This window comes from Thunnus maccoyii, chromosome 9, assembly GCF_910596095.1.
Source record: "Thunnus maccoyii chromosome 9, fThuMac1.1, whole genome shotgun sequence".
Taxonomy (NCBI): domain Eukaryota; kingdom Metazoa; phylum Chordata; class Actinopteri; order Scombriformes; family Scombridae; genus Thunnus; species Thunnus maccoyii.
Genome location: NC_056541.1, coordinates 25077728 through 25348492, shown reverse-complemented (window position 1 = coordinate 25348492; position 270765 = coordinate 25077728). Strand labels below are relative to the sequence as shown.

General features: G+C 40.5%; 23 protein-coding genes and 1 long non-coding RNA gene across 41 annotated transcripts; 15 read left to right on the top strand and 9 right to left on the bottom strand.

Moving 5' to 3' along the window:
* The first annotated feature begins 1531 nt into the window (after window positions 1-1531).
* Window positions 1532-12879, top strand: kdm2ba (lysine (K)-specific demethylase 2Ba). 3 transcript variants are annotated; one of them, XM_042421853.1, is made up of 11 exons: window positions 1532-1602; window positions 1783-1957; window positions 5465-5686; window positions 5784-5927; window positions 6760-6846; window positions 7238-7525; window positions 7670-8487; window positions 8650-8813; window positions 8919-9080; window positions 9429-9647; window positions 11513-12879. In XM_042421853.1, exons 2-11 carry the CDS (start codon window positions 1904-1906, stop codon window positions 11692-11694), a joined length of 2340 nt encoding a protein of 779 aa, XP_042277787.1. In that variant the 5' UTR covers window positions 1532-1602; window positions 1783-1903; the 3' UTR covers window positions 11695-12879. The 3 variants fall into 3 exon arrangements, with proteins under 3 accessions (XP_042277787.1, XP_042277788.1, XP_042277786.1); XM_042421854.1 differs by having other exon boundaries at window positions 5462-5686; window positions 7247-7525; XM_042421852.1 differs by having other exon boundaries at window positions 1533-1602; window positions 5462-5686.
* Window positions 12880-15072: 2193 nt separating this feature from the next.
* On the bottom strand, window positions 15073-21457 carry rnf34a (ring finger protein 34a). Its single transcript, XM_042422360.1, has 7 exons — window positions 21277-21457; window positions 20493-20711; window positions 19316-19702; window positions 18559-18621; window positions 17869-18070; window positions 17630-17659; window positions 15073-16719 (listed from the first exon to the last, which is right to left on the bottom strand). The coding sequence occupies exons 1-7, from the start codon at window positions 21280-21282 to the stop codon at window positions 16532-16534; spliced, it is 1095 nt and encodes a 364-aa protein (XP_042278294.1). The 5' UTR covers window positions 21283-21457; the 3' UTR covers window positions 15073-16531.
* Window positions 21458-25181: 3724 nt separating this feature from the next.
* On the top strand, window positions 25182-29440 carry c9h5orf34 (chromosome 9 C5orf34 homolog). Its single transcript, XM_042421594.1, has 11 exons — window positions 25182-25473; window positions 26547-26636; window positions 26726-27094; window positions 27175-27434; window positions 27549-27647; window positions 28217-28337; window positions 28459-28550; window positions 28633-28702; window positions 28792-28868; window positions 28965-29011; window positions 29159-29440. Exons 1-11 carry the CDS (start codon window positions 25270-25272, stop codon window positions 29338-29340), a joined length of 1611 nt encoding a protein of 536 aa, XP_042277528.1. The 5' UTR covers window positions 25182-25269; the 3' UTR covers window positions 29341-29440.
* Window positions 29441-30468: 1028 nt separating this feature from the next.
* On the top strand, window positions 30469-31973 carry LOC121904582. The gene is made up of 4 exons (XM_042422398.1): window positions 30469-30484; window positions 30859-31393; window positions 31507-31579; window positions 31734-31973. Exons 2-4 carry the CDS (start codon window positions 30889-30891, stop codon window positions 31834-31836), a joined length of 681 nt encoding a protein of 226 aa, XP_042278332.1. The 5' UTR covers window positions 30469-30484; window positions 30859-30888; the 3' UTR covers window positions 31837-31973.
* Window positions 31974-32348: 375 nt separating this feature from the next.
* LOC121904078 lies at window positions 32349-34819 on the top strand. The gene is made up of 7 exons (XR_006098169.1): window positions 32349-32469; window positions 32857-32923; window positions 33096-33195; window positions 33312-33331; window positions 33440-33485; window positions 33949-33980; window positions 34481-34819. It is a non-coding gene; the product is annotated as an uncharacterized LOC121904078 (long non-coding RNA).
* Window positions 34820-37479: 2660 nt separating this feature from the next.
* LOC121904076 (rapamycin-insensitive companion of mTOR-like) lies at window positions 37480-58467 on the top strand. Of its 5 annotated transcripts, XM_042421598.1 has the most exons (38): window positions 37480-37564; window positions 37679-37726; window positions 39389-39486; window positions 42411-42475; window positions 42811-42942; window positions 43161-43224; window positions 43833-43959; window positions 44144-44313; window positions 44712-44779; window positions 45236-45303; window positions 45426-45508; window positions 46052-46139; window positions 46395-46485; window positions 46622-46688; window positions 46985-47065; window positions 47288-47388; window positions 47628-47793; window positions 48518-48619; window positions 48728-48774; window positions 48875-49010; window positions 49108-49307; window positions 49450-49576; window positions 49751-49915; window positions 50224-50300; window positions 50435-50513; window positions 50626-50735; window positions 50823-50910; window positions 51049-51141; window positions 51254-51360; window positions 51945-52174; window positions 52346-53447; window positions 53716-53796; window positions 54675-54982; window positions 55156-55362; window positions 55459-55611; window positions 56229-56352; window positions 56465-56603; window positions 56696-58467. In XM_042421598.1, the coding sequence occupies exons 1-38, from the start codon at window positions 37516-37518 to the stop codon at window positions 56774-56776; spliced, it is 5322 nt and encodes a 1773-aa protein (XP_042277532.1). In that variant the 5' UTR covers window positions 37480-37515; the 3' UTR covers window positions 56777-58467. The 5 variants fall into 5 exon arrangements, with proteins under 5 accessions (XP_042277532.1, XP_042277533.1, XP_042277531.1 ...); XM_042421599.1 differs by lacking the exon at window positions 53716-53796 and having other exon boundaries at window positions 54723-54982; XM_042421597.1 differs by lacking the exon at window positions 53716-53796 and having other exon boundaries at window positions 54723-54982; window positions 55156-55368.
* Window positions 58468-59157: 690 nt separating this feature from the next.
* On the bottom strand, window positions 59158-71101 carry npc1l1 (NPC1-like 1). Its single transcript, XM_042421510.1, has 21 exons — window positions 70868-71101; window positions 69346-69507; window positions 68261-69175; window positions 67624-67917; window positions 67304-67527; window positions 67088-67188; window positions 66821-66993; window positions 65886-66014; window positions 64991-65173; window positions 64776-64890; window positions 64340-64605; window positions 64108-64197; window positions 63804-63994; window positions 62311-62438; window positions 62063-62192; window positions 61915-61970; window positions 61672-61822; window positions 61282-61513; window positions 60347-60460; window positions 60053-60215; window positions 59158-59933 (listed from the first exon to the last, which is right to left on the bottom strand). Exons 1-21 carry the CDS (start codon window positions 70907-70909, stop codon window positions 59698-59700), a joined length of 4095 nt encoding a protein of 1364 aa, XP_042277444.1. The 5' UTR covers window positions 70910-71101; the 3' UTR covers window positions 59158-59697.
* Window positions 71102-75845: 4744 nt separating this feature from the next.
* Window positions 75846-77603, bottom strand: nono (non-POU domain containing, octamer-binding). The gene has a single exon (XM_042420768.1). The coding sequence runs from the start codon at window positions 77471-77473 to the stop codon at window positions 76139-76141; it is 1335 nt and encodes a 444-aa protein (XP_042276702.1). The 5' UTR covers window positions 77474-77603; the 3' UTR covers window positions 75846-76138.
* Window positions 77604-79850: 2247 nt separating this feature from the next.
* pold2 (polymerase (DNA directed), delta 2, regulatory subunit) lies at window positions 79851-83539 on the top strand. Its single transcript, XM_042420767.1, has 11 exons — window positions 79851-80210; window positions 80375-80607; window positions 80712-80833; window positions 80937-81060; window positions 81192-81306; window positions 81385-81583; window positions 81697-81777; window positions 82286-82443; window positions 82529-82656; window positions 82752-82853; window positions 82968-83539. The coding sequence occupies exons 2-11, from the start codon at window positions 80382-80384 to the stop codon at window positions 83126-83128; spliced, it is 1416 nt and encodes a 471-aa protein (XP_042276701.1). The 5' UTR covers window positions 79851-80210; window positions 80375-80381; the 3' UTR covers window positions 83129-83539.
* On the bottom strand, window positions 83297-98096 carry aebp1b (AE binding protein 1b). Of its 3 annotated transcripts, none has more exons than XM_042420765.1 (23): window positions 95676-98096; window positions 95010-95492; window positions 94005-94175; window positions 93855-93917; window positions 92426-92779; window positions 91702-91764; window positions 91090-91155; window positions 90693-90776; window positions 89440-89511; window positions 89208-89317; window positions 88726-88865; window positions 88560-88644; window positions 88289-88433; window positions 88104-88192; window positions 87640-87763; window positions 87119-87315; window positions 86784-86960; window positions 86412-86575; window positions 85740-86275; window positions 85466-85605; window positions 84615-84714; window positions 84333-84499; window positions 83297-84244 (listed from the first exon to the last, which is right to left on the bottom strand). In XM_042420765.1, the coding sequence occupies exons 2-23, from the start codon at window positions 95260-95262 to the stop codon at window positions 83864-83866; spliced, it is 3681 nt and encodes a 1226-aa protein (XP_042276699.1). In that variant the 5' UTR covers window positions 95263-95492; window positions 95676-98096; the 3' UTR covers window positions 83297-83863. The 3 variants fall into 3 exon arrangements, with proteins under 3 accessions (XP_042276699.1, XP_042276700.1, XP_042276697.1); XM_042420766.1 differs by having other exon boundaries at window positions 95010-95487; XM_042420763.1 differs by having other exon boundaries at window positions 95010-98096.
* A 5592-nt stretch (window positions 98097-103688) lies between these two features.
* Window positions 103689-112375, bottom strand: elmod3 (ELMO/CED-12 domain containing 3). Its single transcript, XM_042422568.1, has 13 exons — window positions 112284-112375; window positions 110402-111225; window positions 109540-109611; window positions 109336-109410; window positions 109174-109243; window positions 108744-108806; window positions 108564-108652; window positions 107748-107871; window positions 107510-107632; window positions 107078-107208; window positions 106386-106462; window positions 106150-106277; window positions 103689-105337 (listed from the first exon to the last, which is right to left on the bottom strand). Exons 2-13 carry the CDS (start codon window positions 110435-110437, stop codon window positions 105087-105089), a joined length of 1239 nt encoding a protein of 412 aa, XP_042278502.1. The 5' UTR covers window positions 110438-111225; window positions 112284-112375; the 3' UTR covers window positions 103689-105086.
* Window positions 112376-113846: 1471 nt separating this feature from the next.
* star (steroidogenic acute regulatory protein) lies at window positions 113847-116597 on the bottom strand. Its single transcript, XM_042421613.1, has 7 exons — window positions 116394-116597; window positions 116023-116130; window positions 115663-115793; window positions 115367-115525; window positions 115035-115219; window positions 114759-114852; window positions 113847-114587 (listed from the first exon to the last, which is right to left on the bottom strand). Exons 1-7 carry the CDS (start codon window positions 116455-116457, stop codon window positions 114468-114470), a joined length of 861 nt encoding a protein of 286 aa, XP_042277547.1. The 5' UTR covers window positions 116458-116597; the 3' UTR covers window positions 113847-114467.
* Window positions 116598-120102: 3505 nt separating this feature from the next.
* On the bottom strand, window positions 120103-145337 carry grk5l (G protein-coupled receptor kinase 5 like). Its single transcript, XM_042421995.1, has 16 exons — window positions 144532-145337; window positions 130202-130297; window positions 129889-130001; window positions 126730-126807; window positions 126226-126323; window positions 125941-126033; window positions 124645-124708; window positions 124410-124550; window positions 124100-124290; window positions 123877-123914; window positions 123591-123680; window positions 123291-123499; window positions 123064-123201; window positions 122707-122844; window positions 122355-122486; window positions 120103-122270 (listed from the first exon to the last, which is right to left on the bottom strand). The coding sequence occupies exons 1-16, from the start codon at window positions 144581-144583 to the stop codon at window positions 122187-122189; spliced, it is 1755 nt and encodes a 584-aa protein (XP_042277929.1). The 5' UTR covers window positions 144584-145337; the 3' UTR covers window positions 120103-122186.
* Window positions 145338-148911: 3574 nt separating this feature from the next.
* lsm1 (LSM1, U6 small nuclear RNA associated) lies at window positions 148912-152123 on the bottom strand. The gene is made up of 4 exons (XM_042422087.1): window positions 151884-152123; window positions 151686-151754; window positions 150923-151038; window positions 148912-149594 (listed from the first exon to the last, which is right to left on the bottom strand). Exons 1-4 carry the CDS (start codon window positions 151927-151929, stop codon window positions 149424-149426), a joined length of 402 nt encoding a protein of 133 aa, XP_042278021.1. The 5' UTR covers window positions 151930-152123; the 3' UTR covers window positions 148912-149423.
* Window positions 152124-152551: 428 nt separating this feature from the next.
* Window positions 152552-156895, top strand: bag4 (BCL2 associated athanogene 4). Its single transcript, XM_042422086.1, has 5 exons — window positions 152552-152819; window positions 153412-153531; window positions 153748-153987; window positions 154132-154401; window positions 154891-156895. The coding sequence occupies exons 1-5, from the start codon at window positions 152727-152729 to the stop codon at window positions 155359-155361; spliced, it is 1194 nt and encodes a 397-aa protein (XP_042278020.1). The 5' UTR covers window positions 152552-152726; the 3' UTR covers window positions 155362-156895.
* Window positions 156896-159907: 3012 nt separating this feature from the next.
* LOC121903365 (hibernation-specific plasma protein HP-55-like) lies at window positions 159908-162840 on the top strand. Its single transcript, XM_042420301.1, has 6 exons — window positions 159908-160322; window positions 161127-161754; window positions 161888-161958; window positions 162089-162282; window positions 162408-162555; window positions 162646-162840. Exons 1-6 carry the CDS (start codon window positions 160314-160316, stop codon window positions 162838-162840), a joined length of 1245 nt encoding a protein of 414 aa, XP_042276235.1. The 5' UTR covers window positions 159908-160313.
* Window positions 162841-164977: 2137 nt separating this feature from the next.
* LOC121903366 (dual specificity protein phosphatase 26-like) lies at window positions 164978-177453 on the top strand. Of its 2 annotated transcripts, none has more exons than XM_042420304.1 (4): window positions 164978-165279; window positions 167637-167934; window positions 176618-176823; window positions 176987-177453. In XM_042420304.1, the coding sequence occupies exons 1-4, from the start codon at window positions 165267-165269 to the stop codon at window positions 177181-177183; spliced, it is 714 nt and encodes a 237-aa protein (XP_042276238.1). In that variant the 5' UTR covers window positions 164978-165266; the 3' UTR covers window positions 177184-177453. The 2 variants fall into 2 exon arrangements, with proteins under 2 accessions (XP_042276238.1, XP_042276237.1); XM_042420303.1 differs by having other exon boundaries at window positions 176612-176823.
* A 91-nt stretch (window positions 177454-177544) lies between these two features.
* LOC121903362 (serine protease inhibitor 2.1-like) lies at window positions 177545-180975 on the top strand. Its single transcript, XM_042420297.1, has 6 exons — window positions 177545-177786; window positions 179194-179824; window positions 179958-180028; window positions 180160-180353; window positions 180479-180626; window positions 180712-180975. The coding sequence occupies exons 1-6, from the start codon at window positions 177778-177780 to the stop codon at window positions 180904-180906; spliced, it is 1248 nt and encodes a 415-aa protein (XP_042276231.1). The 5' UTR covers window positions 177545-177777; the 3' UTR covers window positions 180907-180975.
* Window positions 180976-183202: 2227 nt separating this feature from the next.
* LOC121903363 (serine protease inhibitor 2.1-like) lies at window positions 183203-186674 on the top strand. Its single transcript, XM_042420298.1, has 6 exons — window positions 183203-183798; window positions 184912-185542; window positions 185674-185744; window positions 185875-186068; window positions 186194-186341; window positions 186432-186674. Exons 1-6 carry the CDS (start codon window positions 183790-183792, stop codon window positions 186624-186626), a joined length of 1248 nt encoding a protein of 415 aa, XP_042276232.1. The 5' UTR covers window positions 183203-183789; the 3' UTR covers window positions 186627-186674.
* A 2184-nt stretch (window positions 186675-188858) lies between these two features.
* Window positions 188859-194609, top strand: LOC121903361 (serine protease inhibitor 2.1-like). Its single transcript, XM_042420296.1, has 7 exons — window positions 188859-189354; window positions 190910-191708; window positions 192825-193455; window positions 193587-193657; window positions 193788-193981; window positions 194107-194254; window positions 194345-194609. Exons 2-7 carry the CDS (start codon window positions 191700-191702, stop codon window positions 194537-194539), a joined length of 1248 nt encoding a protein of 415 aa, XP_042276230.1. The 5' UTR covers window positions 188859-189354; window positions 190910-191699; the 3' UTR covers window positions 194540-194609.
* A 2186-nt stretch (window positions 194610-196795) lies between these two features.
* On the top strand, window positions 196796-201868 carry LOC121903364 (serine protease inhibitor 2.1-like). Of its 2 annotated transcripts, none has more exons than XM_042420300.1 (7): window positions 196796-197289; window positions 198987-199630; window positions 200089-200719; window positions 200851-200921; window positions 201052-201245; window positions 201370-201517; window positions 201608-201868. In XM_042420300.1, exons 2-7 carry the CDS (start codon window positions 199622-199624, stop codon window positions 201797-201799), a joined length of 1245 nt encoding a protein of 414 aa, XP_042276234.1. In that variant the 5' UTR covers window positions 196796-197289; window positions 198987-199621; the 3' UTR covers window positions 201800-201868. The 2 variants fall into 2 exon arrangements, with proteins under 2 accessions (XP_042276234.1, XP_042276233.1); XM_042420299.1 differs by having other exon boundaries at window positions 196797-197289; window positions 198833-199630.
* A 1793-nt stretch (window positions 201869-203661) lies between these two features.
* carnmt1 (carnosine N-methyltransferase 1) lies at window positions 203662-212410 on the top strand. Of its 2 annotated transcripts, XM_042422210.1 has the most exons (9): window positions 203665-203826; window positions 204331-204526; window positions 204677-204843; window positions 205110-205250; window positions 205526-205704; window positions 206029-206142; window positions 208216-208319; window positions 208410-211257; window positions 211525-212410. In XM_042422210.1, the coding sequence occupies exons 1-8, from the start codon at window positions 203693-203695 to the stop codon at window positions 208602-208604; spliced, it is 1230 nt and encodes a 409-aa protein (XP_042278144.1). In that variant the 5' UTR covers window positions 203665-203692; the 3' UTR covers window positions 208605-211257; window positions 211525-212410. The 2 variants fall into 2 exon arrangements, with proteins under 2 accessions (XP_042278145.1, XP_042278144.1); XM_042422211.1 differs by lacking the exons at window positions 208410-211257; window positions 211525-212410 and adding an exon at window positions 206714-206789 and having other exon boundaries at window positions 203662-203826; window positions 208216-208315.
* A 443-nt stretch (window positions 212411-212853) lies between these two features.
* Window positions 212854-236947, top strand: trpm6 (transient receptor potential cation channel, subfamily M, member 6). 7 transcript variants are annotated; one of them, XM_042420200.1, is made up of 43 exons: window positions 213014-213098; window positions 214008-214231; window positions 214903-214966; window positions 215561-219745; window positions 219900-219979; window positions 220220-220258; window positions 220915-221104; window positions 221296-221509; window positions 222027-222151; window positions 222304-222475; window positions 222580-222754; window positions 222874-222997; window positions 223083-223155; window positions 223241-223341; window positions 223461-223595; window positions 224223-224276; window positions 224471-224605; window positions 224740-224865; window positions 225078-225349; window positions 225635-225863; window positions 226244-226396; window positions 226533-226688; window positions 226887-227015; window positions 227656-227907; window positions 228016-228190; window positions 228435-228549; window positions 228652-228848; window positions 228952-229084; window positions 229752-230190; window positions 230404-231067; window positions 231308-231405; window positions 231564-231666; window positions 231893-231939; window positions 232034-232098; window positions 232193-232218; window positions 232336-232386; window positions 232581-232646; window positions 232793-233091; window positions 233673-233755; window positions 233854-234059; window positions 234189-234240; window positions 235550-235662; window positions 236405-236947. In XM_042420200.1, exons 4-43 carry the CDS (start codon window positions 219728-219730, stop codon window positions 236485-236487), a joined length of 5967 nt encoding a protein of 1988 aa, XP_042276134.1. In that variant the 5' UTR covers window positions 213014-213098; window positions 214008-214231; window positions 214903-214966; window positions 215561-219727; the 3' UTR covers window positions 236488-236947. The 7 variants fall into 7 exon arrangements, with proteins under 7 accessions (XP_042276131.1, XP_042276130.1, XP_042276134.1 ...); XM_042420198.1 differs by having other exon boundaries at window positions 214903-219745; XM_042420199.1 differs by having other exon boundaries at window positions 213985-214231; window positions 214903-219745.
* Window positions 236948-241427: 4480 nt separating this feature from the next.
* On the bottom strand, window positions 241428-261798 carry rorb (RAR-related orphan receptor B). Its single transcript, XM_042420203.1, has 11 exons — window positions 261661-261798; window positions 260646-261384; window positions 245516-245601; window positions 245229-245370; window positions 244456-244887; window positions 243809-243930; window positions 243223-243355; window positions 242927-243034; window positions 242595-242705; window positions 242205-242317; window positions 241428-241969 (listed from the first exon to the last, which is right to left on the bottom strand). Exons 2-11 carry the CDS (start codon window positions 260650-260652, stop codon window positions 241805-241807), a joined length of 1419 nt encoding a protein of 472 aa, XP_042276137.1. The 5' UTR covers window positions 260653-261384; window positions 261661-261798; the 3' UTR covers window positions 241428-241804.
* Window positions 261799-270765: the final 8967 nt, after the last annotated feature.

Sequence of the window (270765 nt, the reverse complement as noted above, 5' to 3'; positions counted from 1 at the left end):
AACATCTCAGGGAAAAATAGATTGAGGAAAAGCAGGGGAATGTATGTACAGGAAAAGCACATTTTCATACTTTGGTACATTCCTCGCATAAGTAACATAACAAACACGTCATGCTTCCTCATGAAAGTAGATTTATAGTTTCTCATTGTTTGGGGCACAGATTTGTACCAGGTGACTGTGAAATAAGGCAGGCGGGTGGTAGCTACAGAGGAAAGAGCACAGGAGGAAAAAGCACTCACAGCCATAGAGGCTTTGGTTTGACCCCCACAACTGGCAATATTAGAAGCTATGCAGAGTCAGCTCTGGTTAGCTGAGGTCAGTGGGGGGACTGGACATCACAGTTAGGCCTACCATCTTCACCATTAGCAGCACCAGCAAAGAGTAATGGTACAACAGTTGCACTTGTAACAATGTATATTTTAAAAATAGATGCTGTATACTATCACATCATGCAGATGCTCTATTAGTGTTGCTCTCTGGGGTGCAGTTTTGATCTTCGTGATGCAATGGAAACTGTCCCTATTATGGAGAAAATTAACATTGAAACTCATTAAATTATACTGCAATATACAGTATGTGAGCAGCTGCCTGCAGCCAAATAAGATTTACTCAAGATTGCAAAACCCAATAAAATTTCCTTTACAAGGTTAACAGATTCACTAGAATCAAGTAAAATCCTGATTTTGAGCACAAGTAAAAGGCTTACTGCAGTCTCAGATCTGGTGACATAGTTCCTCTTGTGGAGCCAAAACATCAATCACATGCAAGTGCTCTGCATTTATGAATCTGTCCCTGCACAGTCTGAAATTATACTTTTTATATTGCTAGAAATGACATACATGTTATTATCACCAGAGGCTATTCTTCATGTTTATTTCAACTTGTTATTATATTCGAAAATAAGAATACATTTTCAGAGCACAGTTTGCTTCCCCAAACAGTCTGTCACAGACTCATTCTCAACACTATCACTGTGTGGCGCCAAAGCAAGACATTTAAATATAATACACATTGTGGCACTGTATTGTATGATTCACTATTATATCATCGTCATTATATCATAGTTTGGTCCTGAGTAGACCATGACACATTTCTTATTGTGTTTTCTCTGAAGTACTCTGGCTCTGAAATGAACTAATGACTATGATGTTAAAGTGCTGACTCTCACCTTTTATTTATCAATTAGAAGGTGTTTACATTCACATGAGATTCATAGTGTGAACATGGTAATTGTTAACCTTTTATACATATTCGCTCAATTTTAGTGAACCAAAATAGCCATCTTTATTTTTTATTATTACTCGTTTATATTACTTATTGGGTGGTGGTGGGAGTTGGGTGCGTTCGAGGTCAGACCGTGAGTAAATCGTTAATACCTTGAGGATTAAGATGTCAAACAAATCAAATTAACAATCATTCTGACTCAATCACTCCAGAAAAACAAGCAAGACGCGAAGAGAAGCGAAGACGGATGTGTGTGGGAGTGAACCATCTCGTTGTTACCTGCTTATCTTTATTTCCGGTTACACAGATGCTGCATTCAGGTGGCACGTTAACAACCGTTGCAACGTACGACAACGTCCCTGCGACGCCATCCAGTTGGTATTTACTCTACCTTTTCACCTGAATTTACTGTTTTACATACTCCTATATACTAACACCACGTGTTTAACTTCTGTTATCTGCCTTTACGACTGATTTTTTTGTGTATGACCTGAATGCAGCGGGTGGATTTACCATGCGGGAGGTTGATGTTTACTTTGTATCTTGAACACAACATAGTGGACACAGCTACCAGCGTCCTGTGTGGAGGAGGAGGAGGAGGAGGAGGAATGATCCGCGCTGGAGGCTTTCAGCCATGTTAGTTTTCTCTGCTGTTCACGAACGATGAGAGAGAGGAGCCATGGCCTTGTCATTGAGCGGAGACGATGAGGAATATGATTCAGAGTCTGAGCAGGTCAGAGCTCCCGACATTTCATTATGTGCCCTCTTTGAGTTTTTGTGTTTTGTTTTTTTAATCAACGTGTAAAGTTAACGCGAGAGACCGTTTTGTGTTTTTCTCCGGTTGTCTTCGGTTAACGTTAAAGGTTTCACCCGCTCTTCGTCTCTGTTTCTTAAGCTAGCTTTACTCTTATCGAAAAGGAGAAATGTGTCTTTTAAACATTCTTCTACAACTTATTTCCTTTTAGGAGGGAAAAAAGCTAACTAAATGTTGTATACATGGAGTTAAACGAGACACGGGCTGCTTATTGATAGCCTCTTCTCCTCGGACACCATCCACCACTGACCCATTTTGTACTGACCACGTCTGAAAACAGTCAGTTTCACCCAGTAACGTTACAGATTCAGATTTCATTGGGCTGTGACCAGAACAAACACAGGAAGGTCCTCCACTTGCTGTGGGAACATCCAGTTTCATACAGGCACAAACTGTGATTTTAACACACGTTACACATACTGACGTCCCACTTCTCCTCATAGAAAATGGTGATTAATTTCCTCACACTTCCTCAACTTGTCCCAACCACTGTGGGCCTTTTTAAGAAGGCTATTAAAGCAAAATGTTGTTGAAGCAAGGGGCTGAGGAGGAGGAGGGGGGATGGGGGAGAGGGAACAATGAAGTGGCTCTACTTCTGGTGCTTGGTGGTTTCCCAAACTGGGGTACACAGTGACCCCTCGAGTCCCCCCTGGCAAAAATAGGATTGGTTTCATTTTCGTTATTTTATCCACTTATTTTGCACCAGGAAGAGGAATATAGGGTATAAAGACTCAAAAGATTGTACTATGAGGGCAAAGTTCTTGATCTGTGTTATGGACTTCAGCATGAATGCTTTCCTCCTACTTTTACAGGCTTATTCCACATGTCTCTATTAGACACTTGACCTGTAAATGAAATGTAATAAAGTGCTGACATGGCCAGGTTTTTGGACCTTACACAATGCTTATACAACCAACAGATCATCAGAGAGAGTACTTTTGACCTTTTGCATTTTGGCACATTGTTATGAGTGCATTAAGGAACACTATACAAGAGCAGCCAGGGTACAAAATAAGCAGAAGCCACCAGCCAAATGCTGGTAAAATAATGCAAAAAAAAAGTGACTGGTAGATTTACTTCACTCACCAGCCAAAAAGAACAATCATAATCTGTTGAGTGACTGGTAAAAATTTGAACATTCACTAGCCATTTGGCCGGTGGACAAGTTAATTTTGCACCCTGTGAGCAGCAGATGATGAGCCGTGTGACTTCCTCCCACTGAAATCCACGCTGAAGCTGAGTCAGAAGACTGCGCTGAAAATATAGGCCATGTTTTTGTTCGTCGGCCTCAGCTAACCAATCCCAAATTCCTAACATATTACTCCAAAGAGTTACAGTAAAGACGACTCAGCTGATAGTGTTCTGCTCTCTGCTTTTGTTTGCAACCACTTTAAATACTGTTTATTTATTGTAAAGCAGCACAGTAAATGATCCATCACAATGGCAGTAAAGATGTAAGTTGCCCAGGAAATGAAATGAAAAAAAAAAACATCAATTATGAAAGACATAATTTAAATCTAAATCAGCCTGTTACTTTTGTTCAAGAGCTCTGCAAACCTGATATTGGATTGAATATGAGAAATAAAACAGTTGTGTCTGAGCAGGTCAGGAGAATTATGAGGCAGATGAACTAAAACATTGTGCGATGTTGATGGTCACAGCCATCCCTGCAGCAACAGCCCTTCCTTTTGATGTTTCCCCCTCATTTTTCCGCAGTAGTCAAATGGATTTATGGAAAGCTGTCAGGATGGATTTTGCCCTATTTCGACTTAGCAATACATCAGCAACAGCAGGAAAAGCAAAACCCACGGTGCTGGAATAACAAAACGATTAACAAGAAAGAACTAAAGGTTATATTTTCCAAAATCCTCCTTAGGGCAAATACTCAGAAGATGGGTTTCTGGTAAACATGAAGGAACATGTTGTCATGAAGTTACATTAACGATCTACTGATACGGTTTTTTGTCAATGTCAACAGATTCAGGACTGGTTTCTCTCTCTCTTTCTAGGTATTATCATTCAGAAAGCGTGACGCTAGATTGTCGTTAGCCTGGAATATCTTGTTCTGTTTACATCTGGTTTTACCTGAGGCCTGTACCCACGAAGCAAAAGTATCTTTTGTCTTAACTCAGGTTTTCCTATATCACAAAGCTGGATTCCTTTTAACTGGGATCGATCACTATGGAAACCTATGCTGCAGGTTAACTTCAGAAGATCAGATCAAAAACTGGCAACAATTTGCAATAAAGTGATTTAATAAAGAGCAACAGACATTTGTTATAGATCAGTAGATGCAGCTCCAGGCTTTCATGTGTCTACTGTGGGTTTCCTGTTTAACCTGTCCATAGCACTCCAGTGTCCTAGAAACCAAATTGCCATGCACATGAATACTATTAAACTAATTCCATTTTTGTGTTTTTATAAATATGAATTGAATGAAATGTGTGGTATTTTTGTAGCTCAAGGAGCCACATTCATCATCACAGTGCGTGCTGTGTGTGTGTAGTAATCAGTAATAGAGCAATATGTGACATCAGAAAAACCGCTCACAGCCTCACAGTAGAACATAACCTCCTCTGTGAGCTTATTTTTATCCATCTCTCGCAGTCCTCTATTCACACACACAGTTGCCACCAGCAAGGCAAATGTGTTGCCAAGGTAACCTCTCCTGCTAGAACAAGAATCACTGTAATGGCCTATGATTTGTCTTATTTTCATAGTGCTTTACCGCCTTTCCATGGCAACAGGGAAGGGACTAAAAATAAGCGTGAAAAATATCACGTGAATTTGTGGTGTTGATTTTAAAGTTAAATGGCGTGTGTGTGTGGGTACCATGTCTTTTAACCCCCATTTCACCTTTTCTTTCATTTATCCCCATTGAGATTTCTGTTTTGATGTGATTTATAGGAAATACATGGCAGCTAAAACAGAGTTCCCTGCATACTACATGATAAAAAATCAACTTTTTCTTTATGACATTATGGATTATTACTATTGTACATTTTAATGATTTTTCAAATGATCATCTTGGTTGTTGCTGTCTTGTAAGTTCATAAGGGCTTGGCATCATATGGTGCAAGACACTTAAATAAATCAACCAGTCACAACTAGACATTAGAAATTGTCTGGTATTTGCCTGTTGCTTCATGACGCAACATGAATGACCTTCTATGACACATAAATGAATTACACGTGCATGTACTTGTTAAATAACAAATGAATCATCCATATATTGCATCAGTGCAACATTCCTGATGATATATTTTTATCTGCAGCTCAATACAGATACACTGCCTAAGATACAATATGTTGCTCCTCCATTACCTCGCCTGTAACAGCTGACACACTGTTTAATGTCAGGCACAAACTTAAAATACACTTTACATTGTTGTATCTAACCACTCTAACTTTGTGTCTTCACAGCAGCGGGCAGCCAACCGGCCGAAGCCCAAGATGGGGACGTCTTCGGCTGTTAAGCTGCCGTCCAACCGCAGCTCATCTGGAGCCAGACGCAGGAGGACACGCTGCCGAAAGTGCGAGGCATGCCTCCGCACCGAGTGTGGAGAGTGTCACTTCTGCAAGGACATGAAGAAGTTTGGAGGGCCAGGGCGCATGAAGCAGTCCTGCATTATGAGACAGTGCATCGCGGTGAGTCAGCGGTTTATTATTTGAATATTAGAGGTAAAACTCGCACACAATCGAGACACAAGGTGTATAATAAGATCCACTGTCTTTGTTATTGCAGCCAGTTCTGCCCCACACGGCGGTGTGTGTGGTGTGTAAAGAGGCCGGGAAGGAGGACACGCTGGAAGAAGAGGAGGATAAGTTCAACTTCATGCTTATGGAGTGCTCCATCTGCAACGAGATTGTCCATCCCAACTGCCTCAAGGTACAAAGAGCCGGGCTGGGAACAGAGAACTGCTCCACCTCAGTCAAGTCATTCACTTGGTGACTCATGTGTTTTATAGTGGTGTGCCAGGAATCCCAGGTTCATGGTAACATAATGTGAGTGACTCAGATGGTTGGATGTGGTGATGGTGTTGACGTGTTGTTTATATAACACTGAACACACTCATGGTTTGATTCAGAAGTCCGATGGATCGAGCATAACACTGTCATGTTTGAGGTTTTGACTCCCACCACATGCTCCAAGACTACAATTGATCAGGCACTTCACTGAATTCACCAACAGTGACAACAGTTTATTGCATTAAAAGGATGTGTGATAGTAAACTTTACCAGTTGCAGCACTAAAGGCGTTTTTGTTTTTAAAAGCAAAACAAAATGTAAAGCAGCACACACCCTGTTTGTAACTGTTCTGTAGAAAACACAACAGGTTGTTGCTAGCATAGGCTCGGTCAAACCAGTTTTTCAGACATGCACTGTCTAGTTGTTTTGCAGCATGCAACAACTTAGGTGGTATATTTTTAGGTTTTTTCCTTCCTCAGTTTAATAGATACAACAATTTAGACATCACAGCAATTTAGAAGTTCTTCACATAGGAGCCTTTAACTTCTCTTTTCTACTTAATGCATGAAGCAAGAGTCTGCATATTAAGCACAGCTGAGGTTAAATTCTGTTGACCTGCCTAACAGGCACACATCACAACAGCCACTTTCACTTCCCTTGTCTTGTTTGCATTAAACAAACTGTACATAGGACTCTTGTTTAAGCTTGTTGTTCTCGTTTAAATCCGGCTTGTTTTCTTACTGATTTATCAGGTGAACGATGCCTCAGGAGTGGTGAACGATGAGCTCCCCAACTGCTGGGAGTGTCCCAAGTGCAACCATGCTGGGAAAAGTGGAAAAGTGAGTACAAATATGTGTGAGTCAGAGGATTAGCTGACAGCTTGCTCAATGTGTGTTTGAGTATTTTTACTATGAAAATGGTAATACAGTTATTATAAAAATAGTGGATTTTCTGACTTTTTTTTTTTTTGAGCATGTGTGTATTACTCATAGATAATAGTTGAGTTCATATTTCGGTTTATGTAGATCAGCTCGCCACTTCCTGTTTATACCTTTCTAGTTTGTGAAAGTTTGTCATGTGCTTCAGAGGAAGGAAACCAATGACACACTATGTGTCATTGTTTTTGAGTGATGGCTTTATTAAACTTAAGATAAGCTTGTAGGACAGTTGAGTTTCCTTGACACTATAGGCTAAAGGTATAAAGTTGTCTTGCAAATTGTGTCCCCTTTGGCATTGAAGCAAAAAAGGGGTCCAGGGTTCAAATACGCCTCCAACCTCCCTGGCTCTCTGCTGAGGGAACAGAAGCCTGTGAAGGAGGAGGGGGACATTTCTGCTGCAGCCAAGAGGAGACCTGACAGAGAGGAGACGCCCAGGTACAGACCCGAGGACTCCCTCCACCGACAGCCACCACTGCTCTCCCCCAGCAACCTGCCCCGGCCCAGGCCTGAGGACAAACTGCGGAAGAAGAGGAAGCTTTTTGATGATGATGAGGAAGAGGACCTTGGTGTGAGGAAGAAGGTACGTGTCAGAAATGTCATTTACAGACCGACTGACTTTAAGTAATCTTGTAACAACGTTAGAGGTTTCAGATGTGGTGTTTTAAGGTTAATTTCACTTCTACCAAAGTAATGTGAGTGATTTTCTTGCTGTCTTCTCCTGCAGGAAAAGTCAGACGATCCCTATTTTTCCAAACTTCTGCACCAAATAAAGACAGAAGACGAGGACGAAGACGCATATGAGGAGGATGATGAAGAAGGAAGGGAGCCTCTCTTCCGGAGTGGTGTGGAGAGGAACAGGCGTTTGGGAACCACAGAAGAAGAAGTAGATGACAAAGACTCCAAGAATGAACTTTTGATTCCGTCCCTCAAAACGCCTGTCGCAGACAGCGACCAGTCTCATTGCAGCTCTCCACAGGCCGGCCCCAGCAGCGAGGGCGGAAGTGAGACCCAAGAGAAAGGTCCACGTCCGAAAGCTCGCCGCAAGCGCCGTTTACCTAACAGGGAGCTGAGCAGGGAGCTGAGCAAAGCACTGAACCAGGAAATCCAGAAGACGGAAGACTGCCTGGCCAACGAGAATCGCCAGCCCCTCAAGGTGGAGCCGGAGTTCGAAAACGAGGAACCCAAGAGGTTGTTCCGCAACGGCAGCGAGCTGGGGGATCAGAGGCCCCACCTCAAGACCAAAGAGATGAACGGGACTCCCTGGGAACTGCGCCACTTCTACCCGAGTCAGATCACTCCCCTGGGCTTCAACAGAAGCACGCCAACCAACCGGCCGGTGCCTCCACGCTCCCCACCCAAGTGTGTCCAAATGGAGCGGCATGTCATTCGGCCTCCTCCGATAAGCCCACCTCCAGACAGACTGCCTCTGAAAGACGGGAAAACCCACGTCATACAGCGCGAGGTCTGGATGAAGATCTTTGGCTATCTCACACACCAGGAGCTGTGTGTCTGCATGAGAGTTTGCAAGACATGGAACAGATGGTAAATGCACAGCTTTCAGTTACGATTGCATGTTTACATTTTATGTTCAACATAAATTGCAAAAGGGAAAGATTGTGAGTGTGAAGTGGCAAGAAGTGCGTGCTCTGTTCTGAGAATACTTATGTAACATGAAGACATAACATGTTTGTTTTTGACGGCTAGGTGCTGTGATAAGAGACTTTGGACAAAGATCGATCTGAACCGCTGCACCTCCATCACTCCACTCATGCTGAGCGGGATTATCCGCCGACAGCCTGTTTCCCTGGACCTCAGTTGGACCAACATTTCCAAGAAGCAATTAAGCTGGCTTATTAACAGATTGCCAGGTACCCAACAATGAGTAATTATTCATCTATAGAAGGAATATCTCTTTTTTTTTTTCCCTGTTTAGTTTCACATTCAGTATTTTAAGCTGCTGCTGTGTCTTTCAGGTCTGCGAGTGTTGAGGTTATCAGGGTGTTCTTGGGCGGCTGTGTCTGCCCTCTGCACTTCAAGCTGCCCTCTGCTACGCACCCTGGATGTCCAGTGGGTGGAGGGACTCAAAGATGCACAGATGAGGGACCTCCTCTCACCTCCCACAGACAACAGACCAGGTAACTCAATGGGTCAAACAGAGCACTAGCTCTGCCATGAATGGGGATTTGATTCCAAGTGCTTCAATGCAGATACTTTAATCGTCCACGAAATGGAACATTACAGTACCTGCTGATAATTTTATTTAAGGGTTAAAAGCCATAATGTTGCTTTATAAATTTAAACTATTTTATTTTAAAACTCAATTGAAGTGGTCCGTTTTCTGCAGCCGATGGATCCTTCGTTCAGTCATAGAGGCTCATGCTAACTGCACATTTCGAACTCAAAATAACTGCTCCCTTTCTGTCGGCTGGATTCTTATGCAGACAAGTAGAGCTGAATATGTCCTTTATGTGACCAACTGACAGGTCAGCTGGATAACCGCTGCAAGTTGCGGAACGTGGAGGACCTGCGGCTTGCGGGGCTGGACATCACTGACACGTCCCTACGTCTCATCAGTCGGCAGATGCCTTTACTGTCCAGGCTGGACCTGAGCTACTGCAACCACATCAACGACCAGTCAGTCAACCTGCTGACGGCGGCAGGGACCACGACCAGAGACTCCCTCACAGAAATCAACCTGTCAGGTGAGGACAGGGACCTGAGGAACGGCAGCGTAGGAATACAAAATTTCAGGATCGTAGTAAGTTAGATGGCTCTACTAGGAGCCCACCCCAGTCAGCATTTCAGGGGTTCCACAGTTTCTTGTTGTGCCCTTGCTGGAAACCAATCACTGTTATTTTTAAATGGACCAGGTAGTTGGCATCACATCCCCAGTAATCCATGAAGTCTACAACAGATAATGGGTTAAAGGCCCAAACCTGAAAATGTATTTTAACCCAACCCATGATCTTTCCCTAAACCTAACTAAGTAATTTTTGGTGCATAAACCTAACCTTAACCATAATGTTGTCATATCATAAAACGTCTTTATTCTTCAATACATATGTGTGATTTGTAATGGTTTTAGAAGACACAGACAAACCATGTCAGATCATAAAATGCTTTTATGTGTTATTCAGGAGTGCATGGACCAACGATGCATTTTGTCATTAATTTGGGGGACTTGTCGAATTTTTCTGACCTGGTCAGATGCAACAAAGCTAACAGGGAGGGAGGAACATGGTCAATCAACACAGCACGCTCTCACACACTCATAAGAAGAGTGCTAAGCATCCAAAATGTGTTAAATCATCTGTGTGGGTGCACAGGTGGGTAACAACATAATGCCAACTTATAAAACACAGGTTTTGTGTGAAAAATCTAGATCATATCATCTATGTCGGTCCTGAGCACCCAGCATGTGGGTAAATGAGTGCAGCCTTGTACCTCATCCTCCTGCCTGTCCAGGTGCCTCCAATAATTAATTACCTGTGGCAGATATTTAATTAGTCTTTTTAAGGCTTTTTAATGGAAGACATGTTGACGTGTGACAGAAGCTGTTTCAGGTTCCCAATAGTGTGCATGCCCGGCTCACTGTCACACTGCCATGTCTTGCTGGGACAACAGAGCCATCGTTAATGGTATTAGTAACACGTGCTTTTGCTACAACGACAAGTCAAAATGACTGCTGTGAAAAAGGTCGGTCTAGGCAGAGTTGTCTGCTAAAAATGCCTTTAAATCTTTGCATTCCCACAATGTTCATGCTATGTTAACTGGAGAAAATATTACCCCCCTTTATGCATCACAACCAAAGTGCATCACAGCTGATAATAATCACAGAATAATTGCTGCAGGCTGCACTTAATCCAAGAAATTACATTTTCACACCCATGTTTTGTATGAGAAACGGCAATTAATTAGACAGCATTGTACAATAATAAAGACCATAAATTGCATAAAGATGAGTGAATATAAAATTCATGACATTTTTCAGGCCTCTAAATGACTTCTTAAAGACCCTACCAATCCACACAGGTGTTTTCATCTATTCTGGTTGATTAGACCTTTGTTCAGGTAGACATGATTACGTGAAATCTTCAAATTACATAAACCAACAAGACTGATAAAGGTGTAACTTTCCAAACATAACAAGTGAAACGAAACAAAAAATAGAGGGTCAGAGAGATGTCAGTCAAGCACAGTCTGTACACACTCACACATGGTCTTCGTAAGATGTCTAATCAGACACAGTAATTGGAAAAAACTGTGTGGTTTATCTCTTTTGGGAAGTAAATTGCAAACAAACTTTTGCAAGATCAAAGTAGTAGCTTGTAGTCTTTCTACCAGGGCCAGTTCTGGCATGTAGCTACATAATTTGTTTTTGTCCTATTTATATAATCAGCGTGCACTTTGAGATCATGGACTTGATTTCCCGGGAAATCAAAGACACATAATGTATCGAGAAGAAAAAGAATAGACAAATGATTTCCAAAGAATTCTCTGCACACATCACTTTTTTAAAATATCAAGCTTGTGACTGATTGTCGTTCTCTCTGTTCCCCTTTTGTAGTTTGTAACCGGGTCACAGACCATTCCCTTAACTTTTTCAAGCGTTGCGGAAGCATCTGTCAGATCGACCTTCGCTTCTGCAAGCAGGTGACCAAGACGGCCTGTGAAAGGTTCATCGCAGAGATGTCTGTGAGTGTGCCGTTTAGACTGAAAGAGGACAAACTTCTGCAGAAGACAAGCTAGTTCCTAACAGGACAAAACAGACTGAAAGAAGGTCTTTGCACTTAATGGAACAAAAAAAAAATTTTTTTTTTCTTTTCAACCTGGTCCTGTGATAAGTCTCTGACTCAGTGTCACAATAAACTGAAATGAGAGACGGAGATATCTGGATAGAGATCTAAAACGGACTCTTCAAATGTAAGAGGGTGATAAAGGATCACTGGACAGATAAAAGAGGAAATAGCATGCATGTATTTGTGTTGAGATTGTACTTTTTATAAGACGTGCTTGTAACTGACTGTTGGGTTGTTTATTTTTATTCTTTAAATATTTGAAAGCACAGTATTTTTATACGAGCATCATTTCATGAGTTTACAGTGTCTTTCACACCTGCTCAGGAGCTAAATATCACAGAGAGACTAACACAGGATGTGAACTGAATATTGTGCCATTCTTCAGTTTTCTTTCGTACAACAGCGTCTCCTGTGAGCCAAAATCAGTTTTTGACATGAATGACTTCAGTATCAAACAGAAAAATTAACATGTACAGTAATAAATATCTGACTAAATTATGATAAACACTTTTTGAATATATAGAATGTATTTCAACAATTATAAAAATCAAGTAAACAAATTTCATATTCCTGTTACACCTCATTTGTCTTCAGTTACAGTAACACTTTTATGAACAGTGCTGTGTTTGATGGGGTTTTCTCCACCATTTCGACATTAATTTATTATTTTTTTATTACAGTTTGTATTTATTCATGTATTTAGCAACTAGTGCTTGACATAGATGTCTCACAGAGCTGGGTCAGATAATGCTTGCAAATAATTTATCAAGGTTGTTTGAGCTTATTGCAGGACCCAGTTGGTGGGGTTTAACACTCGAGTCAGTACCAGGATGTTGTGAGTCATAGCAACTGTGACTGACAGCGTTCCCAGCACTGACTTTCTAGACTGCAGTCAGCCCCGCACCTCTGGTTCTACGTACAGGTTTAAATAAACAACCAACTAAAAGACCTTTGCAAATAACTCATTTGCATAATGTTTAAATAATAACTCCATACAGTCGGTGTTGTGTGTATTTGGGATGTATTGTGCTGTAATTGATCTGCTATCGCCTCAGGTGAATGTGATAATGTTTATATTTGTAAATCCAAAAACTAAGTGCTAATATGCATTAAAAGAATTTCATTTGTACCATCATTGAGTCTTTTTGATTTTCTTCGCTATACAGTGTTTGATAGAGCTGAAAGATATCAAGTTGATTTGTTGTTGGAAGCAGCTTCAGACCTTTTTAAATGAGGTGTTGTCTCCTTTTTATCTAGTTTGTGGCCTTGAAGTGGATGTGACAGTGATGTTTTGCCATGTTGGCTGCAAAGCTCTAGCGGAGTGTTGGTCTGTCGACAGTCAGTTGGTCCACCACTTTGGTCCAGACTAATATATTTCAACAATATTAGATGGGTTGCCATGAGGATGAACTAGTGATTCCCTGACTTGACATTTTTGGTCAGGGGCGGCCCGAGGCATAGGCCACATAAGCGGTTGCCTAGGGCGCCAAATAAGGGAGGGGGCACCAAATGAATGGGATGTGTTTTTCTTTTTGTTTTTCTTCTTACCAGCAGGTGTGTTTCTGTACATCTTTTGGAAATATACACCATGTTCTCCCTTCTTAATGTTTTTCCTCCATTGACTTGCAACGATTTTCATCTGAATGGCACCTTGAGCCCCACTTGCCCTTATGACTGGAGGACTTTGTGTGGACTGGAGGAACTATTGTTGCACTTTTTGGAGGCTCCAATGTAAAATCTCACCGAGGGCACCAACATTGTCAGGGCCGGACCTGTTTTTGGTTTTGAGTGCCATGACATTTGGTCACCACATTCATTTCCCCCATTTTGTAACAGCTTTAGTGATCCCCTAATGTTTCCTCTTGTGCCATCATCAGGTCAAAAGTACTTTGGTTTATAACCAAATACCTGTAAAACTAATGACATTCCCATTAGCTTCAGCTGTACTATGCATTTAGTGCTAATTAGTTAATTTAACCCATGCTTACATTCTCAACTAAGATTGCAATGGCAAAAGTTATACCTGCAAAACTTCAGCATGTTAGCATTGTTGTTTTTTTACTTCGCACTGTTTGTTGTTGTGCTGTAGTATGTTCTGATTGTGGGGGACTAGGGATGCAAATTAGCTTCGAGCTAACTCCGGTACAGTGTGTCTTTAATGTTTAAAACTGCACACTGTCCCAATTAATAAATCAAATTGTCGCTGTGAGCACATTGGCATGCTAACATTAGCATTTAGCTCAAAGCTCCTGTTGTGCCTACAGTATAGCCTCACAGAGCTGCTACTGTTTACATGGCTGTAAACTTCTCTTGTTCTTTTCCAGATTGTTAATTTTCAAGAGTTTCTAAAGGCATAAAGCGGTGAAAATAAAATGCAAAAATAATAGAGAAAAGTCTTCTGGACATTATTTTCCAATTTATCATTTTAATCAATGTGTTATCCCTCAGATTTGTTTTATAATCCCCTGGTTTGGAACCGCTGATACACAGTATGTATTTTGACTCTGTCCATGTGGAAAATGTAAGTCTAATACAACCAAAACAAATGCAGTGAGCTTCTATTGTAACTATCCCTTTACTATAGTTTCCCTGTGAAAAAATATTACTATTAAGAATTACGACCTTTTGTCTGTAAAATATCAGGGGAAAAAATACCCAGCAGAACCTCCCAGAGTCTGATGTTGAGTTTTTGTTTTGTCCAATTAACAGTCCAAACCCCAAATATATTAAATGTACAAAGATATAAAACAGACATCCTGCTAATCCTCACATTTGAAAAGCTTAAACCAGTGCCCGTTTGGCGTTCTTGCCTAAAAATGACTCAGCAGTCACTGAAATATCTGACATATTGATACATTTTGTGTTGATTAACTAGTCGACTAATTGTTTCAGCATTAATTATTACTTCATCCATGACATTACACGCTTCATGATGCATCTGTATACAAAAACAGACTTTAATTAAAATCTTTAATTACCAAAATAAAAAGTTCAACATTCCCAAATACAAAGACCAAACCTTGCACACAATTACACCCTCTCTAAAGGAAAAGTGCAACCAGCTCCGCTACTGTTCATGATTGTAGGGGACATCTTTACTGTAATAGCAGCAATGTTGACTTTGTGTGGGTACAGTACAGAGCTGGATATTTCTAAATGAGCAGAACTGGGAAGGGGGGAAGAAAACCAGAGTTGTATAAGGTAGGAAGGATGGGGGGGATAACATAACCAGTGTCATGCTCCAGTACAAGAGAGAAAGATAGTTCAAGCAAACCTATGCAGATTAACACGTTTCAAATCACTTGACAAGAAAAACTTAACTCTGTAATAATAAACTAACCCAATCCCAGGGACATTTCAATAATCTGATATTACACAATTCAAATCAAATGGAAAAAATATAGATATATACATCTCATATGGATCAATATATGCAAATGTACATTAGCAAGTCATTATTTCTATATACTTTCTATATATCACAGGTGTCAGTAAACTTGTAGCTATATCTTTGAATAGTTAGTTCATTACATTAGTTCATTACATTACTCCTACATGAGAGAAAAATCAACTAAAAGCATTAAGACACTTCATTCCACTCCCAACAATATACGACGATAACAAAAAAAACAAAACAAAACAAAAAGAACATTCAGTTTCACATCCACAGTTCAGCTGGAAAACAGGGAAGATGGTCGGATGAGTTAGCACCGGTTTTTTGTCATTTGTCTCCACTAAAGTGCCGAGACAGGACCGAGGTGACAGTGGAGATTAGCTATTGCTGTAATGACAGACTTTGTATGGTCGTTTTAACATGTAATGCATTATGATAAGTGCTTCTATAATAAAATAAGTGAATAAAACATGAATCACCATCATCAATCATCAATATCCTTGAATCACAAGGGCAGAGCGCCCGCTCATTTGTAGGCTGAGTTAACACTTGAGTATCTCTAGTCTCTAAATTGAAAAACAACACCAGTTCAATGATTTCGGATCAGCTTCTCTCACTGACATTTACAAAGTTAGTGGTCTTTAAAACATAAAATCAATCAAGCTCTAGTTTGGACAAGTATTCAAGAATTAGTACGCATCCTACCTCAGCCACTTTTACTGTTCATAGTTTGCAGTGGGTTGTGAGCAGTGGTGCATTAACACACAGTGTGAACAAAGTGCTTTCTGCTGAAGAATCACACACTGGCCCACACACACAGTAAGAGGGAAAAAATGGGTGAGAAGCATGAGGGCATAACCCATTATTTGGCACCTAGTTCTCTCACCCCCTCTCCTCTGTGGGGAGGTTTAGTGTGCGTCATCATCGGTGTTACTAAGATGTGTAGTCACTTGCAGCAGTTTGTAAAGAGAGGTGCTGAGTGCCGGCTACAGTTTATAGGCAGATCTGAGGGTGATGAGTTGTGTTTAGCGAGACTGCACGTGGCTGAGTGCCACACATTCTTTGCATTGAAAAATCGTTAGAAAAGCAAAATAGACACTTAGGAATGAACACAGATTAGAGATATGTTTACTGTAGGAACGACTCATGGGAGAGTAGGGTCCTCCACTCTGCTGACTGGCGAAACTGAAGAGTTCAATTCTTAAGAAATACATGTTTTTCATATTTTAATGTGCAAATTAAGTGAGAAATTGGGAATAAAAACATGGAACATCCACAAAAAAAAAAAGTCTTTTTGGGGATTCAAAGGTAATGAGCTGCGTGGTTGATTTAAGGTACAGTCTCAGACTGAGCTGCTGCTCTGAAGCAGGTGCTGTGGTGCTGCAGTGGTGCATTAAGACTTGAAGACGTGCACGGCCCTCACAACGTACTGCCTGCAGATCGGGCACTCGCTCATCCTCTTGCCACACTTGGTGCAGGTCACCATGTGACCGCACTCCAGGAGAACGCAGTCGATCATAGCATCCATGCAGATCCTGCACAGGTTGTCGTCATGGATCGTCAGCGGACCTTTCTCACCATCTGCGAGAGAAAATCAAACACACACAAAGGTGACTGGAAATGTTCGAGAACTACATTTAACAAAGTGACTTCATCATGCACTGAGGAGGGTGGAGGGGTCAGCACAGTACTCAGCAGATTAGTAAAAACACCTCATCTTATCAAGTGTGCCTTATCTTGGTAAGGTCATTCTCACAAACTCTTGAAAAATGTCAACGCCTGATTATGGCTATGTGTCAAGATGTTTCTATGACAACGGCACAGCCTTTATCACTGGCGGCGTGCTGCTGAGGGACTGAATATAAACGGCTAACATACTGCAGCTCACAGTATAATTAGCTTCAAATGGTGAACACATGAAGGCAGACAGATCTCATGGTGGATCAGTGTTGCAGGAGCATGACAAACTGAAATCTTTAAATTTATCTTCTTAAGTGGAATAAATTAATATTCATTTTCATCTTAAAACAAGCAGCCAGAGACCCTCACAGTACATTACACTCTGCAGGGAAGGACCACATACAGGGAGGGGATGGATAACGCATGAAAATGGGTTCACGGTGAATACAGAGGTGGTTCGTGCAATGGAGAGGCGAAGTCACAGATGGTATGTGTGACCACAGCAACGGTGGCGAGGAAACTACAAGCCTTACCTCCAATGGCACCGTTGCAGATAGGAGGGGGGAAGGCCACCACTTTAGTGTGGGAGGAGTAAAGTAAGAGACATTTAATTATAATTCTAAATGAGAAAACTCATTTGAATGACCCTGCTTGTGTTCAGGTATGAGTAGTTACAAGTATTGCAAATTATTAGTATAAACTACAGTACAGTACAATATTGTTAGAAGAAGCAGAGGTATTGGGTTTCTATGGTTAAAAACAGGATGTGGTATCCTATAGCAAGATTGAGGACAGAAGCCTGACAGCTTACCTGTGGTTATCGTACTGCTCACATTTTCCACTGCAACAAAGAAATTAGACTCAATCAGTAAGTGCGCAGATATTACAGTGACAGGATTACAATATATAATAAGCTATATTAAAATATAGCTCATACTCTGTTGAGTAGATACATTCTACAGTAAATCAATTAATTATGACAGGTTGTATCGTTAACTAATAGACAAAAGCACAAAGTATTTACTCAAAAGTGACAAAGTTAATACCCACATGATTTCCTGTTCTCCTCCGTCTCTCTGTAGAGTCGGCTGACTCGCTCCACCAGCTCCCACTTCTCGCAGCACCCTGAATAGTTGACAAAGTTCCTGGCCAGGATCTCCTTCAGCTGCCGGACAGACAGGCCCTCGATGTCCCTCAAGCTGGAGATGTCTGAGAGAGACGCTCTGGCCCGACGTCGCGTCTGAGGACTCACCTAAAAACAGTCAGGATCGAAAATATCGCCAGTTTAATTAACTTGGTATTTGATGCAGTCTCAAGCAAAACAATGAAAGAGGAAAGTACATGACGTGCAGCATGTGTGTAAGAACGCTACACCAGTTGGTACTTTTTGTGATTAAAATTTCTTTTTGACTTATTTTATTTCCACTGTACAGCAGGGTTTATTTACCGCCACTTCTTTACTGCAAAAACACTTTTTGCCTTAAATCTGAACGTTTAAAGAATATTGAGTATTATTATCTCCACACTGTTTAACACCGCAATTGCAGTCGTATTTAATTTTCAACCGTCAAGTGGCTGTCTTTACCCCTCAAGTGCTGCAATACAAAATTATACATAATGCTTTACCACCAAATATTTCTATTTACATTCAGCCAAAAACTGAAATGCATTAGACAATTCTCTATACATGAATGTTTGCATAAAGATCAGTAAGAAATATGACAATCAGACACAGATCACCTCAGGAGTGTGTTCACCGGGGTCCAGGTTGAGGAGAGAAACCGATGTGGCATCACCTATATCCTGCAACACAGCAAAAGCGACAACAGACTGTTACTGTGCGCTACATGTGAGGAAAAAGGTCAGTACACTGAGGATTTGGATTAGACTTTCTTCAGACAGGTCAGTGAAACCTTGGGAACAACAATGCCTCTTACCTTCCATTCATAGAAAAGCTTACTGCTCCTCTAAGCAGGCCAAGCACAAGTATTTATAGTGGATCCTGTCTGCTTGGAGCTGAGCTCCCTTTTCAGTGCCAGTTTGTGTGTACTACTTCCTCCTCTTTCACTTTTTTTGCCTTCTTGCCTTTTAAAATCCCAATTAGTTTCTTTTTAGCTGGCTTACAAATTGCAGTAAAGTCAGGATGAAAGGATGAACACCAAACCTCGATTCAACACTTTGTTTTTATATATTTGTCTATGGTGACATGTTAAGTGGTTCCCATACACTCATTTGCGGCAGGCCAACAAGTGATGACATAATGCACTAAGAGTGCCAACCACACTTTACTGTTGCATCTTTGCCCATTTGGGTCTGCCAGTGCCACAAATAACACTAATGTGGACTGTTCAGAAATGTAACATTGGTGATTTCAGGCCATCATTACTGAAAATCCAAACTGTCACTAGCCATGTTCATCATTTTACCTCCACAGATAATTATAAGGCTGATGTGTGATGTTTTTAAAAATCAAACATGGTTTAGAGCTGTTCCTGACCTGGTTGGTATCAGAGCTATCACTCCTGCTGAGCGGTTCCTCCTGAGAGGCGGCGAAAGCTGACAGCTCTGAGGCAGACTGCGTGGTAGAAGGGGTCGGCGTATACAGGGACCGTGAGTGGAGGCTGCCTGTGTCGGGGTCCTCCTCCTCTTCAATGCCTTGGTGACAGAGCACCAGGTCCACCAGGTCTTCTTTTTCCCTGCAAGTATCGGTGGGGATATTACGAAGCAGCAAGTACTGCCGCAGGTCCTTGACCCTTAGACGCATGAGCCGCGGCCGCTGGAAAGCCGTTGCCTTCAGCAAATGACATGTGGAACAAATGCGCAGATTCTCCTGAAGCACGGAGCACAGAGAGCAGAAGCTCTTCTTGCAGTCGCAGCAAATATACTGGGAAAGAAACAGAGTGAAAAAAAAACAAGATGATGGAAATAAGACACATCTCACATCATTTATGCAGACCTTCTACCATTAGTTAGTGCCAAAAATCCCACATAACAGAATGCTCTATTTGACATAAAATGTGGCCAAATGTTTACAATTGCCTTCTTTTTTAAATTTTAACATTAAAATTGTGACATCTCAGAAAAACGAGGGAAACAGACGGTGGAGAGACAATATTTAACAAGTCCCTGGGAAGCATATCGATGCCAGAAAAACCTTTCCTGCATTTTTCAATCATCCACATCTGCTCTCGCTCTCCAGGCACACAGACAGGAGGCAGCTCATTTCTTTTAAGTGACAAACATCAAACAGTAATAAATGCAAGACGTGGGATTACACTGGCACGGTGAGCCAGTCAAGCACAGGGTTCAGACAGAATGAGACCCTGAGCCATACATGAACATGAGCCCTCTGTGAAGATGATATTACAGAACCAGTATGTTGTCCATCTGTTTCTGCAATCAGCTAGAACTGCACAGTGTTTCCAATAAAAAAAACTGTAGCCTTCGGGTGTAAATTAAATTTCAGCTCCTTACGAATCAGTGGTTGGTTAAAAGCTTTATCACTTTAACATTCTCTTTATAGCACATATGAATCATTTACAGCACAGCAAGTAATTAGTAATTATATCTAAAATATTAATCTAATACCCCCCTATGTTTCTACACAAGCACTCATCCAGTAAACAGACAAATTGACATGTACTGGCATCACACAGAGCATCCAGGTACCTTACCTTCCTCCTGAAGACTGAGAAGGCCTGGCCACAGGCCTTGCATACAAGACTGGGACTTCCTGAGCTGGTGGGCGGGTATGTGGAGTATCCCGCACTGGGGGCAAATCTGAAGGGTCCAGCGCCGGCCCCAAACCCTGGCTGCTGGCCTCTGACGGCCCCAGTACCCATGACTTCATTCAGCAGACCACAGCATGAAGCCCACATGGACGAGGCCCCTGCCTGACATTCACACACACAAACACACCCTCACTTCAGTCTTCTCTGTCCTCCTCACACGGATCTCGTTGTGTGCTGACAGCATCTCTAACAGCATTTATACACCTGGTTACCACGGAAACAACTCTGTGTATAGACCTCACATATCATATGGATGCTAATTATGGATGTGATGACTAATAAATAGCCTTTACCACCGGTGCAAGTGTAACACAATGAAGCACAGACCGTGCAGGCAGCTTTAACTGTCAAAACACAAGCAGGCAATTAGCTAAATAGTCCAGATATTTTCTGTTTAACAGCTGACGTTAGCGTTGCCAGGAAGCGGAAAAATAACTAAACACACATCCAATAAGAAGAGACGTTTACTTATTAATTTCATGCTTAAAATGACTCTAGAGTCGATGTGTATCCGACCGTTTTCACAATTAGCTGGCACAGGCTAGGCGAGGCTAACCACAGCGTCAGCTCCCCCGATGCATACAGCTGGCGTTACATTAGCTGCTGCTAGCGACATTCAAAAGCAGAGCTAAAGCTGGAAACAGAGGTTGTGTAAAGACGACTGCACCTTCATTGCAGCTCCGGCGTGTCTACTGTGAAACCACAGATTGACGGTGTAATCATTGCAAGCGTCACTTATTTTAGCTGAACTGCCTGAATGCGTCTTGATGTGATGAGAGCAACGATCGAGCCCCGAAGCTGCTGCTGCTTCTTCTTCTTCTTCTTCTCCTCCCAGAGTTTGTGTGTTGTTGCTGCTGCCCTCCACAGGTCAGACGAAGAAGAAGTGATTGTAGTCCACTTCCCGATCATCAGCATCATGTCCTCGCTACAAACAAAAGACGAGTTTAATTGACAGTTAAAAAAAAAAAGTTTATCTGTTGTTTATCTGATGTAACGATTGTTTTCATTAATGATTAATTTTTTTTTTTAATTAATTGGTTAATTGTTTGGTCTGTCATTTGTCTAAAAATAGTGAAAAATATAAAGTTAAAATCTTAAAATTGCTTGTTTTTCTCCAACCAACAGTCCAAAACCCAAAGATCTACAATTTACAAGAACATAAAACAGAAATGCAGAAAATCCTCATATTTCAAGATGAAGCCAGTAAATGCTTAAAGATAAGAAATGCTTGTTTTAAGATGTATATAAAATACTCTACTATGAATAACAATTTGTGTCTGATATGGTATTCTCCCTCATTAACAAATCCAGAATCTATAAATATGCAAACATTGTTCATTTCAAAAGTTTAACTGCTGGACACAAGATGTCTCCTACTTCACTGTAAAATCCCGTGTATGAGGCTTCAAGTTTCCACATCACACTTGTGTAAGTTGAATACTGAACCAGGATTGGCTTCCAAACAATTTGTGATGTCACAAATCATGTTCGTAGGCCCGCTCAATTGTCAAACTCTGCACAGTGAAGCTCAAACATCCAACTGTAGAAAGAAGCAGAAAACATATGGTACCGAAATGGTTTGAAAAAACATGTAGACCTTTCGGTTATCCAAAATGTATTTGGAACAACTGAAAAAAAAGACATAAAAATCATAATAACTCAATCATTTTAGAGGCTTCCACTGTTCGCTGTACTGTACTACAGCACAGATTTATCCTCTGCCCTTTTTGTCAGAAATTTGTGACTCCTGGATTTGTTCCTACTTTATTTTATTTTGTAATCTTGTCAGCTAGTTGATTCTCCCCCACTATTTCAGCTGCAACTGAACCTCACAGTGTCTCCAAAAACTTGATTTTAAAAAGTGAACATGTCCACCATGAAGTCTGGTCTGACCTCGTCCTGTAGTGCTGTTATAGCAGCACTAGAATCAGGCAGTATATTGGGAAGTAGCGTAACTAAGTACTTTATGTAAAAACTTGAGGTACTTGTGCTTTACTTGAGCAATTCCATTTTATGCTACTTTATATGTCTTATTGTTCTCTTTACTCCACTACATTTATCTGGTAGTTTTTAGTTACCTTGCAGATTCAGATGACTAATACTATAAATACTAAATTAGCCCTGCCATTACCGCTTACATCATCAAAGTGCTGCTTATACATTGGTGCATCAATAATTATAATTCAATAATGTAATATCTGTGATGGATACTTTTACTTAACTTTGATGCTACTACACTGTGCATTTTTAGTGTTTAGTATTTCTACACCGTGGTATTGCTACTTTTATTTACTGCTGACAAACCAAATGTCTGCTGTGGAAAGCGTAGTGATTGTACTCATTTTATGTATAATAATAAAACATTTCTCCCACTATCCATCTTCTACCCTGTCATATTCATTTTTAATAAGGAAACTCAATTCCATGATTTACATTAACTGAAAATGTATATCTTTGTACATAGGAAATAATTACATGTAATTACAATTACAAATTAAGAATTATAGGTTTATTATTGAATTACATGGTTAGGATGGACAAAATACATAGCGATAAAAAGATATGATAAGAAATCTTACTTTAACTTTTATGCTTAGGAAATGTGCAGAACACATATGGTAATGGTACAATATAACTCACACTCTATATTTATGACTATGCTCATTTTACTGTGTAGCAAGCAATTTTAACTTTAATGTATATTGCTAGATTATTGCTTGATAGTCTATTTACCTCATGAAGCACATTGACCATCATCCTATTGGTAATGTCCCTCTTTAAAGGACTGCAATGTTTACTGGTTGCTTTGTCAAGAGTCCAGACCTGCACCAACACCATTCCTTCACAAGTTCTGCAGCCAGTTGGCTCCCTCACCCTGCTATAGTCACTGTCAGCAGTGAGCTAATGGAAGATCTTCTCATCCAGCCGATGCTGAGGCTACACTCAGTGAGAAGCACCGCTAGCACTGATAATATTATAGGTTAATAATATTAGAGGATCACCAGCCCCTTTCATTTTGAATGTGTAGCTTCCACGATAAAACACTGATTTAAAAAAGGAAATACTTGGTTCATGGCAGTAAGTAGATCTTCTCTTCATTTCAGGGCTACAGTAGCTAACACTATGATGTAGAAAATAAAAAGTGAATTATATAAAAATAAGTAGCACACACAGAAGTGAGAGACCCAGTCCACAATAAAATGCAAAGATAACCTGTCACATTCAGGTTCTCAGTTATGATTGAAATCTAAGGGGTTATTTTGTTTATATCGGTCCAGGTCTCAAGAGAAGATCCCATCTAATTTTGTTTCAGAAAACTACTTTAGTAAGCCTAGTTGTCTACATTTAAGCATGTTAGTCATGATACATGCAATACGCAGTGTCAAAGAAGAGATCTAAATGTGATTATGATTCAAGATTGTGCACTTGTTTGCATGTTTGACAGGTGATCAAGGTGATTAATATCACTATCATTTGTCCTAGTTTTAAAGAAAAATGTCAAGCACTTTAAAATGGAAAAATTTGTTCAACACTAAAAATATCAAATAGTAAATTGTATTTGTCCAGTGTTTGATTTACACTGGACAATGGTTTTCCTTCCTGATGGCTCATTGTTGAATAAAACCAGCTGAAATCATCAGCAGCTGTTTGGTCACGTAAAGTTTTTTTCTGATGTTTATCATTCATCTATCTTATTGCCCTTGTTCGATGATTTTACGTTTTCCTTTAAATATGTTTTCTTTGGTTTCTTTGATTTTAAGAAAGGCATCGCAAGCCAATAAATATTTTATATAACATATATATTTTAAACTCTATATAGGCTACACATATTTGATAAAAATTACAATTTAATTCAAAAATAAACGTTAGTGGTATTTTGAAGGTAATGTAAACAGTGCTTTTATTTACAGCTTTTGTTGTAATTTGTTGAAATTTTTATTACAATTGTCCTCAAGGTGTGTTTTGTTTCCTTGTTGTGTATGGTACATGTGTGTCCCTTCTGTATAAATGGAATACAGTTATAATAATGTATCAAATGTACTTTAGAAAAGAGAAACAAACACAAGAAACTGTGCTTCATTTATATTAGCATTGACTGTGGAAAGAGGCTTTTATGTTTATTAATGTTATATTTATGACTGATTTAGCTTTACTCTATAAACATGTACTGTTTGTTTTTTTTAATTACAACAAAGGGAATGAGAAACAAGCTTACATCGTCATCTTATAATTATCTTAAGTTTCATATTCATTCATTCATTCATTTATTTAACTATCATCCCCCCTTCCCCATTTTGTTCACAAAAATGTATTTGTGTTTATTCGTGTTCTCAATAAAGTAAAAAAGAAAAAGAGGAAAAACGGCATTTCCGGTCGATTCATTGCTTCTGTTGGCGACATATTTTCCTAGGATGGCGAATTCATAAACCGCCCTACTCTACCTCTGATTGGTCGACACTAACCAATCCCACTCCTCCTGCCTGACCTAACCAACCCAACCAACGAAGGCAACGAGTACTAGCCAATCACAGACAGAGTAGGGCGGGTCGTGACTTCGCCATCCTAGGAAAAATAATTTCCTTCCTGTGACGTAGACCGACGCGTTACTGTGTTTTGAGTTTCAGCGCGAAGTGTTGCCTGTCTCTATGCGGTTTAAACGATGGAAACACACTCCGGTGTTAGTTTGATGGTCATGTATGAGGATGAATCGGTCAATGTTCGCTATGGAAACGGAGTCGAGCTGCAGCTGTCGCCGTGTGGCTGTGACTTCATGCTGGTGAAAGGCAGAGACCCCTGCGGACATCCTCTGCAGCCCACTGAGAGGCTCCGACAGAGGACCAGGTTCACCATCAGCACTTACAAGGTACCAACCAATCGACATAAGGGATCATAACTAATTAAAAAAGGTTTAAACTGCTGTATGCTTGGATTAAGTGCACGGTTTGGTTATTATTAGATTAGATTTGTATTTCAAACATGTTAAAAAAAAAGTCCAAGTAAGAAAGCAAAACAAGAATAACCAATAAAATTAATAGCAACCATTTACAGTAAACTCTCAATAAACAACATAAATAAATATTTCATGTTTGAAGAGGAGTAGGAAGACGTGAAAACTTATCAAGTTCTACCTCCCTTTTTATATTTTATCAATAAACTTAATGTTAAACATGAATATTCCAACTTTCCACCTCAGTGTTCACTATACACAACTCGATCAAATCAATCAAATCAAACAAAAATAAAACATTCAAAACAAAACAAGAACTAAACAGTCAGAATAAAACAAAACAGCACAAATAAAAAAAACAACCTACATATCCTTTACCCAAAAAATGATAGAAAAATCTTTACCTTGCATTGTGTACCATGTATATGTTATATGCTAGACGGCAGGGTCTCGCGGGTAACAGCAGAACAAAGTCATATGGATATCATGTGGAAGGGAGAGTTCTGTAATGCTTTGTCTAGGTCTGGTGGGAATCTGTAAACAACTAAAGGCGCCTCCCAAGGCTATCAATATATACCAGTGAATTTCTTTCCTTCTTCAGAATTCTCCACGGAGACTCTGAGCACTCTCTGTGTCTGTGATCTGTTTGAATTTAAGAGACGCTTGACTTCAACCAACCTCAGTCTATTGATAATTTATCTATCACTTACTATGCCAGATCTCCTCATCCATCTCATATCCATTCAATATGTTATTTTAAACACTTGTTTAAACTTATTAAATGTTCTAGCTACATGTTTTCATTTCCTCACTACAGTTGTTCCATAAATTAATTCCTTTGACTGTAATACAATGATATATCATCCTCGCTAATTGTTTATTGAACATACAAATTCCTACCAAATCATGTTGACTAGGATGAAGATTGTTATGTGTCATGTGTTATTGCTTGCTCGCCACATTTTCTTCAAAGTGATGTCATTTCACAGGAGTTGATGAAAGCTGCGTTGGCATTTAGGAATAAATATGCTAGTCGACCATATCTACCAGAGGAACTCATCCCTTCTGTCCACAAAAAGGTACAAAGAGTGATTCTGATTGTCCAGTATGTCGCTCATAAAAGGTCTGGTTTATGATATCAGTGTCTACATATGTTTCTCCCTTGCAGCCTTTTTTCAGTATTAACTCAGAGGTGCACTGGCCTGACTGGTCCTCCTGTGATGCTGAGCTCGGACAAGGAGGCGAGACCGTCGTCAGGTCGGAGGAGGGACGAGCTGCGCTGATGCTGTCGCCCTCGGGTGAGGAATTCTCTGTGGAATTCACATGCAGCCTCAGCCAGACTCACAATCAGCAGCGCAGCGTGCAGCATTTGAACAGAGACCCTGACGACAGCCCGGTCAGTCAGCTGCAGCAGCACGTGAGCAGTCTGACCTTTCAGGGGAATGATGAGACCAAAGAGGGAAATAGAAGGAATCAGCCAATTAGATCCAGATCCTGTTCTTCTGGGATTATCACCCACAGCGCTGCTCAGCCAAAGGTGATGCTTCTCAGTGATATTTCAGGGCTTACATTTTAGCTTTGATGGAATATTTAACTTCTCATCCTTTCTCTTTTCAGCCAGAGGAGATTTACCAGTCCACCACAGTGGTCCAGCATCACTCCTGCTGTGCCATTCCCCCAACTTGGCGCTACCCTCTCTCCCTGGCTCGCCATCACTGGACAGCTCGTCTCTCTCAACCTCCAGAAGATGTTGAAGTGGAGGGAAACAGGCTTTTCAGCCAGGCAGACAGGAGAGTAGACACATTAACTATTGGAGAGAGAAGGTCTGGCCTTCCTCAGGCACTGCCTCTCACGTGTCCATCACCTCACTGGCACAGGTTCATAGATCAGTTGACTAAATAAATAAATAACAGATATTTGGTGCTGTTTCAACCATGTATTTAACACTGTTCACTAGCATATTTTTAGCGTCCTTGCTTGTGTGTTTTCAGGTGGAAGGTTAAAGACCCCCTGGCCACAAAAGAACAATCAGATCAAGACTTTCCAACAGAGCTTGTGAAGGTGATGTGGTGTCAAGGAGTGACCTACAGGTATGCAGGATTTGAGGGTTGACAAGGGCCTTGGATATCCTTGAAATATGTTTTTGAAAATGAAGGGAAGGCTCTGAAGATCTCCTCAGTTCTTTTAATATATGATAAAGGTGCATTTTCACAACTTTACAAGATCATGAGTAAACTTGAGTCCTCTCTGAATTCTGTCTTTAAGCACTGTCAAGACATGCCAGTCTGAGACCTTGAATGACACCAAATGGGGCCTTTAAAGTTGTTTTTGTTGTGTGCAAACTCATGATTAAAAACTAAATTCAAGCATTATTTGTTTGGTAAAGGCCAAAAATAAATAAATAGCTATATCATGAAAAGAAGAATACTTCTAAAGTAAGTGCTTTGTTTGGCCACTTGGGGGCAGAACAAACACACATCACAAATGTACGCTCATCAATGACATATTACATCATTGTCAGCAAACAGTTGCTTTTTTTTACTCATCTAGCAGATAAGGAGCAACATTAATATTCATCTGAAGTTGTGTTTGTAGTTATCCAGCTACATGATTTTGTTGATGCTGTAACTGTGTTTGTGCCTGCATGTCTTCTGTGTAGGATACTAAATGGAGCTGTCTCAGTCATAGAGGTTTCTCCGGGAGATGGATCAGTCATACGGTCTAATGGTGTCCTTAACACTTATTTTACCCATCACAAGCCTGAGCTCCAGTCAGGGAGGGTAAATGTCAGCCTCTCATCTTGTATCTATTATATAATGTACTGTATTGTAATAGCATGTTATCCTTTGGAAGCTACAGTTCTAAAATACATGAAAGTCTTAACGATGGATTGTGCCACAGGTGAAAGAGGTAACGTACCATCTGAACAGTCTTCCACCTGATGTGCCTGGACAGGTGTACTCTATATGCTCTATTGTGAATCGTGCGAGCAGGTAAGCTGCTGCTTCATCACTCTGATGATTTTGGTGACCATATTTCTTTCAACTCTCTGACCATCACGTTACTGTTTTCCAGGATCCTCACTTGCTACAACCAGGCCAGGCAATCACTGAAGCTCCCCGCCACACCCAGCTGCTTACAAGAGGTGAAAGAACAGATCTTTTGCTACTACTGCTGTTAATATCTATTTGCACTGCGTTCAGTTTTCTTAATTAACTGTTACTTGGTTTATAGGATAGAAATCTTTCTAAACCAGCAATACTTGAAGTAAACCTGACCAATGCTGCACCTGTTGAAACAGTAGAAAGTCGGTGAGTTATATTTTTCTGATCATTCCTATTATATTTCTTTAATTTCTGTATTACCAGCTTGTTTATAATGTCCATGTTACTTTCCACTCACTTCAGGTCAGATCTTGTAGCTGCAGAACTGGAGAAGATAAAACGATTCAACTGTATCCTTCAACAATTGATTTTTGTTGTGAAATTTAGCAAATGAAGCATGTTTATTGTGTTGCATCAGCTGGTAATCAGGTTTACATCGTACATAGATAATACCGATGAAAGAATGTGTGTGTAGCTCTTTAACATCCTGTGCCCAGTTCTGCTGGAGAACAGCTACCTGCTGAGAAGTGAGAAAAGATGTGCAGAACTGGAAGATAGTTCTGCAGAAGGGGTGACTCATGAGCCAGTGAATGAGAGCTGCATTGCTGAGGCTCTTCAAAGAACATCCAAAGCCATACAGGACATCGACGCTCTCATATCTGCCGCCTCGCTGACTTGAAAGAGACCTTCTTATGAGAAAAGTTTTAGCTTGACTGAAGATATGAAGTCATTTTACTGCTATGTGTGGAGACTCAAATAAAGTGGTGATTGGTTTTTAATTTGATTTGGATTTATGAATTATGAATCGCTGAAGATTGGACCACTGATGGCCAAATGTGCAAATGCTAGTATGAAAATATATCCAAAGGCTTAAAACATACATATAGAAGATGTGTTCCCAGTCGCTAATGTTAATACACAATCCCCTCCTGTCTGAGGTCAGATATGAATGTGCAGTGATGAAAAGTGGCTTTAATACCTTGATGTTTCCTCTCTACACTCATGCCAGATTGTAGTTAGTAGGTGACTGATACTAAGAGAGATACATTAGTATGAGATATGAGTACTATGAGATACATTTTTCACTTTTACTGTGTTGTAAGTGCATGAGTGTTCATGTAGGTCATAACTCAAGCAAGCTGTGGTTTTGTCTTCAACCATATAGCCTCAGGTTCAGAAGTTATATCAGGGCCGTGGTGACAGCCCAAAAAGGGCTAGAAACCTCTTTTTTCGTACTTAACCAAATTTCTTTAAAAATTAGTATAAATAAATATATAAAAGAAAATGAAAATGATGTGCCAAGTTGTGTTTTCAATTTCTCAGTAAATTATAGTTTAAAAGAAAAAGCAGCTGGAAAGAACTGAACCTATATCTTTGAGAAATAATGGAGCTTAACTCCCACAACCTGAATTAAGTGAGTCTTTATAAAAGACCTACCACACAGCCAATCTTCTGCTCAAACACCTCTTCTCAAGAGAAAGAATTGAGTCTCTCAACACCAAAACCTATGTGGTCAGTGATTGCTTGCTTCGCATCTGCATTTTATTTTGCAAACAAGACACAGGATTGTAGTTATCCAAAGGTTTTTATATTTTCCAAATAGACTTTCAAATGTGATTAACTATTAAATTGTGCATTTTTTTTAATCACAGATTTGTTATATGTTTTGAACACATTTTGTTTTTAGTTTACATGCTAGTAATATATGCGAGTTGGTGGGTGAGTTACTTCCTATGCAGGTGGAGCATTTTAAGAGAACAAGTGTATCACACACAGTCTCTGGCCACACAGACATATACACAGCGCTTACATGCAAACATCAGGTGAGTGGTTACTGATTCATTTTTCAAACAAAAGATACTGTTCCTGCAATTCTGCCATTTGTGTTTTGAAATGTTTTATACATCATTTTCTCATCTTTTCACCTCCTGAAGTGTGCAAGTAATCTTTTATTTAGGCTATTTAGGCTCAAGTTTGTTAAGTGTGCATGTAATCTTAATATTTAGGCTCAAGCTTGTTACACACTATGGTATAATGTCTTCTAAATTTCTGATGATCTTTGATGTAACATTTATATTAGCAGTTGGGGATTTTCTTCTTTTTTTCCTTTCCTAAAAAGTTTGGACATTTAAAAAGTGAAATCAAGCTCAAAGGATTTTTAGACTGAACAGAAATGATTTCATTTTCTTCTTTACAGGAAAGACATACAGCATACATCTGTGGTCTAATGACTCAGTTCAACACGAGAGGCAGCTCTGTGCAAGATGCTTCCAGTAAACTGGCTGTCCGACAAAAGGTCTGCGTTGAGTCCTCTGTTCAAGAAAGAATATCTGCTCTTGAGGGGAATCTGCCAGGTGCTGTGGATGCAACCAGCAGCTCTCACATTCCTAAGCCTGAATTTAGGAAAATATTCGCAGCTACCCCCATCCTGAATGTGGAGCCATCATCGCTCAGAGCGCAATCATTTAAACCTGCCAAAACACAGAGACACACTGCCTGTTCCTCCATGCCTGGTCTTCCCAACAATTTGGTGATGAAATCCCAGAAACTTAACCATATAACAACAAGTGGAAGTCACAATAAATTTCATCTGGAGAGCACCGACCCCTCTGTTCTCAAGAAAAGAATACTTCCTGCTTTGTTTGTTCTGGGAAGTCCTCCTCCAAAGCCTGACAGGCCTCCGAGTATTGACATTCATCAATTTGGAAGGAATAGAATGTCTTTGGCTGATGGTGAGAAACAGTGATAAATGCTGTTAAACGATTGCTTCTTTAAAAATGTAAACTGCATCTGAATGTTCAATAGAGTGTTAAACTATGATGGCATTTTTCTGTAATATGACCAGGGATGAAGATTCCACGTCCTGTTGCCCTTCCACCTTTACATTCATGCCCGCCATCCAACCATGAAGCCGCTTTGTAAGTGGAGATATTGTAGAGCTGAGATGTGTACACTGTGCTTTACTGTTACTTTGAAAAGAGTCAGATCAAATGGGACTTTAATTGCGGGTACACTGTCTGCTCCGATCTGTCTAAAAATGTTAAATTAACACAATCTCTCTCCATAATCAAGGAGCTCGATAGAACAATCGGTCGATGAGGAGCTCTACGATGATTGCATCATGAACCCTTCACTACTTCCCCTTAAAGGTTCCTCCACCACGTTCCCTTTTTAAAAACAATTCACTAAATATATCCATCATTGTTTCAATCAGTCAGGTGTTCATTGTTTAAAATGTCCTATCGCACAAAAGCAAATTAAATCGCTTAAAAGACAAGGTCACTGAATTACTTGTTCCATTGTCTCCACAGGACATCCTTCCAGTAGGACAGAGGTAATTACTGCTATTGTTAGATTGTTGTTGGAAACCCACAGTGCTTAGAGTAAATACTGTAGCAATTATATTATATTATATTTTAAACCCTTTTTCTCTACAGGCAAATCTGAGGGCAAAAATGAACAAAGAACTTGAAAAAATATGGTAAGGATCATCTGTAAGGTTCTGTTTCTGGAGAAGCTGTCTGCACACAAATTCATGTGTGACATAATAATGTGCACTATATATGGTAACTTACTTGAATTTACATGACCCCTCCTTAAAGCAAAAATCATTTTTCTTGAGGCATCCAGGATGGAGAGGAAGCATGTTCCCTCATGTTCCTCTTTACTGTCAGCTAAAGAGTAAAAACATGATTATTTTTAATCTTTCCACAGGACAGAACAGGCAGAGAAATCTAAAAACCATCGAGAAAGTAAGAGTGGAAAAAAGGACACAAACCATGGTGCAGTCCCAGAGAAGAAACGGGTGGTAAGTGGCTTCAATAAATGTTATCATTGTATAACATTTGAACCACAATGGTGTGTTTAATCAAAATTTGATGGAATGATAATGATAAGTAGGAGCTAAAGGGAAGCTCAGAGGAGGAAAAACAACAAACAACATCAAAAAAGAAGGAACAAGAAGTAAAGAAGAAGTTGAAGATAAAAGCACAAACCTACTTTCTGGATTTCGTTTTAAAAAAATCAATATACCAACACATGTAGATACACCGTGACACCAGTATATCAGCAATTTCACATGTTATAATGCCATGCATTGTGCAGAGCAAATTACAAACATCTGAACAACAAAGACCCAGTGTGAACAAACATACAGTGAAAAACTGATGACTGACGTCTCCTTTTCCTCAACTAGATTAAATGGCCTGTTAATGTGACTGAGAGGGGGAAGAGGAGAGGAGAGAAGAGCATCCACAATACAGGTAAACCAGAGGGAAAACTGCTGGCCAGGAATATGGAGGGCTACTGTAAAGACTCCTTGTACTCATTTGTAAAATGTAAAGCAGAAAGAAAAATAGGTGTTGGGCAAATACAGTATAGATAATATCCCAGCAGTAACTGGACAGATCTATGAATTGTATTGTGCTCTTTCAGATGACTTTATGAAGACTGACAATGATTTAAAACAGCAAGACGGGACTCAGTCTGACACAGAGTCTGACGATTATGATGACATCGGGGCACTAGTTGACAGGTAAACATGATGCCTTTTAACACAACATAAACATCTAGAGAGATAAAAAACGAATGTAAAGTTTTTCAGTCACACATTTTGTCTCTTGCTGATTTTATGTTTTCTCTCTTTTTTAGTAGGCTTGAGGCACAAAATTGTAAGTTGTTTGTATTGCTTGTAAGTAATTTAAATGTGTTGAAATATGAAAATATGATAATAAGGCATCTATTTAATCATGACTGATCTTTTTCCTTTTTTTAAACAGTCGAGGACGATGATATTTACGATGATGTGGCTCATCCAGACACAAGGTTTACCTCTTTTTGTATTTTTTTTTTTGTAATGGATGGGTCAGATTTGGTCATTTGTTACAAGAGAAAGCACAGAGGGTGCATTTAAAGTAGATGCTCACAATATGGGAGACAATAGAGTTCAGTGTTTAAACAAAAAAATCACTTTCTTGGATGGAATCAAGTGTTATGTTAAATTAATATTCACAGACGAAGTGTTCCTCATTTAGGCTCAAAAGAAATACTATTTACAAGACAAGTGTCACTTTCAAATTGTGAAGAAGTGAATGTATATTGTTATGTGTGGGTGACACTTAGTGGTTAATATGATTATTGCAACCATCATAACCTGCTGCCATGTTGGTTTTACAGTTGAAATAAATTCTTGAACACTTGTATAAACTCATTTAATCCCATGAATACGTTTTACAGCCCTCTGGTCTGTCTGCCACACTTTACAAAGTATTTTCTCTTTTCCCCTCAGATTTTCAACTCTGACAGAAATGGCCGCAGATGGTAAATATGTCAAATAGAAAAATATTTTCCTAATATTTTTGGCACTTACATAATAACCGCTGTGGTAATATTACATACTAAAATGTATAATGACATCACAGAATGTATGTTATTCAAGTGCTGAGAGGGAAATGTACTTTATTATTTTACTTCCTTTTATTTGACAGCAATTATTACTAATCTGCAGATATTTTTTGCAAAATGATTTTGTAAAACATAATCAGTAGAAATGCATAATTAGTACTTCCACTTTTGATATTGCAAGTACATTTAACTAATAATAATTATACACTTTTGTTAAACTAAAATGTTGAATGCAGGACTTTCACTTGTAATGGTTTATTATATTTTACATTGTGTTTTTTCTGCTTTTAAGTAGGTAAAAGTTCTGAGTACTTCTTCCCCTCTGCACCAGATATTCATTAGGATTCAATTTAAAAAACAACAGCAAACAAAAAACTAAAATTAATTTTTAAAAAAATGTTTCCTTTTTGCTACAGATTGTATCTATGAAGTCAACTGATCTACAATATTGACTGTGACAATGTGATGAGCACGGACCAGATTACTGGATCATTTCAACATAATACAGTATACAGAGTTTGTATATTATTGATTAATTACTTGTATTTATCATTTACTGTTTAAACTATTGTGCATTTTCTTGATCATCAACCTGATTAATACATATCTATTGATACATGTTTTATTATATGATTTATGATTAATACATGATTGTGGTGAATATGTTGTAACTTAACTCAAACTATGTGTGACAGTGCTGAGCTTTTGAACAGTCATTGTAGTTGTTACATGCTGTAACAAATGGATGTTGGCTGGTAGATTGATTGATTGCATTAAAAAAATGTGTAATCATCAGAATTTGTTTATGCAGATTATTGGTTGTGACCATCAATAAACAAACTAGATGCATATTCATTGTTGATGTTATTAAGTTTTGTTGTTGGTTTGTTTTTCAACAGTCGGCCTAAAGATGAACCAGAATCAGATTTATTTGCCAAGTAGCGAGTATAAGGAATTCAATGTGGTCCAGATGTCAGCAGAATAAGCAATAAACATGAACATTAAACCATAATCATAAACACAGACATAGCAGTGTGAGAAAGAGAGGGGCAGTAATAGTGGGGGTTCACTATGTGCATGCACATTGACATGATAAAAAACTATGTGTGTGCAAAAAAGCAAAATATAAATAGAAGTACATGTAGGGGCCTAGATATTAATATAAAGTTGAGTGTAAATAAACTATTTGTGTGTATTAACAGGCTATATGTCTTGTTCCTTCAGTCGGATGTTTGAGCTCCACTGTGCAGAGTGATGTATGTGCAGGGTTTGACACTTTAAAGCTGTTTTCACATTTATCTGCTGAAAATGGAAAGTTTCTGTGAGATAATTTAACTTTTATGTGGAAAAACCATATCAGACACAAATTATTATGCAAAATTGAGTACTTTATATGCAGTACATCTTAAAACATGTCTGCAGCAGGGGATCTTTAACTTCTATTTAACATGATAAAATCATATCTGTGAAGGAATCTACCCATTACCGAGCTGTGAAATAGCATCCTCTTCACTGTCACCAGGTCGGATTTATGTTTTTATCCCTGATAAGGGATAAATGGGGGATTGAGGAGGATTCAGTTTATCTCAGGTTTTTTCCCCCCCATTACTTTATTTATAGAAAGCATCACTTACAACATGTGTGACAATAATACAGTAACAGAAAACAATTATGCATCATACTGAAATAAAGGTAAGAGAAAGGACATGACTTCACTTTAAATTTGTTGATACAGTCAACATGGTAACAGGACAAAGGGTCAAAGTAATAATGAGTCAAGTCAATTTTATTTATATAGCACCAAATCACAACAGAAGTTATCTCAGGGCACTTGTCACATAGAGCAGGTCTAGACTGTACTCTTCAATGTACGGAGACCCAACATTCCCCCATGAGTAAACACTTGGCAACAGCAGCAAGGAAAAACTCCCCTTTGACAGGAAGAAACCTCAAGCAGAACTGGGCTCTAAGTGGGCGGCCATCTGCTTTGACCATTTGGGTTGAGAGAGAAAGAAGAGGAAAGAGGGGAGAGAGAGACGCAGAGAAGCACAGCAACAACAATAATAACAATAGAAATATGACTGATAATAATAATGGTAGCAGTCCATAGAAACCTGTGAGACGAGAAAGCACAAAACTCTGGGGAAGAAGCCAAGTTAGTAACATGAATTAATGGTACATGAATGTGTACAGAGGAGGAGGAGGACGAGAGAGGAGTTCAGTGCATCATGGGAAGTCCCCTGGCAGTCTATGCCTATAGCAGCATAACTTGGGGCTGGTCCAAGGCAAACCTGGCTGGCCCTAAGCATATCAAAAAGGAAAGTTTTAAGCCTACTCTTAAACGTAGAGATGGTGTATAATAAATGAATAAAAAAATATATATATATATCTTTACAGAAAAGGTAGGCAATAACGTCAGATTTCTTTTTTAAAATCTCGGAGTACACAAACTGTATGTGCACATTTCTTATCGTTTATCATTTGGATAGACTCAAAATACTTTCTAAATTCAATCATGAAAAGTTCAAAACGAGAGATCTTGAGAACTTGGATTTATGGATGTGAAATTTTCCTGGTAAAAGCAATAAATTGACAGTCTGTTGAACTTTCTGGTTTTGTTTTCATAGTATAGTATTACATTCTTGGCTTTCCAGCTTAATTGAATGGTTGGTTTGAGTCTCAAAGCCATCTTCAATTTTTTTTCCAGAATCCTGATGTGTACAGACATTCATAAAATAGATGTTTAGTAGTGTCTTCTTCATTTTTTTTATTTTATTTTATTTTTTTACAAAATTCACATCTGTTACCAATATCCTCAAATCTTGAGACGAATTTGTTGGTGGGATATATATACGCACAATTCTGTAATGTACTTATTTCAGTTTGTTGGGGATAACAAATTTATATGGGAGAAGCCATGTTGTTTCACATAAAAATGAGAGTTCCACACAAATTACCCACTTGGAGTCATTTTCCTTTTGCATTAGAAATAATTGCTTACATGTTTATTAGTGTATTTGTGACTTTTAATATTTATTCCGTTAATAAAGAAGGTAGGTTTCAGTTCCTATGACTGTTGCCTCTCAGAGTGGCATTTCATCAGCTGAAGGATTCCACTATAGGAATAGCTTTTATTACAATTTGATATTCTTTATAAGTGACAAGAAAGGTTTTTAGGTCTGAGAAATTCCTCATAACTGAGAATTTGAGCTTCATCATTTTGTAAGTGCAAGAAAACTGATATTCCTGTCAATCCAATGTTGCAAATATAGTGATTTATTCTCTCTGGTTTTGTACTCATTGTTCCATATAATAGTTTTTGTGGGGCTGATCTCAGGTCTGTGGGAGGTCTGCTCTGCTGTTGGCTGGCTATGTCGTTGTCTTTTTTTCTCCCTCTCTCGCGAGAAGCCGCGAAGTTTCCGGTGTTGCGTGTGTGTATGTTCCTGGAAACATGGCGGCCAGCTTCCGCGGCCGTCCTATCCGGAGTGTTCGGATGCGAGGTAAGCATGAACAAACTCGGCTCAGTGCTCTCTGTGTTAACGGGATATTGTGAAAGTACATTTTGTGAGGCATGTGATGACCCCGGCGTGTCCGCGGTGTGTGTTTTTGAACAGGTCGGAATGACAGCGGGGAGGAGAACGTACCGCTGGATCTGAGCAGAGGTGAGAGAGAGAGAGAGGCTTCATCTCATCTCAAAATGGATGAGCAGCCATCAACACTAGCCCTGTGAAGCGAAAACACAGTTACTCAGTGTCCTGTCGTTGTTATTGCCATTTCTCCAGGTTCTCCTTTTTGTGTTTTGTCCTATAACACTGCGAGCGACATCATAATAAGTGGCGGCGACGAGCTAACGTTAACTTAGCTGCCACCAGCTAACCAGCAGCCATGACGACGCTGTGTTGTTGTGGTTAGTGAGTGTGCAACATAGCCTGTTATTTAGCCAGCCAGCCAGACATATGTGCTACAGTCATGTGTTGGTCATCGCTGGCTGTGAGGGACATCTGAGTAGCATTTTAACAGCACACGGAGTGCGCAGGGTGTGTTTTTTTCTTTTCTTCTAGTGGCATGCTGATGCACAGCTGCACAGGCTGTTCACATTTTTTACTCATCCAGCAGCAACACTGCAGAACAGTTTGTTTACATGACTGTCCCAGTCTTTAGCACCAAACATCTTGGCTGGTTTTATTGTAACCGTCTAAATAAATAAATCAGAGCTGTTTTTCAGCCGAAATGCTGAAACGAATGCAGCTTTATAAAACCATCTGTACCTTGGTGTCGATTACATGATTGTAAACCCCCCCAAAATAAGCCTTTATCTGTCAGCTGTTTCTTCATGGATGTGGATAAAAAAACAATCCATCCATTATAGATGATCTTTTTTTTAACAATTGTTTGTAAATCCTGTCCTTACAAGATTGCAGATTGCTGTAGAAATTGTGTTTCAGTCAGCATTTTTGATGAAAATTTATATTCTTAATTTTACAACCTATTACTCTTTTACAATTCGACAGTTGAGCTCATAGGACTTAGTTTTACAATCCTGTATTATAATTGGCAATCATTCCTTGAGTAGGAGTTAGGGGGTCGTCAGGTGGGCTCCCTCCTTCCTTGGTGTTTCGTTGATAGGCCCTCGCAGCAACAGAACTTCAAGAGGATCAGTCAAGTCCGGTTTCTGTCAATGATTCAATCCTGTTTATGCGGACTGTAAGTCATATCCAGCAGCAACAGAACTTCAGGAGGATCAGTCGAGTCCAGGTTTCTTTTGTCAGTGATTCAGTCCTGTTTATGTGGATTGTAAGTCATAACAAGCAACAACAGAACTTCAGGGGGATCAGTCATGTCCAGGTTTCCTTTGTCAATGATTCAGTCCTGTTTATGAGGACTGTAATTGTGATAGATTGTGACTGGTAGGTCATGTTAGGGGAAAATATTGTATGCAACTCTTTAAGCTGATACTTTATTAGTTTCTGCAGCATTTACCTTTCAGCTGAAATAGAGAGTCTGGAGCAGCTTAACACGTTCAGGCACTGATTCTTGCTAAAAGAACACTCCTCTCTAAGAATAGTTTATCTTGTGTCAAGAACATTTAGCATTACAGTAAGCACTGAATAGTTGAAAGGAACTGAAAACAAAAAACACTTCCCTGCTCTAGTCTGGCTTTTGCTGCTTAGACCTTGTTTTTAGTGCACACACTAAATTAGCTTTGCCAGCTAAACAGACTTCCTTCCTGCAACATATCAATTACGGTTCACAGACTGATATTATGGCAATATTGCTTAATGCTTGTCTTAGTTACATTGTATTTCCTTTTCTTTCTCCTGCAGAACCGTCAGAAAACTTCCGTGAAATCCTTCAAAATGTGGCCAAACCGCATGGAGTCAGTAACATGCGAAAACTGGGTCACCTGAACAACTTCACAAAGGTAACGCTGTCAGTTTATGATGCTTTTCATTAGTTATTTGAGACAGTGTTTACAACACTGAAAAATAGTGAAACTGCCAAAATTGCTGTTAGTTATCTCCTAAAAACCAACCGGAGAGCCCAGTTTCATCTGCTTTCAGTTTCATCTACAGACATGCGGCGTTTCATGGAGACTGTTTAGGTGTCTGTAAAAATTGACTGGCTGTGTTCCCCTTCCTCTGTAGTGTCACCACTGACCTCTCCTTGATCCTCTCCTCGTGGGTGTTGCTGCCAGCAGGCCTAGCTGTGCCTGTCATTGTGATGCTGACAGTGAATGTAACAGGAGCTCTAGGGATGGGAAAGCACTCCTAAAGTGCATCAAGAGCAGCACTTTGACTTTGAAACCTGAGATTTCTAATGTTTGAAACATACACTGTTTTGTTTATGGGTGATACATTTACTAACAGGGCAAGTATTATGATCAGTCTTGTATTGGTTTGCATCGTAATGTCAGTGGTGCAAATGAATAATTGTTATTGAGAGCAACTAAAATGTGTGTTCAGCTGAAATGAAACACAACATAAGTGATCATAGATTGCAGGAGGTGACAGAACTGCTTTAAACTGCTGAGACCAAGCTGAGTATTCAAGCTGTGTCTTAGGGCTGGCAGATATGGACAAAATCAAATATCCAAATTTTTTAACCAAATACCTTTTATCAATATTGCGACAATATTGTAGGGATGACAATTGGTGCTGTCACAAATTATTTACACAATGAGATTTTTGATAAATAATCATCAGTAATGTAGATATAATGACTAAGTGGATAAAGGCAAATAATAGAACAGCGAGAATAGTCTGATATGTTCAGAAAAACCAGGAGAAGACAACACTTATGACATATCATGATACTGCGATATCCAAAATCTAAGACAATATCTAGTCTCATATCACAATATTGATATAATATCAATTTGTTGCCCAACCCTTCTGTGTTTGTTCCACTTCTTGCCAGACAACAGTTGTGGTGCACAGATTTATTGTTTGCAAATAAGCAAAGGAGGAAGAAGAAGAGATTTACTTGTGTTGCTATTGTTTTATTGTGAATGGAGAAGTTTTTGAAGAGGATAGTGTGCATGGAAGTTGTTGTTGTTGTTGGAACTTGTAAAGAGTGTTTTTTAGATTTTTTTTTTTTTTTTTTGGTGTGGACTTTCTTTGTGTCAGCATTGTGATGGACTTCTACCTAACACATACAGGGACACACTCAAACCTTTCTGTTATTCTGAACAGGAATAACAGGATGTAGAAAATTAGCAAATAATTTGCAAAACTGAAAGTCAAGTATAAGGGGAAGATCACAGTTTCTTGTACTTTGAGCACATTATTTTTGCTCACCATCATATCTCATTGAGAAAAGCTGAAAGCATTTATGCAAATGGCCATTTCACCTCATCCTGGGCACTGATCCCTGTCAGATATTTTCTCATTTCTGCTGAGGGACCCGCCGTCTTAAACCATATTTGACTGCTGCTTGCAGACACATTTTGACTGATCACCAGCCGTAGTCGTGCAGCCAGTGAGTATTGGCCTTCAGAAAACTAGGCAGCTGGTGCTGTAGCAGGCTGAAGCCTGAGTGTGAGTCTGAATTGTGCGTCTGTCATTCGTGCACCTAACTCTCTTGTTTACAACAAGACAGCAGGGTAATATCCATGACGTGTCTGTGTGTGTACGTCTGTTGCCTCTGATTCCTTATAAGGGTTCCAGGACAGGGAGGGTGACCTAATCCCCCTGGAGAGTGTCACATGCCCCTCTCCTCGTCTCCTCTCCCCTCCTCCTGCCTGCTTTGGCTTTGACATCACAGCTGGTTCAAAACAACCCCCTACTCACCCTACTTCTGCTCCCCCATAACATCCCGTTTCAGCTTTCCTCCTGCTCTGCTCTGTGGTTTATGATGGAGGAGAGGGGAAGTATGCATCTAGCACCAAGGAAAAAAATCACAGAAATCTACCTGTCTAATTCACTTATCGAGTTCCCTGATGGTGCTGCATCATGATAACGTAGATTGAGCTGCTGTGATGGAGTAGCACTGACTTCTTGGTAGTGCTCGGGCACCTATAAGAAAGGTGCCAGCTCCAAAATGGCAGCATCTTTTTTCCCAAGGAGCTCATTGCTTTCTGCACATGATGAATTTTAGTCTGTGTTATTGCTGGCTTTGGCCTCCCAGCTGACACAGACAAAGACTTATTGTTTTTATAATGAACTGCCTTTGTGTACATAAAATTTGAAACTTGTATACACCAGCTGTGTGTGGGCCCTCTGTTAATGATGGAGGACCTGTTGTGAGGGGACTGCTAAAAGTGGCTATTCATGCTGAAAACAGGGTTGATTTCCAGGCCTGGCTGGGGATGATGCAGAAAACAGGAACATATAGTTTTGCTATGAGTGGAAGAATATTACAGAACTAGAAAACAATTGCTTTCTTTCTGTTACGGCATGATGCATTTCCAACACACACATTCACACACTCAAGAAACGGTAGAGGTGACATAACCTGACACCCACGGCTGGACCTGTGAATGTGTTAACTCAACACTTTCATAATTATAACCTCTGTCCGCCACCAGTGAAAGCAAAACATTATCCATTCACGATTCACCTCCTCCGAATAAGTCAGCATGTAACAGACAAGTGGAAAAAAACAACATGCATGGCTCCTGCAGCACCCTGTAGGAAAGTGTTTTGCTGTCGGTTAGTTTGGATAGTCAGTTTGGTTCTCATTAGGCTTGTGCCAAACACAGTGAGCTTCCAAACCCCCTTATAAACACTTTGAGGTGCCCTGATGTTACCATAATGCCTTAACCAGCCGTATGTTTATTCTTGATCAGAGCTGTTTTAATCACAATCAGTGTATGAAATCATGTATTTCTTTTTCTGTGTGTTATAGCTGTTATGCAGCATTGGCCACCATGAAGACAACTTTGGGTTTACATACGAAGAAATCATCATATGGTAAGTGTTGTTTGCAAGCAGTAGTTTAGTGATAGTACACCATGTACTTTTCATCAAAATGAGCTTTATGTCACAATAATTGCCTTGCTGTTTATGCAGCAAGTGATATTGATAAATACCCTATAGGTTATCAGTGTTTGTCAGTATTTTGCATTTTGAATACAAATTTGAGTTTTTAATTGAAGAGCAGTTGGAGTTTATTATAAATGGTTGTGCTTAAGAAGGAATTCAGGAAATAATAATAACCTGTAAAGTTGTTAAGTGAGTTAAATGAGCTTAATTGTATGTAATGTTATCTATTTTCGACTCACTGAGGTGCGATTTTTACTCCCCAGTCTGCGACTAGCTCTACTCAATGAGGCTAAGGAAGTGCGTGCTGCAGGGTTGCGGGCACTCCGCTACCTCATTAGAGACACCATTGTGCTGCAAAAGGTCCTCAGACTACAGGTGGACTATTTGATAGCCAGGTGAGAGTCCCGCTTTGTCCATGGAAAGGTGTTGTCTGGCTGATTTTTTTTTAATGTTGAGTCAAAGCATATGTGCCAGTTTCTTTGAAATACTTTGCTTCAATAACACTTGTTTCCTCCTGCTGACACATTTATTTTTCTCCTACTAGCTGTTAGCTTGCTAGCTGGCTGTGGTAAAAGTAAAAGACATGATTAATTATGCCTGTGTGTTTGTTCAGATGCATTGACATCCAGCAGAGCAATGAGGGGGAGAGGACTCAGGCTCTGAGACTAGTTCGAAAGGTAAGATTATACATATTTTTTGTTCTTGTTCCTCCTCAGCGGTTCTTTCGCTAATTGATTTATAGAGTCGCTATCATGTCACTGGAGGAATTTGCCTTCATGCCCTCACTGCTCAGGCTTGTGCCAGCATAGTGCCACCATAAAGATCATTGGGTTAGCAGCAGTGTCAGTGTGTGGACGGTTCGCACGAGTCTGCAGGCGAGGATATTTATAGCTCTTTCTGTAGTTTACTGTAAACCTTCTTCACACATGCACGCACACACACACACATACACACGCACACACACACATACAGAGGCAGGCTCTGGTTTCAGAAAAGGACCACTGACCATACAAAGCAGTAATACAAACCTTGTGTTCATGACATATAGACTGATCACAAAATTACATTTGTGTTAGCACTTATTAAATTGTAAGAAATGTGTTAGCTGTGACCATCACACCACATTTTCCCTTGTTCATCAGACACTGTCTGTCTCTGAACATTCTCAGGAAAAAAAATGCTAACATAAAAAACATTCAGGTTATTTATTTTTTTGCCTCTGTTTGTCCAGACTTGTTTGATGACTCATGTTTTTCTCCTCCTCCTCCTCCTCCCTCCTCTGCAGATCATCACTGTCAATGCGATGCTTTTCCCCACCTCTATTGCAAACTCTCTAATCGCCGTGGGAACTGATGGACTACAAGAGAGAGACCGCATGGTCCGCGCAGCCATCGCCATCGTCTGTGAGCTAGGTGAGTAGTGTTGAGATGGAGGTACACAACACAGATGTAAAAAAAAAACTATAATTCTGCCTCCTCTTTGAGCGCACCTTCAGGTTGAGTTGCAATCTTCGCGGACAGAAATACCTCGCAAAATACTTATTTTGCTTTGAATAAATATGAAAAGCGTCTAATATTATTTCGTTGTTGACTGTAGCCCTGAAGAACCCAGAGGTGGTAGCCAAACGGGGAGGCCTCAGCACCATCCTCAAGAGTGTGATTGACTGTCAGCTGAGCCGCATCAACGAAGCTCTGATCACCACCATCCTCCATCTACTCAACCACCCACGTACACGTCAGTACGTGCGTGTTGACGTCGAGCTAGAGGTACACATACACACACACACACACACACATATGAATTCAGAGGAAGTGGCTGTTTATAAATGAGCCTGGGAGTCATTCCAGTCAGGATTAGCAGCTGTAGGTTGCCCGTCTCTTTCCCATGGAGCTTAGAGTAATCAGTTACAACATTTCTCTAAAGCCTCATTGTCTGTAAACAGACACCTGGGACAGAAGCATCTCATCACTACCGACATAATAGCCACATAGATGTCATATGAGACAGGTTAATTATTTCTGCAAGAGGTTTTATGGGAATATTTAAGAATCCTTTAACTTAATTTTTTTAAAGAACAAATAAAAAGCTGGTAGAATGTATTTAATTATTTATTCCTATTTTACACTTGCATTACATTTTGTGTGTGTGTGTTCTGTCCCAACAGCAAATCCTCGCGCCTTTCACAGATTTTCACTACCGTCACAACGCAGATATGGCTGAAGGGCAACTCAAGTGAGTGTGTGTGTGTGTGTTTGTGGGATATGAAGAGTGTTAGTGTTACAGTAGAAACAAAAAGATAGTGTTCTGACATTTCCGTCTGTTTACTGTTTTCTGTGTTCCTATATTGGTAACATCATGCGTTGAGGGTTTGTATAGTGTTTTTGTGATGTGACCCTTATTATCAGGGCTACTTGACTCCACAGTGACTCGCCTGAGGGATGTGGAGTGGGCTAAAGTCATGATAATCCGTTAAGTCACTCTGAAAAGACTGGCTTTGAAATAAAAGATCTATTATTTATTCTCCTTGACTTTCATGTTTTGCTCTGCTTACATTGGTAGCGTAGTTTTGTTTCTTTCATGAAAAGCTTTATAATGCTGTGTGAAAAGTGCCGTACTGAGATCATAATGATGTTGTGTGTATGGAACACGGTGTCCTGATTTTAAATGTTTGTGTTTTCATGGTCACAGGGAGGACAGAGAGGCACGTTTCTTGTCTAGTAGAATGGCCATAGTGGCAGCTTTCCGCTCCTGGTCTGGTAAGTGCTCAGATATAATGATAATCATAATAAACATAGTTATTTAAGTGAGAAATATAAATGAATTTCTTTTAAATTCATTGTGTTTTACAGCTGAATGTTTGTCTTTTTTTTTAATGTAGGGATTATCAACCTATGCAAGGCTGGAAATTCTGGAATCCAATCTTTAATTGGCTTACTTTGCATACCAAATATGGAAGTTAGGGTGAGTATCGAAACAGCTGCATACCTAATATGCAAAAATGTCCTGGAAAATTAGGATATTTGTGGATTTAAAAGCAATGCATAACTTTTGTTTGCTACTAAAGCAACCAAGACTTCACTGATACATCTCTTGACTGCCAAGTATCTTTCCCACCAGTGTTTATTTTACAGCTTTAGTCTAACCGCTAATTTCTATGGTCACCAGTCTGATCTCATTCACAACACATAGCACACACATGGTAATGACATGAGCCACCTGTTATGGGAAAGATTCTGGTCGTGCAGAGTGTGATATTGTGTATTCAGAGGCAGTCATGGTACAGACAGATCAAATAAGCTCAACAGATCAAGTACTCATAGATGTTATCACTCAGTTTCCTGTGGATTCATAGAGAAACTGGAGCTCCCTCAAGCCTTTGGCGCATTATGTTACACAGTGGTAACATTATGATTGTGGAAGTGCTCTTCGGAGTGCTGGTAAATGTACTCAGTGCAATATCAAAAATGTATGTGTCTCATAGCTTTAATGTAATTTGCCCTGCAGAAAGGCTTGTTGGAGGTGTTATACGAGATATTCAGGCTCCCAGTCCCCATTGTAACTCAAGACTTCACAGAAGCTCTTCTAAGTGTTGGTAAGTAAAACATTTTTTCTTTCTTCAGAATTTATTTTTATACTTCATCCCACTGTATCTTTGTACCCAGCAGTCTGGCTGTTTTTATACACAGCTCCATCGAGTGAGAGGTTAATAAGGCTGCTTGGCTTTGCAAAAAGCATACTCCAGAGTTTTACGCTAAAATGCTTTGGTCCTATTATAACGTAGAATAAGTCCATATTTTATCTTATATTGTATTGTATATAAGATATTCTTTGTTCTGGTCTACCTCAGACGCCGCCAGGTTCCAGGACACCTGGAGACTGTCTGATGGGTTTATTGCTGCTGAGGCCAAAGTCATCCTACCCCATCGGGCTCGCTCCAGGTGAGAGATGAAATGAGAGCAGAGAAATAGAATAGGTCGAACTTTTTGTAAAGAGTAATCTGCTATCTGTAGGCTCAGTCTTTACATGAACCGTGAAATTTGAAATGGATTAAATTTCCTCTGTTTGGTTCAACAGGCCAGATCTGATGGACAACTACCTTGCGTTTGTCCTGTCTGCCTTCATCACCAGTGGGCTGTTAGAGGTGAGCCGATGCAACAGAATCACTGCATTTATATTGGGGCCTAATCTTTCTTTCATTCTTTTTTTTCATTCATTCATTTGCACATACATGCAGATTGTTTTATGTTATCAAGCTAGTATGGCATAATAAAATAATAATAATGATACATTATCATTTAGGACTAAACTCCTCTGACTATTTTACGTTTCCATTTCATACCACACATTTTCATCGCATTTGTGCACAGCAGTTTTACAAGTTTTGAATGCTTCGATTAAGCCATGTCCTCCTCTCTCCTCTTCTGTTTGTCACTGTAGGGTCTTGTTGAAGTGGTGACTAGCAGTGATGATCAGCTCGCTGTCAGAGCCACCATCCTCTTAGGAGAACTTCTACACATGGTAATATATAAAAATAGGGGCTATATCTGTGACCCATGGCATATTTTGGAAAGCTAGGGATAAATATTGTTTTGCCCACTGACACCCAGCACACTAAATAAATCACCAGTTTGTCACTACACAAAAAATGTATGTATATTTCTGTAAGCTGCCATGACGGCGCTGTTATAATACTAAATGTATTAATCTTTGCTTTTCCCTCCGCCCGCCTCTCTTGTTTAGGCAAACACCATCCTTCCTCATTCCCACAGTCACCACCTGCACTGCCTTCCCACCCTCATCAACATGGCAGCCTCCTTTGACATCGCACAAGAGAAACGACTGTGAGTACGCTCACACATGCATTTCTGTGTTTTTTTTCCTCACACACACAAGAAATATTTCAGTACAAACACATTTATTTAGCAGAACTATATATTCTTGCACAGCGCGTTTCATTTTTTGCTCCCTTCATAAAGGCACTTTGATAAGTAGTGCTCTTGTAAGAGTGAACACAGTGCACTTCTAGAGGTGAATCGTTAAAGTAACATTATAAATATATCTTAAACTTTGTATGTTTCAGTCGGGCAAGTGCAGCTGTCAACAATCTGAAGCGGTTCCATGAGAAGAAGAAGAGAGGAACAAAACCACACAGTCTTTATCTGGACCACATCATCCGCAAGTCTGTGTCTTCACATAACCGCAGAGAGTCACACTCTCGTTCCCACAGGGACATCTATGTCATTAAGGTAAGAATATACATGCTCTTATATATTCTACATTTTTAGTTACCTTCTGTACCTTGGCAACATCTAAAGATAGTTTTAAATGAAGACTCATTTTGGAAAATCCTCACAAATGATAAAACATGCCATTCTTCAACTCCAACGTTGTCTTTATATTGTTAGCTTGCGAGCTAGACACCAATTTATCCAAGAGTGACCTGGGTCTAGTTCAGAGTTTGGAAAATGTGCGAAGCCAGCTGTGCGCCAGCTGTTGTTGATTAGCAAATGGCTCCAATGCGTGTACTTCTTCTTCTTAAACCACAATGTCTCATTTTGTTAAGTACACAAGAAACAATGTGTGAACAAGAAAGCTTTGAAGTTATTAGACAGCACCTTGGACAAAGCTTGTCAAGCTGTTTCCTTTTACTTTCAGTGTTTGTGCTAAAAACCACTGAGAAGCTGTAGTTTACTGCAGTTTTAGGACAGATGTGCTGTTTGGCACAATGTAAAGCAGCTGAGTTCAAACTCAGGAAGCTGTGTTCACCCTAAATCACAGCCTAGAGTGGCTAATTGCCTTAATATATCGATGATAACACTAATGCTGATATCTGCTTTCTGCTAAGCAATATAATTCTTGATCATTAGCCGTATGAAATTGTTGCAAAGCCTCAAAAATCAACAGCCTTGTATTCCTATTTTCTTACATTGTCAAATCAGTATTTTCTGTTTTCTGTGTTTCTGCGTTCAGGACACAGAAGAAGCACTGATGATGAATCTAAGAGAAAGTCACATTCTCAACCACAAGCAGAACCTGGAGTGGAACTGGTTGCTCATTGCCACCATCCTTAAGGTCAGACTGTTCTCATGTAGCACCACAGACTCTGTAAAATGCACACAGATGTGCCATTTGCCATTTTTTGTTTCTGTCTCATGTTTAAATGTTGTTTTTCTCTCCCAGTGGCCAAATGTAAACCTCAGGAACAACAAAGATGAACAGATGCACAAGTATGACCCAGTCGCATCATCAAAACCAATAACAAACATATGAAGTAGTTTATGAAGTACTTTTCTGACAATTATTGAATACTTCTTTTTTTTTTTGCAGGTTTGTGAGGAGACTGCTGTACTTTTATAAACCCAGCAGTAAATTGTACGCAGGGCTGGCATTGGATCACCCAAAGGCCAGACAACTCACTGTGGTTGGCTGTCAGTTTGTCGAGTTCCTCATGGACTCGGACGAGGTCAGAAGAAAAGAAAGATATACACAGATTCCTATTTTTAAGGTCATTTTTTGTACTTTTCTAACCTGCCTGTCCTGTTGGTCCTTCCTCTCTCTAGGACGGCCAGGGTTATCTAGAGGACCTGGTGAGGGACATGGTGTCGTGGCTATCCTCATCCTCAGGGCTGAAGCCCGAGCGCTGTCTGCAGAGTAACGGCCTGCTCACCACACTCAGCCAACACTACTTCCTCTTCCTGGGGACACTCTCTGCGCACCCACAGGGAGTCAAACTGCTGGAGAAATGTGGCCTGTTTCAGTGGTGAGTGTACAGAAACAGCCTCACAGCTTTTCTCAGCTTTCCCAGACGCATGGAGTATAAGACTGTTGATGGCAAGACACACTTTATCAAGCTCCCACTAAAAACTCAATCTACCGTCTGTACTTGTTTTTTGTTTTTGCAGCCTGCTGAATCTGTGCTCGGTGAAGAACCAGGATGCTGTGCTGAAACTAGCTGTATCCACACTGGACTACAGCAGAGACGGTCTGGCCAGAGTGATCCTCTCCAAGATCCTCACTGCTGCTACTGATGTAGGGAAGCCACACAAACAAAAACACCTATAAAGTTGTGATGGGGAAGCTGCTTTTAGTTATCACTTGTTTAGGATTGTTTAAACACTTCATGTCACACTGCAGAGCCTTTGGTGTTTCCATAAGGACTGGCATAATCATGTCCCCTCTTTCTCCCACAATTCCTCTGAGCAGATCTGCAGACTGTATGCCACCAAGCACCTGCGCGTGCTGCTGCGAGCGGGTGTGGAGTTCTTCAGTAGCTGGGGCATGGAGCTGCTGGTCACACAGCTTCACGACCACAGCAAGGCTGTATCCATGGAGGCCCTGGACATACTGGACGAGGCCTGCGAGGACAAGGTGACTGCTTGAAAATGCATGCATCACACAGGGCTTGACACGGAATGAATACTCAAATGTATTTGTCTAAAAAAATTGATAATATTTGTCTTTCAAGTTAGCATATTAAAAGTATGAATGTGGAGAATGGAATGTGGGGAAAAAACACTTTTTTAGCTTAATGGATAATAAAAGAAAGAGGGAAAAATGATGGACAGACTTACAGTGTTGAAAGATTCATATAGGGAGTTTTTTTTCCATCTTTTGAGGGTGGTATTGTGTGTCAAGTTCTTCTACTGTCTTACTCAATATGTCGTGCTGTTTGACAGGCCAACCTCCACGCTCTAATCCAGCTGAAACCAGCTCTGTCCCACCTGGGAGACAAAGGCCTCCTGCTGCTCCTTAGGTGGGTGTTTACCACAACAGCACTATTTACCAGACATCATACATAATATGTTTTGTCACTTTATGTAATGCCAAACTGTCCGGATGTTTTTACATGCCTTTTCAAATACACTATATCCTGTCTCTACTGTTCAGGTTCCTGTCCATTCCTAAAGGTTTCTCCTACCTCAATGAGAGGGGCTACGTCAGCAAACAGCTGGATAAATGGCAGAAGGTGGAGCATATTTTCACACAGCAAAATAAACTCTCATTTTATTTATGTGGCTACTATTTTATTATAATAGAGGTTTTAGTTTAACTAAACCTAAATGTCTTTTGGATTGCAGGAATACAACCTGAAGTATGTGGACCTGATAGAGGAGCAGCTCAATGAAGCACTAACAACCTACCGCAAACCTGTTGACGGAGACAACTACGTCAGACGCAGCAACCAAAGGTGAGAAGCTGCACTCGAAGATATGAATTGTTTTTAGTCACCTGCTGAGCCCTGGTTGTTTGTAATTTCTCTGATTTTTGTCTCCAGGTTACAAAGACCAAATGTCTATCTCCCTGTGCACTTGTATGGTCAGCTGGTTCATGATAAGACAGGCTGCCATCTATTGGAGGCTCAGGTAACTACTTCAGCTTACTTTACTAGCACACCGTTTCTTCCGTTTAATGTTCTACTTTCGGTCGCTCTGGGGAGCAGGGGGTTGTGCAGATTTGGAAGCCTTTCCTCCTAACGCCTGTCTTTTTCTGTCTGTCTCCAGAGTGTCGTTCCTGACCTCAGCTACACGGTTCGCTCCCCGATGCTGGACACCTGGGAGGGCATTAAACAGCTGAAGGCTGCTCTCTGGGCATTGGTCAGTAACACTTGAAATCAGTTCATGTCTGCGTTTCTGCGGTTCCCCTGTCATTAAAATAATAATGGTAATAAAGAAGTGGCTCTGATGGTATTTGTTGTTTTCCCTGCAGGGCAACATTGGCTCTTCAAACTGGGGTCTGAATCTCCTGCAGGAGGAGAATGTCATTCCTGACATCCTTGCATTGGCGCAGCACTGTGAGGTGCTGTCAGTACGAGGGTAAGTCTTTTTTTTTTTACACAAATGGACACATACAACTATAAAGCTCTTTTTTTTATCAGTTTGTAAAATACTCAGATTTTATTTTTAAAAGAAGTAGTACTGTTCACTCAGATTTTATGTCCCAAGCATCCAAAAGTTCTGTTTTCTTCTGCAAGAAGACAATGTTCACTACAGTTCACAGTAAACAGGATCCTCTGGTGGTGAGGACAGCTCATTGTTCTAGTAAAGAGAAAAACTGGGCAAAATTAGGTTCTTATTATGCTGCATATCAGTCAGATGTCAAGTAATTAAAAACATTTCACCAGGATTCTTGTAACATTTCATTTTTGAAATACAATTTTCTGTTTTTCCAATATTTGCCCTATAAATAATAATAATAAAAATAAAGTCTAATGTTGATTATTGAAAAACTGACAAGATTTGTTCCTGTAATTTGGCACCAATTTGACAATCCCAACTGTTATTTTAAGTGCCCTGAAACATCTCTCCAACACAACAGATCAAGCAAATATTTCTCCTAGTGTATAATGTGTCAACAGAACACTGTTGTATGTTTACTAACCATCCTTTCATATCCACAGGACATGTGTTTATGTGCTGGGTGTGATCTCCAAGACCAGACAGGGTTGCGAGGTGCTGAAGCAGTACGGCTGGGATGCTGTCAGACACAGTCGCAGGACGCTGTGGCCTGTCACTCCAGATGAGGTCGACACACAGCTGACCTCCGAACTCTCCTCAGTACCGAGCACGCTCAGTCTGAACTCTGAATCCACCAGCTCCCGCCACAACAGCGAGAGCGAGTCTCAACCAAGTATGTAGGACTTTGTTTTGGGTTTTTTTTACTTCCATTTGTAGGTCAAAAAACGCTGCATCATCTGTATCTAGTTATGTTTATAATGTTTTTATCTATCCTGGAAACTATGGTGGATATTTCTCATTTTAAGTTGCTTTTGTGTTTCTAATTTATTCCTTGTGCTCACAGACATGTACATCCTGGACGATGACAAGTATGAGGTTCTGGACCAGTCAGACGAGCCCTCTTTCTGTCTACACTCCAAACCAGTCAAGGACCGCAGCCCCTTCACAATCCTGGCCTCCACGCGCTTTGTTCGCACACGCTTCCTCAACTCCCTGTCCCTCCCAAGCAAGAAGCTGCGCTCCACCAGCGACCCCAAGACCCCATCAGGCTCTCGCACCCCTACTGAACTCAAGACGGGGAGTATGAGACGGAACAGGACAGTGACTGAACCCTCCGTCTACAGCCCAAACCAGGGGGACGTCTTCACCCCTGTGTTCAATGGCAGAGGAATGCCGAAGAGTCCCACAGTGAGCCTGGAGACGTCATTTGTTGGGACCAGAGGGGGCTCTGAGGAGCAGCTTGTGGATGGCAGGCTGGCCAGGGGAGGAGGCTCAGGCCTTGGACTCAGCGGTCTGGGAGGACACGTGGAGCATCCCAGCCGGGAGAGGGAGCAGAGCAGCCGAGAGCGCCTAGCAGGAGGAGACGGTGGCTCCTCGTCTAGTGGAGGCAACGTGGGAGGGGGTGGAGGAGGCGGTGGAGGTACTCAGTTCAAAAGCCGCAGTCAGAGCTTTAACACGGACACCACAACCAGCGGCATCAGCTCCATGAGCTCCAGCCCGTCCAGGGAGACCGTTGGAAACCCCGAGCAGCCTGAACCTGAACCAGACTCTTCCGACTGTGTGAGCCTTAACACAGTCGTGTCAGCCAAGACTGTCAAAACGCTCTCCTCCCTCACCCCCCAGTCTCAGACCAACCACATGTCCACGTCTAAGTCCTCCACTGTCTCTCTGGTACCGCCCGGCTCCTCGCACACCCTCCCCCGCCGAGCTCAGTCTCTTAAGTCCCCGTCAGTAACCACCATCAAGAGCCTGGCTGACTGTAGCTTCATGTACACCAGCCCAAGAGATGCGCTGGGTTATGCTACACTGAAGAGACTGCAGCAACAGAGGATACACCCGTCTTTGTCTCACAGCGAAGCGCTGGCTTCACCTGCTAAAGATGTGCTGTTCACCGACACCATCACCATGAAGACCGGCAGCTTGGACTCCAGGCTAACACCTCGCAGGTAAGGCCATGCTACATGGACAATATGGAAGAAAGCATACACTGTTGTAACTTTTAAAGTTGTTTTTTTTCCTTTTGTCTTCATGAATATTCATGTTACTGTTTTCAATGATGTGTCAAATGTCATCATCTCCATTGTTTGTTATGGAAAGACTTGTGAGAAAAATGTAAGACTTCAGCAGATATGTGTGAGGGAAAGGTTTTGGTTTCTGTCTATCAGCAATCACAGGTGTGTTTGTATTTTGCGCACGCTCTGCTGTGTCTGTCAGGATGTCAGATAAGAGGGAAACCTTTCCAGAACCCGGCATCTTAAGTCCATACCGCAGGCTGTCCAGAACGCTTGTTCCGCGGTGGGTGGACCTAGCCTGAGTCCTCATTAGTAGAGATGTAGCTTCTAGCACAGATGTGCTCCAGACAAATGTGTCCCCACTGCTTTTACTTTAGTAGCAACTATAGCTGTACACCCACAGTGGTTTGTCGCCATTGCTTTGACTCCTGTAGCTCTTGAGTGTGAGTAAACCCCCCTGTAGTTTGGTCAGTTGTTGGTTGTTCCCTCCTCTTAGAGCTGTAACCCTTCATAAAGTTAGAAACAACACACAGGTAGAGTAAGGCACCACTATATGGATGTGACTTTACTGTTTGCTTCACTGTATGTTAACCAACACAAGTAGCTTAATAACCTCTTAACTTCCTTCACAATCACTGTATATATACTTGATCAGAGAGTGTCTTGCATTGAGGGTCTTTCACTCAAAATTATCCTGAAATGATGAGTGGAAAATTAGACTGATGTATATCTTTACAGTCCGATATTAAAAAAATACAGTGCTTGAAATTTTAGATCATACTGCGCTGCTCTAAGCCCTTCATCCAAGGAGAAAAATGACTTTTTTACCCTTCATATGAATCTCTCCTGCCTATATTTAAACTTGTATGAGGTATTTTTCTCCACGTGAAGCTATAGACCACAGGTTTTTGTTGCTTCAGTCTTTTTAAAGCTAACTGACATCGCATTAAGGTAGTGGTATCATACCTTTGGGGGACACGTGTCCTCTGCTGTGAGTTTGTGACCTGTAGCTTCTGCCCTGGTAGCTTGCTACAATATGAAAGGCTTTAGAGCCTGTTATGTTCCCAACTTCCTTCTCACTCTCTGCTCACACAGTCTCCATCTCTGTGCTTTTATCCACCATTTTTTTCACTTACTCCCCACGTTCCCTTTCTGTCCCAGTCTCTCCCCCCGGGTCCTCTCACATGCCTCTCCTCTTGCCCTCCCTAGGTTTCTGAAGGCTCTGAGCTTCGCCTCTCTAGATAAAGAGGAACTACTCAGCCCCATCAACCAAAGCACTCTGCACCGCTGCTCTTCAGTGCGCTCTATGGTCTCTAGCGCCACCTTCGGGTGCAACGATGACTACGTTGGCCTAGCACTGCCAATGGACATCAATGACATGTTCCACATCAGAGACTCGGCCTACTTTCAGCAGAGGATCAGCCCACCGTCAGAAGAGAGAAAACGCTTCCTCTTTGGTGACGGAGATGGTAAAAATAACTTTATCCCTGAATAAAAGACAAAAATATGTGAGGAGATTTTGAAACAAAATTAAGTTGCTCCAAGTTTAGCAGGGAGAGATTTTGGAGCTGTAGATGGAGCGAGAAGAGCAGATTGTTTGAGATAAGAGTCTACATATTTACCGTGGTCGTTCCCTCTATAGGTGATCGTCCTGCTATCCCAATACTGAAGACACAGTTCAGTATCTCTGAGCTGATTGTGAACCGAGGCGACAGCCAGAACCACACAGTGGGTTCAGACGAGACGGGGCTGCAGGAACACACTGAAGAAAACTGCCTCTACTGTGTGGGATCCAGCGTCCTCGGATACCCCACACAGCCACAGATCAACAGCACGCACCCACGGACAGGTGAAAGTGCGCGCACACACACACACACACACGGTCAGTCTGTAAACTCAAACCTCGATCTAGTATGTAACTTCTCTTTTTTTTTCCCCCTGCCAGACTATGTAGACTTCCCATCATGGGGAGGCCAGAGCGGCCATCGTCTGGAGGTGATGCCTCAGTCCAAGTTCTCTGGGGTGTCAGGCTGCAGCGACGCTGCCGTGTCACAAGGCTCAATCTGTAGCACGCCCACACCTGGTGACATCGTCATAGGTAAGACTGTGAATAGCCACAAACTGCAGACTTGAGTGTATTTAAGACTATTTCAGCATGTTCCCTTTGTAATTCTCTCTTGTTCCTTTAACTGCTGTGAAATGTCTTTACAACAAAATTTCAATATTACTTGAGTTCCTCAACAAACAACACTGAATAAATTTGAACTTATATTTTCATCATTTTACATTTCATCTCACAGTTGCAACCAGAGGACTGAAATATATGAATAGGGAGAGATTTGTCTTCAGTGTGGTTGGTTCTCCACAGTCCAGTTTTTCTGTATTTATTTGATTTATTTAGCCTCTATTTAAACAAAAAAGCATTTTGAAATTTTTTTCAAAATCAGAATTAAACATACAACAAAATCTATGATGAATATTTGCAGTATAAACGAAGTAACTGGCAGCTTCAGTTTGCTTCTGTGCTTAACAGTACACATTTCACTCACAGAGTTAAAATAACTGTCGGACAACTAACCAACTAGAACAAACCACTGTGCAGAAAAAAAAAGATAAGATAAGGAAAAAAAAAACTTGGTCAGTGATACTGTTTCATTTTATTTTCTTTTAATTCATTGAGGTGAATATTTAATATATTTTTGATGTGTCCTTTAGGTGGCAAGGCGATATCAGAGGACGGCCCCGCCTCCCGAGTCTTGCTGAGGAAGGAGGTGCTCCGCCTCATCATCAACCTCAGCTCCTCCGTAGGAACCAAAGGCCACGAAACAGGACTACTGACGTAAAGCTCTCTCTCCTCCTCACTATACTTCCTTTTTTTGAGCTGCATGTTAAATAGCAGAACAATAGAAGTTGTGTTTTAAAGGCCTGTTAAATCTCTCCCTTCCCTTCAGGATAAAGGAAAAGTTTCCCTATGCGTTTGACGACATCTGCCTGTACTCCGAGGTTTCTCACCTCTTAGCCCACTGTATGTTTCGCCTGACCTCAAGACGCTTCATACAGGAACTCTTCCAGGATGTGCAATTCATGCCAGTAAGAGATTATTCCACTCTTTCCCTTTCTTTCCTCAAAATATCTTTATGCTTTCTATCACATATATGATATCCTCTTTGCTCTTTTTCCAGATGTTTGATGAAGCAGAGGCGATCCTGACAAAGCTACCAAAACCTGTTGAAGAGGACGTTGACCCTCCTGTAGAATCCTGATCATCCTTCCCCCCTTTTGTTCCCTGCACAGCCCCCAATCCTGCCACCCTACAAACATGGAAAGAAAGCAAGACTGAAAGACAGATACGGCTGTAAGGATGGGGAGGCGTTTGGCATGTTTCTGTTGCTCTAAACAGAGCACCATAGCCAAGGAAAAGGAGGAGGTGGTCATCACTCGCCTTTCTTCTAGCAAATTAGAGCTGGAAACTAAGGACGTCAATATCTGTAAACAAAGTTTAACCTAACACGCCTAATGCTGTTTCAGACTTTTTTTTTTTTTCTTTTTTTTTTTTTTACAGGAAAAAGGGGGAGCAGTTTAACCAAATACTGTTTTCAGATGGGGTGGCAATCTTGAGCAACACTCAATAATAATAATAATGATAATAATAATGATAATAATAATAATACATCAACATAATGCTTAAGGACAAGCTGGATCATTAAGACAAAGACTCACGCTGTGTTAAAAAACATAAAAAAGAAGAAAAAATTCTATCAACATTTTATCTCTTTCCAGAGGTGGTGTTTTCTGTAATGAAATGAATAAGGCATGTTGTTGTGTCTACCCAGTGATTCCTCGGAACCCGTGTTCTTTTTTCCCCTTATGAAACAAAACACTAAAGAGAGTCCTGCTGTTTTTATGTTTTTTTTGTATCTGGAGCCTTCCTGGTTCACATCCCACCCCGACCTGTGATCTGCTCTAGCCGGATATGTGCTTTTGCTTCTCTTGCCTCATCACTTCCTACAACCTGTAGCCTCTTGTCAGCACAGACAGCCAATTACTTTTCTATTTCTTGTATCTCAGACAATCAAACATCACTAGTATTGTACTTTCCTAAGCACTATATATGTCACCCCTTACACAGTACATAAGGAGAATAGCATGTGATTTTATGCTAGTTTATGCCATCCTTTACCTGCTTAGGACCTTTTAAATCTTTGGAAAGGTGCTCTGTTGTATAAGTTATGTAATATCTGTTCTGTAGACTGACTCATTACAGACTCAGTACCAAACTCCTCTCATTTGCAGGCATTTCCAAAACCCCGCATAAGCCCCACAGCTCCCCGACTCTATGCCTTCTTACCTCTGTGCTTCACTTCCACTGCATGTGCAACAAGCATGGCAAATCTGTAACCTGTTGTCACCTTAACGTGTTTTCTCGCTTGTAAAACTTTTTGAAGATAGGTTGCCATTACATGCTGCCATTACATTGTAGGAATATAATTACCCCTTGAATCTGTTTCCACAATGCAATATCACCTGTCTGTCATTGGCTGAGATGGAGGGGAGGGGGGGTGCGATGACTAAAGGATTTGTAAAAGGTTTCCAGGGAAACGGGGGATCTCTGTTTCCATTGGCTTGTTTTTGCTATAATGCTGCTACACAAATGGACTCATAGAGAGATGATTCATAGATCAGCTGAGTGATGTCAGATCCGATCTATTTATTATATGTCTGTACCATAGAGTGAGCTCAACCAGAGAAGAAAAAAGTTATTTATATTTTTTCCTCAAGACTGTATTATAATTTAAAAAGATTTGTTTTTGTTTGTTTTTTTTTTTCTTTTTTGCCTGAATCGTGGTTTCCCTTGTATAATGTGTACAGTATGTTTTGGGGGCATTGATGACCTAAAGAAACATACAATCCTATCAAAGGGATGCATTGTTAATAAAACAAAATTTGAAATACCCATGATGTTTGACTTTATTTTCGTATTTTCATTTTTAATTTGTAATTTCTCTCTTAATTAACTCATGACGGGCGTATTACAATGTCACTGTCTAAAACTGTAGAACCGTTCTGTTTCAGCAATGTTCTCACATTTTAGATTGAATCATAATGTCGATAGGCCGTTAGGATAGAGGTATCATATAGTTGCATTACTTTTGGAAGAAATGCAGGTATACCCTGATGTACCCCTCTTCATAAAGGTAGACTTTCACATCTACGTTGCAAGTTATTTTGGTCAAAATTTCAATTAAATTAGTTTCCTACTTTCATAAAACTTTCCCTTAAATCTTTACAACCCAACCAATAAAAGAAGTAATTGCCATGCTTTCTGACCATTTTAACACTATATGCAACACATAATGTTTAGTATTATGAGGGTATACTTAGACTCTGTGTGATCCAGAGACAGTGAAGTGGTCCAGAAAACACCAATCTAGCATCATCAATTCATGTTCTTCTTAGGGTAGCCTATACAAAAATGTGAGCGTTCCACACAATATTTCTCATGGCTTGACGACTTGTAGTGATCAGTTAAACAATAAATTAAAATTGGTATCATAATTAAATAAAAAAATCTTACTTGCATGAAAAATTATAATGCCAAATGATTTTACAACATAATAAACATATTTAATATTTTTTCACTGATTGCACATTTTACAATAATGGCCATCATACTGCAGTTGAAGAAACTATAATATGAAATGCTGGAGTGTGTATTCTCTTATATATACTATTTGAAACAGTGCTAATGTGAAGTATTCATACATACAAAATTATTACATTCAATAAAAAAAACAAAATGACTAATTCAAGAGCATTTGTCTACTTCCTGTCCTGTTAAATAATTCCACAATTGAAAAAAACAATCATTCCTGGCTGCAGTGCTTATGAAAAGACACATGTAGTGTTCCATAACTGTATGTTGAGACAGGAAAGTTGACTCTTGTTGCAATAGTCCACTCTTGCAATGCTCAGAAATTGTGCACAACTTATGTGTTGTTGTCTTCAGTCCCACTGCTCCATTTCTGATTGAGGTACATAGTTAGGTTAATGATTTCCATATGGAGCCAAATATAAGACCCCTCGCTATCTTTGTCCTTTTCATTGTCCATCCTTGTTCAGTTTGTTACAGAGGTATTTACTCATCAGAACTTGAAAACAGCTCCGTTTGTATAGTTGGTGGTGCTCAGAAACGGTCAATTTTCACCTCCTTCTCCTCTTTGTCTCCAAAAGTTTGTGAAGGACTGCTGGGGTCTCTGGGAGCCTTTGTGGAGTATGAATCTGGATCATGTCTTGTCTCATTGTCTTCGTAGCTTATGTTATCATAAACATGTCTCATGTTGTTTCTCATCTCCAGCTCCTGAGCGGCCTTTGCTTTGGCCTGCTGGAGCTGCAGCAGCACTGCTTTATTCACACCAGGGCCTGAGAAAAGAAAACATGAAGATCAGGAAAAATGTTTTCTATTTTACTCTTCAGTCCTCCCCTTCAGTTTCATGGGTGCCCTCTGTTGCACAGAAGAACATGCCGAACAAAGTACATACCAAAGTAGCTGAGCAGCACAGGGAGGAATATGAGTCCGTGAGCCATCCCCAAAAGTGTAATGACCAGGTTTAACCGGAAGAAGAAGATCTGGATGAGTTGTGCTTTGGCAAACGCCAGCACAAGGATGCCAGGCAGGTTGGTCATAGCAACACCAGCAAACACCTTCAGGGAACAAAGTAAACACACTCAACTCAGTCAGCTGTTACTGTTTGGTGTAAATCAGATATTTGTACAGTTGCTTTAAATTTGTCTGTGATCCAGATCGGCTCCAGATTGCCTTATAGTTTACTTACAGCGCTGCCCATGTTTGCTGTAGCCTCCATAGCTCTTTCCACACGTGTGGCTTTAGTGCTGACTGCAAAGGATCTCGTCATGTGGGACACAAACTCCACAGAGATGCCCACCGCCTGCAAAAAAAATTGACCAGATGGAATCAATTAGTTATTGTTTACAGACTGAAAGCAAGATTTCTATTAACATTTGTTATACCGTAATTATATTTTCATGAATTGTAATTAACACTGCAAGCTTAGACTAGAATTTTACTTGTGCATATCTCAGACGAGCACGTTACTTAAATCTGTAAGCAAAGCGCTATAAAACTATGAAATGTAATAGTAATGATTCATTGTTCAATATCTGAAAACTAAAAACGTAAAGTGAAAATGTAAAAAGTATTACATCACAGATTAACGTTTAGGCTACAAGCCATGGGAAAATGTTAAAGGGGTATTACATTAAATTAGTATTGCACTTGGATAACGTTGGAGGACTCAAAAGAAACTAAAGATTGTAAAAAAAAAAAGAAGCAGCAGACGTCGAGATATCCTGACTTTTGTTTCCTAGTATGGGTCAAGCTTCAAAAATACTGGATCCTACATTACCCACAATGCACCTCAGGCATATACACACACACACACACACACATATATATAAATATATATATATATATATATATATATATGGCATATTTCCCAGGAGACCCTCCTGCTTGGTGAACACCCACATCCCCTCCAGTTTGTAATGTAAGCTTTCTGCTGTTAAGTTTGTAGTCTCTAAACCTCTAAGATAACCATGATGACGTCACTATGGCATCATCTAAGTTATTTTTTCAGACTTTGGAAAGACTGTTTTCAGGAGCTGTTGAGAACTCATCACAAGTAAACTGAACTGCATGTGCACAATTGTTGCAGTGCCCCTTTAAACCTCATCGCAGGCGTGCTCTTACCGTGACCAGGTTGATAAGGGCCACTGCGTTGTAGTCTATGCTCCAGAGTGTCATGACACCAACAGTATCCACGACGATCATGATTATGGTAATAAGGTTGAGCAGACCGGAGCGCAGGTCCAAACCCAGCAGCAGACAGCACACCACGAAGGTCGGCAGCAGACACAGGGAGATGTTGAAGAGTCCCTCTGGCACAATAGTCAGGTACTGCTCGTAAAATACATTAGTCACCCTGGAAGAAGGACAGAAGCAAAATAATGGTCAGAAACTAGAGACTGCATAGATTAAATGGATTAGTAATGAAAAGAAACTGCCTATTCACATTGTAGAAGTTATTTATTTTTTTAGAGAAGGGAAGATGACATGAAGGAGTTGAGGGAAAGTACATACGTATAAGGAAAGACTTCAAAGTCAGGTGAGGTGCCATCTATTTTCCTCATGCCCATGGTGATGTTGTGCGCTAGCTCTCTGGCCTTCAGCAGTGCAGCAGTGAACTCCTGAGAGTTGGTCAGAGGTGTGTGGTAAGCCATGAACCGTGACGCTGTGAGAACAGGGAGACAGGCTCAGATACTTGCATCACGTCTGTGTAAAAAACACACATTTGACTTTAAGATGACTTTACAAATGTCTTACCTATAATTTCTCCATTGTCATCAATCACCACAGCCTTGTCATAGGCTCCTAGACCACTGTTGAAAGACAAAATAAGCAGTGAGAATGATGTCTTGATCATGTGATGTTTTTGTGTGTACGTGCGCACACGGACAGCTAGGATACACACCCTTTGGGACACTTCAGGTCAGGCCTGTGACCCAGGAAGGCAGGGAGTAAATTGTTGAATTTTTCCGCACTAGGTCTGAGGACACCATCTAGAGGAATACCCATACACTTCCGGCACTTTAAAAAACCGTCTGAGAAATGAGAGCAGAGCAGGTGTTAATAAAGGAGGGGTAAAATCATTCCTCATATAGGGACATTCACAGTTGAGAGTGTGTGTTACTGTGGTATTCTCTAAGCAGTGATTCTCACCTTCTTCTGCAGGACAGAAATTGTCCTTGTCTGGACCAAAGGAATACACACGACAACAACTGGATGCAGGGTTCAGCCAGTCGATGAAATCATCTACCCAGGAGTTAGCAGGAATAGCCAAGTAGGATCTACAAATCACATTATCAATGAGTTAAAGGAACGCAGGAATACAAATGTCCATGTTAAGGTTAAGGTGTTATTCTTTGTCTTATTATCAGCAAATCCTATGAAAAGAAATCAGAAAAAAATGTTTAATGTTTCTCAGTACTTTCAGACTACCTTACCCTGTCTGTGGCACTCAGCCCCAAGCCCATTCATTTTGACTGAAGATGCCAATTTTTTCCAACAAAAATATGGGTCACAAATATAAAGCTTCTTTTTTTTTTTAAGTGTCTGTAGTTTCCTAAAATAGCTGGGCACTTTGGTTTTTAGCTAATGTTACTCAAGTGGAAGTAAATAGTGCATTTGCTTAGGACTATATTCTACTGTGGATTACACAGCTAGCCTGGCTCTGTCCAAAGGTAAATGAAATCCACCTTCCAGCACCTCTAAAGCTCACTAATTGACAACTGGCTGCTGGTTCATGTTTAATACACAGACATCAAAGCGGCATCAAGCTTCTCCTCTAACTAGATAAGCATATTTCTCAACATGTCTCAACAAACTATTTCTTTAACTTTTTACAGTGATATTCACATTATTGAAGTTGGTAAAACAACAACAAATTTAGCTCCTTTTGAGCAAGCATTTTGAAACTAAACCCTTCAGATAAATTTAATACATTTCTTATCGAGCATCATTGCTTTTTATCTCACGTCTTTCACTTTCATATGATATTATACTTCTGGCGAATTTCCCATCATGAGAACAGCTTTGCTATTTACCAGTAAGCAACTGATAATGCCAATGATAAATTAGCTCCTTATCTCCAGGAAATAAAAGTGTGTTGTTAAGTATAATCCCCTTGAAAGCCACGATCCCCTTCAAGTCATCTATAGCTGATACTCAATATCATAATTAAAAGGTTTTCAGGTATGTCACAGTGATCGCTGGGTAATATTTCTCTACTGTAAACACTGAGCTTAGTATATGTATCATAAATTATGTTTGCTTTGAAAAGATATATACTATACTTTACTTAGAAGAAGTTATATTACACATATTAATTAGCCTTGTCTACATACATGTTTCCATTCATACATACAAACTGTAAGAATGGGGGATATTTCTCCACACCTGGCATGATCAGTTACAGACAGTCTTTATCTACTCAAAGCTGTTTAGCTGAGTTTATCATTAACTGATCAGATTGGCTAGTATGTAAGAGGTTGCTACTATGATATCAGCAGGTTCAAGGATCTGTCAGAGAAAAATAATGATGATGTGAAGGACACGGTTGATGCAGCATTTAATTGAGCAACAACAGCACACAACTTGTCTAAAAGCCTTAATTTTCTCTCATCCAGATTACAAAAATTAACTCACTGACTCACCGATCAGGGTAGTTAACGGCATACTGGATCTTCTGGGTCAGAGAGAACTCATCACAGCCCACGCTGGAGCAGGTTGCATTCATGCCTGCCACAGTGGTGAAGTTGAAGCCCTTGGTTGTTACAAAATACACAGGCACTCCAACCTCAAAGTATTTATACAAGTAGTGGAAATAGTCTAGCATGTAAGAGCCCTGTGCAAAAAACAAAAGAATATTTGTTAGGTTACATATAAAGAGGAATGTGAATATACTGTATAGTCAAATAAGTTGACGAGCAAATTGACAGAGAGCAGCTCTTAACTGACCTGAGGCATAGCCAGCTCCTGATCCAGACCCACAGTCACATTGAACATGAGGAATATGGAACCACAGAACATGAAGAGGAAAACCAGCATCTGGAGAGGACACAGGGCAAAGTGTATTCAACAAATCATCAACTTCAACAATTCATTGATTTAATTTTCATGACATGATTAGCACACAAGAGGTCACAGGTTGAGAAAGAATCTGTCTTATGTTATAGCTGAAGGGTTGTACCACTATGATCCTGGTGTAACAGTTCAGCAGGACAGGGGCGTAGTATTTCCTCATGAGGGGTAGCAGGAAGCCCTCGTTGGGCTTGTTGGGACGCTGTGTTGACACTGTAATACAGCAGAGCAGTTCACAGCGGTTCTTGTCTTGCCGCCTGGCGTCCAGGGACAGCAGCGCCACAAAGGCTGTCATCTGGAGGACGAAGTCCATGAGCACAGCCAGAGCAGCGTAGAGAGCAAAGGACTTCACCGCTGGCATGGTGGACAGGGCCCCTTGGGTAGCACAACAGAGACACAGTTAGAGTCACATTTTGTACAGAAATCTCATGGTCTCTTCTCACACACTGTATGTGCACAGACTTGTATTGCTCCTTTACAATGTCAGTGTTAGATAGGGCACTTTGTTTCTTTTCAAAGACTAACACATATGCTACACATATTACCTAGAAAGAAGCAGACAGACTCTGAGAGACTGCACAGGAGCATGCTGGGAGCTACGTTTCCAAGGACGCGACCAATCTGCTCCTCTCTCTTCTCTCCGGGCCTCCGTACATCTCTCTGTAAAGAAGGGACGGCAAGGTAACATTACGAAAAAAATGATACACATATCTTACAAAATCAGCCGCATTGTACATTTGTGGTGCACACAAATAAACACCTGGTACTCCAGAACAAAGATGAAGATGTTGTCAGCTCCGACAGCGAGCACCAGGAAGGGCACGACCTGCAGAATGACAAGCGAGGAGGGGATGCCGATCCAGGAGTAGAAGCCCATGGAGGCCAGGACAGAACAGCCAACCACAAGGATCCCACCCAGACCCACCAGAAACTTAGAGTCCACCTGCAGAACACAGAAGAAAGACTCCAGAGGTTCATTCAACTCAGTGAACCTTCTCTTTTTCCCATATCTTTTGCTCTGTATCACGTCTTCTGCACTGTATAATTTCATGGCCGAGATAAACGCTTTACAGCATAGCCACACTACTGTAGTCTCTCCTTATCATACAAGTGATAAGTACTGTTTCATCAACTCTGCTTTCTTGGTGGAGGCTTATTCTATTCCAGGCACATGTTATATACCTCTATGTTTATAGTATGTCTTCTAAAACAACCAAATTTAAGTAACAACAGCTTAACAAGACTAAGAGTTTACAGCCACACTAGCTGCTCTGTGAGACTATTCACAGTAGTACAGTGGTTCAAAGTTCATCTAAAGCTAACGAGTTTTGGTATTTGGTCACAAACCAAAGTATTGGACAATAAAAATTTTAACCTAATGAATGGTGCTAGATGAAAAGTTATTGTAAAAGAGTTTACAATTAATTCTGAGAGGACCATGAATGCCAAATGCCAATGGTAATTCATCCATTAGTTGTTGAGACAAATTTCAACCTCATGGTGGCAGTAGAGGAAAATTCAGAGGATCACCAAAGTCAGCAGGATTCATTCTCTGGGGACCATGAATGTGCTGGATATGCTGGTGTATCTAAAAAAGCGGAGTAGTGTAAAATATTGCATAATAATGAAGTTGGACATTACTACATAAGTCTTACCAGTATGCGTTTCCATGAAGAGTACTCCCCCAGTGCCACAGCAATGTAAACAAAGATTACAGCATAGCTGATCATGAAGATGGGGATATCCTCTGCTGTTGTCCGATTAATCTCATCCTCAAGAGACCTCTGTGGACATAGGGTAGAGATAAGTAAAGAATTATGAGTTTAGGAGTTAAATGACCAGTGTGTAGGATTTAGTGGCATCTAGCAGTGAGGTTGCAGATTGCAACATATTGAATACCCCTCCCCTCCCCTTCCGAGTGTGTAGGACAAACTATAATGGCTATGAAACTTGTGAAAAATGTGAAAGGCCCTCTCTAGAGCCAGTGTTTGGTTTATCCATTCTGGGCTACTGTAGAAACATGGTGGCCATGCAACATAGTGGCTTTCATGGACGAGGACCCTCTCCCTATATAGATATAAAGGGCTCATTCTAAGATAACGAAAACACAACAATTCTTATTTCCATGGGATTATACACTAATTAAAATATACTTATGAATATTATATTCCATTTTTGCCAATATTTCTGCCAATAGATCCCCCTATGTCTTATACACTAGTTCTTTAAGAGAACAAGGTGATAGAAAAAGAGGGGAGAACTAACACGCCCTCTGGAAAAGCTGTGACAGCAGGTCTTTACCAGCACAGCTACTGATTACTTCTTTTTGTACCCCCTTTTTTAAGGATTTGCTCTTTTTACATAGGAGATAGTAGAAACTAGACAGGAAATAAGTGGAGAAATATGAGGGATGACATGCAACAAAAGTCCCCTGCCAGATTCAAACTAGGGACATCGTCGCTGATTATTGCAAACAGCTATTTCCACTATCCCAAAATCCACTATTGGAAAATGATCATTTGTGACTTTTTTTCATATGTGACAGATATGTGTTCTGATGTGTTCTGTGAGATCCCATTTCTTATTGTACCTCTGCCATGTATGCAAAAGTGAAGTTGGTGGCAGGGTTTCTCTGGTAGTCTTGGACAATTTTGAGAAACTCTGTCTCCCACTGCATAGCCACTTTGAACTTGACGTTGGTACGGGCATAGTTGTTGAGGGAGAATGTCAGGATGAAAGCCTCAGCATTAGTGTAGTCATCATCTGGGAAAAGAAAGACATATAAAAGTGAGTTGTGCAGTTTTTTGTTTGTTGTACAGGCATATAATGTGTAAATGAAGTGCTAAATGTAACTCACTCTCATAGCCTCCGACAGCCAGAAAGGGAAAGACTGGAGCTCCGTAGTCGGCCATGCAGCTCATACCTAAATCAGTGATGTCTTTGAAGGACAAGGGAGAGCTTGAGAGGGGAGAGAAGAAGAGAATGAAAAGTTTTTTTTAATTACTGACCATTGGCAAAAGCATTATTGCATTTTTTCCTGTTTGATTTGAAATTCCATTTTAAGAGTCCTTACTTGAGGCAGTAGATTAGATGGTCTCTCCAGTCCACCTCTTTGGTGACTCCCATCTCTGTCATGTTAACCTTACTGGTAATGTTCGTCACGTTGTTCTGGAAGTACTGTGGCAAGCTGTTGACTGCACAGTCGGTCAGAGAGGGATCGGATGGGTTCAGTGGTGCAAAACACACATCCTTCAGACTTGCTGTGCGATTCAGATCCTCTGACCAGAACTCGATGTTCTAGAAATGCCACAGAAGAGGCATCAATGTGTCAAAATTATACAGTGAAGTTTTGTGGATACTGTCAACACCAAACTTTGGTTCTGTGGTCTTTACCTGTATTCGTGTCTGGAGCTCCAGCAGCTCAATAATGAGATCTTGGGATACAAGGCCACTAAAGTTTTGTTGTCCAAACAGCAAAGAGTTGTAAATGTGGCCTTTTCTTCCTGGCGCTGTCAAGATTAGCTGGTTCGTCCTGAAGAAGGGGTCAAAGTGCGTGTCGTGGAAGTCCTTCTCCTGGCGGGCTCGGCTGTTGGGAGCAGACCACAGCTCGACTGGGTCAGTGGTGAGTGTAATGGACATGAGGCCAGCAGCGAAAGCAGCCACGACTACAGCTGACACCAGGAGCACCTTGAATGAGGATCAAATATTAACAACTGAGACATATCTTCATCATCTCGCTTACAACCAACTTCCTACTTATAGCCAGTGTGTGTAGAATTTGTATGTGATTGCAACAAATCTTATAAATTATTATGATGGTTTTGTTTTTATTTGCAGAAAAATTTGCCAAATTTAATGAGAATTGTCTTTAAGTCCATTTTTCACAGTGTCCCCCCTGATCAGATCACTGGGAGGTACCAATGTCAGAAATTGTTGCTTTAACTTGTCAACTAAAACAATAAGCAATTCTGTAAGCCTGCACATTGTTTATTCTACTTATTCTGGTAAAAAATTCTTTGGTGAAACTAACCGTGATGGGATATGTGGCCATGAGAGTTCCCCATCTCTGAAACAAATTGCTTAGGAACGTTTGAGCAGCCAGGCTATTCCTTTCGGCGCACGTCACTTCTGATGGATCAATGACCTGCTGAGTCACATTATTACTGTTCTGGTCTTTGCCTTTCCCCTTTCTCTTTCCTGTCTCTTCATCCTTTCTTTTCTGATACCTCACAAAGCAAGAGACAAAGAGGAAGAACAGGAAGGCAAATATCAGGAGACAGAACAAGATGATAGAAATCACAAGGAAGCCATCTGAGCCCAGCAGCCTGAAGGGTCCGGGTGGCTGTGGAATAGACACATTTGGGCACGACTCTTGGCAGTCCTTGCAGGAGCAGACCTGACCTCCAGATGGTGTGGTCTCGTTACATCTTAAAGCTCGTCCATTGTAGGGAATCACACCCTCTGGTAGTCCCTCCGTGTCTCCAACTTTCAGCAGCGTGAAGTCAATGTCCAGTGGAGCCAGGCCGTTACTGGAGTCCCCCTGGAAGTCATACCAGCGTTGGGGGGTGCACAGCTTGGCACCATACTGACCACACATGGTGGCAATGGCAAAGCCTCCTGTTGCAGGGATCTTGACATTTTTACAAGACTCAAAGGAAGCATCTGCAAATTTGGTGGTTAAGAATGCCTGGTAGCCCACCACGGCCTCTTTCGTCTTGTTTGTTAGTTTGTTGGTGATGTTCATGACCTTTGTGACTTTTAGCATCTGGCTCTGGTTAGGGCTGCATGTGCTCATGCAGTGCAGGTGTGCAAAGTTTTCAGCGCAGGAAGGGCAGCGGACAAGCACAGCCTTGGACAGGGACAAACTCTTTTCCAGGGATGACAGCTGTTTAATGGAGCAGCAGGCGTATGTGTTGTTCAGTCCACGATCCAGGATCGGACACACCTGCAGCAAGAACAGGTGTCATATGAATGGTTAGACTCAAACACAAGCTCACTTCGTGTCAAAGGAAGACTTTCAAAAACATTTTTTAAGAGTAAACTAAGAAGACTTCAGAATAGACCTAGGCTACTTTACCATGCTTAATTCAGCCTAAGCAGGATCTAAATACAGACCTTTTTGAGTTTCTTGTAGTGTTCTCCTTTGATTGATCGGGCAGGGCTGTAATTGAGACAGGGGACGATAGGAGGAATGAGGGCAACTCCCACCGATGGGTTTCGACCACATTCCTCATAGAAAGCACAGAAGCCAGGTTCATGTTGGGCCTTGGACAGAACCTGCGTGGAAGACAACAGTTGTAAAAAATAATCATATAATGAAAGCATAATTGTGCAGGTAAGTGAGAAACAAAGCACACTTACAACCCTGGAGAAGTGGAGGAAACATGGGATACTCACAACTCAGAGACGGATACTTTTTGGCACTACCTTGCATCTATCTCAGTGTGTTTTACAAACACAATTAGCCAACCATTGTTAATAGAAATAAAAATTCTGAATGATATTTCCAAAACATTGCAGGTAGCAACAAGGTTTGACTAGGTTTATCATGTTCACAATTGGTTGAACTTTTTTTTTTAAAGACATTACAGTATTAACCCATAAATGTCTTTGCAGGGTTATTATGACATTAGCACTGTACTGTGCCCTGTCATATCAGCTACTTAATGCCACTTTGCAGGAACAATAAAATGGAGAATTGTTAAAGTATGTTCAAGTTCAAATATGTTGAACATGTTCAAGGTTGATAACCACCACACTCCACCTTTGTGACATAATCAGATGACAATATCCAGAAATTAGTTCCAAATTAATAAATACCTTTCATATCATTTATATTTTACTTCCTTGTTTTAGTTTACTTCCACTTGATCAAATTTGACATAGACATAAAGGAAAAAAATATTATCCAAACACAATTTCGAAACATATAATAAATGTCAAATGTATGATAAATAATGATTGACTGCATCTGTTCATCTGGGGCAGACTTAACACATTAACCAAAACAAAAAATAGAGCTACAAAAAACAAACAAACTTATTAGACCCTGTAACTATAAACAAACAGGCATTTATATAGATTAAATGTAGTCACTAATATTTTTGAGAGGGTTACTTTTGAAACGTCATCTTTTATTGATTCTTTTATCGATTACCGATCACCCTCTGACAGTAGCAAAAACATATTTTTTTTTATTAATTTATCATTTAATATAACTGAATTACATTTGACAATTAATATAAATATTAACATTTTCTCACACATTCATGAGAACACTTCTCTAACATTTGACTTCCGGAATGCAAAGATGAGTCAGAGCATTGAAAGATAATTTTTTTCTTAACATTAGTGGCGCTTTACTGCTGAAACAAATGTAAGCATAACCCTTTTTTTAATTACGTTTTGGTTAATAATTACAATTTAACAACAACCTTTTCCTAAACCTGTAATGACTATATGTGTAGTATTTTGATTACAAAACTGTTATATATAGTCTTCTACTTCCTGGTAAAGTACTATAAAGTTTGTAATACTGGGGGATAATAATGAAGTGTACACAAGTATTTATATTAGAGTACACCATTACAACATTATCAGGCACTACTTCCCTAACAAATAAAAATTACCAACTCACCATACAAGACAGAAAAGTGATCAGGGCTCCGAGGTGGACCATGATTCCTGAAAGTCTTTCAGCAACAGATGAATCAGGGTCCTCAGGTACAGTAAAGTGGAGTGTATATTGATCACTGCAGCTCTATTGAAAGACACATTAGACAAAGTAAGACAGTGAGAGGTGCTATGTTGAGTCTAAGTTGTCCTCTCTCTCTTATCGCTCCTCCGTCCGTCTAATAGTGTTAGGGTTGGGGACAGGGAAACATCATGACATGTCCAACGTCACCGTCCTGTGATGTCCCACCTTTTCTTATCTGGTGTGATGCGGCAGCCGGCCAATCGTAGCTACGGATGATCAATTCCTCTGTTTGATAATTAACATGGGAGTGATTTCGATAGGGTTGCTTGGGAGATGCCAAGCAGCTGAGAGAAACTACAGAAGAGTCCATAATAACAACCGCACCCAGTTTTTCACTTATATAATAATAATATTAATAATACGTTTAATTTGTTGCGCACTTTTCATTCATTATGAAACTCAAAGTGCTACAGTCTCTCCTGTCCACCTGAGTCATACTTTGCTTTTGCTCATCTGTGACATTTGGACTTTTTGACTATTGAGGACAGATAAATGTATAGATATAGGTTTATCTGAATCAGGTCAATCTCTTCACAACCATCAGCACATAGGATTTTTTTGTATTGTTGTAAGGGTAGAGGTTATTAGGCATATGCCACTCACATACAAAGTATATTAGGCTAGAGCAGGTCCGAACATGACCTTTAGACCATCATTTATATGACACTGATGTGTGACGGCTATCTAGTCTATAAGGTTCAGAGAAAGAAATCTATCTGCTGATGTCCCCGTTACATTTTTTTCTGACATTTTCTTTATAAAAGTGACAGTCTGAAGATGGTAGCAGGCCGTCGTGCCTTGACAATATGACTAATCATTTCCTGTATCACATCCCACAGTCTAAGATTAACTTTGCAATTAATGTCGTTATCACATGTCAAGGTTGTAGGCGAGATAAAACTGAAAACCAAGGTTGAACAGTCATGCCACAGGGCATCAGAGCTATCAGGGCGAAGGTGCGTAAGCATTTAAATTTGTGATAAACAGAGATGGTAAAAAGGACAAGAAGAAATGGGGTAGATATGGTGATGTTCTTTGTTCTGTCATGTGCTGATAAGTAATGGCAGCACGAAGAAATTTGTAACTTAGCCAGCACGACAGAAACTGTTGCATACTGCAGCGAAGACTGTTGAATAAAAGGTAAAATCATGTGATTTATTAGCATGAGTATCGATTCATCTGCTCCTTATCAGCTTAAGTATCCCAAAAGTGGCTGCGCAGCACTGAGACAATCTCTTCAAAGTAATATTTCTTCTACTGTGGTGTACCCCGCTCTTCTGTGTTTAAATCAATTTCTACCCTGATTTATCGTTTAATTATTATATTCCTGCTCCATTGTATCATCTTTGTATAACCATGAGCCGTGCAGAGTGTACTGGGCTGTCACATATTCTTTATGAGTGTCTATCGTCACATACACAAGGGACTCATTCATAAAGTTTTTACAAATATTGGCCAAAATTCTTTGGACATCTGCATTTCTGAAAGAAATGACAACATCCTGAGAAATCTTTACAGGTGCAGGCCAGGTGACATTTGGTTGCTGCTACAATTTGCACTGTAATGTACAGTACTATTATACTAACAGTACTAATATAATAATATAGTAATTATATAATAATGCAACAATTTACAACAATAACAATTTTGACAACTTGTATCAACTAGTAATGTAGTCCACCGTAACAGTAGTCACAACAACACCATAATTCCATTGACAAAATATGATATTAAATACATAATATTTGTAAGCAATTTCAGCATACAGTATACAAAATATGTTGGTAATATGCTTTTTTTTTTTAAAAAAAAAAAAAAAAGAAAAAGAAAAAGATAGCACCGTCATTTCAAGGAATTCTGAAACTGACCCGGGTTTTCCTCTAAGACAGCACACAAACACTACAATATGTAGACTTGCTCATAAAATCAGATTTTATTTGATCTGAATCTGTCTTACAATAAATACTACCACCTTATCACAAAGGTAGAATTTATGCTTTGTCATATTTACTGTTAAAATGTAACTTTTTTGTTGAGACTATCAGAGAAGTCGTGATTTAAGATAATGGTATTTTTGTTGCTTTGTTTTTAGTGCAGTATCTGATTGCATCGTCTTATACAGGTGTTCCATTTTCATAAATGCTGCTAATTAGAATTTTTATATATATATATATATGTGTGTGTGTGTGTGTGTGTGTGTGTATGAATATATATATATATATATATATATATATATATATATATATATATACAATATGAGCCTCAATACATTCACAATTAAGCATTATCTTAACAAATACACTGTAAGTCACAGTTTATATAATCCTGAATGCTATGCATGCATTATCTACTGTAACATGAAATCATGACAACATGCTAATCTACGCTTTTCTATAGTGGGGTCTCAAAAGCCTCAGATTAATGATTGATACAAAAAGAAACATCTTACACAGGGAGAGATGCAGAAAATCTCTCACTGTCTATCCTCCAAAGTACAGAGTGTTTAAAAAGTACCTATCTACACAATTTTGCTCAAAGTCGTTGCTGATTTCACATCCAGATAACACACACTTTCCCCTCTTTATGACTGAGTTCTTATCATTCATCATTTATGGAGGTCTCGTTGTGCATGCTGGTGGAACAAGAAGGTTATCTTGACATTTTAGACTTGGATAAGGGTGAAGGGCAGTTTCCTCAGAAAGGTCTTGTCTATCAGCTGAGGAGGACGTAAAACCTTTGCGTGATGGAGATACAGTTGGAGGATCCTCAAATATCTGCAATTACGAGATATTTAGGATGTTTTAGAGGAGACTTGACAATAATATCATTGATTTTATTCTCACATTTTCCCATTGTTACTTTTCTGACTTTATTCTTTAACCTTTCTGCATAGAAGTTTGGTTTCTACTCAGCAGGTGTCCAACCACAAGTTACACCAAAACATCAATATGCAGCTGCTTTTTTCCTCCTCTGCAACAACGCAAACTATGATGATACAACTCAGCTCTTTCCAGAATAAACACAGCACTAGTCTGGCTCATGCATGGGCCTTGAGCTATTATGCAAGTCAGACTTTCTATGCACGGTGTCTCTATTTGGGTTTCAATCTTGACAGATCACTAGATGGATGACTTCTTCATGAAACTCAAACACAGGAGAGTGGTGTGTATACAGCCTGCTGACACGGCACAGATCTGTCCTGGAATCAGCACCAGGAGCTAAAACAGCATTTAAATACAAACTTTGAATACTTTCACTTCAGTGAACTTTGACTAATGAAACTACCTTTCCTCCGAATGATTAAGCTACTCTAAACCACCTTTATTTTTCTGTTGTGGTAAATTTAATCCATCCTGTACACAAGGCAGGATTTTTAAAAAAAGTGCTACTGCTGATTTAAAATAGACTGCCATCTCCTTGTGGCTTGTTAGTCAGTGACAGTTACAGTGAGTTGTGTCACTTTAGGACACTCTGTTCATACATGGTATGGTTGTTGTCACTCTGCAGGTATGCAGGTGTCATTACCCTCTGTGTCACTTTAGGCTGTGTGGGCCTGAGTGTTTGCTGTGCTTTATTCCTCATTCACTGAAACTCTCTTAGGCGAGACACTAAACTTCTGTCTAGTCCAGTAGGAAATAGATTCCCCAGTGAGTCAGACGTCGGATGAATGCAATAACAACTGTGTAAACCATAACTGTGGCACACCTAAGTGGACAGCACCCATTATTAATGTTAATAAACCTTGTGCTCTTCCTGTTGACATGTCCAAATAACATATGAAGACCTATTATGTTCTATGACACGTGTGGCACAGCAGGGTGAACACAGCTGCAGATTATACCATTAATTCTAAATTTAATTTAAATAAACCCATAAGCAGGTATTGGCAATAATATCCCCAACATAACCAATATTATTGTCATTGCTTGTTAACTTTTTCAGCAGCTGTTTTACACACTGACACCTCAGTGAAACGACACCATGCACACTGTTAATTTGCACAGCTTTTTCTTACAACTTTTGTTTGTTTTTGAAACATCTTCTGCCTTAAATGCAGGACATTATGTTGATGATGTGACATATGCTGCCCTGGAATTTTGTTTCAAGTCATTGATTCATAAGCGCCTCAGTGTTAATTAAATCAATACTCTATTAGTGCACAAAATCCAATTGACAGCAGCGATTCAGCGCTGAACCAAGAACCAGTGAGACACACCCTTTATAGATTACCATAAAACAAACTGTTATCCATTATGGATAATCCTGACCGTCCTCTCCACCACCTACTGGACAGACAGTGGAGTACTTTCTCTAACAGACTGGTTCAGCTTCACTGTCACAAAGACTGATACAGGAAATCTTTCATGCCCAAAGCAACAACTCTACAACACCTTACATCTGTCTAACAGAGAACTCTCAGCTTTATAGTTTTTGTCTCAACCAAACTCCTGTTTTGCTCCTTCAGTAACTTTGCTCATGGTGAATTTGTGCATCTTTATACTCCACCTCACTTGTCTAATGTATATAGTATGTTATCTTGTGTTTATATTTTGTTATATTTATAGTGTATGCTAAGGTTTTTTCTTATATTGAGCTATTTGTTGTTTTTATTCTTCTATAGATATATATTTCCCTCCTCTAGTGTTGATATGTATATTTACACTGACATTTACTGTTCCCTTGCAATGCCTGGATAACCTGCTGCTGTAATACAAGTACATCTATCTATCTATCTATCAATCATTGCAAAGTGTCTTGATTCTGTCAGTTTTGTGAATAAAACCTGCTGAGGTGGTGACACATCTGGCTTCATATGGTTTTGAAAGACATTTAGAAATCTTGAGTGTTGGGCTACTCTGAATAAAACAAACTTCTTAGGGAATTGTGAATTTATTCCAATAAAGTCAATAAATTCAGGACAAAAACATCTTCTATCCATATGAAAAGTACATTAAGGTGAGAAATGAAAGTAAAACACATGGCTTATTTGGAGAGTTTGAAGACATTTTAGTACTAAAACATAATTCAAAAGCACTAGTAAAAAAAAAAACATGCAACATTTTCAAAAGTAAAGTAAAGAGTTCAAAAGTAACTCTCACATAAACTTTAAAAATACAGTGAGTATGAAACGGGAAAAAAAGAACATGTTATTCAAAATCTGCGTTGTTTGTTAGGTCCATAGTCCCCAGGCCCGGGCAGGCCTCTGGGGAAGCCACCCTGGCCTCCTCCGGGCATGTTGGCGTTTCCGGGCCCCGGCATCAGAGGAGCATTCTCAGGAGGCATCCCGGGAGTGCCCGCGGGACCAGAATTCCCACCGAGTGAGTTTCTGTTCATGGGCATCCCATGGCCGCCCATATGCATCCTCATTTCTTGCTCTCTGTTTTCAGGGAAGTTGCCCCTGAAGCCCTCCTGCTGCCTCTTCATCATCTCTTCATTGCGCATCCTCATCTCCTCCTCTCTCCTCCGGCGTTCCTCCTCCTGCCGGAGCTCTGCCTGTTTCCTCTTCTGCACCTCTTGACTGTGGAGCTCCTCCATCCTCCGCAGCTCCTCCTGACGCCTCAGCAGGTCCTGTCTCATCAGCATCACTTGGTGCTCGTGTCTGGCCGCCTCCATCTCAGCCTCCAGCTTCTCCTGTGCCTCCTTCATGTTGCGGTCCACCATCTCATACTGCTGCTTCTCCATCTCCATCAGCGCCTTCCAGCGCATGGCATACTCGTACTCGAAGGTACCTGGCTGAGCAAACCGTGGCGGCTGCTCGCGCTCTTTGTGGTACTGCTGGTTTTTGTTTATGAGCTTTTCTGACAGTCCCTCCTCTTCATCAAACTGCTCCATAGGCTCCACCGTGATAGGCCGAGGGAAAGCTGTGAGCAGGTAGGCACCATCACTGCACTTATCCAAAGCCTTTCTTGCAGCTGGCTTTGAAGTGTACTCCACGATTCCCTTCCCTGTGGGCCTCCCTCGGTCATCCACTATGATCACAGCTCTCTCTATCTGACCAAAGACAGCAAAGGCCTCTTCCAGCAGCTCGTTGGACACAAACTCTGGCAGATTCTTCACAGTTAAAGCGGCCCCGTGTGTCGCAAACCTCACCCGTATGGGTCTACCTCTGAACGGAGTATCATCCAGCTCGGCTCTGGCGATCTCAGCGATGATCCTGGTTTCTAGTCGAATGAAGCCGAAGCCTCTCTCCTTGTTGACAAAGATCTCGTTGGCTTGGCCATACTTCGCGAACAGCTTCTCGAGGTCCTCCTCGGTGACCCCCGTGGGGAGGTTTCCTACAAACAGCCTGCTGCGCTGGGTGAAGGTCTTCTCCCCGGGTTTCCTGAAGCTCTGCAGGTCCAGAGTCAAGGCCTCATTCAGGCTGCTGTGCTCGCTGTGCTCCGGCTGCTGCCCGTTCGTGTTTGTCCCTCCGGGTTTCCTCTGCTCTCCGGGTCCGGGCTGCCGGTTAGGGCCGTGGTTCTGCTGGGGGCCTCTGTTTCCTTGCATCTTTCTGCAACAGGATTAAAAACCCGAGTCGACAAATCGCCCGATAAAACGGAGCAAACGGCGGATGGTCGCGCACAAAGGGCTGCGAAAATGGCGAGGCTACCGCGGCGCTATTATGACCTCACTTTATGCGACTGATGTATAAAAATCAGTGACGTAAAAGTTGTGCGACGGGAAAAACTTTTTATTTTAATTAATCATTTCTTTTAAACTTTAATAAACTCGCAGGACAGAGTATTAGAGAAAAATAAAATAAAATGAACTCATCACAAAAACACAGACATAAAATTGTACAACGTTGTTTTTTTTAAACTTTATTAACAACACAGTAATATTACAATACAAGTAACAGCATGGAGTATTAGAGAACAAATAAGATAAAATAAACTACTCATAAAAACACAAGCAGACATAAAATTGTACAATATGAAAACATAAAACAGAAATTAAGAGAGAAAAATAAATGAATATAACTTTAAAAAAAATGAATAAGCAATATTGCAAACCAACTTAAATCATCTGGCAATGTTGTCCACAATGTTTCTCAAGAGATGAGATGTCTTTAAAGCTTTTTTTGTCTATAGAGTCTCTACAGACAGAATCATTGACTGTCTGAAGTTCAGCATAAAATAAGTTTTTGTTTGGAAGAAACTGAAGAAATCTGGCTTTCTGCATAATTTATAATAATAACAATGTTTCTATTGCACATTGCACACCATATAATAATTCTACTCTCATTTTATTTTTTTATAATATTTCATTATACACTACGTACAGACGGGTGACAAATTAAAGGAAAAACGAATGAATGAATGCTTGACCCCTACAGTAAGGGGATCTGGTCCCCTTAGAGGGAAGGGTCACTGCAAATCAATACAAAGTTGTTCTAGGTCATCAGCTTTACCTATGATGAAACATTTCTATCCTGGTGGGAGTGGTCTCTTCCAGGATAACAATGCCCCAATTCACAGGGCATGAGGGATCACTGAATGGTTTGATGAGTATAAAAATGGTGTGAATCATATGCTATGGCCTTCACAGTCACCAGATCTCAACCCAATAGAAAACCTATGGGAGATTTTGGACCGACGTGTTAGACAGCGCTCTTCACCGCCATCATCAAAACAACAAATGAGGGAATATCTTAGATGTTGTTAAAATATTAAAGATGGGTAGAGAGACTAATGCACACCAAAATAATTAAAAAGCAAAAAGGTTCAATTGAATAAGACAACAGTAAAAGATGGGTAGTTAAGATAATAAAAGATAAATAATAAAAGATAATACAAGCAATTAAAATAATTGTAAAAGTATAAAATACAAAATAAATAGATTATAATAAAACAGTAAAGTGTTAATAAAACAAAATAGAATAAAATAAATAATAATGATGATGATAAATAAATGCATCAATGAAAAAAAACGTAATGCCTGTACAATTACTCCAAGCCACAAAAGTTTAATGATGACAGCGTTTCAATCCTACTTCGATCTTCGTAAGGTCAGAACATTTTAATCATGGAAAACACACCATATTTATACATCATGCACATAGAAAAAAGCAGTAATACAAAAATCATATTTCAAAAAACAATATACCAAAAAAATCACAAAAATCAAACATACGTCTTATATATAAACCTTATATCAGATTCATCATCCCATATATCAGAATCTTCATCATCTATGTTCAAAAATATATTGTAGTAAGTTAGAAGAGAAATAAACCTTAAATTCTTGTACAGAAATTGGGCCTTAACACACTTCTATAAAAAGTTAACTATGATCAAACAACAACAAGGAGAATGACACCCCTTGAATTTACAAAATTTAACATTTTTTCAAATATGTATGTCAGGGTCTAGAAATATATATACATACACACACACACACACACACACACACACACACACACACACACACACACACACACACATATATATATATATATACATATATATACATATATATATATATATATATATATATATACGTATATAGAGAGGGAAAGCCATTTTTTTTTTCTTTAAAGAAAATGTTTGGTCTCATACTCTTGATTCAGACCTCTAGGTGTGAGAGTCTGGAAAATGAAAATATAAATATTTTCTCTTTGGAGTAAGAGGGTATTTAAATCGCCTCCTCTACTCGGAGATCTCCCTCCTTCAACCAATAAATAAATGTACTCGATGAAGTTTTTAAAAAAATCTTCAATTATATTATGTTCCCCATGCATCTTGAAGTTAGTGGTAAATTAAGCCTTTGTAGTGTCTGCTTCTTGCATGGATGTATAAAGAGAACTACAGCTATGGTTTCTTGCTCTGCGCAGTTCCTCGCGAGAATACACATTAGCCTTGAAAAAAAATGGTGCTGTTGAGCGGGTGATTAAACAGGTTTAATATCCACAATATAACATAGGCTAAGTTTTTTTTCGTTTGTTTGTTTATTAGTTTTTGTTGTTTAAAGTCACGTGTCGGTGGCGGCATTATTATAAGACCTCTCATAATATATCCATGGTGGCGGCATGTACCTTTAACGTTGGTTTGTAGTCCGCCAGTAAAACCAAAGAAGAAGAAGAAGAATACGTTGAGGAAAAAGAAGAAGAAGAAGATCGGGTGATTTCGCGGGAACTGTCTTTTTTCGTTGCTGAGGAGTAATCACATTCGTGTTATCCGAAAACCTAACTTAATACTTGACTTAAGACGGATACTAGCTGAAGCTTGACCTCTCGTCTGCTAAGGTGAGATTGTTATATCTTCTTCGTTTAGTTACATCCTCAAAAAAGTCGGCATGTTTTGGAAGCACCCAGACAGCTTAAAGCCCCTGAGCTTGCTAATAACCAGCTGTTTTATAAGTTTGAGTGTGACAGAGTGTGTAAATATCTACGAACCTCTCCTTCTTCAGGTCAGTCATGTTCTCCGACCTGAGCGCCCAGAAAGACGGCTCCTCTCTGCTCTGCTGCCCGGCCGGTGAGGACCAGGGGCCGGTGTTTGAGAGGGTGTGCCCGGCCTACAGCCCCTGCTCCGAGCGCTACAAAGTCGGGGACCGGAGTTTCAATCGCCAGTATGCTCATATTTACGCGGCACGACTCATGCAGATGAGACCCCTGCTCACAGAGAGAGCTCAGCAGAAGTGGGGTGAGCTTTAGACATTTTCCCCACATCAATCGTGTGGGAGATGAGTGAAGTATTTTTTTTTCCATTCTTTACTTATTAGTGTGTCTTTTCTGTGTCTCTTGCAGGATCAGATGTGCTTGTCAGGAAGCTGTGTGATCTTCAGACAGGGGAGCAGTGTTGTATTGTGGGAACCTTGTTCAAGCGCATGGAGTTGCAGCCATCCATCCTGAAAGAGATCAGTGAGGAGGTTGGCCAGCTTGACCCCCCTTCACAGACTAGACTAAATGAAATTAAATCAGCTGCTGGGAAGTGACACGTGTTATGACTCTTTTTTTCCGTCTCTCCTTCAGCACAACTTGCTGCCTCAGCCTGCACGAGCCAAATTCATCAGTGAAACAGATGAGCTGATTCTGGAAGATGAGCTCCAGAGGATCAAACTGGAGGGCAAAATTGACAAAGACAAGTGTGTTACAGGTCAGGATTTTTCATGACACTTTGATGGATGTTACTATCACAACATCAAAGGACCGCAATAGTGCTTCGCTCGAGTGCAGCTGTGAACATTGTCTCTTGTATGTCATGGCATTTCTTTCTTTTTCCCTCAGGTAGTGTTATTGCAATATACGGAGCTGAGACGAATGACGGAAAGTTCACAGTCGAGGACTTTTGCACAGCTGATCTCCCTTTGCAGACAGCAAAACCTGCACTCAGCTCTGACAAGTGAGCACACATACACACAGCTCAAATCTTAGCATTTTGTGCTAATAAATTCTAATGGTCACATCTTTCTTTGTGCAGGTTTGTGCTCCTGGCCTCGGGACTTGGTCTTGGCAGTAGTCATGCCGACAGCATGCTGGGACTACAGTTGCTCGTTGACATGGTAACCGGTCAGCTGGGTGACCAGGGGGAGCAGAATGGGGCAGCGACGATATCAAGGGTCCTAATGGCTGGAAACCTCCTAAGCCAAAGCACCCAGGACAAGGACGCATCAACAAAGGTAACTTTAACCGGTTTAACACACATTCATTTACATATAACGTTTATTAGTTTTGTTTTTATGAAGTGATTCACTAAAAAACTTTTAAAATACCTTTCTTTTTTTTTGTCAAGCCCAAGTACCTCACCAAGAAGACTCAGGCTGGCAGTGTGGAAGCTATTCGTTTGCTGGATGAGCTGCTGCTTCAGCTGGTGGTGAGTCTGCATCCCCGTCTATGTATGAATATGCACCTTCTTTTTATTTACTAGTGCAGTATGATGATATATGCTGTGAAACATAATGAATTTGTCTATCATCAGAGATTTGTCTTCAATACCTCTGGTTGTCTGTTGTATGTATTCATCCATATTGCCCACTCCTATTGCAGTACGTATCTACTGCATCAACAGAAAATGAATTGACTCTTTGAATCATTTGTCATTTATCAAAAATTGATGAAAAAGAAATTTGGAGGCGGGCTTAAGCTCTGGGAAAATGTGATGGCCATTTTTCATGGAAAAAATGAAAATAATGTTAAGTTTCAGCCCTAAAATTAATTGAATTGTATATTTAGAAAGTTCTTAGATCATCAGCATCAAAACTTAATTCAGTAGTAAGTGTTAGGGTTTTAGTGTCTGTCACCACACTATGAGGTAAATCATTGTGAACTAGAGGGAGCGATAATACAGATGTGTCACTGTGTCACTGCCTCCGGCTTTCTAGGCCTCCGTCCCGGTGGATGTAATGCCTGGCCAGTATGACCCCACCAATTTCACCCTCCCACAGCAGCCTCTCCACCGCTGTATGTTCCCCTTGTCCTCTGTGTACCCCACACTACAGCTGGCCTCCAACCCGTACCAGGCTAACATCGACGGAGTCAGGTGAGTAATGTCACACACACGCACCCCCTCAGTGTCTCGCATTTATCATTTATACGTTCAAGGTCATGTGTTTGTTTCCATTAAGGTTTCTGGGCACATCAGGCCAGAATGTCTTAGACATTGAGAAGTACAGCAGCATGAACAGTCACCTGGAAATACTGGAGGAGACGCTACGACTCAGACACCTAGCTCCTACGGCACCTGATACCCTCGGTTAGACTTTGATGCAGAATAAAACACAAACCCTCTGGCCTAAATATATGAGCAGTGCAAACTGTTGACACTATTTTCTGTGCATTTTGTGTCAGGTTGTTACCCATTTTACCAAAAAGACCCATTCATCTTGGAAGAGTGTCCCCATGTTTACTTCAGTGGCAATGCCCCTTCGTTTGAGTCCAAGCGCATCAAAGGTCAGTATGTGATGTGTCTATATTTACATTATCTTTGCTGTTTTTTCATTTTAAACTGTTTCCCCCCTTACTTAAGTATGTTAAGCACCTTCCTCCCTCCTCTCCTCTCGCCAGGTCCTGATGGCCAGGAAGTGCTTTTGGTTACCGTTCCAAAGTTCAGCAGCACCCTAACGGCATGCCTGGTCAATTTAAGCACTCTTGACTGTGAACCGGTCAGCTTCTCAGCCTTCTCTGCCGACGAAGACGAGGAGAGTGAGATGAACATCAGCCACTGAGGGTTCATAGCCACACACAACATACTGACACTTCTCGGACACTATGCACATATATTTAGACTCATTTTACCTCACCACAGTGTAGTTATGTCAACATTGGGAAATGTTTTCTTGTAACATAAATCAGTGTCCTCAAATGATGTGCTGGGAAAAAAGAGAAGGCACGTGTTGTATATTAACAAGCCTTTATTTGAAAAATAACTCTCATACCCCAGCTGTGTCTGAGGAAACATTACAGAAGACTTCCTTTTCCCTTCTGACTCTGTTACCAACTTTGAACAAATGCTCTTTAAACCTTTCGTGACGGTTCATACTGTAAAAAATATTTCTGTCATGGATGAAGATTGTAAATAATTCAACTCTGGCAAAGTAAAAAAAAAAAAAAGAAAGGTCATGATTTTTTTTTTTATCCACAATAAACATCTCTTTAAAAAAGACTGAATAACGAGTCAGAAAAATGCAGTGTGAACTGTTGAACTGAAATGAAACCATTAATTAAAAGGTCCTGTGAAAAGGTGTTTCTTCAAGTGTTAAGAAATAGATACACTTTACAGTTAATATAGTTAAAGTTTAGGAGCTGACTCTGAACATTCCCACTGCTTCTATGTCATACAAAGACAAGATTCCTCTTGATTCTTTTTCAACCTGCTCAAAGGAAAACATGGCAATGAGATGACAACTACAAGTAGGACAGGATGGATGCGTGTTTACAGAAACAGGCCGTGTGTGTTCGGTTTAATAGTCATCGATTTTAAACTCATAGTTATAATCCTGGATGGAGTCTGTGAACTCGCCAGGTGTCGAGGTCTCTCCCTCGTCTATGGGCCATGAGTCGTACCAGGACGTGGTGGTCTCTGGTGTTGTGGGAATCGTGGTTGTTGTCGTTGGGGGTAACGTTGTCGTCGATCTTAACCTCAGTAATTTCTGTTGCCGAAGGCGGCGGAGACGAGCTATTCTGAGCCTCCTCTGCCGGTCACTGCTGAGTCGTGAATTCTCTGAATACCCATTGTTGCCATTAACCACACGTCTGTTGCTGTTAATAACCACGGGGTATTGTACTCTGGTGTTGCCATGGCCGACCAGGCGAATCGGCTTGTTGCCGTGGAGGGCCATGATCTGCAGAGAAATTAAGAAGGGCTCTTTACTATCTCATCATTTGGGACAGTATGTAAGCTGTGGTCAGTCCAGGATGGTGTCATCTTACCTGTTTAATGCGGTCCCAGTTGGATTTGGCCAGGTTGAAGCTGCAGGCAGTCGCTCCTGACTGGTAACCCACCACACAGAGCTTGGTCACAGGGGAGAAGCCCTCAGCTCGCGCCGTCACACGGTACTCCCCTGGATTCAGCAGCCGCCAGTAGTCCCCTGTTGAAGCTACAACAAAGAGGGAACAGACATTTTGTTTGAAACACAGTGGGTGCAACATCTTGTTTCCTGAGTAGAAACATATGGTGAGTCTGAGAGTGAAGTCTTTGAGCAGTATGCTGACCTGTGGTGACGTCATGGTTTACCCCCTCTACAGCTATAGTGGCGTTTGCAATGGGGTTCCCCTGCTGATCCTTCACAATGCCTCTGATGCCACGATGTACCTAGACAGAGAAGAGATCTTTATTCTTTGTTTGGATCCCCTTAAGCTTCCACAAAGTGGTCGCTAGTCTTTCAATTTAAATAAATACAATTTAAAATCACATGAATCAGTAAAACAAGACAATTATAAAAACAGGCCAAATATAAAGATCAGAAAATAGGTGAAATCACTCTGTAAAGGTAAACAATAAAACCAAAATAAAACAAGTTTCCAAAACTGCAATATCTAAAAGTAACATCTATGTAGGATTCAGATTTTGTTTTTGTGACTTTTTGAAAGAAAATCCACTTTTGATGTGTTTTATGTCCGTGGACAAAAACACTGCCAGATGACCAACTGAGTTAGTGACAAGACACACAACTAATCACTATTTCTCTTGTTACTCGTATTGAGTTTCTAGCATTTTGATATTTTTATTTTAGGACATTCTACAATCAGTGAGCAAACTTTTGATGAAGCATTGAACTCAACTTTTAGAATTACAGAAATACACAGTTGTGCTGATATTGCTCAGTTGGGAGGCTATTCCATTTGGATGTTGCCCTCCCAGGACCAACTGTGGGGAAACCTTATACAAATAAGAGAATAACTGAATTGGAGAGAGACAGGTTGGTGAGTTGGTCAGGATGTCTCTGGGCCTTTCATAACGGCCAAATATAAAGTCACTATTGTTACTTCAAGGAGCAACTTTTATACTTTGCTGAAATTAAAATGCTCTAATACTCTTTCACTCCTATGTGTGTGTGACTGACCTGCTCCATGAAGATGAGCATTGCTTCTCTGTTCTTCTCCCACTCGTATGCCAGCTCACTCTGATGAGGGAACTTATCACAGCCCAGGAATATGGACAACTCAAAACAGTTGGTGTGCAGGTAGCTGAAATCATTCATACCTGAGGAAACGTACACACATACACGAACTTCAGAGCCTGCACTGCACATATTGTCCACCAGGGTGTGTTATAAATACATGCAGACACTTTAAGTCCCATTCAACATCCATTCAAACCTGCTGGTCTCTACTTACTTCCTGTGACCGGCTTCCACTTGGCGCGGTTGACGATGCCGTGCCCGCCTGCTGCAGTGTCTCCGTGGCAGGAGCCGTGATAGTTGTGTGTCATGGTCAGGTGTGTGGAGGCATAGGAGACAGCCAGCCACCTGAAGAGGGACTCATCTGCAATCGCCCGTGGCTCATCCTCAGGCTCAGCATAGTGGTGGCCGGCACCTCTTCCTCTGTCATCCTCCTCCTCCTCTCTGTGGCCGTAACCCTGTTCGTAACCGTGCTCGTTGCCATGGCCGTAACCGTGGTCATTGCCATGGCCATAACCGTGGTCATTGCCATGGCCATAACCGTGGTCATAGCCGCGGTCATAGCTTCGGTCATAGTTTCGGTCATAGCCGCGGTCGTAGCCTCGGTCGTAGCCATGGTCATAGCCATGGTCATAGCCGTGGCCCCTCCACTCCTCCTCGGGTTCTCCATATCCCCTCCCTCTCCAGTCTTCCTCTGGCTCCTCGCGGTAGCCCCTTCCCCACTCTGTCGCGTCAAAGCCCTCTTCTTCATACCTGTGAGAAGTGATTTGTGTGAGTGTCGATGGTTCATGAAGAGTTTTTCAGGGGAATGAGGAAGAAGACTTTGGGAAATATAAGCTGTGTGAAACAATAACAGGACACAGAGGGAGATGGACAGAGCAAGTCATACTGTCTCTTCTTGCGGCCGTGGGGCCTCTGGCTCTCGGCAGGCTTGTTGAGACGTAAACTGTCATAAGGGTAGGCCACAACTCTCTCGCCGCCCTGGAAGTTTGCACCCAACACAAATGGATGGCTTTCCATCCAGGAGATTATGGCCCTGGTTTCCACAGCAATCTGCAGCCAAAGCAAGAGGATCAAAATCACAGATGAAGTGCAAGATAAAGCCACATTTTGTTTTCATAGTAGACCACAACCGCTTTTATAAGGGAACAATCTTTCATATCCACAGTATACAACATTGTAAAAGTAAATAAACCACTCAGAAGGAAAGTTTTTTTTTAAGGGAAAACTACCGGACGGACACAAACGCCCTCCTCCTTACTGAGCTTTTGGACTCGAAGTTCTCTGGTATGGGTACATGATGGTTAGGGGTTAGTTTGGGCACCATGCCCTTGTCTTCTGCGTCCCACAGGATGCTGTTCAGATCAGGGAAGTTCTGGAAGATATCAAAACCGTTGTCGGTGAAGTGGCCGGTGGTCCATCCACTCAGCTCTGATCCCTGCGGGGGAGAAATTGGAAGAGGGACACATTGAGGCAAATCACTCCAGACCACTAACAAAATACACCATGACTCATTGGAATTTCCTCTTTTGTTTCTCTGTTTTGTTTTATTTGCCTGATAAGTAGAAACATATGATTTTTTTTTTCTTAACTGACCGCTTCAAATGCTTCTTCATGTCCATCAGGGTTGAGCGAAGGCACCAAGTGGATGCGTATTTGTTCCACCAAACGCTGGGCTCTGGGGTTTCTGTCTTTGTACTCTTTGCACAGGTATTGCATGAGAAGCAGGATCATCTCGCGGCCCACCGCCTCATTTCCATGGAGACCTGCCGTGAAGCGGAATTCCGGCTCACCTAGCGGAGACAGCCACACAAGAGTGTACGGTTGCTTGTCTGTTAATCATAATCTGCTGACTTCACCTGGTGTTTATTAGGATTTACAGGAGACAATAGTGGTGCCACTGAGGCTCAGCCTTCTGCAGGTTTTAATTTCAACCAATCCGCAGCTCAACTTGTTGGAGAGTCTGTGAGAAAACAGCTGGTTTTACATTTGCTGAAAATGAAAACATTCTTTTAGGATTTTATTTCGGTATTAATAGTGCATATTACAATGACTTTCCATGCGAGCATTTTAACTGTTAACAGATGCATCAAGCCGTTTTGTGAACACATTCCCACCTATTTCGTGCTCTGTGGGGTTACCAGAGATGACCATGGCCATGATGTCCAGTCCCTTGGAGCTGCGGCCCAGGCTGTAGATGCTGGTGATGTTGGGACACTCGTCATTCACTGACTTCATTAGCTGAACATAAAGATATGGCATGATCAGTGTGTAAAGTATTGTACTCAATAGTGCTCTGAAAAGTTGTGAAAATAGTGGGAGCTGTTCATGATTTCATTTTATTAGTGAGAAAAAGTCATGTTGCCCTCTGGTGGCTGAAATCAAAACTCAATGAGAAAAGAATGAAGTCTGCAGGGGTTTTAATATGAATTCATATCACAGTGGATTAAAGCAGAGCTTCTGGTTCAATATTTAATTGTTTCCTGGGTAATTATTTTGTTTTTGGGAAAAATAACTGTGATTTCCTTTGGAATGCAATCAGCCAGCAGATGTACAGGAGGCTGAGTGCAGGAATACTCACCGCAACCATTTCTGAGTAGCTGTGATGTTTGAACTCCAAGTAGTCCACTGGAGTCACTTCATTTTGCCTGTACTGAACATTAGCTGGATCTGTGAGAGTGAGAAAGGAACAAAAATGTATACATTTTTGGGTCTTTTTTAGTGTGTGTGTGTGTGTGTATGTATGTTTAAGTGTGTGAGGCTCACCAGGCAGGGGGCAGCCTAGCACCTCCAGCCTCATACACAGCGTGCCGTTCCAGCTCTGAGGGACGATTCGGATGTAGCGGGCCACCACAGGCGTTGCCAGCTGGTTCATCACTGGAGTGTCCTTATCACTGTTTCCAAAGAACAACTGAACAGACATGAAAGAGCGAGGGAGAGGGGAAAGATGGGAGAAAAGAGGAAGGGGATATCATATGAGGTGCCCAAGGAAGTGGCATTACTCTGTTTTAAACATCATTTTTTTGAGTGAACTCACCCAGTCAGCGTATCCATCGTGGATGGTGGTCCACTCTCTACTGTCATTGCTGAAAGCCAGGAAGTAGGATGTCACGTAGTCGCTCCTGAAACGAGACAAGACAGGCTCATGAATTTAGGAAAATACACAGGAAGATACTCTACATTAATGTGTGTTTGTGTCTTACGCGTTCAAGGCGTCTCGTCCCTGGGTGACAACCCCAGTGAACTCCGTTGCCCTGCGCGCATCAATCTCAAACCAGTGGGTTCTGTCCTCTGCGTTTGCGCACCACGCTCCACCTCTCATGTTGTCCTCATCTTCAGAGGCCTGGGAACCACAGAGACCAGGACACATGCTGCTGGGTCTTTTGACCGAGTGACGTTTTGACCGAATACTGTACGAGTACTTGTGTTCAAATTCAAAGCAAATATCACTTAACCATGCACTGATATGCATTTAAGTCATAACTTGTAGTTAATTGTTAAAAGCAGCAGAACAAGATTTATCAGCTGATTTAATTGCTTTGCTGCTAAAACGATTCTTAGAAAATGTCAGAAGTGGCTGCCAAAGCAAGCTCATGTTTATTTCGAGACCTGGCAGTATGTAAGTGATGGCTGTAGTGTATGTACGTGTTCAGACCAGGGCCATCTGGCACTGATTGATGTGTACCTGCATGTTGAGGCGTGCCCTCTGAGGTGCAAAATTATACTGAGCTATAGAGGAGGCAGTAAGCTGGTCTGGCTCGATCTTATGGGACTCCATCCCCAAGGGAGGACACTCTGCCACGTACACACACACACACACACACACACACACACACAGAAAGAAATCACATGATATGTAAATTGTATCAGTAAAGCTTATGGTGGGATTTTCCAGATTTAGAAAGAGATTGACTCACTCTTTGGCTCTTTGAAGACACGTGGTCTGTTCCTGGCCCGATCCTCCGCCTCCTTCAGTTTCTGTGCTCTCTCTGGCGGAGGTCAGAAAAACAGTCTTAATGCAAAATAAATTGCAAAACATTGGCTGAATATTTGCTCTCGCACGCGCTCTCTGCCCAGAAATGATCTGGGAACTCACTATTATTTTGCAAATTTTACATGCCAAAAATCCCAATGAGGACCTGGAGGGCTGTAGTGTGGTGAAGAAAAAAATCCAGATGTTGTGATTTCACTTCCACTCCAAGTGTGCTCTGATCAAAGTCAGATCATCCTGACCCAGCGAGTTTACTGCTGAAGACATCTGCTGCTGTATACCATCTATCACTACGACAGTTTACATTATGACACACTGGACCATGTGGTACATTGGTATACTATAGTTTATTGCTGCCAGAAGTCTTACAGACACCAGGAATGTAAAACATGTTGTATGCTCCCTCACCCTACCATACACATATGCAGAAGTGGACATGAACATGAACCCATCCACAAATACTGATATCTGGAGGAGCAGATGCACATCTGTTTTTGAGTCCCAGTGTGACAGATGAATGCTTGGAGCCTCAGTGATTTTTGAACTTGTGCTCGAAGTGAGCTGAAAATACTTTTCACCTTGAACCCAGTTAGCAGTGGACCGTGCATACGGGAAGTGCCCTACTGACACCAGTCCTGACAGGGTTATATATCATTGGCTTCAGGCTCGCCTCGACCACCATCTAACCTCGCTACACACAGCAGACACATGGCAAACAAAAAAGAGTTGAACATAATGTGAATACCTAAGATTTTCAATATTACAACATCCTTCCGGTCATATCATTCTCAGCCAACCTCTCACTCCTCCTCCCTTTCTTTGCTTCAGTCCAGCTCAGAGAGATTTTTAAAACTTTTCACAGGGGTAATCTCCATTTTGTTTTTGGAAGGATGAACTTTTGTCCTTGCATTGCAAGTTGAAGCAAGCACATTTGCATCAAAGGCCTGCTGACATTTGCATGGAGGGAAACCACATCTGTAGTCTCTTATGATAGAAATGCAGTCCAAGGGAGTACGCACCTTAGAGCACAATGCTGTTATCTGTTAGAACTTTTGCACTTAGGTCACAGACCATGTTCTTTGCTTTGGCAACTACAGTATCGTTTGTAGTCTGACATGATTGTGCAGTGTGGTGTTACGCAAGAAAAAGAAAAAGAAGTCCACATCTGGGTTGTCTTACCTTTCTCCTCCCTCTCTCTCTCTTTTGCTGCTCTCTCCCTCTCTCTCTCCATCCATTTTTCATCCGTCTCGTCCTCTTTCCTCCCTGCAGAAAATAAGAAAATCAAGGATAACTTTATAGAAATTTCTACAAATACAGCAGCCTCATGGTGCAGCAATGCATTTTAAGTTTTCCTAGGTTTTTTTTGCAAGCCATTAGGAACCATAAACAGTAAAAAGGTCACACCCATTTAAAGTGAGGGTCATTCATAAATCTGGAAAGTTATTCTTTAAACCTTTTACTTGCTCTTTGCTTTGTCAGCTGTCTTACTGTTGCTTAACTAATGGATCTAGTATGAAACATTTGGGTATGGATGTCACTTGTATATATGTGTGTGTGTGTGTGTGTGTGCACATACTCATTCCGTACTCGTCGTAATCATCATACCATGTCCCCTCATAGGGAGAAGAGATTGTGGGCTCCTCTGCATAAAAAAAAAAACACAAACATGTATTCAGACGACTCATTCAATCACTCAGTGGCACCACGACTTTACAAGTGAGATTTTATAAGATTACATGGTTTAATCTGCAAAGTTTTACAGTTTAGCACAGCCCTGATTTGTTCAACCACAACAACTGCTCTCTCTGGATGCCACTGCGACGCCCACCATGTAATTAAAGCTGTTAAATCTTTAATTTACATTTACAAGAATCATAACAGAGTCATGATCTGATGACAGGGCTTTTTTGTGCTCCCTAACAAAACTATGGAAACTTTTGTTGACTATGTGGAATCAAGCAAACCCACCCACTCCTGTTTGAAAAGTAGGGCAGGTTAGCTCACAGACTCACTATAATGTTATTCCCATGTGCTGAATTACTCCTGATCTCTCATCTGCTCCCAGCCTAAAGGCACAGATGGAATGGACATTTCATCTGCATCGCAAGTCAAATTAACTGCCTAACTGAAAACTTGACATTTTGATTGATAGCTGAATTTCTGTCATGCTTTGAGTGGCAACAGTTACCTGGTAGAGTTTCTACTTTTATTTCTTCACCATCAGGGAATGGAAGGTTATCTGGCACCTCATCTGCAAGAGTGGAAAAATAAAACATTGTTAGAAATTTAAAAGGCCAACCAGACAGTTTATTGAAGTGTAAGAACCAGACTGAGTATTACAGAAAAAAGGCTGTAACAATGGTCCAATGTGAGGGAATCAGCAGAAATGTTACAGTATACTGGAAAGTCAGAGTAATAAGAACATGTCAGCCCATTCCAGATGAGTGTCACAGCGCCACACGACTCGCTGTTTCCAGCATCTGATCCTGTGGAAAAAACTAGTTCAGTCACCGCTGACCTCAGGTGGATCGAGGCTGGAAAAGATAAGTTTTCAACATGAAGTCAGCAAATTAGATTCTACAGGATAAATATACCAGGGATTAATTATTCCAAGGATTTGTCAGTTTTCCAGTGTAGAGGGCTGAATTTGGATGATATTGTATTAATATCAGCCAGCAGACGTAAATAAATGTTCCTCTGTCGACACAGACTCATAAAATGAGCAATTAAAAAGTATTATCCTCCTTGTTTTAGTGTCACTTAGTCTAATTCAAGACAAGTCAAGACTTAAAAACAAAGTATTAAAAACTGTTTCTTTGCAGCCTTATTGACCTCATCCTGTTCATGTTGCATACTCACACCCCACAAACCAATTAAAAACAAAGTCAAATGAAACTAAGACTCAGACATACATGTGGCATCCCAGTAATCCTTGTCATCTGTCCCAGCCTTCCCATCCACCTCAGGGGTAGGGGGCGTCGGGTCCTCCTCTTTCCAGTAGCTGTCATAGTTATCAGTCACGGGGGCGTATGGCTCTTTCTCATCTGGCTTCCAGTAGTCATCGTAGATATCAGTCACTGGAGCATCAGGCTCTTTCTCATCTGGTTTCCAGTAGTCATCATACACATCTGTTACAGCAGCAGTGTCCTCCTCCTCCGGCCTCCAGTAGTCGTACGGGAGATCTGTGATCGGAGTCTCAGGCTGAGGACTGGATGGTGTAGGCTCAGCGTCCCAGTAGTCATCATCCCCCTTCCAGTAATCGTCGTCTGAGAGAGAAACGGATGGAATAAAATATTTTGTATGGTTCTCAGGTGGATGTAATGGATACTTAAATGATACACTGCTTTGGTTTTTAAACTGGATGTGGCTGAAATACACAGAACTATGAACAAATAACACTTCTTAGGAAAATATGAAGGAAACACAGTGAAGCCAACAGGAATAAAAGTCGGTTTTGTTTTCCTTTGCATGTTTAAACAAAATTGCCCTTGAAAGACAGGAAAGTATGACTGACAGCTGAATACTACTAAATACTGTATGTGTCCTGAAACAAACCTCCCATATTCAATCATTTAATTATAATGTCAATAGCAGATGTAGACGGGATAATGGTGGTGTGTGCACAGGAGGAAACTGGCAGAATTATCTCCTGTACAGTGCCTAAAAGTCCTATGGGACTGTAAACAAATTATTAGGGGGCGTGGGTTGCAGAAAAGGTGGAAAGTTATATACTTTTTTCTTTTTGTTGAGCGGGAGGCTAGTTTTTAACAGCCAAAAAATATATTTCAGCATTCCCTTGCAAGATTATTCTTTTGAAAAGGGAATCAAATTATGATAAGTCAAAGATATGTCTCCGTTTCAGGGATTTATTTTTTCCATCACAGTTAACATGATCTCTATTAAAGATCTTTCTTCTACATCATAACAAAAATGTAAAAGAAAGAAAAAGAAATGTGAAATGTGTAATATAAAGTTGTCCTATATTACAATTAATGTTCAGGTTTTTTGTTATATTTGGCATAACTTTGGAAATGGCTAATTGCACTTCTAATTTATATATTGTTGGCTGTTCTTACAATTATTATTACATAAAGTTTACAGACAATTAAATTACACCATCTTAAATTCTTTATGCTTTGCCTTCTTTAGTTGTGAAAGTGGAATGAGTTGTACAAACCCAGTAGTATATTTTGAAATATTAGTGGCTAAGTGTTGCAGTTCAAATAAATTATTAATAACACTGGGGAGGGTCTTGCAATCTTAAAAACTGAAATATAAGACTGAGCCCCCTCCTCCCCACCCCGGTCATTTTCATACAGTCCCTAACTGTGTGTCACTCACCAACGTCTGGGTAGGGGTAGTCTGTGTATGGTTCAGGTTCTGTGGGTGGTTCAGTTGGGATCGCTAGAGGCAGCAGACAGACACAAAGTCAACAACATTCATTCAAGTCCGAGTCATTCAAGTACAAACTTGGCTCCGTCCTGTCCTCACCTGTTGTGATGGGTGGAAGGGTGGTGGTTGTCTTCTTGTCCTTCTTCTTTCCCTTCTTGTCAGTTTTGGGCTTTTTGGTGGCATTGGGGTCCTTAGGCTCTTTGTTCTTCTTCTTGTCTTTCTTCTTCTTTTTGCCTTCATCTGGTGCTCTCCTCACTCTGCCCAAAATACCTGAAAATATTAATGCAGAAATTATGTTCTGAGCAAAGCATTTGAGAATTAAATTACGCAATTTTTTCTTTTCTTTGGTGTCAAAATGCAACTCTGCCGGAGGAAAATCCAGACAGCCAGATGTATTTTTAAGTGGTTGGTTGAGGTCCATCACTATTTCCTTCTGAGGTTGTCTGAAGTCCTGAGGCGCTTTCATGGAAAACACTTCCCTCTTTCCATTAGATGTGCTCCATTAACCACAATTCAGCTTTTAATGACACAAAATCCAACCAGATTTTCAATAAATATATCACTATCGCCTGAGCAACATCTTACCACTAAGACATAAACCCATCAGTGGGTCTCATTAAAGATTAAAAACTACTCTGGACTTACATCTGAGGCTTAGTTAACACTCCAGAAAAGAGCTCTCTCTCCCTGATATGTATCACTTTTCAGAATCCATTCTTCCATAATGAATGTACATCACAGTCATCATTACTCATGCAGGGTTACACCAACAGAGGCAGTGGAAAAAGGTTAGTGTCCTAAAAATCTGTTTGCAAGATGCTCAAGTTAGTTGGTCTGAGCTACACAAATCCATCTGTCCTGTGTATTCCCTGCTGTGGAGAAGCAGTATAGTGGACAGGTGAGCACCTGGACTCACTCGTGCACCTTGACACTTCTCAGAGACTAAATCGGTGTGTGTTTGTGTCTGTGTTTGCTCACCCATGTCATGACGTAATTCTGACTGTACCTGAGCAGCTTTGATCTCTTGTCTGTGTGACATATTTGTATATTTAAGTTAAAGTTATGCTCTGTACACATTGTAACAAGACATATGTCTCCACTCACCTGCCTGTGCAGCCTTCTCTGTGTCTCTTTTGGCCTTGCTGCTGCTTCCCAGTGGGTGTGGGTCCACTACAAGTCCCTGCTCACTTTCTGGGTCATCCAGGGACTCATCTCGTAGCAGATCCCCCGCCTGTCTCTCTCCTTCACTCTGCCGGAGAGAAACGATCCCCCCAGCACTCTCCCCTCCTGTGGGGATCAGCAGCAGGCAGCACAAGCCCAGCAGACCCACAGACATAACCACAGTCTGGCTTTTCATATCTTCTGCTCTTCCAACTGCAGAATCCTTTGGTTTGCTCTGTTTTTTGTTTTTTTCCTCTGGAGTTTTTATCACACCCCGTCCAGTGCTCAATCCTGTTTCGACGTGTGGCGTGTATCCACCAGAAGAATTATGTATCACCCTTTCTTCCCCTGTGTCCTTTCCATGTGATCCACACTTTTACTCCAGCAGGGAGACTTCTGCAGCTCCACACACACCCGAAGCCTGGGCTAGACAGAGATGGAGTGGGAGGGGGGTAGGGATAGACGGGGAGGGAAGGGAGGTGGGTTAGAGAGCGACAGAGGGAGATACACAGCAAAGCAGCAATCCACTCAAATGAAAAGACTGGGTGCCTAATTGCCCTGCAGCTACGGTCAGCTGAAAAAACAGCGTGGCCAGAGGATCCCCTTCACCTGGTGGACGAGTCAGAACAGGTGCAGGGCTCAGACAGGAGATGGGGGAGGAGGAGGAGGAGGAGGAGGAGGAGGGAGGGCAGGTGAGGCCTAAGACTGCAGCGTTTGCACCTCCTGGTTAGAGAAAGAAGCCGGAGACAGCTCCTTTTCGTCTGCAGCTCCTGTCGAATTCCTCGGCGGAAAGCGTTTACCCTGCAGACTCACCACAGAGCAGAACAGCAGGAGAGAGGAGTGACTCCGAGGACATTGAATTCCAGAAGAGGAGGAGGAAAAGGAGGTGGACGAGGAAGGGGCAAAAGGGGGGAGGATAGGGATTGTGTGTGTGTGTGTGTGTCTGTATGTGTGCGTTAACAAAACCAAACACCACTAATCATCAGAGAGAGAGAGGGGAGGAATTCAAACAAAATGAAAACAAGTAGGAGTTGAACATAAATTCTTTTTCAGTCCGGGACTTGTTTTGATTGGGAATGGATCTTTGCTTTCCATCTCGCCTCTGTCATTCTTTCCTCGGTGTGTTCCTAAGCTCGCTCTCTCCTTTCTGGAGAAGAAGTTATGGCAGGCAAGGGGGCCACAGAGGAGCTCACACAGATTGGGGAGAATTGTTTGAGCAGATGACAGAATTATAACCTTTTTAAAGATTTGGTGTTTTCTTTGCCTCTCCCCACCATCCTCCTTCACCTCCTCCTCTGTTCACTGTCAATTGCTTAATGTTGCAGTATATTTTACTTCCAGTTTAGTCAAGGTACACTTTCTAATGCTCTGTGATCATCCAGAGCTGTTTATACTCAGTGAGGAATATCCGTGTTGGGCCTAAAATGTAGCTCTAATAGACAGAAATTACAACCTTTTCTAGAAAACTCTCTCAGCATTAAAATAAGGAAGAAGAAAGTTAACCTAGAGTGCAAAATCTATCTGAGGAAAAAGTTTACCCTGCAAAACGCAATGACCTCATCCTGAGGTTTTGCCCCAGTTTTCATAAAACTCCGTCATCACCTGCACTCTTCCATGAGAGGAAGTTTATTAACCAGAAATTCCTGATGTTAGAATAAAGTGGTGAAATCAAAACACTGTACAGCTGACTGAAGACCTATTGACTCTGCTTACTCTTTAATACAGTGTCATAAGTATGCTTTCCTCTGAATGGGTTCAATCTGAGCAAGTTTTCAGACAAGACAGAGAGAGAGAGGCACAAACGCCCAAGTGCATGCACGCACACACCTACTAAAATACTTCACTTTATACTATCTCAGACTGTGAGAACAGTGGACATGAAGCCATTGAAGATGTGATTTTAAGAAAATTGTATTGCGACATGTGATCATATCTGTGGGGAATATGATTGTGTGTTGCAATACAGTTTGGACTGTGAAGAATGCAAGAGATAATTCAGACTACAGTAAGGTCAAGCAGAGGCCTTTCCAACTGGCAAGGATACAGACACACACACACACACACACACACACACAAGGGAACAAGCTGGAAAAAAGTTTTTTTCTTGTTCTTCCTCCACCAACGCTATTTCACAATGCAGAAGAAATCTGAACAAGCAATGCCTTTAGTCATAAAGAACAAATGAGAGCACTGGAAAACATTATGTGAATCACTTCAATTATTTACTCATAAGACGGAGATTAACAGAACGCTAGAAGAGCCAGTTTCTGATAAGAAATGTCTCTTATCTAGTAATGAAGGGAAGAATGTTTCTAAGCTGGAGTCTGACATTACATATAAACAGTAGTGGAACATAACTAATTATATTTACTCAACTAGCCCACTTCAACTACTACGTCACTGCACTTTAGAGGCAATTATTGTACTCTACACATCTCACATTAAGAAAAGCATTGCAATAACAAAATGTAATGTAGCTGCTTCAGTTTCAGGGTCCTGTTATTGCACTGGGATATTGCACTACTCACTGAGACACACGAAACAGCAGTTAACTGCCATTTGTACCAACAAGTATATGGTAAATAACATGATAACGGTAAATGTTACAACCTAATTTAACAGTATCTCAAATATTCAGCAAACTGACTCAGTGATGGTAATTACAGATTAAAATATCTATCTTAAGTTAGCTAACATTAGCTAACTTAAGTTAGCTGAGCTTAAGTTAGCTAACGTTAGCTATCTTAATATAGCATCATCACAATATTCCTGATCATACCAGACGAAATATTACTGAATTTGCTTATAAGCTTAATTTTCTATTAGTGAGAAAAATAATGTGTTAATGTTTCAAAAGTTAGAGTTTCGCTTTAATGACTCAGTAGTAATAAACTTAAATCTCTGTACTTAAGGAAAAGTAGCAAAACCACACTGTAAAAATATTCCATTACAAGTTACAAGTGTGTAAGTACTAAAATTTACTTAAAATAACAAAAGTATCAAAATGCAGTGAAGTAAAAAGTATTAATTAGTAGTATTTTACATCTACTCAAGCACTGTAAATACAGTGCTTGAGTAGATGTACTTTCTCAAATTTTATCACTGATAATATAAAAATAATAACACTGACCGAGGCCATTCTGCTTTTATAATAGTATAATAGAGTATGTTTACTTCTAATGCGTACATTTTGCTGATAATACTTCCATAAATTTACTCGAAGATCCCCTCCAGACATGTTTTAAGATCTATATAAAATATTCTACTTTGAATAATAATGCATGTCTAACATGTTTTTCCCCCAAAAAACAGTTGAACTAGCTCTTTAAAATCCTTAAAATGACATCTATTTCTTCTTCCTCATTAAAAATTCCAGAATCTATAAATATGCAAATATATTTCATTTTTCAAGTTCAACAGCTGGACGCAAGATGTCTCCTACTTCACTGAAAAGTCCATTCTCAGTGCATGTGTTGTGGTGGTTTCATGTCTCTCACTTGTGTAAGTTGCATACTGGCCCACAGTTGGCTCCAAAATAGTTGTGATGTCACAAATCATGCCCATAGTTACCCGCCTTGAACAAAAATTTTCAATGAGTACAGAGAAACATACCACTTTCAGCAGATGAATGTTAAAACAGCCTTTTAGTGTCAAACTCTGCACAGTGAAGCTCAAACATCCAACTGTAGGAACAAGAAGAAAAAAACATTTTTTACAGCTTGGCACTGCTATTTATAGTTAAAGGATAAATACATCTTCTATCATTGTGCACAAGGCCAACAGTGTGAACATCTAATTACAAAAAATACCAATCCTGGACACGTGGATTACAAACTCCTTTCCTGAGCTCACATGGTGATTACTGCTCAGACAGTATATCACATTGAGTGCTGGTGACTCTCCTCCAAGATTGAGTGTAATGTTTTTGCTGTTGGCAATCCAGAAAAGATGATAATCACAAAGAGAAGATGGACAGTGACCATGACCAAGAGGCCTCACATCAACTTGAATCTGACAACTGTTAACACAGGCCACACTTAGCACTTACAAACACAGTAGTTTAATTGCATCACAGAAAAACAAAAACCAGGATATTTACAGAGTCAGTTTTTGTGGATCGCTTTTATTAGTGTCTGTAAATTCCTATCGGTCAGCATTAAGCAGAGCAGCATGCATTAGTGTCTGTGCATGCAGCCTTGAGCTGAGCGTCAGCATCGACTGGGCAGGAAACAATGACATCAGGGAGAGAGGAAGAGAGTTGGGGGAGGGAAAGCGAGAGTATGAGTGAGAGAAAAATGCTGTATTCCAGCAGGCTCACTAGGTACAAATGGAAACAGATTTATAAAAACTCCATCCTGCACTATTCTGTTCATTCTCACCAGGCACATAGATACCTAAACACTCCTGCAGGATACCTGACACATGACTGGTGTCTGTGTATTAGATTATTGACCCTTTATCAGGCTCCTCTGTGATATAATTGAAGTTGTGTCATGTATTTTCTCTCTACTGAAACCATGTGCGTGCTGAGGAATGCTAATAAAACTAGTAAAAACAGCACAGCACACTATTAGCAGATATAAAATATAACTCATGGGACTGTGATTTTGACTTGGATTAGTGATAAAAGATTGGCTGAAATATTTTTCCATCCTGTGTGTGCTGTGATTCAGCAGGTCCACCACAGCTCAGTCATCTGGCACTGTGGGACTGGAGCCATGAGTCTGATTAAGCACAGATGTAGAAGTTTGCAGCACCAAGATTCCTTTGGAAGCGTCCCAACGTCATTGACCCAGCACCAAAATCCCCCTTTATCTGATCAGTTGCAAATATTTCAACACTGGAGTGGACCATGGAAATGCAATGGGAGACCACTTATGACAAATTATGGACAATCGTACCTCAGTGACGTCTGAGTAATTTGTTTCACTGATGAAAGATGGAGCACAGACTGAGGAGCCTGGGACTGTGGTTGAGACTTTAAACAGTGTCTGCACAGCAAGCCAATAATAGTGCTCTGTCCTAATGATGTTACTCTAGAGGAACTTAAGAGGGTCACTTAAAATTAAACAACCAAAGAGATGAATAAACAAGAATTTAAAGGCTTTAAATTTCACAGGAGTTTAAAATGTATCGTGTCATGTAAAATGTAAGTGTTCTTTGTACATATATGTATTTTACAGTAGTAGCTTCACTATTGCATAAACCAACCTGTGAATTATGCAGCACCTGTAAACTGTAATATGTTAGCTCACAGCTTTGGTTGTTTTAGTTGTGGATCTATCAAAGTGTGCACTCTAGTGGTTAAACTACAGAACAGCTAGATTGGAGGCCTACCACAAACCATATGTTTCCCAACTCCAGGTTACATAAGTGAATGTTTAACATGTGGTGTGTTCATACCGGAAAAGTGATCAGATAAAGTTACTCAAAAGAAATGAGCATGCAAACTGAAACACTACTACTGATACACGTTACTGTTCAACAATATGCACTACACGAACGAAAAAGGGGAATAAAATTAAAACTAATTTCTAAAGGAGGAGAGAAGATAGTAAGATCTTAAAAAAATAAGTATTAAATCTCAGAAAATATTTTGCTGTCTGTAAAATTTAATTGACAATAGTGCTGAAATGATCAGTAGATTAATTGATTATTAAACTTACAGAAAATCACCAACTATTTTGATAATTAATCATTTAAGTCAATTATCAAACAAAAATGCCAAATATTCTTTGTTTCAAAAGCTTCTCAAATTTGAGGATTTGCTTCCTTTCTGTTGTACGTCTTTCTAAATAGAAAGACACTGGTTTTTGGACTGGTTTCCAGTCAAAATTAGCAATTTAATAAATTACACCTTGAGCTCTGAATATTTGCATTTTTCGGTATTTTCTGACATTTTATAGACCGAACCGTTGATCAAAAGTACATCTTATTGAAAACAACAGTTAGTTGACTTAATTATACTCTTGTACACTAATTTGTAAACAGTATACTATCAAACTAAGTGCGTGGAATTAGTATGCAGTATGTAACTGGGACACAGCACACACCAGTACAATTATTCATGATAATAGAGAGTTGCAGAGGATTCAGTGATTCCATAGAGAAACACAGTCGTTTTTAAACAGCATTTATTTAGCTTTCTCCATACAATACATTTAATGTACAACAGCACATACTGTATTCTGAAATAACTCTCAATATAAAATAGGGCTTCTACAATCAAGGTACAGTCATAAAATGCTCTGAGGGACATGACGACGATGGCAACAGTAAAACACCTTCATATAAAGCGCAGGATATTGAGAGAAGTGATTGTATTTGCCGAGCTGCTGCTGTAGGAAGCAGAACTTCAGACCACACCTCTCAGAGCATCCGACATCCTGCAAGAACCCGTTTTTCTTTTCTTTTTTTTTCTGTTTTTTTAAACTCTCTTGGTTCTGGTTTCACAACTGAGGAGATTCCAAAATCGATGATCAACGCATAAGAATATGATCTATTACAACTGCTGAAAATATAACTTTTGGTAATATGAGAGGATAAATCAGGCCTTGTTTGGATACTGAATATATACCAAGGTCAAAGCATACACAGTATAATGGCTGCTAATCAAGCCTATATCTTTACAATCATATATTGAACTGTTTGTTTGTGACCGTAGCTGTAAAGACTGGATTGTTTGAGTGTTTTCCTGACATCAAACACTTAAAACACAGCAAAAGTATACTGTACTATCACTGAAGCCACAAAAAAACCAGCTCATTTCAACATGGTAAACATCAGCCAATTATAGATTGATTTTAAAAAGGATTTCTTTATCTGCAGATGTGCATCAGAGCGTGTGTGGGCCTATATAGTGTCTATAATGTGTCTTTAAATAGTATACACATAACATTGACCAGCTTTTTGTGTTAGTTTGCTATTACGTAGTGCTTCAGGTGTCGAATATACACATTATATAACATATCCAATTGGTATGAGAGAAGGCCTAAGTACAAGGAAAAGTAAAAAGATAAGAGTCTGACTGAGAGGCCAAACACACATCAGGTGAGAGAGAGAAAGGAGAGATTTGTCTTAAGTCTTGAGGTAAGCAATGTGTTTCAGTATAATGCCCTACAGACAATCATACAGTTACAATCATTAATTCTCTATATACAAACTTCCTGATTTACATACACTGTACTGCTCCTCAGTTTAAAATTGAATAAAAACTAAATGTGAGATCGTATCTGTGGTGCAATTTTATCAAGAGCGAGGAGGGGGAGTCTGACTTCACGAAGCCTGTTTCATGAGGTGGGTGATAATGAACATTTATGGCTATTGAAGATGGCCTGTTTCCTCTTGCATACGTCACACATACTATCAAATATCTACAACAGTGCAAATTTTCCTGATCGATCAAAACACTCGCAAACAATTGGCAAAACTACATCAGCTCATTTTTTCTCAAAGTTATACGGTGGAGAAGGGAGATGGCGTGTGAGCAATTATCTGAGTAGATGTTGACATTGAAAATTTACATGCCTGTATATATATATTTTTTAAAAATATGTATCCTTTAGGCCTGCATGTTTTAGGGGTCACATCAACTCTGTTTAATGCCTTACATGAATGGAGGAAGTCCACTGTGGCACTGTAGCTCAAATGAAAGAAAGAAAAAAAAAAAAAAAGCACTCCACCCCACATGGCTCCACTGGATGTAGGCACCGTTTTTACTGTTACCTTCTTAGAAGACAAGGTTGAGCTCAATAACACGTCATCCCGCATCTCTCCAAAACATACGTTCAACAGCTGCGCCACCTAAACGTGTGTCTACTGATGGAGGCTTAATGCGAAGATGAAATGCATGTGCTATAGTAGTAACAGTTTGCGCACTCATTGACACTACAGACTGTAACTGAGACGTGACATCAACAAGCTTGACGAAGAGGAGGAGGCTATAGGATGCTACAGTACTAGTGCTACCTGAACATGCTACAGATTGAGACTACAACGATGGGAGACGGTTTCACATTAGCACAAAGCAGGAACCAGCTTTGCTGAGGAGCTATACCCATTCTAGGCCACAGAGCCGCTGAAACCAGATGCGTCCAGAACCAACATCTGTTTTTTTAAAAAAAGCAAACAAAATATGTGTTTTTTTGTTTTAGGAGAAATTTTGTCCTCTGAAATTCTATGTACCGTTTTGAAATGGAAAAAAGTACCGTCTTTGCAGCTTGATGGATCAAGTACTTAGTAAAGCTGGCTTATTGTGTGCAGAGGAAAGCACCCCATCTGTAGTCAGTTCCTGTCATACGACACACACACACGCTCACACACACACTCACTCACACACACACACACACTCGCTTGCACAAACGCACAAACCCTGAAGTTAGAAACGATTTCTATCGTCACACAGCACTATTTGTTTTGATTATCATTGAGTAAGAGCTGGGATTGCATACTGTACCATACATCTCCTAGGAGAGGCACCCTTCATCAATATCAGCTCATTCATTTCACCACACACACACACATACACACACACACACGCACGCACACACACACACACACACACACACACACACACACACACACACACACACACACACACACACACACACACACACACACACACACACACACACACACACACACACACACTGGAATAAATTTTTAACTGGTCAAAAAAAAAAAAAAAATTACAATCACATGCTTTATAACGGAATGTAGAGAAAGCTCATACCAGACCTTCGACTTAAGCCGGGACCACACCAAGCACACAGACTCTGTTATGAAGTATCTTCTTGGCTTTAACCACGAAAAGCTGAGAATGTTCACGAGTCTTTTTCAGATGTTCTGGTGGAATTTAACAGTGTTAAAACTCCCTCTCACGGTCACTCAGCCATCAGTTTAATAACAAAGTTCTGAAGTGCTTTTATACATAACTATGAAGTTATGACGGCTGTCCCTTCGGAAAGGACTAAAATAGTTATTTTTAAAATTATTTAAAATATATCCCCCCATGTTAAGAGGGAGCTCTGGACCTAGTCTATCAGACCGCTGTCAACTGACACCAACAACTGGCTTTGCTGTCGCACACCTGGACAGGAGGGCCCTTTCTTGCACTTTTTTTAACATCTTTCACGACATTTACTTCTTTCATGCTCTAATAGAGAATGCAAAGTGATCAGACCTTCAAAGCAACCTGCATTTGAAGCCTGATCTGTAAGAGAGAACGGCGTCTACTGGTGATTTCTGCTCTCTGCTCTCCACTCAAGCTGAGAGGAAACCTGCTCTTGTTCGCTCCATAGCGGGGCTTGAAACTGGTTACTTTTTTTTTTTCTAACCACCCTAAAGTTAACAGAGTGTTTGATAATATGCCTGATGATGACGCTCTTCCACTGCATTACAGGTCGTTAGCATGCTCGTGTGATGGAGCAGTTTCTTGGAGTAGGAGCGAACACCGACCCTTTAAAAAAAAAAAAAAGCCGTTCCATGCCACGCTCCTGCCTCTGCATTGCTAACACACCCTGGCTGAGAGATCCTAGAGACATATCGTGTACATCGTGGACTTCTAGGCAGGCAGAATCTAATCACAAGAACATGGCAGCTATTGATTTGGCTACTAAATGCACACAGCAAAGTGCAAACATTCACTTTCTTGGTGTTTTGTGACATCTTGTGTTTCTGACCTGCTTCAGCTCTAAATTTGACTGTTCTCTCTTAAGAGAAGTAAATTAATTACAACACCCGCCCCCCACCCAAAAAAACCATATAACTCTGAAAGACCCCCAAGCTTAATCTGATCAAAGTGCAGCACTCCAGCATCAGTGGAAGGAGCCGAAATGTTTGAATAGGTTCAGACAGCAGGTCCTAGATCAGGGTCTGGTGGGTTCTTCTTCTAGCTCTCTGAAAGTAAGCCACTCACAAACAGGATTGCTCACACACACCCAAGAGCACTCACTCACACAAACACACACACATACACACGCACACATACACACACACACACACACACAGACAGAGTCTAGCTTAGATGAGTCTGGCCTCTCCCTCCATGTCTGGCGGTAGATCACACACTCCTGTGAAGTGCATCTCCTTTCCCTTGCTTCCCTGTCCCGTCCCGGCTCTGGCCCTGCGTTCGCCCAGGCTAGGAGAGTGCTGTTGGGCCTGAGGGTCTGGCGACGTCCCACGGGGGATTCCACCTGCCCGCCTCTCTTTCAGGAAGACCTCTAGTCGGCGCAGCATCTGCTTGGGGTTCTTTTTGGCAAACAGCTCCACTTCTGAAGGGTTAGAAAAACACACCAACAGAGGGACTCATGTTGGGAAGACAATCTGTAACAGGCCTGTGACACCAATACAAGCGATGACTTCACACCAGTGCAATGCAATAAAAAACTGGAAATACCACCTCGCGGTTGTATGCATCTGCCAACCAGTCAAGTTGCAGTTTACATCCATGTCTGTCCAGACTCATAATATTTGCAGTTAAGACTTTGAAGGAATCTAATAAAAAGGTATTAAGTGTATTTTCTTTATATGTCTTCACACGTTTGGCCAAAAAAGCTGATTCTGATAGACAGTAGACGATGCTTCAGATATGGATGTTGCTGCAAAGAAGCTGCAAATTCTAAAACGTGGATGCTTCACACACATCTTCAACACGGCAGCACAGAAGATCTAAACAATCACCACAGTTTCAAGGTGGACACTCAAGATTAGTGTCACCCATTCAGTGTCCGACCAAATGTGAAATATTGTCACAACCTCCCCTTCTGTTCCTGAGTTATGGCGATGAATAATGGCCAGAAGTGTTTTTACAAAACATTATGATGTCACAGTGAAGTTGACCTTTGACCTTCTTGATATAAAATGTCATCCCTTCATCATTTTATCCTATTAGACATTTGTGTGAAACTTTGTCATAATTAGTGTATGAATTCTTGAGTTACGGCCAAAAACGAGTTTTGTGAGGTCACAGTGACTCTGACCACTCAAAACCTGATCAGTTCATCCTTGAATCCAAGTGGATGTTTGTGCCAAATTTGAAGAAATTCCCTGAAGGCGTTCCTGAGATATTGTGAATTATCTTTACCTTTTAGTACAAAGCCAGAGTCAGCAATGGTCTTCTGTTGGGTCTTCCACAGTTGGTACAGGTGCAGATACGTGGCAACGTAGAACTCATTCAACACACCGACCACTTGCTGACGACGATTGCACTCCCTGGTAAGAGCAAAGGCAGAGAGGAGAGTAGGTGTGAAGTGATATTGTCTGATGCTACAACAGAAGGTAAGGATGCCATAAAACAAAAACGGAGGACTAGTGACTCACTTGGACAAGGCTTCCTCTCTGAGTACTTGCAGAGCGATGCGGGTCATGTTGATTGACATCACACTGAATGGAAAGTTCTAGACCAGAATAAATACACGAGGGAACTTAGAAAGGCTACAAGGGCAAGTCCTAAAACATGCTCATCTTAATTTGATCCCTGAGGGGAAATTCTCTTCCTCACTTTAGTTCCCTCTGCATCAATCTAATCCCTGAATGAGTCATCCAAAGTGAACATAAAGATAAAAAACATTAGGGCAGCAATCATGTTCATTATCGATTAATCTACTAATTATTTTCTCAATTAACTGATTAATCGTTTTGTCTATAAAATGTCAGAAAATAGTGAAAATGACTGTAAACAATTTCCCGGAGTCAATGATTAAGTTTATGTTACAGTAAATGTCTTATTTTGTCTGAACAACAGTCTGAAACCCAAAGAAGAAAAGCATTAAACCATCACATATGACAAGCTGAAACCAGCAAATCTTTGGCATATTTGCTTAAAAAAAATGACTAAAACGATAATTCTATTGCCAAAATAGTTGCTGATTAATTTTCTGTCGATCGACTTATCATTGCAGCTCTAAAACGCATCTCTACAAACGAGACAACACAAGTGTGCAGTCATGCATGCTGATTCTAGCCTGAGTGTACAGCCTTAGAGGGGTGTGCTGATTATGAACTGGTGGTACCTGTGTAGGGTGTTGTGATAACTTGTAGATGTCTCTAGCCAATGGTAGAGTCTCTGGATCCATCACAAAGTACAGAGTATGCATCAGTCCCAGGAAACCAGTGCCACGGAGGTCAGTGGCTGGATCTGTACCTAAAGTACAAGAAAACAATCCAGAAAAGAGAGAAAGCATTCAGTCATACTGTTTCCCTGTTTGGGGTGAATACTGTCAATAATTGTGGATAGAGATTTTTTTTTCTAAAATAGATACAACATTAACCTACCACACAGAAACCTTCTTTCACTTCATTAGTACATTTATTTAGAGCAACATTTAATATTCTTGAGACATGTACTGCATTGAAATTTGTTATGAACAACTAAAAACCTTTCACATCATGAAATTTAAGAGCAGAACTTCACTAGCGAAGTGAAGAGTGTGAAGGTGTTTTACCCTGAAAGCCGATGTTTTCCCAGTGCGTCCCAAAGCGAGGACAGTCCAGCCTGCTGCCAAGCAGCCTCTTATAAATGGTCTGGAGAACACGCATGTGGACTGTCTGGCTGTTGTCCACATGGCCTATGGACAACAAACACACGCAAAAAGTAAAAACCAGTGGTTTACTGGAAACACTCATGAGTTTTACACCTGGTGGGGATGATTACACGACCCAATTCGGCAAACAGACACTCACACTGTGCGATGGCAAAGACCAGATCCCTCTCCTCCAGGAGTTCCCTGTGCAGTCGTGGCGGTCCAAAGAGGAAGTGTGTGATTGCAGCGAGTCCTGTCCTGCGAATGGTTGGCTGGATGTTCTTCTGCAGGTGGGGGTGGGGATGAAAATAGAATACCACTATAGAGTAGAAGTCGTGATAACTACAGCACAGTTTCAATCCAATTATTCTATTTATGTCTGGACTGAGCAACAGGACCACATGATGCTTTTTTCACTTCGCTTTCACATTTCATGGCGCTAGTTTTCCAGCTGTAGGAGGCAACACTCGATGCAAGTCTTTCCCTCTCTCACCCACATTCGGTAAATTCTTTAACTCACTGAGCAGCAATCCAGGCCTGTATTAAAGACCTTTATTCCTAATTTCCTCTATTTTATAAGCACATTTTATCATTTTATATTTAAGCAAGAACCATCACAGTTTTCTGATCTGTTCCTGTTTGCTGTGTTCATTTGTTGCTGGTGTTCACTGTTAATGCCAAGTCAACACTTCCTCCATCTGTTTCATGTTAAAATACTGCCACCAGTTACATTCACCTCCTAAGCTACATGGCTTTTACTGTGAACCATCTGAACCAAGTGCTGAGATTCGCTGAAAGTGGCTGAACCTTGAGAAAGAACGACAAAGTAGAATTTACAGAGTGAGAACCTTTTCCTTAATCAGGGGCCAGACTTGATTTGTTCCAACAGACTGCTCCCCCTGCTTTTATTTGAGAGTTGGCCATCACTTAGATAACAGCTTTTGTTTAAGGATTTATGGTATGCAGCGTTCCTTACTAGCAAGTCCCCGAGGTCTGTGGTCTGGAAGTACTGCAGGGCTTCATTGAAGGAGATGAGCGGGGTTGGGTTTGAGTCCTCTGTGAGAGCTGGAGGATTTTTTCCAAAAAAATTTTAGCAACACAATCAAAGTCATCATCATCTTGATACAAACAGGTGAAACTGACAGATGTATCTGACCTGGTTGGATGTTCTCCAGAGCTTCCCACTCCTGTCTGGCCTTTTCCAACTCTACATCTTCTTCTGTGGAGAGAGAATCACAAAGGTGAGGTAAGAAAACTAAACTAATTCACTCAACAGTGTAATACACTCTCACACGCACAAACCTCACAGGCTTCAACCCTCAAACAGCATCTACTCTGCCAAGGGGCCATGGTGCAATGGCTGACACCCATCAAGTTTATTCTCCGTCATAAATCCTTCCTATCTAACAGACCTGCATCATCCAGAGCACCACTGAGACCCTTCTCTTCCTCCAAGCAGGCAACCTGCACTCCTGGGGGAGGTTTTACCTGCAACAGCTGCCTGGTATCTAGGATACACTCACAAATTCCTTTGGGAAGAGGATGCGAGACAAAGGAGAGGTTGTGTGAGAGTATGTGTGTGTTACCTGCAGGCTTCAGCTGGTCCCCTCCGGCTGCCAGTGTCTGCAGAAGACCATTCTGCTTCAGTGCTGAAATCTGCACAATTACCAAACAAAGGATTATCTTACATGCAAGGGGGACCGGACCATGGTGGTTAAAGTGAGATACTAAAGATGAAATTTAACTACCGGCAGGGATCTGAGCGGTGCGCTGCCGTTGGTGTTGTCTTTGACATTATGACCGATAATCAGTCCATTCATGACCTGAAGAGAAAAATGAAAAAGGTTTAAACTGTTTTTAGATAAAAAGGCTTGATGGGAAAAGAAAATTACAATGAATGAAAGTGAGACAAATGTCCCATCAATGAGAAGTGATTTTTTTTCTGTACTCACAGGCTTATGGTTGGAGTGTCCATTGGTGATCTCCTCTAATGGTTTACATTCATGGGACAAACCGTTCAGGCCCTAAGAAGAGGGCAGCAACAAGGCAGATGCTTATGACATGCACACAATATAAAAATAGTGCAGCTCTCACTGCTGTAAGACAGGTCATTCATGATCACTGAATGTCTCATTATTTTCCTATTTTTTTTAAAGTCCTGGAATTCCTAATATCAACTTGTAAAAAATACAAAGCAAAACAAGCCAAATAAACTCTCAGAGACATGCCAGAAGTTGCACATTTGCACTTCTCTGTTTTACTAGCATACTTCCTGTTTTGATATATTTAAGCATTGGAAATTAGGTAATTTAAGGGTGTACTTCCTTTGAGGAAGACTGTGCCCTCCCAGTTACACTGCATTCAATGAGACATGAGACATACACTACTCATCCCACTGTTTACAAAAGAAGCAATATACAAGGATAGAGGCCAGGGAGCAGGAGGTAATGTTACGGCTAGAAAACCAAGCTGAGGATAGCTGCCGCCATGGCAACGTGCCAAGCAAGCCAGACCAGAGATTACAGCTAACGCAGAGGGGGAACTGTTGACCTAAACACATGTGACAGAACTGATTAAACAGATGAGCTCTTAATTGTTTAACATTAAACAACAGTGCAGCACAGGAAGGGAACATTTCTCTATGGGGGTGACTACATCAATATGGCAACAGTAGTAAAAAGCGTCTACTCTTATTTTGTCCGCCTACACAGCAGGTGCGCCTTGCTGCTTTAATGGTGTTACATTGCTGTAAACCCGAACACTTTAATGAGATTAAATTTTACAACTTTAAGACCAAACATGAAAGAATATTACCTCAGGGTGGGATGTGACATCAATGTCTTCTTCCATTGCATATGAGTGTGTTGGCTGGCGAGCGTGTTCCTGATCCTGGCCTCTAAAGGCTTCTGAAATCACGGACTGAAATGGGCTGATGAGCTGCTGCAAGGACCACCATGGTTTCTGTAGTGCACATGTGTAGTGACTGCGAGTATCTATGCTTTTCCTCTTTTTTTCCTCATATACACAGAGAACCTAGTGTCCACAGTCACCAGTTTGATTTCACAAAACTGTCACTGGCAATAGAAATCCATGTTGCACACATCATATTCTCTTTTTTCTGTGTGATACCGACGATTGTGTGGTTTTGACGGCAGCCTGGTTTTGTTGGCTACTTCAAAAGTCTAACCTTGAGTGTGTACACGGAGAGCAATGTGCAGGTATCAGTCTACAAGAGCTGACTGGAGGAAATGGCTATCCATCAATATACACGTTTCCTGGAAACCTCCCTCCTTCCTCTCCTCCACAGATCTGCTTGGCCACTGGGTTTACTCCTCAGCCTCATCAGAGGTGCACAGAAGCTGGATAATGACATTGCTTTTCAGGGCTGGGCTCTCCCCGTCCAAGACGCTTCATCACTTTGGCACTCAAGACAAATCCAATGAGCACTCAGAGCTACCAGTACAGTTTAATTTACTACATACATCAGAGCTGTGTTATGTCTTCAGCCTCACATGAAACTGCAACACACGTCCAGAGTAAGAACTGCAGGTGTCCGGTGAGATGTGGATCATGGATGGGGTTCTTGTATGGTCAGAGTCCTGAGGAAGGGCTGTCATATGTACACAATATCTGAAAAACTAGGACAAGAAATGTAGTAAAGTTAACAAACATTTTAATGAAGCAACACACAAATCCAAATTTACATCTGTGGCTATGCATAAAACAGCAAAATATGTGTTTAACTATCTCAAAATTTAAAAAAAAAAAATGCTGCTATGAACTTGATTTACAGCACAAATTTGACACCATTGGCAAAACAACCTAAATTCATTGTAGGACGAATTTGAGGCACTTATACTTCATTTGAGTCATGCTACTTTATATTTCTACAATTCACTTCATGTATTTGACAGCTGTAGTTACTGTACTTTAGTAATTAAGGGTTGCAATTCAAAACATATGAGTTCATTAAATATGATACATTGTTATAGATTAATATATTCAAACGGTATATAAATTTGATACTTTCACTGTATTTTGCTAATTAACACGTGTGTACTTTCAACTGCATAATATCTTCAAAGAAGGACTTTGGTTATAATGGAATTTTTTTTTTTCCAGTGAGGAGATTTTAAGACACTTTAATGTTAAGGTCTATTGCAAAACATGTAGCATTCAATCAGTGCATAGTAGAAGCAGTGTGTCATGACAATATGACAAAATATATAGAATAAGTTCATATTTGACAGTGACAGTTGTCTGCTGTAACATCTACAGCAGCAGCCTGACGTCGCCTAGATAACATTATCCGTAGCAGCCAACAAGCTAGCAACCCCGCAGGCACAAAGACGCAGCTACAGCTTCATCTCCAACCAAAGACTGCAACGCCTTCACATACTGCATGAAGCTGGCCTCATTTTGTGCTACACAGTCAAACGATTAATGTCATGAAAATTAAGTGCGGTTAAGTAGCTGAGACCCGCCTGCTAACACAAGAAAAGCCAGCTGTCCGGCTAACTAACGGGCTAGCTATAGCTCTATTGAACTGCAACGGGGGATGGAGTCTGTGCACAAATGCGACAGCAACATGCGGATAAATCTGCTTTTGTCTTTAAAATATATTAAAAACCCTACATAACAATGTCTGTCGTAGCCTGTCTGAGATTATTATGTGATGTGAAGCATTTAAAAGTACCTCAGTTTCTGATTGTTTCTCCCTCCAATCTCAGCTTCCCTTCCCCCGTCCAGTGGCCACGGTAATTTCAAATGCATCTTGGGAATTGTGGTTTCCTGTCGGACTCTGGGCTCATTACGTCATCGCTCTCCGGCTCGGAGAGCAGGGAGGCTGTGACCTCCTTTTCAGTCTACAGATAATAGCAGCTCACAGATATATCTTTACACAAAATACAGTGAAAAGTATATTTTTTCTGGTTTTTTTTTGTTTGTTTTTTTGTTTTGTTTTTTACAGATAATTGTGAATTAATTAAAACTTCTATAATAGGCTATGGGATTTTTTTATTTTGTCTGAATTCCCTGACAAAGTTTTTACAATTCTTGTTTTTCCCCCCATAAAGTGCAGGAATGTTCCTACATTTCTCCCTGACACAGAAAAAAAAGCTGATGTATGAGTTGAATTTCAGTCAAGGACGCACAGATGGATATTGGATGCAAAAAAAGAAAAAAAAAGAAGAAGATTTAATCAAGGCTGTCATCAGTGCCAAGGATTCAATATGACTGCCAGATAGCTTGTTTTGTCTTCCTGGTCCTATTACACAACTTATCTGCACAGGACAATTTTCCCTTTCCTACCCCAGAATTTCTGCGCTCCTTTTATTACACAAATAACGGAACAAGATCTCTGAGTGTCTACAACTCTCCTCACATCTGCTTATGTTCAGATTTGAGGGATTTCAAGCAGATGTCAATTATTACCCTCTGGAACATTCTTTCAAGGAAAAAAAAATGTTTGTTTTGCATTAGTCAAGCCAGCACTCAGAGCTATTCTGCTGAAGTTTGTGTTTTTTAGGGCACGCTGGAGTCAGGCTCAACTGAAAAGGGAATTCTCAAAAAAGTTTATGGGAGAAAGTGAAAAATGGCTAACACTGCTCACAAGTTATTGTCAGCGCACTTCCTATTTCAACTCAGAAAAGTCCCTCAGGCTTTAGCAGTATGACATAATTACATAATTTTGAAGTAATGCTGTTGAATATCTTGCAGCCAATTAAATCATGTGCGACAGAGAGTGAGACCTCCACTCCTCAATTTAAAAAATCCTGGCCCCTGTAGTCAGCACTACATCCAAGAAAAAGAGCTGTTGCAAAACATTTTGGATCGATCAAGTCTAAACAAAATAGGAAAAATGTTACACAACTGGCAATGAACAGATTTCCTGTTTGGGATAAAATCCACTGTTACTTGATCTCAGGGAATGTGCTGCTGGCTCACACCAAACTGCTCGCTGCTGGGCTCCTCACACATCTGAATGGCCAAACACCTGCTCTCTCTGGCAAACTGTCAGTCCGAAAACCCATCAAGGAACAGGAAGACATTTTTTATGAGCTCTATTTTTCACTGTTTAAAAAAGAACATTTAAATTCATCCATCTTCTCCCTGTTGAAGTGGAATATTTGTGAAATCGCTGTACAGTTTCCAAAAAGTTTTTCTGTTCATTTGTATTTTTTTTTGCTTGTGTATTTTCTCCTCTGTGTAAGCAAGTAAGTATGTCTTTATCTTAACAGTGAAGCAAGACAAAATAAAATGTTTTATGAACTTTTATTGAAGTTCTCATGCATCAGGAAAGGATAGAGTAATTATTCTCCTTACTGCTTTTCTGCTTCTCTGAAAGCGTAATAAAAGCATAAAACCATAAATATCAATGGCATTGCAATTGTTTATTCACTTGGCAGTCATTGTAATGCAATGCAACTGTGCAATATCAATAAATAAAACACTGAAATAAAAGTGCAATTTCACAGCAGAGGGATGGACACTATCTGGGGTGTTATCACATGGAAACAACAGGCAGTTTATGACATGTTTTACCGGCTCAGTGTGTCTGCCAATGCAAAGTGGAGTGATCAGAAACAATCATGGCACACAATGTGTAAGACTGATGTCGGTGAGTCAAAATCTCATGACAGATTTTCTATTAAAAGGGCCAAGAAAAACACACATTTTCCAATTGAAACCAAGATCTGTGTTCAGATTTTCCTAAAATCTTAGACAAGCATCATCTTCATCTGATCTCCTTAATTTCCTCAGGATTTTCTTATTTAATTAAGCAGATAAAGCAGATTTATATTATTTTAAAATGAGAGGGGGTTGCTCCTCTGCCGCTGCTGAGTGTACTGCTGTGCCAAAGCTCAAGAGGCATCTTGTGTCAGCAGGCATGAGCCATCTCCATAGAAACGTTATTAGCCATCCTTTGCCTGAGGTGGTTGGCAAAGTCCACCTGCGTCTGAGAGAGCACTTTGTTTATGATTGTCTTTGGGATCCAGCCCTGCAGACGACAAAGACAAAGCCAGTATTAGATTGAGTATCATGATGTTTAGTATTGGAATATTATCACATATATTTTATGTTTAGTTACTGTCAGTGTAACTGAATATATTTCAGTGCAAACCAGTGCAGTAACTGTGGAAAAGGAAGTGCAGAGAATGCTTTTATTTACCTTTAGATCTATATTTAGTAACCAGGTGAACTTGGTCTTATTTGGGTCTTCAGCGCAGGGCTTCATAACTATGCAGGTGGGCCCATTCTCCGCTCTGGAAAATGTAATAATCAGTGTTAAGCATCAGCTTAAACTGCATTATATCATCCATCCATTGCACATAAAGAGTGTGTATCCATTGATTTCTCAGATTAATTTACTCCTTAGATACATGAATGCATGCATATCCCATAACAAGTTAATTATTCTCTCATTCTGTGACTCCCTTTGACTCACCTCACCACACCCCTCTGCTCAGGCATTTTCGGGTGCTGAGTGGACATTCCAGCCAGGAAGCAGGAAGAGCCTCGACGCTTGGCACAGCGAACGCTGACAAAGTCCCTTGGCCCCACAACGTTGCCAGGTGTCTCTGCAGACACCTCATGGGTAACCATGGTGTCCTGGCCAATCTTTTGAAGGATCTGGTGGATCCCAATATGACATTTTAGCAACTGTCTTGCATTGATATGTTTGTTTTTGCATATGTGGCTTTCTGAAATGATGTAACAGTGAATTTCAAGTAGCAGAATCTATTCATATGCCGACACCTGCTGCTGCCTCTCTCTCACCTTGACCTGTTTGACATTTGGGTTCCACTCCCCCATTTGCTCCATGTTTCCCACAAGCTCTTCGTAAAGACTGTCTGGGTGCTGCTCCAACATCACCTCCAGCTTGAACACCTTACCAATGTCAGGCAACATCTTACTCAGGACTTTGTCTCCATTCGCCTAAAGAGGAGTGTAAACAAGTACAGTAATCTCTCAAATTTGAAACAATATATGTTGGATATGTCTCTTACAAGTTGAATGATTTAATACTTCAGTGAATCATTATTCTGATTTTTGAGTCCTGTCTTGATACTCACAGCCACAATTTCAACGGTCCAGCCCTCTTGTTCGCTAAGGATGCTGATGGCCTTCTTCAGTGCATCCTCACCTTGCTTCACATAGGACATCTCCTCCTCGTTGTACCCTTCCTCCTCCTCGATCCGAGAACCTTAAAATAAAGCAGCAAGGAACTAAAACATATCAGTAAACTTCTAAAACAATGTTTCTGAAATAAATGTCATAAAACAATGTCATAAAAACCCTGACATATCTGTCTACCTCTCAACCAAAAACTCTTATATTATGAAGTTTCATAGCTCTCATATAAAGTCTGTTACTCCATGGAAACACTGTGTGAATCCGTACACTGACTCAAGTGAGTCAGTGTAATAACTCACTGAGAAGGGAGCTTCGTCGGCGGACTTGGCTGATCCATTTACTGGGGCCTGGACCTGCCAGTCTGTTCAGCTCATGGTGAATGGCCACCATTGCATTCTTTCTCAAACCTGGGAGACGGAGACAAACAACACCCTGTTACTACAATGTTAAATCCACTGATTACACATACAGTGTATCACAAGAAAGGAAATCACAAGAAAATAAAAGAACATGAAATTGTTAGCCTTATTTAGTCTTCTTTGATTCGTTTAGCCATTCTGACTCTGGGCAGAACTCCACTGAGAAAAATGTGCATTTTTAAACTTAATGTAAAACAGATAGGAAACTAGGCCAAGGCTGTGCTCAATGCCTCTTAATGTCTCTCACTCACCTGTCATGTTCCTCATATGCCGGTAGGAGATGCCAGCACACAGTTTGAAGGTTGCAGGCAGCATTTTTCTGTCACGAGAGTTTCTTGCAGCCTTAAGAGAACTAGAAAACTTGCTAAGCAAATGAGATTCAAAAATCTGGCTTAGTTGTAAATCTTAGAGAGAAGAGGACAAGCAGCTGAGAGTGCTGCAGAGAGGACTTCTGAGAGGATTTCTGTCTGTAGACGTTTGAGTGTGTCTGTATATATAAGAGCTCTGCACACAAGGCCACTGTGCTATCACCACGTAGATAAACACACACATCACCTCACTGTTCCAATGGCCATGTCGCCAAGGTTGCTTCGCGAGCATTTCTCTCATAAACACTGGGTCAGATAACGTCCAGTGCCCAGGTCTACTGTATTGCTCACACACACACACACACACACACACAAACATTCTCATACCAGTGGGTGACATAGGAGTGAGCAGCCTCTCTACAGTGATGAGAGTGCCAAAAGAGAGGTCAGTGGGAGAGACCCTGAGTGACTCATCCATCCCTTCATGGTCCATTACAGCCTAAACACTTGCTGGAATTTGAGGGCAGAAAAATTTTCCATTGAGTTTGGCTCGTTTCTTCCTCAATTCTTCGCCTCAATTATGATTGATATCTTAGTTTAGCTAGAAGCATATCTCAAGTGCCCATACTTAACATTGTTTCGTTACCTTGATTTTTGATGACTTTTCTTAATTTTGAGAGAATTGCTTATAACTATGAATTTAAACTATTGACATGTTTCAGAAGTTTGCATTTCTTCTGTTTGAGGTCTCAGCTGTAAAACATGGTTGTGTTCAATGGTTTTTTATATGCTCTATATCTGTGACTGATTTTTATGCAGAACAACCCCCACAAATCCTAAATTAATCTACTAGAATTTCTGTTATTGGCGATTTACAGCAGTTTGTTAATAAAAGGTCTACCAAGGTATACCTTCATTATGTAGAATCACATATTGTACAGGTCTTTGTCTGTAAATGGCTTTTGGCAAAATAAATCAAAAGAAAGAAATCAAACATCAAATAAAACATGAAATATTTCTTTATTTGGTGCAATAACAATGATTTATGTTAAATTTCATATAATTGTCATCTTTATCAAATGTACAAGCCCAGTTTATGGCAAAGGGAAGGGTTGACACTGTAATATCTTTCCACATATTTGGTTTTAATAAGGTCAGACAACAAGAAGAAAATATTTGTGAGAATCCAAAAATGGGGAAGTAAAGCCAATGTCAACAAAACACGAGGGTTAAAAGTGAATCCAAAAATCGTGTTACAGTAATAAGAAGCAAAAAGTAACATTGAGATATATTTTTGTCACATATGATTGTAACTGCTATATTTTATTATTTGCAAGATGATAAAAGATACATATGATACTGTAAACAGGGCATTGCAGTGATCAAGCATGTCCAGTATACTCAGCCAACCTACCCTGTATATATAAATGTTAAATTAAACTACTCAATGAGCATTTATCATTGTCCAAAAGCAGCCTCATCAGTGTTTCCATGGCGGTCAGACTTGTAAAACACATTACATTTCATAATGTCGGCATCCAAACATCAACTTCACGACTCTGCTTCAGTCTTTCTGTCACTAAGATTGAAACACACTCTGGAAAAGGCGCACCACAATCTGTTAATAACATGTTTTGTCAAGCAGCTCACATGTTTTGACAACCTTATTCAGTCCGTCCAAGCAAAATCCAAACTATCTAACAGCAATATTGCCTCAGCGAGTTGCGCGTCAGACACACACTCAGAGTCAACAGTGAACATGACCACAGGAATGGAAACCTGTCAAGAGAGTAGCAGGCCATCTGATTAGTGAACAGGAATGTGCACAGAAAAAACAGGAACAGATTAATAAATCCCAAAGAAAGACTGAAGTCACCTTAACCTGCAACCTTGTGTCCCTCTGTCTGGCTGGCAGGAATGACCCATCAGTCCCTCTGGCCTTCTGCAGGGTGGACTCCCTCATTTAAAATGGGAACACACAGGCCTAGTACTATCTGACCAGATGCCCATGTCTCTTGTACTGTAAAACTTTTTTTTCTGAGACAATGAATCAGGAGCCAAAGTGGGTCATATTCCTATTTCTAACGGCTGCCTATTTGACGAGCAGCATTATGTTTTAATGAGCTTCAGTTCTGGGGCAAAATGCATTTCTCAAATGTGGATCTGAGTCTGAAAAAGGCCTAAGAACTTGAAGAAGGTCAAAGAGTGTCTCCTGTGAAAACCACTAAACTTTTATTTGCTTATATTGTTCAGACAATGTTATCGTTACTGAATGATAATGTGTATTATAAACATTTTGGATTTTTCTTGGATTTTTGTTATAGAGTGTGCTTAAATAACATTAAAATTAGTTATGTACCGAAATAGCTTCAGGAAAAATAAGGGATGTTTGTATCCATGGCTCCTTTGCATATATCACCTGCACTGGTTTCAGCCCACAGTAGTCTGCTTTGTTCAGGTTCCTCCAAGTACACACATCTGCTTTGTTTCCCATGATTCCACCTGACATTTGTTGCAATATAATGGAGTAATAAAAGGGACATCTCATATATTTATGGCTTTATAATGGTAAAAACTGAGAGTAAAACAGATGCTACCTTTTTTTTTTTTTTTAGATCTGTTGTGATGTGATTGAATGCATGAAGTAATATCATCTTCTAGTCCTGTATGTTTGTTACTCAGTTCGTAAATTCACCTAGCAACGGTGACTCCCGTGACAGGTGCTTTAAATCCTCATGTGGATGCATAAGATCTGTTTGGAACAACGTATTTCAAAATAAACTTTTCCTGGCTGAAATTATGTTTTTTTTCTACATTGAATAAAGTTGCAGTCATAGATTGACAGCACACTGAAAGGGGTACTCTGGTGATTTAGCGTTGCTCTTCCATTAAGTTGGGACAGATGCTCAAAATCGATGCAGCAGAGGCTCCTGATTTTTAATCCTTATGAGTTAAACTATAAAAACACTGAATCTACACTTCCCATAATGCAAACTTCATGCTCCGAGTTTGTGACCCAGCTCCTTTGTAATGCAGGATTCATTCTAAATATTACAAGTCTTTAGGTTTCCAGGCCTCCAGAGCCATGAAAAACATTTTAATGTACAACTATTTTCATAGGCTGAAAGGTCATGATGAGTAAACTGATCTTGATTAGTAAAATTTACAATTTCCTGTTGAAGAGCACTGTTGTGGGGGAAGTCATCTCCATTGCGGTCACTTATGAATACCATGTTTTTTTCTGCCTTTCCTATTTTTAATTTACCACTGAGGGTCTATGGCCAAGTTGCTCCCCCTCAGGCATTCTCTATGGGACCTCATACTTTGAAATGCTCTGACCTAATGATACAACTGTATAACTGTCTACCAGATGTATGTAGATTGTTTTATATCCATGATTCAATATGTATTTAAATTATGTTAAAGATGTGTTGTAAAACTGGTACAAATGTAAAAAAAAATAAAGCATTGCAGACAGTCTTGGTACCAATATTAACATAAGAGCTTTGCTGTCTGCTGCTCCGTGTACATTAAGGTTTAATATATGATATTGCGTGCAGGAAAATTACTTCCTCAAAGATGTATTTGAATATGAACAAGGAAATGATCTGTGGTCACAAGGACAGAGGAAACGGAAATAAAGAGGCAGGCGTACTGTGGAGTACTCAAACTATAGCACAGAGTTTATTGGGACTTGAAGGACACAGTGGGTTTGGCTTTCACATGCACTCAGCACTTTGCTGTACATCACATTAAGAAGGAAAACAGAATTCCCTCATCACTTCCCTCCTCTCCTCCTTCCCTCCTTCCCATCCAAACTGTGTGAGTCTCGTGTATTTGTGTCGACGTGTTCCCCAGCGAAACAAACAGAGCATGACAGTCAGAGGACAAACAAAGTGCTGATGTCTGTGTGGGCATTGTCTGGGAGATCATGCGAACAAGGAGGCACTTCAGTCTGATTCAAATTTTCTTTTCGTCATATCAAGAACATATATATAGAGAGAGAGAGAGGAAAAAAAACAGGCTTTACGTGAGATTAATAAGGACGATTAAATTACTGCATGGACCGGCTTTCACTACTTCAAATAGGAAAATACCACATTCTTAAAACATGCAGAAGAGACTGAGCTCTTCCTCCCTTTTAATTGGCTGTGCTGCTGCGAGAAGGCCACTTCTTTGTGTGGTGTTGTGGGTTCCTCTGGCGTCTTCCTCCACCTTCCTCTGACAATAATATTCGCCGGATGAATAGGATAAATAAAACTCAGATAATATGTCATATACCCTGTGTCTTTGATTACAGCTGGAAATAAAACAAGAGGAAGACCCTTTAGATTGGTGAGGCATTTTTGAAGAACATGTAAATGTTAAATGGGGCAAAATAGAACAACCTGTACATGTGACAACAACGGCTAGGCAGCAATATCTTATACATGGAAAAGGCATAAGGGGAGCAAGAACACTTAAGTTTCGGACTAAACTGTAGAAAACAAGAGGCGTGTCGCAATATCAATACAATAATGTGCCTTGATGATCAGAGGTAAAACATTTTCATTTTGATGAAGAAACAGCATGACATTATTTTAAATTGTGCAACTTGTAAGTCAGGCTGAGTGCATGTGTTCCTCTCCACTCCACGGGGACTGTGCAGAAAACTGAGCAAAAAAAAAAAAAAAAGAAGATTTCTGTTTCTGTACAGCATATTACTTTGTTTTTTTCAAACTCCACATCATGTCAAATATAAAGTGACACTGTAAACTGAGGGAGACGTCTGTGCTGTATGGTATACAATGCTAACATCAGTGGAATGAGGTATGCAGAAGCAAAGGGATACAGCTGTCCATACTTACACTTGTCCATGCAATGAAAACACAACACAATTCTCACAATTCTGTCTGTGTGCATCTGTCTGATTGTGTATGTATGTGTATGTGTGTGTGCTTTAAGCTATATGATATGTCTGCAGGCTCATATTTAGAGAATGTGTATAAAACGGATCAGGCAACCCACGTTCTGACCCCCCTCCCGTGATTCTATATGACGGCTAAAAACCTTCAAAAACCATTAAATCAACATGACAACAGTATCACAAAAACTAAACTGTAATCTTTGGCCTGAGTGTATGCAAGGCAATGTACATTATGTGTTGAGGTTGTCGAGGTGATGTGTTCTGAATGTTTAGGAGTGATCTGAGGTACGAGAGGTGGAAAAATACAGAGAAAGAATGAGTTATAGTCAGAGTTGTACAGATGGTGACACTATAGATAGCTGGAGAGATACTGGTACAAGATATAGGCCAGAAAGTAAAGCAGACTCACAATGAATGGAAAAGAAATTCCTTTTCTGGAAAAAAAAAAAAAAAAAAAAAAAAAATTCACCAAGACCCCATCTTCTATTCCCTGTGGTGGTCTTTATTATACAGTGGATCCCCTGAATATTAGCTTGTTTTCTATCCTTTTTCATCAACATCAGTGGCTCTGTTCTATAGTCCAACAATCCTGAGGGTAAATAAGGTTTGTCCGAATATTTCCAAACGTCTCTGCAACATCCCATAACAAATGCCCGGGGTCTCAGGGCCTGGTCATCCCCCCCCCCCCTCCCCAAGTGGGCTGACCATTTAGGCTTTAGACAGGCTGTCTCCGGCTGCTGCTCAGGCCCCGGTTGTGGACCAATCAGCAGTGGGGAAGCCCCTTGGAGCTCCTTCCCTTTGTGTGTGGCTCCCACACCGTCACTGTGCCACTAGGGGGCAGAGTTGGACATGGAGTCCACTGAGTTTACACTGGAAGACTGCACGCGGCTGTGGGAAATAGACACCTCTGGGTGCTAAAGCAGAGACAGAGATTTGTGTGAGTTAGTTTGTATGAATTTATCATGAGTTTATGAGCGTGTGTGTGCATGTTTACTTACATGCCTCCTGAAGATCCTGTCCAGCAGGCTGCGTCTGGGCGGCTCCGGTGGCTGATTCCAGTCAAGATCCGGAGGTCGCGTCCCTTGAGGCCCGAACACATTCAAATCTCTGAAACACTCAGTTTCTATCATCTGGAAATGAAAAAGAGAAGAGAGGAAAAGAAAAGGAGAAGAGAGGAAAAGAAAAGGAGAAGAAAAGGAGAAGAGAAGAGAAGAGAAGAGAAGAGAAGAGAAGAGAAGAGAAGAGAAGAGAAAAGAGAGGATTCGGTGAACTTTATTAGGCGAGTTCTTCCAGCAGTTGTACAAACTGCACTGAGCATTTAAAAATGTCAAACTAAGTGCACACACTTACCTCATTCTGCCATGGGATGGAAACGCTGCCTGTAGCAAATTTGGAGTAGAAGTCATTGTCAGTTTGGTCCAAATTTACTCCCTTGACTGTGGAGAACTGCTCTATGTCCAACACATCCTTACAGTACACTGCCCGAGGCTGGGAGAGGGCAATGACCACAGAAAAGACGGGGTTGAGAGGAAAAACAGTAGACACATTTATCTTAATAGATATTTTATAATCGTGGGATTTTGGTTTTAAAAAACATGTTTTTCCTCTGGTGGCCATTTTAGTTAGGTCATGGATTAAAACACTTACTAAGTGCAGTAAAGGTAGAGTTTCACACTTAAAGTGTGCACAGTATTACAAACTACTCACATCAGGCACAAACGGAGGCTCCACTATTCCAGCCTCTAGCCTCTTGAAGTTGATGTTTTTGAAGAACGAGTGGGCCTTGACGCCCGCTGCTCTGTCCGCCTGGCACCCCAGCCTCTGCTTAGGGTCTTTGGTCAGCAGCTGGGTGTGAGCAGAAGCAGAGATGACTCATTACATTATTCATTATTCATCCATCTCTCTGTGCCAACAACTTTCCATCAAACCCTCACCATTCTACAGATGGCCTTGGTGTCCTCTGTAAACTTGTCGTTGTACTCCTCTTCCTCCTCCTGCACCCTCCTCTCCACCTCCTCCCGTTTCACGCGTTCCTTGCGGGCGCGGAAGGGGGATCGTCCGGCGGTCATCTCGTAAATGAGACAGCCCAGCCCCCACCAATCAGGACTCATGCTGTACTTTTCGTTGTTTATCACCTCCGGAGCTGGAGAGGAAGGGATTTGGGTTGTGGGTTAAAAACTGGTGAATACTCTGGAAATTGTGCTTACGGAAACATTGATTTAATTGTTTCTTACCCATGTAGCCAACTGTCCCCACCCTTCCTCTGATGAGTTCTCCTTCAGGCACTTTGATGGCCAGCCCCAGGTCTGAAACGCGGATGTGTCCTGCAGCCAAATGAGGACGACAGGCTTATCTAATCACGCAAACTGGATGCTTTTACACAAATGTGTGAAACTTATTTGACGCAAGTAGTGGATTATGATGCATGACTTTGGTTTGACATTGTTTATCAGCAACAAAACAAAAATGCTGTGCAAAGGTAGAACCAGAAATCTGATCTGATGGAGCTTCAAAACTCACCATTGTCATCTAGTAGGATATTCTCTGGTTTCAAATCCCTACAAACAACACAGCACATTCAGTGTGTGGTTAAGAAAACATGTCAAAGAACAAAAGCATCGATTCATAACTGATTATCTGCAGATTTCAAAAACCTGATTCTAGCAAGCGTTATGGCTCTCTTGAGAATTTAACTGAGCTGAACTACATCTAAAAACGCATTTCAGAGTGTTTACAGTGCTACCTGTAGACGATGGATTCCCTGTGCAGATGCTCGAGTCCACAGCAGATTTGAGCGGCGTAAAACTGGACCCTGTCCTTCTCGAAGCCTGGCGTGCCCATGTTGTAGATGTGAAATTTCAGGTCTCCACCGTTCATGATGGTCAGCACCAGACACAGAGCGTCTTTAGTCTCATATGCATACGCTAAGCTCACCTAGCGGAAGAGAAGAACATGTTAAAAAAGGTATAAAAGTACTCGGACAAAGTAAAAGGCATGCATGCAAGTGAGATGAGATAAGATGAAGCAGGTACTCTTCTTTTATGTTTACTCACAACAAATCTACTGTTGACTTTCTCTAAGATCTGCTTCTCGTTGAGCGCCATGGACTCTCCTTTCCTCTTCTTGATCCTCTTCTTCTCCAGCTTCTTACAGGCGTACATCTTCCCCGTAGCTCTAACCTGGCAAGCACACACCTGAAAAGAAAGACATATATACTGTTATTCAAATCACAACATATAAATACTTTACGCAACGTTTATCACCGTCATCATAAACAGCATAGCTTACCTCTCCGAATCCCCCCTTCCCCAGCACTCGGTACTGTCTGAACGTGTCTTTAGTGATTGGTTGCCTGACAGAACACAGACACAAAATCCATTAATAGACGCTCGTATAGTATTGATTAAGACAGAAATATTATCTGCGGAACTCAATACCATCCTGAGTCTGTTTCCTGTACAGAGGGTGGGGCCTCTGGTACGCAATTTCACTTTCCAGACACGGATACAATCAAGGATGCCCTGAAAGCCTGCTGGTTACTTCTAACTGCCTTTGATAAAGCACTCTGTATTAAATATTTTCCAGCCTAGAGTGATCGTGCTCCTCTGAAGAGTCCCTCAAGTGAAGAGCAATTCTATCAGAGTCCACTTTTTTCACCTGTCAATTATTATGTTCTCAAAACTGGAAGGATGTCTCAAGTTTCATTACATACGACAGACATTAATTACATGTGTTAGTATTTTTTTTATTAACCATGTTGTCTGTGCTTAACGGAGCCACAGTCTCAGTAAGTTATTGTTTTGGATTACTCTTATTTTTATGTTTTAGATAGTTCTTTTGTTGTTTTAAAAGGTGTAATTTAAGGTGTTTCCAGGATGAAATAATTCACAATTGTATTGAAAATTTTACATTTCTGTTTAATTCTGATTTTGTGTTATCTTTAAGTTGTTTGTTCTGTAATGCGTTGTTAATACTGTCTGTCTTGACCAGGACACTCTTGAAAAATAGATTTTAATCTCAATTGGGCTTTCCAAGTAAATTACATTTAAAAATGCTGAAATTTTCAAAATTAATCAACTTTTTGCATGATTGATCTGTCTTTTTCTCCTGCTCGTGGCTTAAAATGGTAAAAATTGAATGTAAGACATGTTTTTGGACACTTGTACTGGCTCCACTGGACATGTAATCTCTCATAATATAAACAGATCTTTGCAAAAATGCTTAAATGAAGAACTGACTATGTTTTTTTCCACTGTAGCTTAAAAACACTGTCATAGTCTTCACTAATAAAGAAATACATAAAAACAGAACTCTCAAAAGTACTATGATGTCTGCTTTTGGAAAAAATAAATGATTATTGGTATCTAACACTTTCAATTTTTAAGGTTAGTAGTGACTAAAATTAGATTTGAGTTTCTTTTTGAGCTTGTTTACATGCCTGAGTTCAGCTTATCTAGCAGACTAAGGACTAAACTTTCCACTTAAAAAACTTCTTAATGTACTGAATGAATTAAGCATTTAAATCTTGATTACATAGCTATAAAGTGAGTGCTTAATATATAAAAAAAATATGTTCCAGCTGACCTCTCCAGCATCTTCCACTGCAGGAAGCGGTCAAAGTACATGCTGTTCTGGTAGTCCGCGAAAGGAGCGCCGCTCAGGTAGTCATGGACAGCCCTGGTCCAACACACAACAAGGCAGGCTCAGTCAACACAGTTACAACTCAGAATATATTGCAAGCTAAAATTCCTCACACAATGTCTTTACTGTTTGTTATATACATGGCATGAAGTATAAAAAATAGGGCGAGAAAAAAAACAGGTGAGAGTCTAGCAGACAGGTGATGTTAGCATAAAGATTGAGACTCACTTGCGGCAGTTGCTGAAGATCTCCTTACATGGACTGAGCTCGAGGTTCTCTCTGCACTGGTCGGCAAAGACCTCTGCAATGTCTACACGCTGAGGTGACTACATCAACACATGTATACACACAGAGTGACATATGCGCACAAATACACAAATAAATTACTTTTTATTACACACACATCATCAAACTGGGGGATAACATACATAACTTCTCTTAGAGCTAACCACAGTAACAGTATGAGTATATTACGTACATACACTTTGTGCAAACATTACATTGTTATTTTTGTACATTTAATGTGTACATTGAATTACAACACCCTCGTAACTACCCTTTTAAGTGTCTGAGAGGCTTTCATTCAGCTGTAACTCAGCATTATTGTCTGCTTTTAGTTCTTTTCCACAGCTTGAACATCAGTCACTGTAAAAGGTCACTAAATTCACTTTACAGCCACGTGAAATAAAAAAGGCTCAGAGGTTGATAAATGTATCAGATAAAGAAACGTACTTGTTTTGAGAGAAAAGTCTTGATGATCTGGTCTCCTCTGCTCTTCCTTTTTTCATCAGGTGTCACCTCGTAGTCTTCCTAAATCACAAAATAAAACATCATTAACAATATTGTGTCCAGTATCCAAAGTTATTGTCAAAGTAGAACAGAGACGACGAGTCCACAGAAAATTACAATTTATTGATCATTTTAATAATTTTTCAAGCAAAAAACATCAAATGTTTGCTGGTTCATCTGGTGTGAATTTTTGCTGTTTTTCTTGTTTGAATTGAATATCTCTGGCTTTTGAAATGTTGGTTGGACAAAACAAGACAAAAGACATCACCTCAGGTTCTTGGAAGTTGTGGTGAGCTATTTTATATCATATTTTTTACACTCATATGTAATTTTAGATATTCTTTAGACATTTTATAGGTTTGTATAACTTTGCAGTGGTAAAATAATTTTATCAACAAATCTGTCAAAGAACACAACTTCATACATAAAACATTACACTGCAAAGAAAGAACTTTGTCTCCTCTCCCAAGCCACAGTAAGGCTCCCTATATCACAACAAATCTTTTATAATTATCCAAGATGCTATCAGCAGAAGTAAAAGGAAATGTCATCAAAAAATATGTCCCCTTAAATCATCATAAACCGGTGATGATTTAGGATCCGGTCTTGGGCCAGAGGAAGACCAGATCCTAAGCTTTTCCTCTGCTTTCCAACAGTGAAGAAACAAAAATGCCAAACTTCATTTCTCCCTCTGTTTGATTTATTTTTTAATTGGTATGCTAGAGCAGCAGCTGTTTAGTGGTAAAAAAGGCCACTTTGCAGACACACACCTCTCACTCGCTGTATCTCTGTGTGTTGCTGTCACTCTCACATAAACATATGCCGCTCTTGGCTCGGTGTGTGAACATACGTAGCCATTGACACAAACAGGTTTGGTCGTTACACGCTGAACATATTGGACATCTCACAGAGGCAGCGACATGAAAAGCGCTGTGACGCATTTCGTAGCCAGCGCTTTTAAACTTTTGAAGAAGGAAGGGGGTGGAGGGGGTGGAGGGGGAGTAACATGGTGCCCGTGCTGCACGCTGGCCTGACTCTTTCTATCAGTGGCTTTTTTCCAACATGGTCCTGTGTTGCCTGGCAACCACACAGTAAACACGACGGGATTCCTTGAGGTCCTGGAGTGTCACAGTGTGTCACACCAGCGTCACCGGCTTTCCACTACAAAACACACACACACACACACAGTCACACACACATATATATATATATACATACATACACAGTACGTACACACATAAGCCTGGAGCTTTAGGAAAAACAGGCTTTAAAAAGCCACAGTGTCACTGACACTTCAGAACAAAGCCACAAGAAGTCCATTAATGTATACATACTGTATATACAAATGTAAGAACGTGAATAAAAGATGGTGAAAATGGGGGAAGAGTGAGGTGTGATTGCTGCCAAGTGTTGATTAACTAAGGCTTTGTTATCAGAGCCACCAGAGAAATTACACACACACACATACAAAGTAAATGAGCTGTCTGATTCCCACCCTTGCCGGCGGGGGGTCAGCCAAAGGGAAAAGAAGACGCCCCTTTAGCCTTTTGGAAGCAGAGGGGATCCAGCACACACATCCACATAAAATTGTATGCACACACACCTCATGATGTAAGAGGAACCACTGGAACCCCCAAGCACATTCCTTCCTCTGTTACACACACTGAAACACACACTCCCTCTCACCTCAAAACAGCCATGTTTATGCCTGTTCATGGCGTAGAAACAAACACTTCTACACATCTCATTAATTCCACTGATCCGATTTGATCAACAAACTACTACACTGCCTGATTTTTTTGTACCTTACTCACTTTGAGGAAATATACTGACTAGATAACATAATAAAACAGTTTTATAGGAAAACCTACACAGGACTCACATGTCATTTAATCACTTGAAACACCTGCCTGGTTGTAATCACCCTAGGACCTGGTTTATTGTCAGTAAAGTGGTGAGTACGATGCTCAACACTGAGCGCAGCCTCTTAGTTGGTCACGTGGTTTGCAGAATTAGCTCCAACAAGTGTTTGGGATGAGTGCATGTAAAGTGGTTTCCCCCTCGCAGAGGGTGACGGTCACTTTTAGGGGCAGAGAAGGAGGGGGCTGGGATGGGGGGGGTGTACTGGGATTGGATGGGGTGCTGTGGGAAACAATGCTGTCCTTTCTGTCCTGTCACATGCCCGAAAAGATATTCTGGGCATAGATAAAGACTTAAATGTGTCATGTGGGAGGTATTCCGTCTAGACGCAGAGAGAGAGAGAGAGAGTGAGAGAGAGAGATTGGAGGGGAGGGGGGCAAGTCGGGTTGATGGGGGAGATCTGGCTGGTTGAATAATCACTACTCAGTTTAATTGTCTCCTCTGCGCTGCTTGACCCAGCACCGGCTACGCTGTAATCAAAGTGAGTGCACTGAAAAGGTGTTTGGGTGTGTGTTTTCTAGACGTGCGTTCATCGAGCAAAGAGTGTTGTTTTTCCAGTTCTGCTTCACATATTCACACCTGGGAGCTCCACTGGTGAAATCAGGGGTTAAAGTGATAGTTTGACATTTTGAAAATTCTAACCCTTAAGAAACTATTTCTTGGCCAAGCGCAGTGACTTCTGTCTCTGCTGGTTGCCTGGGCCAGGAACTCACTGCGCCCGGCCAAGAAATAATGCAACACATAACCTCCGATAAAACCTCAATGTGTCAACGTGTCATACAGTTTCTGTATGCACTAAACAAACGAGATATACTCTACCTTTGGACAGAGCCAGACTAGCTGTTTCCCCCTGTTTACACTTTTTATGCTAAGCTAAGCTAACCAGCTGCTGGCTGTGGCTTCATATTTGTTGCACAGACATGAGAATGGTATCAATCTGCTCATCTAACTCTTAGCAAGAAAGCCACTAAATTGTCAAACTAGTCCTTTAAATGCCTTGCACACAGTCACTTTAATTATAATTATTAATGTGAAAAAGAAAGTTGATCATTAACTTTCCCACATTTTCCTGTGGATATTTTGGGATTAATGGTAGCCTTCCACTAGAGAGAAGCTCCACTCTATGTTTATATCTGTGTGTGTGCATGTGGTGCATGCGTGTGTGTGTGTGCATGTGTGTACCATTGCATCCAGTAGCTGGATGCATCGTTGCAGTTTAGGTCTGGTCTCACAGTAAAGACGGAAGAGAAGCCGTCCGATAGGCTGTTTCTCACAGATGCTGACATAGTCCCTCTCTGCAGGAAGACAGGAAACACACACACACACACACACACACACACACACACACACACACACACACACACACACACACACACACACACACACACACACACACACACACACACACTTTAAAACACAGCCATGTCCACACAGACAAACGCACTTTCTTCAAATGCAAGTGAGCACACACACAAATGCACATGCAGACTCTTACCAACGCTGTTTCCCTGCTCAGTGCACTGGCTTATATGGGGGAAGCGAAGGATCTCCTTCCATTTTTTGCTCCTCCCTTTCCGCTTTCCTCCTCCACCTGCAGCAAGAGCAAAAAAAAAAAAAAAGGAGAAGTTATAATGAAAAGGCTTCACAGAGTTATCAAAGTTTATTTTCAGGAGCAAATGAAAGCCTGATGGCTAAAAGGAGAGAGGTAGAAAGAGAAAGAGGGGGGTTGTGTGTGGGCTCTCCCTTGAATGAAATCATAATCTTGGCATGTATATATAATTCATAGATTACGTCTCGCTTCCTCCCTAAATATCTCGTCTCTCTACTGACTTTCTGTCTCACTCAGTAGCTTTTCTGGAAGTGGAACAGTGTGTGTTTAATGTGTGTGTTTGTGTCCACACAGACAGAAAGCCTATTCTGACCGGCTCAGTTCCCATCAGAGCCCGGGACATTGCCAGACTGGATTCCACTGCTCTGAATAATCGGGCATCAGCTTCCTGCAGCATCAGGAACTAAATCATTTACATCCACATTAGATCTGTAAAGGAAACTTTCTTTTGCCTTAAACGTGCCTTTCAAACATTTGACCACCACACCTCTGCGTTTCCCTCTTATACCGGCCACAGAATGGGATAAAAGAGCAATCGTGAGAGCTCATTTCACCGTTTTCCACCCATTCCAGCTGCTGCACCCTACGTCATGTTTGTCTCAGTTTTATTTTTTTCTTAATATGCGAAGGCCGATCTAATGAACTGACTGGGATTTCCTTTAACTGCTCGGTGCTGTGGAAATTGGCTGTGAGCGGCTCGCCCGATGTGAGAGGCAACACTGAGAGCATGAGAGCAGGAGAGGTAATGACAAGCAGACATCTTTAAGTAATAACCCAGGAATGTGAGAGGCACTACGTCATGCTGGAGCCTCTGAGTGAAATTTTTAGCAGTTTTCCCATCAATCCTCCTGGATTAACGCCTCTGCCGTTTGAATTTATCTATTAATCTCAAACACACTGTCGTGCCTTTGCTTTATTATTTGACACACTCACATTAATTTGAATTCAAGGAGATTTCAATAACACTCAACATCATGAACATCAAAGACTCATATCGGCATATCTTGGTATAAATCAGACATTGTACAGGTGTCATTTATTACTCACTATGATATCATCTATGGAAATTTATCAGAAATTTGAGGCCTACTGACACATTTAAGTTCTATATTTTGATTAAGCAAGAGCAAATTTGGTTGTTTAATTATTTATTGCATGAATATTGTCACAAGTAGATGCACATCATTATACCATACATTTCATTCTGTCAATACAAAAGAAAAAGCTGAATTCCTGCACACTATCAGTGTCAGCACTGAGTTTAGATGCAATTTTCAGTCAAATCTCTATTATTTTTATGAATTTATTTATCACTTTATCGTTTCCTACTCCTGTCAAGCTTTCCATACATACTAGGACGAATAAGCAGTTTACAATGGTAACTGTGGCAGACTTACTACTTGAAAGTTTTGGTAGTAAACAAGCTGAATTTTTATTGTTTCCAGTTTCCACTTTTTAAAATAATGTATAAGGGTCTTAATATGCACTGGATGGCTACATACATGACATCATGTTAAAGATCAGGTCCATGTTAAGGACCAAGTCAACATCCTTACCAGCTGATCATCTATTTAAGACATTATGAATAATAATGGAATTAAAATGTTCAAATGCTAACTACAGAAAAACATACTTGGACAATTAAGCCACACAGAGGTTAGATTTTTACTCTATAACTCTAGTTCATAAAAAAGCTTTGAGGATGAGTACTGATGAGCTGGCAAACCTAACACTCGCTCATGTAATGAGTTGATGGAGCGTGAACTTCCCCAAATCCAATAAAGTGCAGCTAACATTAGCCAACACTCTGATATAGTATCATCCAGGGCTAGCTACCACATCCCAAATTGGATGTGGCTGTCCTGAACAGGGCTTTTTATATTACAACCTGTAGCCCATAAAATATTGTTGTGAACAGAGCTAATTATGTGCTCCATGGTTTTGGAAAGTAATGGTAGGTTACTAGTAAGCTAGGTAGCCAGGCAAACACACTTTTTAATCCATTCCTTACACTTTTGATACACAAAATCCACATAAAATGAACTTCAGGTAGGGTTGGTTTTTAGACAAGGGACCAAACGTCACCACAGCTGACATGCACAGAATGGTATTCATATCACCTTAGACAAACACAAAGCATGAATGTATTAATATCTCAAGTCAAAATATCCCCTGAGAGAATCATTAACTCCCAGCACCTGCTCCTCATCAACATTACTGTAGACCAAACACGCTATAAACGGGCACACATCCTTATTTAAGCGCCAGTTGTTCTCTGAAAACACTTAATGTAAAGTTATGCCCTACAACAAAATGTCAGCGCGCTCTAGCTGTGTTGCTGTGTGGTCCAATATTTTAATGGCTTTTAATAAAAACATGACGTCCGCCAAAAAGCACAACAGTACAGTGAGCAGAGAAGGTCATCCCCCACTGGGGCCACTAATCTAAAAATGAAAGCACTTATGCTACTGTAAGGCGTTTTTGGATAAAAGCATCAACCAAATGGCATAGATTTCCTGTGAAGGGTCAGCGTCATGTCAAATAATTGTACCGAACATGGGTCCTCCACCCAAGCATTCAACTTCTACACAATGCTGAGACAACCACAAATAATGTAGTTCCTCCTTTTCCTTTCTGTATCCTGTTTCCTTCTCGCCGCTCTCCAAGCCTATTTATTTTTCATTTTCTCTCTCCTCATCTCTTCCTGCTTTTAGTGACTTGTCTCTCCTTCCATCACCTTCCTCCCTTTCTTGGTTTCCCGTCACCCTGCTTCTCTTTAACTTTCAGACTCTGTTGAGGATGTTCTGTCGTCAACAACTCTAGATCACCGCGACAAAGTTGCTGCCAGGCAATGACTGACCTCATTTGCAGCTTCAGGCCACAACAATCCTCTGTATTAAGAGTCACATAAGGTCACAAGTTAACAGCTTTATGAGCATATTACACAGAGCTTCCCTACAGATCAGTTGTTTCCTGACCTTTTGGCTTGTTATGACCCCTGAAAATGAAGCAACAGCATGCATATGTCATATGCATATGTAATTTTTTTCCTTCTTAGACTGATTTGAATGCTTTTTAGAGGCCTGAGGGGGTAAAATTATCCAGAAATTCACAAGAAAAAGGCAAATATTAGAGAAAAATCTTATAATAATAAATAGATGCCACTGATTTTCTGTAAAGTCAATATCATGGCGAATAAAACCTAAAATATTGCTCTTCGCTGGGTGAGAAAAAGAGAGTCATAGGATATGGGAAGTTAGTGGAGATGAAAACATGAATAAAACTGCTTGGCTACTAGTACTCTGTCAGCATATTTAATTTATCCAGCTATAACAAACTACTTTAGCATTTTGTTTCCAGCCTGTTGGGTGCAAAGACGTGGCCATCCATATGCAGACATACCCACCTGGTCCCACAAATGCGCAAATATCATGCATAAATTATTCATGTCCATATAACAGACTCATCCATCTGAACATTATTTCCTGTCTGGTCTCAGTGTCTTTGGATGTCTCTGATGTCTGTGCTTTAAAACAAAACAAAACCCTAAATCAGATGAGTTCAAATAAATTCTGTGCTGCATTGCTTATGGCCATCAGCTGTTATATGTCTGTTCCCTGAGGGGGAAATATTCTGGTGGGATGTAAAAAAAAAAAAAAAACTAGGTCTAGAGGAAGTAAGGAAGTTTGGAAAGGATAATAAATATCAACATAAAAGGAAGCGCGGAGATTTGAAACAAATCTCTGCTTACATGTGTTGCATTTTAGGTCCAATCAGTAACTCTGGGTCCCTCTTTAATAAAACTGGGCTATTAAAAGAATGATATGCACGTAAATGTCCTCTATAAACCCTTTTGTCTTCGCTCTCCCATTTATTTCTTTTTCTATTAAACAGTTCTCACTCTCTCATGGTCTGTCACTTACACATGAGCAGAAATATGCATTGCGCTGTGGGTACACTGCACACAGGAACTTGTCAGTCTAATTTGTTCCATGCGGGCAGTGTGGTCACCGCCCTTTATTTATGTTTCTGCTTAGCAGCTCTGACATCATCAAGACTTGTCAAGTGAAGCAAAAATAAGGTCAGAGAGGGAACGACATCCGTCTGGCGCGACACCAGGGGGTTACCGGCATCCCAAACATCTGTGTGTGTGTGTGTTAGTGTGCGCACAGAGTTCTACACTGACCTCTCTCTAGTAATGTCCTCATGCTCAATTTAACCAAGACGGGCAGTCCTGCAGGCCCCCATCCATCCACACATTCAAAAATGTCCCTGCTTAGCTGTGAGGTTATATTCATAAAGTGTTGACACACAAAGGAATCTAAGCCATTAACCAGTTTCTAGCTTCCACACACACATACACACACACACACACACACACACACAGGTCTCTGAGGTTTCCAACACCTCTAGTCACACTGTCACATCAGACGAGCAGTCAGATCTATTGTGGACAACCAGTCGAAACCACATCCTGAAACTCATGCTGTGCATTTGGCATATATGTAACAACATCTGCAGCAGAGTGTGCTGGCAGAGAAGAGTGCTGTGAATGTGTGCTGGTGCGTACACCTACACCATGCAAAACGTGAGAAAGATTTCTGCGACTCTTCACACTCATCTCTTCCCTGCACCGACCTAAAGCTTCATCCTGGTTAACAAACAACTGATTATCCACTACTGATCATCAAACTCTGGCTCATTATCACATCACCTCCTTTGTCTGACTTGTTAAATGTCGGCCTCGTGGTTGAGTCATATCGTTGGTGGTCAGCAAGGTACCAAACACGGTGATGCAAACCAGTACCAGACTATGATACAAACGCCTTTGTTCTCTGAAAGTCTCCCTCTTCCTTCTCTCCCACAATGTCCAACTGTTCCAATGGTTGGAATTTATTTGCATTAGAGCTGCAGGTAAGGGCTGGTGTTCTTATACATGCAAAATCGGAGACGTAAATAACACAACAAGCACATGATCAAACAAATAAGAACGTTTGCATTGGCACTCTCTAAAACATCCTCTTCCTGCTTGTCAGGGCGCTACAGGTTGATTCTTAACAGCACATGGCTTCCTTTATCTAAAAAATAATCTGGAAGACATAACACTATATCCATCTCTTGCAAAACAGAAGGGGAGTTGCTTGGAAATAAATCACCCCTCTCCAGACTGTGCTTTTTGTGTGTTGTGCAACAAGTCACGTGTGAAAGTGCACGTCACTATGTACAGTATGAGTATGAGTATGAGCGGGGATGTAGAGGTGAATCACGAAGAAAATATGTGTTTTACAGTTGGTGATAATAAACTTAACCACAATGTACACTAAATAGATAAATAAATCAATGTAATCCTTCACCTACGATAAATCCTGTCTTTGTGAAGCTTAGAAGGTTTGTTATTGAAAGGAGGACAGTGTGAGGTTCAGTTTAAGTGTAGCATGTGTGTGTTTGTGTGTGTGGTCTGTGTGCCACAGGAAGCCGAGGGAAACGCTGCCCAGACCTGAGCAGAAGGGGAGGACTATAGCAGGAAGACGCTCTTTGTTGCCCTGTTCCACCATGATGTCATGTCGGTCCCTCTGTCCAGCTGCCTTATTACCATCCTCAACAAGCCTCTCTGTCCACGTATTCCTCATTATCGCAATAATAACGGGATGATTCTGCTCTAACATCTGCCAACGCGCTCAAGGCAAACATCTGTGACGTCCACTTTTACCCTGGCAACGCTGGACTATTCTTTTAGCTGCTGCGGGGTCACATGTGAAACCACTTAATGAGAGGTCATAAACTCAAAATCACTCAGACAATAAAAGAGAGATCTTATCAGCGGTATCGATGTGACTGTGCAGCCGTGTCCCAACGCACCAAGTGTGCTGCACTGACAATAACATCTGAGTCTAACTTGACCTCAACCCTAACAATGCAGCTGTATTTAGCATGGAAGCTACATGTTTATATGTAAAAGATGGATTTAGACATAAATTCTGTGTGTAGCATGTTGCCCACAGCTACATTTGCACAGAGCTTAAAGAAAAAGGGCACAAGCGCGACCATTTTCCTGTCTTTATGTCCTTGTAAACATTACTGCTATAAATAGCAACCAGCCCAAGGGCAGGAGCAATGTGTTAATACAAACTTGAGGTGGTCAAACCGGTCCATGACCTCAGAGCCGGCGAGCTGTGACAGTTGTCACTACAGTAACTGTGTGGTGTGTGTGTGTGTGTGTGTTCATAATTGAACACTGAGAGTGTGAAAACTTGTATGCAAGGACAGAAATCTCACAACAGCAACAGAAGGTAGGGTACATTTCCTGTCTGGGTCAGAGTCAGGTGCCACAAGTTTCCTGTCCTATAAATATATGAAATATGGAATGTGAAGGGATTAAAAAAAACAACAACACACACACACACACACGCATCCTAGCTTGCACATTCAATAGTCTGAAATTATATAATCCACCAGCCTGTCCGATCAAAGCACCACACACACACACACACACACACACACACACACACACACACACACACACACACACACACACACACACACACACACACACACACACACACACACACACACACACACACACACACACGCTGGGTAATACATGCTGTTTGCTCATCCATAAAGATCAGAAGGACAGACCATAGTCCACATGAAGCTGCTCCTCTGCGCTGACTAGCTGTTAGCGTGTTTGTTCACCTCCATAAATGTTTTGATAGGGTGAACATTATGGCTATGTAAACCTATATCTCTGTGAAGGATGACTTTATTTCTTCTCGCTCCGATTGAAATTCTGCAGTTACATCACAAGCCAGCAAACACAGAGGAAAGTGCCTCCAGTGAAAACAAGAGATCTAACTTATCAAACTGATGGAACACATGGTGCACTGTGTGCGGACAGATATTATTGAACGTGGGTGTGTGTGCGTATAGCACAAATACCCATCCCGGAAATAGGGTTAAAGTGATTACATTGCCCTTCTCAGGCTGTCCTCTTCCTCTCCATTTCTTTTTTTCCCCCTCAAAAGACACACACACACACACTTATTGAAGATGTTTGTTCCACGTCTTGCTCCTACAGTATGTTGACATTCCATGTTCTTTTGTCCCTGTTATGGCAACATCCCTAGAAAGAAAAGAGTCTGTTGTGGACTTAACTGAGCTGAACTGCTGAGAGAAAGCAGCTGTTTCAGCTTTTACCACATTTATCTGGTATTCTGGAGTATTTTGGTCTTACTCAGGGGGCAATTTTGTTTATCTTTTTTCCCCCTATTGTTGAAAACTCTCACCAGGCCTTAAGGAAGAGTAAGTGGCGTTTTCCCTCTTTTCTTCATCGTTGAGAATTATTCGGTTTTTACAATATTAGATGTTATAATCTGCTCCATTTTTCTCTCAGAATGCACCATAAAGAATCATCAGACCATAGATTAGTCATTCTCATTAAAAAAAACAAACAGGGAGAATAAATCACTTAGTTTTTATTTCACTAGCATTTTTTTTAACTTGTAGACACACTACATGATGTCATGTCTGACCCTGATGTGTCGGCAAAGTTTGCATGAATGTGTTGTAAAAGTGTACAGCCTGGCATTTGGCTCCTCATACAGCAGGAGACATTAGGGAGGAAGCATCAAAAGATACAGTATTGATTATTCTCTGATTAATGCACATCAAATATTCATTGGATGTTCCATTAAAGAAATACGACAACAGTGCAGAGCACAAGAAGCACATCAAGACACAATAAGATGCTAAGAAATCACCTGTATGTCTGACACGGGGGGGGGGCACAACTAGATATCATCATTTTGGCTGCTCAGTGCATTCCTGGAGTACTTCAGTGACGAGCTGTTAGAATTCACATTTTTTTTCACTGCATCCACTCTCTCTCAGCTACTTCTACTTTAGATAATTATCTCCTATATTTCCCAGAATTCCACTCAACAACCCCCGGAGAACAGGCGTGAACTTGTTGCATCCAGCTGAGTTACGTATACTGTATGTGTGGGTAGAGGCAGCAATAACAATAGAGATAGTAAGAGCCAGAGAGCTGAATTTTTCCACTCAAGAAAAAATGAGTCACACTCCTACTCAAAACACAGCGAGCCTTGTGGCGTGTTGTCGATGGAGGAATGGGTATCTCTGCTGCTTCTTTGGTTTATTTCTTGATGTATAACTGCTGGTAGAAGATGGTGAGTCAAGGAAGAAGCCCTTTGCAATTTCATTCTGAAGGTCTGACATCAAAAACTTGACTTCTATTGTTGATATAGAAGAAGAAAATTTCATCAGCTTTGTGCATTTACTCATATAAATATTAGAGCCGAAACTAGTTGACAACTAATCTGTCGATTATCTTTTTATTAACCGATTAATTTATCTTTGAGATTTGTCTATAAAATGTAAGAAAATAGTAAAAAATTATTTCCCAGAACCCAAGATGACACACTCAAATTGCTTGTTGTATCCATGCAACAGTCCAAAGCTCAAATATGTTCACTTTACTAATACATATTACAAAATAAGCATCAAATCCCCACATTTGATGAGCAATTTTTGGGCATTTTTGCAAGTGACAGAAATCAATAATGAATTATCAAAATAGTTGATAAATTAATTTTCTGTCAAACTAATAATCGATGACTCTGCTAATTGTTACGTCTCCAGTGGATATGACAACAGCACATTGTTTCCTTTACTAGATGTTTTACTGTAGGAGATTCCAACATAATAAAATGTTTGTTGTGAAACACTTTCATTCAAACCAGATTTAAAATTAAATATTGGTCTAAAATACATCTAAATAATTTTATGTTTGAGTCACTGACATTCATTTAGTAATTCCATCTAACTGGAATTCATATTAACTGTATTGCCAGTAAACATCTTGGAGGTCTAATCTGCGGGCGGCCTGCTCCTAAAGCACTAATGTCTGAAAGAGAAAACATAAAAAAAATCCATCTCTTTAATAAGTGAATCACCTCAGAGATAAATATGAAATATGTAAGAATGGGTCACGAACAGCCCTGCAGCTATCTGAGAGAGACTTTCTTCCCCGGGTTTTCTTCTTGCCTCTTTCCCGTCAGAACAACCTGTCGAGGAAACGGGAGGCTTGTTTCCCTCTCGCGTATTTTACTCTCCCCTCCATTAATGCTCTCCAGTTGTCTGCCCAATAAAAGTCAACAGCATTATGTCATGGCTCCGTCCTCTCAGAGGGGTCCTGAGAGAGGAGCACTCCAGGCAAGTGTTTTTGTTTGTGTGGAAATGGGAGAGAAAGTGTGTGTGTGTGTAACAAAGACACAAAGAGACTACTGTACATTATTCATACTGACATTACCATTAGCTGACAGGTAGATGATCAGATGGGACACAGAGACCTGTGTTGTGTGTTTTGACAGTTGAGAGGTTTTGAAGACGTTACCCAGCTCCTTTTCACGAGAATTTCGGTTTAGCCCCACTGACAGTGGTTCCCCTGGCTTGCTGAGACTTGCTGTGGCATCATACGACGAAGCAACACCGACCCCTTTCCACTTCCCCTCCACCCGTCTGCAGCAGGAGCTCGAGGACACCGTGCACGTTCAGAGCCCACACAAATTGCTTGTACAGACTAATACCTCATGCCTGTTATCTTTTGTTATCTACGATCATTCGTAGGTTCTTGCAGTCACAGATCAGTTGGTCGTTAATGTTTGATCCAATCAAAATATCCTCTTGAGTGCAATGGGGCAAAAAAAAACATGATAGGATTGATTTTAAACACAACAGAATCCAATTAGATCTTGTTGCAATCTGAATCTAGGACTCTGACAACTCTGTTGCAGTTTAGAGGTTCTGAAATGACCTGATATGACTGTATTTAGATGCTAATCATGTAAGGTTTTTCCCTTTTGCACATATACAACCCATAAAACTGCACTGATTACAGTTTAGTGCAGGGTGCTGTCAAACTTTTTTGACAACCAATAGGCCCATCAAACTACTTCTATTTGAGACATGCAATTACACTGTAATTCTCATCTAAAGCATATAGGCTGTCAGAGATCAAACAAAATCATTCATCAAATCCACAGAGATTCCTCTTCATACTGAAAATGAATAAAAGAATCAGTAGTGTTGTAGAAGATTACAGTTTAAGTCTAAAAATTCAAAGTTTTGCTCTCAATCTAATTAAAGTATTTAAAGATCCCTTTCCAGACATGTTTTAAGATATATATGAAATACTCTACTTTGAATAATAATTTGCATCTGATACGGTTTTTCCACACAGAAAAAGTTGAATTATCTCATTAAAATATCATTTACTCCTTTTCCCTCATTAAAAATTCCATAATCTATGAATATGCAAATACTTTTCATTTCAAAAGTTAAAACTGCTGGACACAAGATGTCTGCTTCACTGTAAAGTTCTCAGTGTTTGTGCACTGGGGGCCTTCAAGCTTCCACATCACACTTGTGTTAGTTGAATACTGGACGACAATTGGCTCCAAACTAAAATCATGCTGCGCACACATCATTCTGCACAGTGAAAGTCAAACAACCAACTGAAGGAACAAGAAGGAAAACTTTTGAGAGGAGGGTGACTTAAAAGCTTTTGTTGGAGGAAATGCTGAGAGCGAAGTAAAGGGTAAAGCAAACAGAGTAGCCGCCATGTTCCCGTTATCATGATGTCTCACCTTAGTTAACTGGAAATAAACTGAGACTTTCTAATCTGAGTAAATTCGTCACTACTCAGGTCATTTTTCCAGTGCGCTCATAACACAACACAAGGAAATATGTACTGTATGTCTATAGCCGTATTCATGTAGCGGTTGTGTGTGGCATCAAATGGTTTTTACTTGCACAACTGCAACATCCAAAACACGACAGCACGAATGAGAAAGCCGGCAAGCAGCAGCGGTGGCGGAGTGGAATTCGGTTGAGTAGCCCAAACTAAATACCCCCGGCTCTGTTACCGCAATTCAAGAAAGGCAGCTGGATGCAGCAATGCAGTTTTTCCCCCCTTACTCTCATTCACTTGGACAGCCGATGACGTTCGCTCGCCTGGCTTGGAATCTACGACTGCTGCCAGAAAGAGTTGTGAATGGGGAGGCAGGCAGGAGGAACACACATACACACACACACACACACACAATAAGCTCAGGGTCTACTGCACTGATGTTCTCGTCAGAGTGGCTGAGTTCAAGTTACATTTAAACAAAGGAATTCACCTCCACACACACACCTTATATTAAACCTGCTTCCTCAGTCTTCTTATACATCAGCTGCCGTTCAAAAAAACACTTTCACACTGTAAGAAAGTCATATCAGGCCTGAGTTACTTTTTCTTTTGATCTGCTATGACCTCCCCCACCCATATTCCTCAGCTGACACACAGCATACAGAGAGTAGAGCTCTTCAAATCAGCACATCAGCATTTCCTGCTGCTCTGACATGGTTAACAGTGGCTGTCAGATGATACTCAGATGACCACGCAGGAGATCGGGGTGTAACATTTCGCCGAATACTCATCATCCATAAAGTATCTTCCGCAGAGACCGGAGAACAGCTCCACAGGAAGATGGAGCTCGGATGGCAGTAGCCCACTCAGTTTGTTATGTAACGATCAATTTGATTAAATAGCTTATGGGCTGCATCTAACTGATAGTGCATATGGCTTTACGTAAGACAGCAGTCAAGACTACTTAGCGAAATGGTTCAATATGGTCTGGTGGAAATCAAAATGTGTTTTCCACTCTATGATTAACATGAAAAAGCATATTGATCATAAATCCTCTTCCATCAAAAAGTTTTAGCCACGTCCCAGCTGGTCTTAATCCTCGAGGGGAGCTGCCCCATCTCTATAATCAATGACTAGGGTTCACACGATCTTGGCTGCAAAACCCAGACCAGTTCTGTCAGATCAGCCATCGCCGACACAGAGGAGCCAAAGAGCGATGCGAGGCTGGCATAAGGCCTGTTTTGCCCACTCCTGGCCTGCAGATATCAATAGCTTTTTATTTCTACGCCTCGCTGCCACTCCGTGCTGTTTTACTGATTCGGGAGGTGTGAGGACGCTGGCATAAACAGGCAGAGATTGCAGTGTAAACTGGGCCTTCCTGTTGCGCATCCCTGAGAGCGTTTGGACAGAGGATGCATGCCTCTCGGTTCAGCTCTGGCTTGGAAGACGCACTTGTATAAACAAACAGGAATAAACAGTCTTTATTTGCTCCATTCACATTCTCCCACTGTTGCTGGTATGTGACCTAAAATGTGCCTCTGTGTATACTGTACTCTGCCATACATACAAGCGAGCAGTGGGAGAGTTGCACAGTCCTGTAAGATAAAACCTCTAATGATTCAGAAGCTTAAAGGACACAAACCAATAACACGCTCATAACAACCTGTGACATGTTTCAGTGTGCGTGGTGCAACAAATTTCAACTCAACTGTTGATCCACTCTCACACGGCTGCATTTGTTGGGACAGAGGCCATTGATCAAGTGGCTGAGAAAGTCGTGCTTCAGCTATTAACTCAAAGAACCATCTCATCCCTTAATGTGAAATTGTAAAAGGCCCCTTTTCTCTCCCACACACAGTCAGGGGCAGGGACTGGATGAGCACCAATGGAGCAGCTGGGACAAGCGAGATCTGTCATGGGTCATTAACTGCTCTTATTAATTCATGAAGCTTAATTCACCCAGCCCAGTCGTGCTCTGCTCCCATAAAACAAACGTCCAGTCTGACCTGGAGGCGTATGCATCCTTAGTATGGGCTTTGACAGCATGTCAGCTTCCTGTTCCACTTTATTATTCCATTAATTCCCATGAAACTCCCTCTGCCCTCTCTGCAGACTGCCCTTTTTTTCCCCTGAAGTATGTCATCATTGTGAGATAAATGCTTAGGAGCTGCCAGAGGCGCACAAGTCTTCTCCTGCGTCACCCCGCAACTCCATGGAGGCTCTTGCCACATGAAACCACACACTGCGACGAAACTTGTGTTTGCACTTGTGAGAGAGTGTACATGTTTGACAGACCACAAAACTGAGTCACTTACAATTCTGAGCACTGCTTCAGATTATAACTAATTCTGAAAAGGCTAAAGTATGCAGAAAAGAGTTCCAGGGAACTATGATGCTGAAGCTTTTTTTTTTGTGACTCCCAAAACAGTTCTTCGGATGATTTTAAGGAAGTTCCAGTAAGGACAAATTCCACTATAGTTTTAGTAACTGAGAAATATCTCGATTAAAGATGGGGAAATAATGACTATTTCAACTATAATAATGTTCCTCTAGATTAAGTTTTCAGTCTTTTTTAATTAAATATAGAGTCAGCAACAAAAAATGTTCCTTTATTTGACATCCTGGAACCCAATCCTACGATTTGAGGCCTGCTACATTAAAATTTGAGTTTAATTTCATTTTAGACTGTACAATCAAACCAGTGACAATCTAAAACTCACATAAAACTGCACTCATAACCCCAACTTTATCATTGACTGATTCCCATTCATGAGAAACAATCATGGAGTCAGACTGCATGATGTTTACCTGCAGACCTTCCCCCTGCCCTCAGCGCGACCCTGACTTCCTCAAAAAAATAATAATAATAATAAAGAGAGAAATTCAAGACCCTGTGCTGTTAATAATATTTCAAACTACATAGTAAAACTACATCTTTTCTCACAAATATCTGACCGTCTACCCACTGATACACCAGGGACTCTTGTGCAGGCCCCATACATAGATTTCAACGCCAGTCACGTCATCAGATCACCGTTCAAATGCCAGCCAGCCTACACTCATTCCCTCTGTAGAAAGGAGTTATTCCCTGCTCCAGTGTGTGCCTCAGCATGTATAATATTGCGAAAGAGCGCATTCATTTGCACAGACAGCGAAAGCGGATGTGGGAGGCAGATTTTTTTTCTCTCTCCCCTCTTTACATATGTGGGAAAACGCATATGATCTGTCAAAAATCGATGAGTATAAAATAATCCATCAACATGGACTCAGGTTAAATATGATCACCAGGTGTTCAATTTTCAATGTAATATGTTCACGTTGCTTGTAACGTTGCATAAGACTTCTGTTGCATCTGGAGGATTTACCTGCTGTAATGAGCCGTACAGTCCGCAGGGCTACCTACTGCCGTCATCAATACGATTATTCCCACCTTTTCTGCATATTAAGCGCAAAATGTGACATAGTCAGGCCTACCTGCTATTTGCACTTTTATATGCCAACTTACCCTCTCTCGCTTTTAGCAGTACAGTGTTGGCTACTATGTTCTCCAGCTCCATCAAAAAAAAAAATCCTAAATGCAGAGGTTTTCGGTACACAGGCGTCTGCAGCGAGACCAGCGTCCTTCAGCGTGTTTGGTCTGTACACTGTCTTCACTCCTCGTCGGTATCCGAGCAAAAATCACTCATATCAAAGTCGTAAGGGATAAAACAGGATGTCATAGATTTGCTTGCAATGTAAATTGGGCATGGTTCTTGTTGTGGGCTGGAAGTGCGGCGCTGCATTTCTACTCCAATCCCCCCAAAACCATTCCATGCGTAATTTGGCTGCGGAATCTCCCCCAATGCAGAAACGGATCAAGTTGGAGTTGCCGATGTACGCAAACCGGGTCCTTTCAGCATATTCTTTACAGCGGTACACCAGGATACTACCAGCTTTACATTTCAACAGCAGGGGTTGGCTGAGTGCACCAGAGAGGACATCAGCGCGCCCCCACCTCTGTTTGGTGCGTAATCAAAATGGGCTGGGCCTGTCTGTCACAGCTGCGTCAAGCCACAGGCAGAAACAACTCCAAGAGAAGTTAACACAGCCTGTCATGAAAATAAAAGCACAATGCCGCTATGCTTTAGTATAGGACATTTTGAATGGAAAATGCCTTTCCATTAGCTTAGCTATTAAAATCCACTTTTACTGTCCTCTCACTGAAGCTGACAGAACTGTTCATATGCTCACAGCAGCCATTACATACCCAGGTGTTTCATCCAATCTCAGACTGTGTGAGTACAAATCTTTCGTGATTGACATTTCTTTCACTCTGCTGTTGGCTGTTGCATCTGTTTCGGCGGGAAAACTCACCTGTGATTTGGTAACGTCTGCAAACTCCCTGTAGAGCTCCACTCACCTTCCACCTGAGCAGAGAGCTAATCAACCACAATAATTGAAAACACCTGTGTGGGTGTCCTTTTCTATTTATAGAAAACAATACACGTCCTTGTTGTAAAGTCGGAAGCCAATGTTCATTCTCTTCTAACTTCACTTTGCTTCTACTACAATGACACAAATTAGGTTAAAGTTACTTACTGTTGCAGTCAACATGGAGTGGAAAAAATTATAGAGTCGCCCTCTGGTGGTAGAATTTCTACATTTCTGATCTGCTATGAACCATCCAGACCTCTCAGGTCGTCTGGGACAGGTCTGCTTTCTGTCCCCAGAGTCAAAACTAATGTTGGAGAAGCAGCGTTCAGTTTTTATGCTCCACATATCTGGAACAAAATCCCAGAAAACTGCAGGTCTGCTGTAAATCTCAGTTCTTATAAATCAAGGCTGGAGACTTTTCTGTTTGCTGCTGCCTTTTCTTAAATCAGATTTGAGGGTTTATGTCTTACACTGCACTGTGACTTTTATTCTCCTGTTTTATGTCTTATTCTATTTTAGCTTTTTTTTATTTCAAATTTAATATTTTTTAATTGTATTTAAATGTCTTTTTATGTTGCCTTGTGTTGCTTTTATATTCTATGCCTTTTATGTTCTATGTAAAGCACATTGAATTGCCTTGTTGAAATGTGCTATATAAATGAAATTACCTTGCCTTACATAGGCTAACAGAACTAACGTGAAGTTCTAATTAAGTCCACATATGAATACTGTTAAGGCAGCAGGTCTGTTTGATAGGCCTTTCCCCATACAGGTATTAATAAAAATGAGTAAAATAACGATAGCTGACCATTAAGGTGTTTGGGTTCATGTCACTCTGTCATGGCTCACTGGGATACTTGAAATGAACAGAGCCGTCGTTAATGTTATTAGGAACAGCTGTGGTTTTCCTGCTATGACGAGTCACAATATGCGTCCCAAATATCTACAGTTGCAGTCTTGAGCATTTAAGATCGCGTATTAGGCAGGTAGTAGGTATTAGGGAAGTGTGTCCACGTTTGAAATATACCACACACACTACACTTAACCCATAGTGGATGCACACTTGTAATACACTTGTAGAGCTACATCAGTCCTATTGTTGGCGGTAGAGTACAAATTGGCTGGTTTTAGGGCCGACAATAACCAACAGACAAGAAGTAGTTTATGTTTATATATTAAATATTAATATCCAAACGCTAAATTATGACTGGACCTCCACAGATGGTTTTCACTAGATATTAACAACTAATCCGTCTTGATGGGACTGAAGAATAATATCGTATATCTGACACTGTCAAGATAAACATTAGATATCCATTATCAAATATTTTGTGAAACGTGTTCCATTCTTAAAAAATGTTACCAGACAGAAACCATTCAAAATGATATTCTATTATGTCTCTTTTATGTAGACCCGTGCCTCTCATAGTGGGGTCCAGGGACCCCCAGGGGTCCTTACGGGGGACTGGTTCCAGGGGGTCCCCAGCAAAAAGGGGAATCATTTATTTTCACTATAATTCCATCCATAAGTAACACAATGACAGAATTTATGACTATTTTGGTCATAGGTTTCATACACTATATGTAACAAAACATCTAAATGCAAAAATCTTATCAGATGGGGGTCTGTGGTCTAATTTGTGTCAGTTTGGGGGCCCTTGACATGAAAAAGTATGAGAACCACTGATGTAGTCTATACATGCTTCTAGATAATTGCTTTGTGTTTCTCCTCTCAGCTCCTGTCACACTGTTTGGTCAGTCCAACTCTTACTTCAACAAATTATAGGAGCTCGATTGCGCCATGTACAGTAGGCTATTTGTATTTGTGTGAGTGACGGGAGGTCCTATTGATCCAGAGGGTCCCAGTCAGCTCTGATAAAGCTCCACACCCTTGCAGTCTTAACAGATACTTGGACACTTCAGATTTCAGTGACCATAATTTTGTAAATGGATTATACAGACTACACTAGAGGGTGCAGATACACTTACATCCTGCAGTCATTGTTATGTTTAAGATACTTTTTGCTTTACAGTACTCAGTAGCACCCCCAGCTGGGTGTAATCCATGACGCAAACTCAATGGACCCGTCTGGCTGCAGGTTTGTATTTCTACAACACAAGATCATTGTCATTGTGTAAAAATTTGGGTCAGTGAGTTAACTGGTTCCTTGTTAGTTTGATAAACTGGGATCCAAACCCTGATATTTCTTCCAGGTAGTGCCTATAACATCGTATCTCTGAGCTGCTCTGAGCTCATATTTTTTATTATTTCCAGTCAGGCTGGGCAATATATTGATATTATATCGATATTGTGATATGAGACTAGATATTGTCTTAGATTTTGGATATCATAATATTGTGATATGGCTAAAGGCCGCATTACAGTAAAGTGATGTAATTTTCTGAACTTACCAGACAGTTCTAGCTGTTCAATTATTTGTCTTTACCCACTTAGTCATTATATCCACATTACTGATGATTATTTATCAAAAATCTCATTGTGTAAACATTTTGTGAAAGCACCAATAGTCATCCCTACAATACTGTCACATCAATATCGAGGTATTTGGTCAAAAATTTCATATTTGATTTTGTCCACATCACCCAGCCTTTATTTCCAGGTGATATGAAAGCAGTAGTGTATATGGTGTAATCCGTTTTACTCAAGGGAAACAGAAATGCATAAAAACATCCCCCAAAATAATCATAGACGCATTTTATGAGAATGGACCTTGAAGGGGTAGTTTACGCAATACTACTGAGACTATTCTTAGTATCTATTTTAAGCCCTAATGATGTTAATACTTCCTACAGTCGCTAATGCATGTGGACCCCCGCTCCACTTTGGCCCTCTGGGTTCCCTCGAATCCTCCTCTCAGGAGTTTTATTTTGAAATTTGACCGGAATTCATGTTTTATAACTGCACTGCTTGACGTTGCTCTCTCAGAAAGTTTTTTTTTATTGCCCTTTTGCATGCAGGCTACTGTAGAGTGTTCACAATTTAAAAAAAAAAAAAAAAAAAAAATACATACAATGAATCTCCTTGGAAGACTAATTCAAGTGGTGCCATAGTAAGTCGTTTATTGTGTGGTGCCACTCAGTCGACCCGCAGTCCGTATACCAAAGTGAACTAAAGCGGCCACATGCTGCCTGCTAAGCGGCTGCTTCATATTAACTCACTGTGTCCGCCCAAACGATGAACAGGGTTGTTATTGACTGATGTGGGTAGATAGGATCGATACATTTCTTCGGACGCGCTCTTATCTTAATAAACAGGACGCGAGGCTGTATGATGATGGCGCGTCGCCTGCCTACATTGAATTAACCAAATAAATTATGTTATTTCCTCACAAGCCTGAATGTGATACACACGCCTCAAATTTAATGTCACATTACATCGCGACGTTAAGCGCATGTTGGGAATGTGGCGCCATCACCTGGGACCAGAGGAGCACTGGCTCATAGGCCCACATTTACCCAAAGATTTCAACCTTTAATGCATTACATACAACAGAATAAACAGAAAGACAGTCAGATAATGTGAGGACACAGATGTTTCCAAGCAGGTCTTCCTCTAATGAAAAACTAAACACTTTAATGGAGCATAGCCAGTAGTTTTTGTCAATAGCAGGCCTATATATCTCCAAATAAAAACACTCGCCATGTTTGTGACAAAATAGAAAGTGCTGCTGTAGAATATTTGCTAAATTGCCATTATAGTGATCTTAGACAAATACATGAAGTTTAGTTTTGCTGCCATGATCTGCAAAACTGAGAGCAGCTATCACTATGTTTTTTCTTCAGGTGATTCAAATGAAATTCAGTACACTACAGTATAGATGTCCAGCATGACGCTGCCTTGTACTCATTAAAAAAAAAACAAAAAACAAAAAAAAAAAAAGACACTCATGCTCTCTCAAATTCAACATAAAACTTGTCAGTCCAATACAAACTGAAAGAGAGGCTCATGAAATCAAGGCGGTGTTAGTATTCATCTAAGTTATCAGCTTTGGGGACGGAAAGGCCTCGGTCCTTCAAGACCTGCATCTTGACTTTCTCCGTCTCTTGTTTGGCTTGCTGCTTCAACCGTTGCTCCTCCAGAATCTCTTCGATGGAGACCTGCTGCAGGACTGTGTCGCAGGGTTTATCCACATCCTGCACAGACAGACACAAAGACATTACATTTCACAGTTCAAACAAACTTGAGTGTGTGTGGTATACCTCATGGACCAGTGTGAGTTGTTATGTGTTTTACTAAAAGTGGATTACTCAAATTACCTTGATGGACAATCTCCTGTGTCTTAGTTTATCGTTTATGACACTATAATGGCATTTCAAATGTCTCAAGTGTAAGACACACAGCTGAACTGCACTATACGAAAACCACAAACCAAGCCATACTCGAAGACTGAATGACCTCCAACATCTCTATTTGAAATGAATAATTAATTAATCGTGCATAATGAAGTGAAACTGAAATGGCAAATCAGTCTAATTATCAGGATACCACAAACCACTCTTACCACAAAGGATGTTATTTTGTGGAGCACTGAGCATGATAATGTCTTGATGCCTCATGTCTATGCTAAAAATTAAAATGTATTATTAATGTATTATCAAATGCTAGGATGCATTGTTGTCAAAAATGCAGATTTGTGACTGAATGCGTGATGTATATAGTGTGAGATATAGATTCCAGGGTTCATGACTTATGTTTTTTGCACTCTGTGTAGGCCTGCAAGGTCCTATATTGTCACTGTAATGTCAAGGTACCATAATAAGCAAAATGTCACTGCACTGATACGATTAAACCATGTGAGAAAAAACAAATCTTGCAAAAGTTTCGGTCTCTTTAACCTTGTGAATCAAAGCATGTGTAAGCAGGGGTTATGGAGATTTGGGTTCTTAGATATCTGTAACTGGTGCATAAATTAATTTCAAAGATTATAGCTCATGTGTAAGCGTTCCTCACTGCTTCTAGTCATAAACTTCAGCCAGCATGAGGTACCAACATGGTTTAATCTATATCCTTGCTTGCAAAAGAAGTGATGTCATAATAAGTAAACCCCACTGACAGTCAAACAAAGAGAGGAGCGGAGACGATTGGGAGCTGGAGAGCTGTTGTGTTCATCTACCACTTATTTTGTATCCTACTTGCCACCATAAAACAGTCAAATGAAGCAAATATTTTTGGTTTATACGCATCATGCGTCCCTATTCATGGGAATATTTTAAAAATGCAGAATAAGCACCAATCCCATTCTTTATGCAACCTTGACCACTTGGTTGTGTGAATCTCTTCTCCAGGATGTAATACTATAAATGTAATGCACTGATCAGTCAATGACAGGATTTTGACTGATGACAAATTCCTCTTATTAACTACTGCTGTTTAACCCAAATTTGTAAAAGTTCAGCAACTTATATTATTCCAAACACGCAACAGAAAAAAATAAAATAAAAACGAGGACATGCCCACTTACTATCTCTCCAAGCAGGACCACATTTTCTCCTCTCACAATGAATATTCCTCTGGGGATGTCACCAAATTTCTTCCCCACATGGATGCGCTCAACTGTCTGATGAAAAACTAGATTGGCTGGGGGACAAGAGAAACAGGTGAGAGAGGTGCTGCTTTACACTGAACACTTTGCACACTCAGAAAAGATAAATACAACAGACGGTGGGATTCTTAAAGTCCCCCTCCACTAAAAAATATGTTTTTCTTCTTGTTCCTACAGTTGCATGTTTGAGCTTCACTGTGCAGAATGATGTATATGCAGAGTTTGTTTTCACATTCATCTGCTGAAAGTGGAAAGTTTCTCTGAGCCCATTAAAAATCTAATTTTAAGGTGCGGGCCTACGAGTATGATTTGTGACATCACAAATAGTTTGGAAGCCAATTGTGGTCCAATATTCAACTTACACAAGTGTAATGTGCACAAACACTGAGGATGGACTTCAAAGTGAAGTAGGAGACATCTTGTGTCCAGCAGTTTGAATTTGCCTATTAATATATGAAATGTTTGATGAGGGAGAAGGAGTAGATGTAGGATTTTAAGAAGAAAAATCATATTAGACAAATTATTATTCAAAGTAGAGTCTTTTATATACATCTTAAACTGGTCTGGAGGGGATCTTTAAGCACACCTGAAATGAGCCTCTATGGAGTTAGCTCGGCATACTTTGGCTTATGCTTTTCACCTTATGTGAGTAATAAGTGGGAGATAATTAAATGATGTGTACCGAACTGATCAATGCTCCTGAGGTAACCGATCAGTGTCCTGCCATCTCGGAGCAGGACCAGGTGTTTCTCTGTAGGACGCACACGACACAAGCATGTTAAATAACATATTAAACGGTTACAAATGATCCAGTTTGTCTCAGACACAATGCCGCATCTTGAAGCGACTCGTTCACTAAACCCTCTTCCCTCCGACTTACTGTCGATGTCGTCAATGAGACTTGCCGTCCCTGGTACGTAGTTCATCTTGGGCTGCTGTTTATTTGCTTCGTGTATCTTGATATAACGTCAAGCCATGAATGTTTCAAAATATGTTTCTTTCAAGAAGAGGACAGGAAGCGTCTTTATACACGCCTGGGATAAACTTCCTGTACACGTTTAACCCTTAAGGCACTGCACTGCAACGTAGACAAATTTCTATAAACGTGATTAATTTTATAGTAATTTAAGTACAAATCTTTAAATACACGTAACACCAAAGTCTTCTAGTTTTTAAAGCTCGAAATATTGACTATTATTGAAAAAAACATTATATTTCTATGAAGTTTCTCCTATTGGCTAAAAGCTTCTACTGACGCACATGCGACACCAAAGAGCGTATATTTATAAGTGAAGATTACTCGTGTACATATGTGGAGTAAATCTACATTTGTGCCTTTGTGGCTAAAAAAAATGTCCAAATCAAATTCTACTTTTTAAAAATCCAAACACTCACAATATTGAATAATCACGCATCTTTTCTATTTTTCGTCAGTATAATGACAGCAAAAGACGAGCAGATCCTGGTGCGCCGTATTTGGTGTCCGAAAAAAGGATCAGAGTGAGCGCTCTTTAGTTTCACCCGAGCTGCTCATTAAAGCGACAGGACGGGATTGCGCGAGCTCGGTGTCATTCAATCATTTCCTGATTCCCGATCAACCGATCTCTACTTCTGTGGGGGGAAAACGGTGTTAACAGTTTGTGCCAGCTGACGACTCAGTTAAATAACGTTAGCTTTGTTAAAGATTTGTTTTTTTCTTGCAATGGCAAAACGCGCTTAGCTGATGCATCATCACCAAATGCAGTCAGATCTGAAACCTGGCTGGCCCTCCACTTGCAACTCGGGAAATAATAACGTGAACTGCAATAACAGTATGGTAAGTAGCTGAATATAGCTTAGATAAACGCCCAGGGTGTGCCTGTTGACTTTCATTTTGTTTGTTTTCATTCTGAGAAAAAAACGTCTTGAGTTTGTACAGAAAAAGCATTCAAACCCAGCTAGCTTGCCTTTAGCTGGACGGCTATCGGAACTAGCTGCATTATGTAATAGTTACCCGCTAACTGCTAACGTTAGTTCAGCTGTTGCCCGAGTTTGCACTCCGGTCACGTTTGTCTTGACGTGACAACGCCGCTAATAATAGTACTTCAGTTGTGTCAAAACACACACAGAGACAGCAACATAATATTTCCCCCCCAAAATAATTCCTCATGGCCTGTTTTGGTTTAGCTAACAGTATACAATGTTTATTTGCCTCAGGGAAAAACTGGATCCGTAAGTAACAAAAAGAATCAGTGTCACAGTTTATTCAGTCATGTTTTAGGAAAGGGAGTGATTTTTTTCTTTTTTTTGAGAACATGTGCTTTACAGTTTCCTTTTGTGTTCGCAAGTACTAAAGACAGCTGACACTTGTGATGATAGTAGCAGCAGTGGTACCTGAACCTGACTCCTCTGTGATGTTGTGTTCACAGGATGCTCCTCAGTATCCAGGCTACCCTTCACACTACTGGTATCCTCAGTCTCATTCCACAGGACACTATGCAACTACCTATCCCTCTGGATCAGATGTTCAGCCACAGTACAATCCACAGGTACGGCTTATGATGTAATATAGCCTGGCAATCTAAATCCGAGGATGTGGGAGTAAACCTACTCATTATCTTAAGTCTCTTAAGTGCCTTCACCTCTGCCTTACATTTACTAACAGTCAGCTACTGTGCTGAAAACGGTGGTCATAGCGATGTGACACATTTACATGCATTTTAAGTTGTCATGCATATCTTACACATATTTTGCTTCCCGTGTAGGTGATGCCTGGAGGTTATCCAAATGGCCATGGTGTCTACAGCCCAGCACAGAGTCAATATTCAACAAGTGGTTTCCACCCGTCCAACCCTTTCTACTGTGCCGACCCTCAGAGACCAGCTCCAGGTCCTTATCCCAACCAGGGCTGTCCAGCAGAGCAGAGCAGTGGGCCGTCTGGGCAGCCGCACTCCCAGCACCAACATCACCAACATCACCACTATCCTGGACCACACTGTCAAGGGGTAAGATCATTCAAACACAAATGTGGAAAAGAGTAGTTGCTACAACAAATCCCAGTATAATCCTAGGGATTATCTCATTACCTTCACTTCCAAATCAAACAGATTTTTTTTTGTTACATTCATCCGTCCTTCCTCTGCTCTCAGGGTCCTGGATATCCTCCTGGACCATACCCTCACTATAGTGAAGGTGGTCATGCAATGCCTCCAAACCCCCCATACCCTACTGGCCAGTCTCTTCACCCTAGCCCCCAGGCCGAGGCTTGGGCACACTCTGGTGCATATACACCCTCACAGCAGCAGTGGCAGCCTGGCCAGCAGCCTCCACAAAACCACTATGGAAATCCTGTCCGTCCACCACATCCCCCAGCGTGGCCAGGGACTGGAACTGGTGCTCCACCACCTTACCAACCCAAGGTATGAATCTGCAGCTTTTTCAGTGGGGTTTTCATTTTTCAATAGACTTTTTTTGATATTGTCAATTAAGTGAGGTAGAAGAAAGGGGCTGATATAAGACAGATAAGTATTACAACCTCAGGAGGTGATGAACTTTAAAACTAGGTATATGACAGTCATAAATTAAGATAATTTAGGTGCAATTACTGTTCTTTTTACCAACTTTTATGTAAACAGTGTCACGGCTCTTGTCAATCAGATGTAATTGTCTTTTTAATTTTATCATCTAAAAATATCAGGGGACACATCTGGTCTGGGTGCATAGCATCTGATCTTGCTTGCAAGGTGTTAAAAATAAAAAATGGTGTTGGCATTATTTTTGGGAATCTGAATTTTATATGCTTTACAAGCAATAATAATAGTAAACAGTTTTCAGATGTGCTCTCTGGCTATTGTAATTGAGGATTGTCAAATTTCATAAACACAATCTTCTGTTTTGTGTCACTCCAGGACCAACAGCACCAACGTGCCCCACAAGTGGGACTCAAACCCAGGCCAACCCTGCCCCCGAATCCCTCCAACGGAAAACCCACAGAAATCAGTTCCCCTCCCCAAATGTACAACAAAACGGGGAGAGGTGAGCCCAATCCTTCACGAGGTGAGCCCCCGCCCCCTGCCCCTGCCTCAGCCCAGGCGCCAGCTCCCGGCCAGGCTGGACCTCAGCCCCTGAGCGATAACCCCAGCCTAGCTAAGGTCCACCATGTCATGGCCAGAGTGCTCCTGCTTCAGGAAGATGTTGATGAGTTTGTTGGCAAAAAAACAGACAAGAGTTACCGGTGTCTGGAGGAACTGCTGACCAAAGAGCTGCTGGAGCTGGACTCTGTGGAGACTCAGGGACAGGAGATTGTCCGGCAAGCCCGAAAGGAGGCTGTACAGAGGATCCAGGCCATTCTGGACCAGCTGGAGAAGAAAGCCTTCTGAACTGGACTCATTCATTGGTTTGCGGGTCTCTAAGTCTTGCTGTTTTCTTCTTCCAGATCTTCCATGGACACAATGAGGGTCTAGATTTGTTCTCGGAGCTGTGTTATGTTTCAGGTTTTTTTCCCCCTACCATCATGATATAAAAGGCCTGAAGCAAGTGACAAGGACCCGAGAACAAGATAGAGCAAGTATTGGTACATGGAATCAACCTTAAAAGGCTAATTACGCTGGTATATGTGATTTGGTGGTGTTAGATCTGCAAACTGATGGTTGTACATATCATAAACGGACTTTCAGCCTCAGTGAGTGACTGAGTCTTTACTGTCTTTCCCAGCATAATGCAGGGCAAAGTCGCTGGAAGGTGGATTTATTTAGTGCCACATTGCAACTGTTAGTGGTCTCCAACCTGTGATACAGAATCAGATTAACGTCATGCTGTCCCTCAGGATCGTGGGTCAGTTTGAATCTGATCCTACATGTAACAACACGTGCACTTCCTTAGCTGTCCATTATTGTATTTCACAGTCCATTTGCATGATCATAATATTGTCCTCACCACTAATGAAGTTTATACACTTAGTTACCCATAGTCACTTACTTTATCGTGCCTCTGCAGCAATTGGTGCAATGCTTTCCTTTTCCATTGTGTTCCCAGCCCTGCATGCACTGTAGTTATATCAGACGAGCACTGTTGAACTGAAAACAGTCGTGACATCTCAGAGCTCATAATTGGGCCTGGAGCCGTAGCAGATTAGTGAAAAACCCCTAAAGATTGCTGTCCCCATTAATTCCATCTTTCGGATGAAATTGCTTCCTAAGTGCGGACCTGTGAATCAGACCTACATATGAATGCCATGTATTTCACTCCAGGAACTGCTGTTATTGCAGATATAGTACAAGGTTAAGAATTACTTGAAAAGTTGTTAAATTATGTTCTTTTTCTTCTGCCCTTTTTTTGAATACTTTGAATATGTATGATTAAGCAAGTGAATTGTATTTTCATAATTAAGTGTTCAATCATTGCTGTAAAGGAAAAGATATACTTTAACATTTTCAGTAATGTGTGTTTGAGGAGGATGTTGGTCACAGCACTCAAATCAAATATCAGTTGAATTTGGACCTTGTGTCTGTTTTCTATAGCACTAAAATCCCTGTTCTATCAAATCCTGATTGCACCACATTCACAATTTATTCACGCTTAAGTAGAGCAGGTCTTTCTTTTTTTTTTTTTTCAATCATTGTTGATGTATTGATTTAGGAAAAAAAAGCGTGCCATATTTCCAGGGATGGTTTTATATAATTAGAAAAATAATAAAAATAAGATTACAAGCTTTGCATGAAAAAAAACCCATCTGTCATATGTGTTCATTTTCCTGTGCTGTTAAGTTTCTGTTTAGATGGAGCACAACTGTACAGTTTCAGATGTAATGCATGTTTCCAACACAAGATGGGAATCTTCTGCCTGATAAATACTGATATTATCACAACTGAGAAAACCCCCCCAGAAATAATTAAATGTGAGTATATTTTTTAACCTGTGATCAATTTTTTTTACTCACTATGTTAAATTACATTTACATAAAAATACTGTGGGTAAGAGAGCCATAGATATTTATATAAAGTGAAATATTCAGTCGTACATGAGTAAGATAAATACAGAACTAAACTAAATTTTCTCTGTATTCAGTTGAAACTGACAGAAGTATATGGTATCTTTATGGTTCTTTATGTCACATTGAATATAACTGAAACTTTTGATTTACAACTTAACATATTTAATACAATAAAACAAATAAAAATGGCATGGCCAAACATATTGGTACCCTTAACCTTACCTTAATTTAATATTTTGTAGCACAGCCTTTGGAGGCAATAACTGCAGTCAAGCGCTTTCTGTAACTCTGAATAAGGTTTCTACACTTCTCCACTGGTGGTTCAGCCCACTCTTCTTGAGCAAACTGCTCCAGTACTCTCAGGTTTGATGGGTGCCATCTCCCTACTGCAAGTTTCCACAGATGTTCAATGGGTTTCAGATCAGAATGGTCCAACGTTTTCTTCTCATCCACTCTTGGGCGCTTGATGTATGTTTGGGGTCATTATCCTGCTTGAAAGCCCATGTCCTGCAACTAAGACACAGCTTTCTGACACTGGGCTGTATGCCATGTATGTATTGCTCCAAAATAGGCTTCTAATCTCCTTGATAGTCTTCTGATTTCATTGTGCCTTGCACAGATTCAAGGCACACGCAGCAAAGCAAACCCAAAACATCACTGAGCCTCCTCCATGTTTCACGGTAGGCATGGTGTTCTTTTCTTTGAAGGCTTCATTTTTTTTCTTCTGTAAACAACCAGGGTTGGTGTGATTTACCAAAAAGTTCTAATTTTGTTTCATCTGTCCAAAGCACATTCTCCCAGAAGGACTGTGGCTCGCCAACAAGCATTTTGGCAAAGTCCAGTCTGGCTTTTATGTGTCTCCCTCTTAGAAGTGGGGTCTTCCTGGGTTTTCTACCATGGAGCCCATTTTCATACAGACAGCAACGGATGGTGTGACTTGAAACTATTGTACCTTAAGCATGAAGATCAGCTTGGATCTGTATTGAAGTTTTTGCAACCACATACAGAGATGTTGGCTACAGTTCCATGGGCCTTAAACTTCTTAATAATATTGGCAACTGTGGTCACAGGAGCATCAAGCTCTTTGGAGATGGTCTTGTATCATTAACATTGACCATACTTGACTGTTACCTTTTCTCTAATGTCTTCAGACCACTTTCTACTTTTCCTTCTGTTTCCCATGTTCAGTGTGATGCACAGAGTGGCACAAAACAGCAGAGTGAGTCATTTTCTCCTCTCGCCTTTTCTCCTGGCTGCATGAGCGATTATAAGATTGACAACAACTGTGATACTAATTAAAACACAATAGTCTGCTTAAAATATCACTACAGATCAATTATTTCTTACAACTTCGACAGGGTACCAATCATTTTGTCCAAGCTATTTTAGAATGTCTTTGTAGAATAAACATTAATTCAGTTATTTTCACAACATTTTTGTTTTGTTCCACTGCAAACCAAACACAGACATGCATTGATAGTAAAATATCTTTTAAATTTAACACTGTTCAAGGTGAATGGTGCATTATTTTAATAAAATGCAAGGGTACCAATAATTTCAGCCACGTCTGTATGCATATTTAATATTTTAAAAAATAGAAACTTATGCTATGAAGATCCAAGAACGAGAAATCCCTTGTTTCTCATGTTGAGTGAAAACTGCTGCATGGTTCCTCACTCCCTAGATCTGCCTGCTAGCAGTCATATCTTTAAATAGACAGCTATTTTGATGCAAAAGCATAACACACACAGGCCCCTTGAGCCTTGGGGACTAGATATGATTCAAGGGTTAAATGGCCTGACAACACTTAGGACGCCCTGTGGTGAATAAATCTGAGACGAAGAAGCCTGAGACTAAAATCACCTGTGTGATTCATTCTGCTCTGTTTGACTGTTGGACACAGACCACTTGCTTGGAAATAATCCTCTTTCAGCTTCCCACAAAGAGCAAGGCCACATGTAAGACTAACACATTTAGGGGAAGAAGAAGTGGCTACAAACTGCAGAAAACTATTTTGTTTTTGGACTTTTTGTACACTATGTTTTTAATAGACTAGAAGTTGCCTCTTAAGGCAGGCAGGAAATCTGCTGTGTGGCCCCAGAGGACCGCTTGAACCCTGTATAGAAAAAGCAATGCCATATACATCCAAACTTCCTGCATCCTGGAATGATACACCACCTTCTCGAAAAGTGGAAATTGACCTGAGTTCACCTGGTTTAGCAGTGTTTGAGTTGGAAAGACTCTTGTTTACTGGCAAAGCCATCATCAGCCATGCAGATGAAGTGTGGCTAAGGATTTACATTGGTGACCAGTAAGCGGCTCAACTTTTTTTCTGGTAAAAACCTGCAGACTGGAATGTTTTTTAAACTTTAACTGTGAATGTTACTTGCCAAGTAATGTCCTGTTGTGCAGTGGTGGAAGAAGTACTCAGATCCTTTACTTAAGTAAAAGTAGTAGTAGCAAACCAATACAGCAATGTAAAAATACTCCATTACAATAAAAGTGCTGCATGAAAAATCCTACTTAATTAATAGTACATAAGTATTAGCAGCAAAATGTACATAAGTATTAAAGTAAAAGTACTCATTTCGTCCCTCTGACTGATATATTATTATATATGACATCATTATATTATTAATACCGAAGCGTCAGTGTGTTAGCAGCATGTTACTGTTGTAGCTGCTGGAGGTGGAGCTAGTTTGAACCACTTTATATAGAGTCAGCTAGTTTAGTCCAGTGGTTCCCAACCACCAAAGGGTCACCAGATAGATCTGAGGGGTAGTGAGATGATTAATGGGAGAGGAAAGAAACAAATGTGTTTTCAGTTTTTGGAATCTTTGATTTTTGGTGAAATATTAGATCATATTAACAGCATCTTATCCTTGGATCATGTTTTAATCGCCACAAACTAAAAGTGATTTCTCTGAAGTGCAATTTGTACATGATAAAAATTTGTTGTCCAACTTTTACATTAAAAACATATATCTGGTACAGCTTTTAGTGAAAGACACTCTGAACTTGAACCAGCTCTACTTACATATAAAATCATTCAAAGGGTTTCTATAGTGCATCATATGATGGGCTAGAGACAGTGATCATCACTCACAGCTTTTTGTAAATGCTGCTGAAGCAAACTATGGCTGCTTTGGCTTTTGCATCTCTCCTTTGCATCTCAGCATGACACCACAGTTTGACAGTAATCATTACACAGAACAAATACAGTAGCTGAGCAAATAAGTGGGTGGGATAAAGAATAAACACAGCCAAAGTTCAGTTGCTCTGATCAGCCTTATAATCAGTACGTCTCCCTCTGTCCAGCCTGTGCTTTGGTGTCTGTGGATGAAGAAGGTAAGTAGTCCAAAAAATTTAGATATCTCATATGAATTATTTCAGCAGTGTATTTTCATTTATATGTGCAACTGCTCTGCCAACAATCAGATTGCGTTTGATATCTTTAGTTGAAGATGTAACTATGCACACTGGAAAATATGGGTGTCAGGACTTCTAATATAAATTCTTTAAAGATCCCCTGCGGGCATGTTTTAAGACATAAAAATATTCTGATTGAGATAAACATTTGTGTATTATAGGTTTTTTTTCCATAAAGTTGCATATTTGACCATGATTGGCTTCCGAACTAATAACATCCATGTGAAGTAGCAATACGCAAAACACATATTTGGTTGGAGGGGGACTTTAAAATGACTAATTTCAGTCATCTTGTCCTCCTATTGGAGGTACAATGATTGTATTGTTCTAATTTCAGGAATTCAATTTTAACACCCCTGAAAAATGGCAATATATCCTAAGTATTTCTCTATAACATTAAATATTAACAACTGAATATGCAACAATCAAAATTTAAAAATAAGGTTTAACAGTCAAAACTCAAATTGTGATTCAAATGTTGCTAAATCCTGATTGGTGCACAAAAGTAAAACAAAAATAACCAAAACTGTTGTAACTTGGGCAGAAAATAGTGTTTATGTAAGACTCCATTACTCACAGTAAAAAGCTGATTGAGAAATATGTTTTCAGGGCCTTTAAAACAATATATTTATTGTGACTTCTGGGAAAATTACTTGTGTGTTTTCTGCAGCAAACATTATGTAAATCGATGATCAACGCTGCACTTTTGAACCTTTTTCTTAGTTCACCATGATGCGTGCAACCCTGTGTATCTGGATCTTATCAGCAGTGGTCTGCGTGGGCAGAGGCCATCACCATGAAGGTCACGACCAAGACACCGCACTCGACAGCAGTGCTGACAGTGTCTCACGGGTGACTTCAGCAAACAAAGAGTTTGCCTACCGTATGTACAAAAAGTTAGCAGCTCACACTGAATCTCAAGGCAAGAATATCTTCTTCTCACCAGCTAGTTTGTCCATCGCCTTGGCTGCCTTGTCTGTTGGAGCACGGGGGGAGACCCACCGGCAGCTCTTCAGTGGTCTGGGTTTCAACAGCTCTCTACTGACGCAGACAGATGTGGATCAGTCCTTCCGTACGCTCCTACAAAGGGCAAACAAGACATCTCAAGATATCAGCGAAGGAACCGCTGTGTTTGTGGATAACCGCTTCAAGCCACAGCCTGAGTTCCTGGACGTCTTGAAGCAGTCCTACTTTGCAGATGGGTTTGAAGTTGACTTCACCAAAAGCACAGACAGTGCCGACACTATCAATAAGTATGTGGAGGAGAAGACCAACGGGAAGATTGATAAGCTGGTGGAAAGCCTGGACCCAAGCACAGTCATGTATCTCGTCAGCTACATATTCTACAAAGGTACGTGAGATGAGACCTATTTTGTACACTCTCACTCTTTTTAAGGTCACTTCTGCATTTCAGATACTCTTGTTTCAGATTTTACACACCAGCCATCACTTGTGTTTTATCTCTGCTCATCACTGTTTAACAGGAAAGTGGGCGACTCCATTTGATCCCAAGCTCACCAAGGAGGACACGTTCACTGTTGATGAGAGCACCAAGGTTCAAATTGCACCATTTATTGAGAATATATTTAAATTACAATAATTAGACTAGAAATCAACCACATTTGATAGGGTGCACAACTCTATTTTATTGTGCATCATTCATGTTCATGTTCAAATTCCTCCAGGTTCCTGTCCAGATGATGAATATGGAGCAGGAATTTGATACTTATTATGACCAGGCAATTAACACGTCGGTCCTCCACCTTCCCTTCAACAACTCCTACTCGATGCTGCTGTTGTTGCCTGATGATATGGCGACACTGGAGAATGTAATTTGTCCAAGCCACGTCACCAAATGGCTTAAGTGGATGAAGTCCAGGTTGGAAGGATCTAAAATCATGCTTTAATTTTTGGTTTGTAATATGGAAGGTTTGACTCAAAGCACCAGCTTTGTTCTCTACTGTCAGATCAATCACTGTATATTTGTCTATTTCCTATTTTTAGGACTTATGATGTATATATTCCAAAGTTCTCCATCAAGACTTCTTACTCCCTGAAGGATATGTTGATTGAAATGGGAATGACAGACATGTTTGGTGATCGAGCAGATCTGAGCGGCATTTCAGAGGAGCGGGAACTGCTTGTCTCAGAGGTGCAAATTGAGTGTTTGTTATTTAACACATATTTACTTCTGTCTATTCTATCTACCCTTCATCTCACTGTGCCTCCATTTTACCCCCAGGTTGTGCAAAAAGCCGCTCTGGATGTCGATGAGGCTGGAGCCACTGCCGCAGCTGCTACAGGCATAGAAATCACACTTATGTCCTTCCGCCACATCCCTGTCTTGAAGTTCAATCGACCATTTATGGTCCTGATCACTGAGCACAGCACAGAAAACATCCTCTTTATGGGCAAGATTATCAACCCAAACATCTGATGGCGTAAAAACTTTGTGTTCACTCAGGCACCAATGTTGCATCGCATATTAAATACTCATAAAAACCTTTGCTCTGTGGTCTCTTGCTGTATGATTGAGTGTATAGATAACAGTCTTATTGTTTATGAGTGTTTTGTATTAGCTTTTGAAGGTAAAATAACTCAATGTCAGATTATTAGTACAAGAGCAAATATCATGAACTTTTGGATTGGGCTGCATTTGCTAGGCCTTGAAACAGAGGTAATCCCATAAAGATTTCAGGAGCTATGCAATATAATTTACATTTTTCCTATAACTATTATTTCTCTTCTCCAGTATTCTCCAGTATTCATTTCATGAAATCCCTAGGATGGAAAATAAACATATCCCATATTGGAAAAAACATCCATATGTTGCTCTCACTAGATATAAAATGACCTACTTGCACACAAACCCTTTTTTCTGATATGTTTTCTTATAAATATGAAACATCTGTTGCTGTTTTAAAATATGAAATCATGGGATGATAAAATGCTGAAATGAGGAAATGAAATTTGATTTCCGTTCATTATTTGGACAAAGAAAAAGAAAAAAAGAAACTGGACTATTCATATCATGTCAACAACCACTGAATCATCTTTCACCAAATCAGAAATAGGAATTGTGATTAGTTAGTTTTAAAATAAAGCAGGCTAAATTGTCTTAAATTGTGTAGATTATAGTCAAGCTACATATGTAAAACCTTTAAACTAGTTCATGTGTAAACAAGATGGACTTTATTGCCACTGTGCCGTGCACATGATGTACCAAGAGGGACTATGACTGGGAAATAATATGAAAGCTGCCTGAACCAATCAGAAGAAGGGGAGGTACTGCATTAAGGTGCATTATTACAACAACTTTGAAGGGGTAGAGTCCTCTGCAAAGAGTTAAAAGATTTGATTTTAAATGTTTTGGCCCACTATAAATATTGTAAATTGTAAAGTATTTACTACAATAATACTACCACAGTAGTGTATTAGTGTATATAGAATAGTTTTTGACGGACTTTCCAGGGGACAACTGGTTTCCATTTATTTCGCTACAGGATGAAAATCAACTTATTTTTTTATTTTATTATGTAAGTTTGCTTATAAGCAGTTGACCTGACAGTTAACTGCTTATATGCAACCTTTTGAATACCGGTTAAAACATGTGACTCTATCTAAACACTGTGGTGGCAATGGCACCATGTTTGGTAACAGCTTTAAACATTAAGTGTGATAAAGTACGTTTGCAGTGGCAATATAGCTGAAATTCTTCTACTCCACTACATTTGACAGCTCAGTTACTTTTCATGATGTAAAGTATGATGAAAATTGATGATGATGAAAATTTTGCATGAAATAAAAGAATGATAAGCTTATAAATGACACTGCATTATTAAAGATTTAATGGGTGGTTTCCAAACTTTTTGGCTTGTGGGCCCTTATAAAAAATCAATGTATTTGTGTCTCTTTTTGTCATGTTTCAGATGTCTATGAGTTGTTTGCAGTTCCACCAAAAAGACATTTCCTCTCACATGCTCTCAAATAAATAACTGTTTGAGGCACAAGGAGGTGAAACTAAAACCATCCAATATTTCATAAAAATGTAAAATTAAAGAAACCTTCGGAAAAATTCATCCAAATGTATGTGGCACAGCTATGCTTTTTCTTTTTTCCTACCCAACCTATCATCTGAAGAGCCCTTAGATTAATCTCATGACCCTTCAAAGCAGTTCAAAGTAGCTCCACCTCGAGCAGCTGCAACAATAAAATGTTGCTTATGCATTGACTCATCAGTATTAATAATGTATTTTGTTAAATTTATTCAATATATCAGTCACAGCCCTATTTTCTTCAAAATTAGTACTTTTACTTTAGTACTTTAAGTAAATTTAGTTGGTAATACTTCTATACTTTTACTTAAGTAGGATTTTAAATGCAGGATTTTTACTTATAATGAAGTATTTTTACATTGTGGTATTGATACTTTTGAGTACTTTCAACACTGCAGGTCACACAATCTGTTGGGTCACCAAATAGTGTGTAACACCTGTTAATAATGCAGTTTGATCATCCAGCGGTGGGTGGCAGCAGTGCGCTTCATAAAGCCTGGTCTGCCGGAAATAATAAATCCCAAGAAAAGGACGATTTTTGATTGGATGGCTGCAGTGTTGCCAATTTAGTGACTTTGTTACTACGTTTAGCGACTTTTCAGACCCCTTTAGCGACTTTTTCTCATAAAAGCGACTGGCGACATATACAGCAACTTTTTGGACGGACCTTAACTCCTCTCCTTGAAGGGGGTCGCCAGTATTTATCAGTAAATGAGCGCTAATGTGACTCTTTGGATTGACCTCTCAGCAGGTGGGACAGAGCATCTGCGCGTTCAGTGGATCAATCATCAGCCAGACAGAGACGTGAATGAGTTGTGAATGTGTGTATCTAATTGATCCTCATTATTTTTATTCAAAGTTATTTAACTTTACTGAGTTTGATTTTGTTTTCTCTTAATCGACAGAGTTAACAGTAGTGAATTTATTCCAGTGCATGATCATCTCTCTATTCATGCTACTTCAGTTAGAGAGTCAACAACCTACGTAAAACAGTTTGTTAATATTAGAGGTAGATTTAGATACACATTGAGGAGTTGCTTGAAAAAAATGATAGAGCTAGTTACAGTCAATTTAAGTTTAATTTTCCTAATTCTCTCTCTCTCTCTCTCTCTCTCTCTCTCTCTCTCTCTCTCTCTCTCTCTCTCTCTCTCTCTATATATATATATATATATATATATAATATATGCTGAAATGCTCTTTCATGTATAGATTTAACACTGGTTTCTAGAAATCTAGCTTGTTCTTGTGAATGGAAGATAAATGATCAATCCAACATAGGAAGTGAACATTCTCCAATTTTTTGTTCTATAAATCTGAAGAAACATGCCCATGAAAGATACGTTAGAGAAATGGTGCTTTGAAAAAGTTGACAGGGAAAAATTAAAAAATATTGTTCAGAGGAAGCTAATTCTATTTCAATGGATAGTAATATAGAAGAATGTGTAACTGTAGTGACTAATTTAGTTTGCCTATACCTACCTATGAGTAGAATAACCGGAAAAAGGAAAGTTGCACCATGGTGGAATGAGGGTTGCACCAAAGCTTTTAGAGAGCGAAATAAAGCATTACAAGTATTAAAGAGCAACTTGAATCAAGAAAATTTATTTGACTATCAAAGAGAAAAAGCTCTGACTTGTAGAGTTATCAAATCTAGTAAAAAGAATGAATGGAGGAAATTCTGCTATAGGTAGAGAAGTGAAAATAGGTAATGTTGGGTTAATGTTAAAGAAAATGAGCGGTGAAAGGAAGTATACTAACATTCCAGTTTCCTCTCTCATTAATCATCTCACGACCCCTCAGATTTATCTGGTGACCCTTTGGAGGGGCCCAACCCTTAGGTGATTGGGAACCACTGGAGTAAATTAGCTAACTGTATGTAAAGCAGCTCAAACTAGCTCCATCTCCAGCAGCTACAACAGTAACATGCTGCTTACACACTGATGCTTCAGTATTAATAATCTAATGATGTCATATATAATACTATATCAGTCAGAGGGATGAAATGAGTACTTTTACTTTAATACTTTAAGTACATTTTGCTGCTAATACTTATGTACTTTTACCTAAATAGGATTTTTTATGCAGGATTTTTATTTGTAATGGAGTATTTTTACATTGCTGTATTGGTACTTTTACTTAAGTAAAGGAAATGAGTACTTCTTCCACCACTGCTGGAAACACAGCTACAGGACAGGACCAACTAGTTATGTTATGTTCCTGATACAGTTCTGAGTGTCATTCTGGAACTTTTTAATAAGATTTGGAGAAAGGGATTGCTGGTAAAAAGTTGGAAGAGTGCAGTTATTTTGCCTTTTCGTAAACCTGGTAAAGATCCAAATGTTCCTGGAAATTACAGACCAATTGCTTTAATTACACATCCATGTAAATGGATGGAAAAGATATTAGTTTAAAGGCTTAATTATTTCTTTAGAGTTAAAGTGTGGCCAGCCTTATCTGATGAATTTGATATAGCTAACGAAATCCCTCAAGGAAGTGCTATAAGTCTAGTGTTATTTAATATCATGATCAACAATATTTTTATGAATTTAGATAAAAGGATATGTTCTTCGCTTTATGCAGATGACGGAGCTATAATTTGGAGGGGTGAGACAAATGTGTTGAGAAAGATTAAGGATGTTATTTTAAAGGTCGAACAATGGTCATATAGTTGGGGTTTCAAACTTTAAACCAGTTAGACGTACAATATGTACTTGTACATGTACATGTGTAATCTGTGTATTGGCTGCAGTTCTTCTGAGCTTTCAAAGCTTGAAATCAATCAGGGAAGTTCTGTTTCATACTTCCTGACCACCAGAGGCAGTGCTTAACACTGGATGTTATCCGTCTCGCACTCGTACATTGAGTATTTACTTTGTCAACAAAGTCACATGTGACCTGGGATGACGTAGTGTGTATAAGCCCATGTCATCATGAAAAATGTCCCTTTTAATTTTCTTGCAGCAGGTGATACGCGGATGCAGGTTGATTTCAGTGAGACAATAGTTGGTGAATTTTTTCAAGGAGCCCTGCAACTGCATGGTTGGAGCTACAGTTTTTCGCCCTCCACCAGCTGTGACTAGACAGCCTCGGCTGCTCTCTGACTCTTGAGCTGTTGTGACTAGTGTTTTCACCGGTTCATTGCAGGTAGAATAATGACAGGTGTCTTTTCTTTCTGCAGCTCCCACACGGCCGGTGCCTCAGATGCAGAAGGGTCAAGGTTCTGGGTATCACCCCCCAGGGACCCAAAGGGCCAGAGTGGCAGGCCCTGAGGGCCCGGGGCCAGCTGTCAGACGTTTATCCCAGCAGCTGAGGTGCTGCTGGGAAGGCTGCACTTTCCCAGGGGTACAATCTTCAATTCTGACACTGGCCCCCAGTTTTCTGTGGGATCAGACTGACCAAGGTCAGCGATCTGGCAAATTCTCAGGCACTCGTGGAGAAGGACGCCATCGAGAAACTAGATCTGCAGACACAGCCAGGTGGGTTCTACTCAGTTTATTTTTTGATACCAATAAAGGAGGGGGGGTATGGCCCTATACTGGACTTATGAGGGCTGAACGAGTTTTTGAAGGTGTTGCCCTTCCACATGCTGAGTACAGCAGATGTGCTCCAAGCTGTGATGCGGCACAGTTGGTTCATGTCCATCGATTTGAAGGACATGTACTTTCACGTTCCAATAGCTCTACATCACAGGCAGTACCTGCGCTTTGCGTTTGAAAGCAAGGCCTATCAGTTCAAGGTGCTCCCATTTGGTCTCTCCCTAGCCCCACGGGTCTTCAGGAGGTGCAGGCACGCAACGCTGTCTCCAACACAGGCCCGCAGTATGCAAATCCTCCCATATCTGGACGACTGACTGATCTGTGCTCCGACCAGGGAACAAGCAGAGCAGGACACTGCGGTCCTTCTCTGTCACATGACACAGTTGGGCCTTACCATCTATTATGCCAAAAGTTGTCTCATACCCAATCAAAGGGTAGTGTTCATTGGGTTAACCCTGGACCACCAAATGCTGGCCTTCCCAACTCCTCGGAGGAGGAGAAGGAGGTTGGAGTACAGCCTTTTTCTCAGGCTGTTAAGTATGTCAACATCAGTGGCTTCCGTTGTACCGCTGGGCCTCCTGTACTTGTGGCCATTCCAAGTTTGGATCAATGGCCTCCATTTAGATCCGAGGTCCCACAGATCCAAGAAGGTCAGGGTGTTTGGCTGATGCCTCCTTGCATTGCGGCCACGGAGAGACCAGGCATATCTGGCCTCGCGTCGCGAGGTGGTGATGACCGATGCTTTGTCCTCCAGTTGGGGGGCTGTATGGCAGCACAGAGCGGTAAGGGGGCTCTGGTGGTACAGAAATCGATGGTGCACATGAATGTGCTCGAGCTCTGTGCTATGTATTTGGCACTTCACGAATTCCTACTGTGTTTGTAGGGCAGGCATGTTCTAGTATGGTCCCACAACAAGATGGTGGTCTACCATGTAAATCCTCAAGGGGGCACAAGGTCAACCCTGTCACTACAGGTGGCACAGTGGCTCCTCATGGGGCTTTCCCACACTTTTCTATCCTCAGGGCCATATATCTGCTGGGGCCACAGAATGTGGTGGCGGCATGAGTGCATCGTGCATGCAGTGGAGCTCAGATGGCACAGGGGTGGCACTTTGGCCTAATCCATCATTCTTGTTAAAAAAGGTGGCTCCAGCCCACTCTAATCAGGTCATTCTGCTGGCAGCATATGACCCTTCCGGTCTACAGGGTGAGGAGGCTACTTCAGCAGAACTGCTCTGCCCAGTGAGGGCCTTGAGGCATTTGAGGCTTACAGTTCCAGTGGTCTCCCCGTACCTCTTAATGTCAGGGGCCACTCCACCAGGAGTGTCTCCACTTCCTGGGCAGGACTGCGAGGGGTCCCTCTGCATGAGATTTGTGCTGCAGCCACCTGGACAACACCGTGCACCTTTGCCCGTTTTTACAGGGTCAATGTCGCCACTCCCCATGCAGTTGCGGCAATGGTCTTTCCTAAGGCCATTCCTGGTAAGGTGGGTTTCCTCATGACTATGTTGGTAGTAGTCATCCAGTGTTAAACACTGCCTCTGGCGGTCAGGAAGAATGAAATAGAATGAGAGTTACACATGTAATTATGGTTCTATGAATTCTGGATGACCACCAGAGTTCTCTGTCACTCTGTATCTTGGTGAGAAGATTCTGTAGGGACATTTTTCATGATGACGTTGGCTTATAAATGCAACATCATCCTAGGTCAGGGTGAGAGGCCAAATGGGGATGGGATTTGGAAGGGATACTAGGAAATAGTAGTGATAAGGTAAGGGAAATTCAGAAAGAGGTAGTAGAATTCTCAGTAAACGCCGGATTGTTAAACAGAATTAAGTATAGATTTTTTTTTTTTTTTTTGAGTAGGCTATTGTTAACTGGATCCCGTTCTACATACTTTTTTGGTAGGTGGTGGTATGCACCTATAAGTTAGTATTGCAATCCACCAATAAATGGAAAGAAGAAGAAGAAGAAGAGGGAGTAGCAACTTTTCCAGCAGGCTTTAGCTCATGGATATATTATAAGAGCTGGATAGGGTGCCGCCACTCTGCCTTGCAGCCAATTTTTCCCAGAGGCCACTCATGAAAAAGCATTTTCCATATAGACCACCATTGTAAAAGAGACATCTGCAAAACTGTTGACAGGACACCTCGCACTGCAAACAAGGTCAATTATGACTCTATTCTATTATGAATTTTTGATCCATGGAGGTTTATGTTTGTAAAACTTTCCTCGACCTGAGAAAAGGGATTTCAAAATCTGTGACGTCATCACAATGTAAAGTCTATGGGCCGAGCGGGAACTCGTGGCGGGGCCAGCGGGGGACACCACTGTGCATATTCAGTGGGCCACACAACATGGAAGAAAATCCCTAGGCTAGAAACTTTTTTTGGCGTATGCACCAATCAAGCAATTCTTATTGGACTGAATGGGTGCCATTTTTGGTCCAGTATCCAGCTCTTACTATACATCCATGCTTTAGCTACTTTCCACTGAAAATAGTTGGCTGAAACAGCAGGAGAGGACAGGCAACATTTCCGGCGAATAATCGATGCTTTTTGACAGTGTTTTTTTTTCAAATGAACGATGGTGTCAGCAAACAACAATAGCAAATCAGGTTTGGAGGGAAAACTCCTTATTCAATTCAGATGGCCAGATAGTTCATCTTTATTCATGTACTGGTCAGTGCACTTACCAAAGTTAACTAAGCGTGGATTTAAACAGGTTCCTGTGGCCTTCATTTGTTGATTTTCTTACTTTAGCTCAACTAATGTCTTGGTATTACTTCTGTTATGATTCCATATGGCTGGAGGACTCTGCATATAAGATGAACATCCAGAGACTTGACTTTAACTGCATGAAGTTATTGTTTATTGCTGACACTCGTATTCGGTGTTACATATACTCAGCGCTAAACCAGACCAATCACACACACCGTGTTACTCCGCCTCCACATCAGTAACTTCATCACAACATTACAAGTGCGCGGCACTATATACTACAGCCTCCTTTCTCAACATGAAAGTTACACTTCAATATTGTCATAATGAACTTCTGTTTAGAACTGAACTTTGTGTCTCATTGCAATTACCATTTAATTCTCAGACTTGCTTTAACACAAGAACAAATGAGCTTATAGCTCGTATTAGTACAATTGATCTATAACTCTGACACTGTTTTGCGAATCTCAACATGACAATGGCTAATCAGTGTCTAACATGTTTTCTTCTCTCTGCAAAGAGCAGAAAATAGGGTCAGAGGTTGCTAGCACTAAACCCTTAGTTGAGAGCATGACCTTTACCGCCAGCTCATCAGGAAGTCTTTGTATCTCTCAGGAGGTCGTATAACTTGGCCACTTCTGGTTTGAGCTTGTTTTGAAGAGGATGAGAGTTCAATGTCAGCACCCTCTGCTGTACCAGCATTTGGTGTTCTGGTTTGCTCTTCATCTAGTGAGTCTAGTTCTGAGTTCATCTGGGTGCTGTGTGTTGTTTTCCTCAAGTGGTGTCTGTTGCGTCTGTTGTGCTGACCAGAAGATGTCACTATGTTATAGGACAATGGTTCATCCCTCTGTGCAGTGACCATGGCTGGACACCAACCTTGTCCTGTCTCCATGTGAACAGTGCTACCCGGGTACAGCTCTGGAAGCCATTTCGCTCCTCTGTTGTAGTACTGCTGCTGTCTTTTTTGTAGTTTTTGGAGAGTTGAGTGTACATCTTTAGGCACTGCGGGCTGGAGAACCGTGCTGGAGCTCAGCAGAGTGCTTCTGAGGACTCTGCCCATGAGCATTTGTGCTGGGGAGTACTCCATGCCTGTTATAGTGTGTTTCTCAGGGTGAGAAGTGCGAGATGAGGGTCTGTGTTTGTTTACTGTGCTTTCTTCAGCATGTGTTTCACAGTTTTGACTGTTCTTTCAGCTAGTCCATTTGATTGTGCATAACCCAGACTGGAATGAGTGAGTTTTATGCCCCATGATGTTGTAAAGTTTCACATTTCCTGACTTGCAAATGGAACATTGTCACACACTAACAACTCTTGTCCTTAATGTTCAGTACCTCTGGATATTTTGAGAGGTAATCCACCATTAGCAGAAATGACTGACCTTTTATTTCAAAGATGTCAGCCCCCACTTTAAGCCATGGAAGCTCAGGGATGATGTGTGAGAACAGTGGCTCCCTCTGGTTTCTGGGCTGGACCTGCAGGCAAGATCCACAAGTCTTGACCATTCGTTCTATGTCCCTCATCATTGCTGCTTTAGTCCACTGCATCCCTTGATGAGCTACATGTAGCCTTTGTAAGATGTCTGTTGTCATTGTTCTTGGCAGGATAATCCTGTCTCCTGCAAACATTACTCCCTCTCCCACTGCCACTGTGTGTCTGATAGGCCAATATTGTGTCAGTCTTGAGTCTACCTGCTTCCTGTGTCAGGGCCAACCTTGTCTGTGTGTGTCTTGCAACAGCTGAAGTGTTTTGTCTTTCTTTGTTTCATCTTTGAGCTGCTCTAAAGTCTCTGTACTCAAGGCATCTGTTGGCTCCAATGCATACATGGCTTTCTCATCTGTGATGTCATCTACTGTCATGTGTTGTCCTTGTATGACAGCTTGTGAAAGTGTGTCTGCAATTACTAGCTCTGTACCTGGTGTGTAGGTGACATTTAGGTCATACTGTTGCAGCTGAAGTAGCATTCTCTACAGTCTAGAAGGAGCTGTTCCTGATGGCTTGCTCAGGATGTTTTCCAATGGCTTGTGGTGTGACTGAACATTAACCCTCGCTCCATATACATACTGATGGAACCTTTTGACAGAGAAAACTATAGCCAAGAGCTCCTTCTCTATTTGTATGTAGTTCTTTTCGGTCTCTGTCAGTGCCCTTGATGCATAAGCTATTGGATGGCCCTCTTGTAAAAGACACGCTCTCAGGCCATCTTTAGACGCATCAGCCTGTATAAGCTGTTTCTGTGGATCGAAGAACCTGAGCACAGGAGCACTCCTGAGGGCATCTTTCAGTTTCTTGACTGCATTTTCATGTTCATGTTGCCATTGCCACACATTGTCCTTCCGCAGCAGTCGTCTCAGTGGTGCTGTTATGGTGGCCTCACCAGAGATATACTGCGCTACGTAATTTGTCATGCCAAGCATTTGCTGCAGTCCTGCTTTGTCAGTAGGCGATGGCATCTCTGTGATGGCTTTGACTTTTGCCTCATCTGCCATAACACCATCTGAAGTGACTGTGGCCCATGTAGTTTACACTACTCACGTTATACTGTATTTTCTCTTTGTTGAATTTCCATTAGTCTCTTTTACTCTGGCCATCACCTTCTGTATTATCTCATCATGTTCTTTCTCTGTAGCTGCAGCGATGATCATGTCATCAGGTATGATGTGGACTCCTTGGATGTCTCAGAATGTTTTTCAGTTGCATTATTGGAAGACTTCACTCGCTGACTACCAAATGGTAGGTGTTTGAACCGATATCTCCCCCATGGTGTGTTAAATGTGCACAGCATCGATGACTCCTTGTCTAGCTTTTTTGCCAATAGCCATCCTTTTCGTCCAGCACTGTGAATATCTTCTTGCCAGCAAGTTTGCATAAAACTTTGTCTGTTGTAGGAATGGAATAATGCTGTCTTAGTATTGCTTTGTTCAAATCACTGGGGTCCAAGCAAACCCATAATTTCTTCTTGTCTTTCTTTTCCATGACAACAAGGCTATTTACCCATGGTGTTGGTTCAGTCACCTGTGCTATCACATCAGCTTGTAACAGGTCGTCAAGAATGTGAGTCTGTCGATCACTGCCAGTGGTATTTTTCTGCAGCCTTGTCTGACTGGGGTAGCCTTGGGGTCTGTGTGGATGTGATACTCTCCGGCAAACTCCCCTAAACCTTCAGAGACAGTGGAGTGTTGAGCTATCAGCTCCTCTTTTGTTGTTGACTATCACTAAGTTAGTTGGAATTTGAATTTCCACTGCATTGTCAGATTCCCTGATGTCAACCTTCAAAGCTTACAACGCTATGGAGGTCCACACAGACCCAGCTCAGTAAAATTTGTGGTGATCTTTCACCTTTTGTATCAGCCCAATTCAAAATAGTTCAGTACTAATTTAAGGCTTCAAGAACTGGTTATAGATTGGTTTCAGTTTCAACTAATCTGGGTTTTGATAGTGTTAAATGTCTCCATCAGGTAAAGAATTCAGTTATATGTTTTCTTTAAGGAGCACACAATTAAATGCACCAAAGTAAAATTCAATTATTTTGAATGGAATATAAATGACAAATAATCAATCATTGATGAATTGTGCTCATTATTAATATACATTTATAAAAGTGTTCATGTTTCAAGCATCTGTTTCTGTCTCATTCCTGGGACTGTGTGGCTACCTGCTTCTTCATCGATACAGCTCACAACGTCATACAGTATGTGGAGACCATCTGGAACATTCTTAAGCCTGGTGGAGTTTGGATCAACCTGGGTGAGTGAGTTTGTAGAAAAGAGATTCACACATGAACCCTAAAGGTAAACATAATGTTTTCATTGAGTAGATAACATACTGTAGAGACTGGTGAAGTTAAAAAAGACAAACACACCACCATAGACTTGTAGACTAGAGAAATATGCCAAAAATATGCTCTCTGTCACAGCAGTTATGTAAAAAAAAAAACATTTCACCCTAATATACACTTAACATTGCTGGATGCATCTTAGTAATTATTTTGCTATAAATGGTTGTCATTTTTTTCATGTTCCAACTTTTCCTTAACTTATTTCGTTAAATTGCATTTACATATAAACACTGTAGGGAAGAGAGCCATAGATATTTATATAAAGTGAAATATTTAGCCATATATGAGTAAGATAAATATGCATATTTAATTATTTAAAAAATAGAAACTTCTGCTATGAAGATCGAAGAATGAGAAATCCCTTGTTTCTTGTGTTGAGTGGAAACTGCCGCATGGTTGATCACTCCCTAGATCTGCCTGCTAGCAGTCATATCTTTAAATAGACAGCTATTTTGATGCAAAAGCATAACACACACAGACGCCTCGAGCCTTGGGAACTAGATATGATTCGAGGGTTAAATGGCCTGACAACACTTAGGACGCCCTGTGGTGAGTAAATCTGAGACGAAGAAGCCTGACACTAAAATCACCTCAAAGAGCAAGGCCACATGTAAGACTAACACATTTAGGGGAAGAAGAAGTGGCTACAAACTGCAGAAAACTATTTTGTTTTTTGACTTTTTGTACACTATGTTTTTAATAGACTAGAAGTTGCTTCTTAAGGCAGGCAAGAAATCTGCTGTGTGGCCCCAGAGGACCGCTTGAACCCTGTATAGAAAAAGCAATGCCATATACATCCAAACTTCCTGCGTCCTGGAATGATACACCACCTTCTCGAAAAGTGGAAATTGACCTGAGTTCACCTGGTTTAGCAGTGTTTGAGTTGGAAAGACTCTTGTTTACTGGCAAAGCCATCATCAGCCATGCAGATGAAGTGTGGCCAAGGATTTACATTGGTGACCAGTAAGTGGCTCAACTTGTATTTTTTTCTGGTAAAAACCTGCAGACTGGAATGTTTAACCTTTTGCTGTGTGTATTACTTGCCTAATATTGTCCCTGTGTTGTGATGGAGGGGTTAGACTAAGCCCTACTTACAAATAGTACCCAAGTCAAGAGTTGGATTCACACCACCTATGTGTAAGAGTAACTGGTCATAAATCAGATTTATATACAGAATGTAACTCAAGATCCCTCAAGTTGCATTCCACATTGGGAACTTGTAAACTACAGCTATGCTATGTGAGACTTTCCACCGGTGGCCTGGCATTGAAAGCATGTCTCACATCTCTGGTAAGTCCTAACTCAAATGTCTGAAGTGCTCTTCTAAATTTCAATCCATTACTTTGAAATACGCTGCATGCAAATGCAGGCCAGGAATCATACCATGGCCAAACATCCAGTGCCGTGGATGCCCCGGAGTGTGGCCATAATGCCCCTTCTAAAATTAACTACCCGCACAGCTAGTTTGGCATGCCCTGTTTTGAACTGGCCATTGTGCCCTGAAAAGAAAGTTGCTGTTGCTGTTTTCTGCATTTAAAACTACACAGGACGCAGCAAATAAATGGAACTCTCCGTCCTCATGCTGGACCTCAACAGTCGCACAAGATTTCTCCTACTCCCGCAAACATATGTGTAACGTTAACATAAACATTAACAGCTAACCCACTAGCTAAAATTAGCTAACAATTAACGTTATGTAATAAGCACAAGCAGCTAAACACTGTATAGTGTAAATATTAATACACATTGTGTTTTAAAGTTTACCAGGATATTGCTGCATAGTGTTAACTAACCACGAACATACATAGAGTTTATAACTTGATGTGAGATGTGACGGGTTGCTGCTTTTTCAACGTGATGCAATGTTAACACACACACATGTCTCTGTAAGCAGACTAACAAGTTATTGTTATTGCACAATTGGTTTTGGCCTTGGTGCCCTATATTTTGGCAATGATGCTCCAATAAATTTGTATTTATCAAAGGCCAAAGTGGCCTTGCGCTAAAAACGACTTAATTCCTGGCCTGAAATGCTTCATCAGGAAGCTTTGTGTTCTTCACAGACACAGTGCAGAGAACCAGGCTGATCTATCCAGGCATCGAATCACTCACATCCTGAATGCAGCGCACAGCAAACGTCGAGGACAGCCAGATATCTATGAGGGCATGAACATCACCTATATGGGCATAGAGGCTCATGACTCCTGTAGCTTTAACATGAGCGTCAACTTCCAGGCAGCGGCAGACTTTATTCACAGGGCTCTCAGCAGAGGAGGTGAGAAGGGAGAAGAAAATTTAACTGTAGTTTAAAGACAATTTGATGGCTTTACACAATTTTGTGTCTTAAGAAATTAAAGGCGAAAACCTTGTAAGCTCTCAGTACCATTTTGCAGTACCAGTGTTTCATATCTCTGATGCAGTCTCTCCCTGACTTTCAGGCAAAGTGCTGGTGCATTGCCATGTAGGAGTGAGCCGCTCCGCCACCCTGGTGCTGGCTTACATGATGCTGAAGCAGAACCTGACTCTTGTGGAGGCTATTTGTGCTGTGAAAGAAAACCGGGGTGTTATCCCTAACAGAGGTTTCCTCCGACAGCTCATCCACCTGGACAGACAACTCTTTGGCAAACATCACTGAAGCCTGAAATACTGCTCAGGTCTCATCGGTCCAGAACAAAAGGAAACTATAGCTCAATAATTCTTAGCAGTGTTGAAAATGTGAGATAAATTGATCCTGACTAATCTGATTATATGGGTATATGTAGAATTTCTATTAACAGCATCTTATCCTTGGATCATGTTTTAATCGCTATAAACTAAAAGTGATTTCTCTGAAGTGCAATTTGTACATGATAAAGATTTGTTGTCCAACTTTTACATTAAAAACATATATCTGGTACAGCTTTTAGTGAAAGACACTCTGAATTTGAACCAGCTCTACTTACATATAAAATCATTCAAAGGGTTTCTATAGTGCATCATATGATGGGCTAGAGACAGTGATCATCACTCGCAGCTTTTTGTAAATGCTGCTGAAGCAAACTATGGCTGCTTTGGCTTTTGCATCTCTCCTTTGCAATCTCAGCATGACACCACAGTTTGACTGTAATCATTACAGCTGAACAAATAAGTGGGTGGAATAAAAAATAAACACAGCCAAAGTTCAGTTGCTCTGATCAGCCTTAGAATCAGTACGTCTCCCTCTGTCCAGCCTGTGCTTTGGTGTCTGTGGATGAAGAAGGTAAGTAGTCCAAAAAATTTAGATATCTCACATGAATTATTTCAGCAGTGTATTTTCTTTTATATGTGCAACTGCTCTGCCAACAATCAGATTGTGTTTGATATCTTTAGTTGAAGATGTAACTACGCACACTGGAAAATATGGGTGTCAGGACTTCTAATATAAATTCTTCAAAGATCCCCTTCAGGCATGTTTTAAGACATAAAAATATTCTGATTGTGATAAACATTTGTGTCTAATATGTTTTTTTTCCATGAAGTTGCATATTTGACCATGATTGGCTTCCGAACTAGTTCTGATGTCACAAAATCATACTTGTACGTAGACGTCTTAACCTGATATTTATGGTGATCACAGAAATTTTCCCCCTTCAGCAGATGAATAGATGAGAAATAGTCTTCTAGTGTTGAACTCTGCACATACATCATTCTGCACAGTGTAGCTCAAACATCCATGTGAAGTAGCAATACGCAAAACACATATTTGGTTGGAGGGGGACTTTAAAATGACTAATTTCAGTCATCTTGTCCTCCTCTTTGAGGTACAATGATTGTATTGTTCTAATTTCAGGAATTCGAATTTAAAACCCCTGAAAAACGGCAATATATCCTAAGTATTTCTCTATAACATTAAATATTAACAACTGAATATGCAACAATCAATTTTTTAAAAAAGTTTTTAGGTATTATTCAGCAAAAGTTTAGCAGTCAAAACTCAGATTGTGATTCAAATGTTGCTAAAAATAGCAGAAAATAGTGTGTTTATGTAAGACCCCATTACTCACAGTAAAAAGCTGATTGAGAAATATGTCATCAGGGCCTTTAAAACAACATATTTAAAGCTATTATATGTAACTATTCCACATTAAAAATATCTAAAAACAACTAGGCCTGTGTTATATATTTTGTTGAGTTGTGTACTTACAGTGTCCCAAATGTTTCCAACAATTTTCAAACCCAGAGAAATCCGTAATTTTAATCAAGGTAACGGTCTGTTTTATTTGGTCGCCTGTCAATGGCGTTATACGGGGGTATGACCAAAGAGTATACGCCACAAGATGTATGTGTCAGCGTTGTAGTTGTCCATCACAATGGCGTCTACCAAAGTTTATTCACATACAAGATAATACGTCTGCATTGTGGCTATTTGCCAGAAACTGTCGTAAATGGACTTTTATTCAGTTTTAAGCCACATTATTGTGATAAACATTTTAGATCTTGGTCGTTTTAAACTATATCTTTTAACCAGATAAAGGGCTTTAGTCATTTGATGTCTAGATCTTAGGTTATCAGAGAAACAAGCCGAGCAAACATTGGCAGCATCTTGGGTAGCGCCACTTGTGTATTTTCTGCAGCAAACATTATGTAAACCGATGATCAACGCTGCACTTTTGAACTTTTGTCTTAGTTCACCATGATGCGTGCAACCCTGTGTATCTGGATCTTATCAGCAGTGGTCTGCGTGGGCAGCGGCCATCACCATGAAGGTCACGACCAAGACACTGCACTCAACAGCAGTGCTGACAGCGTCTCACTGGTGACTTCAGCAAACAGAGAGTTTGCCTACCGTATGTACAAAAAGTTAGCAGCTCACACTGAATCTCAAGGCAAGAATATCTTCTTCTCACCAGCTAGTTTGTCCATCGCCTTGGCTGCCTTGTCTGTTGGAGCACGGGGGGAGACCCACCGGCAGCTCTTCAGTGGTCTGGGTTTCAACAGCTCTCTACTGACGCAGACAGTTGTGGATCAGTCCTTCCGTACGCTCCTACAAAGGGCAAACAAGACATCTCAAGAAGATATCAGCGAAGGGACCGCTGTGTTCGTGGATAACTGCTTCAAGCTGCAGCCTGAGTTCCTGGACGTCTTGAAGCAGTCCTACTTTGCAGATGGGTTTGAAGTTGACTTCACCAAAAGCACAGACAGTGCCGACACTATCAATAAGTATGTGGAGGAGAAGACCAACGGGAAGATTGATAAGCTGGTGGAAAGCCTGGACCCAAGCACAGTCATGTATCTCATCAGCTACATATACTACAAAGGTACGTGAGATGAGACCTATTTTGTACACTCTCACTCTTTTTAAGGTCACTTCTGCATTTCAGATACTCTTGTTTCAGATTTTACACACCAGCTATCACTTGTGTTTTATCTCTGCTCATCACTGTTTAACAGGAAAGTGGGCGACTCCATTTGATCCCGAGCTCACCAAGGAGGACACGTTCACTGTTGATGAGAGCACCAAGGTTCAAAATTGCACCATTAATTGAGAATATATTTAAATTACAATAATTAGACTAGAAATCAGCCACATTTGATAGGGTGCACAACTCTATTTTATTGTGCATCCTTCATGTTCATGTTCAAATTCCTCCAGGTTCCTGTCCAGATGATGAATATGGAGCGGCAATTTGATACTTATTATGACCAGGCAATTAACACGTCGGTCCTCCACCTTCCCTTCAGCAACTCCTACTCCATGCTGCTGTTGTTGCCTGATGATATGGTGACACTGGAGAATGTCATTTGTCCAAGCCACGTCACCAAATGGCTTAAGGGGATGAAGTCCAGGTTGGAAGGATCTAAAATCATGCTTTAATTTTTGGTTTGTAATATGGAAGGTTTGACTCAAAGCACCAGCTTTGTTCTCTACTGTCAGATCAATCACTGTATATTTGTCTATTTCCTATTTTTAGGACTTATGATGTATATATTCCAAAGTTCTCCATCAAGACTTCTTACTCCCTGAAGGATATGTTGATTGAAATGGGAATGACAGACATGTTTGGTGATCGAGCAGATCTGAGCGGCATTTCAGAGGAGCAGGAACTGCTTGTCTCAGAGGTGCAAATTGAGTGTTTATTATTTAACACATATTCTGTCTATTCTATCTACTCTTCATCTCACTGTGCCTCCATTTTACCCCCAGGTTGTGCACAAAGCCACCCTGGACATTGATGAGGCTGGAGCCACTGCCACAGCTGTTACAGGCATGGTCATCATTAAACGGCTCATGATCATCTACCCTGTCTTGAAGTTCAATCGACCATTTATGGTCCTGATCACTGAGCACACCACAGAAAACATCCTCTTTATGGGCAAGATTATCAACCCAAACATCTGATGGAGTAAACACTTTGTGTTCACTCAGGCACCAATGTTGCATCACATATTAAATACTCATAAAACCTTTGCTCTGTGGTCTCTTGCTGTATGATTGAGTGTATAGATAACAGTCATATTGTTTGAGTGTTTTTATATTAGTTTTTGAGGAAAACAAACTACTTAATGTCAAACAGGTTATAATCAAGATACATTTGTAGTAAAATTGATGTGAACAAAACAGTTGTCCCAATCTATTTAATATTTAAATTCATTTCTTAACTACGATTACTTAACTTTTTTCACATTTTTCATGTAAGTTAACAGTCAAATGCTTAAACTTAATATCATATTAGCTTCTGTAAGAGGACTGCTCTATTATTATTATTATTGTTATTATTATTATTATTATTATCATCTCTTATTCTACAAGCTACACTTTAACAGAGTTCACATGAAACTATTTAGACATGTAAGACAAAGTCCCTGCATGTTTCGAAGGCAGACAACACAAGCCGACCAACTCTTTCTTCAGCACCCCAGGAATGCTGGGCAATAAAGTGAGAGTCCCAAACTCCTCACTGACCAGACCATCCAAACAACCTCCTGCAAACAGAAAGGATCAGATAAGGAACCTCCCATCTCCTGCATGGTCACTAAACCAGACCACTGACCCAAACCATCTTTGATCCTTCAAGCTAAAAGCAAGATAGGAGGACCAATTCACACCCCAGTGTGAATCGATAGTACCATTTGGATAAACAACCCCCACCATTGGTCATCATAATTCACCAAGAGCCAGTCACACACAGAGACGAGTTGACACCAACTTTAATCCCGCTGTGGATTTTGATTTTCAGGACTTGAGTGACCATCCCAAGAACTAATCACTGGGCAAACCAGCATAAGACACAAGACATGCTGCACTTTATGCCATGCCCCATTCACACACACACTCACACACACACACACACACACACACACACACACCCTCAAATGGCATGGAACCCTGCCGTTTGCAGTCAGACCAAAGACCAGAGGACTGTAAAACCGATGGATTAGTTTTAGATTTTGTCTTTTTTGGTATGTTGATATGTGTATATCATATTTGTGTTGTTATGTACTTTGGTTAGACTTTAATTCCACTGCCTTTAAGCCAAGACATGTACCACTAACATAATCCCATCATCCGTGATAACACTGTCATGTTTAGTACCATTCTGCTTGTTTCACTGTCAGAACAGTAAAGCCACTATCCAAATTGCAAAATTAGGAATCATGCAATTGTTGAATTGTAAATCCTTTTTTTAATGGATTAACCATATTCAGGAACTGTACCCGCCTGTCCGTGGACAGGAGGGGACTGACTTTGCTCCCCCAGAACTCTGCAACCCCTGGGATTGGCTAGGATGCACCTTCTGGGCGGGCAGACTCAAACTTTAAAACAGTGTCTTATCTGAGTCTGTGCTGTTTTTGAGCTGTTTTTAGGCTGCTCTTTTGGGCTGCTTGATGCTGCTTGCTGGTTCTTCTTGATTTCAGCCATGCTGGTTGAAAGCTTGCAGTTTGATAGTCTAAAGATGTGACTCAGAGCAACAGGAGGTGAAACCTCAGAGTGAAGAGTCATGAGTTGAGGATCAAGCCTAGGAGAGCATGAGAGCATGAACCAGGAGCTCTCTTCCAATGGAAACTGAGTTGGTTGGATCAACTGACATGAACATCTGATGTCTCCCCGTCTGCAGTAGCAGCAGCTGGCTGCTCCGACAACCTCACTTTCCAAAAAGGTGTTATTTGGATAAACTGACCACGTATTTGGATTCTATTCGGTTACTTTTTCGCCTAAATTAATATTAAAACTTACTGAAAGTAGCTTGCTAACTTCAGTAGATATCACTGCAACACAATACATATAGGTCTTTGACATAACATCAAAACTGTTATTTCTTCACATTGTGTTGATAATTTTAGTTAATTCAGGAATGTTTTAAACTAAAATTCTGGCCAATTTTTTACACCTTACACCTTTCAGAAATTAAAGGCAAAAGCCTTGTAAGCTCTCAGTACCATTTTGCAGTACCAGTGTTTCATATCTCTGATGCAGTCTCTCCCTGACTTTCAGGCAAAGTGCTGGTGCATTGCCATGTAGAGGTGAGCCACTCCGCCACCCTGGTGCTGGCTTACATGATGCTGAAGCAGAACCTGACTCTTGTGGAGGCTATTTGTGCTGTGAAAGAAAACGGGGTGTTATCCCTAACAGAGGTTTCCTCCGACAGCTCATCCACCTGGACAGACAACTCTTTGGCAAACATCACTGAAGCCTGAAATACTGCTCAGTTCTCATCGGTCCAGAACAAAAGGAAACTATAGCTCAATAATTCTTAGCAGTGTTGAAAATGTGAGATAAACTGATCCTGACTAATCTGATTATATGGGTATATGTAGAATTTCTGTTAACAGCATCTTATCCTTGGATCATATTTTAATGGCCATAAACTAAAAGTGATTTCTCTGAAGTGCAATTTGTACATGATAAAGATTTGTTGTCCAACTTTTACATTAAAAACATATATCTGGTACAGCTTTTAGTGAAAGACACTCTGAATTTGAATCAGCTCTACTTGCATATAAAATCATTCAAAGGGTTTCTATAGTGCATCATATGATGGGCTAGAGACAGTGATCATCACTCACAGCTTTTTGTAAATGCTGCTGAAGCAAACTATGGCTGCTTTGGCTTTTGCATCTCTCCTTTGCATCTCAGCATGACACCACAGTTTGACTGTAATCCTTACAGCTGAACAAATAAGTGGGTGGAATAAAAAATAAACACAGCCAAAGTTCAGTTGCTCTGATCAGCCTTATAATCAGTACGTCTCCCTCTGTCCAGCCTGTGCTTTGGTGTCTGTGGATGAAGAAGGTAAGTAGTCCAAAAAATTTAGATATCTCACATGAATTATTTCAGCAGTGTATTTTCATTTATATGTGCAACTGCTCTGCCAACAATCAGATTGTGTTTGATATCTTTAGTTGAAGATGTAACTATGCACACTGGAAAATATGGGTGTCAGGACTTCTAATATAAATTCTTTAAAGATCCCCTGCGGGCATGTTTTAAGACATAAAAATATTCTGATTGAGATAAACATTTGTGTATTGTTTTTTTTTCCATAAAGTTGCATATTTGACCATGATTGGCTTCCGAACTAGTTCTGATGTCACAAAATCATACTTGTACGTAGACGTCTTAACCTGATATTTATGGTGATCACAGAAATTTTCCCCCTTCAGCAGATGAATAGATGAGAAATAGTCTTCTAGTGTTGAACTCTGCACATACATCATTCTGCACAGTGTAGCTCAAACATCCAAGTGAAGTAGCAATACGCAAAACACATATTTGGTTGGAGGGGGACTTTAAAATGACTAATTTCAGTCATCTTGTCCTCCTCTTTGAGGTACAATGATTGTATTGTTCTAATTTCAGGAATTCAATTTTAACACCCCTGAAAAATGGAAAAAAGTATTTCTCTATAACATTAAATATTAACAATTTAATATGCAACAATCAAAAGAAAAAATGTTTTGGGTATTATTTAGTAAAAGTTTAACAGTCAAAATGAAGGCTGTGATTCAAATTTTGCTAAATCCTGATTGGTGCACAAACGTAAAATAAAAATAACCTAAACTGTTGTAACTTGGGCAGAAAATAGTGTTTATGTAAGACTCCATTACTCACAGTAAAAAGCTGATTGTGAAATATGTTTTCAGGGCTTTTAAAACAACATATTTAATGTGCCTTTTATTTTTGCCTTGTATAATATTATTATTTGCATTTTATTGTATAATTATTAATCATCTGTCAATGTTTATAATTTTCTATGCTGCTTTGGCAATATAGGTTTCTGATCTCTCATGCCAATAAAGCTTATTTGAATTTAATGTGAATTCTAGGAAAATTACTTGTGTATTTTCTGCAGCAAACATTATGTAAATCGATGATCAATGCTGCACTTTTGAACCTTTTTCTTAGTTCACCATGATGCGTGCAACCCTGTGTATCTGGATCTTATCAGCAGTGGTCTGCGTGGGCAGAGGCCATCACCACGAAGGTCACGACCAAGACACTGCACTCGACAGCAGTGCTGACAGCGTCTCACTGGTGACTTCAGCAAACAAAGAGTTTGCCTACCGTATGTACAAAAAGTTAGCAGCTCACGCTGAATCTCAAGGCAAGAATATCTTCTTCTCACCAGCTAGTTTGTCCATCGCCTTGGCTGCCTTGTCTGTTGGAGCACGGGGGGAGACCCACCGGCAGCTCTTCAGTGGTCTGGGTTTCAACAGCTCTCTACTGACGCAGACAGTTGTGGATCAGTCCTTCCGTACGCTCCTACAAAGGGCAAACAAGACATCTCAAGAAGATATCAGCGAAGGGACTGCTGTGTTTGTGGATAACCACTTCAAGCCACAGCCTGAGTTCCTGGACGTCTTGAAGCAGTCCTACTTTGCAGATGGGTTTGAAGTTGACTTCACCAAAACCACAGACAGTGCCGACACTATCAATAAGTATGTGGAGGAGAAGACCAACGGGAAGATTGATAAGCTGGTAGAAAGCCTGGACCCAAGCACAGTCATGTATCTCGTCAGCTACATATTCTACAAAGGTACGTGAGATGAGATCTATTTTGTACACTCTCACTCTTTTTAAGGTCACTTCTGCATTTCAGATACTCTTGTTTCAGATTTTACACACCAGCCATCACTTGTTTTATCTCTGCTCATCACTGTTTAACAGGAAAGTGGGCGACTCCATTTGATCCCAAGCTCACCAAGAAGGGCATGTTCACTGTTGATGAGAGCACCAAGGTTCAAATTGCACCATTTATTGAGAATATATTTAAATTACAATAATTAGACTAGAAATCAGCCACATTTGATAGGGTGCACAACTCTATTTTATTGTGCATCCTTCATGTTCATGTTCAAATTCCTCCAGGTTCCTGTCCAGATGATGAATATGGAGCAGGAATTTGATACTTATTATGACCAGGCAATTAACACGTCGGTCCTCCACCTTCCCTTCAGCAACTCCTACTCCATGCTGCTGTTGTTGCCTGATGATATGGCGACACTGGAGAATGACATTTGTCCAAGCCACGTCATCAAATGGCTTAAGGGGAAGGTGTCCAGGTTGGAGGAATCTAAAATCATGCTTTAATTTTTGGTTTGTAATATGGAAGGTTTGACTCAAAGCACCAGCTTTGTTCTCTACTGTCAGATCAATCACTGTATATTTGTCTATTTCCTATTTTTAGGACTTATGATGTATATATTCCAAAGTTCTCCATCAAGACTTCTTACTCCCTGAAGGATATTTTGATTGAAATGGGAATGACAGACATGTTTAGTGATCGAGCAGATCTGAGCGGCATTTCAGAGGAGCGGGAACTGCTTGTCTCAGAGGTGCAAATTGAGTATTTGTTATTTAACACATATTTACTTCTGTCTATTCTATCTACCCTTCATCTCACTCTGCCTCCATTTTACCCCCAGGTTGTGCATAAAGCTGCTCTAGATGTCGATGAGGCTGGAGCCACTGTCGCAGCTGCTACAGGCATAGAATCCCAATTTATGTCCTGGACCATCTACCCTGTCTTGAAGTTCAATCGACCATTTATGGTCCTGATCACTGAGCACACCACAGAAAACATCCTCTTTATGGGCAAGATTATCAACCCAAACATCTGATGGAGTTAACACTTTGTGTTCACTCAGGCACCAATGTTGCATCACATATTAAATACTCATAAAACCTTTGCTCTCTTGTCTTATAATTTGAGTGTTTTTGTATTAGTTTTTGAAGAAATGTGAACAAAACAGATGTCCCAGTCTATTTAATATTTAAATTAATTTCTTAAGTACGATTACTTCACTTTTTTCACATTTTTCATGTAAGTTGACCGTCAAATGCTTAAACTTAATATATCAGCTTCTGTAAGAGGACTGCTCTATTATTATTATTATTATTATTATTATTATTATTATTATTATCATCATCTGTTATTCTACAAGCTACACTTTAACAGAGTTCACATGAAACTATATAGGCATGAATATAAAAACATTTCCCAGTACAGCCTGTGGCCATGGGCCAGTTAGCACATTAAATTGAATCTGTCTGAGCTTTATCCCATAATGTTAACATATAACAAACAGTTGGTTACCTGGATTCAATGAGCTAAATTGTCTTTGTGTAAATGTGTGATGCTGTGCAGGGCTCCACACTGACTTTTATTTAGGAGCACATGTGCCCCCAAGTTGAAATTTTCAGGAGGACTGTCAAATATTTAGAAGCACAGATAAATCACATATTTTTGTGTCTATGTTTGTGTATGCAGATCATACTTTGCTTTCATGCTTTTGTGTCAAATGAATTAGATTGATAATGGATCAAAACTAGTAGATATTGTGAAATTGTTAGTAAAACACTCCTGAATGTTGTTGGGGTTTCTCTCTCTCTCTCTCTCTCTCTCTCTCTCTCTGTCTCTCTCTCTCTGTCTCTCTCTCTCTCTCTCTCTCTCTCTCTCTCTCTCTGTCTCTCTCTCTCTGTCTCTCTCTCTCTCTCTCTCTCTCTCTCTCTCTATCTCTCTCCATATAGTGTATTATCAGAAAATCAACTTGGGATCAACTAAGAATTATAGCCTAGAGTATATCATGGGCTTAATAAGCTAGTACAGTAATTATGTACTAGTCGTCGTCATACAGCTGTCTAGTGTTATATACTTTTTGCTTTCATGAAAGGCTGAGTATGGTTACATGCTTTTGATTTTCATGTTTCCAGTATTCTGGTAACAAGTGGAAGAAAACAATGCTATGGTCCTATGACATCCTGCAACATCAAAATGTCAGCCGGTTCGCTGCACCTGTAGACACACCAGTAGTGCGTGTCTGGAGAACTGTAGCATTGATTTTACAGTTTTTTGCAATTTCTAAGACACAAAAACTGGTATTTGTGGCACAATTATTGAAACCACTAACTCATGTAGTCTATCTATTGACCAGGTGTGCTAAACCATAAGCACATTGTCTGCTTTACACTAAGTTTGAAACTCTAAAACACACTTTTTGCAAATACCTACACACGGTTATCTACATTACACACATCATTCAAAGCCTGTGTGTGTTGTCTGCTAAACACTGCCATCAATCACCCCCACCTAGAATACACATGTGAAAACACCTCTAACCAGTAACATCACTTAGAAATCAAAGCCTGAACACTATAAACACTATAAACTATACACAGATTTGCTCTTTTGTGTGCACAACAATGGAAGCCAATTTTGGAGAGAGAGTTAGAGGGAGAGGTGTTTGTGTAAAAGGAGGACGAGGACTAGGAAGAGAAGTGAGTTTGTAGAAAAGAGATTCACACATGATCTCTAAAGGTAATCATAATGTTTTCATTGAGTAGATAACATACTGTAGCAACTGGTGAAGTTAAAAAAGACAAACACACCACCATAGACTTGTAGACTAGAGAAATATGCCAAAATATGCTCTCTGTCACAGCAGTTATGTAAAAAAAACATTTCACCCTAATATACACTTAACATTGCTGGATGCATTCTAGTAATTATTTTGCTATAAATGGTTGTCATTTTTTACATGCTCCAACTTTTCCTCAACTTACTTTGTTAAATTACATTCACATATAAATACTGTAGGTAAGAGAGCCATAGATATTTATATAAAGTGAAATATTTAGCCAAGGACAGAACTCCCCATGCACAGCCAGTATTTTCAGTCAGGTGCTGGTCGGTTGCAGGAACATATAAGGTGAAAATCAAAATAAACCACCACACTCTGTAATGACTTTACTGTGACTTTATCAAGAGCGAACAACACGTTTCGCCTGTAGCTTCTTCAGATTCACTCAGTACAACTGCTGAGTACTCACAGGTGTGATAAATACATCTGAGTCACATGACCAATTATCACAGTCTGAGCCAGTCTGAGATGAAAATCACCTGTGTGATTCATTCTGCTTTGTTTGACTCCGTGAACACAGATCACTTGCTTGGAAATAATCCTCTTACAGCTTCCCACAAAGAGCAAGGCCACATGTAAGACTAACACATTTAGGGGAAGAAGAAGTGGCTACAAACTGCAGAAAACTATTTTGTTTTTGGACTTTTTGTACACTATGTTTTTAATAGACTAGAAGTTGCCTCTTAAGGCAGGCAGGAAATCTGCTGTGTGGCCCCAGAGGACCGCTTGAACCCTGTATAGAAAAAGCAATGCCATATACATCCAAACTTCCTGCGTCCTGGAATGATACACCACCTTCTCGAAAAGTGGAAATTGACCTGAGTTCACCTGGTTTAGCAGTGTTTGAGTTGGAAAGACTCTTGTTTACTGGCAAAGCCATCATCAGCCATGCAGATGAAGTGTGGCTAAGGATTTACATAGGTGACCAGTAAGTGGCTCAACTTGTATTTCTTTCTGATAAAAACCTGCAGACTGGAATGTTTGTTAACCTTTTGCTGTGTGTATTACTTGCCTAATATTGTCCCTGTGTTGTGATGGAGGGGTTAGACTAAGCCCTACTTACAAATAGTACCCAAGTCAAGAGTTGGATTCACACCACCTACTGGTCATAAATCAGATTTATATACAGAACGTAACTCAAGATCCCTCAAGTTGCATTCCACATTGGGAACTTGTAAACTACAGCTATGCTATGTGATAGTTTCCAACTGGTGGCCTGGCATTGAAAGCATGTCTCACATCTCTGATAAGTCCTAACTCAAATGTCTTAAGTGCTCTTCTAAATCTCAATCCATCGCTTTAAAATATGCTGCATGCAAATGCTTCATCAGGAAGCGTGCAAACTTACATTCCACCGACTATCACTGTCAGTGAATGCAAAGCTATCTATGAGGCCAGATATCTATGAGGGCATGAACATCACCTATATGGGCATAGAGGCTCATGACTCCTGTGGCTTTAACATGAGCGTCAACTTCTAGGCAGCGGCAGACTTAATTCACAGGGCTCTCAGCAGAGGAGGTGAGAAGGGAGAAGAACATTTAACTGTAGTTTAAAGGCAATTTGATGGCTTTACACAATTTTGCTTCTTAAAGATATAATCTGTAAGAATTAGCCACCTGATCCAAACAAATAGGACACATACACCCCACTCCACCACCATTATTACTCACTGGTTAAAGTGAATCTGTGCTATAGCGTCATCAAGATATCAAATGCTATGGAGACATTACAGCCAGCAAATCAGAAAACCGTTGCACCATGGAGATAAGTTATAACATAACTCTAAGTAACAACCAGATAGTAACACATATGCCCCTAGGTAGGTGTAAATCCAAAAATGTCCAAGAACTCACTAATGGTAAAACAGCACTTTTTCTGCCACACAGAATCGTTTTTTAATTAATTGCTGCCATTTTACAACACAGTAATCCAGTAGAGACCTTATTTCTTGATATGATATTTCAGTATCAATCCAGCATACCTCAATGTGCTACGATGCCAAATGGCTCATGCCAGCTTTCACATAGGTGTTGTAAACTCAGTGCAGTTGGTTGGATCAACTGACATGAACATCTGATGTCTCCCCGTCTGCAGCAGCAGCAGCAGCAGCAGCTGGCTGCTCCGACAACCTCACTTTCCAAAAAGGTGTTATTTGGATAAACTGACCACGTATTTGGATTCTATTCGGTTACTTTTTCGCCTAAATTAATACTAAAACTTACTGAAAGTAGCTTGCTAACTTCAGTAGATATCACTGCAACACAATACATATAGGTCTTTGACATAACATCAAAACTGTTATTTCTTCACATTGTGTTGATAATTTTAGTTAATTCAGGAATGTTTTAAACTAAAATTCTGGCCATTTTTTTACACCTTACACCTTTCAGAAATTAAAGGCAAAAGCCTTGTAAGCTCTCAGTACCATTTTGCAGTACCAGTGTTTCATATCTCTAATGCAGTCTCTCCCTGACTTTCAGGCAAAGTGCTGGTGCATTGCCATGTAGAGGTGAGCCACTCCGCCACCCTGATGCTGGCTTACATGATGCTGAAGCAGAACCTGACTCTTGTGGAGGCTATTTGTGCTGTGAAAGAAAACGGGGTGTTATCCCTAACAGAGGTTTCCTCCGACAGCTCATCCACCTGGACAGACAACTCTTTGGCAAACATCACTGAAGCCTGAAATACTGCTCAGGTCTCATCGGTCCAGAACAAAAGGAAACTATAGCTCAATAATTCTTAGCAGTGTTGAAAATGTGAGATAAACTGATCCTGACTAATCTGATTATATGGGTATATGTAGAATTTCTATTAACAGCATCTTATCCTTGGATCATATTTTAATGGCCATAAACTAAAAGTGATTTCTCTGAAGTGCAATTTGTACATGATAAAGATTTGTTGTCCAACTTTTACATTAAAAACATATATCTGGTACAGCTTTTAGTGAAAGACACTCTGAATTTGAATCAGCTCTACTTGCATATAAAATCATTCAAAGGGTTTCTATAGTGCATCATATGATGGGCTAGAGACAGTGATCATCACTCACAGCTTTTTGTAAATGCTGCTGAAGCAAACTATGGCTGCTTTGGCTTTTGCATCTCTCCTTTGCATCTCAGCATGACACCACAGTTTGACTGTAATCCTTAAAGCTGAACAAATAAGTGGGTGGGATAAAAAAATAAACACAGCCAAAGTTCAGTTGCTCTGATCAGCCTTATAATCAGTACGTCTCCCTCTGTCCAGCCTGTGCTTTGGTGTCTGTGGATGAAGAAGGTAAGTAGTCCAAAAAATTTAGATATCTCACATGAATTATTTCAGCAGTGTATTTTCATTTATATGTGTAACTGCTCTGCCAACAATCAGATTGTGTTTGATATCTTTAGTTGAAGATGTAACTACGCACACTGGAAAATATGGGTGTCAGGACTTCTAATATAAATTCTTTAAAGATCCCCTGCGGGCATGTTTTAAGACATAAAAATATTCTGATTGAGGTAAACATTTGTGTATTGTTTTTTTTTCCCATAAAGTTGCATATTTGACCATGATTGGCTTCCGAACTAGTTCTGATGTCACAAAATCATACTTGTACGTAGACGTCTTAACCTGATATTTATGGTGATCACAGAAATTTTCCCCCTTCAGCAGATGAATAGATGAGAAATAGTCTTCTAGTGTTGAACTCTGCACATACATCATTCTGCACAGTGTAGCTCAAACATCCATGTGAAGTAGCAATACGCAAAACACATATTTGGTTGGAGGGGGACTTTAAAATGACTAATTTCAGTCATCTTGTCCTCCTCTTGGAGGAACAATGATTGTATTGTTCTAATTTCAGGAATTCAATTTTAACACCCCTGAAAAATGGAAAAAAGTATTTCTCTATAACATTAAATATTAACAATTTAATATGCAACAATCAAAAGAAAAAATGTTTTGGGTATTATTTGGTAAAAGTTTAACAGTCAAAATGAAGGCTGTGATTCAAATTTTGCTAAATCCTGATTGGTGCACAAACGTAAAATAAAAATAACCTAAACTGTTGTAACTTGGGCAGAAAATAGTGTTTATGTAAGACTCCATTACTCACAGTAAAAAGCTGATTGTGAAATATGTTTTCAGGGCTTTTAAAACAACATATTTAATGTGCCTTTTATTTTGTTGTATCTAATATTGTTATTTGCATTTTATTGTATAATTATTAATCATCTGTCAATGTTTATAATTTTCTATGCTGCTTTGGCAATATAGGTTTCTGATCTCTCATGCCAATAAAGCTTATTTGAATTTGAATTTAATGTGAATTCTAGGAAAATTACTTGTGTGTTTTCTGCAGCAAACATGTAAATCGATGATCAACGCTGTACTTTTGAACCTTTTTCTTAGTTCACCATGATGCGTGCAACCCTGTGTATCTGGATCTTATCAGCAGTGGTCTGCGTGGGCAGAGGCCATCACCACGAAGGTCACGACCAAGACACTGCACTCGACAGCAGTGCTGACAGCGTCTCACTGGTGACTTCAGCAAACAAAGAGTTTGCCTACCGTATGTACAAAAAGTTAGCAGCTCACGCTGAATCTCAAGGCAAGAATATCTTCTTCTCACCAGCTAGTTTGTCCATCGCCTTGGCTGCCTTGTCTGTTGGAGCACGGGGGGAGACCCACCGGCAGCTCTTCAGTGGTCTGGGTTTCAACAGCTCTCTACTGACGCAGACAGTTGTGGATCAGTCCTTCCGTACACTCCTACAAAGGGCAAACAAGACATCTCAAGAAGATATCAGCGAAGGGACCGCTGTGTTTGTGGATAACCACTTCAAGCCACAGCCTGAGTTCCTGGACGTCTTGAAGCAGTCCTACTTTGCAGATGGGTTTGAAGTTGACTTCACCAAAACCACAGACAGTGCCAACACTATCAATAAGTATGTGGAGGAGAAGACCAACGGGAAGATTGATAAGCTGGTGGAAAGCCTGGACCCAAGCACAGTCATGTATCTCGTCAGCTACATATTCTACAAAGGTACGTGAGATGAGACCTATTTTGTACACTCTCACTCTTTTTAAGGTCACTTCTGCATTTCAGATACTCTTGTTTCAGATTTTACACACCAGCCATCACTTGTTTTATCTCTGCTCATCACTGTTTAACAGGAAAGTGGGCGACTCCATTTGATCCCAAGCTCACCAAGAAGGGCATGTTCACTGTTGATGAGAGCACCAAGGTTCAAATTGCACCATTTATTGAGAATATATTTAAATTACAATAATTAGACTAGAAATCAACCACATTTGATAGGGTGCACAACTCTATTTTATTGTGCATCATTCATGTTCATGTTCAAATTCCTCCAGGTTCCTGTCCAGATGATGAATATGGAGCAGGAATTTGATACTTATTATGACCAGGCAATTAACACGTTGGTCCTCCACCTTCCCTTCAGCAACTCCTACTCCATGCTGCTGTTGTTGCCTGATGATATGGCGACACTGGAGAATGACATTTGTCCAAGCCAAGTCACCAAATGGCTTAAGGGGAAGGTGTCGAGGTTGGAGGAATCTAAAATCATGCTTTAATTTTTGGTTTGTAATATGGAAGGTTTGACTCAAAGCACCAGCTTTGTTCTCTACTGTCAGATCAATCACTGTATATTTGTCTATTTCCTATTTTTAGGGCTTATGATGTATATATTCCAAAGTTCTCCATCAAGACTTCTTACTCCCTGAAGGATATGTTGATTGAAATGGGAATGACAGACATGTTTAGTAAACGAGCAGATCTGAGCGGCATTTCAGAGGGGCGGGAACTGCTTGTCTCAGAGGTGCAAATTGAGTGTTTGTTATTTAACACATATTTACTTCTGTCTATTCTATCTATCCTTCATCTCACTCTGCCTCCATTTTACCCCCAGGTTGTGCACAAAGCTGCTCTAGATGTCGATGAGGCTGGAGCCACTGCCGCAGCTGCTACAGGCATGGTCATCATTGAAACCATTGAGATCATCTACCCTGTCTTGAAGTTCAATCGACCATTTATGGTCCTGATCACTGAGCACACCACAGAAAACATCCTCTTTATGGGCAAGATTATCAACCCAAACATCTGATGGAGTAAACACTTTGTGTTCACTCAGGCACCAATGTTGCATCACATATTAAATACTCATAAAAACCTTTGCTCTCTTGTCTTATAATTTGAGTGTTTTTGTATTAGTTTTTGAAGAAATGTGAACAAAACAGATGTCCCAATCTATTTAATATTTAAATTAATTTCTTAAGTACGATTACTTCACTTTTTTCACATTTTTCATGTAAGTTGACCGTCAAATGCTTAAACTTAATATATCAGCTTCTGTAAGAGGACTGCTCTATTATTATTATTATTATTATTATTATTATTATTATTATTATTATTATTATTATCATCTGTTATTCTACAAGCTACACTTTAACAGAGTTCACATGAAACTATATAGGCATGAATATAAAAACATTTCCCAGTACAGCCTGTGGCCGTGGGCCAGTTAGCACATTAAATTGAATCTGTCTGAGCTTTATCCCATAATGTTAACATATAACAAACAGTTGGTTACCTGGATTCAATGAGCTAAATTGTTTTTGTGTAAATGTGTGATGCTGTGCAGGGCTCCACACTGACTTTTATTTAGGAGCACATGTGCCCCCAAGTTGAAATTTTCAGGAGGACTGTCAAATATTTAGAAGCACATATAAATCACATATTTTTGTGTCTATGTTTGTGTATGCAGATCATACTTTGCTTTCATGCTTTTGTGTCAAATGAATTAGATTGATAATGGATCAAAACTAGTAGATATTGTGAAATTGTTAGTAAAACACTCCTGAATGTTGTTGGGGTTTCTCTCTCTCTCTCTCTCTCTCTCTCTCTCTCTCTCTCTCTGTCTCTCTCTCTCTCTCTCTCTCTCTCTCTCTCTCTCTCTCTCTCTCTGTCTCTCTCTCTCTGTCTCTCTCTCTCTCTCTCTCTCTCTCTCCATATAGTGTATTATCAGAAAATCAACTTGGGATCAACTAAGAATTATAGCCTAGAGTATATCATGGGCTTAATAAGCTAGTACAGTAATTATGTACTAGTCGTCGTCATACAGCTGTCTAGTGTTATATACTTTTTGCTTTCATGAAAGGCTGAGTATGGTTACATGCTTTTGATTTTCATGTTTCCAGTATTCTGGTAACAAGTGGAAGAAAACAATGCTATGGTCCTATGACATCCTGCAACATCAAAATGTCAGCCGGTTCGCTGCACCTGTAGACACACCAGTAGTGCGTGTCTGGAGAACTGTAGCATTGATTTTACAGTTTTTTGCAATTTCTAAGACACAAAAACTGGTATTTGTGGCACAATTATTGAAACCACTAACTCAATGTAGTCTATCTATTGACCAGGTGTGCTAAACCATAAGCACATTGTCTGCTTTACACTAAGTTTGAAACTCTAAAACACACTTTTTGCAAATACCTACACACGGTTATCTACATTACACACATCATTCAAAGCCTGTGTGTGTTGTCTGCTAAACACTGCCACTGAAATACTGCACTCAATTATCAATCACCCCCACCTAGAATACACATGTGAAAACACCTCTAACCAGTAACATCACTTAGAAATCAAAGCCTGAACACTATAAACACTATAAACTATACACAGATTTGCTCTTTTGTGTGAACAACAATGGAAGCCAATTTTGGAGAGAGAGTTAGAGGGAGAGGTGTTTGTGTAAAAGGAGGACGAGGACTAGGAAGAGAAGTGAGTTTGTAGAAAAGAGATTCACACATGATCTCTAAAGGTAATCATAATGTTTTCATTGAGTAGATAACATACTGTAGCAACTGGTGAAGTTAAAAAAGACAAACACACCACCATAGACTTGTAGACTAGAGAAATATGCCAAAATATGCTCTCTGTCACAGCAGTTATGTAAAAAAAACATTTCACCCTAATATACACTTAACATTGCTGGATGCATTCTAGTAATTATTTTGCTATAAATGGTTGTCATTTTTTACATGCTCCAACTTTTCCTCAACTTACTTTGTTAAATTACATTCACATATAAATACTGTAGGTAAGAGAGCCATAGATATTTATATAAAGTGAAATATTTAGCCAAGGACAGAACTCCCCATGCACAGCCAGTATTTTCAGTCAGGTGCTGGTCGGTTGCAGGAACATATAAGGTGAAAATCAAAATAAACCACCACACTCTGTAATGACTTTACTGTGACTTTATCAAGAGCGAACAACACGTTTCGCCTGTAGCTTCTTCAGATTCACTCAGTACAACTGCTGAGTACTCACAGGTGTGATAAATACATCTGAGTCACATGACCAATTATCACAGTCTGAGCCAGTCTGAGATGAAAATCACCTGTGTGATTCATTCTGCTTTGTTTGACTCCGTGAACACAGATCACTTGCTTGGAAATAATCCTCTTACAGCTTCCCACAAAGAGCAAGGCCACATGTAAGACTAACACATTTAGGGGAAGAAGAAGTGGCTACAAACTGCAGAAAACTATTTTGTTTTTGGACTTTTTGTACACTATGTTTTTAATAGACTAGAAGTTGCCTCTTAAGGCAGGCAGGAAATCTGCTGTGTGGCCCCAGAGGACCGCTTGAACCCTGTATAGAAAAAGCAATGCCATATACATCCAAACTTCCTGCGTCCTGGAATGATACACCACCTTCTCGAAAAGTGGAAATTGACCTGAGTTCACCTGGTTTAGCAGTGTTTGAGTTGGAAAGACTCTTGTTTACTGGCAAAGCCATCATCAGCCATGCAGATGAAGTGTGGCTAAGGATTTACATTGGTGACCAGTAAGTGGCTCAACTTGTATTTCTTTCTGATAAAAACCTGCAGACTGGAATGTTTGTTAACCTTTTGCTGTGTGTATTACTTGCCTAATATTGTCCCTGTGTTGTGATGGAGGGGTTAGACTAAGCCCTACTTACAAATAGTACCCAAGTCAAGAGTTGGATTCACACCACCTACTGGTCATAAATCAGATTTATATACAGAACGTAACTCAAGATCCCTCAAGTTGCATTCCACATTGGGAACTTGTAAACTACAGCTATGCTATGTGATAGTTTCCACTGGTGGCCTGGCATTGAAAGCATGTCTCACATCTCTGATAAGTCCTAACTCAAATGTCTTAAGTGCTCTTCTAAATCTCAATCCATCGCTTTAAAATATGCTGCATGCAAATGCTTCATCAGGAAGCGTGCAAACTTACATTCCACCGACTATCACTGTCAGTGAATGCAAAGCTATCTATGAGGCCAGATATCTGAGGGCATGAACATCACCTATATGGGCATAGAGGCTCATGACTCCTGTAGCTTTAACATGAGCGTCAACTTCTAGGCAGCGGCAGACTTAATTCACAGGGCTCTCAGCAGAGGAGGTGAGAAGGGAGAAGAACATTTAACTGTAGTTTAAAGGCAATTTGATGGCTTTACACAATTTTGCTTCTTAAAGATATAATCTGTAAGAATTAGCCACCTGATCCAAACAAATAGGACACATACACCCCACTCCACCACCATTATTACTCACTGGTTAAAGTGAATCTGTGCTATAGCGTCATCAAGATATCAAATGCTATGGAGACATTACAGCCAGCAAATCAGAAAACCGTTGCACCATGGAGATAAGTTATAACATAACTCTAAGTAACAACCAGATAGTAACACATATGCCCCTAGGTAGGTGTAAATCCAAAAATGTCCAAGAACTCACTAATGGTAAAACAGCACTTTTTCTGCCACACAGAATCGTTTTTTAATTAATTGCTGCCATTTTACAACACAGTAATCCAGTAGAGACCTTATTTCTTGATATGATATTTCAGTATCAATCCAGCATACCTCAATGTGCTACGATGCCAAATGGCTCATGCCAGCTTTCACATAGGTGTTGTAAACTCAGTGCAGTTGGTTGGATCAACTGACATGAACATCTGATGTCTCCCCGTCTGCAGCAGCAGCAGCTGGCTGCTCCGACAACCTCACTTTCCAAAAAGGTGTTATTTGGATAAACTGACCACGTATTTGGATTCTATTCGGTTACTTTTTCGCCTAAATTAATACTAAAACTTACTGAAAGTAGCTTGCTAACTTCAGTAGATATCACTGCAACACAATACATATAGGTCTTTGACATAACATCAAAACTGTTATTTCTTCACATTGTGTTGATAATTTTAGTTAATTCAGGAATGTTTTAAACTAAAATTCTGGCCAATTTTTTACACATTACACCTTTCAGAAATTAAAGGCAAAAGCCTTGTAAGTTCTCAGTACCATTTTGCAGTACCAGTGTTTCATATCTCTGATGCAGTCTCTCCCTGACTTTCAGGCAAAGTGCTGGTGCATTGCCATGTAGGAGTGAGCCGCTCCGCCACCCTGGTGCTGGCTTACATGATGCTGAAGCAGAACCTGACTCTTGTGGAGGCTATTTGTGCTGTGAAAGAAAACGGGGTGTTATCCCTAACAGAGGTTTCCTCCGACAGCTCATCCACCTGGACAGACAACTCTTTGGCAAACATCACTGAAGCCTGAAATACTGCTCAGGTCTCATCGATCCAGAACAAAAGGAAACTATAGCTCAATAATTCTTAGCAGTGTTGAAAATGTGAGATAAACTGATCCTGACTAATCTGATTATATGGGTATATGTAGAATTTCTATTAACAACATCTTATCCTTGGATCATGTTTTAATGGCCATAAACTAAAAGTGATTTCTCTGAAGTGCAATTTGTACATGATAAAGATTTGTTGTCCAACTTTTACATTAAAAACATATATCTGGTACAGCTTTTAGTGAAAGACACTCTGAATTTGAATCAGCTCTACTTACATATAAAATCATTCAAAGGGTTTCTATAGTGCATCATATGATGGGCTAGAGACAGTGATCATCACTCACAGCTTTTTGTAAATGCTGCTGAAGCAAACTATGGCTGCTTTGGCTTTTGCATCTCTCCTTTGCATCTCAGCATGACACCACAGTTTGACTGTAATCCTTACAGCTGAACAAATAAGTGGGTGGGATAAAAAATAAACACAGCCAAAGTTCAGTTGCTCTGATCAGCCTTATAATCAGTACGTCTCCCTCTGTCCAGCCTGTGCTTTGGTGTCTGTGGATGAAGAAGGTAAGTAGTCCAAAAAATTTAGATATCTCATATGAATTATTTCAGCAGTGTATTTTCATTTATATGTGCAACTGCTCTGGTGCACAAACGTAAAATAAAAATAACCTAAACTGTTGTAACTTGGGCAGAAAATAGTGTTTATGTAAGACTCCATTACTCACAGTAAAAAGCTGATTGTGAAATATGTTTTCAGGGCTTTTAAAACAACATATTTAATGTGCCTTTTATTTTGTTGTATAATATTATTATTTGCATTTTATTGTATAATTATTAATCATCTGTCAATGTTTATAATTTTCTATGCTGCTTTGGCAATATAGGTTTCTGATCTCTCATGCCAATAAAGCTTATTTGAATTTGAATTTAATGTGAATTCTAGGAAAATTACTTGTGTATTTTCTGCAGCAAACATTATGTAAATCGATGATCAATGCTGCACTTTTGAACCTTTTTCTTAGTTCGCCATGATGCGTGCAACCCTGTGTATCTGGATCTTATCAGCAGTGGTCTGCGTGGGCAGAGGCCATCACCATGAAGGTCACGACCAAGACACTGCACTCGACAGCAGTGCTGACAGCGTCTCACTGGTGACTTCAGCAAACAAAGAGTTTGCCTACCGTATGTACAAAAAGTTAGCAGCTCACGCTGAATCTCAAGGCAAGAATATCTTCTTCTCACCAGCTAGTTTGTCCATTGCCTTGGCTGCCTTGTCTGTTGGAGCACGGGGGGAGACCCACCGGCAGCTCTTCAGTGGTCTGGGTTTCAACAGCTCTCTACTGACGCAGACAGATGTGGATCAGTCCTTCCGTACGCTCCTACAAAGGGCAAACAAGACATCTCAAGAAGATATCAGCGAAGGGACCGCTGTGTTTGTGGATAACCGCTTCAAGCCACAGCCTGAGTTCCTGGACGTCTTGAAGCAGTCCTACTTTGCAGATGGGTTTGAAGTTGACTTCACCAAAACCACAGACAGTGCCGACACTATCAATAAGTATGTGGAGGAGAAGACCAACGGGAAGATTGATAAGCTGGTGGAAAGCCTGGACCCAAGCACAGTCATGTATCTCGTCAGCTACATATTCTACAAAGGTACGTGAGATGAGACCTATTTTGTACACTCTCACTCTTTTTAAGGTCACTTCTGCATTTCAGATACTCTTGTTTCAGATTTTACACACCAGCCATCACTTGTTTTATCTCTGCTCATCACTGTTTAACAGGAAAGTGGGCGACTCCATTTAATCCCAAGCTCACCAAGAAGGGCATGTTCACTGTTGATGAGAGCACCAAGGTTCAAATTGCACCATTTATTGAGAATATATTTAAATTACAATAATTAGACTAGAAATCAGCCACATTTGATAGGGTGCACAACTCTATTTTATTGTGCATCCTTCATGTTCATGTTCAAATTCCTCCAGGTTCCTGTCCAGATGATGAATATGGAGCAGGAATTTGATACTTATTATGACCAGGCAATTAACACGTCGGTCCTCCACCTTCCCTTCAACAACTCCTACTCCATGCTGCTGTTGTTGCCTGATGATATGGCGACACTGGAGAATGACATTTGTCCAAACCACGTCACCAAATGGCTTAAGGGGAAGGTGTCCAGGTTGGAGGAATCTAAAATCATGCTTTAATTTTTGGTTTGTAATATGGAAGGTTTGACTCAAAGCACCAGCTTTGTTCTCTACTGTCAGATCAATCACTGTATATTTGTCATTTCCTATTTTTAGGACTTATGATGTATATATTCCAAAGTTCTCCATCAAGACTTCTTACTCCCTGAAGGATATGTTGATTGAAATGGGAATGACAGACATGTTTAGTGGTCGAGCAGATCTGAGCGGCATTTCAGAGGGGCGGGAACTGCTTGTCTCAGAGGTGCAAATTGAGTGTTTGTTATTTAACACATATTTACTTCCGTCTATTCTATCTACCCTTCATCTCACTCTGCCTCCATTTTACCCCCAGGTTGTGCAAGAAGCTGCTCTAGATGTCGATGAGGCTGGAGCCACTGCCGCAGCTGCTACAGGCATACACAGACTTCTTTCCTTCCGCCACATCCCTGTCTTGAAGTTCAATCGACCATTTATGGTCCTGATCACTGAGCACACCACAGAAAACATCCTCTTTATGGGCAAGATTATCAACCCAAACATCTGATGGAGTAAACACTTTGTGTTCACTCAGGCACCAATGTTGCATCACATATTAAATACTCATAAAACCTTTGCTCTCTTGTCTTATAATTTGAGTGTTTTTGTATTAGTTTTTGAAGAAATGTGAACAAAACAGATGTCCCAGTCTATTTAATATTTAAATTAATTTCTTAAGTACGATTACTTCACTTTTTTCACATTTTTCATGTAAGTTGACCGTCAAATGCTTAAACTTAATATATCAGCTTCTGTAAGAGGACTGCTCTATTATTATTATTATTATTATTATTATTATTATTATTATTATCATCTGTTATTCTACAAGCTACACTTTAACAGAGTTCACATGAAACTATATAGGCATGAATATAAAAACATTTCCCAGTACAGCCTGTGGCCGTGGGCCAGTTAGCACATTAAATTGAATCTGTCTGAGCTTTATCCCATAATGTTAACATATAACAAACAGTTGGTTACCTGGATTCAATGAGCTAAATTGTCTTTGTGTAAATGTGTGATGCTGTGCAGGGCTCCACACTGACTTTTATTTAGGAGCACATGTGCCCCCAAGTTGAAATTTTCAGGAGGACTGTCAAATATTTAGAAGCACAGATAAATCACATATTTTTGTGTCTATGTTTGTGTATGCAGATCATACTTTGCTTTCATGCTTTTGTGTCAAATGAATTAGATTGATAATGGATCAAAACTAGTAGATATTGTGAAATTGTTAGTAAAACACTCCTGAATGTTGTTGGGGTTTCTCTCTCTCTCTCTCTCTATATATATATATATATATAGTGTATTATCAGAAAATCAACTTGGGATCAACTAAGAATTATAGCCTAGAGTATATCATGGGCTTAATAAGCTAGTACAGTAATTATGTACTAGTCGTCGTCATACAGCTGTCTAGTGTTATATACTTTTTGCTTTCATGAAAGGCTGAGTATGGTTACATGCTTTTGATTTTCATGTTTCCAGTATTCTGGTAACAAGTGGAAGAAAACAATGCTATGGTCCTATGACATCCTGCAACATCAAAATGTCAGCCGGTTCGCTGCACCTGTAGACACACCAGTAGTGCGTGTCTGGAGAACTGTAGCATTGATTTTACAGTTTTTTTTGCAATTTCTAAGACACAAAAACTGGTATTTGTGGCACAATTATTGAAACCACTAACTCATGTAGTCTATCTATTGACCAGGTGTGCTAAACCATAAGCACATTGTCTGCTTTACACTAAGTTTGAAACTCTAAAACACACTTTTTGCAAATACCTACACACGGTTATCTACATTAGACACATCATTCAAAGCCTGTGTGTGTTGTCTGCTAAACACTGCCACTGAAATACTGCACTCAATTATCAATCACCCCCACCTAGAATACACATGTGAAAACACCTCTAACCAGTAACATCACTTAGAAATCAAAGCCTGAACACTATAAACACTATAAACTATACACAGATTTGCTCTTTTGTGTGCACAACAATGGAAGCCAATTTTGGAGAGAGAGTTAGAGGGAGAGGTGTTTGTGTAAAAGGAGGACGAGGACTAGGAAGAGAAGTGAGTTTGTAGAAAAGAGATTCAGTGTTGTCCGACCCTTTCTGTAATCTGAAATGTCTTGTTTTGTGAAATGTCGTTGTGTTTTGTGAAATAATATTGTGCTTTGTGAACTGTTGTTGTGTTTTGACCCTCAGGGCCACTGTAGGGTCACACAATCTGATAGGTCACCAAAATACGATGTAACACCTGTTAATAATGCAGTTTGATCATCCAGCGGTCGGTGGCAGCAGTGTGCGTCGTGGACCCTTGTCTGCCGGAAATAATAAATCCCAAGAAGAAGACGGTTGTCGCGTTTTGATTGGATAACTGTAAAGTTTGTTTCAGACATGGCCGAAACAGCCGAAGGAGCGCAAGGAGGACAGTATTTTAACAAAGAAAGAACAAAATACAGCCCCGAGGAGGAGGCCAAGCTTGAAAGGCAACATTTCTGGAGAATAATCGATGCTTTTAGATTTTACAGGTATAATAAAAATACATCACACATGAGAGTAGACACAGTCAGCGGCGGTTTGTTCCAAATGAACGATAGTGTTAGCAAACAACAATAGCAAATGACAGGTTTGGAGGGAAAACTCCTTATTCAGATAACCAGATAGTTCATCTTTATTCAAGTAGTGGTTAGTGCTCTAATCAAAGTTAACTAAGCTTGCATTTAAACAGGTTCCTGTGGCATTTATTTGCTCATTTTCTTACTTAAACTCGACTAATGTCTTAGTAATACTTCTATTCCGCTTTTCCCCCTCCCACACTGCTCTCAAATTGAATCTGATTGGTCTAAGGAATATTGCGATTTAACAGTCTAACCTGGCGACAAGGAGAGTAAATAATGTAGAAAAAACATTTGAACTGGAGGGTCAGACCCACAGTCTGTCAATAAACAGCAACATCAAACCAGGCCTTATCCCATACTGCTCCTGCCATCCCTTTGTGGACACCTGCTCTAACCTGAATTCCCTCCTGTCAGGTTCCATATCCAGGAGCATGTCAAGCGTGCCGAGCGTCAGTTTCACAGCCTACCCCAGCGCCACCAGAATCTGCTGCCGGCTGTTCAGTCCAACCTGGCACGCATCAGCAAGTGTGCAGACCACAACCAGGAGGTGCTACAGGCCATCATCCACAACAGCATCCACATGTTTGAGAACATTGAGTATGGCGAGAGGGTAAGGCTTGACTCACACCATGTACAACATACACTCAATGGCATGGAACCGACCAAGTTAAGTTAGTTGGAGTTTGAATTTCCACTGTGTTGTTTTTTATTTACTCCAGAAATGTAGTTACAGTATGTTGTGTCTCTATGAATTCCTCAGGAGGATCCGAGGAAGGTGCGCCCATCCTCTACGTTTGACATGGACAAACTCAAGTCCACCATAAAGCAGTTTGTCAGAGACTGGAGTGAGACTGGCCAGGCCGAAAGGGACTCCTGCTACCAGCCCATCATCCAAGAGATCCAAAGACTCTTCCCAAGTGACCAATAGTAGGAAACACACATGCTCGCTCACGCAGACTAACACACAAAGAAAAAACATGCATGCCAAGGACATTGATATTCATACTGTGCTGCATATTTTGCCTAGGCATATGTAGAACAAGCAGAAAGAAGTACATGTTGTTGCATAATGTTAAAAACAAACAACTTCTCCATGCGCTATGGTATTAAATCTTCTTATTATGATTTTGATCTTGTGGCTTACTTCATGTTTTCCATATGATATGTGCATTTTATGCATTTTATTATGTCAGTGATGTGTCTAAGGTGAGCGTGCTGGTTCCGGGTGCTGGTCTTGGCCGTCTAGCCTGGGAGATCGCTCGGCTGGGATATATCTGTCAGGGCAACGAGTGGAGCTTCTTCATGCTCTTCTCTTCAAACTTTGTTCTCAATAGGTACAGCATACGCAGACATTAACACTCCTGTGGTCCAGCTGCTTCAAACAACACCTAGGGACTATCACCTTCCTATTCACATATTCATGCAGGATATCTTTGCTTGCTTGAGGTGGAATTATCTGTTAATCACACTTAATCCATATGTGTCAGTGATCATAAAATCCAAACACATCATTCAAATTCAGCTGTTTGGCAGTACACATCTAACCTCGTACTCTGCAGAATGTCACTTCCATCCACCTATGGTCATTTATTTGGACTGCTCCATTCAGGTGTGAAAAGGTGAACTCTCTGACCCTGTACCCTTGGATCCACCAGTTTAGCAACAACAAGAAATCGTTAGACCAGACACGACCTATCAGATTCCCCGATATCAACCCTCAAAGCTTACCACTGGATTCAGACTTCTCCATGGTAGCAGGGGACTTCCTGGAGGTCTACACAGACCCAGGTCAGTAAAATTTGCATGGATCTTTCACCTTTTGTAGGCCCTATGCAAAATAGTTGTACTAATTTAGGCTTCAATAACTTGTTTAAAGATTATAGATTGTTTTCAGATTTAACTAACCTGGACTTTGATAAGGTTAAATGTCTCCATCAAGTAAAGAATTCAGTTATATGTTTTCTCTAAGGTGCACACAATTAAATGCACCAAAGTAAAATATATTATTTTGAATGGAATATAAATGACAAATAATTGGTCATTGATGAACTGTGCTCCTTATCAGTATTCATTTATAAAAGCGTTCACGTTTCAAGCATCTGTTTCTGTCAGATTCCTGGGACTGTGTGGCTACCTGCTTCTTTATCGATACAGCTCACAACGTCATACAGTATGTGGAGACCATCTGGAACATTCTTAAGCCTGGTGGAGTTTGGATCAACCTGGGTGAGTGAGTTTGTAGAAAAGAGATTCACACACGAACACTTAAGGTAAACATAATGTTTTCATTGAGTAGATAACATACTGTAGCAACTGGTGAAGTTAAAAAAGACAAACACACTATTAATGGTTCTCATTTTTTGATGTTTCAACTTACTTAGTAATGCTTCAGGTACAGTGACAGTGATACTTAAAGCAGCATGCCCCTTAGTGTGCTGAACGTAGTTGGTCAAATTACCAGAAAAAACTGTTGAGAATCTGTGAAATGTAATGTTATTCCATACTGGAAAAAAAAAATCTTCAAAGATTCATTTGTTGACTGCAATGCATTTTTTCTGTTTAATATTTGTTTCAACAAATATTGGTGCAACATTTTCTGCTATCAGAATACATTGTAATCACATCTACAGTTATCAAAAGTTTGGGCGCACCTACTCATTCAAGAGTATTTTGTTATATTCACTATTTTCTGCAATGGAGAATCATTTTGAAGACATCAAAACGTAAAATAACACATATGGAATCATGTGGTAAACAAAAAAGTGTTAAACAAACCAAAATGTGTTTCATATTTTAGATTCCTCAATGTCGACACTGTTTGCCTTGATGACAACTTTGCACACGATTGGCAGTATCTCAACCAGCTTCATGAGGTAGTCACTTGGAATAGTTTTCAATTAAGAGGTGTGCCTTGTCAAAAGTTAATTCATGGAATTTCTGTTCTCCTTAATGCGTCAGTTGTGTTGTTGAGGTTGTGTTGGTATAATAGCCCCATTTCACTACTGTCAAGAACTAATGAACTACGTAAAGAGAAACGACAGTCCATTACTTTAAGACACGAAGGTCAGTCAAGCTGGAACATTTCAAGAACTTTGAGAGTTTCTTCAAGTGCAGTCGCAAAAACCATCAAAGTCTGTGAGGAAACTGGCACCTCAAAGAACTGCTCCAGGAACAGAAGGCCAAGAGATACCTCTGCTGCAGTTCATTAGAGGTAACCAGCTTCAGAAATCACCAATTAATGGCACCTCAGATTAGAGCCAACATCAGTGCTTCCCAGAGTTCAAGTAGCAGACACATCTCAACATTAACTGTTTGGAGGAAATTGCGTGAATCTGACCTTCATTGTCGAATTGCTGCAAAGAAACCGCTACTAAGGGAGACCAATAACAAGAAGAGAATTGCTTGGGCCAAGAAACACAAGGTGTGGACATTAGACCAGTGGAAATCTGTACTTTGGTTTGATGAGTCCAAATTTGACATGTTTTGTTCCAACTGCTGTGTCTTGTGAGACACAGAGAAGGTGAACGGATGGTATCTGCATGTGTGGTTCCCACCATGAAGCATGGAGGAGGAGGTGTGATGATGTGGAGGGGCTTTGCTGGTGGCACTGGACCATCATTTGTTTTCAACAGGACAATGACCCAAAACTGACTTCCAGGCTCTGTAAGAGCTATTTGACCAAGAAGCTGAGTAATGGTTGCTGCATCAGATGACCTGGCCTCCACAATCACCCGACCTAAACCCAATTGAGATGGTTTAGGATGAGTTGAACTGGAGAGTAAAAGAAAAGCAGCCAACAGGTGCTCATCATATGTGGGAACTCCTTCAACACTGTTGGAAAACCATTCCATGACTAACTCATGAAACTGGTTGAGAGAATACCAAGAGTGCGAAGTTATCACAGCAAAAGGTGGCCACTTTGAGGAATCTAAAATATATGTAAAATATTTTGGTTTGTTTTAACATGATTCCATATGTGTTATTTTATAGTTTTGATGTATTCAGTATTGTCCTATAATATAGAAAATAGTAAAAAATAAAGAAAAACTCTTGAATGAGTAGGTGTGTCCAAACTGTTGACTTGCACTGTATATTTGACCTGTCATTAGCAAATTAAAAAAAACCACAACACAATGAACAGGATGCAGTTTATTTTACGGAGTTTTGGGGTGAATTGTTCTTATTCAATAGAACGTACAATTGTTTGACACAAACATTGTCTTATGAACAGGTTGATAGATAAAGGTTTAAAAGCGATCTTTTTGTATCTCATGTGTTACATATCTCATGTTTCTTCAGGTCCACTGCTGTATCACTTTGAAAACATGGCCAATGAGCTCTCAGTTGAACTTAGCTACGAAGACATTAGGACAGTGATGGTTAAAATGGGCTTCCACATAGAGGTAAACCAAGAACTTTAATTCATATTCATGACTTAACTTTGTGTTTCTCTCTCGAAAAAATGTAAAACAGAATTCACATTTCTCCTGCAGGTGGAGAAGGAGTCTGTGCAGACCACCTACACAGAGAATGATCGCTCTATGTTGAGGTACGTGTATGACTGTGTCTTCTTTGTGGCACGGAAACCTGGAGATCTGTATTTTAACTGTCATGAAGATGACCAACAACAGAGTTCGCCACCAGCTGCAAAGTCACCACGACGAGAGGGAACAGACTGTCTGACGTGACAGGAAATTCTTTGACTAGAACAGTAAACTCAAAGGAGCACAACCATTGGCTAAGAGAGGATTGGGCTGACGAGATAAAAAAAAAAAAGAATACGGACACAGAAGAAAAAAAAATCTGTGGACATAAACTTTCTTTTTTGTGACATTTTTTTTTTTGTAACGCGTCGTGTGGAGACATGTTCTCAACTCCAGAAACCCTGCTTTTAGGAGGGAGGCACACTAAGTACCTGAATGTGGAATAGGAACTATTGCAGTACTGTGTTATCTCTTGGACCTGAAAAATGTGCATCATCATATGCTAAAGTGGTATGCTGTAGTGGAATACTCTGCAGTGCATGAAATGTGGTGATCCTGAATACTCGACGTCCCCTGATGCCTGGGTTTGAGTTGAGTCAGATAGCTCTGGCTGCTGTTCTGCTTTAGTGGTGGCTTGTGTGTCAGCTGTAAGCCATGAAGTCTATTCCTTTTAATTAAGGCCTGGAGTTTTACTCATTCCCATGTACATTGACATTCACAGCCTGAGATTGTGTGACTAAAGAGCGTGGCGTGTACATTTAAAATCTATTTATTTTTTCAGATATGGTGCCAATAAGTACATCTACTCATTTCTATTGATCATCAGTCAACATTGAAAATGTAATCAAAACTGTTTCAGCTTTTCAGGTTGTCTTAAAGTTTGAAATTACTTTCTTCAACTTTTGGTTGTTTCTAATCACACTTTGGAATAAAGCAAAACATTTTAACAATATTAGAGTTTACCAGAGTTTTACTATATTATTCCGTTTGATCTAGTTTTAACACAAACATAACACCAAAACTCATTTTTACTGAAAAATCAAAAGCATGTTAGATCTGTTTCACAGTATACATGACTACAAAATCACAGGTGGAACCAATAACGATAACAATGGCTCAGTTCCAAGTGTCACAAAACTAAATAAGAGACTCATTAATTTTGTTAATTACACCCTTTGTTTTTCCTTTTGTGATCGGTCAAAGTGTTTGTTGTGAAAATATTTTTGAGAGTTTCAAAAAAATACATAAACAGATAAATTACACAGATGGATATTTGCATTAAAACCATATGGTGTATGTTGAAAGGCTGAAACGTCACTATGGAGTGATTTATGAATGTAAACTTTCAATGAAATTTGGTTTTGTAACTGGTACACCGGGTAATTATATATTAATAACTGACATGATTCATAATCTATATTGGTACATGTGCAATGAGCAGAAGGCCACAAATGAGTCATATTGGTTTATATGACATTAATGTGATCCGGTTGAACTGAGAGATGCGTATGTGTATCTCTCAGTTCAATGCATGCAAGCACAGACATGAATGGGACCCCACATCGCCCCATGTTTTCTGTAGAGTACTCTGATTAAACACAAATGTATTTATGAATAAGCACCATGTAAGAATAATAACAGCTGAAATAACTGCGGTATTAAACAAGGCCCCTCTACAAGATAGGACCTTACAGATCACCTGATAAAGCACCAAAGTTATTGTTAATCATATTAATTCAAACCAATTTTCCCACATTGAACCTGGTGCTTTTGGGGGGATCTGGGGGCTAGGGCTGTACCCAGTAGTGATGTAATGATGAACCTAATGAGATGAAAGCATAAAAACACATAGCAGTCTATGTGACATGATTGTTCCCACTAGAGAAGAGTGGAGGGTCTGTGTTTCCCATAGACAGTGACCAGACAGCAGTACTCTGTTCTTTATATTTTCTTATGTTAGACTTGAAATACTTTCGCCATTATAGGTTATCCAGTATTGAAAAGCATCCCAAAAGGTCCTGGTTAATCTACAAGACAGAAAAATATGTTCTATTTATGTATCTGAGTTAAAGAAAATACAGATATTTAAATCTAAATTAAACATTTGATGTAAGAAGTCATTATACACGGGTAAATCTCGTTCATTGTAAAATGAGCTTCTTTAGCTTCAGGTTGCACTGGAAAAGAGAGGTGCAACCGGTGCTAAAAGTTTTGTGGTGGGTTGGATCAGCGAGAGCCTCTCGCGAGGTTAGAGTCAGGTTATGCTTATGATCTCGCGAGAGTTTCGCAAATCGTACCTCCGGCCGCTCCAGTATCAACCATGTTTTGTCGACTGTACACACCATCTATGCTAAACACAGGCGTCGGTAAGCAGCTTGTCAGTGTTCTTAATAAACGTGTTCTGGTTTACTGCCTGTCTTAAACGTGCACTAATAAGCTAGTTTTCATGGCAAAGAGACGTGCAGAGGACACTTTACTTCACGACTCTAAAAGATGTTACCGCGCACTTTGCGGTATTGACATGCAGTTGGAAAGCATGGGGGCTCCTAAGAGCCCGCCGTCCCTGCTGGCTTTGTTGGGCAGCCGCTGCAGAAAAAGGCCGTATTACTTTGAAGAGCCAGAGCAGCCGCAGCAGCAGCCGCAGCAGCAGCAACAACAGCAACAGCTAGAAGAAACGCCTCTTTACCGCAAGACTACACATTGCTGCGACACAAGGAAGCATGCGCCTGATGTTTATACAGTGCCGACTTCTGCAAGTTTCCAGGAGCGTCGCAGCTCCATTAAACCCCCAAACTCCAAGAAACGACCTAGAGAAGATTCCGTGGGTTCAGAGACTGTTTCCAAAGCTACTGATGAAGTAAGTTATTGAGAATATAGTACAAGTCTGCTCTGCTGATTGCAGGGTTGCGGAGAGAAAGTGCAATGGCAGTAAATGTCCACTAGATGTCACCCTTTACCAAATATGGTGTGGCTAAAGTCCCAACTACCCATCAAAATCTGGCAAGGTTTTGCTCAAGTTTGTCTGTAACAGCAGGATAAAACTAGACTATAATGTTACTGTTATAGCTGCTTTGTACATTTTTTCCTGAGCTCCATTTTTTCCTCTCTTTCTCATCACGTTCAGGCGGATGCAGACAGCACCACTGAAGACTGCACATTCAACTCATTCCAGTATTGGAGGGTCCCTTTGCCTGAACTTGACCTCTCACTGCTAGAAGATGCCAGTGCCCAGTCCCAAACAAAAGACAAGTCAAAGGTCAAAAACTCTTCAGATGCCATGGAGACCTGAAGGTGAAAGGTGCAGCGAGACTGTGACACTCTGTGATGACGTCAGTTGGAAAATGTTGTGATACTTTTCAGCAGATGAACACATCAGATGCACTTTAGCAACACTTGAGGTTGCTTGAAATTCATCCAGGTCAAGGTACTCCTGTCAGATGGATAGTAAGACAGCCCCATGCTGCTGCTGCAGGATGTCATTGTTGACTTACAGTAGGTGAAGCAACAATGAGATCTGCACTGTAGCAATACAGTTGTTACAATGGTGACCAAAATGTGGTAAAATTTTTTTTAAACTATGGAAATACACCCATCTTCCAATTGTACATAGTTTATTAACACGTTTTCTTTTAAAGATAATATCCACATTGAAAATGGCTTTGTGTGAAAAGTATTTAACATTTCCAGTGTGTGACTGACTTTTGTTTTGTGCAGAAGCTTCATCATGCAAACCTAGTATACAAAATATATGTGCATAATGCTACTAATGAGATTAGGTATGAAAAGGTGGGTCTGCACATGACAGTTCATATTATTATCATTCTATAATATTTTTCCGAGCTCTAGAGTTTTAGAGGTTGTGGGAAGTAAGAGATTTTTTTCATATAGTTTGTTTAAATGCTCAGTGTGTGTACTTTTACTATATGTTACTGATACACATCATTGCCGATCAGAGCTCATTGTTACAGTTGCTTATTTTTATTGGCAATAAAACAGTTTCTAAAACTTTATATGCTCTCCATTGTTTTTATTTTAGTTTAATTTAAAATGTATTTAGTTTTATTCAGTTGTTTTTATCAATGTATTTGTCAGGGGCAGCGTCCTTTCATTAGCAGAAAAACGGTCTGATGTTAAGTCCCACTCCTCTCAAAAACATGTTTTGCATGTTGTTCCTTGGCTTGCATGTTTGACCTTCACTATGCAGATTGATATAAGTGCAGTATTTTATACCAGAGGACTGTTTTCAAGCATGAAACTTAACACAAGTTTGAAGTGACAAAATGAGACAAATTATTATAGTGTATTTTCATAGGCTACATCTTAAAACTTGTCTAGGGGATCTATAAATATTTTCTGCTAAAAAAAGCTCAAGCAGACAGCAAAAACAGTCACGGGACAATAAATAAACATTTATCAGCACACACAGGTAACACGATGTACTAATGAGACCAGGCTCGTCCCCGGCATGTAGACTTGTCATCAGGGGGACGCATATCTCCAACAGTATATATTTTTACACTTTTCTCGGTCGTAATAATTCTTAAAATGACTAAAACACGTTTTCTTTGTAGCTGTAGGGAACAAGGGCCTAAATGAGGAGACGTAAGAACTTTCACGGGGTTTCCCTTTTTTCTGTCAATGGGTTTCCTTAAAAGCTACCCAGCAGATCAGCGACCACTTAACAGAGGTGGATGGCAGGTAGGAAGAGAAATAGGTCAGAAACTGACAGGTTTATTAGCAGAATGTAAATTGCATTGATATTCAGCTTAAACAATGTTTCAATTTTACAAAATGATACTATAACTATAACGCAAGATAGTTTGCGGCAGGTTGCTTCTGCCAAATCTGTGGTCGTTAATTGTTACATTAAGCTAGCTGACTAGCTGTAGTTCAAGTTTAATTTACAAACTAAGCTAACAGTTAGCACGTATTGAAATCTCTTAGTACTGTCAGGACAGTCATGGTTTGAGCAGAATATCAGAGCAACTCAAATTACACCATGGCTAGTTTGACCATTTCCCAGTTACAACTTTAATTAATGGGAAGGAACTTTAATGTAACTATTAAAAAGACTGTTCCTTTCGTATTACTCTATTATTATTTTCCCCTTTAGTGGCAACAATACAGATACACAGGAGAGTGCACTTACATAAAGTCACTGCCAACAGTATCTAGAATTACTTTAAAGCACTTTAGTGTTAAGAGCAGAAGGTTGTCTCGCCTTCTTATAAATTTACAGTTTGCCAAATGATATCAATCAAATTTTGTAATCTATGTGCACACGTGCACCCATGGCAACCCCCCCCCAAACAAATCCCAATTTAACCCCTGACTAAAACACAAATCAGCCTGTTATAGTCCAAATAAAATAAATGTTAATGAATTAATAAATATAGGATTATTTGCTGTACGCTTTTGTGAAATAAAAGTATTCCTCCATATATTAGCAGGTGCACTGACCATTTAATTGCCTGTGTGTGTGTGTGTGCGCGTGTGCCTCATGGAGGGGGCTGAGAAAGAGACAGAGAGAGAGAAAGAGATTCTTTTCTCTGGGTTACTGGTCCTTATCCCCCTTACCTACCAGATACCATTCCTACATCTCCCCAGGACCAGGTGGGGGACGTATAATAGCACGCCCACCACTGTGAGCAAAGCGTTTGGAGGAGGAGATCATGAACTCCTCAAGGCTTCTTGGAAAGGCTCTCCCTGCCCTTTGGACCACCGGCTGATAAAAGGCCACTCAGTCCTTGTCAGAGGTGTGATGATGAAATGGTTGGATTAGACTCATACATGTAACACACGTTTTAAACTGAAGTATCCTTCCAGCTATGGTAAGTAGTGTGTAACTAATGCTTTTATGTACAGCAAAAGGCAGTTCTGTTTCCACTGAGTGTAAAAATAGTTAAGGTATTTATGACTGTTTGAAAACTTGACGCTATTTATCTGCTTATCAGCTGCCAGTGCTAACTGTCAGTGAAACCAGTTGCTTTACTTGACTTTCAACACTGTTTCTAATATTCACTTAACAATAATATATTCTTTCTACAGCATACTGTTTACATATTACTTAATTGTGTCATTCTGTGGAATCGGTGCTTTTTGCGTCCCCAGGAAATAATCAGTCATAAAATTATATAACAACAAATAATTATGTCATTTAAAAATTTAACATTACTATGTCCTTCTCTCCACAATATAACATCAAGTTGAAGTCAATAAAATATTTTAAATAATTAAAATTACTTTTATGCTGATGAGGTTTTTGGCCTGTCCCTCATCAGCTGTGATTGTTCTACTTCAGCAGGATTTTTTATTTGTAAAATGTAGGCAAAATGTCAAAATTCTCACATATACATATTGTTTTAAGTGTGATCTTATTGTTAAACAGTGTTTTTGGTATAAATATATATTCATTTTAAAAATAGATATATTAATTTATCGATCGTCCCTTCATTTCATTATTCAAACCAAAAAACCCTTGCAAAATAATGGTACATTCCAGAAGTGACATCATTTACAGGAAGATGCATCATCTCTGAAACAGGATGCCAACAGTTCGCAGACAAGTAAGTTTCTCTCATCTCTGATGTACTGTTTTATAAGGTTCGACCAGGGGGGACAAGCATACAGTGTCAATACTGTTACCATTTTTTAACATATAAATCCGAACAATAATTTATTTCTCATAATATAATCAATATCTACAAGTAATAACCTTTCAAAGTACACAGGATGTGTTTTGTCACCATGACCTTTTAGATAGCAATCAGCGAATTAGCTTGAAATGCCCAACCCTGTTACTGTCAACCCTCTTACTTTTCCAAAGTACGAGGTTTTGACATGTGAGTGACAGGGATGACAGACCAGTGTTTATGCTAGTTTCACTGTCTTTAAAGGTTAGCCTTATAAAATTAAAACATTTTTAAAGGTCGTCATGTGTGTATTAGTGAGCTAATATCCATATTATTCAGTTAGGGTAGCATATGAGCATCGACCACGTTTTTAGTTAGTACTGTTTGATTCCCTGTAGGTGTAGGTAGATGTATCCTGTAGGTATTTAATGTAATGCGATGATGTTACTGAGCTTATTACCTTATTTACATAATTTTGGCATTATTGTGTTGATGATTCTGTATTAACACTCTAATACACTTTTACAGATTTAATGGTATGCCATAAAGTGCAACGGAAAAGCAAAGGCGCTATCATGCTCATTGAGATGCAGATCCTGAAGAAAGGGCAAAGTAGTCTACCTTGGATGGGAGAAGAAGAAATGGAGGAGAGACAGGGAGCAGGGGAAGAGAAAACCATACATGAGTGCAGTGAGAGAGAGCAGAGGTCACAGAGAAGAAAATGGAGAGTAGCCCAGGCAAAGAGCAGGGCAGCAAAAAAGGCAGCGTCACTTGCAAACTAAGAGCCTGTTCACACCACCAATGAGCCCAGAATCACAGGAGATCCTTAGCAAAACAAATTTAGTAGATTTTGTATCAGATTGCTTATCATTATTGAAAAGGTCATATTGAGCTTTGTAATTTCATCATATGTAAAGACAAGGGAAAGGGATGCTGTGTCTCACAGGACCACAGTTAAAAACTAGAAGTGAACATTTAAAATGCTCTAGTCAACTAGTTAAGTTATACATACACAGACATACAGTGCAAACAGTGCAGCAAGGCAAAGGGCAATACATGCAAAGTATATAAATAGAAGACCTAAGGCATAATGTCCAGACAACTATGCTAGTGGAATTTAACATATTTATACCAGGTGAGCCTGAGTGGCAACTGCCTGAGTAACTACATCAAGGTCCATTTTTTGTTTATGTTTATATTTTAGGCAATGCGAAGAAGGAAGAAAACGTTCAAAAAGACACCAGAAGACACTGAATTTATTAATATTACACCTGGAAAGAGAGCTGCAAAAGAAATGAAAAGAGAAGAAGAAATTCAAGAAAAGATACTAGCGGCTGCTGAAGAAAACACTGAGACAGATTGCAAAAATATGTGCTGGGGAAATATAGTACAGAAGTAAATACTCAGAAAGTGTGCAGAGATGGTTTATGGGTTCTCAAAGAAAAGGTGGAAAAATTCTGGTAAAGACCCCTACACATTCACATGAAAAAGAAACACTGGCACAGCTGATGCAATTAAGAACTGTGTGAGGCTGTTCTTTGAGTGGGATGATGTGAGCCGCTTGACCACAGAGAGGAAGCAGACAAAGACAAAGAGCAAGCCTAAAAAGCAAAAACGATTCCTCATGGACAGAATGTGAAAACTCACAGGAAGTTTTTGGCAGAATACCCAAAAAGAGTAATTTCTTACTATTTATTTTCTCACCTGCATCCTTTTTGGGTGTTCAATCCAACCATGTCTGGGAGAGAGACTTGTTTGTGCAAGATGCATGAAAACCTTGGCTTTGTCACAAACAAGCTCTACCATCTGAAGCTGCTAACTCACTGCAATATTGAGGAGTTGGTAGAACAGATTGCGTGCAACTCCAGTAAAAATGAGTGAGTGGTCAGTGTGAAAGGAGTAAGCTGAACAGCTTTCTCGTTATTATACCTTATAACCCCAAAACCATGGTCTCCCAGTCCCAGTGGGTAACAGAGGGAGGCAGAAGTCAGAGAGGGGCAACACTCTGTCATTTAAAATTACAGTCAAAAAAGAGACGGAGAGCACCATGGAAGGCCTTATTGAGCTTCTCAATCAACAACTGACAAAATTTAAAAGGCATGTTTTTAACATTAGGCAGCAATTTGCCTTCACTGGAGCACTGACGAAAGAACTGTCCAGTCATGAGTGCATTAATACACGTGGACTTCTCAGAGAATTATGGATGCAAATGTAGTTCTGTCCATTTTGACAGTCCAAGCTGTCCATTTTGGTGCTTCGTACCAGCAAGCCACTCTGCATACCAGTGTCCTATATGTAGGAGCCAATGCCCACCCCTCTCTGTTTCAGCACGGTGTCCTCATCCAATCACAAGGGTCCAGCTGCAATTTTGGAACATCTCAGGCCTTTGCTTTACTACATCAGGCAGGAGCACCCAGCTGTGGAGGTGCTGCATTTTCTAAGTGGTGTTCCCTGCATGCTGTACCGGCAGCGTGGTAACTTCTACCTCTTCAGCACAGAAATTTATAAAAGCTTTCACAGAAGGGACATGGAATTTCTTTGAGGTGGACCATGGAAAAGACGCTCCTGATAGAGTAGGAGGAGCACTAAAGAGACAAGCAGATGACCTTGTCAGCAAAGGCCTTGGGTCTCTGTTTGAAGCACTGGCCAGAAGAGAAACATCAAGCTGTTTTACGTGGAGGAGGATATTTAGATAGCGGTGCAGGCCGTGCCACAGAACATCACACCTCAACAATGCCCCTCCATCAGATAGTCACACTGGCAAGAGGTAGCCTGATCTGCCGTGATGTCAGTTGCATGTGTGCAACTATGAAGAGGCTTGATTGTGAATGCCATGGCTCCCAGTTCTTCAGTTCTCCACATGACCAAACTCCAATCCAACTCAGTGTAGTTGACTGGACCAACCTAGAGGTTATAAGGAAGTGGTGTATGGTGAGATATGATAGTGAACTCTACCCAGGGATTGTGATGGCAATGGATGCATCCTACGCCCAGGTCAAATGCATGCACTGCATAGGGGAAAAAAATTCTGTTTGGCCTGTTCGAGAGGATGTACCCTGGCATTTCTATGACGATATAGTTTGTTTCATCCCTGCCCCGCTGCCAGTCACTATCCGCCATATAGAGATCCAGAGAGAGGTCAGATGTAATTCAGTAAAATGATACAGCCTTCTATGTGAAATATGTTACTGCCTTTGCTGAAATTTGCTACCTCCTTCACTGTGAAAAGGCTTTTCACTTTGATACGGGATGCTAGTTTGTATGGTTGTTCCCTATCTCTTTTACTGCTACAAAAATGTTGTTATATGGTTACTATTAAAGTTTTTTTTTTACCTCATTGCCTTTGATGAAATTTATTACCTCCTTCAATGTGAAAATGTGGCCTTTGATATGTGATAAGTTTGTATGGTCTTGGTCTCTTTTAACGGCTACAAAAATCTTTTTATATGGTTACTATATTAAATGAAATGCTGTTAAATCCTATTAAAATAATATCACTTATGTGCATTATAATATGACTTTTTGTGAATTGGTTATGAAAATAATCAGTCTCAATAAAATTATTTTTATTCTAAAATGCTTGTCAATAATGCATGCATGGAACTGCAATGACAAAAAAAGATTAGACCTCTTAGAAATGTAAAGGTAAAACTTCGCAGTAGTGTGTAGACAAAGATGTGTGATGTACGTAGTAGTATGTGTGTCCTGTCATCTCTGTTACTCCGATCAGTCCTGTTACCATAACGTCATTCCTGTTGTTGTCATTAAAGGTAAAGTCAGCGATTTTAATCCAACACACTTTTTTTCATATATTTCATACACAGCCCTGGCTCTGGAAATATTTTGATTGGGCCATTCTTTCTAGGTTTCTCTTCTAAAAATGTATTTTTTCTTAATAGATGTGATTGCTGTCCAAAATTAGTGTGCTCTTGATCATCTGAATGAAAAATATCATATTAGGAAAAAAAATCCAAAATCTGAAAATAATCTCAGTGAAAAGAGGGACTAAAGTACTGCCCATATATGTGCAATAGATTACATATTTCTAATTAGAAATATAGTATATATGCTCATGTCTGTAACAGGTTTTAGTTACAGACACAAGCATACAGATAGTTTTGACAAATCTAAAAATGTTTTACATTGCCATAAGTTTGCATAACCAAGTATGTATACATTCCCATATAGAGCACAGGATCTTGACGGTGGTGCTTTAGTTGATTTATGTTTCATTGTTAGTCATGTGTCACTACCAAAATTGCCACTGCAGCACATGATAAACTAGTGAGGTTTACTGTCTATAATCACATATTTATTGCAAAAACACTGGGAGTTACTATACTGCAGAGCCCTGTTTGGTGTTTACACAATCTGACCCAGGGAGGGAGCACACCAACTCCAAACCATGTGTACTAATCTCAGGAAGGGGATGTGTGCATGTTTCCTACCAACAATGCTCTACTCAGTGAGGCCATTGTTAAATCGGGCTGAGAAACGGAGCACAGGAGCAGGACAGACCTTGAAAAACCTGGGGAAGCATGAAGAAAAGACTGTTGTGAAGTTGAATTTGAGGCTGACTAGGTTGACTATCTCACATCTGGTCAGTGTTTTTAAAAGAGCAGTTCCAGTTTCTATGACAGGGAGGGACCTAAAGTTACCTGTGGGTCCAGCATGTAGACTGCTGCCGGCACTACCATGAGCTTCACTGAGAAGGTCACTGATTACATCTTTCTTGGAGTAGTGTTTTTTTCTTTGTCTTTGGAGGATGAGTTTGACAATTAAGCTAAGAATGTAGTTCTGAGCCGCTCCAATACAAATACACAAATTTGTATTTGTGTAAAGATAACATTTCCTTTTCTTATTTCAGTCACGAAAGTCTTGGATTGAGGAAACCTTCTTCAAGAGAGAGTGTGTGAAGTTTATCCCTTCTTCTCGAGACCTACACAGGTAAACTAGAGTCTGATTGCATTGATGATCTGCCAAAAAACAGTTTAAAGTACATGATTTTATGATTCTCAGTAGAAATAAAAGATGGTTTGTTTAGTTAGAACATAGCATAATATTAACAGCAGTCGTTGGAAATAACATTTTTCCGAGAGCAGAACTATTTGGCACTCAGCCCTTCCTTCCAGGAATAGGGACCACGTGAATTCTTTGATAATGTGTTATTTCCTGTTTTTTTTACAGATGTTCCCCAGTATGTCAAGTTTGCCAAAACTTGATCAGGTATAATTTATGAATTGTGTGTGTGTTTGTGATTACACCGTCCTCCAGCACCCCATTCATACCCACCCCCCCACACACCACACACCCTACCCCACTATTCCCATGAAACTCTTGTGGTCTTTTTATGTGTCTCTTCTCCCTTCACCCCCTTCCCTTCCTTTTCACCATTTCCCTTTTTTGCTTTCTCTCTGTTTCTCTCACATCTTCTTAGTTTTAATGCCATCGCATATATAAATGTACTGATCGCTTTTGTTGGCTGCGAACTGATAGACACAACCAAACCTAGAGTTGTAGACCTAAGGTGAAGAGGGAGGCAGGGAGACCGGAAGGGAGGAAGAGGGAAGGAATCGTAGCAGGCTGGCTTAAATAGGCCATGTGCCTGTGAATTATACTTAACTTTTGAAGTGGTTTTAAATCAAATTAAATCACCTCTATAGAAAACAAAAAGTAGGATTTCCATATATTGTGTGTAGTGAGGACCAATTTTAATAATTATATACTAGTAAATTAACCATATGCAATGTTAATGATCTGTTTGCAGTCCATTCTTTTTTCTCTGCTAAACAAATTTTTAGTTAGTGAATAACTTTTTCTGTGTAGACGCAAGACTCTCACCACCTACAACATAATTGGACATAATCTTTCCGTTGGGCCAGGTGCTGTTGTGGCCGCCTGATGGTGGAGCACTCTTGGCAAGATTCCCTTCCCCCCCTATCTCTCTATCCTGGTCCTGGACAGGATGTGGAAGAGGACTGGTCCATAAAGCTCCACACCAGAGCCAGTCCCACCAATGCCTATGGGACCATAGACTTTCAGGACAGTGCGACACGTGTCTGTCGGGCCAAGGTCTGTGAGTCTACCAACTGTACAGTCATTGTGTTTCTAGGCAAAAGGAAAATTTTGTTGTTTTCTCAATTAACATACCAAATTTAGATAACTCTAGTCCAATTCTATACATGGGATTGCTCCAAAATTGAAGATAAAGAAATCACAAAGAGCCTGTCAGTCACAAATACTTCCATGTGCTTCCCCTCTAGTATGTTCGTGTGGCTGTGGACTCAAAGCCAGAGATGCTACTCCAACTGATGCTAAGGGAGTGGCAGATGGAGAGACCCAAGCTACTACTGACAGTCCAGGGAGGCTTAGAAAACTTCACCCTATCTCCTAAAGTCAAACAGGCCTTCAGCAAAGGGCTGATGACTGCTGCCCTCAGCACAGGGGCATGGATACTCACTGATGGCATTAATACTGGTAAGTGTTAGATGAAATAGCCCAACAACACAACTTGTCGTTTTACACTTACAGTTTTTGTACGGATTAAACAGACAAATTATTAATTGAGAAAAAAATCGACAGATTATTCAATAATGAAAATAATCATTAGTTCCAGCCCTATTCTAAAATACTACTTTGATTAACACTGATCTTAGATGTAAGTCTATTGCATATTCTTAATGTGGTTAAATTAAACTCTACTGTTGTATACACTGCATGCATTATAAAGGGATCAAGTCAAGTTAAGATTTGTGTAGCCCAATATCACAAATTTGCCTCAGACTTTACAGTCTGTATAGCAATACAGCATCCTCTGTCCTTAGACCCTTGATTCGGGATCACTTGATCAACATCATGTTATTTGCCCAGGCACACCTGTGTTTTTGCAGATTTATTTGCTGTTGCACAAAGCAACAGCAAATAAATCTGGTCAGTTTGTACAGTTGAATTGTGTGTTTGCTGTGCATTCAGCTGCTCTCTGCATCTACTCTAGGTGTGTCTAAGTATGTAGGCGAGGCAGTGAAAGCATTTGGGGGCCACGACCTGAGGAAGAGAAACACAGTTGGGATCACGCCGTGGGGAGTGATTGACAATAACACGGACCTCATAGGCAGAGATGTGAGTTGAAATTTAATCTCATTGTTGAATGAGATTACACTGTCTGACCAATTGGATGCTGACTACATTTAAAGATTTTATTTCATTAAACATATTTTAGCACGATGCTTGACTCTCGGCTCTCGATGTGCTTTCTGCTCAACATGATTCAGGTGTTCAGACCTTACCAGCCACTCGGGAACCCTCTGAGCAAGAGGGCCTGTCTTAATGGTTTCCACTCCCACTTTCTGCTGGTGGATGATGGAACACTGGGAAAACATGGCTGCCAGCAAGGCCTCAGGAGGAAGATGGAGAAACACATTCAACTGCAAAAGATACACCCTCGTGAGTCAGTTTGTGTTTTTGTGTTCATAGAGGAAGTGAGAAAAGCACAGGAGAATGATGTCACTGACATATATATCACTGTCCCTCTTATCCTTTCTTTGTAGGACTGAACCAAGGAGTGCCTGTGGTGTGTGTGGTGGTGGAAGGAGGACCTGCCATTGTGTCCACAGTGTTGGACTATGTTAGCAATGTGCCCCCTGTGCCAGTGTTTGTGTTTGAGGGATCGGGCAGGGCCGCTGACCTGCTTGCTTTCTTACACAAGCAGACAGCTATTGACAAGTATGTCTGCTTATTTTAGTATATCTAGTGGGAGATTATTGGCTTGATGTCTTATGCACCATATGTACAATGAACATAACTGTCACAAAGATAATTTACATTATATGCTGGTCTTGTAGGCAGTTGGATGCAGACATTAAAGAGGACTTCCTTGCCAGGATTGGAGATGTGTTTGGAGTCGAGAGGACAGAAGCTTCTCACCTCTACACTCTCCTCCTGCAGTGTATGGATCACAGACAGTCTGTAAGTGAAACAGCATTTATGAATGTATCTGTGTTACGATTGGATACTTGGACTTCTTACATCATTATGTGTGTTTAAACAACAGATAACCATCTTTGACTCAGAATCAGAGGACCAGATGGCACCAGATGCAGCCATTTTGACCACTACACTTAAGGGTACTTATTTTCTTCCTCCTGGTTGTGATAATAGGCCTTTTTCAGTGCAGACATTTTAACGTGTTTTGTTCTGTATGATGAACAGGCACCAAGGCCAGTCCTGCAGAGCAGCTGAGTATGGCCCTAGCCTGGGACAGGGCTGACATTGCACAGAAAGACGTCCTGGTGAATGGACAACATTGGAAGGTGAGAAGAACATTTACTACTGCAAGCTATGGTGTAATTATGTGCTATTGTTGCTGATGAGGAATGTTGCACATTCTCAAGATATTCATGATTGTAAAACGTTTGTGTGCTGTATCTAGGTGGGTTCCTTGGAGCAGGCCATGCTGGATGCTCTGGTGATGGACCGCGTCAGTTTTGTCAAACTGCTGATTGACAACGGCATGACTATGAGTCGCTTCCTCACTGTGGATCGCCTTGAGGAGCTCTATAATACGGTTATTATAATATATTAAACGATCTACTTCTAATGTTTGTGACACGCCATCTGTCTCACTCATTTTTTCAGAGAATACTTTCACCCTTCAGTGCTTTTGTTTGGCTCGCTATGCAATTGCCTCTTTTGTTTCCCCTTGGCTCTCACTTTGCTGTATAAACAGAAGAAATTCAATTCTTTTGTTTGTGGCTCTTGAAGCACAAATTACAAAACTGTGGTTTTGACTGAAATCACAATAATGCGCAGTAAGTGTTTTGCACTGAGTTCCTCTGCGTTTCCTGGTCAATTGCATTCACAGTATTTTCCCAGTCGTTGTTTTAGGATGCTTTTGAGATCACAGAACTCTTTGTCATCTTTACACTCACACTTGGCTTTCTCCTCACTGCCTTATTTTTTGTTTATTAAAGCATGTTTACTTATTCATTACTCTGGGATAATAAGTCCCCCTAAGAAACAAGCCAGAGCCAGAGCTGCTACTGTACGTGCGATTGTTTGGTCTTTTGCAGATTTGTCTTTTTTGCCTCTCTGTTAATAAGTAACCAGTATGTATATTTTTTCTTAGTGATTCTGTAGTTGGTATTGTGTCTTAACTTGTTTATATGAATAATAATATAATTTCTCTCTTCAGCCACAGGGACAGACAGACCGTTTTCTCCGCCACCTCGTTGAAGACGTAAAACAAGTAAGCACAGTAATAAGATGAGAATGCCTATAATAATGTACACAATGAGTCACACTACAGATACTCATCACCCTGTTTACTAAGATATTATTGGCACTTACTCTGGATATTGACTTGAGCTGCATTTGTGTACATAATAGTTAAATATATACTGTGTATTTACTTTATATGTGTGTGTGTGTTTGTGTGAGTAGACCTCTCTGCCCCTAGGTTACCGTCTTTCTCTCATTGACATGGGCCTTGTGATAGAGTACCTCATAGGAGGAGCGTACCGCAGCACCTATACACGGAAACACTTCAGAGCAGCCTACAGCCGCCTGCAGGCCAAGGTGAGCATTGTTAATTAGTAGTATTTTTTGGTCTGCTTTGTTTTGATGAATATCCTAGAAGCACTTTGTTATTTTCACTTTGTTGTTTCCTCATAAATAATCCAACCTCCTCATTCTTGTTTTGGTGTGTATAGGAGGGTAGACAGGACAGTTCTTCCTCCTTGTCAAAACAGAGACGGGGATTGATACCAAACTCTTTGAGGAGCAGGAGTCCCCAAGACCTGCATTTCTTTAGAACTGCTCAGCCCTACAAACGCAAGGTGGGTGGGGGATTTTTTTAATCTCTCTTGAAGAGACTGGAAGCAAATTTTCCCTTTCCCTTTTTCCCTTTTGTGATATTTTACCCTGCTTGTCGGTTCCCCTTTGTTGCACTTTTACCTCCCTTTTTCATCCTTTCTTTTTATCTTTGTGGACTCTCTCCTCTTTATTTCTCTATCCATGTCCTTCCCTCCATCCATACCTCTATCTCTAGGACCAAGATGTGTCACCTGCAACCAGTCGAGAGATAGTGTTGAGCCCTGGCTTTGGTGATGCTCCGCTGCTTGTTCCCTTCAACTTCAACGACCTGTTTGTTTGGGCTGTGCTTCAGCAGCGGCAGCAGATGGCACTGTTCCTGTGGCAGCATGGTGAGGAAGCGCTGGCACGTGCCACCGTGGCCTGTAAGCTTTATCGCTCCATGGCCATTGAGGCACGGCAAAGCAGCATGGACGACAACATCTCAGAGCGATTCAAAGCATATTCACTGTGAGTGTACATGTGCCAGTGTGTGTGTTGTCAGTAGTTAAAATTGAAGGACAATTGCACCCTAATGAGAGATTTGTATTAGCATCATTAAAGGCCCAATCAGTAATTTTTGTTAATTAGAATTACAGTCCAATCTATTTGTGTCTAATGTAACTCTGTACATTAAAAGTTCCTGTAATCAATTTGGGTGTAACGGTTTTAAGTCCTGTGTTTTAAATTTTTGTGGTGGTGTGGTGGGTGCATACCTCCATATGTTTGTGTGTCTGTCCTGTCTCTGTGTCTCAGTGAGTTTGGTCAGCTGGCGGTGGATGCGTTAGACTGTGCGTTTCGTCAGAATGAGCAGATGGCCATGAAGCTGTTGACTTCTGAGATGGAGGTGTGGAGCCACTTCACCTGCCTGCAAATGGCTGTCTCCTCTTGTCATAGACCATTTGTCTCACATTCCTGCACACAGACCCTCCTCACAGATCTCTGGACTGGTCCACTCAACATGAGAAAAAACTCCTTTCTGAAGGTAAACAATGTGAAAATTGCCAGAGTTATCAAATAAACCAGATAAAAGTCACAGCACACAGTTTAAATTTATTACAGATGTAAAGTTGTCTGATTTTAAGTGTCATAACAATCTTATCTTAGTGTATGATGTATTTGTATAACTATAAAAAGAAGAGATGTTTTAAGTGATTCTTGACCACTAACAGGCAGAAAGAACTCAGAATATAAATAAACTCAAAACAAACTCAGAAACACAGCCGTGATATGCAACCAGCCTATCCAGTTGATTCAATGTTATCTCAAAAAATATTGCTTAATTAAGTTTATGTTTGAAGGTATACTTTCTGGATAGTTGGACAAAGATGTGTTGGGCCATGGCTTGTTATTCCTTTCTTTCAGATCATTCTGAGCCTTCTTCTGCCGCCTGCTATCTTGCTGCTGGAGTTTAAAAGCAAAGCTGAAATGTGCCATGTACCACAGTCTCATGAGGCAATACTGTTTGGACTTGACTCTGTGAAGTCTGTAGCAACCCATGAGGAAGCTGATCACGTGGTAAAGTGCCAGTAGTACATATACCCAGCATATTGTTTGCGAACTGGAATCCTAATAGCCTTAGTATCATGACTCTCCTCTCGTCTCCTCTCGTCTCGTCTCCTCTCCTCTCCTCTCCTCTCCTCTCCTCTCCTAGGGCAGTCAGGATGCAGAGCGTGGCCTGTCGTTCCAAGACGGATGTCTCGGTCCAGTGTCAGAAACTGTTTCCTCTATGACCATGCAGTGTCTTTCCTGGATCAAAAGACTCTATGAATTCTACACAGCTCCTGTTGTCAAGTTCTGGTTCCACACAGTAGGTGGTGTTCATGTTGTTATATGTAATAAATTGTCTTTCTGAAAATATGTTACATGGATGGACTACAGTAAGAGTACAGATGCCTTCCTTGTCTTTCTTGCAGCGTATACAGTATTTAATGTATATTAAAGTATATTTTTGTTTGAGATTACCTTATTTTGCCTTTCTTTCTCTCTGTCTCTGCCTCCACTGTAGATGTCCTACATAGCCTTTCTGATGTTATTCTCCTACACCATCTTGGTGGAGATGGGTGATCAACCAAGTGTTCAGGAATGGCTGGTCATAGCGTACATCGTGTCCACTGCAGTGGAGAAAGTCAGAGAGGTGAGAGAGCCTGCAGGGGTAAGAGGGAAATAAGGTTTAAAGAGAAAAACAATGTTAAGGAGGAAACAGAGTGATGCTTGATCAATAGGTTATTTGTTATTTGTAAAAATGTAGCCCGTTTCAACTCAAAGGCAGTTCAAACCTTAGTCATGGAGAGTCAAAATGCTTTCCTTTATTCTGTCTTTTGTTCTCTTCTTTATTTATTTTCTGTTCTCCACAACAGTTTATGTGTACTGGTGATACATTTTCCACAGAAAACAATACCATAAAATAAAAGGTTTTAATTATTTTTAATTTACATTTTATGAATACAACATAAGACCAAATACAGACAACAAAAGGACACAACACAAGAACAGTACACCAGAGGTTACAGACAAAAACATATAAATATAATATATTTGCTTCGGAGATCATTGCATCACAAATCCTTCTTGACAGGACTTCTCCATTCTACATACAATATTCAGGTTTCTATTCATTGTACTGGCTTTGTATCTTGAACAGTGCAAATCACCTATTAGACTATTTTTCGCAAAAGATTTTTTAACAATAAAGGTGTTACAGTTAATAATACAGATTGAAAGTGAATAATACATGAGCTTAAATTCTCCCTATCAAAAAATGACCTCTTAATTAGGTTCTAATGTCAGAGCCGAGAAAGCTGAGGCAGAAGCTGAAGATTTGGTTCTCAGAGTACTGGAACATATCTGACTTCATTGCCATCCTCCTCTTCCTGGCTGGACTGGTGATGCGTTGGCATGCTGACCCGTATCGAACGGCTGGGCGCATCAGCTACTGCCTGGACATCATCTTCTGGTTCATCAGGGTGACCGATCTTCTGGCTGTCAATCAGCATGCTGGCCCTTACCTCACTATGATCACCAAGATGGTACGTGAGCACTGTGTACTACTTGTTGGAGAAAGGGAGGTGAAGTGGAGAAGCATTTGTTGAGAGTTTTTTTGGAATTACTCATCCCCTCTCTTTGTTTCTGCCCAGACCAGTAACATGTTCTTCATTGTTGTGATGATGGCAATCGTGCTGCTGAGTTTTGGGGTGTCCAGGAAGGCCATCTTGTCGCCAGACGAAGAGCCTTCTTGGAGCCTAGCTCGAGACGTAGTCTTCCAGCCCTACTGGATGATTTATGGAGAGGTCTACGCAACTGAGATAAATCGTAAGTGGTTCAATAGAAAACATTAGATACTTATTAACCAGTGTTTTTTAAATCAACAGTAGACTTTAACCTTGATGACTTTGGTGATGCCTTGAGGTGCCTAACATCTGATTGCCTCAAGGTCACTTGTCTCTTTGCTGCATGAGAAGACACGCATACAGATCAGGTGATCTGAGTCAGTCTCTTAGTGAAGTTATTGTTTGCCACTGATGTAAGGTGTGTGCCTGTTTGTGTGTGTTAACAGCGTGTGACGATGGTAAGCCATGTCCTCCTGCTTCCTTTCTCACGCCGTTCCTCCAGGCTGTCTATATGTTCTTCCAGTATATCATCATGGTCAACATTCTCATTGCATTTTTTAAGTAAGCACCTTTGTAAAAGACATTTCCAAATTTAAGTTTGACAATGAAGGACCACAATAAAGAGCACTTATACTTAACTGAATGTTTTCTTTTCATTAACAGCAATATCTACTTTGACATGGCATCAACATCCAATAAACTGTGGAAGTACAACCGCTATCGCTACATAATGACTTACCAGGAGAGACCATGGCTTCCTCCGCCCCTTATCCTCTTTAGTCATATGGCTCAAGGTTTGAGAGCCATCTACAGGAGATTTAGTGGAGATGTTGAGCGGGAAGAGGGAGGCTCTGGACTTAGTGAGTACCATAATGTGTGTGTGTGGATACAAAACCTACTCAACAGTTATCTATACACGTCTAACTGGTCTGTCACTCCTCTCGTCTTTCCTCTCTTCACCAGAACTCTTATTGGGCCTTGAAGATCGTAAGAAGCTCCACGAGTTTGAAGAGAAATGTTTACAGGTGTACTTCCATGAGAAGAATGAAGGTCTCCACAGCAGTCAGATTAACAGGATCAGAGCCACAGCTGAGAGGTTGGATTGATATTGTTGTTGATTTGTATAAACTGGGATTGAAAACCATGACATACTGTGGACTCCATATGATGTTGCAGAGAAGAGTATCTTAAAAACTGAAGACATGTGTGCTCTGTTGCCCCGTGTAAGTTGAATGGGGGGGGGGGTCAAACATCTGTGTCCAATGCCAAAAGCAGTACATTCTTCTTACTATAACACCACCACAATAACTCCTTCTATTATCATATTTTCCTCTCATTAGTGTATTGAAGTTGATGTGTCTTCTCTCGATGTGACTAATCTAAGACAAATCATAGATAAGTAAAGTGAGAGTTTTTTTTTTAAAAAGAAAATTGTCTCTCTGCAAATGTCTTTTATGCAATGTTTTGTTAAGCAGAAATAGATTTGATTTAGATGTTCTACAATGTAGTTAGTGTGTATTCCTCTCTTTCTATCACAGGCTTTATTCATCTCTGTATATTTAACACACAATCACATATTTTACATTGTAAGTAAAATGGCTCTTAAATGTGCGTCGGTCACATTGTGACACTGTGACTATTTTATCAGCTGTGAGCTTTGGCATACGGCCAGAAAAACAAGAATGTAACCTCATCATCATCATCATAAAACTGAGGACAAACATGTTTGAGTAGTGTGTGTATCTTTTTTTGTGTCCCACTAGAGCAGAGGAGATGTGCATGATGGTGGGAGAGGTATCAGAGAAGGTCAACTTCATTCAGGACAGCCTATCGGAGTTGGACTGTCAGCTGGGTCAACTCCAGGACCTGTCGGTGCTTGCTGTGGACACCCTAACGCTGCTCTCTGCTTCTGACAGCCTACATCAGGAGGGGGCTCGCTTGGCTCAATGCCGACCCATCACAGTGTCCCAGCACGTCCTCCCTCACAGCTGGACCCTCCCGCACAGAGGTGGAGCAGACTGTGATGTGCTTAATATGTGGCGACTGACGGCCAAGCCGTGTAAAAGTACTCCGCCTTCATTGCTGAAGGGCCATACTCTCATGGGGAGTAGACTGGCATCACAGGAATGCCATGTGGGAGCCAAGGGGAGTAGGGGAGGAAGACAAGGACACAGTGAGGAGGGAGAGGAAGGAGCAAAGGAGGTATAGTGTTCAAAGATATCTTAGGTTCTTTTAATGGCGTGAATTGTTAATAATAGCTGTGGGGAGTGAAAGAAAATGAGAAATGAAGATGTTGCAAAGCTGACTGGAACCTCTGAAGTATCACATCATATTTTGGTTCCTAGCAATTGTGTCTCAGCTTTGGAACAACAGAGCAACTACGTCATGTGAACGTCTGATCTTTCTTCTACACAGGAGGCACATGTTGCTCACCATCCCAGTGAGATGTGGCCTGGAGTTTCTCGACCTGCATCCCATGCTTTCCTTTCACACCTTCATGGATGTGGCGTGCATCTCAGTGGTTTCAGGGATCAGACGTCCTGTGAGTCCTGTGGACCATCCCGCTGTGGGTCTCCTCTTTCTTCCAGGTTTGGTGACAGAGGAGTGGAGTCACCACATTATAAACTCTGGTCCTGTGACCCACACCTGTACCCTAATCAGGAAGAGACCTCCATGGAAGAGGGGGAAGAAGGAGAAGAAGATGAGGAGGAGGAACAGCAAGAGGAGGAGACAGAACAAGTGTCCAGAGCCTCTAGCAATGTTGTCCTTCTGTCTGACCCTCGAGACATCTCTGAGGGTTTAGTAAACCCTGCCTTTTGTGACGATGATAGCCAACAAAGTTCCAGCCAATGTGGAAGACGTGTGAAATCCCCCAGGTGGGTGCGTCTGACAAAGGACCATCCCTACGGCCACTGCAGGTCTCTGTCATCCAGCATGGAGAATATGGCTTTCTCTGGGGCACCCCGCAGTCCAATGAGGGGATCATTTCCTTTCCTTAACGAACCAATGAACAAAGAGAGTTTGTCAGGTGGCCGGAGCTTTAAGGACGACACATCACTACGATGCAGCAGGAGCAGAGGTACTATCATGTTTGTGATTCATAGAATTTTTATGGTTTAAAATCAAAATGTCTTCTCTGTGTCCATTCCCTGCATATAATGAAATAAAACAGACTGTACTTTCTTGAACATGAGTGTACTACATTAGTCTACATGTGTGTTAACATGACTAATCTGTTTTAGAGTGCAGTTACGCTGTACCTTGACAGCTCCTGGCTGGTCTATGCAGCCAAAGATCATGTGTGTCTTTGTTTCTGCAGAGTGGTCCAAGTCTTCTGACTTCACTCAAGACCAAGACAACCGAAAAAGAAGTCAGACCAGGAAGACGGTCAAGATACAAGAGAGCAGCCCAGGCACAGTAAGATGTGTTCTCCGGAGCATTATCTGACATTTGATATTTCTCCATGATGCTTCAGTAATCAACTGATCATAAAATTGAGTTTAACTTTAAAAAACAATTGGCCTGTTTCTCCTCACCTGAATCCTCTTCCTTCTCTTTATTTCTTATGGAAATAGGTAAACATGCAGTCCCATTTGTTTGATGCCTGCTGGAGGAGGCGCCGAAGGTTGAGAGGAGAACCTACATGTTGGTCGGCTTCAACCAGCCTCAGTCAGCTCAGTAAGGACCTACAGTCCTTTTTAGATTCAGTACATATTAGTAATTGGAGCTAAACGTGTTATTCCTTTGAATCTGTGTGTACACCATCACAAGGGTGGAGAATGAGAAGAAAACAAATTTGTAATACAAAAAATCAATTAAAAAATCAACAAGGCACTGATTTTGTTTTTTTAACATTTTAATGTATTTAATGATTTTAATATTGGTCATGTTGATATTGTTTCAGACTTTGAACCCATGGATTTATTGCAGAAGCAAGTGTTTTCCCATCAGGTAAATCTGTGCTAAATTTTGTCAATAGAGTAATTCTGCAAACATATGAAATGTTATAAAATATTTGTCTAATTATCTTTGCATTGGCCTTCAGGATATGTGGAGCTCTGCTCATTCAGCATGGAACAGCTGGGCCAGATCCATGAGCCGTAGGTCTTCGTAAGTCTGCCTTTCTTTTTTCATGAATGTGCATGAATCTCCAAATATTATGCATTAATTACATTGAATTTTCTTTTTTATGTCTCTGCTGCAGTTTACAGAGTGGCATCGCCTCTGAAGGTATTTCTTAACATGTAGATAATTTTAGTGTAAAATATTTTTATATAATTAATTTGTTCATTATCAACAAATTTACTGTTGTTGTATTTTAATTTTCCTACGCTATGTTTGTTGCAGCCAAGAGCTCCTCATTCCAGTCCACTGATAATCTGTATCCACATTATTCAGGTATTAATATATTATTAAGAATATAATGGTTTGATTAAATCAGCTGTCAGGATTTCTGATGCAATACATCCCAAATGCTTTTTGTCTCATCTGGAATCATCTGCTGTGCACATGCAGTCATCTATTCCATGAGTAACACCTGTGTACCTATGCCCAATGTAGTTTTAGATTGTGTTGTGTTTGTGTGTTAACAGCGATGGAGAGAAACAATCTGATGAGACTGGCTCAAACCATCCCCTTCACTCCTGTTTCCATTCTGGGTACCTTTATTGTTTGGCATCACCATCAACTTATTTCTTGTTAATGAATTATTTTACTTTGCAAAAAAATAAAATATAAACTCCTGGTTTTCTTTCCATTTATTTCCATGCACCTCATTGACTCTGTTTTTCCTCATTCTCTGCAGGAGGTGAAGAGGTGAGCATCTACTCTCTGGAGGAAGCACCCTCTGATGCTGACCCTAAATCCAACACGGTCTCTTCCTGGTCGTCACGAGGCCTGTCTGCCATGCTGCAGCCCCTCTCCAGTGAAGAGGGCTCTCTGGATGGGGGTCTCCGACGGGGCTGCAGGGTGCTGTGTACCTGGGCAGAGGGGGACGTGCTCAGACCTGGTCTGGTATACGTGGTTAAAGCCTTCAGGTCGGAGGTGGTTCGTGCCTGGCAGAAGTACTTCCATGGTAGCACAGCACTGCAGCTTTGCTTAAGGGTAACTTACCCAAACATTTGTAAAGTGCAGATAGGCTATCACTTCCAACAAGTGGCAAATAGACCCAATTTTAAAGTTTGTAACTGCAACCACCAGCTGTTAAATTATTCTGGTGGTTGTTTGAAAGTGGGTTGAACTCTAGATTGCCTTCATACACAGATGCCATGTATCAATATTTTTGGTTTCATTGTTAATAGTTTAAACATGCATGTCGCTAGTCTGTACAAGACTACGCAATATGTTTTTTGTTCAATAAAAAGACTCATTAATCGTCTGATTAATTAATTTTTTACAGTCTATGACTCTAACTAATTTACCAGCATTAATGTCAGTCACACTTTAAAAAGTGGTGCCCAAGAGGAGTGCTATTTCATATTTGGAAAGAAATTATTTTCAACAGACCATTTGAACCAGAAACAGCAGTGAAACACTGACTTGTTGGTAATGACATTGGTATTACCAATCAACACAATTGCACCTCTTGCACCTGCACCTAGCCACAAATTCATAAGTTCAAATTTCCTGTAGCTTTACAGTTCCATAGCTTTAACTTGATGCTCCTCTGTTTGACATCCCTGAAGGAGATCCAGCAGCAGAGAGCAGCCCAGAAGATGATGCAGGTGTTCAACCAGGTCAAACCGGGCGACATGAACCACTCACCAAGGTGTGTGTGTGTGTGTGTGTGTGTGTGTGTGTGTTTTCTCTTCTCTTCTATTTCTGTCAGTGTCCGGGCATTTAGTAATTGTTTTTTCTCTCCACCAGATTTCTAGATGTTTCGCTGGTCCTCTGGCATTCGAATGGCCAGTGGCTGACTATTGAGAGGAACATGTCCGGTGACTTCAGGAAGTACAACAACAACACAGGAGAAGAGATCACCCCCTTCTGTTCACTCGAGGAAATGCTCCTAGCGTTCTCTCATTGGACATATGAATACACCAACAGAGAGCTGCTGGTGCTTGATATACAAGGTGGATCCCATTATTAGTGTGTGTGTTTGTTTGTGTCATGCCTGCCAGACTAGCAGCACACATGAGTTGTTAGTCTGTCTTCTTTTGTTCATTCTATGTTTCTTTATATATTTCTTCTGTTCCTCACAGGTGTAGGTGATCAGCTGACTGATCCAACTGTCATCATGGCAGATGACCAAAGGTAAAGTAACTGTTGGCCCCACATCAACGTTATTAATGACATGAGGTTTCAGAAATCATTCACTTATGTATTGTTAAAAAAAAAATAAGGAAAAAAGCAGAGTGTCTTTGCACTGGATTGCAGCTCCTATAGGGCCCTATTTTAACCATGCAAGTGCAACGACAAGCACAAGGTTGTAGGACTTAGGCGCACGGACTGTGTGGGCGTGTCCATGCGCACTTGCTATTTTGTTTCATGTATGAGCAGCAATGTGCAAAAGGGCTGGGTGAAGGTGAATATAGATCAGTGGGTGTGGTGATTATTAAATATTCTCTCAGCCAGTCACATCACTGCTCTCATAGCTCTCAAACAGTTGTGCCAAATTAATCACACTTAATTTGAAGTCATTTATATGATTATATCAGACCGACGCTATTTCAGCAATAATTCTAATGTATATGATCTTGTAAATTGTCACATAGTTTAGTAATTAATGTTATACAACAGTGTTTACACTGCAATGTGTTTCTAGAACAAAATGAGATGCTACTTTTGCTAAAAATAAAGTTGGAAAAGAGGCTGTGATGAGCCCCGGTAATCTGATGTCATGAAAAAGCAGAATATCTAGTTGTAACTGACCAGTCTGATGTGTGTAGAGGTGTGTGTGGTTATACTGTAGCAGCCTGGTGTCATCAGGTGGTTTAATGAAGGTCAACACAGTGAACGGCTGTGTGTAATGGCAGTGTGGTCTGGTGCGCCACCTCTTAGAGGCTGCAGATTTATCAACATATCAGTCCTGCTGCCTTCAGATACTGCAGAGATTTAATGAACTGAAGGAGCTTTTCATATAGTATAAACAGCTGTGTGCTGGTCGTTGTGCCACCACGAAAATTCGGCCCGAAGTCTTTTTTATTACTGACTGAAAAGGGCAGCGCTTCAACGTCACTGGGTCTTCATCAGGCAAATGGCAAAGAGCAAGGCATACATAAACATGAACGGTGACTTTGGGAGCTACAATCCAGTGTGCGGACACTCTGCTTTTTTCCCTCATTTAATTCATTAATTAATTTTTATTTTATTTTAGCAGGAAAAAACAGCTGAGTAATATAAAACCATTACCAGCTATGGGACTCACTCAGTTTAGAAACTGTTTTCCAGCAGGTTTCCTGCTGTCCCACAGTAAAAAAAAAAAAGCAATTAAAAAAAAAAAAAATTTGTTGTCCTGCACCTTACCTGGTATGGGATTTGCACACACTATCTCTTTGCTAAAACAAAAGATGAGACATATTTTTCAGTCTTGACTCTAATGCTGTCTCTCACCCTTGTGCAGTGGCAGCAGGGATGAGATGCTTTTTGGTCCTGATAACCTCGGAGACACCGCCATCAATGGTTTCCTGCAAAAACACTCATGCAATGCCTGCTGTCGCAGACTGGGCCTAGCAGGTCAGAAATGTACATTATCAGTGTGTGTGTGTGTTAGAGAGGAGGAGAAAGGATGCATGTAAGCATTAAAATACTTGTGGAATATTGTATTTTTGTATGTTAGTGGAAAAAAGATTTTTTTGTCAGTGTTTTTTTTCTCCTGCACGTGTGTATATGCATGTGTTCGTATGTCACCTCTGTGTCGTCACTCAGGAGGCCAACATTGGCTCTGAGATAAATCCCCAACAACTTCAAATGAAAACAACACACACCAACAGCCAACTAATTAAGCCGCGAGTGTTCGTTTATTTCTATAACAACAGTAGTGTTTGAGGCATGGGGGTGGGCCCTGCTTTGTGCGTTGTGCTGCACGGCCTTTGATTACGTATTAATCATGTCTTTGTGCTGGCGATGTGCTGCTGAGACATTAGCTTTGATTAGCTATTAATTAACATCTCTTGGTAGACACGATACCGGCATCTAGAGGATAACTGCTCGGAAAGAAACTGTGCTCAAAAACAAACAAGCCCGGCAAACAAACACAAACACAAACATTCAGACACAGTTGTTTTGATATTTCAAAGGTGCGTTGTGTTTCCTCTTCCTCTTCTTGTGTCCTCTCCAAGATTTCTCCAACAAATCAAACCAAATTATTCATGCCAGATGCGTGGACTTCCTCCCAGGCCTGTCAGTATTCTCTTTCTTGTGTTAATGACTGTGTTATTGGAGCGACATGTCGCTTACTGATGTTTCTGTTGTTCAGATTTAAGGAGGCGTCTGGACAGCTGCGAGAACAGCGGTGAGGCCGAGTCGACGTCAGGGAAAGAAGAACAAGAGGACGATTGAAACTGGCATGTAACCTTTGACCTAGGAAGTAGGGAAAAAAGACACATGCACCTTTACCAACACATGTATCGAGACATGTCTGTCTGAACACACACACTGTCTTGGTGTCCTGCGTCAGCCCTGAGTCTAGACTTCGCCGTGGAAACAGGGTGATAGAAGAGTGATATCTCATCATGAGTCAGAATCTGTGACTGGACACCAGAGATTTATGTACTGTAACATCTATCAGGGATGCTAACGTATTCTTTCAATATATTAAGCAAATATAATGCTGTATTCCATGAATCATAATAGCAAATAATTTTTTTTCAGACTTAACATAAATGTAAATGACTATTTGTAAACATTTTTATATTGAGAGGATGACAATTACTGTTATAATACATGTTAACGTAATAGCTTAATTTACCAAGGATAAAACTGTTCCATGTTTGGCTAAAATAAAAATTATTAAAATCTATCAGTGTATATGCGTGAGACAGAAAAACGAGGCAGAAATGCACCCATAAAATGTCTTTTATTTTGTTTTCTTCCCACAACAAAATGTCTACAAAAGCGATAAAATATAGAATTTAACAAAAATCACTTCAGACCTTCACATTGTATATACATCTCAAAGGAGGACTCGGTAAGGGCCCTGCATAGCTCTGAACTTCAACCCATTCTGATCCATCGCATGTAGATGTTTGCGGCTTTCTTAAATGCAAATGCATGCATGCACACGGACACACACTTACTTTCATTCTCATGTGAAAATGAAAACTGCTCACACAGTACGACTCGTGGATTGATAGTAGAGTCAGAGTTCAGAGTCCAGCAGAGTCCCCTCTCACCAAATGAAAAAAGCATAAAATGTAAAAACGGTTTGTCAGTGTAATCAAATACACATGTTCCTTGGAGTTCCCCTTTTTGATTGGTTTCTCAAGTAAACTCACACAGTAAAGCATCTACGCCCCACTCTGCCAATCCTTCCTCTCCTCACTAGCTATGGCACTTTGAAAACAAAAAAAAAGTTTCTTTCTTTTTTTTTTTTTTTTTTTTTTTTTTTTTTGTAGTTTTTGTTTTGTTAGTCCTGTGTAAAAGAGGTTCTGTAGCCCGAGTACCTTTTAGATTTTCGGTTACAGATTGCTACATTTTGTTTTATTTGCTCTTGCTGGGACGCAAAGACATTCTAAACAATAAATTAACAATTTTCAACACTACTTCAATTGCACGCATGTGTAATGCATCAAGAACGTTTACAAAGCATTGGTAGAGCAAACATTATCTCACTCTCACTGTTTCTCTCTCTCTCTCTCTATCTCTCACACACACACACACACACGCACACACACACACATACATACACACACACACACTCACACAGGTTTTCTCAGGAAAGGGAGAAGGAGGTTTGGGGTGGAGTGTATTTGACTAAGTGTAGGAAATGCATTTCAAACCAAGTGTATTAAAAATGTCCGCGCAGATTTGTCGGAGCCATCACGTAGAATGACGACTGCTTTTATTGTGCGCTCTGCGATGTCAGTCTGTGTTGATGGAGTGGTAAAGGCGCATGATGCGTTCAGCCCCTCACACTGAACAGGCTACTCCATAACATTCAGAATAGATTACCCTCCCCACATCGTTCCCTCCCCCCCCGCCGCAGGTTAAGGGTCTCTGATCCGGTTCAATAAGGCCAGTTCAGAAAGGGCTGTTCACTGACTGGTTAAACCAATTCACACATTCAAAGGTTACGAAAAAAAAACATTTCCATTTGAACAACATATTTGACTATATAAATTGACTGTGTATAAATAAGAGCATTTTATTTAAAAAGTCTTTCAGATTGTGAAAAAAAATTAGCTTTGAACTGACTGAATTGATGTGGAATTCACCCTAAACCCATCGCCCACCCTGCCAATAATCCCTCCCGCGAAACCCACAATATCATGAGAAGAGAAAACACAAATAAGCCCCAAATGTTTCATTGCAATGAAACGTCATGCAAATAGAACAGAACAACAATAGGCTAATAGTAATAGAAGAATAGTAGTCATAATAAGAACAATAATAATAGTAAATAGTAATAAAATAAAAAATAATCTTACAATGCAAACATGACAGTAGTAAATGCCTCCAGTTCTTATTGCTACAGTATCTTACTTACAGTGTTGCGTTGCCACTCGTTCTTGCCAGCACATCCCCTCTCACAACCCCATCCCACCCCTCTGTTTCACAGTCTAACAAGGGAAAATAAAAAACATCACACACAAAAACTTCATTTTCAGAGTTGGAATTCACTGTCCCAGGGGTGTTGTGATGGCGCTTGATTCACAGCTTACTAGTGGACTTCCCGCACTGTCCCAAAAGCAGCAAAATAAGTAGTAAACATGAGTGTACAGTGGTGACAAGAGCACACTGATATAGAGTATATATATATTTTTTGTTCTTGTGCTACGTAATAATGCTTGTCATATAGTCTGGGCACTAAAGAGATTTGGACAGTGAATTCATGCTCTATACACACATACATACACACAGACACACACTTATCAAAGCCTTGTCTGGGCAGATTCCATTGCCAGCATACGTTGGCGGCGTATGCCGTTTTTATCTCAAAAAGTAATTCTTTTATAATTACATTTTTGTAAATTTGCAAAAATATTAAATGCAAAGTCAGAAAAAGAGCTGCTCCCTGAGAGATGCTGTGTAGTGCATCAAGCCTTAATGAGCAAGTGATTGTCTTAAAGAGTCACTGGCCTCTGATCTGGGGTAGGGTCAGGGGTCGAAACAAGGATCCTGGGCTTTGAAGGAACCTGTGAATTGATCGCTGAGAGGCAGCAGTGAACAGACTTGGATGTAGAGCAGAGCACTAATTTGATTTGATGCTCATTCCTGTGCTGTCAACATAGTTTTGTTCACCACATGGAGAAAACATGTATGTTAGGATGAAAATGTAAACTGAAAAGTGTTTTTAATGTTAATGAATGCATAACTAGTCTGTGTCCATGCATAAGGGAAGTTGAAGATTTGGCCACCGTGTAATGTGCATTTGCATTCAGATCAGAAAATGTTACAGATGTCTTCAGTTTTTGTGCATAAATAACAGGAGTTCACTAATATAATCATAGTAATTAAATCTGAGGTAAACGTCTAAGTGATGTCCCTCTCCGGTAAACTGTAAGACCACACATGCTCATGTCTATTTAATGTTGTGGTCATTGTCCAGTATATTGGGCCAACACCAAATCCACTCAGTAAAACTGACATTTTGTCAAACAAGTATTAAGGTAACAAGCTGATTAATGTTGTATTTTTTCTAGTGTGTAAAGTGTTATTTTGGTAAATAGCTCATTTTTAAAGGAAGCTCTTCAGATGTACTTTAAGATTTGTCAAAACTCAAATCATAGATCTCTTTACAAAAATAATGCATACAGAGCACCCAGTGGCTGAATGTAGAAATGCATAAAACTGTTAAGACCTGTGCATCCTTTCACAATGTTGCCTCACCACAAAAGACAGTGATACCGTAATAAGCAGAATCCGACATGCTCAGATGAAATGAATGCCCAGTAAAAGCAGTATGATTTTACACAGTGGCCAAATGCTAATCAACATAACATAAAGGTAGGAAAAACATCACAAAATTCTCTCTGTAATACTAATAAATATGTAATGACTAACAAAAAACAAAAAAGTGATTGTCTATCACAGTTTTCCTGTATGAATTGTTAATGTAATATTGCAGTTTTTACACATTGTTAAAGATCTTTTTTTTTTTTCTTCACATCTGGAAATCAGTGCTCTGTGTATGTCCTAACCCCAGATCATATCGTGTCACATTAGAAACACTGCAGAGTCTGTGGCGGAATGAGTGCCATCTATAGAGATGATTAACAGAGATCAAGAGTCAATTATAGTGCATTCTAGTTAAAATTGCTACCCTGTTCTGAACAGCTGAAAATAGGAAAGGAGAGGGTTAAGATCAGAAAGGCAGTGTGAAAGTTATTGCTCTCTAGAGAAAAAGGGTCCTTCATATTCACAGCCCAGAGTGATTGACATCCATGGACTGGATTGTGCAAATAGTGATGTGAGGGATGAGGGCATACAGCACTCATACAGGTCTTTGAAGATTGGAAAGTTGTAAGTTAAATTCAAGTTTGTTTTCAGTTGTCATCTTTTTGGTGGAATTTCCATCCACTTGATCCACTTATGTCTGCCGAAATGTCAAGGCCCTAATACATAAGGAATAAGGGGCTGGGTGAAGGGAATTTGGGAAGAGGTTGGGTTTATTGTGAGGTCCTAGTTTCTGATTGTTGTTTCTGGTTGATTGTTCGAAAGCAGTCCAGCTTTTATTGGACATCATTATTGCAGCGACAAAAAAATGATTAATAGGACGGCAAATCTGCCCAATTCTTTTTCTTGCAAAATAGAATATTTATGTATACATCTTCACCTTGAAAAGTAGTAGCCATTATTTTCTTTTAAAATCCTTCATATGATCTCTTTACATTTCTATAAGTTCTCATCAGAAGGATGCAATACCTTCTTTACATATGAACAAAATCCAGACAAGGCTTCTATATTATCAACAAACCCGAATCGACTCCCGGTTTTACCCAATATTCTTTTACAAGTCTCAACTTTACAAATTCTGTACACAAGAAACTATCAAATAAAATAAAAACACATAGACAAGGTATAGTCAGCCGCAGTGGACTGCTGTATATTTAAATTAGGACTAACTTATTTTAACAGAACAAGAAGTAATACTGGAATCCGCTCTGCACTAGAAGAATATCTACAATAGCTTCACTAAATCCACAGTTCCCTCCCCCATCCAGCTTCTTCAACTTGACAATTTCATCATGTGAAAAAAAAAAACAAACAAACAAACAAAAAGATTTTTTCAAAGTTAAAACAAATTAACTTACCCATTTTTTTTTTAAGATTGACAGCTTAAAATTGTTCCTAGATTTTTTTTTTTTAAAGTCTGTACATTTCTGGTCAGTCAGTTCAGTTCAGGAGACAGGAGGAAGCCCCGCTCAGGTTGTGGCTTGGGGGCGCGTTTCATTTATATATACATTCTTCAGACTGTATCGGTGAACAGGATGGGATAAGTGCTGGACATTCCTAGTATTGTTGGCGGTAACTGTAAGTTTCTGGCAGATGACTCCTCACCCCCCAGCCTGAAATGAGGTTGGGGGAGCTCTGGAGTATGTGGTTGCCATGACGATGACATAGTAGACACCACCACTGTCATCTTGTCAGACGCTGCGGTTGTCTTATTTTCTTGGTCCTCCACTGACTCTGTTTGTTGCAGTGGGACCACAGGCAGTCACTTGGGCATGGCCATGGCAGAGTTGGGGTCGGGGTTGAAGAGTTCTTTGTAGAGCGGAGGGAAGAGGACGTTGACTGTTTCTGGGTGGAGCTGCTGGAAGGCCTGAAGCTCCTCGGTGTGGAGCGTACACAGGGCTGACAACGTTGGGATACGGCTGATCAGCTGCCAGACGAGAGGGAAAAAAAACAGTCAAGGACAAAGAAATTTAGACTGATGAACAGAGAAGGAAAATATTAGATGTTTTTGAAGAGTTGAGCTTCTCATGTTTCATTTCTCAACCTCTCCTTGAAACCAGAAGCTGCTGTCTGCGTTTGACTTGTCTAAGGATTCATGTAAGAGGACAGTGCCTCAGAGGCTGCCTTGGCATGACTCATCTCACTACAAAGCCTTGGCCTACCTTAGCCAATGCATCTTCGTCCATGTGGTTCTTCTGCATAATGTGCTGCAGAGCAAAGTAGATCTTCTCCTGGAGCTTCTGGACTTTCCGGGGCTCCATTAGCCACGGCCGATCTGAGAAGGAAAAATAAAAGAGAAGTGTTTATTTTTGAATGCTAACAGTTTTGAGTTGACATATGTTGATTGGAGAGCTGTGGCTCAGAGGCTCTGATGTGCATGGACTTAATTACTTGCACTGTGTTGATTTTGATATTGCCAGAGCTAAATTAACACTGATGATGAGGCTGCGTAAAACAGACAAATGTAAACAGAGTGACTATCTTGTTTTGCTTACTACTAAGTGCAAGCATTGCTTCTTTTATTATAGTAAAATTAGGGGATGTTCACCGACCTGTGGAAATTAGTACAGCTGCCGAGAACAGAGCGATCTCCTCCTCTGTCAGCTGCAGTGAACACAAACTCTTGGCAAAGTCAAACACTGCACTCACTAAGTCATCACAACCTTGGAGGGAAACAGAGAAGAGGACAGGGAAGGGCAGAAAAAAAAGAGAGATTTTCATTATACTTATTCTGGTCATGTATGCACAGAGGAGCAAAAATACCTCACAGGGTAGAGAATTTTTTCATTTGAGTTTTTGCACTTTTCCCCCTTTTCTTTCAATTTCGATTGGCCTTTTTTCCTAATTTATACCAAGATGAAATGCATAGGTAGTAATGTCTTACCTAGAGCTTTGAACATCTGCATGCCTCCGTACTTCCCTTCAAAGAGCACAGTGTTGTTGAGAGGGTTGAATGCCCTGCACATCCTTACCAAGACTACCTCCAAACAACCTGGAGGAACCATGGAGAGAGATTGGTTTGAGCCTGACAGTGATTTTGAGGCTGATATATTGAGAAACAGGCAAACAGAAGAATATGAAGCCACATAACTTGTTCTTCCCTGAGCTACATTGTCTGACCTGTGTCAAGACAGACAGGCAGGCCATGGTCACCCTGGATTCACAGTCCATTTGACTCACCTGACTTGAGCAGGAGGATCTGGTCATTCTGGCACAGTTCCATGAACCCTGAGATGCGCTTGGCGAACTCCACCACGTACTGGATTGCATGGGTGATCTGAATGGCACACTGCTGCCACAGCACGTCCCGGGGCTGAAACCAAACACATTCAGTTTAGGGTCATATGCGCTTACGCTGCATCCGTGTATTCATGTGACTAAATGAAATGAAATATCTTGCTGTTCTTCTCTCATAAATGTATTATACAATTGTTATTGCTATGACTACAACTGCCTGTGTTTAAGAGAGGGGGGGGGGGGGGTAAGGTGAACTGAATTTTAATTTCCACTGGTGAGAGAGCCATTTTCTCATTCCCAAGTATGTCCACAAATTGCATTTGTCTGTTCCATCATTTCTCATTGTACAAGTCCTGATTAAAAATCATCTCAGAGCATTGCACATTAATGGCCAATAATGTACTAAACACAGAAGTATAATGTAAGTAATAATGAATACAGCAGGAGTAGCTGAAAACTACACAGGACATCTAAAATCTAATGTTTTCACATCTAACACATGAGGATGGTGTCACAACATGAATCTCACCTTGCTCTGGTACATCTTGACCTCTTCATAAGAGTGTGTCTGCCAGGCTAGCTGCTGCAGCTCCTCTGTTGTGTACTGACATGTCTCCAGGTGGGACTTGATGATATTCTGAGCAATACGGTCTGGAGGAGGGGATTGTTTGTTTTTATTCATTTGTTCCTTGTCATACAGTATGTTCATGCATTTATTACTTCATTTATACATTTGATACAGTGGTGTTTGGTACGTGTAAATGTACATCGAGCAGGGCTGCAGTGTACCAAAAAAGGTACATGTGTTCTGCACATAATACTGTAGATACTATGGTTCCTATGTGTTAAAAACTATTTTGAAAAAGAGAAAAAAGCAACTTAAGGGTTTTTTCTTTGCTATGCATGTACTGCTTAAGTTGACATTTCCTCGGATTTGTGTTAAGTTCTTAATTGTAAATTGTGCTAACAGCCTGAGCTGTACATACAGTAATATGACACCTTGTCAGCTAGCTGTGTAAGCCTGTCTGATCTGTTCTGCACTCAGATTAGCACTCTGACTCACACTTTCTACCAGGACAACTTTGTGGATAACTCTTGTTTTATGCAGATTTTGAATGATGAACCAGTATTCTGCCTCTGTCTTTCAAATGGAACAAAATGTGATGCGGTCTTTACCCAGCTCTCCCATGCTGACGTTACTGGGTCCCAGCTGACTGTCCTGGTAGCCTCCGTAGCTGAACAGGTTGGGTACTGGCGTCAAGTCATATACTGGCTCCTGCTTAATGTGCTTCATGCCCGACATGTCTAAACCCGACTGGTCTGGAGACGGTTGGGTGGAATCCATCCCGTAGTATCCTCCTGGGACCCCAGCTCCGTTACCATGGCCACCCTTGGGCAGCTCAATGACGTGACCATTGGCGTAGGTGCCCCCAATCTCATGGTTAAGGGTGGACAGTCCGTTGGTTAAGCTGGATGAGTAAACACGTGCTAGAGCTTCTGCTTCACCTGTCTGCTGCTGCCGCTGCTCCTGCAGTCGCGCCTGGTGCTTCTGGACCTCTGCATACAGACTGTCACGCTGCTTCTTGGACATGCGGCCAAACTTTACCGCTGGCAAAATAATGGAGAGACAACATTTTTAAAACAACATAAAACTACCATAGTCCTTTAGCTCCTCCATGTAGCATAAAGCAGTTAAAAGTAGTATCATTAAGCATTTAAAATCTTCTTTTTGGAGAATATTCCACAAAGCTTTAGTATAAAAATCAGCATTTTGAAGTCAGAAAAACAGTGCATGTGATCCTATAGTTCTCCCATATGTACAGTTATGCATACTTATAGGATCTGCATGTATCTGTGTGTACACTCATGCACCAAACATGATAAAACATGATGATCATTTCTCTTTACAGATATAGATATACAGTAGGTATTGATATTCTGGGCCTCACCATCTCTGGACATTCCTAGGGCGAGACATTTCTGCAGGCGGCAGTGTTGGCAGCGGTTGCGGTTTGTTCTGTCGATGAGGCAGTTCCTCTGGCGGGGGCAGGAGTAGGATGCATTGTTCTGCTGACTCCGTCTGAAGAAACCCTGGTTACACGTCAACAGAGAGCGTGAATACAGACTTACAGGTATCTGTAGAGCACAGAATGTGCATGAGTGCACAATTTCTGAGCAAAACAAACCAAACAAGCGTTCATATTAGATTAAGACGAAACAATTTATGAAGTCTCACCTTACATCCCTCGCATGTTATGACTCCATAGTGGATACCTGATGATTTGTCTCCGCAGATTTTGCATGGTATAACTTCGATTTGGGCTGCAAGCAAAAACAGAGGAAAGAAAAAATGTGTGTTACAAAAGTGAGGTGAAGGAAAACACATTTGACAGGACACAAACTTTTGTTTTCCAGTGTAGAACCCCTGATTCAGTCACCTCACTTTAACTGATTTTTAGATCTCAGTTGGTGGGCTAATTTGAGGTTAAAAAAAACAGCACGTAACCTGGTTGGCTGTAGGACCTGATTGAGGTTACAGTGTGTGTGTGTGTGCACGCACGGTATGTGTGCGATTTAAGAGAACAACTTCACAAGGGCACCGTGACATCTGGACATTCAGTATGTCTTTGTAGGAGTTTTTCTAATGACTGGGACGTCGAGGACTGCATACGTGCACACACATATACACATAAGTGACAAGACAGCATTAATTGTGTGTGTGGGGGTTCCTGAAGGAGAGACCCCTGCAGGTTCGAAAGGTTGCCCATAATGAGAAAACAGGTTACATCACTGAAGGACCACACTTTCTCTTTGACTCTCACTTTCTCTCTCTCTCTCTCTCTCTCACACACACACTACAACCTTTCTAGTGATGCTTTCGGTATTTAGCTTTTTGTTAATCCACAAATTTACTAATTTAACTACTTTGCATTTACTTCAAAATGTTACTCACTGTGTATAGGCAGCTCCATGAAGAGTCACAACCAAAGGCACAGAATATGAGCAACAGAAACTATTTCAGTGTAACACACAGATGCACCTGTCGCTGGTGTCTTTGAACATATTATCCATAGTGTATGAAAAGAGAAAGCCGCAGTTCCTGATAAGAGATATGGGATCGATGTAGAGGTAGGCAGGTATGTCTGCTGAGACGGCACACTCCATAAAGAGATTAGACCGCCTATCTAATCCTAAATTATTTCCCGACGAGCTGGTTCTGCTGAGCAGTGGCTTAGCCACAGCTGAAATAGCCATTCAACATTAATCTCCTTGCATAGTCCCACATGTAGGAAGTTCTGCAAGTTTTATTAACTTTCCAAGAAGTTCGTCAATAGACAAAGTCAACATCCTGAATGGAAAATACAAGTTTATTAGTTGTTTATTACACATTTGCATGAATTTTGCCTAATTGATCCCCCTAACAAACTACATATGACTTGCACTGTGCAACTGCAGTTTGTGCTTCATAGTTGTGCATTTGCAGAGAGCGCTCAGGCCTGAGTTGGGTTTGCGTGTGTGTTCCTGTATGCATGTCTGAATATTTCTTGAGTGTATGTGTGTGCACACTGAAGTGTATTTGAATCTGGTTATTTCTTGTGCATTTGTGCAACTGTATAAGTATGTGCAGATAATATGAGTTATCTATAAGTGTGTATATGTATATACAGTATATATATATACATATATGTTCCTAAACTCAATGTCTTTGGAGGAATGAGTGTGCAGTATATATAATTGGATAATCCCATATGAGGATCAATGGAGACAGTTCTGTCTGTGTAAGCAGCAGGTACAGACAGTGACTGCTATCCATACACTGAATACCCTACCTGCACCTTAGGGAGTTTAACTGCTTCACGCTAGAAATATCTTTAAATATCTGCTATAACACACACAGATACTCGCAGCTGGTCTGCCAATGCCAGCTGATTCATGTGAGCTGTGCTGTATTCTCATTACATAGACATGACGTAAACCTTTTTCAGGGACACTGCTGGACAGCACAGGTTATCCATACTGGAGAGGAGAAGTGAGAATATAGAAATAGTGATGGAACTGTTACAGGAGCATTGAATTTTATGGAGCCACAAAGTAACTCCCTCACATAGCCATTCATTTGTTCTTCCTTTCATTAATTCACTTGCCTATTTGCCTCCTAGTGGCCAACAGGAGGCATGAAAATGTCTACAGACTATAACCTCACTACCAGTCTATGCAGTTGGACTATGTACTGTGTGACTGCCTATGATTTCATGCAGCGTTATCTTTATGGTTGTCGTTCAAGATGTGAATGATCCCTTTATTTGTCTCTTGTCATGTGATAATTTACATATAGTCCCTCAAACCCAACAATAGATCATTGTGTCCCATCACAGTTGATTGTCTGTGAATGAATGACCTATGGTTGGGGTGCCGTTATGACACACACTCTTTGACTGCACGCTAAAGGTAGCATAGCTCACGCTGCGACTTCTGGTGCAGCTCAAGACATGACCCATTTCCACCGATTCCTACCCAACTAGCTCCAAACTGGGTCAGAGCAGAGTACTGGACTGGGACGACACACACAGACAACACATACAGTACACAGAGCTGTCAATGAACGTGGTCTGCAACATGCTATTTATAGTCTGTAAAACAGGTCAGTTGTGGCCGGGACGCGGCTGTTATCAACAGACCACATATGAGCAGTAAACAGAAGACAGGACAACAGTGCATCAGCAATGAGTCTTATCTGTTTCATTCTCTGCTCTTCGCAATCCTCTTACTTTTTGCTGTTGTAACTGTTTATCACGTACTTTATGTTCAGCCCACACTTGCCTCTGTGATGTGGATATACATACTTATTATTTCTGTAGATTTTTAGAAAAGGTTCTTTGCAGTTTTTCTACCTCAGAGGAGTGAGTGTTTACTGTTTCTCTCCAGTGATTACAGTGTATCTTCTCAGCATTTCTTTTTACCCCATGGGAGATTGTACTCTTCTTTGTATCGCATAATTATGCCCAAAGGAGCATGGGCGTGTGGGCATGTGCATTGTTTTAGTGCGCGTTTGTGTTTCAGAGAGGGTTTGAGCGAGTGTTTCAAAAATAAAGAAATTTACGTATGTGTACATGTCTATGTGTGTGTGTGTGTGTGTGTGTGTGAATGTGTGTGTGTGTGTGTGGGTGTGTGCATTGTTGAGTGTGTGTGTGTGTATGCTCATTGCCAGCGGGGACTGTCAGGTAGGATATAGGGAGACGGTCATGACAGCATTGCCGTTGCCAGGGTGACCACCCACTCTCTGCACTCTCGTCTGGCTGTCACAGCGATGATGTGCTAGGCTGTCACACTCTTAAAGGAAGTGATGTCATCGGTGTATCATCGCTGTTTGTCCTGTCGTGCTCTCTCACCAGCGGAGGCTTTGTGAATTGTTTACCAAAGGACTCCCACTACCTCATCCAGTCAACAATACACATTTGCAGCTGCCTTGTTACATTTCAGCGGCAGTGGTGGATTATGGTAGAATTAAGACGTTTTATGTGCTGGGTGTATAGAGGAATCTGTGTTCTTATTGTTTTTCGAAGTTAGGACGTATGATGATGCATTTTGGGTATTTAATTTCATGGTTTCACATTGCAGAAGCAAACTTATAGTTTAAAAGCTTCAGTGAAAGTGAATTTCTAAAATAGAGTAAAACTTCAGAGCAGATGCAGATATTCCCCCAATCTCTCTTGATAGGCATCCATTTCCAAATAAAACCTTAGTGCAAAAAAAAAAACAGCCAGTCATTTCTCTTTTATTGGGAGACTATTTTGCTCCTAGCTACATGCCTTTCACAGAGGTGGGCGGGACTTCTCTCCAACCTGAGGTGACCCAGTCCGAGCTGAGTGACTGACAGCGTCCTTAGCCAGCGGGAGAGTGAGCGTTATCCTGAGGTTGTTATGTAAGAGCGGGAGTGCAACGCTGGCGATTCCTCAGCTAAGAGGAGGATCAGGCCCGCACACAATCTCATGAGAGAGAAAAAGATAGATAGATCTCAGGAAGAACAAGGCGAAGATAGCTGTTGTAGTGCGCTCTACAGTGAGCGTTTGCACACGTGCACGTGTGTGTGGCTGGTTGTGGCCATGAGGGCTGTATTGCGCTGGCACGTGTGTTATGATAATTGATTTTTAATGAAGTGAGGATCTCCTGTGTATTTCCTGGGCTGGCCCTCTCTCTAAATAGAGTCCTAATTATCTACATTGCACTGCAGAAAAAAAAAGCAGCAGCCTAGCACCGATATCTTAGCAATACTTCATCTAAAGCACATAAGTAGCTCACACTCAGGGTTATGAGTACCTTTAAGAGTTATGAACAAACATGCACACACACACACACAGTGACATGACTGTTTCAAAGGGCAGTTTCCATATACTGATAATGTAACAGCAAATTAAGTCCACTAGGTGTTGCTATACATGTTTAGTTTCTATGCGTGTGCTTCTGTGTGCCGCCGATGTATGTGTGTTTCCAAAAGAGGCAGACTGGACATGCATGTTTCATTTATTCAGCCTGCAGGATTGATCTACAACAGAAAGAAAAGACCCAAAGCAACACACACACACACACACATACACTGACAGAAAATATCATGCAGTAACAATAACATGGCTACAGTTGAGGTTGGTGCTGTAGAGTCACAGCTTATGGAACATTTGAAATCACTTTCTATCATAACTTTTGCCAATGTAAGGCACTTCAGAAATGCAAACACAACTCCTACTGTATTCCCATGGGTTGATTTGTTGGGGATGGATGTGGGTGGTATCTCCACTTCATTAAAAATATGCATAGCTTCTTCTCGGTTAACTAGATATCTTCTGGGAAAATGAAGGAGATCAGCACTTTACCCCCCACCCTCCTTGTTAAATTTGAACAACGCTGGCGCCGGTCTTAGATGTCTATACACTGTGAATTATGCTATCACTGTTCGCCATTCACTCCACTTCAGACTTTTTCATTTGTCTCTGAGTGTTCCTCCGCGCTGTAAGTGGCTGTGTGACTCAGAAATCATTTCAGTTTCTGTATTTCATGATCTATTTCCATCTCTCAGCGTAACTCTGTCTTCCTTGTCTCATAGAGCTTTAGCAGAGGAACAAGAGTTTTTTTTTTTTCTTCTTCCCCCTGCCAATGATGAAAAACACTGAGAAAACTTTTGGTGATGTGATCGCTGGGTGGATTAACACACACAGCTGGGAATAGCGTACAGCGGTGCTGCTTGGGTTATCTCCCCTGTGTCTCCTGTCATGTTTTCACATCATACTGTCCCATTAAAATCAATGAAACGTTGCCACTGCATATGGATTCAAACGGACTTGTGCTATGTGCTGTCTTACTTTTCTCTGTTTCCTTTCTGTTTGTACTGTCTGGAACATCTAAAAAACACATTGAAGAGTGGTGGACTATCTGCTCTCCTTAAAATAAATAAAGTGCATTTCAGTCACTTTTATCTACCTTCTATACTGTACGTCTTCTTCACTTCTCTTTACCGTAGTTCCCATTGTCATCACTACAACTGACCGCTGTGCATCTAGAACTGTATAAGGTTTGCTATTTTTAATTCTAGTGCCAATACTGTACCAATACCAATTTTTTTCAATACCTTAATTTGAGGAATATAAATGTTTTTTTTTTACAAATCCCTTTTTTCATTTAACAAAAGAGGCCAAACTTCTCACATGTTAAATGTTAACTAATCATAAGCAGCCATATGCAAACATTTCCTTTATAAAATTCAGTCTAAAATGGTAAAAACTATCATTTAAAACAGTTAATATCTGACAATACTAATATTCTGATGTTGCATTCGATGCCAACTTTCGCTACCTGACAAATTTAGTTTGCACAAAACAATATTGAGATTTGATATCTGGCCTAAATGTATGTGCATTACATTGGATTTGCTGCTTAAAAATTCTTATACTTTGTTTGAAATGTTCTGATTGATATTGTCACCGCTGTCCAATCAGTTGCTTTTCTTCTGTGAATTTAGTAGCAGCTTAAACAGCAATAATGGACTGAAAGCCAGCGGTTATCATCCCTGACTAAAACGTCCACGTCTGATCTTATCGCTAAACATGACACTGACATACTAATATGACCCCTCCTCAGAAATATAACGTGATACAGTCCTGTTCCGGTTGTGTCTTTGTTTGTTTGTACAGTCTGCTGTGCTGTGTGTAATAGTAATAATCATAATGCCATACAGCGGGCCTATCTCCCCTCCCCCATCTCCATCCCTCACCGCCAAGCATGTCTTTGTCCACTCTGTAATATAGATAGTCACACTGTTGCTGCATGAGCATACATGTTACTACCCCCAACCTCTGCTTTTCCCATCAGTCTATCATCATCGACCCCCCTCCCACACTTTACCAACGCTACTGTCCTCTCTCTGACACACACACACACACACACACATACAAACAGTCAGAAAAACAGTCTATCTTGCCCTCCCCCCATGCTGTATGTCAGAGGGCATGAGCTTGTCCAGCTTGCCATGCGGCCCCAAAGCACTCTGGGTAATTGCTCACATAGCAGGTCTGGGATCAGCTGCGGTTTGCTCATAGAATATTGTGCTGCGGCATGATTGGACACCATGGAGAGGGAACAGAAGGGGGCCGCTGGCTGACATCCAGTGCATCGATTCACATGCACAGGCACACACACACACACACACATGCGACACGTTCAGACATGCTTGAATGCATACATTACTGCAAACTGCTTTTTGAAAAAGCAGACTTTACAGTATGATTTCTATGCCTTGCCCCCTCTCCCCCTCACACACACACACACACACACACACACACACACACACACACACACACACAGTCTCCCACCCAGTGCAGCATGTGTCCTCAGATGGATAAGAGGAGAAGGAGGCGTGGGAAAAAATCCACAGGGTAAACCCAAACCCTGCCTGAACACATATACACACACACACACACACACACACACATAGAGTCTGCCCATCTGCCTCCTCAGATCTGCCTCTCATGGTCACTGTACACACACACGTACACACAGGCATACACTCACACTCCAACCCCCTGGGTGACCTGTAGGACCCTGACGGCCTTTGACCTTTCTTTAAGGACTGAGAGAGTGCATCAGAGTGGAAGGAAAGAGCCCAAGTGTGAGAGGTCTGCATCTGGTCATTACCATCCTGAAATCAGCCATGAGAATGCACACACACACTGAAGTGCTGAAACAAACACACACACGCACACACACACACAGCTCTCTCTTATACGTCTCTTTCCCACTGTCATGCCTTTACTCTCACGTTAACAGAGATGCATGTGTGCACTCTCAGCTGTTAAAACACACACTGTGACGTTCATATTTTGTTTGGGTGAAGGACATCGATGCACAGAAGAATATGTTTACATACACACATACACTCTGAGATCCTGTTGTTTCCTTCCCGAGGTGAGAAAATAACGTTTTGTTGGCGTCGGCCATGTCCACATCCTCCCTTAACCTTACGCTCCTCCTCCTATGGTGTTTCACTTGAGCTTAATTGTAGATGACAGTGTGTGTTTGTGTGTGTGCGTGTGTGTGTGTGTCTTTGAGGGGGAAGGGAGAGGAAAGGTGGCTACCCCAGCGAGGCATAAAGAGAGTAGAGAGAGAAATAGAAAGAGAGGGACATCCATGGAGAGACAGAAAATTGCTTTCAGTTCTTACATAAGGTGTGGAGAAATTTGCCCTCAGTTTTGTTAAGAGTCACATCCTTAATAGTGATAGTCGCTGGCCAGTCAGATAAAATCAGGGAACAGGAACATCAACATAAGTGAGGCTGAATGGACTTTAAAGCATTAATGAAGAGAGCAGCACTTAGTGTGAATAGCTGGCAGAATTAAATCACTGAGAGAGGGATGGAAACAGCTTCTGTGCGAACGCTTGTTTCAAACTCACTAACAAAACACTGATTGCCTTTAAATCTGATGGGAAGTTGCTGAAATTATTTATGATAAACAGTACATGTCTGGATAGATTTGTGTGTGCAGGCGTGAAAAGTGCAGTTTTGGAGAGCGATGGAAAGAAACTAAGTACATTTACTCAAGTCCTTTACTTATGTGCAATTTTGAGGTACTTTACTAAAGTAGTTCCACTTTGTGCTACTTATACTTCTACTCTACTACATTTCAGTCAAGTTTTGTACTTGACTATTATTTCATTATTATTTCTATCGGCTCCACTACATTTATATGAAGCTACAGTTACTAGTAAAGGTTACTTTGAAGATAAACATTTTACACACAAAACAAAAGATTAAACTTCACAACAGTATATAAAACAGTTAAAATTAGTGCCAATTAATAATTTTCCAATTATATAATATATATATATATAATATATGTCTGACAGGGGCCAGTCTGCATAATGAGTGACTTTATTTTTGACCTGAAGTACATTTTGCTGATAATACTTCTGTACTTTTTTCAACTGATAATTTTGATTTGCATGATACAGCCAAATAACTGCTTGTAACTTACCTTACTGCCAGCCATTTAAGCATGCAAAACAAAGTCTTTATGTTGTAATGCTAATTTCTTACTCTTTCAGAAGTAAATGTTACAGTGATACACCCGTCCTTTAATTGTAATGGAGTATTTTTACACTATGGTACTACTACTTGAGTTCTTCCACCACTGGTTGTGGGTTTATGTATTACTTTGAGTGAACGAAGGCGCCTGCTCGAGAGTGAACGCAAACATATGAACGTGTTCCCGTTCGAGCTGATGTACGTTTCAAACGGTTCGAATGTATTTGTGTCTGTCTGTTTAAGCGAGTGTGTGAGCATGCATGCATGTGAGTGAGTATATGTGTGTGTCCTCTCCCAGGGATGGCCGCTAATAGCTCGCCTCGGGCAACAATTTAACTCAGCCTAACAAGGTTCTCCCCAAAGTGGCCCCAGGGGCATCTCTCACAGAGGCAAATTGATCACAAAGACTACCATACAGCTCGGCTCAGCCCAGCCAGCTCTGCTCTTCACCTGCTCTCTCTCTCTCTCTCTCTCTCTCTCTCTCTCTAGTGGAATGATTTAACAGAATGCGTTATGAACATTAAATCTGAGTCGAGACAGCAAAAGCAGCAGACGCCTTGGTTTCATAATTGCATTCTCTTTGTGAGTGACAGGAGACCTCATGTCAACAGCCGCCGCTTTACGACACACACGAGTCAGCACACACTCACGGGTTTAAAGAGGTAACTCAAGTTTGGACACAGAGTGAAAGAGAGAGAGGGGTGTGGAGAGAAAGAAACATAGACCTAATAAGAGTCTCTTCAATGGGATTACAAGTACTAAAACAGGCTAATCTTTGTCATTAAGAAAAGATGCAGAAGGCTAAGTCATATTATAGGCTTATTGTTGCTAGTACGTGCTATGCACCTGCCAACACTGAACACCATCACAGAGAAAAAGCATTTAGCAACATGCTCTCAGATGTCATGTAGCTGATATACATGAAGTATCTGTTTTGTACATGTATTTTAAGACAAATGCTGCAAGACGAGTTACAGCCTACTTTTAAGTGACAGTGTTTGTTTGTTTTTTAGATAATTCAAATTTGCAGATGCATGATTTTCACTATGTATTAGTATAAAGTAGAGGCTGGAATATTACACCGACACACACCTACAGTATATGGACTAATCTGCTTTGAGTGTTAGCTAAAGTCTACTTGGTGGTTTGCGAGTATGGACTTTGGATACTACTATTACGGGGCCCGGCGTTATTCATTTCTAAGGGCAGCTACAGTATGCGAGTGTAATCTGAAGACAGGATAGTTGTGTGATCTCCTACTGTGTGTTTGTGTATGTCTGTGTGTGTGTGTGTGTGTGTGTGTGTGTGTACAGATGTGTCACCGCAATTTACTGTTTTATCCTCTTTTCTGTTCTCCCTTACTTTTGCACATAGGCACACAGTCTCTCTGCTCAAGCACTCGTTCACACACATGCACGATTGCACTATTATATAACTCTTAAGTCTCTCCTTTACTTGCTCTCTTTTCTTATCTCACTCACTCATTCTTTCACTCACATTCTTCCCTCTCTCCTTTTTCTGTTTATCTCCTTCTCTTAACCACTCCACTTTAACTTGAATTTGCCATTAATTCACCTCGCAGATTCTCAAATCAGTTCTCCACCCTCAAATAGATACAAAAAAAAAAAGTCCAGAAAAGGAAATGATCTCGCTCCTAAAGCAACCGAAATGAAGGAGAAAACAATATTCTTAGAAATAAAAACCTAATATAAATAAATGTCCTATCATGTTTTTGTTTTGTTTTGCTTCTGATAGAATCTGATTAACTGTCCAAACTGCTATTATCTCCTGCATTAATTCAATAGCAGCTCTTCTACTTGACAAGTGCTCTTGAAACCAGAGTTGACAAGAGCAGGTGAACATGATCTCTGACTTTGGACTATCAAACACTGCACTTAACATCTCTCTCCACAAAAATCTGCATCTGTGCCTGTGCATGTGAAGCATCTGTAGGTCTGGATATGAGCGTTGTATTATTATTTTTTTTTTGCTATCTCTGTTCATATGTTAGATTCTGTGTTTAATGAGCGCAGTCAGCCTCTTCCCCCGGTTTTTACTTCAATGTAAATCGGAGGAAAATGTGAATATTGAATATCATTGTACCTCCATTGAGACATGCTGCCTTCATGGATGAGTAAAACTGACAAAACAGAAGGAGCTGTCAGAGGACTCTATGACTTCAAGGCAGATTTAGAATTTAGGAGTGGTTCAGGCTGAAATCCCTCCCGGCTAAGATAAAGTGGAGACACAAACCGAAGCGTGCCGTATAGCCCACGCTTTGTGTGTATAAAGATTAAAAAAGAGAAAGAGAGAGAGAATTGACTGAGGAAAAAAACTGTTCGCTTCGACTCCCCCAGACAGCCGCAGAGGGATAAAACCAACATGGAGAGCACGCTGAGCACATGCTAAACAAACACGGGCTATGATAGCGGCTCAGTGCGACCACAGGACCGCCATCCAGGCCACACACACACACACACACACACACACACTCAGCATGGCGGGATGTTTTTAGTTAGACGCCTTTAAAAAAGGTCAGGCAGACACACAGGGTGAAGAGAAGACTGCGGGTATCTGTCAGACAGGTGTACAGACTGTGGGAAGTGAGTCCTGAATGTAAGCTTGTGTGTGTGTGTGTGTGTGTGTGTGTGTGTGTGTGTGTGTGTTGCAACACCACTCTAGCGGTACCTCAGTCAGTCAGTAGGGCTGTGTTGAGGGATTAACAGTGTGGCCTGCATGGGCTTGGGGTAATCTCTCCTCTCTTCTTACATAACACTGGGCCATTAGTCAGCACAAACACACAATAAACAACACAATCAACAACACCAAGACCAACAACACATGCCCTTATAACGCTGCAAACCACAGATTCACTGGGGCAAGGTGCCCGCTATTGTGAGCAAAAACTAATGCTATGGTTACAATGGAAAAGGGTGATTTGGTGACAAAAGCTGAGAGCTAACCTGCTGTTTCTGACTGAGGATGGTGCTACTGGCTCCCAGTTAGGCTCCTTCATTACTCAGTATGAAGTATGTCAGTTCATATTCTGGTGTAGTTGTTCATTGTTGGTGCTTTTAGCCAACTTTTGGTTATGCAATATACTGTAGAGACTCCCTTTTCATGTTTTTCATCATCTATTTGGACAAAAATGTAACACTTTATACATCTTTAATATAAAATTAATACAAAAAAATACATTTTGGATCAAGCATTACAACAGCAAGACATACTGATAATGAATTAACTTAAAAACAGTTAGAACTGCTGCCTGTAGAGCTCTTTCTGAAAGGTGACTGACTTTTAACGTTATAGTTAAAGTAATGCCATCTAAATTATGTGCCATAGATTTAGCTACGTACCTAAACAGACTGCTTCCGTTGGCTTTGACAAAAAATTGATCCCGGGATGCTTTAGAATCGGACAAATCAATGCTCACACAAGCCTCCAAAGCAAAGCAGGATGGGACTAATTCTATTGGCATGAGGCCGTCATGCGTAGTATTGGAGCTGTTTCTGCGTGTGTGTGTGTGTGTGTGTGTTGTCAGTAAAGCTCTCAGCGTTTGTGTGTGAGCACAGGCAAGGGAGTATATAGACTACTGTAGGTAAATAAAGTTTTCAACAGGAGTGGTTGTCACCATCGCCTCGGATTCCAGGCTTATTTTGTCAGTAGCTCTTTTGACACAGCTTGTCATCACCTTACTAGTTTGTTGCTCTCCCTCTCTGTCATCCTATCCTTTCCCATGGTGAAGGAGTGTGGGAAATTGTGATTGACACATATCGCTAACCGAGGAGATCAAATGGCGCTGTGAGCTCCCTCCTCCTCCTCTCTTCCTCCCTCCATCTCTGAACTCTTTGACCTGTCTGAGCTGGCTACATCTATGTGGTGTAAAAGCTCTTCGGCTTACTAGTAATACAAAGCATACAGGCTAATGGGGACTAGTATAAGGGTCCCTGTGAAAATAGGAAACTATTGACATACAAAATACATATCTGCCTTATGTTTGTGGTGATATGGATGCATGTGTTTGTTGGTGTGTTAACACATTTGGTTGTCATCATCTCAGTAGAAGCATTGAGCTCATATTGATTAGGACTAAATGCAACATTTGGTGGGAGGGGGATAATGTTTTGGATGCCTAAACTTCGTTTTCTGTTCGCAAAGTATATTTTTTTCAGACTCATTTATGACATTCAGTTGCCGTGATTAATATTATTGATCAACTGAAGTAAATTATCAAACTAGATTCATGCCATGTCATAATTTTGTAATATTTTTGTTCTGTTTTGCCCATTTGTGGCTGTTTATTTTGACGGGCTATTTACTGACAGTAAAAAATTTGCCGTCGCTAAAACTTTTTACCACTACAAAGATTTATTTTATTATGTAACTTCTTTGTTGGGTTTTTTGAAGAACACTATTCATGGCAATGTATCATCATGTTACTGTTGAAAATACAGAAATAATTATCCTGTTTACAACATCCTTCACAGCCATATTGGAAAAAAAGCAACAACACAATGCTCCATTTTCTGAGATGCAGAAAAGGACCTGATGATATTATTCTGTCAGTTATTTCTCTGGCTTTTCCTAGCCGGCTGATGGGGTGACATCATCTTCGGTCAGGGCTTCAGGAGTTGTGGCTATTGTTAAATGATAATTACCACAGCTCATGAGGGGCCTCTATTTTTTATAACCTTGTGGTTGTGAGCACATTTCTATGTAAGGGCAGCCGAGACTCCGCGCGCACACACACACACACACACACATACACACACAGGTTGAGAGTGGGGGCCGCGCGGCCCACACTGATTTAATTCTATCTGACAAAACCCTTTGGGGCGTGCAGAGGGAGAGAGGAAGATGGAGAGAGGGAGAAAGAGAGAGAGAGACATGGAGAAAGAGGGGTGAGAGAGACGCTTCAGGGGCCTCTTCTGCCAACCCCGGCTACAAAGTGGAAGCTGGAGCTTTCTGGATACCCCCCAAAGCCTCCCATGCACGAGAGTGGTCGCGAGGCCCATTAAAATGTGGATAAAATACAAGGTGCATGACAGAAGAGTTTGCCATGGTATAACATAGAGAGAGAGAGAGAGAGAGAGAGAGAGAGAGAGAGAGAGGTGGGGGGGAGTTTGGCCTTCTCATGTTTTTTCTTGCCCAAGGTTTGATGGCCTGAAGCTGAGGTAGCAGAAAGCTTTATATGACATTCAAATACAAAAACATAACAGAAAAACAGACATACAGGCAGACAGACAGACAGACAGATAGATAGATAGATAGATAGATAGATAGATAGATAGCCACATGTCAGAATATGTATTTCATGTATGAATTTGATGAAAATTAAGTCACTAACTCATCAAAACAGAATTGCTGGATACGATTATTATTATATATCCTTATAATTAATAAATCAGGTCAATAACAGAGTTTGCTAAATTATAATAATGAACAATCATTTATGTTTAGACATAATCAGAACTCAGTATCACTTCTATAAAACTAAACATCGACTAAACACAACATACAACATGGCCACAGTCCGGTTTGAAAAGTCAGTGAATGTGTGTCTTATTTATTTTTAAATGCAAGCTGCATATTGATTTTATATTATTCATTTAACACTAATTTATAGTGCTGCGCATTTAAATGGTTTATGTGAAGTTTCGACTGTCTGGATATTACATGTGGGACATTTTCTTGCAGTTTCTTCTCTCTTTTTCTTCCAACGTGCAACTAACATTCAGACATCCTTGTGAATTAGTTTGGTCGTTTCAAATGTCAAACAGGGACAGCGGAGGTTCACCCGGTTTAAAACTCATTCATTTATAAATTGGAGTTCAAGATCATCCATGTTGCGTCAGCGGTAATTGCACAACGTCAAGAACAGTAAATAAAACAAAAGCAAAAACACGAAGCTTGTAATAATTAAAGTGCACATATTTAAACATTAATGTTCCACTTATAAGCTGCAAATAATAATTCATGACAAACGAAAAAAACGCATAAATTAGACTTAAATTGAATTTACACATAACTGCAAGGAAAGGCTTAGTGAGAGTGGAATGAGCTATGTTAACCTCTGTGTGTGTGTGTGTGTGTCTGTGTCTGTGTGTCTGTGCGTGTGTGTGTGTGTGTGTTTGTGTGCTCAGGACGACATTGACGTTGAATTTCAACATCGCCGGCGCGGTGCAGAGCGTGAAGGAAATGGGTTAGTAGAGCGCGTGAAAAGTAGCCCTGAAACATTCAATAAAGTTTTATCTCCCAAAACCCAAAACAATATTGATAAAGTTTTATTTTTGCACACCGTCTCATCTGGTGACAGCCTATCTGCAATTTAAATTGGCTTGTGGAGTGACGCTCAAATGGTTAAAGCCTTAATCAAAATATCATGCGCCACTTTTAATTTCACTGACTCCAGTGGCTTTACGCATGAATTTGCAGAACTGTAGGCTACTGTAGGCCCTATTCCACATACACACACAAGCACACTCAGACTCAAAACACACACACACACACACACACGCAGAGAGATCAAAATAAACTTTTCATATATTTATCCTATAGTTTAAAGTGGCAAATAAGGCAGCAAAAAATCCAACCATAAGCCTTCAGTCCGGCGGTGGTAAAGTGACAAAAACAGCTTTGCAGCTAAAAAGAAATCTCCCAGAATAAACTTTCAAGGCCAAATCTGGGATAAAATCTGGCGTGCTGTGTGTGTCTGCATGTGTGTGTGTGTGTGTTTAGCGGGATGAAGCTTGGGGAAAGTGCGGCGGTGTTGGGAGCAGTGGGATGGTCTTACCTCGCATGGTGTTGGCGTTGCTGGAGCTGGTGCTGAGGCTCGCTTCCCAAAGCAGCAGTCATGAAGAAACAAACATAAACACTTAAAAAAGGGGGGGCGTCGCTGGGGCAAGATCCTCGGTTAAAAATAACAACAACGAAAAGAGTGTTGATGATCTGCGTCGACGTCCACTGGCTGCCCTGAGTGGAGGCGTCTCTGCGCTAAAAGCATCCCAGACCTGGGCGCAGGGAGGCGGGCTGAGGTCGGTCGGTGCGTCGGTCGTTGCGCTCTGGTCGTGTGGTCGCTTTTCTCATGACATCTGCGCTCTCACCTCTATGGGAGGGTTTCACTGTTTTCTGACTGGGCTGAGGGAGGGAAGAGCGTATAGGAGAGGCTTTACCCGGCGGCCCGGATTGGACTGGAGCACTTTCCGCTCCTCCCACTCTCTCCTGCTCAGCCTCCAGCCTGGAGCCTACATACACACTCACACTCACACACAGCCTGAGCGCACTCTGCTGCTATAGTACACAGACAGCACAAAGTTTTTTAATGTCACCTTCCACATTTAATCAACCCCTTGCAATTTAGACTGTTTTCATTCATGAACAAGAAAAAAAAGTCCATCTTTAATCTGCTGTCATTTCCAGGAATATATTCAAATCTAACATTCTGCCTAGTACGAAGAGATCATTCATCCCTCTTTGGTCCCAATATTTTAAAGACATTTCCTAGAATCATGTGGCAATGTGTTTTTTTTTTTCTAAAAAAAAAAAAAGGGCAAAAATGATAACATTAATGAGAAAATGAAACTTGAATCAATTTATTTAAGCCAAACATCAGTGAGTAGAAGTGAAATAGATAAGAGACGTTGATTAGTTTCAGAGAGAAAAGACTTTTAAAAGAGGACTGTACTTGTTTTTATGAGTTCAGGTGATTTTATTCAGTGTGCATGAGGTGGTTCTCATGCTCAAGTGAAAAACTGATGATAAATTGTAAAAATGTTTCAAAATGCTGATAAAAGAGCACAACTACTAACCGTAAAGACTTCAGAGTGATACTGACAAACGATGATAAAGCACCGGAGATGAAAAGTCACTGTTGAGCACCACAGACTCTATAATACAAGTACAAAATAGTAAAATTGGAGAAATAGATTTTTAAATTATATATCAGAGCATTAAAGATGCATATATTTTACTACTTGTCAAAATGTCATTAAAATACTATTAAAAGTGATATTTACTTGGTGTAATACTTTACAGCATGTAAGTACAGCATGTCTGTGTTGTAACATGGTCAGTTTTAACATGAAAACTATGAACCATACAGTAAATATATGCCTGAATTATAAAACTGGATACTTTGTCACCACAATAATTGATTATCCTCTTTACAGCAACATGACTCGTTTAAAACAATCATAAAAACTCAACATTTGTCCTATAGAGGTTAATAGATCTTATGTCACAGAAAGAAGAGCAGCTCGGATGACACGACATGTCTCAGGTGTCTTCAGGATGACTTTCAGGGTGGGGTCCCTCTCTCCTTCCTCTGAGAAACTCTGAAATACTGACCTGGAAAATGAAAGAGCAGGTTCATGTTAGACCACTATACTGTACAATGAATGACCCAGTGTAGGCTGCATGTATGATCAAAACTTCAACCTATACTGTACTCATAAGTTCAAATCATGACGATTGATAATTGTTTTTTTTATAATGAATTATTTTAGATATATCATATCTTTAAATATGAGTGTTCCTAGTTTGGTTTGCTATAGTTTGGTGTGCAGTGCATGAACCAAAAGTGGTTTATCAACTAACAATGCAGCCCAAGAGAGACAACATTGTGTTTTTTAGCCTTTTTTGTTAGAATTTTCAAGCCTTCAAACATTTTATTATGTTTTTATTTGATAATTACAGTGTAGCAGCAGATTTAAAAATGTCTGCATACTGTGGTGACTCTATGGATGAACCCTGACTGACTGATCCAAACAGGAAACCCCACCAGGTCTTCCTTGACCCTGGACCGACTCCTGACGACCTCTGGTAATATGCTCTGTGAAATATCCACAAAATGTAAAAACTGATCATGTCATGAATGTGCAGAAATGAATGTTTGTCCTCTCAGTGCTGAAAAGAGACATTCCTGTCACACATGGTTAGCGTCACGGCCAGCGTTCAGCGTCTGTCATTAGAGTGGTTTTCTAAGAGATAACACTGTCGGAGCTTCTGTCAGTCTGAGCGAGGTAGGAGAGAGGCAGGTGTGGTTGAGAGGCACTTTCACCCCCGGTCTCTTAGCCTCTTTAGCTGTGGCCCAAGGAGGGAGAGAGAGACACACACACACACACAGAAACAGAGAGAGAAACTGCCCCGAGCACATCTCCACTGACCTACATTTTATCTGTCGCTTTTTTCCACTCTTCCTTTTTTTTCATCTTTTATTTCTCCTGTACCAACAGCTCCATAATTGTGATGTAATGACCAAAGCAAGCGTGATAAAATCCCAGACTGGTCAGGATGAAACTCTCTTGAAGACAGGCAGACAGAAGAAAGAGAAACAGAAAAGAAGAGACAGTGAAAGACAGACAGGGAGGGGGGGTGAGATGAAGAAGAGGGGGGTAGTTAGCTCTTCAAAATACAATAAAGGTTCTATCCCATTTTGTCAAAGCAATAAAATGTCTCCTTATATGATCCGTGTGCTGCGTGGACTTCAATCCATCTGAGGGCTGGGGACTCCATTAAGAAGGATTACCCATCATTGCCAACTATTCACTGTTCTCCCAAAGCCACAGATATAGCAGAGAACAGACTTAAAACATGACCAAATATGTGCGTCGTCTGCTGAGCGAGGATGGAAATTTGATTTGTGTTTGTATTTGATGAGATATACTGGAGTGTAGGAAGCTCTGTCCATATGGTGGTAAAGAGGGAGGAAGGGAGCAGGAGAAGCAGACCGGGCCATGCCTAAGGGCTGAACTTGGAGAGGGAGAGAGCAGCACTCTGCACAGAGATGGGATCTCAGGTCCTTCTGCCTTTATGTTCCACTGTCTGTTTCTATTGGCTGCCTGCATCTCCGTCTGTCTGTTTTTCTGTCTACCTGTCTGGCTGACAGTCCCCCTGCCTTGAAGCTCATCAAGTCTACACTAAATGCTCAGCTGATTATCTGTTGTCTATCATGTCTGTCATTATTCTTTTTATATGTGCATGCAGTTTCTTTTTACTTTCTTCCCTCTGTTTTAGCCATGCTAGCGTCATGGCTCTATGGATGGCAGTGTCGGTCTGTTGGTCAGTCCACCAGTTCGGCCCAGACTGAAATATGTCAACAACTATTGAATGGATTGCCATGAAATTTTAAACCGACATTAATAGTCCGCAGGGGGTGAAACCTACTGACTTTGGTGATCCACTGATCTTTCCTTTGGTGCCACTATGGTGCCACCTTTGTGTTTTTTCATGAAATGTCTCAAACACTATTGGATGGATTGCCATGCAATTACAGACATTCATGTTCCCCTCAGGATAAAATGAATGACTTTGGTGATCCCTTAACTTTTATGGTTAAATATGCTCCAAATATGGTTTTTCTGTCCTACCACCTGCAGCCAAATGATATTAAAGTGATTCGTACTTTCACTACTAGTTACCCCCTATAGAGCAGACAGTATGATTGAGGTTTAAATCACCTTGCTGAATTAATCTACATGTTACAAGGGTAAATGCCAGGACACAAGTACTTCTTAGTGTATTTTTGTAATTTAAAAAAAAAATCAAATGTTATATTCCATGACAAATTATTGCATGCTAGAGAATTTGGTTGTGTTCATCTTTGAGTTTGGATGTAATGCAATGTAAACACAATATGAGTGCAGTTCAAACACAATGAAAAAAAAGGCCCAACCACAATAAAGTCCCCTGATTATTGGGAGTTTCGAAGTATACCTTTTCACACACACACACACATGCACACACACATCCACATACAAAACATGATGGTCAGGCTACTATTGTGTGTGAAGAGGACACCAGTGGAGAGATATGATTGTGTTTTGTAAGACGAGAGAGAAAACAACAAGCCTGAAGAGAGCTGAATGTGGCAGCCCTGTTTCTTTTAAGACTGCTCATTCATACCAGTCAGTACTGCCCTTGAATCGACCACTAGGAAGTTAACTTATATATAATTAGATAAGTTTCCTCTTGAAAATAAGAAATTAGGCCACAGGTCTCTGAGGAATCTCCCTCTCCAATCTGACGACATGTTCTACACTGCCTCTTATTTTCCCCTGAAACAAGCAGGTGATTTTTCACTGTGAAACTATATATGTGTGTGTGTGTGTGTGTGTGTGTGCGAGTATAAGCACATGAGTTTGTGACTTTGTCGGTGTGTTTGTGTGCCTGTGCACGTGTCTTTTTATGCGTTCTTATATGCGAGCGTGACCGTGTAGCTCGGCGTTTCAAAACACAGGCTTTTTTTTTTTGCTGCTGTGAAATAAAGAGGTTGCTATTTTTTTTTTTCTATTACGTGCCAAATTGTTTCACGTATATTGCCTCCGTGTAATATGACATTGACACATTGACATGTCAAGTGAGAGCTCAGAGGAAAGAGAAAGAAAGCCAAAGAGGGAGAGATGAGAGATGGAGAGAGAGAGGGAGAGATTGAAAATACACTTGAGAAATTTTCCGAGAGATACCACAAGTGACATAGGCAATTTCTGTAGAAAAATTACTTCATCATAATTTCAATCCCAAAAAGAATTGAAAGGAAAGCCCTGAAGGAGGAAGGCCAAGTCACCTTGAGAGGCATTAGGGGGAACGCTTACCCACCACACACACACACATCCATAGACACACACTCTCTCTGAGTATGGTTCTTTACAATTTTATATGTTCATGCAAATCTAAAAATTTTTCCTCCTGTTATGAGTCACTTCATTATTTGTATTCACTTTGTCAGAGCTCTTTTTCGATGCCACAGTGTTCGATACATCTGTGTTAAGTGCTTAGAGCCTGTGGTATATCAGAGTTAAAAATATACAACCTATTAGTCTGGCTGCTACTATTACTAGCATCATCTAATCAAAGCTTTATATAGAGCCAGTGGTTCAGACAAACAGTTTCATGTCTCTACCTCACAGTGCCAATCATCAGATTTTAATTGGATTTCTCTATTATCTGTTTTTTTTTCACACAAAGCCATTAAGATATTAAATCTAGTTTTACTTTGAGTCAGTCATTTTCCCCTTTTCTCCTCTCTCCTTGTTCCTTTTAATATATATATATATATATTTTTTTTTTTTTTTTTTTCTCTCCCCTTTTTCGGTATGCCTCTGTAGCCCGAGGCTCTCTCTCAAAATAATTTAGTCGTCGTTGATTTCTTTGGGAGAGCTTAATAAACGTTGACGTTGAAATGGGGAGGAAATTGCAAACTGGGACTGTGTGAGGCTTTCATGTTCAGGGCTACTTGATAGTTATGTTGATTTTTCTGAAGCGGTTCGTAATGATATAAACCAACGGAGAATACAGCAACAGCTCTGCAAATCAGCGTCTTCATTTAATATTCACTGATGGTTCGTGAAAGACGGGTCGCCCTGAGGAGAAACACTTCCTGACATTAGTCATTATTGAATAGGACCACTGCTTGTGTTTGATTTTCAGTGTGCATCCTTTACCTTTTTAAGAATAATTACAAATCATTTTGTGATTTCATACACACTTTGGGTTTAGGTTATGCCACATCCCTGACTGTAATGTGTAGTTATAATCAGATTTCAATCTCCATTTCCCCCAAAATGTCACGCTTTAGTGAATTTTAAGCCATTTTCTACCTTATTCTCTTGAGGCACCACTGGGTTGATTTACAGTAATCCCTCTCATCAAAACAAACAGATGTATCTTTTATAACCACCTCATCTCATACCCTTCTTACCCCTCACCCGTGACCTCTGACCCCTACTCTATCTGTAGGTGTCCAGTCCAGGGGGGTTTTCTAGAAGACCAATAACGGAGCCCTGGGGGACGCCACCCAGAGATCCTCTTACTGTCTGTCGCACAGGGGCAGCACTAAGCACCATAATCTGAAGGGAGGGGGAGTGATTGTATGTTTGTGTATGTGTGTGTGTGTGTGTGTATGCGTGTGTGTGTGTGTGATGATGATGATGGTGTGGGGGTGGGTCTGGGCGGCATGTTTTTAACCCCTCCCTTGCCCACATCCCCATCCCCTCGTTAATCTGGAGTCTAGCATGTGGATTAGTGGACACTCTGCAGCACCACTGTTTGACAGAACGCCGTGTTTCCTACAGTGCATATAAGATTACGTCTTTAAGCAGTTTACATTCACAGCTCTGTGAGAATATTGGAGTTAGCACATTGGCTAATGACATCCTATGCAATCAGAGTGCCGGTGCATGCTCTGAGACTGTGAGACAGTATATGAGTGTATGAACACATTCTGCTGTGTGTGTTTTACCGCAGAGGAGAGAGTGTGTGTCTGAGCAAGATTATACTTTTCTTTTACAACAGGTGTTATGAATTTTTTTCCTTTTTGTCATGGAGCGGGTGCCAGATAACTCACCCGATGCCATGCCCTGCCCCCCACAGACACACACACATTCACATACAACCTCATCATGTTAATACGATCATCACCTTTAGCGTTGGGTGGATGATTTGACATCTCTCTTTGTTTGGGCTGAGGTAAAATGAGTCTGTTAGTCTGTTAATCCATCAGGATTAAGAAACAACAACAATCCCCCATGGAGTGTGAGTTTGTGTTTTTGTGTGAGAGAGAGAGTGCATGTGCTTGTCACAGTATGAGTGTGCATGTCTGAATTTTGATTTGGACTCACTCTCTTAGCTTAACGTTTTTTTTTTTTTGTCAAATTTAGAGAGCTGCTAAGAAATATTACACTGAGGGTTCACTGTAACAACACGGTAGGATGCTGGTGGTGGCGGTGATGATGCTGATGGTGCTGATGATGAGTAGGAGGAGGAGAAGAATGGATGGTGAGGGAGGGGTATTGGGTAGAAGAGTGTAGGGATTAGTTGATATTTCCCTGGCATTACGTACGCTTTGGCGAACATCTACTTAAGTCCTGCCTTATGCGCCGCTGTCTGGAACACACACACAAAAAGCCCTCTGTCCCATTCACACACACAAAGACTATTAGTACAGTCCAGCTCATCCTCTCAATGCGCAGAAGAAAAGAGAGAAAAACATGTTAAGTCTTTGTCCTCTTCTGTCTGGGTCTATTCATTCTCCCATACATGGGAGGAAGAGTAATGGGGAAAAGAGAAAGAAAAAATTGGAAAGACATAGATGATGATTTGTCCATTGAGGTTTATGGTTGAGATGGTCAACACTAAGTTACTTCAGAGTGGTTTTACTGGATGTGTGTGAATCTCAACAAAAGGATGGCTGCTGTGTCTAAAATAATAGGATTGTGTATTTACTAAATCGCTGATCATGTATTTACTAAATGACAATGCTACTGAAGACAGTAAAACTTGGAAACTTTGAGAAACCTGACTGATTTCAATGCTGAGGAATATCATTTTAATAAGACACACTGCCGTAAAGGATGTCAGCGTGTTTAAAATGTCAAGAGGCAGATGTACAGCGGGACTGCAACTAATGATTTTTTTCATGATCAATTAATCTGATGATTGTTTTCTCAATTAATTGATTAGTTGTTTGGTCTATGAAATGGTGAAAATGGCAGTCACTGTTTCTCAAAAGATGCAACCTAAAATGTTTTTTTGTCCCAACCAACAGTCTACAACCCAAAGATATTCAGTTTACTATCATACAAGACGAAAGAAAACCAGAAAATATTCACATTTAAAAAGATGGAACCAGAGCTTTTTGGCATTTTTTCTTAAAAGACAATTGGCGAAGAATTTTCTGTCGATCAACTAATCGATTCACTGACTAATTGCTGCAGCTCTAATGTACAGTCATCATTTTTTTGTCAGTATGGTATTCATTTAACTGTTACAGCTGTGTTTCCTGACAAAAATTGAAAGTAACGAACTACAATTTCCTCTCTTTTATGTCACATACTGTATCTGTTGTATCTGAATTAAAGCCAACCAGTTAATGGTCATGACTAGTTCTGCAGTTTAACAAAAGTTTAGCAACAATAAATCATTATTTAGATGATTTATGCACAATGTAATGACCGCTAAACAATAAAAAAGCAGGTTTTGCACATGAGCTGCTGAGTTTAAAAGTTCATATATGCTTAATTGATGACTGCCCTCCTTACTAGTGACGGAAATCAAGTGAAAATTGAATCACAGCTTCCAAAGTGTAATTTACTTAAAAAGTACTGTAAATATCTTACAACAAAGACAATCATATTAAAGAGGATTGGATGATAATATCCTGAGATTTAGATGCATCCTCTCAGAGCTATTCTGTAATATTATGGTGATAATGTAACATGTCTGCCATCATCCTCCTGGGATTTTTTCACTCTGCTCTCTCCTCTGTTTTTTTTTTTTTTTACTTTACATACTGTACTTGGCCATTGCTCTCTCTTTGCTTTAGTGGCTGCCACTTCCAATCTCTCCTCTCCTCCTATCCCTTCCCCCTTTTAACTCACTCTGAATTATCCATAGCAGCATCGCTCCCTCGCTTTCCCTCTTTTTCCCCTACATCCCCCCCATCTTTCCTGTCTGCGTGTTCGCTCGCTCTCTGTCTCTTGTTCCGTCTCTTCCCCTTCTCTCAATTTACTCTCTTACTTTATGGCAGCCTTTCACTCTCTGCATTCTCTCTTCATGTCTCTGCTGCTGTGGCCTCCCCCCCCCATCCCTCTCTCCCTATTCCCTTGCTCTTCCCCTCTCTCCTCTCTCCTCTCTCCCTCTCTCTCTCCCTGTTTCTCTATGTCTCTCACTTAGTGTAACTGTAGGATATAGGTCAGCAGGGCGGCTTGGCTGACTCGTGTCTAGACTCAGCCTCAGTCTTGGGGGCATGCAGTCACACAGCGGAGCACATTGACCAGCACAATCACTGCACCACACTGGCGCTCCATTGACTGCTGTGTCTGTGTGTGTGTGTGTGTGTGTGTGTGTGTTCGTGTCTGTGGGGGAGAACACACACAAAGGCACACTGAAACAAAAAGCTGAGGGGCAAAGTTCTTATAAGGAGGCTTCGCAGCACGCCGGGCATTACCAAAAACATTAACGCCATCTGTGAAGAAAAACAGAGTGGTAGAAATGTCAGTGTAAATGCCATGAGTTGGGAGTTGATATTTACAACAGGACAAACATGACTGCAGGCGCTCCTTTAAATTGATCTGGAATTTTCAGGCATGCACGAATGCAAATTCATTACTGATGAAAGGAGTGTTAATGTGGCGTTTCATAAGTTTCCTTTGTTGACTTGGATATAAAATGGAAATTAAATTGGATACAACATGTATGGCTGTCTGCGTGAGTTGAACGCACTGTAACTACGTCTGTGTCGGAGTGCTTTAAAAGGGGGGGGGGGGGGGTTGGCAGCTGTATGGCAGTGGGTGCTGCAGGGTGCAACATGCTGTGGGGAAGGGTAGATGGGGTGACGCTGTGTGTGTATGTGTTAGGGCAATGATTCATTCAAGTGAGTCTATTTTACACCCCTCCTCCTCCTGCTCTCCCTCTCGCTCGGTCTGTGGTCCAGATGTGATCCCCCCTCTTTCTCCCTGGATACTGATTCAGTCCCTCCACCCAGCCTGCCAGCCCCCCTGTCTCCCCAGCCAGACCAATGAGGTGATGGGTGCAGGGGGGGGGGAACATGTGGACAGTACACGTTAGTTAGATGTAACATACTGAGCCTCTAATAAGCACATACTGTACCTCTAAATATTGCAGTGGTAACGATGACCTGCATTTAGTGTACATGGTCTGTCTATCTATCTATCTATCATCATGACTCAACCGATGAATCACCAGCTGTTAGCCTCAGTTCTGATCATCAGTGTGTGTGTGCATCCTGTTCAACCTGAGAAAAACATCACACATGACTCCTTTTTCAACCCTTCATGTCATTTGTTGATGATGATTATGATTAGTAAATCATTGTTTCTTTGTCTGCCCAGTAACAGTGGCGTCCCCACTCTGCCATGCTGAAATATTGATAGATGAATGGGATTAGAGGTGCGTTA

Bases quoted from the DNA above. Each gene is read 5' to 3' on its own strand.
- kdm2ba (XM_042421852.1), top strand. From the start codon at position 1,904: ATGGCCTTGTCATTGAGCGGAGACGATGAGGAATATGATTCAGAGTCT. The intron at 8,488-8,649 runs GTAAATGCACAG...TTTGACGGCTAG, and splicing joins TGCAAGACATGGAACAGATG to GTGCTGTGATAAGAGACTTT. The intron at 9,648-11,512 runs GTGAGGACAGGG...CCCCTTTTGTAG, and splicing joins CACAGAAATCAACCTGTCAG to TTTGTAACCGGGTCACAGAC.
- rnf34a (XM_042422360.1), bottom strand. The intron at 19,703-20,492 runs GTAAGGTACCTG...TTTCTTTCCCAG, and splicing joins TCTCAGTCTTCAGGAGGAAG to TATATTTGCTGCGACTGCAA. The intron at 18,622-19,315 runs GTCAGGAACAGC...GCTGTGTTGCAG, and splicing joins ATAGCTCTGATACCAACCAG to GATATAGGTGATGCCACATC.
- c9h5orf34 (XM_042421594.1), top strand. From the start codon at position 25,270: ATGGAAACACACTCCGGTGTTAGTTTGATGGTCATGTATGAGGATGAA. The intron at 28,338-28,458 runs GTAAATGTCAGC...ATTGTGCCACAG, and splicing joins CTGAGCTCCAGTCAGGGAGG to GTGAAAGAGGTAACGTACCA. The intron at 28,703-28,791 runs GTGAAAGAACAG...CTTGGTTTATAG, and splicing joins CACCCAGCTGCTTACAAGAG to GATAGAAATCTTTCTAAACC.
- LOC121904582 (XM_042422398.1), top strand. From the start codon at position 30,889: ATGACTCAGTTCAACACGAGAGGCAGCTCTGTGCAAGATGCTTCCAGT. The intron at 31,394-31,506 runs GTGAGAAACAGT...TAATATGACCAG, and splicing joins TAGAATGTCTTTGGCTGATG to GGATGAAGATTCCACGTCCT. The intron at 31,580-31,733 runs GTAAGTGGAGAT...TCCATAATCAAG, and splicing joins TCCAACCATGAAGCCGCTTT to GAGCTCGATAGAACAATCGG.
- LOC121904076 (XM_042421598.1), top strand. From the start codon at position 37,516: ATGGCGGCCAGCTTCCGCGGCCGTCCTATCCGGAGTGTTCGGATGCGA. The intron at 45,304-45,425 runs GTAAGTGCTCAG...TTTTTAATGTAG, and splicing joins AGCTTTCCGCTCCTGGTCTG to GGATTATCAACCTATGCAAG. The intron at 56,353-56,464 runs GTAAAGCTCTCT...CCTTCCCTTCAG, and splicing joins CACGAAACAGGACTACTGAC to GATAAAGGAAAAGTTTCCCT.
- npc1l1 (XM_042421510.1), bottom strand. From the start codon at position 70,909: ATGGTCCACCTCGGAGCCCTGATCACTTTTCTGTCTTGTATG. The intron at 69,508-70,867 runs GTGAGTTGGTAA...TCTTCCACGCAG, and splicing joins TCACTTTTCTGTCTTGTATG to GTTCTGTCCAAGGCCCAACA. The intron at 67,189-67,303 runs GTAAGGACTCTT...TCCCCTCTCAAG, and splicing joins CATCTAATCTACTGCCTCAA to CTCTCCCTTGTCCTTCAAAG.
- nono (XM_042420768.1), bottom strand. From the start codon at position 77,473: ATGCAAGGAAACAGAGGCCCCCAGCAGAACCACGGCCCTAACCGGCAG.
- pold2 (XM_042420767.1), top strand. From the start codon at position 80,382: ATGTTCTCCGACCTGAGCGCCCAGAAAGACGGCTCCTCTCTGCTCTGC. The intron at 80,834-80,936 runs GTTGGCCAGCTT...TCTCTCCTTCAG, and splicing joins TGAAAGAGATCAGTGAGGAG to CACAACTTGCTGCCTCAGCC. The intron at 81,307-81,384 runs GTGAGCACACAT...TTCTTTGTGCAG, and splicing joins CCTGCACTCAGCTCTGACAA to GTTTGTGCTCCTGGCCTCGG.
- aebp1b (XM_042420763.1), bottom strand. From the start codon at position 95,262: ATGAAAAGCCAGACTGTGGTTATGTCTGTGGGTCTGCTGGGCTTGTGC. The intron at 86,276-86,411 runs GTATGACTTGCT...CACTTCTCACAG, and splicing joins CACGGCCGCAAGAAGAGACA to GTATGAAGAAGAGGGCTTTG. The intron at 84,715-85,465 runs GTCAGTCACACA...TTCTCTGTCTAG, and splicing joins TGCTCATCTTCATGGAGCAG to GTACATCGTGGCATCAGAGG.
- elmod3 (XM_042422568.1), bottom strand. From the start codon at position 110,437: ATGGAAGAAGACATTGATGTCACATCCCACCCTGAG. The intron at 106,463-107,077 runs GTACCACCAGTT...ATTCTGGTCTAG, and splicing joins TATCACAACACCCTACACAG to AACTTTCCATTCAGTGTGAT. The intron at 106,278-106,385 runs GTGAGTCACTAG...TGCTCTTACCAG, and splicing joins AGAGAGGAAGCCTTGTCCAA to GGAGTGCAATCGTCGTCAGC.
- star (XM_042421613.1), bottom strand. From the start codon at position 116,457: ATGCTGCCTGCAACCTTCAAACTGTGTGCTGGCATCTCCTACCGGCAT. The intron at 115,220-115,366 runs GTGAGAGAGAGG...GGGATCCACCAG, and splicing joins CAAATGTCAAACAGGTCAAG to ATCCTTCAAAAGATTGGCCA. The intron at 114,853-115,034 runs GTGAGTCAAAGG...TACATTTTCCAG, and splicing joins GAGCAGAGGGGTGTGGTGAG to AGCGGAGAATGGGCCCACCT.
- grk5l (XM_042421995.1), bottom strand. From the start codon at position 144,583: ATGGAGCTGGAGAACATAGTAGCCAACACTGTACTGCTAAAAGCGAGA. The intron at 124,291-124,409 runs GTGAGTAAACAT...CTCTTCCGCTAG, and splicing joins AAGTCAACAGTAGATTTGTT to GTGAGCTTAGCGTATGCATA. The intron at 123,202-123,290 runs GTGAGGGTTTGA...GCTCACACCCAG, and splicing joins CCAAGGCCATCTGTAGAATG to CTGCTGACCAAAGACCCTAA.
- lsm1 (XM_042422087.1), bottom strand. From the start codon at position 151,929: ATGAACTACGTACCAGGGACGGCAAGTCTCATTGACGACATCGACA. The intron at 151,755-151,883 runs GTAAGTCGGAGG...TGCGTCCTACAG, and splicing joins TCTCATTGACGACATCGACA to AGAAACACCTGGTCCTGCTC. The intron at 151,039-151,685 runs GTACACATCATT...CTTGTCCCCCAG, and splicing joins CAGGAGCATTGATCAGTTCG to CCAATCTAGTTTTTCATCAG.
- bag4 (XM_042422086.1), top strand. From the start codon at position 152,727: ATGCATCATCACCAAATGCAGTCAGATCTGAAACCTGGCTGGCCCTCC. The intron at 153,532-153,747 runs GTACGGCTTATG...CTTCCCGTGTAG, and splicing joins AGCCACAGTACAATCCACAG to GTGATGCCTGGAGGTTATCC. The intron at 153,988-154,131 runs GTAAGATCATTC...CTCTGCTCTCAG, and splicing joins CTGGACCACACTGTCAAGGG to GGTCCTGGATATCCTCCTGG.
- LOC121903365 (XM_042420301.1), top strand. The intron at 161,959-162,088 runs GTTCAAATTGCA...AAATTCCTCCAG, and splicing joins CTGTTGATGAGAGCACCAAG to GTTCCTGTCCAGATGATGAA. The intron at 162,556-162,645 runs GTGCAAATTGAG...TTTTACCCCCAG, and splicing joins GGGAACTGCTTGTCTCAGAG to GTTGTGCAAAAAGCCGCTCT.
- LOC121903366 (XM_042420303.1), top strand. The intron at 167,935-176,611 runs GTGGGTTCTACT...TGTTCTTCACAG, and splicing joins AGATCTGCAGACACAGCCAG to ACACAGTGCAGAGAACCAGG. The intron at 176,824-176,986 runs GTGAGAAGGGAG...CCTGACTTTCAG, and splicing joins CAGGGCTCTCAGCAGAGGAG to GCAAAGTGCTGGTGCATTGC.
- LOC121903362 (XM_042420297.1), top strand. The intron at 180,029-180,159 runs GTTCAAAATTGC...AAATTCCTCCAG, and splicing joins CTGTTGATGAGAGCACCAAG to GTTCCTGTCCAGATGATGAA. The intron at 180,627-180,711 runs GTGCAAATTGAG...TTTTACCCCCAG, and splicing joins AGGAACTGCTTGTCTCAGAG to GTTGTGCACAAAGCCACCCT.
- LOC121903363 (XM_042420298.1), top strand. The intron at 185,543-185,673 runs GTACGTGAGATG...ACTGTTTAACAG, and splicing joins CAGCTACATATTCTACAAAG to GAAAGTGGGCGACTCCATTT. The intron at 186,069-186,193 runs GTTGGAGGAATC...TCCTATTTTTAG, and splicing joins CTTAAGGGGAAGGTGTCCAG to GACTTATGATGTATATATTC.
- LOC121903361 (XM_042420296.1), top strand. The intron at 193,658-193,787 runs GTTCAAATTGCA...AAATTCCTCCAG, and splicing joins CTGTTGATGAGAGCACCAAG to GTTCCTGTCCAGATGATGAA. The intron at 194,255-194,344 runs GTGCAAATTGAG...TTTTACCCCCAG, and splicing joins GGGAACTGCTTGTCTCAGAG to GTTGTGCACAAAGCTGCTCT.
- LOC121903364 (XM_042420300.1), top strand. The intron at 200,720-200,850 runs GTACGTGAGATG...ACTGTTTAACAG, and splicing joins CAGCTACATATTCTACAAAG to GAAAGTGGGCGACTCCATTT. The intron at 201,246-201,369 runs GTTGGAGGAATC...TCCTATTTTTAG, and splicing joins CTTAAGGGGAAGGTGTCCAG to GACTTATGATGTATATATTC.
- carnmt1 (XM_042422210.1), top strand. From the start codon at position 203,693: ATGGCCGAAACAGCCGAAGGAGCGCAAGGAGGACAGTATTTTAACAAA. The intron at 203,827-204,330 runs GTATAATAAAAA...CCCTCCTGTCAG, and splicing joins GATGCTTTTAGATTTTACAG to GTTCCATATCCAGGAGCATG. The intron at 206,143-208,215 runs GTGAGTGAGTTT...ATGTTTCTTCAG, and splicing joins TGGAGTTTGGATCAACCTGG to GTCCACTGCTGTATCACTTT.
- trpm6 (XM_042420196.1), top strand. From the start codon at position 213,039: ATGGGTTTCCTTAAAAGCTACCCAGCAGATCAGCGACCACTTAACAGA. The intron at 223,156-223,240 runs GTACTTATTTTC...TATGATGAACAG, and splicing joins TTTGACCACTACACTTAAGG to GCACCAAGGCCAGTCCTGCA. The intron at 231,940-232,033 runs GTAAATCTGTGC...ATTGGCCTTCAG, and splicing joins AGCAAGTGTTTTCCCATCAG to GATATGTGGAGCTCTGCTCA.
- rorb (XM_042420203.1), bottom strand. The intron at 245,371-245,515 runs GTGAGACTTCAT...ACGTGTAACCAG, and splicing joins TAACATGCGAGGGATGTAAG to GGTTTCTTCAGACGGAGTCA. The intron at 244,888-245,228 runs GTGAGGCCCAGA...TTATTTTGCCAG, and splicing joins CCTAGGAATGTCCAGAGATG to CGGTAAAGTTTGGCCGCATG.